Source organism: Sus scrofa, chromosome 10, assembly GCF_054392235.1.
Source record: "Sus scrofa isolate SSC_HxYL_T2T_F1_AM1 chromosome 10, Sscrofa_HxYL_maternal_Yorkshire_Landrace_v2.0, whole genome shotgun sequence".
NCBI lineage: Eukaryota > Metazoa > Chordata > Mammalia > Artiodactyla > Suidae > Sus > Sus scrofa.
In genome coordinates, this window is record NC_139392.1 from 50,042,930 (window position 1) to 50,331,287 (window position 288,358).

Here is a 288,358-nt window from a genome sequence, read left to right on the forward strand (position 1 = left end):
TTTTAAATTGTTCACTTCAGTATTCTCATTGACAGTCCCCCCCCCCACACACTTTGAAGTAATAGCAGTATCATTTTGTCTTTTTCTCCACCAAAAAAAATCTTATTTGGGATCTCAAATTACCAGAGAGAAGGAGGCCTGGGAAGGAGCCCCCTCCCCTACACAGAACCCAGCAGCCGGACACACAGTACAGAAACCAGCATTCTGCACAATTTTGTTTTTTCATTAATTCAAATAGGACCATACTCTGTGACCTCAATCTATTTCTAATCACAGGGTCTTAGGAAGCTTAGAGGTGCAGCAAACTTCACAAAGCCACTCTCAGTGTTTCTCTCCTGTGTCAGCTCAAATACTCAATTTCAAGCTCCTATCTGACCTGTGTTCCTCAACTGAGAGCTATTCATCTTCTTCACATTTAGGAAACTGCAAACTCAGTATAAATGTGCCATCCTCTGATGTCTCTTAAATTCTGTCTGGAAGAATGCCACGGGGAAAAGGATTTAGCATATCTCCTTAGGCATTTGGGAGCTCAGAATTCACACAGAGACTGATGCACATGCTGTAAGTCACCATGAGGAGAGCTATAAATAGAGGCGCCTCTGTCCACATGGTGGAGGATGTTCTGGTCTAACCACAGTGCTTTATAACCCAGATTCCCACCCAAGGGCAAACCTGAAAATGACCATGCTCTGAGAGCAGATATTTTAATGCATGAACTGGTTTCATTTCTGGAATCTGTAAGCTTTTAAGATGTAAGAGTCATGGAATATTCCACACTTTATCCACGTTACACCTAGAGCTTCCTCCAGAGCACCCGTTAGCATAGTTTGGGGTCATAGATGCTGAGAACTTCTGGAAGGCTACTTCCACAGGCACTGGGAGGCTTTTTTTCTTCCTCATAGGATGCACTTTCTGTTTGAAAATGAAGTCATTGCTTCTAGGTTGCATTACCTTCACTAGGAAACTGAAGCAGCTCACGGCTTTTCTCCTCCTCGCCAGAGCTTGGCTGCACATTCTGTCCTGTGTCTCCTCTCTCCTGAAAACCCTGCACCTTCTCTGTACCACCATTCACTGTGTTCCTGAACCAGGCAGGGGCTGAGATTGGCCAGCCATCCCCTGGCCTCACCCATGATTTCATGCAGAGCAAAATATGTTTCTAAGACAAAAGGCAAGGACCTCAGACAGCCACCTTGGAAAGTCAAGGCTGTGTGTTGTAAGAGGGTTCAGGGAGTTCCCATCATGGCTCAGTGCTAACAAGCTTAACTAGGATCCATGAGAACACAGGTTTGATCCCTGACCTCAGTCAGTGGGTTAAGGATCCTGTGTTGCCATGAGCTGTGGTGTAGGGTTGCAAACTTGTCTCAGATCTTGTGTGGCTGTGGCTGTGGTATAGGCTGGCAGCTGTAGCTCTGATTTGATCCCTAGCCTGGGAACTTCTATATGCCATGGGTACAGCCCTTAAAAAAGAAAGAAAAAAAAGAGAGTTCAGTTAGATGAGGGTTTTTCAACCATGTAACAACTGTTGGACTGGATCATTCTTTGTGGAGGGCTGTTGTGTGTATTGTGGGAAGTTTAGCACCATCCCTGGCCCTGCCCACTAGATGCCTGTACCACCCCACCCCAGGCATGACAACCAAAATGTCTCCAGACCCATGTCCCTGGAGGGAAAATCATCCCTGGTTGAGAATCTCTGAGATCCATGTCTATTTAGCTCCTATACAGTGGTAATGAAAGTACTTTTCTAAGCTGAGTTTGGAGGCCTAATATTCTGAGGACCAGAAGCAGTCCCACCAGCAAGCCTGACTTCCTCTGTGATTTCCTTAGCTCACATATCTATTGCCCAAACCTAAAGGCTGCAACCAGATGCGTCTCAACCCATTTCTACCTAGAACCCCACTTCTGGGTAGGTATCCAAAAGAATTGAACTCAGGCTCTGCAGAGGCATCTGTACCCCATGTCCATTGTGGCACTGTTCACAATAGCCAAGCCATGGAAACAAGCGGACAGGCCAAGGACAGAGGCACAGACCAAGGAAATGTGGTGCAGCCACACAATGGCCTATTTTTCAGCCTTTGAAAAGAATCTCCTGCCAAATGCAACCACAGGGATGAACATGGAGGACATCATGCTCACTGAAATAGGCCCTGTCCTGCATGACCCACTTAGGTGAGAAACCTAAAAACAGTCAGACTCATAGAAGCAGAGAGTAGATTGGTGGTTGCCAGGGACTGGGGGGAGGGGGAAATCGAGGGCTGATGTTCAGGGGGTCTGAAGCTCCACTGTGCAAGATGAGTAAGTTCTAGAGTTCTGTGGTGTGCCTGTAGTTAATACCATGGACTGGTACACCAGAAAGATGCAGAGGGTAGATCTCATGTTAGGTATTCTTACCAAAGCAATAAGAAAGAAAGGCTGAACCATTTTGAGTTCCAGAAGGAAATGAAGCCCTCAGGCATCATCAACATCACAACCCCTGGTCCCTCCATCTCCCTGCCCTACCGTTTCTAAATGCACAGTCAGTCCAGCCTGAAATAAAAGGTTTATGTTGGGTTGTCACAGGGATTCTTATGGCAATAACATTTGGAGCCTTTTACTGGGACATAAACTGTAAGCTAAAATGTCACCAGATTGTATTAGACAATCTAAACTTAATTGCAGATAAGTTGATGGTCTCGTAAAAGATGATGTAAGACTGCCATCTAAGCAGGCACACAGGGACCAGCCAGGAGCACAAGGTGATGACTAAGTGCTGCCTTGTCCTCCACTCCAAAAGGCGTCACTCGGTCTCCGAAGTACAAAGCAGAAAGAATGATGTTGGCGGGAAGCAACGTTATTATTTTATGATAATAACACAGGGTACCAGTGGTTAAAAGAGACCTGTGCAAACCCTGTTTCGAGACCCTTTTCTCTGGAATAAGATTTTCGTAAAGAGCTCTAAGTTTTTTTTATGGCCAGTGAGAATGTCTTTGGGAAATTAATGATGGATCTGAATGATAAATCTGCCTTCACATGGAAGGGTTGGTTTTATGGAAATATGCTTTTATGCTTCTAAGGCTGTAAATGAGAACAAGACAAGGATATATCCAGAAGCATCATTATTCCAAGCCAGGCCACCTGTCTCACCATTTGATTTCATCAGATTTGTTGGAAATAAAAATATGGATCAACAAAAACCAATTTTTCATGCAAAGGTTGGTAGTTTTCTCGTTTTTTTTTTTTTTTTTTTTTTTTTTTTTAAGATAAAATACACTTAATATTGTGAAGACCCTGTGGTTTGGGTCAGAATATGTTTCTGCCTTATGGCTCCAGAAGGATTCACCCAGGATAACTACAAGAAAGAAATTTTATGAATGTCAGAGTGTTCATCAATATACCAAATAAGGCCATTTTCTCTTAATTATTAATTGATCATCTAATGATTAATTTTCAGAAATTGGTTGTACAAGGTCTCCTGGGCTGCTGTCACAAATGACCATAAACCAGGTGGCTTAAAACAGCAGAAGTATATCCTCTCACAGTTCTGGAGGCTGGAAGTCTATTTAGTTTTGTTTGTTTGTTTTCTTTCTGGCCTTGCCTGGGCCTTGTGAAAGTTCCCCGGGCTGGGGATAGAACCCATGTCAGAGCAGTGACCCAAGCTGCTGCAGTGACAATTCCAGATCCTTAACCTGTTGTGCCACAAGAGAACCCTGAGGCTAGAAGTCTGAGGTCAATGTGTTGGCAGTCATACTGTGCTTCCTCCAGAGTATCTGAAGAGTCCCCCCATGCCTCTCCAGTGTCTGGCAGCTGCTGGTGACTTGTGGCATTTCTGGGCAAGTGGCTGTGTCACTCCAGTCTCTGCCTCTGTCATCACAGGGCCTTCTTTCCTGTATCTCTGTCTCTGTATCCAAATTTTCCTCTAATAAGGACAAAAGTCATTGTCTTAGGATCCACCCTGGTCCAGTATAAGCTCATCTTAACTAATTACATCTGCAAAGCCCCTATTTCCAAATTGGTCACATTCTGAAGTTCCCCATGGACATGCATTTCTATGGGATATGGTTCAACCCAGTACAGCAGTAACTAGATTACCCTACCCATTGTCACTGGAGCACAGTGACATCAGACCATCTTCATGGCATGATGGGGCCCAGGAGGTCCCAACCACTGCCCCCCCTCCCCTGGCTTGGCATCTCTTCACACTACCTATTAGTTAACATTACCTGATTTACTCAACTTTTAATTTATTTTACCCTGACTCACTTTCTTACTGAAGGCATTTTTGCAAGAAACTTGATATTACCAACTTGAATGAAAACAAAACCCACTTGCCTGCAGTATAAGATGATTTTAGAAATCAGTTCAAAGAAAGTCCATGGTATGCAGTCAGATGCTACATCCGCAGAGGCTCCTGTCCTGGTGAGAGGCAGATGGCCAGGTGGGAGACCGGCCAGCACCACCAGGAAGGAGGCTTTCTGCTTGGGTTCCCAGAGCCGACAGAGAGGGAAAGGCCAGGACTGATCTGCAGGTGCCTGGTCACTTGGTGCCATGTCCCTGGGCCAGGTGAAAGCATCTCCCAAACATACCTGCATGTGGGACCCACTCTCAGAATGACCTCCAGCACACTGTGAAAGCAGGTGGACATGCACCCACTTGAGACACTTGAGCTTAGCTTTCTCCACAGTAACTGGGATTTACTGTTACAGATCCCACAGTCCAACCTCTGGAAAGAGTTTGTCCCATTTGTCCCCACACACCCTTTTGTGCTCGCCTCTCTCCACTGCTGGTTAGTCTGGACCCACCTTGGAGCCCCTTGCTCAGACCCGCATATGCTTCTCCTGACCTGAGCCTTCTGGCTGCAGGGGAACAGCTGATGGTTTGAAGGCACCCTTGGCTGGCTCTCTCCTAGCTGCTGGGACCCATGGCTCTGGCTTGGCCCAGCCTCTGGGAGCTGCTGCTTGTCTCATTCAGGGCCCCTGCATGCCGTTGGTCTGTCCTTGGCCTCTATACTCACCATGCACACTCTCGGTGTGATCGCATCACCCCAACACTGCCACCCTCCAGGACCAAGCCTCCAACCCTGGTGCTCATGGCTCCAGCATCATTGAGCCCCATTCACCTGGTGCCCCCTCACAGACTTGTCTTCCCCTTCATTTCTCTGGGGAGGCTTTCTGGTCCCCACGCTCCCCCCCTGAATGGGAGAACTCTGCCTGCTTTTTTGTCATCTCCTCTTTACTTCATCTCAGATCCCTGTTAGCTGGGAACTGTTCTGGGAGCAGGTGTAGCTCTTGTTCTGGCACAGGGTCACTCCCAGTGGCTGCTGCTTATTAGCTTTTCATTCATTCATTCATTCATTCATTCATTTTTGAAAACTTGGTGAGCATCAACTGTGTGCCAGGCCCTGAATTAGGTGCTAGGGATTCACCGTGAACAAAAAGTGACTATTTCCTCCCCCAGCTCCACTGGTGTTTACATTCATGGGAGGGAATACAAACTATAAATGGATAAATATGAAATATGTCAGGTGGTGACAAGCAAAAGGCAGGGTGAGGGACAACAGAAAAACACGTCCTGTTCAGATGGGATGAGGAGAGGTTTCTGGCAGCCTGGGCATCAGGGTGGGGTCAGGGGAGCAGCTGTGTGGTTATTGGGGATCTTTGGGGGAGTGTAGGGCACTCCAGGTAGGGGGAAGGCAGGGGTCAAGGTGCTGATGCAGCTCCAGCAGGAAGCAGGGTAGGAAAAGAGCAATAGGCAACATCAGTTAAGAGAACAGGGAAGGCAGGCCAATTCCCAAAGCGCCTGCTCTGGCCAAGATCACCATCAAAGCAGACTACCGCCCAGGCCCCCTGCCTGGGCACCTGAGTGAGGCACAGGAGACAGTGTTCCTGTTAGCAAGGGAGGTTTGACAGCTCAGATAAGCAACATACTAAGGGTGAGAGGGCTGAGGAGTCTGGGTGGTTGTGAGGCCACACCTGGGTCTCCCAGGTGCCAGATGAGCCAAGAACTCACTCCCCCTCTGTGGATCGAGGAGCTTCCCCCAGACTCCAAGTCAGTTAGCACAGAGGAGTAAGTCTGGATCCATCTGTGGCCAGTGGTACCTGCTCTGCATTTGTGAGAAGGAAAGTTTAAGGAGTAGAGCACCGGTCCAAAAGCCCCTGGCTTACTGGTGGGGAGCAGCTCCTTGCTTCCTGACTTGGGGTGCCAAGAATTGCCTATTTCAAAAGGTCTGTTTTCAGGCAGGTGAGGAATTCCATGCTCTAGTCCTCAGCAGCATAAATTCGTGGCTTCTTTCAAGGGGGTGTATTTACTTAGCAAGTAAATTGGGATATATCATCACTAAATTTCAACATTTGGCACATATGATATTTATGTGCTTAATAGCTTCATTAAGGAGGTTTCCAGGAGTATATTACTGAGTGAACCTATAGATCACTGGGCAATAAATTTAGAGACCTCTCCTTAGCACATATCTAATTTGGCCATGGTTTTAATTAAGTGTTTCAGCTAATGATTCCCATTTATATTTAATAAAATGTATTGTATAAAAACAAGTTATCAAGCCCCAGTTTATTCAAGTTCCTCCAACTGATGTGGCCACTGAAGAGCAACCCACATTGAGACGCATTGCATTCAGTCCTGCCAGCTCTGAAGTAGAGCACTGACTGGAAACATTTGACAAGGAGTCAGAGCCTGGACATGACCTTCAAGACCACTTGGCTTGAAGGGGAAGTGCTAAGGCTAAGTTACCTTGGTGAGTTGTAGAATGACACAAGCTAAGCATCTGCAGATCAGGCTGGTTTTGGAAAGGGCTGCAAAGCTGCAGGTTGGTGGCACGTGTCCTGGAGACCTCAGATTTCATCTCAGGTTATCTGATTGTGTCTTTTCCCTTTGAAATCAAGCATCCGCTCCAGACCACACCCACCCGACAAGTCCATGGCCCACTAAAGGCAATCACACCTTGTCTTTAAATGTGGGAATGCCATGAGCCTGTGGGGCCCTGCCCCCACCCCATCCTCAGGACCCAACCTCCTGCTTCTCACGCTGTCCCCTCTGTTCCTGGCTGACGGCCACAACCAAGGCCCCAGCACCACACCTCTGTCTTCCCCATCCCAAAGGACTGCTGAAGACCTTCAAGGTCATGTCCCTCCCCCAAGGCAGTCCACAACCAGTGACCAGTTGATGTGGGTTGCAGACACCTGTCCTGTGGCTCCAGCTTGGAATAACTCTGAATAACCCTGCTCCAGAGCACACCTCCAACCATGGAGGTGACTAAGGCCTTGGTGCAGCTTCATCACAGCCCAGGCCCCTTCTGCCCAGGCTCACTGCCTCTGCTTCCCCAGAGATGTGGGTTCCAGGGCTAGCCCATCAGCCATTGCAGAGTCCATGCTGAGCAGACACGCTGGTCTCAAAGGCCCTCATGAAGATGGTCACTGCAGCATTCTTGTGCGAAAGAGTGGAAACAACTCACCATAAAGGCCCAACGAGGCTTTATCAAATGTGGAATATACAGCACAAACTCTCCTGCAGTTAAAAATATCTGCATAGTATGTGGAAAGCTCACCAAGCTATGTTGAGGTTTGTTTTTTTTTTTTGTTTTTTTTGTTTTTAAAGAAGAGACCTACATGATGGTGCCTTTTATGTCAAAACAGAACAAAACAATTGTAGCCATTTTCTGGGGAGATATATAGGTATCTAAAAGCTTAGAACATTCTAGAAAAAGCTAAGACCTGATTGCAGCAATTAGCTCTGAGAAGGGACAAGGATGGAGGATGAGTAATAGAGAGAGTGAGGTGGGGAGAGGTGGTCAGAAAGGACTTTAACCTTTCATGGAATGCTCCATTTTCTTCCTTTTTTTTTCTTCTTTTTACAAGAGAATATAGTCACATATTGATAGCTGAAGTAAAAATAAATCACTTTTTTGAAGAATGGCCATACAATATAATTTTCACTGAAATATATGGATGGGACCATTAATGAGGATGAAAGAAGCACATCAGAAATACTTAGATGCCATTTAAGTGTCTGCTTTGCTCCTCAATTAGAAGGAAATAATTGGGTTACATCTGAAAAGAAAGCAGACTGAAAAAATATGTCTAATCCACCACACCAAGCTGTTACCTATTTACAAGAATCTTCAAAAAGCATTGCCCTAAACCTTGGGATTTTCATACTGGAAATTTTCCATAACACTGGTGGTTGCTAGGAGCTGAGTAAAGCTGGGATCCATCAATCTAATTTTCTCATTCCTGTAACATGGTTTATTCTCTCCCCCTTTTAATTGATGGCCACTTTTTAATACCAGTACAGTCAAAGCAGCTTATCTTCAAGAACATCACCCTGTCCATAAACTTGCTGCAGGCACAGATTAATTTTCACAGCCCAAGGGAGGCAGACACTGGTTGGAGAAAAGCAGAGCTAGAACATAGCCCCATCGTTTTTGGTATGGAGCAAAGGATTAGAGACAGCGAGTGATAAAACTGTTCGAGGAGGAATTGTTTAAATCATATTACTTAGCACATAATCATTGCAGTGGACATTTGTGTTGTGTCACCCCAGCTATATTGCCTCTGTTTTCTAAAAGCAGCCTGAATTTTCATCTGTGATTGGCTGCGTGATTTGTAGGTCCCCATGCAAAATGTTTAACAATTATTAAGAACTTCAAGATGATGACAGCAGAGCAGTAAAGCAAGCCCAGGGCACTTCTGAGGGTGGGCCAGACACACTCATTCTTCTCTTCTGGTATGAGCAACACACCCAGCCACACCCAGCCCTAGGGCTACAACATGTGACCCTGAGCTAAATCAGCCCCTGAGTCACATTGCTGTGATGGCACGGAGTGGTTCAAGGGTGAGCCTGTGAGCCCATCACAGTAACAGCCTGACCAGAGTGTTTCCTGGAAGTTCTGTTCCTCTGATGTGGACCTAGGACCATGTGGCCCAGTCGCTGCTGGCAGCCTTCCTGTGACCGTGAGGAGTGACCTCTCTGACATTTAGGCAAACACACAGCAGACCACAGAGCTGAGCTAGGACCCCAAAACAACCTGGCTCTGATAATACATGTTAAGCCCTTACAGCAAACTTCCCTTTACATAAGCCAACACGTTTTCATTTGTATAAACCATTTTGAATTGGGATTTCTGTCACTTCTACCCAAGAGCAACTTCCCTGTATGAGTTCCCATAGCTTGTCAAGAGTGTACATTTTTCACAACCTGTTTATGGAAGGCAATTTGGCAATGTCAATTAGTATTAAAAATGTTCGTGCCATTTGGCCCATGATTTCTATTTCTGGGCAGGAATTTATCCTAAAGAAACTGTCACCCAGTTGTGGAAAGACACATTTTTTAATGGACTTTGCAACATGGTTTGTAATTATGAAAAATTGGGAACACCTGTATCTCCATCAACACAGAACTAATTAAATAAATGATGATTGTTTCATTTTTCCAAACAATAAAGTTGAAAAGAATGAACTTGACATTAACATCCCTAGAAAGGTACCTGCAGCTCATGAAGTGAAAGAAGCAAGCTGTAGGACACTGGTTTTTGCTCTCGATTTTGTAAAATCACGATAAAGTACTCACTACTGCATACCAACAGAGAAAAAGGATGCTGGAGGATTGGGAGAGTAAATGGAGGGGATGTCACTTTACAGAACATAAACATTCAAATGCTGCAGAAACCTAATGAGGCTGTATTGCTTTTATACTGAAAAAAATAAAAAGGAAAAGGCAGTTTAAATCCCAGGGTGCATAATTTGTCTTGAGGTATTTGGCCTAAGTAACTCTGTGATGCCCGCATTAAATAAACACCGAAGACCCTTATCTGTTTCTCCTCATGCAGATTCTCCACAGAGTGAGTCTTGGCTCCAGAATGTTCCAGAATGCATGCAATGACCATCCTGGACACCAAGGAGTCACACTCCCTGCTGATGGTAACAGCCCAGAGAGGCGATCTCCTGTCTCGGGATCTCTGGTGAGTCAGGGTACCATGTGTCTTGCCTGTTTTCACATAATCACCACAGTATATATTTGATGTGCCTTTTATCTAAGAATTGAATATTTCTTTCTTTTTTTTTTTTTTTTTTTTTGTTGTTGTTGCTATTTCTTGGGCCGCTCCCGCGGCATATGGAGGTTCCCAGGCTAGGGGTTGAATCGGAGCTGTAGCCACCGGCCTACGCCAGAGCCACAGCAACTCGGGATCCGAGCCGCGTCTGCAACCTACACCACAGCTCACGGCAATGCCAGATCGTTAACCCACTGAGCAAGGGCAGGGACCGAACCCGCAACCTCATGGTTCCTAGTCGGATTCGTTAACCACTGCGCCACGACGGGAACTCCCAGAATTGAATATTTCTGAGACACAGAGGGTCCTCTGCCTCACTGACATCCAAGCCCTCATTTTGCAATGAAGGTGTAGGTAATTGATGACATGATTTCCTATTATGGTCTAGGCACTGAGGAAGCAGTGCTGAAGGTGTCAGCCATTGTGCTTCCCCCCCAAGAGCCCAGTGGGAGGGCCGATGTCAGGAACCTGCAACTCATGAAGTGAAAGAAGCAAGGGCCTGTGGCCACGTGTATGGGGCTAATGCAGCCCTTGGGACCAGGGAGGCTTCTGGGAGGGGTGTGGTTCCAGGCAGAGCCTGAGCTGGGATGAGAGTCTTCAGGGATATAGGCCCACCTTTCAGAGGGAACCCCTGTATGAGAACAGGAAGAATATAAAAGAAGGAACTGAATCTGAAGAATCTAGAGGGGCCGTCTTACCTGAGCCTGGGGAGTTAGGGAAAGGCGTGAGCCTAGACGGGAGCACAGCTGATGGGCCTTTACCCACTGCCTCGAACATCTTGTCATTTCTCTTAGAGAAAATAGAAAATGTAAAGCCACTAGGATTTTTAGGCCAGGAGTTTGTGATTATCTTTGCACCATGAAGGGCCCCTTGGGCTGATAGGAGGGGTAGTTGAGGGAATGAGTTGGTCCAGGCAAGGGTGGAGGAGGCCAAGAGTGGTGTTCTGAGTGGGAGAATCAGCCCAGCTTGGCAGTGGACTGGTTTGGGCTGATGGGGAGACAGGCAGGGGGAGCCAGTCTCAGCCCGGCTCCCCTCTTTCTCTGTTGTCCCTGAAGATGGACAATCTTCACAATGCCCCACACTTAACAGGTATTGTCAACTTTGCACCAAAGGTGCCGAGTGAACCTCCCACCCCCCTCCAGCAAGGGGCAGCAGGACAGGTCAGAGGCAGTGTCAGACCTGGCCATGCTGGCACAAAGTGAAAATGTGGGCCCTTGTCCGAAAGGCTCTGATAGTCTCAAGCCAGGCCCCTCTGAGCACACACACAGAGGGGCTGCCCTGGTTCACTACAGAGGTTAAGTAGCAGGTGGATTCTGCAACCAGGCAGGTAACTTGGTGGGAACTGACTCACAAGGATTGTGGGAAGAGTGTGGGGTGTGTGGCCAGCCTCTGGTCCACTCACATGGCTTCCTCACACATGATGGTCTGAGGTGGTCTGGGCCAGCTTTCTCCCACTTGAAAAGTGAGCCTCATCAATTAAAAAAAAAAAAATGTTTAAAACTCTAGAAATGGCTTCCTTTAATGAAGCAGTGGCTGCTTTAGTTGCTTCAGGAGCCACTCCACTCTCTGCCAGCAGATCTCCCGGGAGAATTCCCACATTCACACGCTGGGGTGGCAGCCATTTCTCATGTAAAACAGTGGATTCAGGTATAAAGGCACACCCTGCCTTTGTTTCTCATGTTCACATTTCACATCATCTCTATTCCCCTGAATCCTCTCCAGGGCCTACATATCATAGAAAGAGGCCCAGGCGGGTGGAAGCTATAAGGCTGAAGGATTCTCAGACCGTGATCCCAGCTTGAATGGGGTGAGTATTTTTACTGCAGCTGTTGCTTTTCTGTGAGCACCTTGGTTACAGAGTTCCACAGGTTTTGAGTGATCTGGCCCAAACCTTTTTAAGCCATCACCCTGGTTTGTTTTCAAGTGTGGTTTGGTTTGGTTTTCAGTGTGAGATTTCACACAACAGGAGGCTTTTCGGGGCTGTAGTTATGTCACAGGAGAGCAGAAACTCCTGTGTCTGAACCCCGGGGCCCATCCAAGGCTGGATGGTTGCTTTGTTACAAAGACAAGAGCTGGGCCCTCACCGGGTGCTCGTGCTGCTGCCAGGCCTCAGCTCTGTCCGGGCCTCTGTCACTGTGTCTTGAGGCTGCCCACCTGCCAGCAAGGAGGCAAGAGACAAGCCCATGCAAAAATGGATGCCTACAGCATATACCACTTCACTCAACCACATACTTATTCAATCCTCTGTTGTCACAGGAAGTTGCAGTACATTCATTCTCAGTGTGGTGCAGTAATTCTTTGTGGGATTAGGTCATTATTTATTAATCCACTTTAATGTTAATAGACAGTGCAGTATTTTTTTTCCTCTTTTGTACTACCAATAATGCTAACTAGTAATGCTAGTAATTTTACATGTCTTTTGTTAGAGGTACACACTCATTTACCTTGTGTAAAGACTGGGCTTTGAAAATGTATATGTACACTTTATAAAATATAAATTTAGTAAATATCATTGTACTGCTTTCCAGAGAAGTATGCAAATCCATACTTCATCTTTCACATTTTCAGTGAGTGAGTGGTCTGACTCTTCCACATCCTAACCAATGTTAAATATTGTCTGTCATTTTGATTTTCCCCTTATGTAAAGGACATGATTTCTCTGTGACTGAAAAATTTAGACATACGTTTTTATGAAATATGTCTTAAAACCAAAACACAGACCAGAAAGACAGTTAAATTAGTCCATCTTGATGGTATTAAGGCTCCTGCCATTTTTCTGTCATCATTACAACTTCTATTTCTGGTCAAATTGATCTAATATAGTCCTTTAGTATAAATATATTCACAAACATCTGTTGTTCTCTTTTTAATCTCCCCAAAGAAAGAAGTTAGTGCATTATTCATTGATAGGATCAAAACAATATAAGATGATCCAGTTCCAACCTCTCTTCTGCAGGTGGGAGCTGGCCTGGGGCCAGGTGGAAAGGTGTCCGTGGATGCCGGCAAGGGCGGAGATCCTGGCCTGCTGCGCATGCGGGCACTTTGGCCGGAAGAGGACCTCTCCCCCTCCCTCTCCATTCCCAACTGCCAGTGCCCTGCTGAGGGGAGGGACAGCCAAGGCACCCCTGCTGGGAGCTCCCAGACCCGCTGCGGCGAGGGGAGGGGCGTGGCGTCCCCACCCCGCACCCCCCACCCAGACAGCTGAGCTGCAGCAGCGGCTCCAGACCTCCCGCCAGGCTAGGCGCTGGGCCTCTCAGGCTCCAGAGGCCAAGACGGGTGCGAGCAGATGCTGGCCCTCTCCTGGGGGTCCCGAAGCGCCCAGACTCCACAGGCTTCGAGCTACACCTGAGCCAGGTAGGGCAGTGGCTGGGGTGTGGAGCGCTGAGGGTGCGGGGCGGGGGTGGCGAGGGCACCCCGCGCTGCTGGGAAGGACAGTAGCGCGCCCCCCAGGGGCCCAAAGGCTGAGGACGGGGGGGGGGGGAGGGGAGGGACGGGGGGAGAACGGGGTGTGGGGGGGGAAGGGTTCTTGGCGGCCTGGTTGGGGGCGGGTCACTTCTTTTTAGAGACAGATACCCTCCCCGCTCCCGCCTCCCCATTTCTTTTTGGAGTATGGACCCCTTTAAAATGCTTTGGAGTCAGTGTGGGGGCAGAGCACAGGAGCATCCCTTCGTCCCCCTCGGGTTTGAACCCCCCTCACCTCTAGCGCCTTCCTGTGGGGCAATGAAGATGGACCTATATCCACCTTCTGCCTGGGGTCTCCTAGCCCTAGATCCGCCTCTTGGCCTGGGTATGTGGGCTCTGAAGTCTGCGGGTGGACTCAGAAGTGACCACCAGGGGGCGTGCGGGGAGGGAGACCCTTGCAGCGGCCACAAGGTCCTGGGAGACAGCGTTGCTACCAGCGTTCAGAGGCTGCATTCCAGGTGTATGGGGAAGAAGCAGCAGGCTTCCTGAGGCCAGGCGCCAGTGCACACGGCCCAGGCCCTGGGGTCTCCGGTGGACCCCCTTGTCCCTGGGGTCCAGTAGAACCCACACCGGGTGCCAGCCCTCTGCCAGACTGGGGCGGCGGGGGAGGGGGGGGGCTGCTGTTGCTGGTGAGCCACGCCCCTCGCCTGCCGCCGCTTCCTGTGAATTAGGCAGGAGGCTGGCATTGGCCAGCTCCAGTTGCTAAAGTTTCCCTGGCAACTTTCACCGTGCCATCTGTCCTCCCTTCTGTGCAGCGCCCCCCACCCCACCCCAAGCAGCCTGAGAACCAAGGGCCTTGGTAGGATGTCCCTGGTGCGGTGTGCCTGGAGACACCCCCTACACACTGGCAGTCTGAGCTGGGGCTGCCAGAACTTTGGAGCAGGTCCCCCCCCCCCGCCCCCCCGGAGAGGGCCTCCCTGCTCTGGTTCAGAGGGTGCTGGGAAATGGATGGAGGTCCCCGCTGCGGTTCATAGGCCTCTGGGGACGTCATGGATCTTGCCTTGAGTGATAAGAGGGTGCGGGTGCTAGGGTGGACCTTGCTGCCAGCATGGACCTTGCTGTGGGGTTTGGTGGTTCCTGGCTGGTGGGTGGCTCCTTGGGTTAAGGATCTGGCAGTGTCACTGCTGTTTTGGTGTGGGCTTGACCCCTGGCTCCAGAACTTCTGCATGCTGCAGGCACAGCTGAAAAATCAGAATAAAAGGCCTGATTTGGAAGCCTTACCTGGGGGCACCCTCAGGTGGATAATCACTGCACACCACAGTGGCCCTGCCTTGCTGGAGCAGGTATCTCCCCCCCTTCCCAGTTTTTTTTCTGTCAACTCCCTAAATGTTTTTTAAAAACCTGTCTGTCCTCTTGCACATTTTCTGCAACATTTTCATATGAGAAGTACACATACCCACAAGAGCACTGAATTGCACCCTTGACTTCTTTATTCCCACCTCAGCTCCCTCCATTAACCATTTTCCTAGACTTTGCATACATTTTCAAGCCAACCTCTAAAAATGTGCTCTGTCAGGGTTTAAAGATTTGTCAAAGATGTAGAACCTGGTCTGTGAGGTACTTATTGACATTTGGAAAGTAACTGTTCCCTAACTTTAAATTGCAACTGGACTCCCACCTTTCCTTGGCAGGTCCCTGGAGGGCCCTTAGGGGCTGCTCATTGTTTTCTTCTTGGTTTGATACTTCCCTGAGGGGTTTTATCCTGATGTGGTACATTTTTTATGCTTGTGGGTCTTTTATGAATAAGTCAAGCATATTTCTGTGCAGGGAAAATATACATAAATTGATTTAAAAATTTTTCTGTGACCTCAAGTCACTAAGTGTTTTTTAAAAAATCATGTCTGGATTGAGAAAGTCCTGTGGTCAAACACTATGAATACATTATGGATTTTTAGAAATGGAAAAAGGAAACTGTTCCTGGAAATCCATCTCCTAGTGATGGGGTGGTGGGTGATTTCAGTATTTGGATTAAAGCCTTATTTGAAGTTCCCCCTTTGGTGTCCAGGAGTCCCTTCCCCTAGGATGCAGAGGGGCTGGAAGTCCTTCAGTAGGTAAAAGATCCTAGGGTTGGTGAGGAGCTGATGGGAAATGGGGGATCCCAGGCTTTCAGGGATTTCAGGAAAGACTCATCCCCTTTAGCCTGTGCCCCTTTGAAAGGGTCCCTGCACCCCTGTTTGAAGCCCCCTGCAGGGGAGGAGAGAGATGTGGGTGAGATTCAGCCCCACCCCCAAGGTTCTGGAAGGTGATTCTCTCCTGGGGACAGTGGTGACACCTAGGTACAGTGACACTGGATGCAACCTGTCTGCTTTGCATGGCCAGGACCCTGTGGATGGGCCTCCTGCTCCAAAGTGTCCTCACTCAGGGTTCCTCCCAGGGCTGTGTGGAAAAATGAGAAACAGAGTCCATAATCCCAGCCCAGGTGGGGAGTGGCCTGGGGACAGCCAGGACCCTTTCTTGGGGGCTCTGATGAACCCATGGTGTGGCTTGAGCCAGAGGAAGTGCAGGATGGGGCAGGGGGGACTGTGGCCTGCCAGATTGGGTCCCAGGAGGCCTAGGGCCCAGGGGGACAGTCACACAGCCTGAGAAGAGCTGAAGGCAGCCCTGGAGGAGGGAAAAGAAAATTCAGCCTTAGGAGTTCCCATGTGGCTCAGCAGTAATGAATCTGACTAGTATCCCTGAAGACATGGTTTCAAACCCTGGCCTCTCTTAGAGGGTTAAGTATCCAGGCATTGCCATGAGCTGTGGTGTAGGTTACAGATGTGGCTTGGATTCTGCATTACTGTAGCTGTAGTGTAGCTGCAGCTGCAGGTCTGATTCTACCCCTAGCCTGAGAACTTCCCTACGCAGTGGGTGCAGCCCTAAAAAGAAAAAACAAAAGAAAAGAAAAAAGAAAATTCAACCTGGGACCCCTTACCCTGGGGATGAGGACTGTGTGAGGAGCAGAAGAGGCACTTCTGCCTGCTGGCTGGCCCCCTAAAAGCACATGGCATGGCAACTCCTGTCTGGGATTTTTTCTGCCCTCTCCCTGTTCTGCCTCCTTTCCAATTCTGATGCACTGTTCTTTGTCTACACCATCATTGGCAGGGGTCTGGCAAGCTGGGGTAGGCATTTTCTGGTGTTGCATATGGGGCCCTTGTCTCCAACTGCAAAGGTCTCTCCAGGAAGAGACCTTGCTTCTCTACATCCCATGAGTTCTGGAGGGTGGCTGGAAGGCATCAGTGGTTCCAGATTTCCCCTCAGCTTGTGTATTCAGCTCTTAGAAGTTGCAAAACCAGTCAGGCTGCTGACCTATACTTTCTTTGCCTCACCATGAGGCTTCAGAGCCAGGCCAGCAGAGTGTTTTCACTCAGGCCTGGCATCTCCCTGCCGCTGGCCCCTGGGATTCAGTTCCTGGCAGGTGGCATGTGAATTTACATCCACAAAGATGACTGTGGGATGTTTGCAAAGCTGGCACTTGGGGAGTGGGGGTGGGGCAAAGAAACAGATTATTTTGTGAACATGGAGCCCAGATGAAGCTGGAGATGGAGTTCCTGAAGCTGGTTGCAGTGAGCCTGATGTGTGGGGTTAATGATTTCCCAAACATGGGGTGAATGTTCTTGGTTTCCAAGAGTTCAGAGGCTTCCCTGCTTTCCTGTCACCAAAAGCTAAATGGATGGGGTGGGGAGTGACAACTGTGGAGCCAGGAAGTTCCTTTGGCAATATTATAAGGCAGAGAGGCTGGTTTCTGATAGCAGGGGGCTGTCTACCTCCAAAAGGACTGGGGGACAGAGGCAGGATGGGGGGCCAGGGCAGCCACTGGGAAGGTGTTTATTACCCAGGAGAGAAGTTTCCACACTTCTCCTTTCTAATCTGGGTGCCTGCACTTCATTGTCTAATTGCTCTGGCTAGAATCCTTTGTAAAGTGTTTTTTGTTTATTTTTGTTTCTGTTTAATAGCTGCATCTATGACATATGGAAGTTCCCAGGCCAAGGACTGAATCCAAGCCTCAACTGTGACCTAAGCTGAAGCTGCAGCAATGCTGGACCTTTTAACCTAGTATGCTGGGCTTGTGATTGAACCCTCGCATCCACAGTGACCTGAGCTGCTGCAGTCAGGTTCTTAACCCACTGCACCACAGCACAGCAGGAAGTCTGTGTACAATGTTGAATAGAAATGGTGAGAAAATGCATCCATATCTGGTTCTTAGTATCTGGGGAAGCCTCCAGCCTTTCACCCTTAGGGAGGATGTTAGCTGTGGGTTTCTTATGGATGCCCTTTATTAGGTTGATGATATTCAAGCCTAGTCTTTGTTGACTGTGCTTGTTTGTTTTTTGATTTGATTTGGTTTTGGTTTTGGGGCCACGCCCACAGCATGCAGATTTCCTAGGTCAGGGATTGAAACCATGCCACATCTGCAACCTGAGCCACAGCAGTGATAATGTCAGGTCCTTAACCTCCTGAGCAGCTGGAGAACTCTTATTAAGAGGTTTTTATCATGAAGCGCCTTTGGATATTGTCAAATGATTTTTCAGCTTCCACTGAGATAATCTGCTGCTTTTTTGTCCTTTATTCTGTTAAGAAGATATCTTACATTAATTGATTTTTCCATGTTAACCCAATTTTGCATTCTTGTGATAAGTCCCATTTAGTCATGGTTTATAACCCTTTTTATATGCTTCTGGATTCTGTTTTCTGATATTTTGCTGAGCTCTTTGTGTGTATGTGCATAAGAGTTAGGGGTCTGTAGTTTTTTTGGGATGGTATTGCAGTAATGCAAGCCTCATGAAAATATTAGGAAGTATTCTCTATTTTGGGGGGAAAGTTTGTGATGAATTAATATAAATTCTTTTTTAGGTTGAAGTATTGTTGATTTATAGTGCTATGTTAGATTCAGGTGTACCACAACATGATTCTCTACACACACACACACACACACACGCACACATTCTTTTTCATATTATTTTCCATTATGGTCTATCATAGGATATTGATAGTTCCCTGTGCTATACAGTAGGACTTTGTTGTTTATCCATCCTGTATACAATAGTTTGCATCTCCTAACACTGAAATCCCACTTTATCACATGTCCTCCCCCCTCCCCCTTGGCAACCACAAATCTGTTCTCTATGTCTGAGACCACTTCAGTTTCAGGCAGGTTCACTTGTGTCATATTTTAGATTCCAGTAGTGTAGAAGTGATATTATATAGCATTTGTCTTTCTCATTCTGACATCACTTAGTATGATCATCTCTCGGTCCATCCATGTGGCTTCAAATGGCAGTACTTCATTCTTTTCATGGCTGAGTAATGTTCCACAGTATATATGGACCATATCTTCTTTATTCATTCTTCTACTAATGGCTGTTTAGTTTGTTTGCATGTCTTGGCTTTTGTGAATAGTGTTGCTGTGAATATTGGGGTGCATGTATCTTTTCGAGACATTAAGTCTTCTTTCAGTGTTTGGTAGACTTTACTAGTGTGACTATTTGGGCCTGAGCTTCTTTTTGTGTGAAGTTCTTTTTTTTTTTTTTTTTGTCTTTTGTCTTTTGAAGGCCTCACTCACAGCATATGGAGGTTCCCAGGCTAGGGGTCTAATTGGAGCTGCAGCTGCCAGTCTATGCCACAGTCACAGCGACACAGAATCCAAGCTATGTCTGCGACCTACACCACAGCTCATGGCAATGCCAGATCCTTAACCCACTGAGCAAAGCCAGGGATCAAACCCATAACCTCATGGTTCCTAGTAGGATTTGTTTCTGCTGTGCCATGATGGGAACTCCGTGAAGTTCTGAATTTGTTAACTCACTTGTCTCCTTGCTATGAACATGTCTGATCTTCTGTTTCTTCTTGAGTCACACAAGTTGGTTTTCATCTCACTGAAATCTGTCCATTTTCCTAAACCTTCTAATTAATTGTCACACAATTGTTCATAGCATTCCTTTGTATTCCTGTGAGGCTGGTAGCAGCACCCTCTCTCCATTTCTGGGTTTGATGATTTTAGTATTTCCCCCCCACCTCCAATCCTTCTAGTTAAGAGGTTTTTTTTTTTTTTTAATTGACCTTCAAAGGACAAATTTTGGGTCTCATTGATTTTTCTTTATTTTTTTTTATATTCTTTTTAATGAATTTTCACCCTCAGTTTCTTAGTTCCTTCCTTATGCTCACTTGGTTTTGATTCTAGCCAGAGGAGACACAATAAGAGCAATAATGAAGAGGCATCTGTGTGGTCCAGGAAGAAAGGAGAGCTGGGTTAGTGGTCTGGGAATGAGGGGTGGGTATGGTTTTACATAGGTGGTCAGGGTGGACCCCCTGAGAAGGTGGAACTTGAGTAAAGACATGAAGGAGGGGAGGGAAGTCATAAATGATAAGTGAAGTATGTAATGGAAGTTGATGTGACAACAGTTTTTGCACTTACCATTTTAAAAGTTGTGCTCAGGTGTATGTACCATACAGTTTATTGCATTAATCATTTTAAGTGCACAGCTCAGTCAGCTTAATTTCCTTCACCTTGTTGGGAAGCCACCACCTCCATCCACTTCCAGAACTTTTTCATCTTCCCAAACTTATGGTCTGTCCCCATTCAACACTCACTGCCCCACCCCCTGGGCCCTACCATCTGCTTCCTGTTTCAATGAATATGACTCCTCTACGGACCTCATGTGAGTGGGAACTTATAGGATTTGTGTTTTTGTGTCTGGATTATTTCACTGAGCTAATGTCCTTGAGGTTCATCCATGTTGTAACCAGTGTCATAATTTCCTTCTTGGAGTTCCTGTTGTGGCTCATCAGGTTAAGAACCTGACATAGTATCCACGAGGATTCAGGTTCAATCCCTGGCCTCACGCACTGGGTTGAGGATTTGGCATTGTTGCAAGCTGCAGTGTAGGTTACAGATGCAGCTCAGATTCAGTATTTCTGTGGCTGTGGTGTAGGCCTGCAGCTGCATCTCCCAATAGACTCCTAACCCCTAGCCAGGGAACTTGTTTTTTCTTTTTTAAGTCAGGCGTGGCTTTAAAAAAAGACAAAGACAAAGAAAAAAGAGAGACAGAATTTTCTTCTTTTTAAGGCTAAATAATCTTCCATTGTATATGGATGGACCATATTTGTTGTTCTGTTGCTTCTGACTTTTGGCTGTTGTGGCTAATGCTGCCATGAATGTGGGTATTCAGTTGCCTCATGTCAGAAAGCATTTTGGGGGGCATGTTTGATGTAAGTTTGAGAAAGATAGATTGATTTATTTATACTAAAGTAAATATTAAAATTTAGTTGATTTATAATGGGCCAATTTTTGCTATACAGCAAAATGACTCAGTTTTATATATATATTCTTTTCTATACTCTTTTCCATCAGAGTCTATCCCAGGAAATTGGCTATATTTGCCTGTGCTATGTAGTAGGAACTTATTGTCTACTCATTGTAAATGTAATAGTTTGCATCTCTTAACCTCAAATTTCCCATCCATTCCTTCTCCAGCCCCCTCCTCCTTGGCAACCACAAGTCTGTTCTCTATGTCTGAGAGTCTTTCTGTTTTGCATATTGGTTCATTTGTGCCATATTTTAGATTCCACGTAGAAGTGGTATCACATGGTATTTGTCTTTCTCTTTCTGACGTGCTTCGCTTTGTATGAGAATTATTAGTTGCATCCATATTGCTTCAAATGGCATTGTTTTGTTCTTTTTATGGCTGAGTGGTATTCCAGAAAGCATGTTTTAAAGCAGTGACCAGCCCAAGGCCCATCTGGTCCTGGGATCCCAAAGCCGAGATTGTCCTGCCCACTCAGGCTGCTTTGTTATGGAAAGAGGCCCACCTGTCTCTTGAATCTCTCCACTAAGCAGGGGTGACCCCATATGTTGGAGACACAACTCGTCCCATGTCCAGTGACCCCCATCCTCCAGGGAGGAAAGGCACTTCTGCTGGAGACCCTGGATCTCCCTTTTGTGGGTTTGGTCCAGGTCCAGGGCAGGAGTCATTTAGGACCCAGTCTCAGTGTGTGGGCAGCTTTACTGAGGCTTGTAGGTGCAGCTACCTGGTAATTAAAGCATTTAGGTGAGAGTGAATATAAGTAAAGTTATAGTAATATGAATGTATGTGTATGTGTGTCTGTTTCAAACGGAAAATAATCATGGGGCCAAACCAGGAATTTTCTAGGGTGGTGATGCTGGGCATTAACCACACATTCCCAGGGGATGGTTTTAACAACCAAAGCCTCTGGGGACACATAGGACCAAGGCTTGCTTCTGAAAGTTCCCTCAGAAGCTATGGATACCAGCTGTTCCTCACTTTTGGAGGTCTCCGTCCCATCAGAGGATCTGATGAGTCTTTTGTGAAGAATGCACATCTGAACATGGGCCCACAGCCCTGCCTGCAATTTTGTCAGCATCTTCCCCCTTCCCCCAACATGGTGGGCTGGGCAGACCCAAGAGCTATAATCCCAGAGGGTGTGTGTCCCTGTGTATGTCCCCTGGCAGAAGACAAGGGGCTGTGTTGAGGCAACCCAGTTAAGAGCCTGGTGACCAGAGCTCACTGCTGGTTTAAAATCCATGGACACATCTGACGGAGAGGGTCTCACTGATGCTGGCCTGTTGTCCTGTGGTCCAGTGGTCATTTTGCTCAAAGGTATTCTGTTGTGTGGCTTCATAGCTCTGCAGGCAGTCATGACCTTGCTGCCTTCACCTCTCCTTGGACAGAACAAGGGAGAAGTCAGAGAGAATGGAATTCACCAGAATAAACCTATCACCCTGCTGGTGTGTGAGATTTTTCCTGTCTCAAACTGTTGGAAATAAATTTGAGTGTTTGAATACAAATCATCCCTTTATTTTCTTTCTTTTCCCTTTTTTACTGTTGATGTTTTTATTAGATTACCAATTATCACCTGTTTGCCTAGGTAGCAAGCTGGTATTTGGGAAGCACAGGAGCCAAGCTACGTAATTTTGCTGTGGTTCCATAGCCATGGGTGTGAAAATAATGCAGTTTACCCATCAAAGGCACACAGGTTGGGATGTGGGGCAGGGCAGCTTGATGCCACTTTTTCTAAATATTTACACTTCTTTTCTATTTTATATTTATTCCTTTCACTTGAATGGCAGTTGTATATTTGCCTTCTAAGGGCTATTCTCCCTGGGTGATTTTTTTTTTTTAATTTGATTGCAGTCTGTTTGATTGACAGTGTTGTATTGGTTTCTGCTGTTCAGAGGAGTGATTCAGTTATACACACCTGTACATTCTTTTTCGCCCCTGGATGTTTTTAGAGGAAGAGGGTCAGCTAATAGGAGCTCTATCACAGTCACAAAATGGATCCAAAGTAATAATTAAACAAACACAGAGGCAATAGCCAGCCACTGTGAGGCTGGAATGAAGTTGAAGCCAGAGGGATCTTTCTCATGAGCATGGTTGTCTGCCGGGACATCTTCCAAAGTGGAGACCAGCAGTGGGGAGGAGGTTCTGCAAAGCTACTCAGCAGCATGTTAAGGAAAGAAAAGGCAGAAAGCTTGGCATTGATGCCCTTCCCCCACTGTGCTGGCAAAGACACCCCACAGTGCACGTGGCCTGCCAGCTGTTTTGCAGTCATTTGTTATGTTTCCTTCATGCATTCATGGAGTGATCACTTTGGGAGACACTGAGGTCCCCACACAGGCTTGGGGGGACATGGGCAGAAGTTGGACATGGGTCCCCTAGGTTGGGGGCAAGAGGCTTGCTGGACCCTCATGCTGTCGGGGCCCTTCTTCCCTGGTGGCAGCTCCCTCAGCCCTCATATCTGCAGCAACCATGGGAAATGACTCTGGATGTGGTCCTGTGGACACCCCCACTGCCCTGAGAGACCCTGAAGATTTGGCTGCTCCCTGCCACCCAGCACAGTAATGCACAACACACAGCGCTAATCTGAAATGCCTTGTGGTGGCTTGGTAGGTCTAGTTGGGGTGGGGGGGCATTGGCAGACTCTCCCCTTTCTGGATCTTTCTTCCTTGTGGAATTTAGAGATAATCCTGAGGCTCCCCCCAACCCCCTTTCAAGACCCTTTGGGTAAGTGACTTGGGCTTCCTTAAGTTGAATCCCCATAGACAAGTGTGATACAGCCCAGGTGTGATGCAGACTTCAGGCCAGTATCACTCAGGCCACTGTCCCCTGCCTGCCCCTAGCTCTGACCTGAGAGGCAGCCCAGCCATCCTGGCATCCCTGTCAGCACCCTGGACAGGCCAATGGGGATATGGTGTTTCTTTTTTATTTTTAATTTTGCATTGAAGTATGGTTGATTTGCAGTGTTCCTTCAATTTCAGTTGTACGGCCAAGTGACCCATTCTTTTTTTTTTCTTACTATTTTCCATCTTGTTCTATCCCACAAGATTGTGCTATACTATAGGACCTCACTGCTTATCCATTCTAAATGTAACAGTTTTCATCTACCAACCCAAACTCCCTGTCCATCCCATTCATTCCCCCCTGCCCCCACCCAAGCAACCACAAGTCAAGTCTGCTTTCCATGGCCCGAGATGGTGTTTCTGTGGCATCTGTATCTGGCACCCCTTCTGCAGGACTGGCTCTGTGTGGTTTCCTGGTGGCCACCATCAGCAGCAAAATGGGAGAGAGAAGTAATTGGTGTGACACCCTGGCCTTTCTTCTGTGACTCAGATCAGGCCAGGGCTGGAGGCATCTCAGAAGGAGCCTGTGGCCCAGACCCCCGTAGGGGTGGCTGGTGGGAACCAGGTGCCCGGTGTGTGTGAGTGAAGAACACCTACCTCAGGAGTCACAGCAGCTCCTCACTTGGCTTCTCACTCACAGAACAAGTCCCTTGAGAGCTTATCCACGGGGAACACAGGACCCTGCCCAGCACTGTCTCTCTTGACCCAGGGGGTTGGCAGCTGTTCTCTGCAGCACAGATGGGAAGTATATGGGATCCTGTTGCCTGCCTGGGGGTTGTCCCTGCAGTAAAGCCACCTGGGGACAGGACACGTGCTCACAGCCAAGGCACTTGGTTACTGTGGGTGCAATGGAATCCAGACTTCCTTTGTGTGGTTTTTGACTATTGTTTATGGATTGACATTTTTTACTGTTATAAAGGAAACTCATGTTCTGGTAGATTAATCCAGATGTCAGTTTCCCCACCCTGGCCTGTAACTCAGCACCTTAGAACTATAGCCACTTATGGGACTGGATGTTTGAGGGCCCCCAACCCACCCTTGTGTTCAGGGATTCTCTCAAAGAGCTCACAGAAGTCTGAGAAGCTGCTGTGGGTTACACTTCCTTACAGTTAAGGATCCCAATGAAAATCAGCTGATCTGGAATCTAATGGGCCAGGGTCTAGGAGGAACCAGGCACCAACTCCCCCTGTCCAAGGCGAGACCTGCAAACATCACCTTGTTCCCCAGAAGCCTGTATGACAGCACAGCTGAGCTACAGCCAGTTCAGGATGCTCCCTGCAGCCCCAAGTCCAGGGGTTTTACCAGGATTCTGTCATATAAGCCTGGCTGCCCACCTGCATGGCTGACCTTAGCCTCTAGCCTCACTGGGGGGCCCAGCCCCAGGCCCCCCCACCGTAAATCATGATGTTACGCATACAGTCTGGTGTCACTCAAGACCTCAGGTAAATAGAAACACCCCCCTGGGGAGGTCATTCCAAAGGCTCAGAGCTGACCTCCTAGGACCAGGCAAGTGTGTGGACAACCCAGGCCTGTTGCAGTCACCTGTCTCTGTACAGCACATTCAGAGCATGGGCTCTGGGTCCAAGATCAACTCTTGGTTCTGCTGTAAATCAGTGCTCTGATTTAGGTGGTTTCTGTCTCTCTCTTTTTGTCTCTGTTTCTTACTGGTAAAGTAGGGCTGATCTTGGGAGGGGCCCAGCTGAGTGAGCCATTAACTAAGGCCCAGCCCAAGGCCTTGGTGAAGGTCAGCTCTCCCAAGCAGCTGGAGTATCCTTCCCAACCCTGCCATGTGTTGTGTCCCCTCTCCCTCCTTGTGTTGTGTCAGCCATGTGGGAAGAGGAATCGCTGTGCCCCTGTGGCAGTCCTGTTGCCTCTGTCCTCATTCCGTTTGTTCCTGAGTTCCTCCTGAGAAACTCAGAGAGACAGAAGGGCCCCACTGGAGCCCTACAGGTGACAAGGACCAGCTTTGAAAAACCATGGAGAAAATGCTGCACAATAAAACTGATTCATTCCCCTGAGAGCCCTGGGGGCCGGCCACCCCCAGGAAGAGGTTCATGGGCATGAGTGTGGGGTCTGGTTGTTCTGGACTAGGGACACAGCCATATGTCCTTCCTTTGGCCACTTATCTGAGGGCTGGGCTCCTTGTTGGGGAGGGTCCTACTGTCTCATCCTCTTCCTGACCTGCTTTCTGCAATGAAATGCTGCCACCACCACACTGCAGCCCCTACTGTCCTGCCAGATAGAGGGCTCTGGAACTAGGAGTGACCAGTGCACCTGGGCCTGTGACTTCTGGGATGACTGTCTGCGAGGGCCAGGAGGCAGTTGGCAAGAACAGGGTGAACTTGATAGGGACACAGAGCAGAATATCAGAGGTGGCCTTGCTCATTAAACAGCAAAGGGATTAAGAGTAAACCCCCCCATGAGCTCACACCTTAGTGTGCAGGACATTCCCCATCACTGAGGTCTGGCCAGATTTGTCCTCTCATGTCCAGGGCCCCAGGGCCCACACACAGGCCTGAAGCCACTTCCATGGGGCAGGAGGGAGGCACCTGAAAGGGCAGCCTGGCCTGGGGGCTGTGCTGGACATGGAATTGGGAGACATGATTCTAGCTCTGTTCCTGCCTGGCTGTGGCCAGGGTATAACAGTGGTATGGATTTTGGAATAATGGTTATGTGTGGAATTATCACTGCTGAGCCCAGCAGGGTGAGCTTGCTATAGGGCTTTCATCCATGGAAGCCACAGCCATATCAGAAGTCCAGAACTACTTCCCCAGAGGACTCTGTCTCCTCTGAGGAATTTCAAATTTCACACATGGATGTTTTGAACTGTGCCCCAGGAGGTGACAGGTGTCAGTCAGGATGGAGAAAAGCAGGATACTGGCCCCAGAAAGCTGTGGTGCCTCTCAACAGAATGATCCCTGTGAGCCCAGACTCTTACATCTTCCCACTCAAGAACAGCATAATACTGACTTGAGATGCCTGGTTTTCTGTAATAAACCATAATCTTTCTAAAAGTTTGTTTTATTGAACAATAATTGATTTACAATTTTGTGTTCATTTCTGCTGTGCAGCAAAGTGATTCAGTTACACATATACTAAATGCATATACATATATATGTATACATTCTTTTTTATGTTCTTTTCCATTACAGTTTATCATAGGATGTTGAATATACTTCTCTGTGCTATGGCGTAGGACCTTGCTGGTTATCCAGTCTATATATACTAGTTTGCATCTGTTAATTCCAAACTCCCCATCCATCCCTCCTTTGGCACCCTCAAGTCTGTTTTCTGTGTCTGTGAGTCTTTCTGTTTTGAAAGTAAGTTCATTTGTGTCATATTTTAAATTCCACCTGTAAGTGATATCATATGTTATTTGTCTTTCTCTTTCTGATTTATTTCACCTGGGGTGATAATCTCTAGTTCCATGCATGTTGCTGCAAATGGCATTAACTCATTCTTTTTCATGCCTGAGTAGTATTCCATTGTATGTATGTACCACCTCTTCTTTATCCATTCCTCTGTCTATGGACATTTAGGTTTTTTCCACATCTTAGCTCTTGTGAATAGTGCAGCAGTGACCATCGAGGTGCATGCATCTTTTTGAATCAGAGTTTTGTCCAGATATATGGCCAGAAGTGGGATTGCTGAATCATAGCTCTGTTTTTAGGTTTTTGAGGAACCTACATACTGTTCTCCATAGTAACTAACTTACATCCCAACCCACAGTGTGGGAGGGTTCATTTTTTTCCCCACTCTCCCCAGCATTTGTTATTTGTAGATTTGTTAATGACCCCTATGAGGTGGTACCTCATTGTAGTTTTGATTTGCATTGCTCTAATAATTAGCAATGTTGAAATTTTTTCAGAGGCCTTTTGGTCATCTGTCTTTGGAGGAATGTCTTTTTAGGTCTTGTGCACATTTTTGGTTTCTGTTTTGGACTTCTGCACATTTTTGGTTGGGTTGTTTGTTTTGTTCTTGAGTTGTATGAGGTGTTTGTATATTTCAGAAATTGACCCGTGTCAGTTGCATCATTCAGAAATATTGTATCCAAGTCCATAGATTGTTTTTTCCTTTGTTTATGGTTTCCTTTGGTTAGGTCATTTAATTGACAGTAATCTTGTGATGTTCCAGCTCCTGGGTCTTTGTTGCAAAGACTCCTCCCTGACTTCTTCATAACCACCCTCAGGGTGGCCTGAGAGGCTGCCTCTCAGCCTTAAGGCCTCCCAAGTCCCCTGAATTAAACATACATCTCAGCTTTTATATTGTGCTTTTTTTTTTTTTTTAGGGCCACACCTCAGTATATGGAAATTCCCAGGCTATGGGTTAAATTGGAGCTACAGCTCCTGGCCTATGCCACAGCCACAGCAACATGAAATCTAAACCACATCTGAAACCTACACTTAAGCTTGCAGAAACATTGGACCCTTAATGCACTGAGTGAGGCCAGAGATTGAATCTTCATCTTCATTAATACTAGTTTGGTTCTTAACCCATTAAGCAACAATGGGATCTCCATAGATTGAGTTTTTTTTTTTTTTTTTTTTTTTTTTTTTTTTTTTTTTTTTTATTATGGTTGATAGCTGGACTGAGAGCTTGGTCCTCGCTTTCTGAATCACAAAAAGTAAGCTGTGGATGGGATCAGGATGGGGTTGGGATGCAGTCCAGGGCTAGCAAGGGTTAAAAGCTGATAGGGAGAGGGTGGAGAGTTCCAGACAAGGTCCTAAGTAAGACAGAACCCATTTCCCGTGCTCTTTCTCAGAGGCTTCTCCTAATGAGACCTGTGACTCCTCTGACTCCTTAGCAGGTGTCTGCTATTTGCTGGCTCCCTCTGCTTGGTGAGACCCTAACAGGATCCTGGGTATTGTGTAGGCAGCCCCAGGGTCCTCTCCACAAATCTTATCTGCAGAATTCATAGCACAGAAAAGCCAGAATGCACACTCACATCTCCCTCATGGAGGCTTCAGGGTGATGCTGATATGGCTGCTGCTGGGGCTGGTGTCTGGTTGTCCAGAACTCCCTGGGTATCATTCCAATTATATGGCAGCTGCAGCTAGGATTCCACCCATATCCTGGTAACTTCCATCTGCTGTAGGTGTGGCCCTAAAAAGACCAAAAAAAAAAAATGCTTTTGGGGGATGGAGACCAAGTCTAAAGTGGACAAGGGTCCTGGCCTCGGATTTCCTGCCCAGTTGAGCAGGTGGGGTTTTCCCAGATGGAGGGACAAAGGTGGTCCATGAACATGGCACTTCCCATGTGGGCCTCCAGCAGCCTGATAAGGGAGGGTCATGGCCTGCAGCACAGCCCTTAGTTTTGGATCTGGACTTGTCCAGCTCTTTGCTCCAAAGGATGCAATGACTCAGAGGGTCATGTCACACTGTCCTGGAGAACATAGACTCAGGAAACTGTGAGTGAAAAATATCTCCTGCCACATCAGTAAACAAAGGATGCCATGGCCATCAAGCCATCATATTATAGCAGCCCTGAGGGTGAGCCCTGAGGGAAGCCAGGATGGCAATGAAGGGGCTGCTCACCACCATACCCTCAGCCACTGCAGCCACCCTGACTGTGCACCCTGAGGGGACTCAGGATGGAGAAGAGCAGGGCACTGGCCCCAGAGAGCAGAGGTGCCCATCAAGGGAGTGATTTCAGTCAGCCCAGACTCTCGCCTCTTCCCATATAGAGAAAAGTGCTGAGTTCAATAACTTGTAATGTCTGTTTTTTTTTTTAAATTAACAGTAATCTTTTCATGTTCCAGCTACCTGGTCTTGTTGCAAAACCCCCTAAGTATCCTGCTCCTCCCTTTCCTCAGTAACCTGTGCTACAGCTTTGGCATCTGTGACCTGTGCTCTAGCTGTGGCAATGCCCGATTCACACCAGACTGGGATCAAATCGGACACAGATCCAACCGGTTGTTAACCCGCTGTGCCACAGTGGGAATTCCTTGGTTTCTTTGTCACGTCAAGGCTTCTTGGAGTGAAGGAATCAGACCAGCACAGCAGTGTGACCCAGAGTCTCAGGCTGGGGTTGACCATCCACCAGGGGGCTGGGACCATGACTTGTGTTTTAGCCTGTACCTGGTGCTTTCTCTGGCCAGTCCTTCCTTATTTACAAGGCTGGGTCCTGCAGCCCAGCAGCCCAAGGCACTGCTTCCTTACAGAAACCTGGGGGATTCTTAAGGCTTCAAATCTGCAATTTTAGTTTTACAGTGAATTTCCTTAATTGCTTGGTGCTATTTTGAATTTCTTTGGCTCTCCTTAGACTTTTTAGTTACTTCCAGCTTGGCTCTGAGGACACATTATGCCCATTTCATCAGATCCTCCACCCCTTCCTGCAACTTCTTATAATTTTATGGGCCCAGGAGTCCTGTATCTCTCTCACTGGTCCTCACCTTGAAATCTGCCTCCCACCCCTCCAGGTCCACCCTTTGGATTCAGCAATTAAGTCATGTTTACTGGCTTGATTCTGGTTATTCTTTTGAAATAAAATTTGAGTTTAAAAAAGGAAGAGATTCAGAGGCCAATGAGGGAGTAATGTTGGGGTTAGAGATGATGTGGGCTAAGATGACTCGTGGGATAGTTGAAGGTAGAGGTGGGGGCAGCAGCAGACTTGGCTGCCCCTTTCCTGCACTCCCGGCAGGGGCTGAGTCAGGTCTCAGTACTGACCCCAGCACTGGGCCCTGACTCCAACAGGTGCCTGCCTGCCTTCCTCTTAGTTACATCTGAGGCCCAGCCACCTGCACACAGACCTGCAACCTTGATGGCCACCTGAAGAAAGCTTTTCCCTTCAGTTCTCTGGACACCACACTTCTGGTTCCCCCACCCTGGAGTTGGTGCAGATCCCTTTGCTTTTTTAAGACTTTGGGCTTCTCTTTGTGCTGTGATTTCCCTGTAATAAAATGATGATGCTCTTAGCAGTGATGTTGTGGGCTGAGCCATGTCCCCCCAAATTCAAGTGCTAGTATCCTAACCATCAGTGCCTCAGAATGTGATTGTATTTGGATTTCAAAACCAATCTTCTGGTTACCATAGGGGAATCTGTGGAGGAGAGAGAGGGGATTGGGAGGATGGGACTAACATATATACACTACTGCATAGGTTAGATGATTCACAAGAACCTACTGTATAGCACATGGAAGTCTACTCAGTAGGCTGTAATAACCTGTATGGGAAAGCAGAATGGGTATATGTATCTGTATAACTGATTCACTTCACTGTACACCTGAAACTATAGTCCAATAAAGTTTTAAGGAAGAGAACCTCAAGTACTTTAACATCAAAATGTGGAAAATAAAAATGGGAAAACACATACAGACACAAAGACTGTGGCTGTATTTGGAAGGAAGGCCTTTAAAGAGGTAAATTAAGGTAAAACAAGGTCATTAGGGTGGGCCCTGATCCAAAGTGACCTGTGTTCTTCTCAGAAGGGGAATTTGCACAGGGGGCGAAGGCCATGTGAATATGAAGTTGGCCATCCACCAGCCATGGGAGGCGCCTGAGTGGGTCCTTCCCTGGCAGGCAGATCACCCACAGAAACCACCCTCCCCACACTTTGACCATGGAGTTGCAGCCCCAAGCTGAGAAACAGTAAAGGTCTGTTGTCACCCCACCTGTGGCACTTTGTTCCAGCAGCCCAAACTAACTAATATAGGCACCAAGGACCCAAAAGGGACAGAGACCTCCAGGCAGAGAGTTCACCACAGGCAGGCAGGAGGCAGGGGCATGCTGATGGCCAGCTGGATAGGGACTCTGGTCCTGGCAGCCAGGCAGTGCCCTTTTACCCTGGAGAAGTGGCAGGTATTACCAAGGCTCAGTTCTCCCCTGCTGTGGTGGTGGTTCTGGCGCTTCCTCTGCCTGGCATCAGGAAGAGTCTCACTCTAGCTCCTGCTTTGGGATATGGACTAGCCCTTCAGACAGTAGGCAAACCATGAAGTGGGTATCTCCTTCTGGTAAAATATTAAAGTTCCCTTTGACTTGAAATTATTGCAAGGCTGTGGATGTGATGGCCCAGAGTCTGTGGATGGGAAGCCCTCCTAGCTGGCTCCTGTGATGGTCACCATCATTTCCGATGCCAGCAGCTTTTGAGGCTTGAGTAAACATGATGGAGGCACCTGGCTTAGGCACAGCCTTGGCTCCAGGGTTACCTCTTGGCATCACCCAGAGGACATCAGTCCCTCTGTACACCTGACAAGGTGACTTTTAGAAGGATTTCTTTAGTCCCTTTTTCTTGTCCTAGTTCCTAGCAGATAGCCAGGTTCAGTTCTCCAGATTTTTTAAGATATTAAGGAAGAATAAGTGGCTATGTTTTGTTTGCACTAGATGCTAACCTTTGACAAAGACTGTTTCCCAATGAAGCTGTAGTACTTTAGAGAAGCCATTTCCTGGGTGCCCTGCACAGCACTTACTTAAACAGGCTTGATTGTGTTCTCTGGGGCTTGCTTTTTCCTGTTACCTTTATGAGCTGATACCTCCTAATGGCTGGATAACAAAACCCTAGGAAAGAAAAAGTCTTAAGTTTAAGATTTCCTTGCAATTCTCTTTCCAATTTTCTTAAGTATAGATTTTCTTGCAATTTGCATTGGTTAAGTAAACATTCTAGTAAGGACTGAAAGCAGAAAGTATAAAAATGGATTGAATAATTTTCCTGATCAAGGCAAGACTTTCCAATTGAGGCTGGTGTGAGCTATTCCATTAACCCAAGCCTCGAGATTCTTTTCATTTATGGTACTGTCATGAAGGTTGGAGGTCCAGGGACAACTTGGGAGGTCAGAGCAGTGTCCTGTTCCATTCAGGCGGACTGGCCAGCCAGCAGTCTGGGTGAGAGCTCACACTGGTGGTTCCAGATATGTTCCCTGTAAGCATCTTTGCTGTACTTTCTCTGCATGACCAATTGGCTGTAAAGAATTTTGCCACAAAAGATAAAATATGAAAGATAAAAGTGGGACATTAACAAAGACATAATGAAATGTGAGAAATGAATAATAAAACTTAACAGACTGTCTCAAAGTGCAAATTGTTTGCATACAATTAAGTTGTGTATAGATTCTCAGCAGTGCTGTGCAAATGCTGGTTCTGCTGTGTGGGTTGTACCTGAGCCCTCATCTTCCAGATCATTGCTTTTCCTGCAGGCTTTGTGCTTGTTGATTTATCTCCTCATTTATCATCCCACTTTTCCTTTTTCTCTAAAATTTCTTCCTTTACTAAAAGAGGTCTCAGTTTCCAAACTCTAAGATGTGTGTTCTCACCTGAGTAAAGCAAGTCCAAGAGGAGGCTTGGAAACAAAGACCTGGAATAGGGATGTTGGGAAAGCTGTATGGTTGATGGCTTCAGGCCCAACCAAAGCATCTGGTCTAGGGGCTGGGAGGACTCTGTTATCCTCTTCCCTCTGAGTCACTGGGTTCTGGCATGGGCTGTCATGCTCAGGTGGAAGCTTCATCCAGGTGGAAGCTGTGCTCCAAGAACTCCAGGGTTGGCAGCACCTGCCTTAACTCTTATCACCTGATGGACTGAGGCAGTGACCCCCTCCCACTGGAGAAAAGGTCAGAGTAGACCTGAGCACCATCTGGACACTGTCCTGTTCACGTTAGTGAGCCCACTGTCAGAGCACACAGGTGGTCAGCCAGTGAGAGTGGGCACTGCTCAAGGATATAGGATCAGACAGGACACTGGGCACCAGCATTGTGTGTCCCATGCCCACACCCAGTCCATTTGACTTTCACACATTGTCTCTGCTGCTCTACCTGGTTGTCAAGGCGATTCACCTGGCTGAAGTTATTTCCATCTTCCAATGATTCACATCCCTGTGCTTCCTCCTATGTCACCTCTGATCATGAACTGTTTTCCTGTCCCTTGTACAGACTTCCCCCTCCCCAGAGGGAAAGAATCTGTTTTTGGAAGGACCCTCATGGGTCATGGTTGGAAACCCTTAGCCTGAGGTGGAATCATGTGTTCTGGGGAGTGGAGAGCTGGGGGTGCTTTTCTGGGCCATTTTGCTGATTCAGGGTAGGGGAGGGGTGAAGGGTCCAAGCACAGGTGGTGGTGGGGGTGCTCTCCTCCTGTTCTGAAGACACTTTGAGGAACTCCCCACCTGTGTATCATTGGTCCTGTTGCAGCTTCAGAGGTGGTGGGACATCCATCAAATTCTTGTTTGTTCTCCCAGGGCAAGGTAGTTGAAGACTGTGCTCAGTGGCCAGGGCTGCCCATCAATTAGCAGGGGCAGACCCACCCCACCCCACCCCCATCCTTGGAGCAAACCTCAGTCTAGCTGAGAAGCAGAGCTGTGATGCTCTCCTGTCATCAACCCCTGCTTGAGAAAAACAACCCTAAAATTTAGGGACTTAAAACAATAACTGTTTTATTTGAAGCGACATACTAAGTGAAGTTAGACAGAAAAAGACAAGTATGATACCACTTATATGTGGAATGTAGAAAAGAATGATAGAGATGAACTTATTTACAGAAAAGAACAGACTCGCACACATAAGAAACAAACTTATAGTTACCAAAGGGGAAGGAGGGCATAACTTAAAGAGTTTGGGATTAGCAGATGCAAATTACCATGTTTAAAATAGATAAACAAGGTCCTACTGTATAGCACAGGGAACTATATTCATTGTCTTTTGATAACCTATAATGGGAAAAAATCTGAAAAAGAATAGCTGCCATACACCAGAAACTAACAAAACATTGTAAATCAACTATAGTTCAATAAATATAAATAAATAAAGTACCTTTTAAGGAGGAAAAAAAGTAAAAAAAAAAAAAAGTTTTATTGTCTTGGGACTCTGTGGGCTGAACTGTTGGTATTCAGCCCCCTCTAGAAGTCCTGGCTGTCCCTGCTGATTCTGTGCATGGCCCTCTAGGGCCTGGAGTGAAAGACCCCTTATGTGGGACCTGGCTTCCAAGAAGTGGGCTGTTCTGAGAGGGGGATGGGAACCACAGCTCTCCAAAGGCTCAGCCTCAGAAGTTGCCTGGCTTCATTTCTGCCACATCCTATTGGACAAAACTAGCTGCTCACCCAGCCAAGATTCAAGTAGATGGAAATAAGGCTCCATGTCTTGATGGAGTGACTTTGCAGAGTTTGTGGCCACTGTGAGTCCACTATACTATATCAAGCCTAATGTCTGTTTAATACAACCTGGTAAGTGAGAGGCTGCTGTAGGGTTGCCATGTAACTTCATCATCTATGAAGTCAGCCAGTGTGGGTTTGATTCCTGTCCTCAGTGGCCAACAGCTGTGTGCCCTTGGAAGCAATTTGGTCTTGCTATGCCTTTCCTTCCATTGGATTCTACAAGATGGCACAGTAGTACCTGCCCCACCAGTTCTTGTCTGCATCAAAGAGGACCCATGTGACTGGTGTTGACAGTTACTGGCACCCACTACTCAAATGGGGAGAAATGCATCTACTGGGAATACAGAACAAAGGACCTGGACCTTAGTTGTCAGTGTATTTACCTGTGGAGTTGAAAGATTGAGTTGTCAGACCTTTGTTAGTGACTTTGTGGAAGTGGGCAGGATGGCAGGAGGTGGTGCAGGCAGTCCTAGACCAGACTCTTGTGATGGGCAAGGTGAGAGGGAGTTGGACCTGTGAGAGATGGAGGAGGTCAAGCAGTCTGCAAGTCTCAAGGTGGGCTAGGGTACAGGGATTTGAGATGTCAAGGGGGGTTCCTTAATTCTTTTTATTTATTTATTTATTTATTTATTTATTTATTTATTTATTTATTGACATATGGAAGTTCCCAGGTTAGGGGTTGAAAGGGAGCTACAGTGGCAGGCCTAGGCCACAGCCATAGCAACAAGGGATCCAAGCCACATCTGCAACTTACAGCACAGCTCATAGCAATTCCTGATCCTTAACTGACCATCCCAGTCCACTAAGATCAGAGCTCCTTAAAGGGCAAGAATTCTTTTCTTCTGGAGGAACCCAGTTCAATCCATAACTGTATTATTATCTATGTTTTACCTTATTTATAAAATGTCTCTACAAGTTATGTAGTTGCCATAGTTTCTGTCACATTAACAGGACTGCTGGGTTGGGACGTTTGCCCAGGATAACAAGGCTGGAGTCATGCATTTGGGTTATAAACCCAAGCCTTTCTGACCTCCAAGCTTCTGCTCCTTCTAGAAGTTTCTCAGTAGGGGCCTCTTGGCATTTTTTGGAGCAGGATATTTCTTTGTGCATGGCTGGCATATACACCACAGAGACTCAGCATCCACAGCCCTGTCCACTATGTGGCATTGAATACTGGTTTCTGGCTTATCCACAAATGCCACACAGATCCCCTGGGAGGTGATTCCCAGACTGTGCTCTTCTCAGGACTCACCTGCTGGCAGGATTCTTTCTGTTGCCATGGTGGGGGATAGGGGGAGCCTCCGGCCCTCTTTGGATGCTGATATGTAAGGGACCTTGACTTTGGGTGTCCATGTCATTGGAACCAGAGGTCGGCAGTGATTCCCTGAGCATGAATTGGTGAGCTACTCACTGTCCCACTTGGTCACACATACGGAGCTTGTTTGCAGTGTTGGAGTTTCCAGATGGTCTTCTCACTCAGTCAAGGGTGGGTGGGGGTGTGGCTGGCAGTCACTGAAGCGCACGGACAGCCCCCAATCCCACCCCATGTCCTGAGAGGTGTTCTCAGTCTTCCTCGAGAATTCAGCCTTTGCCATTGGAGAGGAACAGACTCAGATTCAGGCACTTGGGGTCAGCTTTCCCAGCAGTGGGATCCAGGATGCCTGCTGAACTAAGCTCATTGCTTGGAATAGCTGGATCATCTTACCCAGCAAGGAGGAGCTCACCCACCCAAGGTGGAGGCTCAGCAAGAGAGTAGAGCCTTTGGCATCCTTGGGCAAGAAGAATCCCCCTGCAGAGAATTGATTTCGGCCTCAGAGCCAGAGAGATCTCAAAGTTTCTGAATGCTTCTACCGTGACCCAGCTCTTGTTGATGGCTCTGCAGTTGAATAGAGTTTTAATTTGATAAGAATTAGAAGTTATTGTCAAAAGTGGATTTCACTTCTTGTTTGTCTGCCTGGGTGACTGGTGGGTCTCACAGAAGGGACATGGGAATGTGACTAAATAGTGTCACTCTGGTTCTTAGCAGTGCTGCTATGTCTTTGAAAAGTGTTTGTGCTTTGTTTGCAGATGCCATCTCTGCTGTGTAACTTTTTCAGAAATTAACTTTCATGGCAACTGATAGGATTTAAGAATCAGAGCATTTTTCATAATTGCTTTTCTTTATGGTTGGGGAGGGCTGGTGTCAGTGTTTTTACAGCTGTTAGGTACCCAGTCAGGCATAGGGGGCACAGACCCTTGTGCCCTGGGCATTCCTATTGATGAGGTTGTGAGAGGGCATGTCTGTCTGCATCTGAGGTGTCCGATGAGAGCAATCCATGTGAAAGCCAAGCCACAATGTGATTTGCTTGAGTACCTAGTACCTGTCACCAGAGAAATTTCTATGGGGAATTATTTTATGTGTGATTTAATGAGAAAACACTGTGCTAACTACAGGAGATGAGGTTTATCCTCCTTCTTCTAAGTCCAAGTGACTTTGCCAAGCCATCTCAGTGTCCCGTGTTTCTGAACCTCCCCTGTGTCTGTGGGCTTACACATTGTAATCCTCAAATATATTTTATAAACTGAGGAGTTGCCCCACAGACTTAAGAATTATTCTCTCTTCCATGAGAATTGACCTTTGAGCTCTCAACTCTAAATGTGGAAAGAAATTATTATTTCTACCTATTACAAGCAGAGAGTTTCCAGAAATCTATATAAGTCATTGGCGACACACGCTCCATGGTACCCACCAGAACACAAAACTATTCAGATATCTTTCCTCACTTACTCTAGTGCCTGCATGATGTCTGCAGTGTCTGAACCTAATTAGGTGATGAGTAAAAGCTTAGTGGACTGCCATTCTCCATGGGTAAGAATAAGACTGCTTCTCCAGACCATAAACCTGGGGGGAAATTCAAATGCCCTAGTTCTTCTGTTCTGTTTATCATTTCTCTCCACATTATGAGAAGCATAAATGAACACTGAGAGGAAACTCTCCACCCTTTAATACTTTCTGACATTCTTTATGAAAATATTTAATTGCCACATGGAAAACCTAAGTACTTGCTCATTTACTCTAGATAATTAGTGTTTTGTTAATTGATATTTTTATTCTTCAAAACTATGTTCCACATACAATTCAAAATAGTCCTAGTCAGTAAATATATAGATTCTGTAGATTGCTTTTTTGTTTGTTTTGTTGTTGTTGTTGCTTTTTAGGGCCGGACCTGTGGCACATGGAAGTTCCCAGGGTAGGGGTCAAATTGGAGCTGTAGCTGCTGGCCTATGCTACAGCCACAGCAATGCAGGACCAGAGCCTCATCTGTGACCCACACTACAGCTCATGGCCATGCTAGATCCCCTACCCACTGAGAGAGGTCAGGGATCAAATATGCATCCTCATGGGTACTAGTTGGATGCTTTCCACTGTGCCACAGCAGGAACTCCTGTGGACTTGTTAAAAAAATAAATAAATAAACTTTTAAAAAACTCTTTTTGTAGTTCCAGCTGTGTCAAACTAGGTTAAGATCTTATTGCAGCAGCTAAGATTGCTCTGGAGGTGTGGGTTCATCCCTGGCTTAGGGAAGTGAGTTAAAAATCAAACTTTGTTGCAGTTGTGGTGTACATCGTAGCTGTTTCTCAGATTCAGTCCCTGGCCTAGGAACTTGCACATGCTGCGGGCACAGCCATACAAATTAAAGAAAAGAAAAAAGAAAGAACTTCTTACATAGGTGTTCACTACTGAAAGATCAAGCAAAATAAATCTTCATTTTCAGAGTTTACTTATGTATGTATATATGTATGTATGTATGTATTTATTTTTTGCTTTTTAGCACTGTACCCATGGCATGTGGAGGTTCCAAGGCTAGGGGTCTAATCAGAGCTACAGCTGCTGCCCCATGCCACAGCCATGCCAGATCCAAGCCACATCTGCGACCTACACCAGAGCTGATGGCAACCAACTGAGGAAGGCCAGGGATTGAACCTGCAACCTCATGGTTCCTACTTGGATTCATTTATGCTGCACCACAATGGGAACTCCTATTTTCAAAGTTTTAGAAATATAAATTAATTTGGAGAATAGATTTAGTCTTCTATGTAAGATAGAGAGATAAGTTACTATACATATATACACAGACTAACACAAACATGTATAAAATGTATTACCTACTCTAAATACCTATTAAAATTCACTCATTCTACAAATAATTATTGGAAGCTTACTATGTGTATGTTCATACAAAGTCCTGAAGAGTCTGCCTATTAAATGCCCTGAATGTCTGAAATTTCATTACTAAACATCAGCAAGACATCCACCCATATGAATGATAGTCCAACTCTTTTATAGTTCTGCTACATGCATCTCATGCCTTCTCCTCTCATCTTCCCATAACATCCATCCTCCATCATTTCTGCTTACAGGCTAATGCATTATTAATAGAATGAGAAATTTGTGGATGTTAATTTTCTAAAAAGGAGAAAAGGAGACATAAATAAAATAAAATGCATTCTACAAAAATATGTATTTACCATCAAAGATATATGGGTAAAGAGCTTTATTTTTTATTTATTATTATTTTTTATTTTAATTTTTTTTCTTTGTCTTTTTAGGGCCCCACCTGCAGCAAATGGAGGTTCCCAGGATAGGGGTCTACTCAGAGCTGTTGCTTCTGGCCTATGCCAGAGCCATAGCAACACCAGATCCAAGCCATTCCTGTGACCTACACCACAGCTCACAGCAACACCAGATCCCTAACCCACTGAGCGAGGCCAGGGATCAAACCTGCAACCTCATGGTTCCTATTTGGATTCATTTCTGCTGTGCCATGATGGCCAAGAGCTTTGTTTTTTAATTATCCAAAATGAAAATTCTACATGTATGGGAATGAAGTGCTGCGGCTCTGTTGCATTCCCTTATTCTGAGGTGGGCTTGCCTAACAGATGAGAAAAGAGTATTGTGTACATAAAGTAAGTAATTTTACTACCACTTAACTTTAAGTAAGTGTTAGACATAATTAAGAAAAGTGTTTTAGAAGTAACCACTAAGAAATATAAGTTACCTTTTTGTTTTTCTTTGTATCTATAATATAACATCTAGGAATAAACCCTAAAGAAATAATTATTAAAAGAGAAAAATTACTACTCACATATATGTCAACACAATCATTAAGAGCTGGTGAAAATTTAGAAACATTGACTCTTCAAGAATAGAGAAATGGATAATTAAAACAGTGTTTCTCTTTGATTAATGTACAGTTTTTAACAGATGTTTTAAAAATTGTGCAATGTAAGAACATTCTTATGTAGTATTCTTAAATGAGGAAAATTTTGGATGCAAATTTTATAGCATTATTCTGACTAATTTAATTATACATAATTTTATTATAGTCTATTTTAAATTTATGTCAATAAGGAAAAATATCCCAAAATTATTTTTGCCTCTAAGTTGATAGTATGGTACGTGCGTCTATAGCTTGTGATACTTTGTGTACTGAAGAAGGGATTTAACTGTGAGATGGGTGAGGATGAAGGGTGATTTCCTGATGTGTAAGATTTATTTAAAGATGAGAGTCTATAATTATACAAGTTCTGGAAAAAAAATCTCACCTACAAACTTGTCTGACATAACTCCTTGGCCAGGACCCCAGGCAGCTGCTAGTTCCCCAAGAAAGAGGTTGTAAGATTACAAATTCCAACTACAACTCAGCTTCCATGTTTCTTTGTTGATTTATAAATGGTATCACTGGATAAGTCTTAAAAGTGCTACCACACACACACACAAAAGTTAAGGATCCAGCATTGCCATGAGCTGTGGTGTAGGTTGCAGAGGTGGCTCGAATCTGGCATTGCTGTGGCTCTGGTGTAGGCTGGCAGCAACTGCCCAGATTAGACCCCTGGCGTAGGAACCTCCATATGCTGTGGATGCAGCCCTAAAAAGACAAAAGACAAAAAAATTTTCTACCACATACCCTGCTTGCAGGGAAAATGCTATAGTTTCTTAACTGAGGCTAATTGGACCTCAGGGGTATTTTTTCAGCATTAGCAGACCTTGCCAACAACACAATCATTCCATATAAGAGAAATGAACAGTACATGAGAACTTTTATAACATTCAAATGTAATTTTGAATGTCTCCTTGAGTTTTCATAAATACAAAAACAATATGACAAGGAAAAAAAACCAGTTAACCACTTATGAATTTAGGTTTTTGATACACATGAGCTTATTATGGAGTCTGAATATCTAGTGTTGTCGAAATTAAACATTTAGGAGGGAAATGCCCTGATTTTTAAATGTTATTATAATAATTAATTTTTATTTGGTCAAACATGCATGCATCAAATATTTTAAATATTGTTTTCAAATATAAATTAAGTGATAATTATAAACCCTATTGAAATATTGGCACTTCACATCAGGTAAAGTTTATAGTACTTCTCTATTTTTTAATATGTGTGTATATATTTATTTATAGCTGGTTTATGGTGTTCTGTCAATTTTCTACTGTACAGTGTGTTGACCTGGTTGCACATACATGTATAGATTCATCAGAAGTGATTAGACATAGACATGGGTTAAGCTGTCAATTTGAGATCTTTCTTCTTTTCTGAGGAAGGCCTGTATCGCTATGAATTTCCCTCTGAGCACTGCTTTTGTGGCACCCAACAGATTTTGAATGGTTGCATCATCATTATCATTTGTCTTGAAGTATTTTTTAATTTCCTTCTTGACTTCCTCATTGACCCATTTTTTTTTAGTAGCATGTTTTTTAGTCTCCATGACCTGTGTTTGGTTTTTTTTTTTTCCATTTCTTTTCCTGTGGTTGCTTTCTAGTTTCATGCCATTGTGGTCATAGAAGATACTTGAAATAATTTCCATACACTTAAATTTGTTGAGGTTAGCTTCGTGCCCCAGTATGTGATCTATCCTTGAGAATGTTCCCTGTGCACTTGAAAAGAATGTATAGTGGATGTAGTGTCCTGAAAATTTTGATTAGGTCTAACTTTTCTATTGCATTATTTAGAATCTCTGTTGCCTTATTAAGATTTTCTGTCCAGAAGATCTATCCATTGATGTGAGTCGGGTGTTGAAGTCTCCTACTATGATTGTATTCTCATCTATTTCTCATTTTATGTCTGTTAGTATTTGTTGTAGGTATCTGGGTGCTTCTACATAAGGGGCATATCTATTGATGATTGTAATATCCTCTTCTTGAATGGATCCCTTGACCATTAAAGAGTGTCCTTCTTTGTCTTTCTTTATGACCTTCATTTTAAAGTCCATTTTGTCTGATATGAGTATTATAATTCTTGCTTTCCTGTCATGTCCATTGGCATGAACTATCTTTTCCCATCCACTCACTTTCAATCTATATGTGTCCTTTGCCCTAAGATGAGTCTCTTGAAGGCAGCAGATTGAAGGTTTTTGCTTTTTTATCCAATTTGCCACTCTGTTTCTTTTGATTGGAGTATTCAATCCATTGACATTTAAGGTGATTATTGATAGATATGTATTTATTGCCATTTTAGACCATGTCTTCCAGTTGACTCTGTGTTTCTCTTTCCTTCCTTTCTTTTTTTGGTTGGATGGTTTCCATTTATTTTATGATTGAGTACTTCTCTTTTCAGTTTTTTTGAATATGATGTTCAGTTTTGATTTGTGGTTGCCCTGTTTCTTAGGTATGTTTACCCCTTCCTGTATATGTTTGCTTTTGCCTGATAGCTATATGGTCTCAAACACATAATTTTTTTTAATTAAAAAAAAAAGAGGAGTTCCCATCATGGCTCAGTGGAAATGAATCCAAATAGGAACAATGAGGTTGCAGGTTTGATCCCTGGACTCACTCAGTGGGTTAAGGATCTGGCTGTGGTGTAGGTTGCAGACATGGCTTGCATCTGGCATTGCTGTGGCTCTGGTGTAGGCTGGTGGGTACAGCTCCGATTAGAACCCTAGCCTGGAAACCTCCATATGACATGGGAGTGGCCCTAGAAAAGGCAAAAAGACAAAAAAAAATTTTTTTAATAAAAATAAAAAAGAATTTTATTTTCTTATTTTCCCTCCCCCATTGTAAAATTTTCATGTCTTTTTTATTTATTTACCTATTTATTGACCATCTTCATATTTAGATCTGTATGCTGGCTTATTTAAGTGATTGCATTCCACTTGTGGTTTCCTCCATTCTATTTCTTACTTTTTTTGTTTTTATTTAGAGAAGCCCTATCAGAATTTCTTTTAGAAAGGTTTAGTATTGCTGTACTCTTTTGGCTTTTGTTTGTTGTAGAAATTCTTTATTTCCCCTTCTATTTTAAATGATATTCTTGTTGGGTAGAGTGTTCTAGGTTGCAAATTTTTCCCTTTCAGCACTTTAAATATATCTTGCCACTCCCTTCTGGGTTGTAGTGATTCTCTAGAGAAATCAGCTGATAGTCTTATGGGGGTTCCCTTATAATTAATGCTTTGCTTTTCTCTTGCTACCTTTAGAATCCTCTCTTTAACTGTTGACATTTTTATTATAGTATGTCTTGGTGTGGGCCTGTTTGGGTTCAACTTGTTTGGGGCCCTCTGTGCTTGCTGTATCTTGATATCATTTTCCTTTAGATTTGGAAAGTTTTCAGACATAATTTCTTCAAATATATTTTCAATCCCCTTTTCTTTTTCTTCTCCTTCTGGAATTCCTATTATACATAGATTGTCCTGCTTTATACTATCTGACAGATCTCTTATATGGCTCTCATATTTAATCATTTGGTTTTCTGTGTGCTGTCCTGATTGGGTGGTTTCCATTATTCTATCTTCCAAGTTTCCAATTCATTCCTCTGCATTATTCAGTCTTCTTTTTATTGCCTTTAGCTCAGTTTCCATCTCTGCAAATGAATTTTCTAGCTATTCTTGGATCCTTATATTTTTTAGTTCCTCTCTAAGGGCAGTGGTTACTGAGCTTCTTCATCTTCCTTGTGTTTTTCTTTTTCTGTGAGTTTGGGGATGCCAAACTGTAGTCTCATAAGGCTACTTTTCTGCAAGTGCACCCCTTTGTATTTGGGGGGGTTACTATTTATTTTTGGTGTAGGAGTTTGATTATTTGCTGTCTCTCTCTTCAGTGTGAGCAGGCTGCTCTCCCCAGGATGCTCAGTGTGTTTTCAGGGAGGAGGAGGCAATGGGTAGGGCCAGTAGTCTGTGCCTGGTTGCTGGTCTCTCATCAGCAGCAAGGACCTGCAGGAAGGTGGCACTGGCTACTCCTAGTTGCAGGGCCCTGGGAAGTGATAATGAGCTCTAGGCTGATCTACAAGGTGACCAGAGCATTTGGCAGTCGCAGCAGCAGGTGCATGAGTTCCCAGGGGAGTGAGAGCCACAACAGCTAGTGTTGAATTGCAGTGCCCTCCTCTGAGGTGATTGGAACCACAGGTGGTGCTTATTTAGGGACTCCTAGTTGGAGTGGGCCATGACAGTCTCTAGAATCAGTGATAACTGTGGTGGTTTGCCCCCACCACCTGTAGACCATGCAAGAAGCAACCCAACTCAGCCCACATAGGAGGTGCTGCACAGACTGGTTCCTAGTTGCAGGATCCTGGGAAGTGACAGAGATCAGGCATATGGGTACTTCTTGGAGCATTCAACAGTGGCAGCAGCAGGGCCAGTGTGTTCCCAGGGGTGTGAGAGCACCAACAGATGGTGTTTGGTCACAGTGCCCTCCTCTGGGTGCCTTTGATGTGATTGGGGCTGCAAGTGGTGCCTGTTCTCAGACCCCTAGTGGTGCCAGGCCACTCCCACCTCTGGAGCCAGAGATAACTGTGGTGGTTTGCCCCTACCTCCTATAGACCATGCAAGGAGCACCTCATCCTGTTTAGCCCCCACAGGAGGTGCTGCACAATCTGCTATTAGTTGCATATTGCTGGGAAGGTAGAGTGATCAAGCATCTGGGCACTGCCAAGAGCCTTTGGCAGTGGCAGCACCAAGGCGGGTTTGCTTCCAGGGGAGCGAGAGCAATAACAAGTGGTGTTCCATCGTAATGTCCTTCTCTGTGGTGCCCTCTGAGGTGGTTGGGGCTGCAAGTGATTTTTATTCAGGTATCCTCAATGGCAGTGGGCCACACCCACCTCTAGAGTCAGGGATAACTGTGGTGGTTTGCCCCCACCTCCTGCAGGCCATGCAAGGAGCCCCCTGTTCCACTTAGACCACACAGGAGGTGCTGCACCCACTGCTCCTAGTTGTATGGTCTAGGGAAGGGACAGTGACCAAGTGTCTGGGTTCCACTCAGAGTGATTGACAGTGGCAGCTGCAGGGCAGATGTATTCCCAGGGGAGTGAGAGGAACAGTGTAGGGTGCTTGGTGGGCACTGTGTCACACTTTGCCCCCTGATGCCCTTAACCCACAGTAGAGGTGCCTGGCCACCAGTAGCTTGAACAAATGCCCAATCCCTCATATAGGAGCAAGAGGCTTCTTGCCATGCACAGTCTGAGCCAGAGCTGTCTGGTCTCCTGAAGACTAGTGAAGGGCTTCACGCTGAAGGCTGCCTGTGCCAGAGGTGCCCAGTAGGCCACAGACTAGCAAGTGGCCCCAACATGCAGGCTTCCTACACCAGAGCCATCTGGTCTGCCACAAGTAGCAAGTGGCTTTGTGCCATGGGTGGCCTGAACCAGAGCTGTCTGGTCTGCTGCAGACTAGCAAGCAGCTCCTCGACCCCTGCAGCCTCTGCCAGAACTGCCCCACCCTCTGTGAGCCCACAGGCACACACACAGGCTCTGGCTCAAGGAATTTCCTATGGGGGTCTGGTCCTCTTCCTCTCTGCCTCCCCAACAATGGTGCCTTGCCTCTCCTACATGTCCTGACCTTTTCCCCAGTTCCCTCTGCTGTGGCTTTCCACTCCCAAGCCTGTGGTGAACTGCTCTCCTGCCCTTGGTGCACTGCTCCTTAGCCCCTCAGGCTGTCCCCACACCACCAACCCCAGTCCTCTCCTGGGGACTGACCTCTGGAGTCTAAGGCTTAACATCCAGCCCCCACCATGAGCATATCAGACTGTAGTGTCTGGGCTGGTGGTTCAGATGATCTGTGTGGCTTTTGCTCTGTGTTGCTATTCTCAGTCCTGCTGCTGAACTTTTCTTGGTGACTTTGAGGTCCCTCTGGCTTGGCCGATCTTTCCATCAGTGAGGTAGCTTCCCAGGGTGTGGTTTCCTTTTCTCCTTCAAGGCTGCCTCTCTGAAATGCTAATGCCATCCTGATTCCTTCTTTCTTTTTTTTTTTCTTTTCTTCTCCCAGTTATGTCAAGAGTTTCTTGCTCTTTTTGGAGGTTTAAGCTCTTCTGCCAGCATTCAGCTGAAGTCTGTGCAAGCAGATGTGTTTTTTTTTTTTTTGATGTGTTTGTGGGAGAAGGTGAGTGCACCTTTCACTCCTCCACCATCTTGCTCTGCCCCTCTATAGTACTTGTCTAAAGTAGTTCTTCATTGTGCCAATTGTGTTCTTAACATGATAATGATGAAAATAGTTCTATTCTTCAATTATGCTTAGAGATTATAAAATGCATTAATTTCAGTCATTTAATTTTAATCATACAATATCCAAATAGAAGAGAAAAATGGGTAATTACATTCATAATTTATAACAAAGGAATATAAGACAGGGACTGCAAATTTGCCAAAGGGAAAAAAGAAGCCAGGTCACTAAATTCTGGGCCAGGATACTAGTTGGGTTCATTACTACTGAGCCATCATGGGAATGCCTATAATTAATTTTTATAAACTCTGAGAACTTGTTCCTACAAAATAAGAATTCTCATAACATTTGGATAAGTATATCAGTTATGTGCCAATAGCATGCTGGCAAGTATATTCTTTCTATATCATATTCCACATTATCCTAGAACTAGTAGGTGATAAAGCTCTCTGAGAACAAAGTGATTTTATACTCAGGCATAGTATACAGCTAGGTAAAAAGAAAAGTTTCACTGAAGGAGACAGCTTTTGAATAATAGAACCAATCAACTAGCTTCTTTTGGATCATGGAAGAGGAATCACAGGCATCTATCACAGACAAAAGGCCAAGAGGAAATACACCACAAAGTCCAAAGTCTGGGTGCAGATGACAGTAACCCCAGTAAGCAGGTTGCCCATAACAGTGACAATATAACTAATTAGAGTTTTCTGCAACTGAGAGCCCTGAGTCCTATTAGAATGAATTCAGTCACATTCATCCTGTCTTCTTTCATTTCAATGCCTATGATGACTTCAGAAGTGGGGAATTAACCTGTAAAGACAGTGTTTTCAAAAGCAAGGTGATGTGTAGTACATATTTAAGTTTTATGGTTAAATCTAAAGCATGTTAATCATAGAAGCTATTTTCATCCACTGTGTACAAGAAGAGAAGAAGTAGGCAACTTTTTTTTTTCTATTTCATAAAAAGAGTGAATTTTGAAGCTGTCTGGTTTTGCCGCTTACAAGAAATGCTCAAATCCTTCTTCAGCACCTTCTGGTGCCTTTGGGGAGGGAAACCAGGCATGGGAACTCATCATGTAATAAACCTGGGTGCTACTTAGACAATAAGAAATATTGAAAACTCCTCCACAAATATTTAAAAAAAAATCATACAACTTTTGGCTCTGCTTCAGCACACTGTTGATACACAGAAGAATTCACCCCCCTCCTCCATCTAAAACCCACTTTAATACGTCTAAGAGACATAGGTCTGTATCTTCTTCACTACTTTATAGCCAGCATTTGTTTCAGTGTCTGATGCATATGGGTGTTCAATGAAATTTAACGAACAAATCAATTGGAAGACTCTCATTTCCCCTGCATTTTCTGTTTTTCTTGCTATCTTCAAAAAGTACATTTACTCTCTTACTTCAGAAAATTGAATACATCATTGGAATGTTAATTAGACATACTCCTCTCACCCACTGAGATCTCTCACTTTTTGCACAAGACACTGAGCAGCTGTCTTTGTTGATCTTCTTCAACAAGGTCTCTTACTTTCTGGCCGAATATACTAGCTGAATATCAGAGGGAAGGTGAGGAGGAAAGAAAAAGGATCGCCATGGTGTTTATTGTCCTGGTTCTCTGTTGTGGTTTGTCTTTGAGTGCCTTTAACTGAGGCTACATTTTTCTGGATGGGCCTCCTGGATTACCGAGATCTCTCTCTCCCCTATCTTCCAACACTTGGGGGAGTTCCCATTGTGACAGAGCAGAAAGGAATCTGACTAGTAACATGAAGATGCAGTTTCAATCCCTGGCCTTGATCAGTGGGTCAAGGATATGGTGTTCCCATGAGCTGTGGTGTAGGTCCCAGATGAAGCTTGGATCCTGTGTTGCTGTGGTTGTGGTGTAGGCTGGCATCTATATCTCCAATTGGAACCTAAGCCTGGGAATTTCCATATGCCACTAGTGCAGCCCTAAAAAAAAAAAAAAAAAAAAAAAAACCACACACACACAAACACAAACACTTGGGAATTTGAAAGATGTGAACTTTTCCTTCTGAGAATTCCCTATCCCTTCTCTCAGGAGAATTTGGAATAAGATGGTTATTTTCTTTACTTTGTTAGTTCAGTTAATTACTTATTACTCACCCTGTCCATTTCTAATCTGCCCTAAATTTGCTAGTACAAAGAAATATCATGCACTGATCTCTTATTATTTGCAATCCTTTTCAAATTTCATCTCAACATAATTTTATGACATGAATACATTATTTCCAATACATAGAGATGAAAGCTGAGGCTTAGAATAATTTATTTCACTTGTCCAGGATGCTGTAACCAGTAAGTTGTGGAAGTAAAGGCTGTTTCAGTTCCAAGCTCTTAGCCTCCTAATTTAAAAGTTCTTCAAAATCAGAAATCTCTGCAAAGTGCTGGCCACAATTCACCACAAGAAGGATATCAATCCTTTATTTTATAACATATTATAAATGAACTTTCTGAGAATTCACCTACATGGAGCTCAGTATATGATCTACAAATAGCAATAAAATTTTTGGCATTGGGAATTGAGTGGGTTATGAGAGGATTTCATTCCCTTTATTTTGCGTCAAAAGAAACTGAGACACAGGAAAGGAAAGGAACATTTCCATAACTGCACATTCTGATGCTGACAGAATAAAGTTAACTATTTCCTAAATCCCAACCTCTTTTATTTTCCCCTACCTGGAATTGCTGGTGTACTCACTTGTTACAGAGTAATTCAGGCAAAAGGCATTGTTTTCTTCACCCAATTGATCTATATAATTACTTTTGTGAGTCTCATTTTCCAAGTGAGACCTGCCCCATAGGGAAAAGATGTTAAAAGATGGTAATCAAACACATCTTTTGACTCTGTGTTCCAGCTTTTTCTCATATAAAGAAAAATCACACAAAGAAAAGATGAATGATACAGGATTTTAAGCTTCCAGTTTCCACATGGATTTAGCCTGTCTCTCCATTTTATTCCTAAATCATAAGAGTAAATTGTGCGGGGATATGACAGGACTTACTCTTTGGTAGCACAAGTATATGGTGCTGCTTTTTCCTATTTTGGAAAAGGAGGTTTGTTCCAAATATTTCTACTCAGTCCTTTACAACAATAAATTTACTCAAGCATCTGGGACCCAAGATGGAAATTGATGCCCTCTGAAGAAAACACATAGTCTACTAGATGTGAAGAACTGGTCCACTATGAGAGTGCTATATCAATGTTCTCTCCCTTTCTTAAAAAATTAATTAACATAAACTCAGTTAAGTGGAATTGGGAGACCAGAAGGAAGAACTTTTATGCCCTGTAACATACCAGAGCCCAGTAGGAATAAGAAACACTTCTTTCCTTGCAAGTTGTTCAGCCAGTGAAGAGCCATGGGCTCTTTATTTATTTACTTAACTCTCCAAACTCTCTTTTATCCTTTGTAAACCATTCTCCTTTTCTTGCCTTGATGGAGATTGCATATAGTTGGTCATGGTTTTAGGCCTCAAATTGAAATTCTTGCTGATCCCAAATACACTCATCTTTGTGCAAAAAAAAAAAAAAAAAAAATATCTAGCATTCTTTTTGTTTCAGGTCAACAACCAGTGAGGATTCTGCCACCTGTGAGTGAGTGTTAACTTAGAACATACTTCATGGAATCTCCTGAATGATTTGAGTATTTGCATTTGCACAGAGCACAGTTCCTTTGGTAAATGCTCTGAGATTTCTCAGAGGAAGGGTAGGTTGAAATACTACATCACTTATTTTGGATGATATTCCAGATTTCTTATTCAAAAATATCTGTTATTTCAAAATCTATGGATATGGAAATGATCCACCTTTGATGACTGGATGGAGAGCCATGATTGTTCTGAATCACATCTGGTGAGTCATTCATCCTTCTGTTGTCACCAACTCAGATTACATTTCATCATCACCATCATCATTGTCATCATCATTGTCAGATTATTAACTAGGGTTTCCACAACAAACTACTACTGACTGGGAAACTTAAGCAACAGACATTTATTTTCTCACATTTCTGGAGGCTGGACCTCCAAGATCAAGGTGGCGATAACAGGGTTGGGCTCTAGTGGGTCCTGTCTTCCCTGCTTGTAGATGGCTGCCTTCTCACTTTGCCCTCACATGGCCTTTCCTCTAAGCAAACATGGAAATGGTAGCTCTATTCTATTAGTGCCCCCACCCTTATATTAAGAAGCAACAGCTTTTTCAGTCTCCACTATTCAAAGCTTTCCAGCCTATACATCTGGTGTATGAATAAATAATTTTTTAGATTATTTCAGCCTCACCCAATTTATTTATTTATTTATTTGGGCCACACCTGCAGCCTACGGAAGTTCCCACACTAGGGGTCAATTGGAGCTGCAGCTGATGATCCATGCTACAGCCACAGCAACTTGGGATTTGAGCCACATCTGAGACCTACACCACAGCTTACAGAAACACCTGAGCAAGGCCAGGGATCTAACCCACATCCTTATGAATTGGACTCATTTCCACTGTTCCATGATGAGAACTCAGACCTTAACAAATTTCTAACTTCAGCCTCATCAGACATGCTGAGCCTGAAGTACCCAAATGAACTGATCAAATTCCAAACCCACTGGAACCATCTGAAATAGTAATAAATGTTGATGTTTTAAACCACTAAGTTTGGGGGTGATTTCTTTTATAAGGCAATGGTGTCTGAAATACTGCAGTAATTTAGACACTCTATTATTAGATAAACTAATTGAACTAGATGGACAGTGGGAAAAAATAGAGAAATAGATACTTTGTATATGCAATCAGTTGTATTGCTGGGTCATGTGGCACAGATCATTGTTATGGAATAATATTCAGCTGCTTGCCTCTTAAAAAAATCAATTCTTGCAAAAGTTGTAGAAAGGAGAGCTGCTTTGGATCAGAATGTGATATCGGTCATTTTTTTTCATCCACTTTTATGGTCACTGTGCACTATGTCAGAGAAAATGCTCTGTATAGACTCAATGAGCAGCAGGATCTACCTGTTACCAACTGTTGTCTGGCTCTGTCACTGCTGAGTGTCCAAAATTCCATCAGTAAATTCTATCACTAACTCCCTCATAGGGCACAATTCTCTAGAGAAAACAACCGGAAATTTGTGGCATCTTAGGTCACTAAAACTCCTCAACCTGGGAGTACTCTTGTGGAAAATTGGGCGAAGGATCCTGTGTTTTCACTGCTGCGGCTCAGGTCACAGATATAGTGTGGGTTTGATTGCTGGCTCAGGAACTTCCACCTTAAAGATTTCCATATGCAAATCTTTAAGAGGTGGTCTGCTCACAGCTTTCCCAGAAATAAGAGCAATAAATGATTCTTTTCTAAAGGGGAGATTCATAATACATTACCATAGTCACCATAGTCCACCTCTTATGCCCCTTGAATCCATTTCCTTTATGCACAGTGAGCATAGCACCCCTAGAGTCCTGTTTCTGAGGGTAACTTATCAGAGATCGTTAGGGGAATGAACTGCAGTTGATCTTAGAGCAGCACCTTCTACTTCTCATCTTCTTCCTTCACTGTCAATTCTATTCTGGCTTCACTTTTCACCCACAGCTCAACTGATCTCCACCATACTTTAGCTGGAGGTCTAGTCACTTCTTCAAAAATACTCTTCCTGACACCACTGTGTTAGAGCATCTCCTTTTCCACCTAATATTCAGGGCAGTTAGCTCTGCTAGTGTCGTACGAAGAGCCTCTTCTCTGAATTACTACAGATTGCACTCCTTCTAGTGCTCAGGGTGTAAGATTTAAGCTAAATTCAACACTGACAAATGGGACAAGAAGAAGAAAGTAAAGGATTTTATTATAGTATAATTGATCATTTTTGTCAACTCATTCTGAGGCTTTCCAGGATTTTGGAGTTTGCAGTTAGGTAAGCCAACCAACAAATATCCTTACATTTAAAAACAATTTCATTTGATTTTTTTTCATTTACAACTAAAATTATCCTAATTGAAACATATTTTTTTTGTGGCATATGGAGTGTCCAGGCCTGGGATTATATCTGAGATGTAGTTGTAACCTACTCCACAGCTGCAACAATACTTTTAATCTACTGTGCCATGCCAGGTATCAAACCTGTGTCTTTGGTTCTTCCAATCCTATTGTTCAACAGTAGAGATTCCATATTTTGTATTGAAATAGCCTTATATAATATATATGTGAAATTGGGCTAATTTACATCTTGTTAAGCCTTTGCATTCTATATCTATTTCTGAGCCACTATATGATTTTAATTGTAACATTATAATTTGTGTTGTCTTCTGGAATGACTCATTACTCTTTTAAAAGTTAAATGCAATTTGCATACATTTATGCTTTTAGGTGAACTTTTAGAAACAAAGAACTATCAGGCATAGTTCATTTTGTATGGAAAGGAATACAGTATAGTTGTACCATTTTCCCCCAAAGATATAGATTTAATGTACTGCCATGTTTTTAGACTAGAAATGTATATATGACCATACCTAAAGTAAGTTATTTTATTATATTGACAACTTCATAATAGTTTCTGTCTCAAAGGGAGAAGCTTGAGAGACTATGCAAGCTATGGGAAATAGAATTAGCCAAGTAGAACTGTTCAGTTTAGCCAAACAAAAGGGCTTAGAGCAGTCAGGCAAGTTTCTGGGAATACCATGGTCCAAGATCATTAGAGACATGTTACAAACCCTACCAAATTCACCACTACCATTCTTGCCTCATAGTAACAAGAAAGAAATGAAAGGAGCTCTAGGAGATTTATAGTGGGAAATTATTCACGCTTTGCCATTGGAGCTCCTTAATACAAAAGCTTACATGTTTTTCAAAGTGTCTGCTCTATGAATACTTGCAGCTGGATGACTGAGGCAGAAGATGAATTCTGCCACCCTGTGGTGAACACCGGGATTTGGGATTCAATGCTTTAGTGCTGCAAGTGGCAAGATGCATCTCATTTGAAAGACAAATCTTAGAAATCACTGGATTTTTGAGGAAAATTTAACTTCATCACAAATGCCTGTTGTGTCATGGATAATGTCAAAGGGTCATTTGCAAAATGATGGAGTAGCATTACAAATCTTAATGAAGTTGAAATAGCATATCCTGTTTTGGCCATGGTGGTCACTGCCCCAGGACCATTGGCTGCACTTGTCATGGGTCAGGAGGGTTGTCCTGGGCCCTGTGGCTGCATGTTCAATGGGCCCAGGAAGGACTTGTGTCTGGGGCCTTGGCGGGGCTGCAGGGCTAGGCCTGCAGTGTTGCCCTGAGGGCGACCTTGGCCCGTGCTGAGGGGCAAAGGTCCCAACACTCGGGCTCAAACCCAATGTCAACCTGCCACTTCACTGGACACTCATAGTTCTTGGGGATGTTGGGAAGGGAGGTCCATCTCCAGGGCCACATTCGGTCCTGAGGTATGCAGAGGGATGGGAATAGGCAGGACAGACTCAGAGACTCTTGGGCCCTCAGGGGGCATCCTGATGCCACGGCCCCCTCTTGATGGTGCTCTTCAGCCTGTAGGCAGGCCTGGCTGGGTGAGGGTCTTTGCTGCTGGTGCTGGGCAGGTGGGCCATGGAGAGCTGGCCCGTCCTCTCCAGGGAGTTCCTTGATGCTTGTAGTGATAGGGCAAGGCCTGGGTTCCAGGGATGGTCGCTCCAGACCCAGGGGCCTCGTGGGGAACTCCTCAGGTTCTGCTGGAAGTGAGCACACCAGGTCAGTGTCTCCCCCAGGCTCTGTGATCTGTGCAGGGTGGGGCTCCTGGTGGCCCAAATGGCCACCCTGGCCCCACCCTGAGAACATCCTTTGTGCCTGGGAAGGTTATGGTCAGTATCTGTGGAGGCTGCCCTGGGGCCCAACCCATGCAGGCTGAGCCTTAGAGCAGATGAGCAGGTGGACGGGGGGAGCAGGAAGGCCCTGGATGATCCATGGGTCACTGCCCTGGAAGGGGTATCAGGAGGGGACCCCTGCTGAGCCCACCTGGAGGGAGTAGGCCATATTTCTTCTTTTGCAGCTCAGTCATTGTGGCTTGTAACCTTTTGATCACTGTGTCATCATCCAGGGTCCATGGCTTGGAGATCGAGTACTGGAAAAACTCATGCAATCCCTCCAGGGGCAGCTTCAGGAGGCGTTCTGAGGATAAGCATGCCATCAGGCCAACAGGGGCCCCACTGGGAAGGTTCAGCCCCCACCCTGGGGCCTTTCCCTGGGGGCAGCAGACACGCTCTGCTGGCCCCAGGAGAACCAAGGCAGTGTCACATCCAGCAGCTGGCCCCATTCTTGCCACCTCTCCCAGGGCCCCTACCCAGCCTGTGTGTCAGCTGGCCCACCTCTGTGGCCTGAGCATCCCAGGCTCAGGCTTACTCACTTTGGTGAATCTTGATGATTGTATAGGCCATGGCTGTGAGCATTCGCTCACCCTCCAGGATGTATGCGTCCAGTAGTCTCAGTGTGAGTGAGAATGGTGTCTGTGGGGACAGCAGGCCCAGGAGGGGCAGATTGAGCAGGGCACAAGGTGTGTGTTGAGGGAGTGTCCTAGAACAGGGTAGGAGCCCCCCACTGCCTCTGCGTCCTGTGGTCCCACAGGCTGCCTCCAAACAGGCCCTACAGCTCTTAGCTGAGTGGACTGAAGAGGTCCCCACCAGGCCACCTGGGGTCCTAAGGGCCTGGCCTGCACATCTGCTGACCTAGAGATAAAAGACTGCCCCAGGCTCCACAGGAGCACCTCCAAGAAGCCTGGGGCTGACTGCAGGGTGGGCACGGGCTTGCCCTCCTCCTGGGCTGACCCAGCCTTCCCTCCAGGAGCCCAGGGAAAGACGGTTTGCCCAAGGACTCCAGTTCCCCCCTCCCCAGGGTTCTGGGCTTCCCCTGGGATGCCCCTCAGGGAACTGGTCTCCCTGGGCACACTTACATGGTCAATAAAGCAGCGCTGAAACCATGGCGTAGTATAAATTGCTGTGGACATATATTCCTTGTCCTGACAGAGGCACAAGTGATTGGGGCTGGCCTGCTTGGCCTCAAACCTCCCCCCCCAGAGGCCCCATGCAGCCACCCCCCTGGCCAGTGGACCCCAGCTCAGGCCTGGCCTCACCAAGGCCAAGACATGAAAGTGCAGGCAGGCTAGGCCATGTGAGGGCTGCTTCTACTCACCAGGTGCTGCTTCAGCTTGGGGAGCGTCCTTTCCAGAATCTTACCATGATGGGCCTGCAGTCTCTGCAGTTTCGGGAACCCCGGAGTGAAGAAGCCTGAGAATCCGCAAGAATCACCCCAAAAAAGTCAAAGGTGTACCTGGCAGGGGCTTATGTGCCCTTGGAACCCAGGGCCTCCTCCCTGCACAGTGTCCCCGGTGTGCAGGGCCCACTCCAGCCTGGCTGGATGGCTCTTCCCAGATAGGACTGGTTGCTTTTGAGGCTTGGGGTGGCCCAGGGTTGAGAACCTGCTCACTGAGGCCCAGCTTGGCAGGTGCCCAGTGCTGAGCATCAGGCAGGCATCTGTCTCTGGCACAGGCTCTCTCAACTGTGGCTACAGCAGGGGACAAGGGTCCCAGTACTGAGTGGCTGGGAGTGGCCCACGGGATGGGGGTGGGGTGTGCATGAACATTTCCTGGGCCTGGGAGTCAGGTGGGGGGGCACAGCAGGGAGATGCTGCCACCTGGGCCTCCTCTGATCAGGGGCTTGGGGTGGGGTTGGAGGTGGCCTGGTAGCAGCAGAAGAGAGGCAGAGGGACCAGCAGGGATGGAGTGGTCTGGATGAGGCCAGCGCTGAGGGCTGTGGTTACAGGACGCAGACTGCTAGGGGGGAGCTGGTGACCTTTGCTGATGGGGAGATGAACCAGGTCAGTCCCTGGCAGCCCCACAACTGGGAGAACTCTGCAGGGAGACTCCTGACTCTGAGTAACATCCAGTGCTCTGTGGCAGTCACCTACCATGCATGGCATGTCTTTTGTTTTCCATCAGTTGGGCCAGTGCCCAGAAAGCATCCTCCTCATTAAGAAACATAAGCAGGATGGCGACAATCTGGTTCATGCCATGGCAGTAGCCCACCTCCTGCAAGAGTCAGACATGGCTGCTGGGACCACTTCAGAGGCCTCCACCATCCCCTCCCTGGCACTTTCACCTCAGCTTCTGGGCGGTCTCCCACTCATGCCTGGGCACCATCCCAGACCCCCTTTCCCAGATGAGGCATGCTGGGTGCTGGGAACCAGCAAGGTCTGGATGTCCTGCTATGAGGGGAGGTGGAGGGTTGCTGACTGTGGCCTGTGTGGGCCTGGCTTTTGTGTGGCGGTGGTGTGTGGGTGGCCCCAGGCCCTATTGTGGGCAGCCTATGGGGTCCTCTCAGGTTGTGTTCTTTGAGGGATTGTTTCAGAAAGAGCAGATGGGGCCGGGAGCTGCCTCCCATGGGCCACACAGGAGTTGGTTTGCTGGGACCTCTCATCCCTGCTAGGATTCTGATTCATAAAATGGCATTTCAGGATTCGAACTTAAGCGTTGTGACCACAGCAATGCTTTTTAGGGCCATGTGAACTTGCTATCAGCTCGTGGGCTGATGCAGCCCAGGAATCATGTGCCATTTCTGTCCTTAAAACTGGGGTCTGCACCCCAGCCATCCATGTCAGTTTCAGAGCAGAGGTCCCCCTGCATCATCTCTGTGGCCATGGGAGCTGACATCCTGACTGGTGTCAATAGGCCACTAAAGAAGCAGGGCCACTGTGGGATGGCTGACCAGGGGCGGGTACTCACCGTGTTGTAGACAGAGTAAGCTGCAAGCACGTTGAAGAGGGCTTGCTGCCTGGAAAGGGGACAATGAGGCTCACTATAAACACCTTCCACTGGTCAAGTGTGTGGTGCGTGTGGGACACTGGATGGAGCAAGGATTGCTAATGTAGGACAGAGCGATAAAATTGCGGGTTCCATCCCACTTTTCTTTTATAAATGATATGAATTGTTTAAAAAAGTAGACAAACATCAAAATGAGGTGTCATTTTGACTCATCTGACTCTCACTCCATCCTTCTGTGTCCTGGTCCAGCCTGCTCTCTGCTGCCCAGTGCCCCTCCCATCCCTGCAGGGGCCTGTTGACTTCTGAGGGCACAGCCATCCTCCCTCAGGGCCACCCCAGCCCTGTGTGCTCCCACTCCTGCAGGTGCTCTGCACGGGCCCCACTCTCACCACCTCAGGTCCAGCCCTCGCCATCATGCCTCCTCTCCCCCAGGATCCCCGGGCCACCACACCCCTGCTCCCCTGCTCTCCTGCCCCAGGACCAGTGGCCCAACATCCTCACTTGATGCCGTAACGCTCCCTGAACATAATATTGTTTTGGAAGGTGTAGCTCACATCCATGTCGATAAATTTGATGTCCAGAGAGTAGAGCCTGGCCTGCTCTTTCATTCTCTGTGGGTAGAGCCGGGGGTGGGGGGGTGGCAAAGTCAGAGGCCTGGAACCCTAACCAGCAGAGCAGGCACTGCCAGCTCAACATGCTTGTTTCGGAAGCCAGGCAGGATCACAAGGGTGCCCAGGTCACAGCCTGTGCCCAGAAGCCCTGTGGATAATCAGCCTGTGGCTTCTCCAGTCCCAGACCCCCACCCAATGGTGACACACTGGCCAGGCTGCCAGATCCCCTCCTCCCCCACCCCACACAAGGGAGTCCAGGATGACAGTGCCTCTGCCCTGGTGATGGGCTTGTCCCCTGGGAGGCTGCTCCCAGGTGTGTGTGTCCCAGGGCAGTGGGATGCTGAGAGGGCAACTGGGCCTCTGTCCCTTGACCCCTCTGAGTCCCACCACAGACAGGCTGGGTGAGGCAGAGGGCCAGAAGGGGAGCCCATGCCTTGTTTTCAGGGCCTTTTGAGAGCCTGAGGACTAAGTGTGATGCTGGCTCTTTTCCCACAGTGTCAGTGGGTGTTCACCATGCTCGGGGGCCTCTCAGATCACCCATCATTGAGCAACTTGGACACCTGTGGCCACTATCACACCCGCTCCCTTGCACTTCTCCTGATGATGCCGCTCAGCCGGGTGCATAGAGCACCCACCCTGGGCTGTGGGACTTAGGGTGCCCACGGTGCAGATGGGGGCTGAGTGGCAGGAACTGGCCATGGGTAGGGACCTCTCTTGGTTAATGGATTGAGACCTGTTTCTTGACCCAGGTCAGTCAGGGCTGTGTTCATCTGGCCGGGTGGTCTCTATCCATGGTTTCTGTGGGGTCACCTTGCTCTTTCCTCTTGGCTTCTGTCCCTTGCCCTGTGACTCTGTCCCCCTCAGGGGTATGGGAGGCCTTAGTGTGATGCTAGGTGGCACCTGTGCAACCCTGGACTCAGTGTCTGCATGGTTGGCATGGCTTTCCTGGCAGGTGGGCCCTGGGCCTATAAGCCTGGGAGGTGCCAGGAAATCTGGGGACAGGCGAGGGTCCCTGAGGCACAGGTGGAAGGGCCATACCTGGTATTTCCCTTGGTTCTCTGCCTTCACCTTCTCCAGGTCCAACAGCAGAGACCATGCCTGTCCTCTCACCTGTGGGGGGATCCCCTTGTAGACCCGCCGGCGCATCTGCAGGTAAGAAGGGGTCCTAAGACTGGTGCAAGTTACATCCAGTGACATGAAGCAAGACTCATGCAGAAGTTGCTCAGGAGAGGCTGGCTCTGCCTGGGCCTGGCCCAGTCTCCCCCAGCTAAGGATAGGCTGTGGTGTGGGCATGGCTGGTCCACTCTGTGGGGTCCTGGGCTAGGGTGGCCAGGAAAGCCCCAGGAGACCCAGACCAGCCTCCTTCAGGGTCAGAATGCTCAGGTTTCTACCTTTTGACTGTCCCCGTATTTGCCCCAGTTCCTCAGCATCTTCACCCACTTAGGGGCTCGCCTGATGTCCTTGGCTCTTTGCTGGAAAAGGGGACATGGTGGTGTTAGCCAAGCTTCCTGCTTCCCTAAAGTAGCCCTGATTCAGGGCTCTGATCTTAGAGGAGGCATGAAGGCACAGACCCCTCACAGCCCAAGGACCCCCAACAACTCTGGGGTCAGGCAGCAAGGAACCACAGCCACTGCGTGGCCACCTCCCACCTCCCACCAGCATAGCATGGACTGGCTCTCACCCTTGCCTCGTGGGTGCTGAGGCTGTGGATGCTGAGGCCCTGGGTGCTGAGGCTAGGCTGCTCCTGACTACAAGGCAAGAGAAGTAGAGCTGTGAGGACCAGGTGTCTGGAGGCCCCCAGCCCCTGCCACCCCCCATCTTAACCAGGGATACCCTGACGGAGGAGGACCCAAGGTGGGTGCCAGCTCTGGAGCAGACTGCAGCACCCCAGGCAGTGCCCCTACTTCCACTGAGGCTGGCCACCCCCTCTGCACTGTGCACCCCCACTCCTGACCTGACAGGTGTGTGGCCCCTCCCAGAGCAGACCCAGAAACTTCATCCCAGTCTCCCCTCCCCCATCATGGCCAGGCCAGCCATCCTACCCTGAATCTCCTCCTGGCACCACACAAGGAGTCAAACTCCCCCTGCCTCTGTCACCTTCCTGTGAGCTTTTAGGTCCTACATTACCATCTCCTAACCATCTGTCCAATATCTGAAGCAACATCTCACTGCCCTTCACAGTGTCCCCACATGGCCCCCTGGCTGGGCCCACTGCCCTTGGAGACCTGTGGGCCAGGTGCCCCTCCCCCTGTGGCCAGGCTCTGTAGAGCCACTGCAGATCAGGCTGAGCCCTGACCCTGACCCTGCTGGATGGCTGCCCTGGGCTGTCCCCAGTGTGGGTGTAGAGGCCACAGGGCTAAGGCCCAGGCTGGCTCAGCCTCCAGTTTTTCCTGTATATTCTTTAAGCTCTCTCACTCCAAGCCTAGTGTGGACCCTGGTCCCCAGTGGCCACCAGGATTTGAGGCCCTGAGCTATACAGAAGGGTTCTGCCTCTAGAGGTGTTTCTGCAAATGTTAACCCTCCCTGGGGAGGGGGGAGGGGGTATCAAGATGACTCACGGCAAAAAGCCTAGCCTGTCTGTGGCCTTGTAGAGCAACAGGTCAGCATCATCCCATGGGTCCGCTGGAGTCCCTGACCGGCGCCCCTGAAACCCAGATGGGGCACCAAGGTGAGGGGTTACAAGCAGAGTGTCCTCAGGAGCCCAGGAACCTCTGATGGTGGCCCAGCATGAGAACCTGCCCCAAGGAGAGCCACCTGCACCTCATCTGCTCCTACCTTCTCTGATCCTGCATGGGACACACCTGCTCCTGCTGCCTCTGAGCTTCACATGGTCAGCCTTTGCTCTGATCCCCCAGGGACACACTTGCCCCCTTGGGCTGTGATTCCCCACCTTGGGCCTCACCTTCCCCCTCAGGGAGTGGTCCACACCTGGAATATTTTGATTCCCATTGGGGGATGTACCTGCTCCTGCTGATGACAATGACCTTTGGGCCTCACTTGTTCTACTTGGGTCTTGTCCCCACCAGGCCTCCCTGCCTGCCCTTGGCTCTGACCCCTTCCAGGGCTGCAGCTGCTCCTAATGGCTAAGCTCCCTCTGGTGCCTCACCTGTTCATAGCTAGCAATGATATCTGCTCGTTCCAGGGCCAGCAGGGTCTCCAGCTTTACCATGTCTGATGCTGAAAGAAAAAATCCAAATATTCCAGTGCATGAAAGAGCTTCAGAGAACCAACAGGTTGAAGTGGGCCCCCTGTTGGCAGCTCCCCTTCTATCTGATAGACAGGAGAAAACCGTGCTGCCTGGGTGGGTGACATCCCAAACATCCTAACACTTCCACTTGCAGACCCTTACCAGCAGCCTGGAGATCCTGTCACAATGAGATGAGGAGGAAAAAGAAGGCGGCCAGGAGGCCAAGGCCAGCAGCTGTCCTGCAGCACCGGGGTGTGAGCTCCCTGGGCCAGGGGAGCTGAGGGAAGGGAAGCTGCCAGCTGTGGAGGGCCTCACAGGCTCATAGGACTCATATTTTGCTTAGGCATCAAAAGCCCAGGGAACAAAAGATAAACATTGATAAAGTGGACTTGATTAAATTTAAAACAGCTGTGCCTCAAGTGACAAGTGACACTGTCAAGAAAATGACAACCCACACAATGAATAAAAATGTGAGACTGACCTGACAGATGAGAGCAGTATACAGTATACATCATTCAACCAGTATACAGAATATGGCCAAACTCCTTATTCCACTATAGAAATGGCCCAAGTAGACATTGGGCAGAGGGCCTGAATAGACTTTCCTGCAAAATCAAGGCCAAAGGGCACAGGAGACCAATCTCAACATTAGCATCAGGGGGATGCAAATCAAAGCCAGCAGAGGACCAAACTTTTCACCCACTGGAGTGGCTGTTACTGATCAAATGAGGATGTGGAAAAGCTGGCACTTTCCTGTTTGGCTGGCAGGATTGTAAAATGGGGCAGTTTCTTTGGAAAACCAGGCCTTTCTCCAAAAGTTAAATGAAGAGTTGCCACATGATACAACAGGTCCTTTCCCAGGTATACACCCAAGAGAGAGGAAGACAGGGACACAGATAGATGTACATGCACATTCATAGCAGAGCTACTCCCAAGAGCAAAAAGAGGGCCCCATCTAAGTAGCCCTGGACAGGTGGCTGGAGGACCAGGATGTGGTGGTACATCATTCAACCAGAAAAAGAGGGAAACACTGCCACGTGCTGCAACATGGATGGATATGATGCTCAGGAAAGAAAGCAGACACGGAGACCACATGCTGTGAAGTTCCATGGAGGTGCTGTGTCCAGCAGAGCCAAGCCCAGACAGAAAGAAGTCAGTGGCCCCCAGTGCTGGGGGCAGGGTCCAGTGGGGGTATGAACTGATAGATTTTTTTCATGAGGTAGAGGAAGGTGGAAATAGTGGTGATGGTGGCATGGCTCTGCTAATACACTAAATGCCACTGAGTGGTATAATTTAGCACCTACATTTGATGTGTAAATTTTAAGAAAAAAGCTCTGAGCCAGATTCCCTGCCTTCTGGGCCCCAGGAGGCACTGAAGTTTGAAGTGGAAGGTGCACAGGTGAATATAAGGCCCAGTATTCTCCCATCCAAGGAGAGCCCTTTGCTCCAGCCCACTAAGCTCTTCCCTGACCATGTGCCCACTCTGGATGTGTCCACTAGGGAGGCAGGGTGGGATGTGGGCACCAGAGATCTCTAGGACAAGAGGCTCCCATCGGTTCCATTCCTTTTTTTTTTCTTTTTTTTTTTTTTTTGTCATTTTGTCTTTGGGGCCACACCTGTGGCATATGGAGGTTCCCAGGCCAGGGGTCCAATTGGAGCTGTAGCTACGGCCAATGCCACAGCCACAGCAATGCCAGATCTGAGACAAGTCTGTGACCTACAACACAGCTCCCTGCAATGCTGGATCCTTAACCCACTGAGCAAGGTCAGAGATCGAACCCTCAACCTCATGGTTTCTAGTTGGATTCCTTAACCTCTGAGCCATGACAGAAACTCCTGCTCCATTCCTCTTAACTCTCAGCTGATTCTTCCTGGTGAATCAGGGAAGAGCACCAGCCCATTGGCGGTGGGGGGGGTGTAATTGGTAAAAGGATAATATATTTGACCATAGGCAGCCTCTGTGCTATGAGATCATCCCTAGGTTCACAGTTCTGAACAAGTCACAGGGGGAAGGGCCTCATTTTCCCTATTCACATGGTGGGACACATCTGTTCTGGGACAACACAAAGAGGGTCCAGCCAATGAGGAACAGAGCTGGAGTCTGTGGGTCAGATGACACATGGAGCAATGGGGGACAGGATGCTGAACTGGGTGAGGCTCTTATGTCCCCAGCCCACAGGCCACACATGCTCACCCAGCTGGTGTCCCTGATCTCAGTGGGTTGGATGGGAAACCTCCAGGATCCAGGCCAAAGAAGAGGCTTGGAGGGACCATTGGGACCTGGAGAGTTGCCTGAACTCAGACCTCCTCCTCTGCAATTGCCCCATGTTGCTCCTCGTCCTTCCATTCATGCCTCTCAACCTCTTCCTCTTCTGTCTCCCTAATGTCCGCCTCCCACCACCACTTTTCCACATTCCTCCAACATCCACACTCATCCACAGTGGTCTCAATGCTACATTCTGCCCATTCCCCAGGGCCCGTGTCTCCTTCATCCACCTCCGTAACAGTCCTCCATGTTCCTCCTCCCCATCCATGGCTCCTCCACCAGCCATTCATCCTTCTACCTCCTACATCCATCTCTCCACCTGATCCAGCTTCTTTGTAAGTCCACCTCTTCCTCCTCCTCCTGCATCCTCTCTCCTCACTACCCCTCCCCACCTTCCTTTTCTGGGCCAGGGGTCTGAGCTCAGACCTCAGGTTCCTCACAGGTATTCAGGTACCTCTGGAAGCATCCCACACCCCATGGAGCCCTGAGCGGGCTGCATCCTCAGTGGTTGGTGCTGTAGATCCTTGTCACATTGGCTACAGACCAGAGTGGTCCAGGCTCCCACCAGAGGCCCCTGTCCCCTAGTGTCAGTATGTGGTGAGGGAGCAAGTCACACTTACCTTTGTGTCCTCTCGCTGCTGGTTCTGTGCCTCTTTGGTGGAAATGCACCCAGGGACGGGGTGGGAGAGGTGGAGAAATGGACGAGTGTCAGAGCAGGTCAGAGACCACAGGGCCTCCAACTGCCTGGGGACAAGATAAAAGTGAGTGCCAGGCAGAAGACAGAACTGTTGGTCACTGTTATTCCAACAACAATAGGGCTGAAGGCAGAGGTCACAGTTCATGCTGAGCCTGTATCTAGAGACTCATTATCTCCAGGGGCAGGGCTGTAACCCAGCAGGACAAGATGGCAGGGGAAGATGACAGGGGAAGCTCTAACCTGTCAGGTGATGGACCCAGGCACATGGAAACTCAGGAAGGCTTGGTCCCCCAACCCTCACCTTCCTCACTCTTTCTCTCTCCATCCCTCTTAGGAATTCAGGGAAGATAATGATGTGGACTCTAAGCTCCTGGCTTTGACATGACTCAGGCCAGCGATGGACCACCCAGGTAAAAGCAGCTCCCAGATTTCTCTGGGTCTGAGCATCAAACCAGTGGCTCACATGGGTACACTTTTAAGTGACACCACGTGGATCCCAGTAGATGAGGCTGTTGGCTGGCCTGGACCTGAAAGTGTACTTCAGCCCCTTCTCCATCTCACCTTCATTCTCTTCCATCCACCTCCCACTCCTCCATCTCCTCGTGCATGGTCCTCCCACTCTCCCTCCTCCATCTACATTTCCTCCATCATCCCCCTCCCCATCCATCAAAATTTTATTTTCTTCCTCACAGTCCTGTCTTTAATGCTCCTCATCACTCACCTGCTTTCTCCATCCTCCTGCATCCACCTTTTCTCCTACATCCATCTCTCCTCTGACTTGACCTTCCTTCCTCCCCATCCTCCTTCTCCTCCTGTGCCTGCATCCTCTCCCCTCCTCCTCCTCCGACAGCCGCTCCCCTCCCTCCTATTCCCCCTCTTCCACTTCTGGTCCAGGATTCTGAGCTCTGACCTCAGGCTCCTGACAGGGACTGAGGCACCTCTGTCAGCAGCCCACATTTCACAGAGACCTAAGGGGGCTACACACATGGTGGTTGGTGCTGGATATCCTTGTCACCTCAACCTCAGACCAGAGTGGTCCAGGCACCCACCACGGTCTTCTTTACTTGAAGTGTCAGTAGGGGCTGAGGGTACAGCTCTTGCTCACCTTTCTGACTCTCGCTGTTAGATGTGGGCCTCTCCTCTCAAGATGGTAACGAGGTAACCAGGCGGGTGTGGGGATCAGGTGGGTCAGAGCAGGGCAGGCAGGTGAGTGAGCGTCAGAGCAGGTCAGTGACCACGAGGGCCTCCAACTGTCTGGGGACACGAAGCAGAATGGGTTCAGAGCAGCAGATACAACTCTGGGGTCTCTGCCATTCCAACCAATATGGTGCCCATCCCACTGGCCAGGAGCATCACTGACTCCTTGACCTGAAAAGTGACTTTCTTTTCTGGGAGGGTCCTCTGTCCACACAGGGGAGCATCAGCAGGGGGAGATGGAGACTGGCTGTGCTGGAAACTTGCAACCAGCTGGTCCACCAACCCTTCTTGCACTCCTCCTCTCCCCTGCCTGATTGCAGTGCCAGGAGGATTCTGATGTGGACCCTAAGCCCTTGCCATTGGACTTGAATTTCATACCACCTTGTCCTCACCCAGCTTCCTGAGGTCCCTGGGACTTAGCATCAACCCAGGGTCTCAGTAGGGTACAAGCATTGCAGGGACCCCATCCAGATCCCAATAGAGCTGGTTCTGGGCTGGCATGGACCCCCTGCTCCCCGCTCCATCCATCCATCCATCTAGGACAAAGGTCAGATGTCCGGGTCAGTATTAAGCACATAACCAAGGAGGTTATCCTCTCCAGGGACAGGGCTGTAACATGGCAGGAGAAGTTGACAGGAGCAGGTGTCACCTGGCAGGTGAGGGACCTGGGCAAATAGGCCTTCACTAACATTTGGACCCCAACTCTGACCTTCATTCATTCCTCCTCTCCCCTCCCACTTAGGGTTTCCAAGAAAGTACTCAAGTGGACTCTAAGCCCTTGCAGTTTGACTTGACTCAGGCTGGAAATTTGCCACCCAGGCCGCACCACACTGCCGGATTTCACCAGGTCCAAGCATCAAACCAGGAGCTCACTCAGGTACACCCTTTAAGAGACCCCACACAGCTCCTACCTGCTCTGGGATGGCCTGGACTCCCTTCTTCCCCTCCCCCCTCTTCCATCTGTCCTTCAACCTCTTCCATCTATCTCCTCCTGCTCAGTCCTTTCCTCCCCCTCCTCTATCTATTCCTCTTCCTCCTCCTGCTCTTCATGCTCTTCCTGATCCATCTTCCTTGCATCCTCCTCCTCACCTCCATTCATGTTTTCTCCTCTTCTCACTCTTGTCCCTATTTCTTATCCTCATTCACCTCCTCCCTCCATCCTGCTGCATCCACCTTTTCTCCTGAATCCATCTTTCCTCTTGCTAGACCTTCCTTCCTTTCTTCCCATCCTCCTCCTCCTCCTGCATCCTCTCCCCTCCTGCACCTCCTTCAGCCTCACATGTCCATCCTTCTCCCTCTCTTCCTTTTCTGGACAAGAGTCTGACCTCTAACCTTGGGCTCCTCCAGGTCATCGGGCACCTCTGGCAGCAGCCCGTAGTTCATGGAACCCAGAAGGGGCTTCATGCTCAGGGATTGGTGCTAGAGGTCCTTGTCACCTTGACCTCAGACCCATGTGCTCCAGGCACCCACCACAGTCCTCTTCCCTTGAGATATTGGTAGAGGGTGAGGGTGCAGCTCAAGCCCACCTTTCTGACACTCCCTGTTGGATGTGGGCCTCTTCTCTCAAGATGGTAAGAAGGTAAGCAGGTGGGTGTGGAGATCAGGTGGGTTCGATCAGGGCCAGAAGATGAGCAAGCTTCAGAGCAGGTCAGTGACCGCAAGAACCTCCACCTGCCTGGGGACATGATGCAGAGTGGGTTCCAGGCAGCTGCAAGTTCATTCTAATTCCACACAATATTGGGCTAAGGTCAGAAGTAAGGGTCAGTACTGAGCCCAAAATGAAGGAGGTCATCCTTTTCAGGGACAGGGCTGTAACCCAGCAGGGGAGGATGACCACAGACAGATGTAGCCTGACAGGTGATAGACTCGGGCACATGAAAACTCAGGAACACCCGGTCCCTAACCCTGACCTTCCTTCACTCCTCCATCTTAGAGGTTTCTGGGAGGATAGTGATGTGGACCCTCAGTTTTTGCCTTTGGATTTGAATCAGGACAGAGATTTCCCACCCAGACCTCACCCAGCTGCCTGAGGTTCCCTGGGTCACAGCATCAAACAAGGTGCTCCCTCAGGTACAACTTTTAAGAAACATCATTTGGAACTCGATACAGCAGACCCTGGGCTGGTCTGAACACCCTGCTTCTCTTTCACTCCCCTCTCCATCTCACCTGCATTCTCTTCTATCCACCTCCATCTCCCCACCTTTCCTCCGCTTCCTTCCTCCTGCTATTCCCCTCCCCCCAACCATCTGTCTTTTACTACCTCACCCTCCTGTATTTTATACTCCTCTTCAATCACCTCATCCTTCCTCCTTTCTCCATCCAATTCTGGTCCAGCTAGACCTTCCTTCCTCCCCATCCTTCCCCTCTTCCTCCTCCAGCACCTGGATTCTCTCCCCTCCTTCCTCCTCCCCCTCTTCCCTTCTGGGCCAGGAGTCTGAGCTGTCACCTCAGGCTCCTCAAAGGGACTTGGGCATTCTGGCCCTGAGGGGTGCTGCATGCTCAGTGGTTGGTGCCGGCAGTCCTTGTCACCTCAGCCCCAGACCTGAGTGGTGCAGGCACCCACCAGTGGCCTCTGTCCTTGAGGTGTTGGTAGTGGGTGAGGGAGAAGTTCAAGCTCACCTTTCTGACTCTCACTGTTGGACTTGGGCCTCTCCTTTCAAAATGGTGAAAAGGTAACCAGGCGGGTGTGAGGATCAGGTGGGTCAGAGCAGGGTGGGCAGGCGAGTGAGTGTCAGAGCAGATCAGCAACTCTGAGGGACTCCAGTAGCCTGGTGACATGAAGCAGAGTGGGTATAAGGCAGGGTGCAGAGCTCTGGGACCCCTGCCTTTCCACCCACAGTGGAAATGGGCCATCCCCTTGGCCAGGAGCAGCATTGAACTCTTGACCTATAAAATGACTTTCCTTTGGTATGAGATCCTCTCTCCACACAGGGGAGTGGGACCAGGAGCAGGTGGAGCCTGGCTGAACTGGTCATAGGCACCTGGACTCTCATGACCAGCTGGTCCTCCAACCCTGACCTTCTTTAACTCCTCCTCTCCCGCTGCTTGTCAGAAGTGCCAAGTGGATATGGATGTGGACACTAAGCCCTTGCAGTTGGACTGGCATCAGGCCAATGATTTCCCACCTCATCCTCACCCAGCTCCCTGAGGTTCCTGAGGTCCAACCATCAAACCAGGGGCTCATTCAGGCATGGCTTTTGCAGGGACCCTTCCTGGAACCCATAGAGCTGGCTCTGGGCTGGCCTGGACCCCCTGCTGCGCCTCCATCCATCCATCTCCTCCTGCTACACTTTTCCTCCTGCTCCTTTGTTCCTTCCTGCCCTTCCCCTCCCTCTTTCCTCCACTTCGTCTCCTCCTGACACCTCTCTGTCTAATCTTCTTCCCACCGTGCCCCCCACCTGGAGTCAGTTTTCTGAACTCTGACCTTGGGCCCCTCACATGGAATCAGGCACTGTGGGCAGCAGCCTTCACCCCTTGGAGACACAAGGGACTGCACGCAGCTGGCTCATGGTCAGGGCTGGGTTTGGCATCATCTTGGCCGAGACCAGGGAGGACTGAGTCACCGACCCGCTTGCCCCTGTCCCCAAGAGTCAGTATGCAGTGCAGGTTTTTCTTACCTTTCTGGCCTCTTGCTGTTAGAGCTGGTCTCTGCTGTATAAATGGACCCAAGTTCAGGTCGGTGGGTCAGAACAGGGAGGGCAGGCGAGTGTCAGAGCAGGTCAGAGACCACAAGGGCCTCCAACTGCCTGGGGACACAAAGCAGAGAGGGTGCTATGCAGAGGGTTGAACTTGGAGGTTGCTGCCAATCCACCCAAAATAGGACCAAGGTCAGAGGTCAGTGTTAGCACTGAATCCATAACCAAGGAGGTCATCTCCTCCAGGGACAGGACAGTCAGCTGGCAGTGGAAGGTGACTGTGCCAGCTGTAGTGGCAGGCAATGAACCCAGGCACAGGGCCCCTCAGAAACACTTGGTCCCCGACCATGACCTTTCTTCACTCCTCCTCTCCCCCTCCCTATTAGGGGTTCCAGGACAGTAGTGATGTGGACACTAATCCCTTGCCAATGGACTTAAATCAGGCCAGAGACTTTCCACCCAGGCCTCACACAGCTCCCTGAGGTACCCAGGGTCCAAGCATCAAACCTGGGGCTCACTACACCACTGAAGCAACCCCATCTGGATTGCAGTACCACCTGCTCTGGGCTGGCCTGGGTCCCCTATTTCTCCTCTTTCCCCTCCTCCACCTCTCCTTCTTCCTCTTCTATCCATCACTTCCATCCACCCATCTTCTCCTGCTTAGTTCTCCCCCTCCTTCATCTACTCCTCTTCCATCTACCTGCTCTAATTCCTTCATCCTTACTCTTCTTGCTCTCACTCCTGTCTTTTTAACTCCTCCTAATTCACCTCCTGTATCCACCCTTCCTCCTACTTTCATCTCTCCTTGGCTAGACCTCTCTTCCTCCACATCCTCCTCTTCCTCTTCCTGCATCATCTCTCCTCCTTCCTTCTCCCTCTCTTCCTTTACTGGGCCTGGGTTCTGAGCTCTCACCTCAGGCTCTTCACAGGGACTCAGGCATCTCTGGCAGCAGCCCACACCCCACAGAGCCCTGAGTGGGCTACATGCTCAGGGGCTTGGTGCTGGAGGTCCCTGTCACCTCAGGCCCAGACCTGAGTGGTCCACACACCAACCAGTCGCCTCTCCTTCCTTGAAGTGTTGGTAGGGTCAAGGGTGCAGCTTATGCTCACCTTTCTGACTCTCGCGGTTGGATGTGGGCCTCTCCTCTCAAAATGATAACAAGTCAACCAGGAAGGTGTGGGAATCAGGTGGGTCAGAGCAGGGCAGGCAGGCGAGCAAGCGTCAGAGCAGGTCAGCAACCACAAGGGCCTCCAACTGCCTGGGCACAGGAAGCAGAGTGGGTGCCAGGCAACAGACAGAACTCTGGGGTCACTGCCATTCCACCCACAGTGGAGCCCACCCATTGGCTAGGAGCAGCCCTGAACCGTTGGCCTGAAATTTGACTTTCCTTAGGGGGAGGGTCATCTCTCCATGCAGGCAAGGTGACTGGGATGGGATGGACCTGGGTACCTGGACTCTCACAACCAGCTGTCCCTGAACCCTAATCTTCCTTCACTCCTCCTCTACCACTGCTTGTTAGCAGTGTCAGGAGGATACTGATGTGAAGAGTAAGCTCTTGTGGTTAGTCTTGAATCAGGCCAGTGATTTCCCCTCAGGCCTCAATCAGTACCTTGAGGTTCCCCACGTCTGAGCATCAAACCAAGGGATCACTCAAGTAAAATATCTACATGACTCTCAAGGAACTGGCTTGGGCTGGTCTTGGCCTCCTGTCCTCCTGCTCCCCCTTTCTGTGCTGGTCCTCCTCCTGCTCATCCTTCTTGCCCTGTTCCTTCACTGTTCATCTTTCCTCCTTCTCCCCTGCATCACCTCCTCCTGCCCCCATCCCCCCACTTCCATTTCTCTTCATCCTCATTTTCCTTTCACCTACCCCCCTTCCCCACTCCAGAAATCTTAGCTCAACCTTGGCCACCTTCATGAGCCTGGGCACTGTGGCTGCAGCTGGCACCCCTTGGCTCCCTGAGGGGCTGCATCCCTCTGGCTCACCTTCTGTGCTCCAGTGTTGGTGTCAGCTCAGCCACAGCTCATGGGGAAGGGGGTCACCTGCCAAGTGGCCTCTGTGCCCAAGGTGCCCATTAGGGATGAGGGTGCCTCTCTTGCTCACCTTTCTGAGCTCTCGCTGTTGGAGGTGCGCCTCTCCTCTAGAAACAGTGACAAGGTGGATGAGGGGGATGGTGGGTCAGAACAGGACAGACAAGCAAGCTCCAGAGCAGGTCAGAGACCATAAGAGCTCCCAACTGCCTTCGGACACGAAGCAGAGTGGGTGCCAGGCAGCATCGGAACTATGATGTCACTGCCATTCCATCCATGAGGGCCCATCTCATTGGTCGGCATCAGCCCTGAGCCCTTTACCTGAAAGCTCTTGCCTTCGGGGGAGGGTCCTGTGACCAAACTGATCTCCCCCAGGAGGCCTGGCCTTGTCCCACTGTCCCTTGGCCCACCTCCCCAGGTGTCCAGCACCCCTTGGAAGGGTGTGTATCACAGTCGTGCTCTGTTCCTGCCCCCAGGACACTGCAGAGCTTTTGCACTTATACCAACGCTAGGGACCATCATTAACTTGGGGCCAGTGTCAGTGGCTGTGTAACATGTGTATTAAGTCACAATCATCACAGTATACCATTCATCATTTTTAGTGAAAGTTCTGCAAGTATTGACAAATACATATAGTAGTGTACTCACCATATTAGTCAATATGCAAAATATTTTATCACCGCAAGTATCTCCCCATGCCTCTTTGTGTCACCTCCTGCCTGTACCTTGGAAAACACTTGTCTTGGAAAACACTGACTCATTTCCATTCTAACAGTTTTGTCTTTTTGTCTTCCAGCTTTATTGAAGTATAATTGAGAAATTAAAATTGCATATATTTGGAGTTCCTTCTGTGTTGTGATTGGTTACAAATCAACTGCAGTGACTTGGGTTGCTGTAGAGGCACAGGTTCCATTCCAGGCCTGGCACAGTGGGTTAAAGAAACTGGCCTTGCCATAGCTGTGGCATAGTTCTCAGCTAGGGCTTGGATTCAATACCTGCCTGGGGAATCTCCGTATGCCATGGTTGTGGCCATTAAAATAATTGTATGTATTTAAGGTGTATGATGTCATGACTTTACATATATATATATATATATATATATATATACACACACACACACACATATATATATACACATACATATATATACACACATATATATATACACATACATACGTATATATATACACATACGTATATATATACATATATATATACGTATATATATATATACACACACACATATATATACTGTGAAATGATTACCACAGTCAAATTAACTTATATATCCCTCAACTCATGTGAATACCTAATCATTTTATTTTTTTTGCTTCCATTGTAAATGGGACTATTTACAAAATTAAAATGAAATTGCTTTTCAAATGATTCATATAGAAGTATATAAATGAAATTATTTTTTGTTGATTTTTGTATCTTGTAGCTTTGTTGAATTTGGTTATTAGTTCTAACAATTTTTGGTGAGGTTTTTTTTCTTTTTTCTTTTTTTTTTTTTTTTTTTTGCATTTTCTGTATGTAAGGTCATACCCAGTATTTTGTCTTTTAAATCTGGCTTCTTGTTCCTAGTATCCTGCATTTGAAGTTTATACATATTATTATATTTACCAGTAGTTAATTTCATTGTTGAGTAGTAGTCTAAACTGTATCCCCTGTTTCAATGTTTATACTTTTCTCTATTAAGAGATAGTTTCTAGCTATTTGAGATTGTGAATAAAACTGCTGTAAATATTCATGTATAGGTTTTTATAAAACCAAGGAAACAAATAATATGAAATCATTATTTTCAAAACACTGGATGCCAGAAGCAATTTCCAGTGAACATTGAGCAATGGGAAACAAACAGGTAGGGCTCTAGGATTTTTCCACTTTATTACCTTTAAAATGTTTCTAAGTTTTGATACAGTGAGAGATACCTCAGAAGATCCTGGTAGACTTTCTGAGTTGAGATGGTGTTGAGTGTCTGAGGAAACCAATGAACCAAGGCAGATAGAATTCTGATGATAGAATATTACATAGGCTCTACTTGGAGGGTTGAAAGGGAGATTAAGAGAGATTGAGGGAGGGGATGTTGGAGATCTGGAGAGGATCCCCATCAATTCATGGATTTGAGGAAACTGCTAGAGGCTGATGAAAGTTTTACTGAGTTGGATTAGAGAGAAGGGTCCCTGATGCTCACATTGGACCAGGAATGGTGCCTATTCTCACCAGCTAGAAAAATGTGTGGTTCACAGGACCATTGCAATGGGCTGAATATTAGAAAGATTTTGCATCAGTAGTGGTACATAATTAGCCCCTGACCAAGCACTGCTCCAGACCTGCCTCATAAACCATTACAAGAAAAAAAATCCCAAAATAAAACATCCAAAAAACTCATAAATACTGTGTTTAGAATTTTGTGTTTATATTGATGTAGGATATCAATTTGATTATTTTTGTTTTGATCCCTTGTTTCATTCTAGTATAAAGGTTATGCTGGGTGCATAAGATGAGTTGGGGTATATAATAATTTCCTCCCATTTCTAAAATTATTTAGGTAGGATTGGTACTATTTCTTGTTTAATTTTTGTATAGAATTCATTAGTAAAGCTCTATGGGGATAGAATTCTGTTTAGGGAAAGGAAGGACTCCAAATAATTGATTGTATTGGGTAGTAGATTATTTTAGCTTTACATCATTTTATTAGTATGTTTATTTAGAAGGTTGTGTGTTTCAAAGCAGTGACAGTTTACTTAGTTGAGAAGTATTTTATCATAAATTCATTTATCATATGCTTTAGTATCTTTTTAAGTTCTGTATGATCTGCAGTGATGACATTTTCTTGATTCTTGATTGATAATTTATTTTTTCTGTATTCTTCTAAATCCACTTTGCTAGAAGCTTATCAATTTTATCAAACTTTCATTGAACCAATTCCTGGATTCATATGTTTTATAGATATAAACATATTATATATATGTGTGTGCGTGTGTGTGTTTATATAGGGATATAAACATATTCATATGTTTTACATATACCTTCATATGTTTTATATATATATATATAGAGAGAGAGAGTCCTTTTAAGGCCATGCCTGTGGCATATGGAAGTTCCTGACCTAGGGGACAAATCGAAGTTGTAGTTGCCACAGCTATAGCAATGCCAGATCTGAGCCACGTCTGTGACCTACACTACAGCCCACAGCAATGCTGAATCCTTAACCCACTGAGTGAGGCCAGGGATTGAACCCATGTCCTCATGGATACTAGTTGGGTTCATTGCTGCTGAGGCACCACAGGAACTCCTCAATCAATATTTATTTCAATGACTTATTTCTCCTATATCCTATTTCTATGCTATAATGTTTTCTGTACTTATTTTATTTTCCTTTTCTAGCTTTTTGACATAGAAGCTTAGGTCATTTCTTGTAATATTTCTTGTTTTCTAATACTTGATTTTAAAGCTGTAAATGTCTCTCTAGCCACTCCTTTAGCTGCACCTAGTTAATATTACATACATCATATGTAGCACAAATTGTATGTAGTTTATACATATAATTTATCAATATCTTTAATATATCTTTTATATATGTATACCATTATATTTCTCTTGAAATTTTATTTTTCAAAATGTTCATGGTTAAATTAGACTTGTGTTGCTTAATTTGCATATATTTGGAAAATATTATATTTTTGTTGGCAATTTCTAGTTGAATTACATTTTCTTTATTACATATCTATACATCTGTCTCTATAGATAGATAGTCTGTATGATTTAAGTCCTTTGAAATGTATTGCAACATTTTGTGGCATATATATGTGTGTGTGTGTGTGTATATATAGGTTTTTTTGGTGAATCCTTCATAAGAAGCACATTGAGATAAATACAATTAGTCCCACAATTGTATAGTTTCTCTATCTCCACTCTTACATGAACACAAATTTTATCAACATGCCACCTGAAAATCTGGGGCAAATTTTGTGACAGACTTTATCTGCATTAGAAACAAGTTTTAAATGATTTGTTCTGAAGTTTGCATTCATAATCTTCTGGAAATGAGGTCAGATGTCATCTGCAAAGACAATTTTTAAACAGTTTTGCCTATTTTGGGGGTAATGATTTAAATAAGAAAATTTGTACATATTTCATTTCTACCCAGGCTGGGCTTTTTCCCTTTTGGTGATCTGACCTCTATTTATTCTTTTATAATTTTTTGTAAGTCCTATTATATAAGGTGATTATCTGGAGATAAAGAGTCTACCTTCAAAATTATGACTAAGGTCCCTAAGAATTTAATTAGATAATGATCACCCTTGTAGATGCCCCAAATGAATGACTCAATAATATGTGCTGCAGTTAAACATAGATAAAGTGTTTCCAGACCTTTGCCCTTACCTCAGAGAGTATTTGCCTGTACCAGTAATGACTTGACTGGCTTTTTCACAAATTAAAATGATTTAATCAAAACAATAGAGTATGTATACCAAATTATTCTTCATCCTCCAAGAAACCCAAAGTTCAACAATATGGAATGAAAACCAGATATTATAACTAGTTGAGAATCAAAACGTGGCAAAGGCTGTTTCACTATTTCAATTTGATTGGTAAAACTCAAATAGCATTTTTTTAATCTAAACAATTCATCCAAAATTTACAACTTTCCCTTCAATCAAAATGTTGATTAAACATTTGTTTGTTCGTAGGAGAAATTCTGCCTGCCATGAATATTCTTAATCTCTGTTCACAATCAAGATTCAAATTTCTTCGGATAAAAGGACATCCATACTCAACTGGAAAATTCTCAAAAAATTGAAAAGTCATATTTTTCTGAAAGAATGACATAAATAAAATTTTCTGTGAGTATGGAAACAGTTCATGGTCCAATGAGGGCGCATGTGTCTGGCCCTTTTGTGATTTTGAGATGACATCCGTGCATGAAGGACAAGGGAGAAGCCATCACCACCCAGAATATGGCTTGGATAACTGTCTCCTTGTGTAGGTAACCCAGGAACTGTATTTATACATAAGATTCTGAACTAGGCTTTTCATTTTGCAGGAGTTAATTGGTGGTGTGAGAATTTAGTTTTCTAAATGTTCCTCCATCTGACTCTCATGATCAACCAAGTTAGTTTGTGATGGCCAAGATATGTGGAGATCAACTCTATGATGTAATACTCTTTTTGAATACTTTCATATTTAAAGATCTGGAGTAAACTTACCTTCTCTAACATCAGGTATACTTAGAAACTAATTTCAAGTGTAACAATTTGGGGATTTTTAAAAATTATTTTTGGCAGATATTTCTAAATTTGGGGGGGATATTTTTGGCAGATATTTCTAAATCTCATGATAGGTTCAATTGAGATGTTCTCTAAGCAGTGCTGGTTAATCTGATAAACTCCAGAAGGTGATGTGGCATCTATAGCACTTAACTGAGTGACTTTTTAATTCTGTAGTAAGGAGGCTGTTACTTCCATTCTTTTTTGCTGTTGTTGTTCACACCTGAATTTCAGCATCCTATTATGTTTCTTGGCCGTTAAGATGTTTTCTCCTTTAATTGTTTTCTTTACATGTTTTATAGATAAATAGATGATATATAGATAGATGGATAGATAGATGATAGAGATATATATAGTTTAAATGTTTTTTAATTTTTATTACTCAGTGAATTTATTACATTTATAGTTGTACAATGATCATCACAATCCAATTTTATAGGATTTCCATCCCACAACCTCAGTGAATCCCCCCACGCCCCGAAGTGTCTCCTTTGGAAACCATAAGTTTTTCAAAGTCTGTGAGTCAGTATCTGTTCTGCAAAGAAGTTCATTGTTTCCTTTTTTCAGATTCCATAGTCAGTGAAAGCATTTGAGGTTGGTGTTTCATTGTATGACTGACTTCACTTAGCATGATAATTTCTAGGTCCATCCATGTTGCTAAAATGCCAGTATTTCATTCCTTTTAATGGGTGAGTAATATTCCCTTATGTATATGTATCATGTCTTCTTTATCCACTCCTCCGTTGATGGACATTTAGGTTGTTTCCATGTCTTGGCTGTTGCAAATAGTGCTGCAGTGAACATCAGAGTACATGTGTCTTTGCGAGTCATGGTTTTCTCTGGATAGATGCCCAGGAGTGGGATTGCTGGATCAAATGGTAGTTCTATGTTTAGTTTTTGAGGAATCTCCATACTGCTTTCCACAGTGGTTGCGGCAATTTACAATCCCACCAACAGTGTACTAGTGTTCCTTTTTCTCCACACCCTCTCCAGCACTTATTGTCTGTAGACTTTTTGATGATGGCCATTCTGGCTGGTGTAAGATGGTACCTCACAGTTGTTTTGATTTGCATTGCTCTAATAATGAGTGATGTTGAACATCTTTTCATGTGTTTTTTGGCCATCTGTATGTCTTCTTTGGAGAATTGTCTGTTTAGAACTTCTGCCCAATTTTTGATGGGGTGGTTTGGTTTTTTTGATATGGATCTGCAGAAGGTGTTTATCAATTTTGGAGATTAATGCCTTATCAGTTGATTCACTTGCAAAGATTTTCTCCCATTCTGTGGGTTGTCTTTTCGTTTTGTTTAGGGTTTTCTTTGCTGTGCAGAAACGTTGAAGTTTGATTAGGTCCCATTTGATTATTTTTGTTTTTACTGTCATTACTCAGAGGTGGATCTGAGAAGATGTTGCTGTCGTTTATGTCAGAGAGGGTTTGGCCTATGTTTTCCTCTAAGAGTTTTGTAGTGTCTGGTCTTATATCTAGGTCTCTAATCCATTTTGAGTTTATTTTTGTGTATGGTGTTAGGGAGTGTTCTAATTTCATTCTTTTCCATGTGGCTGTCTAGTTTTCCCAGCACCATTCATTGAACAGGCTGTCTGTTCTCCATTGTATATTCTTGCCTCCTTTGTCATAGATTAGTTGGCTGAAGGTGTGTGGGTTGAGTTCTGGGCTTTCTATCCTGTTCCACTGATCTATATTTCTGTCTTTGTTCCAGTACCATATATGGTTTTAATGATTGTTGCTTTGTAGTATAGTCTGAGGTCTGGGAGCCGGATTCCTCCAGCTCCATTTTTCTTTTTCAGGATGTCTGTGGCTATTCTGGGTCTTTTGTGCTTCCAAACAAACTTTAAAATATTTTGTTTGAGTTCTTTGAAAAATGTCCTTGGTAATTTGATAGGGATTGCATTGAATCTGTAGGTTGCCTTAGGTAGTATAGTCATTTTGATAATATTAACTCTTCCAATCCAAGGGCATGGTATGTCTTTCCATCTATTTGTGTCATCTTTGATGTCCATCATCAGTGTCTTATAGTTTTCAGAGTACAGGTCTTTTGTCTCTTTAGGTAGGTTTACTCCTAGGTATTTTATTCTTTTGAATGCAGTGGTAAATGGGATTGCTTCCCAAATTTGTCTTTCTGCTCTTTCATTGTTAGTGTATAGAAATGCTGTTGATTTCTGTGGATTAATTTTGTATCCTGTGACTTTGCCAAATTTGTGGATAAACTCTAATGGTTTTCTGGTAGAGTCTTTAGGACTCTCTAGGTATAGTATCATGTCATCTGCAAATAGGGATAGTTTTATTTCTTCCTTTCCAATTTGGATTCCTTTTATCTCTTTTCCTTCTCTGATTGCTGTAGCTAGGACTTCCAAAGCTATGTTGAATAGCAGTGGTGAGAGTGGACATCCTTGTCTTGTCCTTGATCTCAGCAGGAATTCTTTCAGCTTTTCACCATTGAGAATGATGTTTGCTGTGGGTTTGTCATATATGGCCTGTATTATTTTGAGGTAGGTTCCCGTTATGCCCACTTTCTGAAGGGTTTTTCTCAGAATTGGGTGTTGGATTTTGTCAAAGGCTTTTCCCACGTCTGTTGAGAGGATCATATGGTTATTATTCTTCAGTTTGTTAATATGGTGTATCACACTGATTGATTTGCAGATATTGAAGAACCCTTGCATCCCTGGGGTAAATCCCACTTGATCATGATGTACAATCCTTTTAATGTATTGTTGGACGTGGTTTGCTAGTATTTTGTTGAGGATTTTGCATCAATGTTCATCAGTGAAATTGGCCTGTAGTTTTCTTTTTTTTGTGGTATCTCTGTCTGGTTTGGGTATGAAGGTGATGGTGGCCTCATAGAATGAGTTTGGGAGTATCCCTTCCTCTGCAACTTTTTGAAATAGTTTCAGAAGGATAGGTACAGCTCTTCTCTAAATGTTTGATAGAATTCGCCTATGAAGCCATCTGGTCCTGAACTTTTGTTTGTTGGGAGTTTTTTAATCACAGTTTCAATTTCAGTTCTTATGATGGGTCCATTCATCTTTTCTATTTCATCTTGGTTTAGTCTTGGAAGATTGTACTTTTCCAAGAATTTGTCCATTTCTTCTAGGTTTTCCATTTTCCTGGCATATAGTTGCATATAGTAGTCTCTTATGATCCTTTGTATTTCTGTGATGTCCGTTGTTACTTCTCCTTTTTCATTTCTAATTTTATTGATTTGAGTCCTCTCTCTTTTTTGCTTGATATGTCTGCCTAGGGGTTTATCAATTTTGTTGATCTTTTCAACGAACCAGCTTTTCATTTCATTGATCTTTTCATGGTTTTCTTTGTTTCTATTTCATTGATTTCTGCTCTGATCTTTATGATTTCTTTCCTTCTACTACCTTTAGGTCTTGTATCTTCTTCTCTCTGGAGCATCTTCAGATGTAAAGTTAGCTTGTTTACTTGAGCTTTTTCTTGTTTCCTGAGGTGGGCTTGTATTGCTATAAACTTTCCTCTCAGAACTGCTTTTGATGCATCCCATAGATTCTGGATTGTTATATCTATGTTGTCATTTGCTTCTAGGTATTTTCTAATTTCCTCTTTGATTTTTTAAGTGACCCATTGGTTGTTGAGTAGCATGTTGTTGAGTCTCCACGTATTTGTGTTTTTTGCAGGTTTTTTCTTCTTGTTGATTTCCAGTCATATAGCATTGTGATCAGAAAAGATGCTTGATATGATTTCAATTTTCATGAAGTTACTGAGGTTGGGTTTGTAGCCCAGGATGTAATCAATCTTAGCGAACGTTCCATGTGCGCTTGAGAAGAATGTGTATTCTGTTGCTTTTGGATGGAATGTCCTATAAATATCTATTAAGTCCATCTGGTTTAATGTTTCATTCAGAGCCTGTGTTTCCTTATTGATTTTCTGTCTGGATGATCTGTCCATTGCTGTAAGTGGGGTGATAAAGTTCCCCACTATGATTGTGTTATTGTCGATTTGTCCTTTTAAGGTTGTGAGCCGTTGCCTTATATATTGTGGTGAACTTATGTTGGGTGCATAGATATTTAAAATTGTTGTATCTTCTTCTTGGATTGATCCTTTGATCACTATGTAGTGACCTTCTTTGTCCCTTAAAATATTCTTCACTTTAAAGTGTATTTTGTCTGTTATGAATATTGCTACTCCAGCTTTCTTTTGATCCCTGTTTGCATGAAATATTTTCTTCCATCCTCTCACTTTCAATTTGTATGGGTCCCTAGAAGTGAAGTGGGTCTCTTGGGGACAGCATATATATGGACCTTGTTTTTGTATCCATTCAGCCAGTCTATGTCTTTTGGTTGGGGCATTTAGTCTATTTACATTTAAGGTAATTATTGATATGTATGTTCTTATTGCCATTTTATTAATTGCTTTGGATTTGTGTTTGTTGCTCTTTTTTCTTCCCTCCTTCTCTTGCTCTCTCCTCTTCTGGTTTGATGACTATCTTTAGTTTCGTATTTGAGTTGATTTTTCTTATTTGTTTGTGTATCAATTGTAGATTTTTGGTTTGCAGTTATTCTGAAGTTTTATATGAGTCTATATATATATGAGATTGTTTGAAGTTGTTGCTCTCCTAATTGCAAATGCATCTCCAGTGTCCTGCATTTGTACCCACCTCTTCTCAGGATTTCTGATTTTGGCAGCATAATTGTGCATGGATGATTTCTTATCTTTACTGTATATATACCTTTACTGGTGAGCCTTGTCATTTGCGGTATTTTTGTTTCCTGTTGCTGTCTTTTCTTTTCTGCCTAGAGAAGTTCCTTTAGTATTTGTTGTAAAGCTGGTTTAGTGGTGCTGAATTCTCTTAGCTTTTGCTTATCTGTGAAGGTTTTGATTTCTCCTTCAAATCTGAGTGAGAGCCTTGCTGGGTGGAGTAATCTTGGTTGGAGGTTTTTCGTTGAGTATATCATGCCACTCCCTTGTGGCCTGCAGAGTTTCTGCGGAAAAATCTGCTGATAACCTTATCAGGGTTCCCTTGTATGTTATTTGTGTCTTTTCCCTAGCTGCTTTCAAGATTTTTTTTTGACTTTAATTTTGGTCAGCCTGATTAATATGTGTCTTGGCATAGTCCTCCTTGGGTTTATTTTATATGGTACTCATTGTGCTTCCTGAATTTGAGTGAGTGGTTCCTCTTCCATGTCAGGGAAGTTTTTGGCTATTATCTCTTGGAATTTTTTTTCTATCCCCTTCTCTCTCTGACACCCCTATAATGTGGATATTGGTGCATTTAACATTGTCCCAGAGTTCTCTGAGACTCTCTTCATTTGTTTTCAATTTCTTTTCTCTTTTCTGTTCTGCATCTGTAATTTCTACTAATCTGTCCTCCACCTCGCTTATTCATTCTTCTGCCTCTGGTATTCTGCTGTTAGCTGCTTCTAATGAATTTTTTATTTTAGTTACTGTATTTTGCATATCCTTGTTTAAGTTTTATATCTTGTATCTCTTTGGTGAGTGTTTCCTGTAAGTTATCCATCTTTGCCTCTAGTTTATTTCCAGCATCATGCATCATCTTCATCATCAACAGTCTAAAGTCTTTTTCCTGGAGGCTGAGAATCTCCTCATCACTTAGCTGATTTTCTGGGAGTTTTTCTTTCTCACTCATCTGAGGTATAGTTCTCTATCTTTTCAGTTTTATAGATTTTTGGTGTGGTGACCTTTTTACAGATTAGAGTTGTAGCCTCTCTTACTTCTGGTGTCTGCCCCTCTTGTGTCTGAAGTTGGTATGGAGGCTTGCTGTTGGCTTGCTGATGGGAGGGGCTGATACCTGCCCACTGGTAGGTGGAGCTGATTCTTATCCCTCTCATGGGTGGGGCTTTGTCTCTGGATGGGATTGGGGGTGGCTGTGTGCCTGGGGGTCTTTACATAGCCTGTTTACTGAGGGGTGGGGCTGTGATCCCACCTGGATTGTTGTTTGCCCTGGGGCTTCTCAGCACTGACTGAAGAATGGGGCCAGATTTTCCCAAAATGGCCACCTCCAGAGAAAGGCACATTTATGAATATTCCCAAGAGCTTTTTTTCCAATGTCCTTCCCCCACAAACAAGGCAAGGGGTTGAGAACAGAGAGGTGGGGACGGTTTGCATCTGGGGCTGGGCCAGAGGCCCCATGCCAACCTCTGTGGCCCTAGGTACAGTGTTTTCTCAGTCTCCCCCCACTCAGCAGGGCTGGTGGAGTAGGGGTTGGGTTGGGGAGTTAGGCATTGGGGAGGGAGCAGCCAAAATCATAGTAATTAATAGAACAACTAGACAAAATGTTAGAAATCATTTAAGTTTTAGTAACACTATTAACAATCCTGTCTTAAAATAGCATGTATAGAACTCTTCTCATTCAGAGTACACATCACTAAAAGCACAGCTAGGCCGATGCTAAACATAACAGTTCTAGTGCATAAACTAAATCTTAAATAATTTAAAAAGTTTAAATCATATTAGTATGACATCTGACCACAAAATCATTAAACTAGAAATAAACACAAACATATACATACCCAAATATTTAAATATTAAAGTCCATAATTTAAAACTACACATCAAAAACAAATCACAAGGGATATTAGACTATATTTTGAAATGAAAGATTATAAAGTCACAATGCATTAAAATTGACAAGATGTACTAAAATAGTGCTTGAAGAGACATTTATATCTTTAAAGCTCATGTTTAAAAGGAAGAAAAGTTTCAAGTGAATAACTTAAATTTGTGTTTTAAAAAAAGCTAGAAGAGAGGATTCCCAGTTGTGGCTCAGTGGGTTGTGAATCTGACTAGTAGCATGAGGATGCAGGTTTGATCCCTGGCCTCACTCAGTGGGTTAAGAGTCCAGTGTTGCCATGAGCTGTGATGTATGTAGCAGATGTGGCTCAGACCTGGATTTGCTGTGTATGTGGTTTAGGCTGGCAGCTGCAGCTCCAATTGGGCCTCTAGCCTGCAAACTTCTAAATGCTGCAGATGTAGCCCTAAAAAACAAACAAACAATACCCCCACAAACCTAGAAGAGAAAAACAAAGCAAATGCCAGCAGAAATAAGGAAATAATGAAGATTAGAGTGAAAATAAGTAAATGAGAAAACAGAGAAACAGTGCAAAAGTCAATCAATCCAAAAGGTGGCTGTTTGAAGAGATAAATTAAATGGCTAAATCTGGAGTTCCCGTCGTGGTGCAGTGGTTAATGAATCTGACTACAAACCATGAGGTTGCGGGTTTGATCCCTGCCCTTGCTCAGTGGGTTAACGATCTGGCATTGCCGTGAGCTGTGGTTTAGGTCATAGATGCCACTCGGATCCCGCGTTGCTGTGGCTCTGGCATAGGCTAGCAGCTACGGCTCCGATTAAACCCCTAGCCTGGGAACCTCCATATAACGCAGGAACGGCCCAAGAAATGGCAAAAAGACAAAAATAAATAAATAAATTAATAAATTGCCAAATCTTTAGCTAAACTGACTATGAAAAGAAAGAGAAAAGATAAAACCTATTAGCATCAGATATAAAAGAGGTAACACCACTACCAACAATACATAAATTAAAAGTATTAAAAAGAATACTATGAGTAACCTTAGGCCAATATATTAGATATCTTATATCAAGTGGACAAATTCTGAGAAAGACCCAAAATATCAGAAATGACACAAGAAGATATTAAAAATCTGAGTAATCCCATGACAGGTAAATAAATTTTATTAGTAATTTAAAATTTTCTCATAATGAAAAGCTCAGGTCCAGATGACTTTCTTATTGAATCCTATCAAATATTTAAAGAACAAATAACACCCATTCTTCATAAAATCTTTCAGAATATAGAGGAAGAGCAAATCTACCAATTCACTCAATGAGATCAATATCATCTAGATATAAAAGTCAGACAAAAAAATCACAAGAAAGGAATATCCTTCATGAACCTACAGATAAAATCCTCAACAAGGTATTAGTAAACATCCATCAACATATATCATGGGAAGAATTTAGCCCAAAAATGCAAGGTTGACTTAGCATACCAAAATCAATCAATGACATTTCAGCACAAAATTTGGAAACTGTAATTCCCATACTCAAACCAAAAAAAAAAAAAAAAGAGCTGAACAAACTTAAAAAATCTTCTCTTCTTAAATCCATCACAAGACAAAGCATTGCTCCCAAAATTGAGATATAGAGAGGAGAATAGAGAAACACAACTAACCATAGATGCCCAGGAAACAGAAACCTCTGTGGACACCAGTATCAGGGTATAAAAAATTAAAATGTAATTGTCAAATTTGCTGGAGGCTCACTGTGGACAAGTTTGAGAGTTAAAAACAGCAGGGCAGATCAGTCTCAAGGGAGACCCCAAAACTTTTTTATCTCTGGGAGTCCTACCAGGCTCTCAGAGTGAATATCTGAGAAAATTCCCCTCATGCTTCCAGAAAGAGAGGGAAAGGAGCCATTCTGAAAAGCACATACAGCATTCTGTTCTCAATAAGGTCTTCCATCCAGAGAAAATATTTTGCCAAACCATAACCAATGGGGACTAATTGAACAGGGGACAGAAAATAGCCAACTCCACCTTCACTGAGTCTTCCACCTGGAAGAAGGAAAATACCCAACTCCAGGCCCTCTAGTCTACCTGTCCCACCTAAAGGTGGAAAAAGCTAAGATCAACTTGTGAAGGTCCACTGCCCAGGGTCACAGGATCACTAAAAAACTTAAGCAAAAGCCTAGAGACCACTTCCCTTCCCTCTTATAACTTACTACCCCATCAGTAAGGCTCCTGTTTACTAAAAAGAGAGTACAACTTGAAGTTCCCATTGTGGTGCAGTGGAAATGAATCCAACTAGAAACCATGAGGTTACAGATTCGATCCCTGGCCTTGCTCAGTGGGTTAAGGATCTGGCCTCGCCATGAGCTGTGGTGTATGTCCAAGACACAGCTTGGATCTGGTATTGCTGTGGCTGTGGCATAGGCAGGCAGTTACAGCTCTGATTGGAACCCTAGCCTGGGAACCTCCATATGCCATGGGTGTGGCCCTAAAAAAAAAAAAAAAAAAAAAGCAAAAAATATAAAATAAGAATAAACCTGTGTTTTCCCACCTCATCTTTATTTAAATTAGTCTTTATTCTTCCAAAATCCAGATTGTTTATATCTACCTACCATTTATAGCATATATGTAACTAGCCTATCTCTGTCAGGTCAACTTATTTAATTTTTTTGCTGTGCCAGCAGCAAGGTATTTAATTTTGATTACTGTAAGATGAATACCAACAAGACTGATGAGGGCTGTCAGCAGCTTCTGTAAGGATGATGAGGGTCTTATCAATTTCTTTTCTCAGAGAAGGACATTTGATTGGCTTCAGTAGTGTAATGACTCAAAAACACTTGTGAGATGGCTGAGAGAAAATTACGATTTCAAAGGTGAAAGCAAACAGTTTCTATTTCAGTCTTTTAAACAAAGAACTCAACATGTCCATTTTATTCTCCATTTTCCCCAATACCTAAAAAAAAAAAAGTATCGAACCACATTTTAGTAAGATTCAGATTCCACATTGTTTCCCTACATTCTTGCCCTGATCCCTCCTGTAATATAAGTTCTGTTCAAAACTTCATTATCAAAGAGGATGGCAGAAAAATGGCAGACTCAAAAGCTCTAAGCTTTCATTTTTTTTCACAGAAACTTCTTTTTAAAATCAGAAACTGAAACAACTTTGTGAGAATTCTGGAAAACGGTAAGATTTTACAGCAAAAAACAAAAGGCCCAACAAGAAAAATCATCTTCAAAATAGAAGGAAAATTATATGGCATTTGTACACACCCTCATGACAATAGCTTTCCAGCGTAGTGTCAGTCCCTGTCTCTAAATGGTTCCCAATTCTTCCCTGTGAACTGAAGGAAGCAGATTTTACTTGCAAATTATTGTGTGTATCTATTCTAACCTATCTAGGGGATACCCAATTGCTGATGCAAGATGTTTATCTCTGTCTTGGTTAACTGATGACTCAAGTACAAAAATGATGGGCACTACTTATAAAAGCTACACAATGACTACAAACAGACCCAAAGATGCCTATGGCAAGAGATTCAAGGTGAAGACATACGAAATACCATGTAAGGAGTGGAGGAGAAACTAGGGTGGGACTATTTGGGAAATTAGGACATTCAAAATTTGTGGTGTGTCCTGGAGAATTTAGAAAGTATGCACAAGCTCAGGCAAGATACGTACTCAGAAAAGACCCAAGAAGGATTTAAGCTTTCACCTTGGGCTGATTTTTAGGTTCAGAGCTAGGCTGGATAAGTAATGAAGGAGTGCTCAGCAGAGCCAACCTGTAAATATTAGGAAGGCCCTTGGTATTCAAATAAATCTGTTCCAATATTACCTGAACACAAGCTAAAGGAAGAGAGAATTCAGTAATAAACAAAGGTAATGTCTTTTGAAAAAATAGTTTTGAAAATTCTCAAAACAGACAAATACAGCCTTCAACAATAAAAAAAAGCAAACTTTGGGGAATGGGGTGAATCTGATTTCCTTAGCTATGACATTATAATAGCCAAATGCCCAATTTTAAGCAAAAGAATCGGAAGCATGCAAATTAACAGAAAAACATGGCTCTTAGGAGGAAGTGAATAATTGACAGTAACCAACTTTGACGAAGCCCAAACATCAGATTTACAAGTCAGATATTTTAGGTTATTTATTTATTGCTTTTTTTAGCACCACACCTGTGGCATATGGAGGTTCCCAGTCCAGGTGTCAAATCAGAGCTACAACTGCCAGCCTACACCACAGCCCCAGCAATGCAGGATCCAAGTCACATCTGCAACCACAGCTCATGGCAATGCCAGATCTTTAACCCACTGAGTGAGGCCAGGGATCAAACCCACAACCTCATGGTTCCTGGTTGGATTTGTTTCCACTGTGCCGTGAATGGGAACTCCAAGGCAACTATTTTAAAACCATTGTTTTACATATATTTAAAAGACTAAAGGACAACAAGAAAAAAGAACTAAAAGGAAATCAAGAAAACAATATAAATGAGAATATCAACAAAAAAGATAGAAATTGTTTTTTAAAAGAACGAAATTCTGAAAAGTACAGTAACTGAACTGACAAAAAAAATCAAGATAAATATCTTTTTTAAAAGCCTAGCAGATTTCAGCAGGCAGAAGTTTAAAGAATTGGCCAACTTGAAGATAGGACAATTGGAATTATTTATTCTGAGGGATAGAAAGAAAATAAAATGAAGAAAAGGTAGATAAAGATGATAAAGTAGGAGGACATAGAACTTAACCTCCCATCATGAACACATCAAAATATATCTACATATGGGACAATTCTCACTAAAAACTAATTGGAAACTATCAGAAAGACTGCTGTACCATCAATGCATTAAAAAAAAATCCACTTGGAATTGGATAAGAATAGAAGGGAAGTGATAAGGGTGAGACTTGTGCCCCTGAGAGGAGGAAGCGAAGAGAGATTACACAGGCAGAGATCCTTCCTGGGGAGTGAGTGGTTTGAGCTACATATTGGGTGATCCAGGGGATCAAACACCGGGAAGATAAGTCTGCCTGGTTGGAGAGCTGGTTGGATTAACAGAAGGACTGTGGGAAGTTTGGACTCAGTTGTGAGGAATGCACGCATGCTTGCTTACCCCTGAAACAAGGCAAAAAATGTGGATTGAAACTGTACCAGTCACTGTCCAGTTGTCCATGACCACTCCAGCACACATGCACCTGAACCAGCAACCACTCTGTCCCCCTTGCTTCACAATTTATCACCACTCCAGGGGAAGGGCTACCTCAGCTGAAGAGAGAGCTCAGCTGTCAGGGAAACATGTGGCTCAGAACTGCAGCACCATCTGAGTAGGGCAGGGGCAGCCATTATTAGTGCTTACACAGGTACCACATCAGAAATAATATTGGTGTCTGAGTGCAGCTGGACCACCATAGCCAGAGCCTTGACCCATGCCAAGCACCTGAACCAGCCCCTCCTGCTCCAACACTGCACATCTCTGGAGTGAGAGTACCAGTGTTAGGTGGGAAGAGAGAATACACTTAGAAGGGAGCCAGCTTGAACTTGACATTAGGACCCAAACTCTACCCCATAAAAGGTTGTGACAGCCACCAAGCAGAGGGAACACCCTGGCTCACATTTGGGCTCTGGACCTAGATCCTACATTTTTAGCTACACTACCTATCAAGTTGATGGCTGGCTACATTCACTAGGGAAAGACATGAATTAAGTGCAAGACAGACAAATCCATCTATCCCACCAAAACTACTAGGCATAGGAGTTCCTGTCATGGCTCAGTGGTTAACAAATCCAACTAGGAACCATGAGGTTGTGGGTTCAATCCCTGGCCTTGCTTAGTGGGTTAAGGATCAGCATTGCCCTGAGCCATGGTGTAGGTCACAGACATGGCTCAGATCTAGCATTGCTGTGGCTATGGCATAGGCCAGTGGCTACAGCTCTGACTAGACTCCTAGCCTTGGAACCTCCATATGCTGCAGGTGTGACCCTAAAAAGACAAAAAAAAAAAAAAAACTAGGCACATACAGATTGTATAGGGACACTCCCACAAAAGAACACCACTTCAAGCTCACAATAGGTAAATTGCACCTACTTTCATAGAGACAGAGAAAATTAAGGAAATTGATAAGGCAGAGGAATGTCTTTCAATGAAAAGAGCAAGGGTAAACCCCTGAAAATCAATTAATTAAATATATTTCATTAAATATCTATTTAAATAATTAGAGATAAATAATTAAATAGATTAAACAATTATCAAAATGAAGAGTGTTAGGTTTGCTGAGGGAGGAATGTGTTAGGCCAAGTTGATAAAGCAAGAAAGACTTATTAAGACATCCAAAGCAGATGGGCTGAGCTCAATATGATACCATCAGTAACTATGGGAAGATGCTAGGCTTATAAATGATCTGTGGCAGGAGTTTATGGTGGGAACAGAGAAGAAGGAGTGGAGGGTCAGGGAGAGGGAGGGGCTCGAGTCCCAAGGCATTTAATCCCTGTAAGTGTTAATCTACAGTTGTTTTTCACAGGCCACTGTTTCTTGCTGCCCAACTTGGGCATCCACTTTCTGGGGAAAAGGTGCACCAAGACATACCCATGTCCACAGCAGGTCTCCAAGGTGAACAGCCACATTTGGCAGAGGGGGGGAAATCTGTCACCATCCTCCTGGGAGCCTATCAAAGAGTTTAAAGCTTTAGTAGTAAGAATGCTAACTGAATTAGAGAAAAAATTAAATGAGCATGGGGAGAATTTTAGTAAAACTAGAAAATATAAAAAAGAACCAGTCAGAATTGAAGAATACAATAACCAAAATAAAAAATGTTAGAAAAAACTAACAGCAGACTAGATGATAGAGAAGAATTAATAAATGATCTGGAGGATAGAATAATAGAAAACACCCAATCAAAAGAGAAAAAAAATTTAAAATGAAATGAGAACATTTTAATGGATCTCAAAGACAACATCAAGCCTATCAACATTCCCTTTATAGGGGTCCCAGAAAGGGAAGACAGACAACAAGGTCAAACATGTATTTAATCAAATTACGGCTGAAAACTTCCCAAATGTAAAGAAGGAAACATATCCAGGTACAGGAAGCACAGAGGATCCCAACAATATGAACCCAAACAAATCCATACCAAGACATACCATAATTAAAGTGGGCAGTTCCCGTCATGGCTCAGTGGTTAATGAATCCGACTAGGAACATGAGGTTGCAGGTTCAATCCCTGGCCTTGCCCAGTGGGTTAAGGATCCAGTGTTGCTGTGAGTATGGTGTAGGTCGCAGATGTGGCTCAGATCCTGTGTTGCTGTGGCTCTGGCATAGGCCAGCAGCAACTACAGCTCTGATTAGACCCCTAGTCTGGGAACCTCCATATGCTGCCAGTGCAGCCCTAGAAAAAGACCCAAAAAAAGACAAAAAAATATAATAAAAAAATAAAATGGCACAAGTAAAGATAAAGAGAGAATTGTAAAAGCAATAAGAAAAGAAAACAACCCCATACAAGGGAACCCCCATAAGGATGTGAGCTGATTTTTCTACAGAAATTTGGTGGGTCAGGAGTGGCATGATATGTTCAAAGAGCTGAAAGGGAAAAACCTGCAATGTAAGGTACCCTATACAGCAAGATGATACTTAGAGTAAAAAGAGAGATAAAAAAATGTCTCAGACAAGCAAAAACTAATCCAGTTCATCAATACTAAGCCAACATTTAAGGAAATGCTAAAGAGTCTTCTCTTCATGAAAAATAAAAGTGTACAACAAGAAGCAACTATCTATAAGGAAGGAAAAAGATCCACTAGTAGCCAAGTATATAGTAAAGGCTGAAGGATCAGCCAGTTAAATAAGATGCTACAAATATTAAAAGTCAAAAAAAATTGTAAAATAAATAATAATTAAAATAACTTCATGATGAACATGAAGTTGTCAAATATGACATCAAAAAACAGAGTATGGGGAAAGAGTGAAAAATGTTGATCTTTTAGAATGTGCTTGGATTTAAAGGACCACCTGTATCAAATAAACAGATACAGTCATGGGTCAACATATATGAATACCATAGCAACCACAAGAGAGGAAGGAACACAAATATACCACTAAAGAAAATTGTCAGAACAAAGAAATTAAAAGTATGAGAAAAGAATAGAGAAGAACTACAAAAACAACCAGATAACAAGTAATAAAATGGCAGTAAGTACACACCTATCAATAATTACTTTAAATGTTAATGGACTAAATGCTCCAATAAAAAGACATAGGGGGGATGGTTGAATAAAAATGTGACCCATCTATATGCTGCTTTCAAGAGACTCACTTCAGAGCAAAAGACAGACTGAAAGGATATGAAAAAAATACTTCATGCAAATGGAAATGAAAATAAAGCTGAGTAACAAAACTCATTTCAGACAAATTAGACTTTTAAATCAACTCCATAACAAAAGACAAAGAATGGGCATTATTTAATAATGAAAGCATTAATACAAGAGGGGAATATATAACATTCATTAACATATATGCACCTAATATAGGAGCACCTAAATATTCAAAGCAAATATTAACAGACAGAAAGGGAAAATCTGACAATACAATAATAGCAGAGGATTTCAACATTCCACTTAACATCAATGTGTTCATTTATCAAGACAAAACCAATAAGGAAACACTTGTCTTAAATGATGCCTTAGACCAGTTGATCTTAACAAATATCTACAGGATATTCCATCTAAAAACAAGAAAGCACATTCTTTTCAAGTGCACACAGACCATTCTCCAGGATGGATCACATCCTAAGACACAAAACAAATTTCAACAAATTTAAGAGGATAGATACTATATCAAGTTTTTTTTTTCTGACCCCAATAACATGAAAATAGAGGTCAATCACAGGAAGAAAAATGGGAAAAACACATGAGAAGTAAACAACATGCTGCTAAAAAAACCAATGTGTCAATGAAAAAATCACAGAGAGGGGTCTGAAAATACCTCAGGAAAAGTAAAAATTAAAACACAACATTCCAAAATCTTTGGGACACAGCAAAAGCAGTTCTAAGAGGGAAGTTTATAGCAATACAGGCCTAACCCAAGAAACAAGAAAAATCTGAATCATACCTACCATATAAAGGAATTAGAAAAAAAAAAAAACTCAAGCCCAAAGTCAGATAAGAAAGAAACAAATAATAATAAAGAGGAAATTAATGAAATACAGACCCCACAAAATGGAAAAAAAAAAAAACTATTTTCTTAAAAAAAATGAATAAGCTTTTAGCCAGCTCATTAGGAAAAAGTCCAAATTCTTTAAAAATTTGTGATTAATTTCTTACTAATTGTGACTAGTGAAGCTCAACTTCACTAATTACCAAAGAAATGCAAATCTAAAACACAATATAAGATACCGCTTCACATCTGTCAAAATGGCTATCCCCAAAAAGACCACAAATAAAAAAATGTTGGTGAAAATGAAAAAGGAACATTTTGTACACTGTTGGTAGGAGTGTAAATTTGTAAAGCCACTATGGAAAGCAGTATGAAGATTCCTCAAAAAAATTAAAAAAGGAGATAATTTATAATCCAGCAACTTCATTGCTGGGTATATATCCAAAGAAAATGAAAACACATATTAGGAAGGATAAATGCACCCCTATGTTCATAGGAACATTACGTACTATAGCCAAGATATGGAAGCAACCTAAATGTCCAACAGATGAATGGATAAAGATATGATATGTATATACAAGAGAATACTAGTCATCCACAAAAAAGAATGACGTTTGCAAAAATACTGGTGGACTTGGAACATATTATGCCTGGTGAAATAAGTTATGCAGAGAAAGACAAACGCTGTATATCATTGATACATGGAGTTGAAAAAATAGAACAGTCATGAATATAACAAAACAGAAACATATTCACAGTTATAAAGAACATCCTAATGGTTACCACTGGGGAGAGGGAAGAGAGGAGGAGCTAGATGGGGTAGAGTATCAAGAGGTACAAACTGCAACATATAAAATAAATAAGCTATAAGTATATGTTGTATAGCACAGGGAATATAGCTAGTATTTTATAACTTTAAATGGAATCTAATCTATAAAAGTAATTGAATCACTATGTTGTACACCTGAAACTCATATACTATTATAAATCAAATATATCTCAAATGTTAAAATGTTGCAAAAGTTTTTCATTTTTTATTTATTTATTTTGTCTTTTTGTCTTTTCTAGGGCCACACCCGCAGCATATGGAGGTTCCCATGCTAGGGGTCTAATCAGAGCTGTAGTCACTGGCCTACACCACAACCACAGCAACACCAGATCTGAGCTGCGTCTGCGACCTACACCACAGTTCACGGCAACGCCGGATCCTGAACCCATGGAGCAAGGCCAGGGATCAAACCCGTGACCTCATGGTTCCTAGTCAGATTTGTTAACCACTGAGCCACGATGGGAATGCCACAAAAATTTTTTAAATTAAATTAATAAAATAATGAGTTTCATGTTAGTTATATTTACAACAAAATAAATAAATAGATAAATGGATACATAAATAAGATTTGAAAGAGGCAATCAGTCAGCCAGATTTGACCTGAAAGCCAGAGCTGCTGAGCCCTGGTGATTTGTGTGATCACAAGCAAGTTGTCTAGTATCTCTCTTCCTCAGAAGGTTGTGTGAAGGTTAAAAGAGTTAATACTTAGCATTTAAGATAACACTTGGAATACATTAAATATTCAATAAATGCTAGGTGTTAATATTATCAGTATTGTTCTCAGTAAATTTTAGAACATTTGAGGATTTGAGGAAAGAGATGAATCTTGTCTTTTCACATGAACACATATGAAAGTTCCCTTAGATCACAAGCACAGAGGCAGTGGCTTAACTAGAGTTGCTAGACTCCTCTGCCCCCAGCTGCCTCCTGATGACATCTTCAGTAGAGTTCAATGGCTAAGAATAGGAAGTTAGCTCAAGGGTTCTGAGCCTGGGAATATACAGCTATCAAGAGAAGGCTGGAAGAACTGGAAATAAAAGGGTGATGTTCTCATGAGAAAACAGGAGGGTCCCAGAGCCACTCTGCCCAGTAACAATTTATCTAGAATCTCCAGTGCCAGGGTTCTCTGAGAGTTCAGTCACCAACAATGCCAAGGCCACAGCCAAAATAGGCATGCAGGATAGACATCTGATCACTTGGGCACAGCTGGCATGACAATGCAGGCAACAGAGAATACAGAAATGTTATTCAGGAGGATCCACTAGCTGTTATTTGTGCTGTATTGGCTATAATTTATTTTCCTTTTTCTTTTTCTTTTTTCGCTTTCTTAGGGCCACACTTGTGGCATATGGAAATTCCTAGGCTAGGGGTCTAATCAAAGCTGTAGCCGCTGGCCCGTGCCACAGCCACAGCAATGCAGGATCTGAGCCACATCTGTGACCTACACCACAACTCATGGCAATGCTGGATCCTTAACCCACTGAGCGAGGCCAGGGATCGAACCTGCAACCTCATGGTTCCTAGTCAGAACTGTTTCTGCTGTGCCACCATGTGAACTCCTGTATTGGCTATATAATTTCTCTCTCTCTCTTTTTTGATTCTATGGCATTTAAGGCCTTGATCTGGAGAGATACCCCACAAGGGGCTAACTAATTCCTAGAGATAGAAAACAATACCCTTCAAGTGTACCTTTGATATAAAAACTAACAAATCCATAGACAACATTCCCAACTGTCTCCTTTAAAAAATAGACGCAAAGCCAATATTCCCTCTTCCCTAAATCACCCCAAGGAAGGATATTAGACAACTAGGGATCATCCTTATAGCCTAAATCACACCAAATTATTCGAACTAGCCAATCTAGGTTACTTGGTGTACCTACCTTTCCTCACCCATTCTGATGGCCATCTAGACCCTTAGAAAAGAGAAATTCACCAAGGGATCCTAAGAGTGCTGGACATAGGTAGTTGGCCACAAACCTAACACCTGGACTGATTTTTAGAAACTTTTTCAAATGATTGAGACCAAGGAAGAAATACAATTTGACTCATGAGCAAAAGCGTGAGTTGTCAAAGTGATTCGTAAACAGTCCTGGTCCAGTATCTTGAGTTAGCTGTCTACTTAGCTGTCATTTTTTTTTTTCTCTTCTTGGCCTGGTGATGTTGGTTTTAGAATAAGAAAAAAGAATTGCAGTTCATTCAGGAGGAGGCCTCAAAACCGAGTCTCTATCAAAAACTAAGGTGTAAGAAATTATGACCTATCTTTTATATTAGCATTCCATAGATTAGCAAACTTATAAATACTATTTATAGTTTCTAGAAAACATGTGCTTTTTTAAAAAAATGAAAAATATCTTAATGGGTGCCAAGCATACATATTAATAATCCTAAATATTTTTAGCTACTCTGTAAAAGGAAAGTCTATGTTCAGTAATTAATATTCCAGTATATTATTTGGAAATGACTTAGATTTTTAATGATTTTTCATCATTTAACATAATTTAGCAAAACTCAAGTTACCAATATCTGGAAAGACTATTTCCAAAATATAATTATAGAGTTTAACCTAAAAGCTTTTAATTCATTTACCTCTACTTTATTTGCTTAAAAGTTTCATCATACCAAGTTATTTTTCTTGCTAACAAACTTGTAACAAATAACAAGATCTTATTTGCTTTCTAATAAACCTAGGTACTATAAAAGTATTATATTTAATGTTGATAACTCTAAAAACATGCCTATAATAACTAAACCAAAGAGATAACATCTTTAATACCTGATATTAATTCAACACTGCATATTTGCCAGATTATGTGACCCCAAAATTCATTCCGGCCAGTTTCTTTTATATTTCTGAGTATTAATATAAATGCTTAATTTCCTATAATCCAATTCAATAAATAAAGCTTTTACAAATTAACTTTGGGAATAACAAACATCTACAACACAGAGGTATACAAACACAAACAGATACAGACACCCTCTAATTTCTCTTTTTTTTAAAGCATGCTCGTATTATGGTTTTAATAGGTGTACATGAACTAGTCAATATAAATTATAGATTTATGATTCTATACAGTCAGTGCGACATACACAGAGAGGCTGTATGTCTGAGAGCGGGTATGCAGTGTAGGCGGGCGTGGGGCCCTGGCAGCGCCCCCAAGCTCTCCAGGCTGGACTTTCGCACAGCGGCCGGTGAGGAAGGGGCTCTTCGCTGGGACAGGAGGCCACCTCCTAGCCAGGAAGCCAAGTGGAGGACCTGAGCCGGCGGCGAAGCTCGGGGGCTGAAGGCTCAGAGACGAATCTTTCCCACCCTCCATCCTGTCCACACCTCCAGCTGCAGCTCTGTGGCCTTAAAATAGGCCAGACGCGCCTGGCCGTTAGTGCTGGTCTACTGCGAGTCCCGGACCCTGGGATGGGTACCTTGATCCCCGGCCCAACGCCAGGTCCAACCTGCATCTGGATGGAGCTAAGGTATGCTCGGCCGCGCCCAGCTCAGAGGGGGCCTTTAGGTTCGCACCCTGCCAGGGGCCAGGCTTGCCCCGGCTCCGTGGCGCTCCAGTTCTCAGGCGAGGCCGCTCAGTCCGGGTCCAGCTCGGCGGGAACGCGGGTTATGGGAGCGCTCCCTCCGAGCTACCGGTCCCGGCCCGCTCCTCCCGCGCCGCATCCCCTCCGCGGAGCAGCCCGTCCTGCTGGGAGGGAGCGAAGACGAACCACCGGCACTATCCCGAGGAAAATTGCAGCTCATCCGTTTTTGTTTTTCTCCAGCACTTTTCTCTGACGTCTTTTTGCTTCGTTTTATCTTGTTTTGGAGGGCTGAGTGGGGTCCAGGAAAGCAAACACAAAACTAAGCCAGAGGTGGGGAGGTGGGGAGCAAGGGGCCGTGGAGGCGCCAGGTCCTCAGCGCCCGCCCCAGGGGTGCCGGGCCCACCACCGGTCCTCTTGGCCCTCCTGGGAGGTCAGCTGTTGTAGTGGCATGCTTTGAGGCCTGAGGCCGGTCCCTGCAGGCTGCCTGTAGCCTCACGAGGAGTGCTGCTTGGACTTGAGCTGTAGGCTGTCTAGGCTTGAGTTGCATGTGTCCGGGGTAGACGCTGTACAGCAAGGCGGGTGTGCCATAAGGGCAGGCGCCCGGTGACATGGTGGTGTTAAGTGAGGACCGGAGAGGTTGTTGATATTGAGGCCCGAGTTGGGCATGCTGGGCATGGCACCGGGGCCCATGCTTGAGGGCATGGTCATGGAGGAGATGGAGCTGGGGGCGGAGAACATGGACTGTGACGACAGCGGGCTCATGGAGTTGAAGAATGTGGAGCTCTTGATGGAGAGTGGCGCTGGCGCCAGACTCTTGGTGGTCCAGTTGTTGTAGGAGTAGCCAGCAGCATACACATCCTCAGAGGCCGCTGAACTGGGGAACGTAGACGTCCTTGCACAGGTCCAGCAGCTGGTTACCCTTGCACTTGTGCCACTTGGCTCACCAGTTCTTGAACCAGACCTGCACGTGTGGCTCGGTGAGGTTGGTCCACACAGCAATCTCCTCCTGCATGCACATACTCATGTCCGGGTAGTGGTTCCTCTGGAACGTGGCCTCCAGGTCCTGCAGTTGCTGACTTGAGACACCCTATCATTTCCATCCCCAAATTTCAGCCATGAATGAGGTACAATAATATAAAACCCATCAATAACAAAAAGGGTTGGATTCAAATTGGGTTTCTGGTAGATGGGACAAATCCAGATCACCTGCCCAGATCACTAAATCCTTTTTACTAATATTTATGGAGAAGACATTTAAGATCTCTATTTGTACCTAAGTCAGGCTCCAAATTACCTATTGCTCTGTTTTACCTTCCTGAAATTTATATTTTAAAGAGATGGTCACTTTCACATAGGCATTTGATGCTTTCCAAAAAGCTCTCAAATTTCCTAGGTTTCCCTCTCTATCAATGGGACTTATTGGGATTCCTATAACTACCTGTGTAATTATCCTACTCCATCCCTATAACTGCCTCACTTTTAACTATGGCCCTTGGTTCACATTTGATCTGAAGAGGCTAGCCTGTAACTTCAGATGGTTCCATTGTAACAAGTACTAGTGTTTTCAGATGGGGAAGGCAATTCAGACAAAAGATTATTTTAGAATGACTATTTAAATAAGGTTTAGAGGGGAGCAATAGTTAAAGTTATAGGTACATTTTTATCATTAATCTTTAATTAGCCTTCTGCAATAAATCTTTTAATGAGGTTATTTTGGAGTTTTAAAGCATTTGGGGGCTTCTGCATACCAACAAAAATCGGTACAATAGTTTAAGATGAGAGCTCTCTCAATTTTAACAATTTAGAAGTTTTTCCAATTCAAAGGATCCAAGGAGGTAGCCCTAAACATATTTTTCCCTGCTAATTAATTTAGAAAGAGAAAATTTTTTACCACTGTTGTTTCTGGCAGACCCTACTGCTAGAGACCCAGAAGACCATTGGCTTGAAAACAGTCCATAAAAAAAATCAGTTTGGGAGTGCCCCAAACAAGAAGCCAATCTTGGCCAGTTCAGGGTGGGGTTTCCTTTAATTCCCGTTTAAGTACTTGCGAGCATACATAAACCCATAGGTGGTTGCCTGCATGGGCGCTCTTTTGCCTTTAGGCTTTCCATTATTAATCTGGTAGTCTAATTCAGATATGAAATGATCTGAACAAGTTTCTGAGGACAGTATGGTGGATCAAATGTGTCCTTGCTTCTGAGTTTAGCTAACCAAAGAGTTACCCTTGAAACAGTTCAACTCTTTTTTTTTTTTCCCTTAGTTTCTCCTTTCAACAGTTTACAGTTACCATGGGTGCTTGGAGTACTAGATTATCGGCCTCTGGTCATGCAGTATTTACTTGCTAGTTGTAGTGGGTCTCCCTTATTCTTCAGAGCTGAATAATTCAGGCATTTGAATTAATTCTAATTCACTAGCAAAATTTCACCAGCACAATTTTTCTCGGTTCAGAGTGTTGGGGAAAGGTGACCTCGGCTGGGATCGTCAGTGTTGGAAAGTGAGACACACGAACACAGGGAGATCTTGACAAGGCTCTTTATTTCTGCAGAAGGGCATGAGTGCTCAAAAAGTGCATGAAGAAGGAAGACCCCCCCCCCTATTTATCTCTAACACAGGCAGTGTATCTCTTCCCTTCCCATTGGTTGGGTTGGGGCACACATTCTTCTCAGTTGGCTAATTTGAAACAAATTGTTACTGGGAGAAGAGGGAAAGAGGGGGGTAGAGGAGGGTGTCTCAGACAAAGCAGGAACAAAATGGAGTAACCAAGTCTTACTTTGTTAGAAAAGATATGTGTTAATTCTCTCAAGACCACATGTCAATTTGGTTTTTTTGTTTGTTTGTTTTTTCAATTTAATCCAAACTTAACAAAACCCAGCCACCTATGTTTTCTTAGGCCTCCTGCCCAGATCCTCATTGGATTCTGCCTAGGTAGTGTACCAGTGCCCCTTAAGACAAGTTTTAGAAAATTGACAGAACACTGTAAACCAAGTATAATTGAAAAAATAGAAATCTTTTTTTTTTTAAGATGGGGGGAGTTCCCATCATGGCTCCGTGGTTAACAAACCTGACTAGTATCCATGAGGATGAGAATTCAATCTCTGGCCTTGCTCAGTGGGTTAAGGATCCAGCATTGCCATGAGCTGTGGTGTAGGTTGCAGGCTCAGATCCTGCATTACTGTGTCTGTGCGTAGTCTGGCAGCTACAGCTCTGACTCGATCCCTAGCCTGGGAATCTCCATATGCTGAGGAGATTGTCCTAAATAGACAAAAAAAAAAAAAAAAAAAAAGACTCCAAGTTTTAAGTAAGAATAGTTTGAATAAAATTTTAAGGATCATCACTCACACAATTATAGCCAGAACTCTTCCTCTGCTCACTGGTACCAAAAAGAAACATGGAGACAGAGTTTTGGGTGAAGGAGAAATAATAGCTTTATTGCTTTGCCAGGCAAAGGAGGGTCACAGCAGGCCTATGCCTCAAAGACTGTTCCCCACTTAGGAGAGTTTGGGAAGTGGTTTTACAGTCTGGGGAGTGAAAAATAGGGCCACGGATAAGGATCAGGGTAGAGGCAAGCTTGCGTTGTTTTCAAAGCTGGTGTTCAGTGGTCTGGTGGTCTTCTTTCCAGAATAAAGAATGCTTCATTACTGTATTCCATTCATTGAGGGGTTTAGTTCTGTAGAAGAACCCAAAAATATTGTTATCTATATACTTTTAGGAGGAACCAGGACCCTGCCCCAAGGCTGCACTATTGTTTCTTGACTGCTCCTCCCTGGGGTCTCTGAATCCACTCCCTTCCCTGATGAGCAACTGTTTGAGCCTGCCCTTTGGAACTCAGGGAAGGTCATGGAGGCTGAAGTTTATTCCCTAAAAGCAAGAAATGGGGGCCACAGAAAGAAAGCCTTGTGTGCCCAGGAGTGCACAGGGCCCTGCTTGGTTTCACAATGAGATCTGGATGTCAGGGGAACTCACCAGAACTTCTAAGGAACCAGTGGGGCTCAATGGGCCTATGCTTCATACCAAGAACCAGTTCAGGATAAACTCCCAGTGGGTTATCTCTGATTTCCTGTTGGCTACACCATACATATTTGAAAAAAAAATTAATCAGTTGATGTAAGAAATGGAAAATTTTATTTGAGCCAAACTGAGGATTATAACCAGAAAACAGCCTCTCAGAAAGTTCCAAGAACTGTTCTGCCAGTTAGAATTCAAAGCACAGTTATGTAAATTTTTGAGACAGAGGACTGTATATTAAATTATATATTATTGATGGTTTACACAATCCATATCTACGCATACAAAACAAATATAGAGGGTCATGGTGAAACTGATAGCACTTATGGTTTGAACCTAGCCAGAACCCAGATTGGGACTTGAACCCATATGCCAGGACTCAAACCCAGCCTAAACCCAGAGTGGGGTTTGAACCCATGGATTTTAAATGAAAATCACTCACCCAGAGTCTGGACTTACTGAGGTTCAGCTTCTTTCTGTCTCAGAATAGAAGGAATTCAGTGAGAGACAAAGTGGCAAGCAAGAAATAGATTTATTTAGATACGACACTTGTAAGAGATGCAAGCAGGCAGACAAGGATGCTCTGCCCCAAGGATTAGGTGGGCTACATTTTTATAATCCAAGGGGAGTGGGGGTGGGAAAGGACTGCCTCTTCCTCTTTCTTCAAGTAGAGTAGTAGCTCTTCCTTGGTATCCAGTAAGAGAGTATTTGACCCTATAAGGTCAAACTAGGACTGTCATGGTGCTTATTCATATCAGTAGAATGGTGGTCCTTAAACTCCTGTCCTTGGTATGAACTTGAATGCAGCCCTCACCCCATCCCCCACCCAGTGACCTGAGGCATATCTCATGCCTCCACTAGTCAAGCAAGTCTGCTTTGTTCCTTCTGATGGCCCTCTTGAGCAATTATTAACTTATAGTGATCTCCCAAATTTCCCCAGATGTCCCTTTCTATCTGTGGTCCCTTATTGGGACTCCTACAACTTCTTGGTAATTATCCTACTCTATCCCTATCAATGGGTGCCACGGCCCCTTACAAGATGATGAAGGAAGGTTATCTCCTTCTTTTTTTTTTTTTTTTTTTTTTGACTTTTTGCCTTATCTAGGCCTGCTCCAATTGGACTCCCAGGCTAGGAGTCCAATTGGAGCTATAGCTGCCGGCCTACACCACAGCCACAGCAATGCAGAATCTCAGCTGCATCTGTGACCCACACCACAGCTCACAGCAACACCAGATCCTTAACCCACTAAGCAAGGCCAGGGATAGAACCTGCAACCTCATGGTTCCTAGTCAGATTTGTTAACCACTGAGCCATGACTGGAACCCCAGTCTCCTTCTATTACCTATGAGCTGTGACCCTGGATGAGATTAAGAAGCCATGTCTTCTCCTAAGGAGGTCTGGTTAATGCAGACACACAACATACACTAAAGGGGAGGAAAGAGACCCAAATGATCAAAGAAAAATTTTATATTTAAATTCTTCTCCTCTTCCCATAAAATATGAATTTTATTTCATCAGGAGTTAAAGACAGAAATTGTCATTTAATAATCTGTCACCTGCTAGTATTTAGTTTCACTGCATTTTCTGAAGTATAAATGATAGACATCTGTGGTTTCAATGTCCTCCTTGGATACATTTTTCATTGAGATTTTCTTTCTTTAAATTGTTGCTTTTGTATAGGTGGTACTCTACAAGTGGTTTCAGAATTAACTCCTCTCTTTCCTTATGAAAACCACTTTCCTCTGTAAAATTTTGTTCAGCCAGTTTAAAGTAAGTGGACTCATTGAAGTACATTCATAGATTCAATATTAAATATTACCACTTCAACCAGATAAAATTTGAACATCAATATTAGACAAGGTCGTCACATGTAATGTAAGTTGTATATTTATAATTCACTGAACCAAGTAATGAGTATGCAGTTAGTAGCATAGCAGAAAGATTTGTTGAAAACCAGAGCTATTTTTGTTATCAGATGAGTGAGTATTCTCTAAGTGTTTTTCCTAAGGACAAAATGTGCTCCTCTAAAATGGGATAAGAGCCACTCTAAAATGAGAAGTCATCTCACTTGGATGCATTTTATTGGAAAACACTCACCAGGGGTCAATTCCTGCTTCAGCTGGTAGAGAACTAAGCAGACCGTGATATGTCATCACCAGATTCTATTCAAGGATTAATGGCTCCAAAGAACAAGATGCCTCTTTAAGTCTTCCTGTAATGTTACACCCAATAGTGACTCGTTCCACCATTCCAGTCCCTTTTGCACATTGAGGGGCAGAGGATGGCTTTTCACAAGTCTCAGAGGAACAGGGGACATGGATAATCCAGTACAGGTTCTAAGTCATCTCTTTTGGTTCAGGCCAAGTCATGGCACCCATGAGATCTGCCAAAACAGAAGCTCTCCTCCCCTGGGGTGGGTGGGGTAGCAATAGATGGAATTTGCTTAGAGTCATCTCTCACCACAAGGGAAATCTACAATGTCCCTGGAAAGATATGGTCTAATTCTGCTACTAATTTGGTTTAAATGACCTTGAAAGGTTGAGGGATTTCTGTAACTCCTTCACTCCATATATAAAAGGCTGTGATAATGAATTTCAGGGCAGCACCTGTTGGCCTTCACAAATCAGAACTGAGGATCCAGGAGTGGGACTGAGACTTGTCTTCCTTTGCACCTCAGCAGGATACCACCTCACCTGGAAATTCATCTTTAAGGTACAGTGTATTCATCTTGGTGTTGTCAGGTGCGGGATCAGCTTATACCTGGTGCTGGGAGTTGACACTCATTTCTTATACATGTGTCTTTGGTGGCCATTTGGACTCATTTTTCCCTCCCTTTGAACACCCCACTTTGCACTAGTCTGGGAACAGGGTTAGACCAATAGAGTTTTTCCATCTCTGTTTTCTGCATGTTGGTTATGCATGCATTTCAAGTTAGTATGAAAAAACATAAATCAGTTTTTGATCTCACTGAGAAAGTCTCTCTTGAGATTAAATAAAATACAGAACATACCTCATATTGATTAATGGACAACTTAGTGCCAAGGAAACATTTATTATGGGTGCCAGAATCAAGGCGGCATCTTAGAAAGCTGAAGGTCTTGAGAATTAATCTATAATTTGGGGTTTTTACTTGACTAAATAACATAGGACTTGGGAAAGTAAATTGTAGAATTATCTTTTGTTTTGGTTTATACACCTAATCATTATCTAGCCCCTCATTAAATGACATAAGTGGAGTTCCCGTCGTGGCGCAGTGGTTAACGAATCCGACTAGGAACCATGAGGTTTCGGGTTCAATCCCTGCCCTTGCTCAGTGGTTTAACGATCCGGCGTTGCTGTGAGCTGTGGTGTAGGTTGCAGACGCGGCTCGGATCCCGCGTTGCTGTGGCTCTGGCGTAGGCCAGTGGCTACAGCTCCGATTCAACCCCTAGCCTGGGAACCTCCATATGCCGAGGGAGCGGCCCAAGAAATAGCAACAATAACAACAACAACAACAACAAAAAAAAAAATACAAAAGACAAAAAAAAAAAAAATGACATAAGTGATTGAGCCTTACACAAAATCAAGGTTTATATAAATGTTATTTGATTAACTTGATATTTATTTAAAGGGCATTCTAGTATGCTTTCAGAGTAAGTTAATTAGTAAACGAAATTTATGAATTCCCGAAGGAGTAATATCTTTTCCAGATTGGCAATTTTTGCTGCAAATAAAACTAATTATTTGAATAGATATAAACTTGAGCAAAAAAAAAAAAAATCTTTGCTGTGAGGATGCAGAGAAATAGAACTGATTGAAGAACAGACCCCTTCTGCTAAAGTCTAATTATTTATATTTGCCCTTTAGTTATGTCCAAGGCAACCAGACATCCTCATTTGGAAGATATGCACTGAAATACAAAACCCCTATAATGCCAAAGGTGCAGATTATTCCCTTGAACCTGATACTAATGGATTTCCCCGACTCTTAGAACCAGAAAGAACCCTGGTGAACCTCTAAACCGAACACCTCATTTCACAGATGAGGATACTGAAGTATCTTTGCCAAAATCTAAAAAGAAAGTTTGTAAACAAAGTGAAAGAAAGTCATAAAATAAAAAGCATTTAAACATGTACCTAAGAAATAAATACATTAATAATAATAATATGGTTGAAATCACAATAGGCCAAATATCATCCAAAGAAAATAGAGGAAATAGAAATTAATAATTGGCCATTTAGAATATCTACTGTGAGAAACTTGAACATTTCTTTTTACTTATCTCAAACTATGTATCTTCCTTATTAGCACAAAAATGCAAATAAATTTTGTTAAAATTTGTGTTTTTTATTTGTTTAAGCAATGAGTTTTTTTAATGTTTAATACTATTGAACACATAGGACTCTATATCAGCACTGTCACAATTTATTCATTAATTCAACAAATAATTTTTGAGTGTCAACTACTTTCCAGTGTCTGTCTTGAGATGGCACATTCAGGTATGATCTCCTGAGTACAGAACCAGAAGCTGTGCTTTTGTCTTTTCACTAAGTGCTGAATACATCAATAGTTTGGTATTTTCTGCCCTAGTGGAGACTAAAAGCACCTCTACAAAAGAGGATTTTCTAAGTCTATAAATGTTCCAACACTCCCATAACAGCAGAGGGCCATATGGAATTATACAGTCAATATTTAAGAATACATAGCTTGTAATTGACCTGCAATTATAATTCTAGGAGTTTCTGCTCCAGATATGCTTGTGAACAAAATATATGATTCACTGCAATTTTTTGCAATAGATCCAAATAAATTTAATGTCCATCAACACAAGAATGATTAAATAAATTATGGCATATCCATTAAAAATGGCAACCATAAAAAAAAATACAGGCTGACAAGGAAATATTTTCTGAAGTGAAAAAATAATGCAGAGCAGTGTATATACTATGGTTCTGCTTGCAAAAAAAAAATTCTCATATGTGGTTTCATTAAAATGGAAATATAAATAAGACATTATTAACAGTGGGTGTCTTTGAGAAGAGTATCAGGCAAGAGCAAGAAAAAAAGAAGACTTTTAGTTTTATATCCTTCGGTACTTTTTTTTTGCTTTTTTTTTTTTTTGCTTTTTTTTAGGGCCACACCACCCATGACATATGGAAGTTCCCAGGCTAGGGGTCAAATCAGAGCTGCAAGCTGCCAGCCTATCTCACAGCCACAGCAATGCAGGATCCAAGCCATGTCTGCAATCTACATCTTAGCTCACAGCAACATTGGAATCCCAATGTGATTCCAATGTGAGGCCAGGGATCAAACCTGCATCTTCATGGATACCAGTCACATTTGTCTCTGTTGCACCACAATGGGACCTCCACTTTCAGTACTTTTTGAAATGTTTTGCTGTATACATGCACTATATTTACATGTTTTATTTTTTTCTTCTTTTTTTTTTTTTTTTTGTCTTTCTGCTATTTCTTGGACCGCTCCCCCAGCATATGGAGGTTCCCAGGCTATGGGTCGAATCGGAGCCGTAGCCACCGGCCTACGCCAGAGCCACAGCAACGTGGGATCCAAGGCCCATCTGCAACCTACACCACAGCTCACCGCAACACAGGATCCTTAACCCACTGAGCAAGGCCAGGGATCCAACCCCAAACTTCATGGTTCCTAATCAGATTCGCTAACCACTGAGCCATGACGGGAACTCCATATATTTACATGTTTTAAAATACAGTCTTGGGAGTTCCCGTCGTGGCGCAGTGGTTAACGAATCCGACTAGGAACCAAGAGGTTGCGGGTTCGGTCCCTGCCCTTGCTCAGTGGGTTAACGATCCGGCGTTGCCATGAGCTGTGGTGTAGGTTGCAGACGCGGCTCGGATCCCGCCTTGCTGTGTGTGGCTCTGGCGTAGGCCGTTGGCTATAGCTCCGATTCGACCCCTAGCCTGGGAACCTCCATATGCCGCGGGAGCGGCCCAACAAACAACAACGACGACAAAAAAAAAAAAAAAAAAAAAAAAAAAATGCAGTCTTGGAGTTCCCGTCGTGGCGCAGTGGTTAACGAATCCGACTAGGAACCATGAGGTTGTGGGTTCGATCCCTGCCCTTGCTCGCTGGATTAACGATCCGGCGTTGCCGTGAGCTGTGGTGTAGGTTGCAGACGCGGCTGGGATCCCATGTTGCTGTGGCTCTGGCGTAGGCCGGTGGCTACAGCTCCGATTCGACCCCTAGCCTGGGAACCTCCATATGCTGCAGGAGTGGCCCAAGAAATAGCAGAAAGACAAAAAAAAAAATGCACTCTTAAAGGAAAGATTTTGGAGTTCCCGTCGTGGCGCAGTGGTTAACGAATCCGACTAGGAACCATGAGGTTGCAGGTTCGGTCCCTGCCCTTGCTCAGTGGGTTAACGATCCGGCGTTGCCGTGAGCTGTGGTGTAGGTTGCAGACGCGGCTCGGATCCCGCGTTGCTGTGGCTCTGGCGTAGGCCGGTGGCTACAGCTCCGAATCGACCCCTAGCCTGGGAACCTCCATATGCCGCGGGAGCGGCCCAAGAAATAGCAACAACAACAACAACAAAAAAAGACAAAAGACCAAAAAAAAAAAAAAAAAAAAAAAAAAAAAAAAAAAAAAAAAAAAAGGAAAGATTTTGCTAACAGTGTAAAACTTCAAAACTTGTTGACCAAATCATTTGTAGTATTTTCTGAGAAGAAAGATTGAATAAATTATGGCCTGCAATAATTTTCATATGTATCTCCAAATATATGGACCATCACAACAAGAAGAAACAAATTTTAACTGTCCTATAGGAGTTCCCTTCCTGGCTCAGCAGTTAACAAACCCTAATAGGATGCATGAGGATGCAGGTTCGATACCTGGCCTTGCTCAGTGGGTTAAGGATCTGGTATTACTGTGAGCTGTGATGTAGGTTGCAGACGTGGTTCAGATCCTGTGTTGCTGTGGCTGTGGCACAGACTAGCAGGTGTAGCTCTGATTCAGTCCCTAGCCTGGGAACCTCCATAAGCTGCAGGTGCAGCTCTAAAAAGCAAAACACAAAAACAAAAACAAAACTGTCTTATAATACTCATAAAGAAAAAGGAAGTGAGAATATATACATGTATGTGTAACTGGGTCACCATGCTGTACAATAGGAAAAAAAGTAATGTATCGGGGAAATAAAAAAAAAATTAGAAAAGGAAAAAGAAAGTGAATCCTGCTCCAAGTCTGTATTTTGGTCTTGAGTGTCTTTTCTCTTTCAATACCACTACCAGTGCCAACTATGTTTGCTCTCCTTGTCCCTCATGCTCATTATTTCCTCCTCCCTCTCTAGTCTTCCTGAATTTGTGCATTTAGACATAGCTGCCTCTCTTGTACCACTTGATTTTCTAAAGAATCATGATTCGTTGATTACAATGATCCAGCTTATTTAGAAACTGCACTCTGTGAGGCAGAAATGTGGGATAACAACCCCATGATTTTATTCTTACTCAGCAGAGCAGTAGAGATGATTAAAGTGCCTTTGTTCCAAGTATTCATTTCCTAAAAGAAAAAAATGTTTCTGGAAATACAACTGTTTGGGGAAATCAGACTCCTTTAGAGCCCATTCTTTTCTAAAGATACACCGTTCATTTTCTGTTCAGAAAAAAAGTAGCATTGATTAGTGGCAATCAAATAGCAATTAGGCTGGGATCAAGTGGGGAAGGATAATATTTTAGCCAATTTTTATGTTTTAGCCACCTTAAACCTTTCAAGATTTTTAATGGTAGTAGAATATAAAAGTTGCTAGAGAAGTTATCACTTTTAGCTCAAAATTTTTTTGGAGAATTTTGACTCAGCAGACAAGTGATGCCAGCATGAGAGAATCATAGGCATTTTGTCCATTGGACAAGAAAGTTTAAGATGCATTGGGTGAAGTATGCCATATTAAGCAAGGTCCTTGGCCAACAGTAGTTTAGTCTAGTTAATGGGACAATGTTATGCCTCAGCTTTAGTGGGATTGGGCAAATGCAGACCCAGGCTTCTCTGTGATTGGCAGGAGAGACTCTAATACTTCCCAATTCCCTTCCAACCCAAATTAGGTGACTAGACATCAAATGGAACAGCTGAGATGTTGTCAATATAACCTACAAAGGTTGGCAGTGACAAGGGAAATGGAGGAGGCTAAACAGTTTTCTCTTGCTTTGTAGTGTTTTACTGTTCCATTTTACAGATGAGAAAACAGACTTCATTCAAGCACCTTCCCCATATGGAAAGTAGAGGTCTACTAACTCCTAAAGGAAGAGGGCTCTTTCTATGACTTAAATAGGGCTGTGCTCCTGGAAGGGTTAATTCTTAGGGTATTGAAAATTTCCATCTGTGAGAATGATGCATAATTCATAATGGTGTCAGGAAGATGCATATATTGATATAAAGCCTTTTAATTTTTTTTTCCTTTTAGGGCCACACTAGAGGCATATGGAGGTTCTCAGGCTAGGGATCGAATTGAAGCTACAGCTGCCAGCCTACACTGCAGTCACAGCAACACAGGATCTGAGCCGTGTCTGTGACCTACACCACAGCTCACAGCAATGCCAGATCCTTAACCCACTGAGCAAGGCCAGGGGTCGAACCCGCAACTTCATGGTTCCTGGTCAGATTCATTTCCACTGTGCCACAACGGGAACTGCTGCTTTTAATTTTTTTTATTTTGACATCATTTTAGATTTAGATGGAGTTGCAAATCTGTCACCTCAGTTTTCTTTAATATTAATACCTTGGAGTTCCCATTGTGACTCAGTGGAAACATATCTGACTAGCACCCATGAGGACACAGGTTTGATCCCCAGCCTCGCTCAGTGGATTAAGGATCTGGTGTTGCCATGAGCTGTGGTATGGGTCACATACACAGCTCAGATCTGGCATTGCTGTGGCTGTAGTGTAGGGCAGCAGCTGCAGCTCCTATTCAGCCCGTTGCCTGGGAACCTCCATATGTCACAGGTGCAGCCCCCCCCCAAAAAAAGACAAAAAAGTAAATAAATTAAAATAAAAATATATTAATATCTTACATAACCAGTATATTTATCAAAACTATGAAATTAAAAATTGGTACAGTATAGAGTTCCCATTGTGGCTCAGCGGAAATGAATCTGACTAGTATCCATGAGGATTCAGGTAAGATTCCAGTCCTTGTTCAGTGGGTCAGGAATCTAGCATTGCTGTGAGATATGGTGTAGGTCACAGATGTGGCTCATATCCTGAGTTGCTATGGCTGTGGTGTAGCCCAGCAGCTATAGCTCTGATTCGACCCCTAGCCTGGAAACATCCATATGCTGCATATTCAGCCCTGAAGAGCGCACGCACGTGCACACACACACACACACACACAAATTGGTACAATTAATTTAACTGCAGATTTTATTCTGAGTCCTCCAGTTTTTCAATTAATGTCCTTTTTCAGGATCCAGAGTAAAATACTACATTGTATTATGCAAAATGCGTAGATATTTAATCTCCTCCAACCTGTGACAGTTTTTCAGTCTTTCCTTGTCTTTTGTGACCTTGACACTTTTAATGAGTTGTGATCAGGTGTTTTGTAGACAGAGTTTTGGGCAAAGCAGAAGGAACAGTTTTATTGCTTTGCCAGGCAAAGGAGGCCACAGCAGTCTAATCCCTCAAAACTGTGTCCTCCTCTGAGAGGAGATAACAAGGGGTTTCATAGGTTTAGCTTGGAAGACAGGGTTCTTGATGAAGGTGTCTATATTATTTTCCCTCCATAGATCATTTCACAGTCATCAAGTCTGTTCTCAGTTGGTCAGGTGATGGTTTCCGATTGTCTTTGAGGTTATCATTTCTTGAACTTTTTTTTTTTTTTTTTTGTCTTTTGTCTTTGTTGTTGTTGTTGTTGTTATTGTTGCTATTTCTTGGGCCGCTCCCGCGGCATATGGAGGTTCCCAGGCTAGGGGTTGAATCGGAGCTGTAGCCACCGGCCTACGCCAGAGCCACAGCAACATGGGATCCCAGCCGCGTCTGCAACCTACACCACAGCTCACGGCAACACCGGATCGTTAACCCACTGAGCAAGGGCAGGGATCGAACCCGCAACCTCATGGTTCCTAGTCTGATTCGTTAACCACTGCGCCACGACGGGAACTCCTCTTGAACTTTTCTTTAGAAAGAAGGTTGTTTACAGGAAAGGGATGATAGGGAGTGTTTCAATTACAAAAGAAAATACTAGGTCCAATATAACTCTAACTAGAATGTAACCATTAGGAAAAGAAAGCAATCAAGCAAGGAAGAAATCATTTGTACAAACTGGTAAGGATGCATTCACGGGCCAAGGCATGGCATAACATCATGGAGACTGTTTTAATTTTTTCATTTTTTTAAAATGTTTTTTTATATAATGATTTTTATTTTTTTCCATTATAGCTGGTTTACTATGGAGACCATTTTAACTAGTTTTTATCTGTAACCTATGTTTCTGAATTATTAACACTTGAGTCAGCCTTTTGAGACTGAGGGGAGGCCTGGGAGGCCAAATAAAAAGCATTGCTCTTTAAAACACAAGGCTTTAGAGTTCTCACCGTGGCTCAGTGGAAACAAATCTAACTAGCATCCATGATGACACAGGTTTGATCCCTGGCCTTGTTCGGTGGGTTAAGGATCCAGCATTGCCATGAGCTGTGGTGTAGGTGACAGATGTGGCTCAGATCCTGAGTCGCTGTGGCTGTGACGTAGGCCAGCAGTTGTAGCTCCAATTGGACCCCTAGCCTGGGAACCTCCACAGGCCACAAGTGAGGCCCTAAAAAGCAAATTAATTAATTAATTAATTAAATAAAACACAAGGATTTAGGGGCTTGTATATGGTTTCATATTTGGCACTATCTCTGGTGGGGGGAGGGGATGGTGATCAAGAATTTGTGGTCATATGTTAAAATAGCCAAAATAATAAATTTTGGAGAGGCTGTTTGAAGCTATGCAAACACCCCGTTTCTCCTTAAAAATTTCATCTACTAATTTGATCATTCCTCAAAGAATCCTACCTGCAGGAACCACTGTGGTGTTCTCATGGTGACTTTTCTATTCCTTTCATTCCTTCCACATGTATTCATTGGAATTATTCTGAAAGAAATAATTGCTTGTTCTCCCCCATTTATTTATTTTAATAATTTGTATTGGATTCATTCTTTGGGTTGTGACTAATAACATGTTATTTATTTTGTTGCTCAAATTGTTCCCAGTTCTAGCTTATTGGGAGCACATTCAAGTTGGCACTCCAACTTTTATCAATACCACTCACCTTTTTTAAGCCCTTTCATACTTTTTGGCATTATGAAATGCTCATTACAAAGAATTTCAAAAGGGAATGTGTGCCCAGGGTTTCTTTACCTGAAGTCAGTGGTCTGCATAAGAAATTTGGGGGGAAGGCATGGTAAATGTAAGAGAAGCAAGGTAAATAGCACATTTTTTCTTGAAAGAAGAGGAAAGTAATTTTTATTTCTTTAACTTTTTATTTGGAAAATAATCAATTGAAATGTTACAGGAATAATTCTTCTTAATTAAATTTTATTTTTTTAATTATTTCCCCAATACAATTTCTTTTCTACGGTACAGCATGGTGACCCAGTTACACATACATGTACACATTCTATTTTCTCACATTGTCATACTCCATCACAAGTGACTAGACATAGTTCCCAGTGCTACACAGCAGGATCTCATTGCTAACCCATTCCAAAGGCAATAGTTTGCATCCATTAACCCAAGCTCCCAATCCACCCCACTCCCTCCCCCTTCCCCTTGGCAACCACAAGTCTATTCTCCAAGTCCATGACTTTCTTTTCTGTGGAAAGATTCATTTGTACCTTATATTAGATTCCAGATATAAGTGATATCATGTGGTATTTGTCTTTCTCTTTCTGACTTACTTCACTCAGTATGAGAGTCTCTGTTCCAACCATGTTGCTGCAGATGGCATTTATTTTGTTCTTTTTATGGCTGAGTAGTATTCCATTGTGTATATATAATATAACACTTCTTCCTAATCCAATCATCTGTCGATGGACATTTGTGTTGTTTCCATGTCTTGGCTGTTGTGAATAGTGCTGCAGTGAACATGTGGGTGCACGTGTCTCTTTTAAGGAAAATTTTGTCTGGATGTATGCCCAAGAGTGGGGTTGTTGGGTCATAGGTAGTTCTATGTATAGTTTTCTAAGGTACCTCCATACTGTTCTCCATGGTGGTTGTACCAGCTTACATTCCCACCAACGGTGCAGAAGGGTTCCCTTTTCTCCATGCGTCCTCCAGCACTTGCTATTTGTGGACTTATTAATGATGGCCCTTCTGACTGGTGCGAGGTGGTATCTCACCGTAGTTTTGATTTGTATTTCTCTAATAACCAGTGATGTTGAGCATTTTTTTCATGTGCTTGTTGGCCATCTGTATATCTTCCTTGGAAAAATGTCTATTCAGGTATTTTTCCCATTGTTCAATTGGGTTGTTGGCTTTTTTGCCATTGAGTTGTGTAAGTTGTTTATATATTCTAAAGATTAAGCCCTTGTCAGTTGCATCATTTGAAACTATTTTTTCCCATTCTGTAAGTTGTCTCTTTGTTTTCTGTTTGGTTTCCTTTGCTGTGCAAAAGCTTGTCAGTTTGATTTATGGTTTATTTTTGCTTTTATTTCTATTGCTTCGGGACACTCTGACCTGAGAAAATATTCATGAGGTTGATGTCAGAGAATGTTTTGCCTATGCTCTCTTCCAGGAGTTTGATGGTGTCTTGTCTTATATTTAAGTCTTTAAGCCATTTTGAGTTTGTTTTCATGCATGGTGTGAGGGTATGTTATAGTTTCATTGATTTGCATGCAGCTGTCCAGGTTTCCCAGCAATACTTGCTAAAAAGACTGCCTTTTTTGGAGTTCCCATCATGGCGCAGTGGTTAACGAATCCGACTGGGAACCATGAGGTTGCGGGTTCGCTCCCTGCCCTTGCTCAGTGGGTTAACAATCTGGCGTTGCCGTGAGCTGTGGTGTAGGTTGCAGACGCGGCTCAGGTCCCGAGTTGCTGTGGCTCTGGTGTAGGCCAGCAGCTACAGCTCCAATTCGACCCCTAGCCTGAGAACCTTCATATGCTGAGGGAATGGCCCAAGAAATAGCAAAAAGACCAAAAAAAAAAAGGCTGCCTTTTTTTCTCATTTTATTCTTGCCTCCTTTGTCAAAGATAAATTGACCATAGGTGGCTGGGTTTATTTTTGCGTTCTCTGTTCTCTTCCATTGGTCTGTATGTCTATTTTGGTACCAGTACCACACTGTCTTGATGACTGTGGCTTTGTAATATTGCCTGAAGTCTGGGAGAGAGATGCCTCATGCTTGGTTTTTGTTCCTCAGAATTGCTTTGACAATTCTGGTTTCTTGTGATTCCATATAAGTTTTTGGATTGTTTGTTCTAGTTCTGTGAAAAATGTCATGGGTAATTGGATAGGGATTGCATTGAATCTGTAGATTGCTTTGGGTAATGTGGCCATTTTTACAATATGATTTTTCCAATTGGAATTTCTTTACATCTTCTTTAATTTCCTTGATTAATGTTTTATAGTTCTCAGCATATAAATCCTTTACCTCTTTGATCAGGTGTGTCCCCAGGTATTTGATTTTTGGGGGTGCAATTTTGAAATGTATTGTGTTATTATATTCCTTTTCTAATGTTTCATTGCTAGTATACAGAAATGCAACTGATTTCTGAATGTTAATCTTATATCCTGCTACTTGTTGAATTTCTTGATCAGTTCAAGTAGTTTTTGGGTTGAGTCCTTAGGATTTTCTATATATAGTATCATGTCATCTGCATACAGTGACTTTTTACCACTTCTCTTCCTATTTGGATGCCTTTTATTTCTTTTGTTTGTCTGATTGCTGTGGCTAGGACTTCTAATACTATGTTGAATAACAATGGTGAGAGTGGGCATCCCTGTCTTGTTCCAGATTTTAGGGGGAAGGCTTTCAGCTTTTCTCCATTGAGTATTATATTTCCTGTGGGTTTGTCATAAATGGCTTTGATTATGTTCAGGAATGTTCCCTCTATACCCACTTTGGCGAGAGCTTTGATCATGAATGGATGTTAGACTTTGTCAAATGTTTTTTCTGCATCTATTGAGATGATCATGTGATTTTTGACTTTTCTTTTGTTAATGTGGTGCATGACGTTGATTGATTTGCTTATGTCGAACCATCCTTGTGTACCTGGGATGAATCCTACCTGGTTGTGGTGTACGATCTTTCCAATGTGTTGTTGGATTTGATTGGCTAAAATTTTGTTGAGAATTTTTGTGTCTATATTCATCAAAGATATTGGTCAATAGTTTTCTTTTTTGGTGGTATCTTTGTCTAATTTTGGAATTAAGGTGATGGTGGCATCATAGAACGTCTTTGGGAGTGTTCCTTCTTCAACCTTTTGGAAAAGTTTAAGGAGGATGGGTATAAGTTCCTCTATATGTTTGGTAGAATTCACCTGTGAAGCCATCTAGTCCTGCATTTTTATTTGTAGGGAGTGTTTTTATGACATACTCAATTTCATTTCTAGTGATTGGTCTGTTCAGTTGGTCTGTTTCTTCTTGATTCAGTTTTGGCAGGTTCTAAGACTCTAGAAAGTTGTCCATTTCTTCCAGATTGTCAAATTTGTTGGCATATAATTGTTCATAGTATCCTTGCATGGTTTTTTGTATTTCAACAGTATCTGTTGTGATTTCTCCTTTTTAATTTCTTATTTTGTTTATTTGGCTTTTTTCTCTCATCTTCTTGGTGAGTCTAGCCAGAGGTTTGTCAATTTCGTTTACCTTTTCAAAGAACCAGCTCTCGATTTGATTGATTTTGTCTATTGTTTTTTGAATCTTTATTTTATTGATTTCCTCTTTGATCTTTGTGATTCCCTTCCTTCAGCTGACTTTAGCTTTTTTTGTTGTTGTTGCTCTTCTTCTTTCTCTAATTCATTTAGGTAGTGGGTTAAGTTGTCACTTTGAGATTTTTCTTCTTTTTTGAGGAAGGCCTGTATTGCTGTGAACTTCCCCCTGAGTACTGCTTTTGTGGCATCCCATAGATTTTGAGTGGTTGTGTCTTCATTATCATTTGTCTTGAAGTATTTTTTTTTTCCTTCTTGATTTCCTTATTGACCCATTGGTTTTTTAGTAACATGTTGTTTAGTCTCCATGTAATACGTTTTTTCCTCATTTCTTTCCCTGTGGTTGATTTCTAGTTTCATGCCATTGTGGTCAGAGAAGATACTTGAAATAATTTCTATACTCTTAAATTGGTTGAGGTTAGCTTTGTGCCCTAATATGTGATCAATTCTTGAGAATGTTCCATGTGCACTTGAGAAGAATGTATATTCTGATCTTTTTGGATTCAATGTCCTGAAAATGTCAATTAAGTCTAACTTTTCTATTGTTTTCTTTAGGATCTCTGTTGCTTTATTGATTTTCTGTCTATAGGATCTGTCCATTGATGTGAGTGGGGTGTTAAAATCTCCTACTATGATTGTATTCCCATCAATTTCTCCCTTCATGTCTGTTAATATTTCCTGTAGATATCTGGGTGCTCCTATATTAGGGGCATATATATTGATGATTGTAATATCCTCTTCTTGAGTGGATCCTTTAACCATTAAATAGTGTCCTTCTTTGTCTTTCTCTATGGCCTTCATTTTAAAGTCTATTTTGTCTGACATGAGTATTGCTACTCCTGCTTTCCTTTCTTGTCCGTTGGCATGAAATATCTTTTCGCATCCCCTCACTTTCAATCTATGTGTATCTTTTGCCCTAAGGTGAATATCTTATAGGCAGCAGATTGAAGGTTTTTGCTTTTTTATCCAATCAACCACTCTGTGTCTTTTGATTGGAATATTCATTCCATTGACATTTAAGGTGATTATTGATAGATATGTATTTATTGCCATTTTAAGCCTTGTTTTCCAGTTGACTCTATGTTTCTTTTTTCTTCATTTTCTTGGTTGGATGGTTTCCATTTATTTTATACTTGAGTATTTTCCTTTTCAGTTTTTGTGAATGTAATGTTTGGCTTTGATTTGTGGTTGCCCTTTTTTTAAGTATGTTAACATTTTCTTATATCTGCTTACTTTAGCCTGATAGTCATATAGGTTCAAACACATCATTAAGATAAAGAAAAAGAACCTATTTTTCTTACTTCCCTTCCCACATTGTATGATTTTTATGTTTTTTTTTTTTTAATTAATATCTTCATGTTTGGATCTGTATGCTGGCTTATTTAAGTGATTGTTTTCCAATTGTGGTTTCCACCATCCTAGTTCTTCCTCTTTTTTTTTTTTTTTAATTTAGAGAAGCCCTTTAAGTATTTCTTTTAGAATGGGTTTTGTATTGCTGTACTCTTTTAGCTTTTGTTTGTTGGAGGAATTCTTTATTTCCCCTTCTATTTAAATGATATTCTTGCTGGATGGAGTATTCTAGGCTGCAGATTTTTTCTTTTCAGCACTTTAAATATATCTTTCCACTCCCTCCTGGCCTGTAGTGTTTCTGTAGAGAAATCAGCTGATAGCCTTATGGGGGTTCCTTTATAATTAACACTTTATCTTTCTCTTGCTTCCTTTAGAATCCTCTCTTTATCTTTAACTTTTACCATTTTTATTATAATATGTCTTGGTGTGTGCCTGTTTGGGTTCCACTTATTTGGGGCCCTCTGTGCTTCCTGTATCTTGATATCAGTATCCTTTAGATTTGGAAAGTTTTCAGCCATAATTTCGTCAAATATATTTTCAATCCCCTTTCCTTTTTCTTCTCCTTCTGGAATTCTTATTATGCATAGATCAGCCCGCTTTATATTATCCCATAGGTCTCTTATATTGCTTTCATGTTTTTTCATTTGGTTTTCTCTCTGCTGTCCTGTTTCGGTGATTTCCATTATTCCATCTTCTGTATCACTAATTCCTTCCTCAGCATTGTTCATTCTAGTCTTTATTGCCTTTAGCTTAGTTTGTATCACTGCAAATGAATTTTCTAGTTTATCTTGGCTTCTCCTTATATTTTCTAGCTCTTTTCTGAGGGAATCTGCATTACTGTTCATATCCTCTCTTAATTCCTTCAGTATTTTCACTATTTCCCTTTTGAACTCAAAGTCTGTCAGACTGCAGAGGTTTGTTTCATTGTTGATTGCTTTAGGTCAATTCTCCTGTTGCTTTAACTGGGAATGGTTTCTGAGCTTCTTCATTGTGCTTGTGTTTTTCTTTTTCTGTGAATTTCGGGAAGTCAAACTGTAATTTTGTACAGTCCAGGGTATGGGCAGGGCTGGCTCTTTGAAGGTGGGACTGGATCTGTGCAGGCTGGGCTTGGGTGCCAGGAGCACACAAGGGTGTCAGCAGGGCCAGATCCATGCAGGCGGGGTGCAGGTGCCAGGAAGGAGTGCTCAGCTCTCTGTGATCTGGTGGGCAAGCGTGCATACTGGGGCCCAAGGAGTTTTCTATGGTAGCCTGCCCCTCCTCCTCTCCCCTTCCCAACAGTGGCGCCTTGCCTCTCCTGCAGGTCTGGACCTTCTCCCAGGTTCCCTCTGCCTTGGCTTTCCACTCCCCATCCCTTAGAATACCACTCCCCCTGCCAGCAGCACACTGCTCCCTAGTCTCTTAGGTTTTCTCCACACGACCAACCCCAGCCCACTCCCTGGGACTGAACTCTGGAGCCTAAGTCTCAGTGCCCAGCCCCCACTGAGTGTCTCAGTCTGTGGTGTCTGTGTCAGTGGTTCAGATGGTCTGTGAGTCTCTCACTCTGCTTTTTGGATCTCAGAGCTGCTGCTGTGCTTTTTTCAGCTTCTTGGAGTTCTATCCAACTCAGCTGATCTTTCCGTTGGTTAGGTGGCTTCCCAGGGTGTAGGTTCCCTTTCTGTCACAATCCCTCACGGGACAGTTAGACCCATCCTGATTCCTTTTCTTTCTCTCTCTCTCTTTTTTCTTTTGTCCTATGCAGTTCTGTCAAGAGTTTCTTGCCCTTTTTGGAAGTTTAAGTTCTTCTGCCAGCATTCAGTTGATATTCTGTGTGAATCATTTTACATGTAGATGTGGTTTTTTTTTTTTATTTTTTTATGTGTTTGTGGGAGAGGGTGAGCATGTTCTCTTACTCTCCCACCATCTTGCAAGACCCTTGAAATGTTACAAGATTATTTCTAATCTAGTTGCCAAGGCTCCCAGTTCAACCCTACAGAGGCACAGGGCCTCTTAGTGTTGCAGGATTCTCATACAAAGAATGGGACACTGAGGCTTTTTGCCAGGAAGCATCATTTATTCATGCCAGCACTGGCTCAGTGGATTCATACCCAAAGGCTGAGCCTGAACACAGCAGGGCACTGTCTTATATACCCTCTGTTATTTTTCTTTTACACTTTGGTCCCTTTGTCCCCCTTATGAGATAACATACATTCTGTAAATTCTGGTTGGATGGTCTATGCTGCAAAGTTTCACATGGATACTGATTATGTCATATTGCCACAAAGTTTTGAATGCGTACACAGATGCTGGTTGTGCACGTTGCCTTCCCTTTGTTCTGGGAGGGCCCTTATTAGGATAATGCATCAGTTGGACCTGGAGGAGTTCAACCAATGACCTTGCAGAGAATAATTATATTCTCTGATTACCGATAGTAATGGGTCTTTATTTTTTCTAGGACAGGGGAACATTCCCCTCTAGTGGGGAAAGTGGTTCAAACTGAGGGAGGTGATGTGAGGACCTTTGGAAACAGCCTAAGTTCAGAGTTCAGCACCAGCATTTACTCGTTCTGTGATTTAACCTGAAATTTAAAACTTCTAAGCCTGGCTTTCTGTATGTCAATGGAAAATATTAACACCTGGTTCCCAGAGCTATTGATATGCTGAAATAGATAATTTTCAAGATCTCATTAGCAAATGCAAAGCATGATTCTTTCTTGCTGTTACTTCTGGGTGATACTGACACCCAGTGAGTGAACAGCCCAGAGACCATGACATCTACAGGCCTGGGCCAAATTCCTGGCTTTCTCCCTTGTTAACTCTGGGACTGGTTGTAAGTCACTTAACCTCTCAAACTCACTTTCTCATCCACAAATATGGAAATAATAAAAACCTACCACAGTGTTCTGAGAATTAAATGAGATAACATTGGTACTGTACTTGATGCAGGTCACTAATTTTAATATAGATGAGAATAATGAGTGTTTTCCCATGGACCAGATATTATGTTATGTGTTTTGGATACTAATCTCATTTAGTTCTCAGACCATCTTTTGTGTGTGTGTGTGTGTGAAACATAAGCTTTAAAAATGTTGGTTATACATTTCCCAAGGTCACAGGGACTTGATCTTGGAGAAATGACAGTGAGTGATAGCTTGGAGCAAGATCTTAATTTTCTGCTCAGGAATTGAACTTGGGCAGCCTGGTTGAAAACCAAGAACCCTAACTACTAGCCACTAGATTAAACTGGGGCTAACTGCAGAAATGCCCTGATTTTTGCCCCCTGTTGAAAGAAAGACTCTTTCAAGGAGGCAAAGACTGTGAAAACAGGTATAAAGTTTATACCTGTCAGAGTTACAGTACGACATGTGGGAGAGCACACAGAATAGTAGTTTATTTATTTAAGTCAGAAGCAAAGATGAGTGTGGGTACAGGTGTCCCCCTGAGTGAGGAGTGCACCGGAGAGGTGATTTAAATCACTTCTATACCACAGTTCTTCTGGGACTTTGTTTACCTTTGTCCAATTATCTTGTTTCATTTCTCACATCTGACTGGACACAGGACCCTCCCTGATATGTGTATACATCTTTGGGCAAAAATAGATTCCATAGTAAAGGGTGACAGGATGGTATTAGGACTTGTTATGGCCTGATGCCCCCTCCCACTTTAACCCCTAGGAATCTTATAGTGCATGTGTAATTGGGGAGCTCTCCTTGACCCCAGGAGTGATTGAAGGGGTCATCTAATCTTTCTACTCCAGCAGAGCTCAGATCTTGCAATTAACTTTCTCCTTTGAGGTGTCAGAGAGAAGCTAGGCCTGTTTTACTCAGCCTAGGTCCCACCTGTTCTCACCCAGGGGCCCATCTACCACCTGCCTCAGACTCAAGGCCACTTCTTTACTTAATTGCTAGTTACTTGCCAATAACTGTTGGTGTCTTTCCTTCACACCTTGGTGTTGTTCCAATTAATTCAGATAAACCCCAGAGGAAAGAGCAGGGCTGAGTTATAATGGACACATTCAATATAAGAATTTTTTCCTTATTAGTCTTCTTTTTTTTTTTTTTTTTTTTTTGTCTTTTTGTCCTTTTTCAGGGCTGCACCTGTGACATATGGAAGTTTCCAGACTAGAGGTCTAATCAGAGCTGTAGCCACCAGCCTTCACCACAGCCACAGCAATGCCAGATCTGAGCCACATCTGTGATCTACACCACAGCTTATGGCAATGCCAGATCCTTAACCCCCTGAGTGAGGCCAGGGATCAAACCCACAACCTCATGGGTCCTAGTCAGATTGTTTCCACTGTGCCATGGAAGGAACTCCTTATTAGTCTTGTTTTACTTAAAAATGTCAGCTATTTCAAAATTGACCTATACTGCCCCAAGCAGTCTTTTCTTTCACCTGCGCCTTTTATTAAGACTTTTACCAAGAGATTTATTAAGACACATACCATGCAGTGGGGGAAAAGCTGAAGTGGCTTTGAAGGACATTAATTGGAGGGAAAATTAGGGAGAGGAGCTCAATAATTAAATTCAAATTGCCTGTCTGAATTTTGGAGGAAAGGTTAAAGAGAAAATGTTTTCCAACAAAGTGCTAAACTGAGGACAAGTGCTTTCACATAATGCTCCAACTTCATCTGCAAAGGAGGTGAAGGGAAGAAAACTTACATTACTCTCTGTCTGGGATGGGAGGAGAAACCCATCAAAATATTTCTGAGCCAAGGTTAGTTATAGTCATCTTAACATCTGCTGCTGGAACATCATTTTCACTATGAGTGAGAAGGGCCACCTTAGAGGAGATGAAGTGAAAGCTGTGTCCCCTGACACTTGTAATGGCAGAATTTCCAGATTATGGGATCAACAATTACGTGGGGTGGGGGAGAGTGCCTTTAGTTTGTGTGGTTGTGTGTTTTAGTTCCTATCTTGGTGCACAGAAAACTGATAAGAGTGGGTACCTCTCACAGAGATATTTGAGAAGAAGGGAAGTTTGTCTTCATGGAATAAGCATAAAATAACCTTGGACAAAATTAATCCAGTTCTGCCTTGATAAAGACTTGATGGTTTGCATATCACTCAGAACCGATTGAACCAGGGCATATGTTTCTTGTATTTCCCATGAGCTTCCATCTGTTTGATGGGCTGACCAGGTAGTGTGAGAGGGATGAGCACAGGCTTTGGAGCTGGGTAGAGTTTGAATTCCAGCTGCATCACCATAGATGAGGTGATCTGGGGCCATGGCTTTTCTCTTTGCACCTCCTCTGTCTAATGTACATAAGGATAGTGTTGTGAGAAATGAATTCAAGATACAAAGCATTTTGGAGAATGAAAGTATTCCGTAAATACTCAATAGAGAGCATAAAAATAATCCAGAGATCACAGACTAGCAGCCCATCAGCTAGTAGGTGAAGGCATGGCAGCAGGTTTTCTCTGGCCCCTTAGTGGGGACAAGAGCTCACTTCATACTTGAACTTCATTTCTACTCCTTTTTGTCATCTCAGAGTTTAACACCAGTTGCCAATACCAATGCACTTTACCCTATTATTTATCTTAAAGAGGAGAATTATCTCTCTGTATCCATATTTTTTTCAACATTGGGCAAACCAAAAATAAATGTAGTAAACATGATATATATTTCTCTCTCGCTCACTCTGGCTCACTCTCTCTAGATTTTTTTTTTTTTTTTTTTTTTTTTGCCACCCCATAGCATATGGATCTCCCAGGCCAGGAATCAGATCTAAGGTTCAGTTGCAACTTTTGCTGCAGTTGTGGCAACACCAGATCATTTAACCCACTGTTCTAGGCCGATGATCAAACCTGTGTTCTGGCACTACAGAAATCCCATACATCCTGTTGCACCACAGTGGGAACTCCAGTACATGTTTTTAAAGGTTGGGAATTACAAGAGATTCCTAAGTGTTAATTATGGGAAAATTATTTGTGTGAAGTTATGGCCATGATAGTTACTTAAATTTGCTGTTCTTGTATTCCCCAAATTGAGGCAGGACTGTGCCCCATCTCAGCAGGAAGTAGCCAGAGCAGACATCACCCCATTCCCTGAAAGACTTGGAGAAAGATAAAACAGAAATGGGGATTTGTTGCCGTAATTCAACCTCTGCTCACTGGTGCCAAATAGAAATGTGGAAACAGAGTTTTGGGTGAAGGAGAAATAATAGCTTTATTGCTTTGCCAGGCAAAGGAGGGTCACAGCAGGCTAATGCCTCAAAGACTGTGCCACCCTAAGGAGAGATGGGGAGGTGGTTTTATAGTTTGAGGAGTGAAAAACAGGGCCACAGATAAGGATCAGGATAGAGGCAAGCTTGCATTGTTTTCAAAGCTGGTGTTCAGTGGTCTGGTGGTCTTCTTCCCAGAATAAGGAATGCTTCATTAACATCTTCCATGTGTTGGGGGGTTTAGTTCTGCAGAAGAGCTCAAAGATGTTCTTTGAGGAGGGACCAGGACCCTGCCCCCAAGGCTGCACTATTGTTTCTTGACTGCTCCTCCCTGGGGTCTCTGTATCCCCTCCCTTCCCTGATGAGCAACTGTTTGAACCTGCCCTTTGGAACCCAGGGAAGGTCATGGAGGCTGAAGTGTATTCTCTAAAACAAGAAATGGGGGATGCAGAAAGGCTTGTGTGCCCAGGAGCCTGCAGGGCCCTGCTTGGTTTCAGATTTAAAACCAAGTTCCCCTAAAACTGAGTACCTCTGCTGAGTTTATGATTAACCTCTCTATCCAAAATGAACATTCTCTTGTCTAACATCTGTTCTCCTCAAGATTGAGAAGTACCAATGTGGGGGGGGGGTGGATATGAAACCAAGCAGGACCCTGTGGGGCTCCTGGACACACAAGTTTTCTGTGACCCCCATTTCTTGTTTTAGGGGAATGGGTTTCAGCCTCCATGACTTTCTCTGAGATCCAAAAAGCAGGTTCAAACAGTTACTGATCAGGGAAGGGAGGGGATGCAGAGACCAGGGAGGAACAGTCAAGAGACAATAAATAGTGCAGCCTTGGGGCAGGGTCTTGATTCCTCCTCAAGGAATATATATAACAATATATTTAAGCCCTTCCACAGAACTGAAACCCTCAACAGAAGGAAGCAGTTGATGAAGTATTCTTCATTTCAAAAGAAGGATCATCAGAACCAATGCTGGGACCACTTAACAGCAGCTTTGAAAAATAATGTAAGCTTTCATCTATGCTGATCCTTATTAATGGCCCTACGTTTCACTCCAAAATTATAAAACCACCTCCCAATTTCTCCCGAGGAGGGCACAGTCTTTAAGGCATTAACCCGCTGTGGCCTCCTTTGCCTGGACAAGCAATAAATCTTTTTCTCCTTCACCCCCAAATAAATAAATAAATAAAACTGTTGTTCCTGAATTTTGACCCATTGAGGGTGGAAGAAAACACACCTATCTAAGAGTGAACAAAAAGAAATTAGCCTATATTCTTAAAGACTCTTGTGACTGGAGTTTTCTTGTGTCAGCAGGTTGAGGATCCAGCATTGTCACTGCAGCTTCTCAGGTTGCTGCCATGTCTTGGGGTGGATCCCTGGCCCAGAAACTTCTGTGTGCTATGGGTATGGCCAAAAAAAAAAAAAAAAAAAAAAAAAAAAAAGGAATCTCAGGATTACAGAGAACCAAAAAGACATTGAAAGAAATTGTTTGAGTTCCTGTCGTGGCACAGTGGTTAATGAATCCAACTAGGAACCATGAGGTCGGAGGTTCGATCCCTGCCTTTGTTCAGTGGGTTAAGTATCCCATGTTGCCGTGAGCTGTGGTGCAGTTTGCAGACTCGGCTCGGATCCCACTTTGCTGTGGCTCTGGCGTGGGCCAGCGGCTACAGCTCCGATTCGACCCCTAGCCTGGGAACCTCCATGTGCTGTGAGAGCGGCCCAAGAAATGCCAAAAAGACACCAAAAAAAAAAAAAGAAAGAAAGAAAAAGAAAATGGGTAGATTTATCTGAGAAGTCTATTCCCTTCTAATCTGCATATACCATGGGATAAAAATAGCAAATTGAAATTTAGAAGCATGGAGTGTAAAGACCTAAACTTGGATTTCTTAAAAAAAATCAATTTCACAAGAACATAATGGAGACACCTGAGTTTGAAAATGTCCTCAGTGAAAAATAGGATCTTAATCTCAAAGACCTTTAAGAATGACTAAGGAGGTTTCAGGTACCTGATGGGTTTATGTATCTGGACATTCCTTAGCAATTCTTATTCCTATGACTATAAAAGCATCACTGATTCATCCCACAGGAAATCACAGTGGCTTTCCCTTCTTCCTGACCCCACTCAGAGAACAATTAGGAAAGTAATGCCTTTTCATCCTTATCCAGCATCACATACATAGTTAATGAGTTTCTCTGCCTGGACCATGTGAAGATGCAGCAAAAGTAACTGCCAGTGCTTAGGTTTTATGTCAGTACCCCTAAGGAAAATGACAACTTTTATTTTCTGTTCTTTGATTCATCTTGATGTTTGTTAAAATGACTGTCAATTCTGTTTCTTGAAGCTACAAAGGGGACAATACCAGCTACCAACACACTGCTCACAGTGAGCACAGTATATGAGGCTACAGACATAAAACAAGTGAAAAAGGAGGTGGAGTAGCATAGCTCATCTAAATCAAAATGCATTTCCTCTTAGAGAAGTTCTTATAAGTGGTCATGATCCTAAATGCTGAAATTCAAGTTTTCCAGAAGTTTCCAGGAAAACAAGCAATTAGATTATGAAATAACATGAGATTGAGTCGAATCTTTAGCAGAGTGTCAACTGTCACCTTTGGTAAAACAATCATTTTTTAAACAAATTGGGCATCATTCAATGTATGTGATTATAAGATCTGACCACAAGGGAGTTCCCATCATGACTCAGCAGAAATGAATCTGACTAGTAACCATGAGGACACAGGTTTGATCCCTGGCCTTGTTCAGTGGGTTAAGGATCTGGCATTGCCATGAGCTGTGGTGTAGGTCACAGACATGGCTTGAATCTGGCTTTGCTGTGGTTATGATGTAGGCTAATGGCTACATCTCTGATTCAACCCCTAGCCTGGGAACCTCCATATGCCACAGGTGCAGCTCTAAAAAAAAAAAAAAAAAAAAAAAAGTACCTGACCACAAGGATCCCCAAATGTAACATCTTAAGTGATATAAGAGTGAAACATCACCAAGACCTTTTGCTAAAGTGTTCTCTGTACAGAGTCCAACTGATAAAATCTAAGGTATTCTATTTCTGACAGCTCAGCAACACAGACAAATAAACCTTAATATGTTCTGAATATACAGCATTTAATACTGTGTATAAAGACAATGAGAGCTTCTTTAGGAGATGGTTCAAATTCAGTTAACATTGTTGACCTCTTATCAGGGATAAGACTCTGAGCTCCCTGAGGGCAAGCATGTATTGTGTTAGTGATGAAAATTTGGGGAAAAAGTGTACAGAGAACACTTTAACAAAAGCTCTTGGTGATGTTTCACCTTTACATCATCTAGGATGCTATATTTGTAACCCTCATGGTCAGATCTTATAATCACATACACTGAGTAATGCCAATACATTGGCAGTACTAGGTGATTTCCTCTCTTTTGTCACATTTAAGCTCCACTTCATGGATAAGCAAACTGGGGCTCAGAGCACTCAAAAGCTTATTGCCCAAAGTCACAATAGTGACAACTGTCCTCTGTCCTCCCTCTTAGCGCCCTGGCCATCGTGGATGTCAGAGCAGAGCTTATAGGCCTGATGAGTGAGGCGGGAACCAAAGTAGTATTTGGCAGGCGGTTGTGTCTGCAGTCCTCTGGTGGGTGAGGTGAGGCTTGGTGTAAAGTTTCAATCCCAGTTGCTGCTAGGATGAGAGCAAGAGCCAGTCTGGCCAGTGAAGATGGTATTTTCACCCTCAGGTTTGGAGGCAGGAAAGTGGCTGCTCAAGGAGACTGGTAGGAAGAGGGAGGCAGGGAGAAAGTGAAATAGTTCAGGATGCCCTGCAGGGAAAGCCTGGGGAGGAGGTTTTTGAGAAAAGCTATGTGTCATGGTGTATGCATGTGGGTGGAAAAGGAATTTTCTGGATTCAAAGCAAGGTATAGAAAAGACAAGTTTATTGAGGCAAGAGACACTGTTAACACAGTGGGCTGACTTCTTGATAATCAGGGAGATGCATGGTCATGTCTGTTTTATAGCCTGGAGACAAAGGAGAGAGAGGAGAGTCTCACCATGCACCTATTGACCTGCTGATTGGTTGGGGAAGGATGGGGTCTTTGGATACACTTGCTGGTTGGTTGGGGGTGTGTATTACCCCTATAGGGGTTGGGTAAGGCATGGGCCACATACCTTTCCTATCGGGGGCAGGAAGGAGTAGGCTAAGTTGCTGGGGTAGGGAGATCCTTTGGATCATTGTACCCATTACACTGAGACAGGAGGGATGCTAAGGGCCTGGTAATTCTTATCTCAGCTGGAGGCTTTTTGAGTTTTATCTCCTTGAAGAAGCCTTAAATCCTACACTAAGGAAGAAAGACACAGGCTAAAGCTGTAGATAGAGAAAGCACCACTTAAGAGGAACTAGGGAGCCATTGGACTGCATATAGCCAAAAACCCTCTTTTTTTTTTTTTTTTTTTTTTTTGTAATCACAGTGTTCCTGTCCTTCAATGTAATGTCTTGAAGCAAAATGTGTGCTCATTGCTCCCTGCCCCCTGCTTCCTGTTGCTCAGGTCCAGTAGCTTCACTCCTTCATGAGTGAACAGCACCTTGCTTGCCCCTGAAAGCATCCAAGTTCAACCTCTCCTGAAGCCCTCCTGAAGCCCCGAAAATGCTTCCTTACTCAAAGAGAACAGGAAACAGAGCCACCATGCTTCAGATTCTTCAAAGCCTTCTGCCTGATTTCCTTTGGACTTACTCTGATTTAATTCATTCCTTGGGTGTGTAGACACCACTCTGCTTTCAGCTGTTTCTCTTAACCTAATTCACAATTACACAACTATGCTGTCTTAGAATAAATCCTCCTTTCATATCTAAACCACATTTTTTTTCCAAATAAAATGAAGGTGAAATGATGGGATGATGTGAGCAGTCTGCATTCCTGAATAGGCCTCTTTTTTTTTTTTTAATGAAAATCTTTTTAGAATAAAGTATTAATTCTAAATTTCAAGAAAAAAATGTAGTGAGTTCCTATTTGACCAAACTATACTTTCTCTGAACACTGGATACCTAATATGAGCTTTGAATTTTTTTTTTTTCTGTCTTTTTGTCTTTTCTATGGCTGCACCCACGGCATATGGAGATTCTCAGGCTAAGGGTCTAATTGGAGCTGTAGCCGCCGGCCTACACCAGAGCCACAGCAACGCCAGATCCGAGCTGATTCTGCGACCTACAATACAGCTCATGGCAATGCCAGATCCTTAACCCACTGGGCTAGGCCAGGGATCAAACCCGCAACCTCATGGTTCCTAGTCGGATTGGTTAACCATTGAGCCACTATGGGAACTCCTGAATTTTTAAGAACATTTTCCATTAAAAGAATGTGAAAATCAGTCTTGCATTACCTTTTGTCCACCTAAATTGCAAATCTGCATTAACATCTTCCTCCCCATTCAAAGCTAGTGCTATTTTCTTTTCTAGCATTTACACAGGTGGAGGTCACATCAGGAAACTGAGAGGCCTTAGTTTTCCACAACTTGAATTCATGTGTGAGTGTGTCTTTTTAGAGCCACAGATGGAAGTTCTCAGCTAGGGGTCAAATCAGAGCTGTAGCCACTGGGCTACACCACATCCATAGCAACATGGGATCTGAGCCACATCTGTGACCTACACCACAGCTCAAGGCAATGCCAGATCCTTAATCCACTGAGTGAGGCCAAGGACTGAACCTGTTTCCTCATGGATAATAGATTCGTTTCTGCTGAGCCATGATGGGAACTCCTCCTGCAACTTGAATTAAATCCACAGGAAACCTAATTACACTCATCCCATACTCTAGTTTTATGAATGAAAATTTTGAATCTGATATATTCTTTAAAAAACTGATCTATGCTTTTATTGACAACTCTTTCAATATCAAGTGAGTAGGAATTTATTAGCAATCTGTGTACTGAATCCATTATCCAAGGATGGAAAATAAATGGGATGTATGCCCTCAAAAGATAAAGCATGTGCTCCCATTAGGCTGCAGGATGGACTCTGCTCCACTCTTCACAATGTAGGTGGGGATCAGAGAGAGCCTGGAGAAACTCCAGGGCACAGTGCCCTTGACATTATCCTGGCACAGTTTTGTCCAAGTCAGTTATGGCTACAGAAATTATCAGATAACTAGAATATTGGTCTAGGAGGAAAAAGAGAAGGAGTGGGAAAAAAAATAAAATAAAAGAATGAGTTCCTAGGGAAAAAAAAAAATCTTTACAGAATACTCAAATCTGCTAATCAGAAACAAGACAAGGATGTCCACTTTCACCACCGTTATTCAACGTAGTTTTGGAAGTCCTAGCCGTGGCAATCAGAGAAGAAGAAGAAATAAAAAGAATCCAAATTGGAAAAGAAAAAGTAAAACTATCACTATTTGCAGACGACAGGATGCTATACCTAGAAACCCCTAAAGATAACACTAGAGGCAGAGCTTCCATGCCTGCCCACTTGCATCTCTCACAAGCATCCTATCTCAATAAATCTATTTCTTGCCTATCAAAAAAAAAAAAAAAAGACAGCCCCAGAAAACTATTAGAACTCATCAATGAATTTGGCAAAGTTGCAGGCTACATATTTAATACACAGAAATCAATTGCATTTCTATATACTAATAATGAAAGAACAGAAAGAGAAATCAGAGAAACCATCCCATTTATAATTTCATCAAAAAGAATACCTAGGAAGAAACTTACCTAAAGAGACAAAAGACCTATTCTCTGAAAACTATAAAATGTTGATGAAAGAAATCAAAGATGACACAAACAGGTGGAAAGCTATAATATGCTTTGGATTGAAAGAATCAATATTGTCAAAATGATTATACTACCCAAGGCAATCTACAGATTCAGTGGAATCCCTATCAAATTACCAAAGAGATTATTCACAGAACTAGAACAGAATACTTCAAAATTTGTATGGAAACACAAGAGTGAACAGCCAAAGCAATATTGAAAAAGAAAAGCAAAATGGAGGAATCAAGCTTCCTGACTTCAGACAATGCTACAAAGCTACAGTCATCAAAACAATATGGTACTGGCACAAAAACAGAAATATAGAGACCAATGGAACTGGATGGAAAGCCCAGAAATAAACCTAGGTACCTATGGTCAATTAATCTATGACAAAGGAGGACAGAACATACAATGGAGGAAAGATAGTCTCTCCAATAAAATGCGCTGGGAAAACTGGAAAGCTACATTTAAAAGAATGAAAGAACACTAACACCATTACAAAAATAAACTCAAAATGGATTAAATATAAGGCCAGATACTATAAAACTCCTAGATGAAAACATAGGCAGAATGCTCTTTGACATAAATCACAGGAACTTCTTATTTGATCCACCTCCTAGAATAATTATGATAAAGACACAAACCATTGAGACCTAATCAAACTCAAAAGCTTTTACACAGCAAAGGAAACCATTAAAAAAACAAAAATACAACAAAAAAAAAAATGGGAGAAAAAACTCTGTCAACAATCCAACAGCAAAGGGCTTAATCTCCAAAATGTACAAACAACTCATGCAACTCAACAACAAAAGGACAAACAACCCAAGTAAAAAATAAGCAGAAGATCTAAATAGACATTTTTCCAAAGACATATGGATGGCCAACAAGCATAAGAAAAAATGCTCAGTATCACTAATTATTAGAGAAATGCAAGTCAAAACTACAATGAGGTGTCACCTCACACCACTCAGAATGGCCATCATTAACAAGTCAAGAAATAACAAATTCTGGAGAAAAATATGGAGGAAAAGGTATCCTCCTTCACTGTTGGTGGGAGTGTAAATTGGTACAACCACTATGGAAAACAGATGGAGGTATCTCAGGAAACCAAATATAGAACTACCATATGATCCAGCAGTTCCACTGCTGGGCATATATCCAGACAAAATTTTCATTGAAAAAGATGCGTGCATCCCTATGTTCATAGCAGCACTATTCAAAATAGCCAGCACATGGAAACAACCTAAATATCCATCAACAGATGAATGGATTAAGAAGATGTGGTACATATATACAATGAAATGTTACTCAGCCATAAAAAAGACAAACTAATGTCATTTCCAGCAACAGGGATGTAATTAGAGGCTCTCATACTAAGTAAAGTAAGCCAGAAAGAAAAAGACAAATACCATATGATGTCACTTATTTGTGGAATCTAAAATATGGAGCTGATGATCCTATCCAAAAAACAAAAACAAAACCAGAAACAGATCATGGCCAAGGAGAGCAGACTTGGGGTTCCCACTGGGGAAAGGGGAGGGAGTGGGATGGATGGGCATTTTGAGGTTTTGGGGTTTTTTTTTTTTTTTGTCTTTTTTAGGGCCACACCTGCAGCATATGGTGGTTCCCAGGCAAGGGGTCTAATTGGAGCTGTAGCCACTGGCCCATGCCACAGCCACAGCAATGGGCATCAAAGCTGCGTCTGCGACCTACACCACAGCTTACAGCAATGCCAGGTCTTAACCCACTGAGCAAGGCCAGGGTAGAACCCACAACCTCATGGTTCCTAGTCAGATTCGTTAACCACTGAGCCATGATGGGAACTCCAATTTTGAGGGTTTTTTTGGATGCAAACTGTTATATTTGGAATGGATGTGTAATGGGACCCTACTGTATAGCACATGGAAATGTGTGTGATTGGATCATATTGCTGTACAATAGAACTTGATTGAACATTGTAAATCAACTATACATTAATGATAATAATAATAAAAAGAAAACTAAGGTTCTTCCTACTTAGGGACATTTATACATCCCTCCAAGTGGGAATTTCTTGCCACTTCTTTAGTACAAGAATCAGAGTCTATTATAATATAATAATAATATAAATAAAATATTCTATACTATTCTGGATTATAAACAATTCTATATTATAAATTATATGTTCTATATAGTTCTATAATATACAATTACTCTTCTGTATTACAAATATAAAATCACAGATGTGTTATTTATTCCCTGAAAGCTTTTCTGAGCTTCTCTCACCCCTACTCCCCTGGGCTGCTCTGGGCAATCCCACTTGCATGGGATCACTGGGACTCTGTAGCAAGGGAGGCAAGATCCAGGTCCTTTCCACTCTCCAGCCAGAGCCAAAGCTCTTGCCTGAGCAGGTGGTCAACTGTAGGCAGAGAAGGCTCTGTTTTGCAGTCCTTTGCATCTATTAAGTTCTGGAAAATGGGCAGTGCTTAGGTAAAAAGTAAATGCTTTTTAGTATTAAACATGTGTATTTTCATGGGACATATACACACATGCCACACAATCTTGCTCTGGATATGGCCAATTGCAGATACAGTGATGAGGACTGGTAGAGTAGAGGGCATCCACTTTGAGGATGGACAGGCCTACATCCAAATTCCTGCTCTTTCATGTTCAGCTATGAGGCTATAAGCAAATTCTGTCTCTTAATTTCCTCATCTGAACAATGAATTCAGAATCACCCATCACACAGAATTGTAGTGAGGATCAAATTGGACAGTGTGTAAGAAATGCCAATTACATATTATATGCTCAATAAATGATAGATGTCGTTAATTTTTGAGGAAGGCTGGAAAGAGCATAACATTTATTGGGAGCCTGTTGTTTGCCATGCCAAGTTTGTATTTAGAGCTTTAAATACATCACCTTGGAGTTCCCATTGTGGCACAGTGGTTAATGAATCCGACAAGGAACCATGAGGTTGAGGGTTCAATCCCTGGCCTTGGTCAGTGGGTTAAAGATCCCGCATTGCTGTGAGCTGTGGTTGTAGGTTGCAGACTCGACTCAGATCCCGCATTGCTCTGGCTCTGGTGTAGACAGGCGGCTACAGCTCTGATTAGATCCCTAGCCTGGGAACCTCCATATGCCACGGGAGCAGCCCAAGAAATGGTAAAAAGACCCAAAAAATAAATAAATAAATAAATATACCACCTTGTTCTACACGCAAACACACACACACACACAGAGAAAGAGCTGTGATGTAACTGTTAAAGGATTTTTTGTTTTGTTTTGTTTTTTTGTCTTTTTAGGGTTGTACCCATGGCACATGGAGGTTCCCAGACTAGGGGTCTAATTGGAGCTATAGCTGCTGGCCTACACCACAGCCACAACAACACAGGATCCAAGCCACAGCTGAGACCTACATCAGAGCTCATGGCAACACTGGATCCTTAACCCACTGAGTGAGGCCAGGGATCAAACCCACAACCTCATGGTTACTGATCAAGTTCGTTAACCACTGAGCCACAATGGGGACTCCTGTTAAAGGGTTTTTTTTTTTTTTTTTGATAATTTTTAAGTTAAAATTATGACTCTCATACTGATATAAAATAAATTTGTGTCAAATAGTTAACTTATTATATTTAATGAAAAAACTAGTAAGATATTACAACTGATTCAAGGAGAATTCAGAAAAACACATAGTCAAGAATACTGAAATGAGGATTTCCTGCCTGGCACGGTGGGCTTAAGGATCCAGTGTAAGTTGCAGCTGCAGCTCAGATTTAATCTCTGGCCCTGGAAATTTCATATGCTGTGGGGGTGGTCATCAAAAAAATTCTGAAATGAATTTTTAAGAAGGTGAAAATTGGTTGATATTCACAGGGATATCAATTGCATTCCACTGAACAAAATATATTTGAGTCTCTGTTCAAAAATAATTCATATTGCTATATTTTTTCTATAACTTAACAGAGTTGAAAAAAATAGCTCGAAGACAATGAAAAAGGCAGGCACTTGTAGAATCAGATAAACTGGAAGCATTATTAGATATCTTTTGTATTTTGTTCATTTCAAAAATTTTCACGATATTTTCTGACATTAACCTTTATTATCCCTATTTTCAACTGAGAAACAAAATCATAGTGACTGTGTAAATTGTCTACAGGCACAAAAAGTGTAATTGGCAGTGTATGGATTCAAACTCATCTTTCATAACTTCAAAATTAGAGTGGCTTTGTTTGAAGTACTTGGAATTTGATTTTTCTTTTATTTTTAGAGGATGAACAATCAATATATCCGTCAAGAAGTCTTCTGCTGTGAAACTTGCCATGAGCTCAAATGCTTCTGGGAGAAAGAAATTAGAAAACAGACTTGTTACTGGGAACTGGAAGAAGATCGACAGGGAAGGAGTGCCCTGGGAAAGTATGTGGATTGTTTCTCTGCTCTTTTTAGAGGTAGATTTCCCCAGAAATATACCAGATGTAGAGATGGGGGAAACTAACTTATTTTCATTACCCACTGTCCTAAGAATACAAATTTTGGAGATGGTATGATCAAATCAGTGTAGCCACAGACAAAAGGAGAATGAGGCTTAGAAGGAAGACATTTATTATACTCACAACCTTCAGAAAGCGCATCCCTGCATGCCATGCAGGGCCACAGGGGAAGCACCAGGTTTTTGACAGATGGCAGTAGACAGAAACAAAGGAAATGGCTATGCCAGAGCCTTTATTGGGATTTCTGAGGAAAAGTCAAGGCAGGGCAGAGTAAACAGCTTAAGGTTGGCTAGCTTGAATAATTCCCAATAGTTTGAGGATTTAAGGATGATCTGGTACGTGGCCTGGCCCTGGAATGATATAGGACAGGGGAAATATGACTTTATGTCTAAGAGTTAGATAAGGAGGTCGTTGGGGCCACAGACTTAGGATTGGTTAACACACAGAAGAAAGGGAAGGGCAGTCTTTCTGTGGCCAGAAAGCTTTTTTATTTTTATTTTATTTTATTTTTTCATGGCTGCACCCATGGCATATGGAAATTCCTGGGCCAGTATTGAATCCAAGCCAGAGCTGCAACCTATACCACAGCTTCAGCAATGCCAGATCTTTTTGCCAACTGTGCTGGGCCGGGGATCAAATCCTCATCTCTGCAGCTACCTGAGCCAAGCCACTGCGTTTGGATTCTTAACCCACTTCAGCACAGTGAGAACTCCAAGAAAGCTTTTTAAGGTGTCAGTATATCATAAAATATAGAAAACTAAAGACATAATTCATCTACTCATTTATTTTTGACACCATCTACCATAGTATACCAGGGTTTATCAACCTCAGCACTATTGATATTTATGACTTTACAAATCTTTGTTAGTGGGGTGGTTGTCTTATGCTTTGTAAGATATTTTAGTAGCACTTCCCTTAAAATGTTGGGATGCTGGTAGGACTCCCCCACTGTGACAACCAAAAACATCTTCTGATATTTCCAAACATGGATGGCAAATTTGCCCCTGATTGAGAATCAATGATTTATGGATCTGAATGAGGTTTTTAGTGTATAAACAAAAATAAGTTTTTGTTATTTATGTCTTAGTGATCTGAAAAAAATCTCTTTCTTACCCTGCCTCTGCTACAATCCCCAGCACATGAGGTTATACCAAATTTCAGGGTTAAGTCAGCAGATACTTATAAGTGTAAAATACTCCACATCTGAGATGATGCATATTAAGATCCTCGGGGGAAGGATAATGTGGGTTCTTCTCATTGGCAGTTGAACTTGTTCTGGCCAAAGGAGTCTGCCAAGAAGGGAACATTTACTTATGTGAGAAGACGTGTGTCACATCACTCTGACTAAAAGGGCCAGCACCTATCCTTACACTTGTAGTTGCCTTGGAGCAGATGGACCAGGTCAACTTTTCAGGGACTGTCTGGATTCTCTGTCCCTACAATGGGAACAGCCCAGCCAGGCTGTCTGTTTGCTAAGATATCCACTCACAAGAGGAGTGACATCTGTATGTTCTACTGGACAGCAAAGGCATGTGCCTCCATGTTACCGAGCGTGCTGAGCTAAAAACTTGTAATTCACATGTGTTGAATTGAAATTAACTTCTAAAAATCTTTCTTCAGCCCCTAAGGGAAAATAGGCTCTTGGTATACCCAAAGAAGAGCTCTGCCATCATTCCAGTTACATTCTTTTTTTTTTTTTTTTTTTTTGTCATTTCTAGGGCCACTCCCGAAGCATATGGAGGTTCCCAGGCTAGGGGTCTAATCAGAGCTGTAGCCACCGGCCTACACCACAGCCACAGCAACTCGGGATCCAAGCCGTGTCTGCAACCTACACCACAGCTCACGGCAATGCCAGATCCTTAACCCATTGAGCAAGGGCATGGATCGAACCCGCAACCTCATGGTTCCTAGTCAGATTCGTTAACCCCTGAGCCACAAGAGGAACTCCTCCAGTTACATTCTTGGTTGTCCAGCAAGCAAAACCAGATTTTTCTAGATGCTAGAAGGGTCACATGTTAGAACACCCAGTGCTGGAGAGGCCAGGGGAGTGAGAAGAGTAAGTTGTGTGGTCCCTATCATCTTCCTTCCCCAGTCCTTGGCCTACAAGCCTACTGGGAGCCAGATCCCTGCATGACCCCTGTATTGGGTCTTCCTTTCCAGAAGCCCTGGGGTGTAAGATTAAGAGCAAAATTTGCAAATATGATGTGATTTTTTAAAAAATACATATCTACACTTTATCTATAGGTACAAGGAAAATATTAGAAGAAAATATGCTAAGATAGTAAGAGGATTATTTTTGACTAGTGAAATGGCAAACTTTGTATGTATGTGCTCTCCTATTTTTTCCAGTTTCTGCAATGATACTGTGCCATTTTATAATTAGGAAAAGAGGAGTTCCCATCTTGGCGCAGTGGAAATGAATCTGACTAGGAACTATGAGGTTGTGGTTTGGATCCCTTGCCTCTCTCAGTGGATTAAGGATCCGGCATTGCCATGAGCTGTGGTGTAGGTCACAGATGCAGCTCAGATCAGGGGTTGCTGTGGCTCTAGCATAGGCCAGCAGCAACAGCTCCAATTAGACCCCTAGCCTGGCAACCTCCATATGCCGAGCATGCAGCCCTAAAAAGACAAAAAACAAAAATAAAAAAGAAATAAATACTTAGGAGTTCCTATCATGGCTCAGCAGTTAACAAATCTGACTAGGAACCATGAGGTTGCAGGTTCTCTCCCTGGCCTCACTCAGTGGGTTAAGGATCCAGCATTTCCATGAGCTGTGATGTAAGTCGCCGATGCTACTCAGATCCAGAATTGCTGTGGCTCTGATGTAGGCCAGCGGCTATATCTCTGATTAGACCCCTAGTCTGGGAACCTCCATATGCCACGGAAGTGGCCCTAGAAAAGACAAATATATATATATATATGAAGTTAGTAAAAGAAAAGCAACCAGGAGTTCCCGTCGTGGCCCAGTGGTTAACGAATCCGACTAGGAACCATGAGGTTGCGGGTTCAGTCCCTGCCCTTGCTCAGTGGGTTAACGATCCGGCGTTGCCGTGAGCTGTGGTGTAGGTTGCAGACGTGGCTCGGATCCCACGTTGCTGTGGCTCTGGCGTAGGCCGGTGGCTACAGTTCCGATTGGACCCCTAGCCTGGGAACCTCCATATGCCGTGGGAGCGGCCCAAGAAATAGCAAATAGACAAAAAAAAAAAAGAAAAGCAACCAATTGCAATTGGCCCATAGAACAAATGCAATAATTCTCCAGGCTCTCATGTGCCTCTGAAAAGACTCCCTTCAGAGTTTGGAGGAATTTTTCTCTTCCTTCCAAAGCCAAGAGAATCTTCAAAATGTGCTCATCTTCATCTCCCCCAAATGATGTTTAAAGACCTGAATAGAACCATTGCATTGCTCAGAAAAGAGGAAGATCAGCAGGGGAGTAAAGGCAACTTCCCAGGGTCTCCTCTGTTCTCAAGCCTCACTTACCAGAGCTGTTGCCCTTATCAACTAGGAATATAAAACTCAAAAAGCCTTCCTAATTTGGTAAACAATGAGTAACAAAATAGTGGTTTTTAATTACTCTTACTAAACAAGGCAAAACAAAAACACACCCACAAGAACCAAGTTGCCCAAAAAAGATATGAATGTTTTCAAACCCAAACCAGAATGTCAGAATATTTCCTTAAATACTGCTCGCTCTCTCTCTCTTTTTTTTTTTTTTTTTTTTTTTTTTTTTTTTTGGTCTTTTGTCCTTTTTAGGGCTGCACCCGTGGCATATGGAGGTTCCCAGGCTAGGGGTCAAATCAGAGCTGTTGCTGCTGGCCTACACCACAGACACAACAATGCCAGATCCAAGCCAGGTCTGTGACCTACACCACAGCTTCACAGCAACACCAGATCATTAACCCACTGAGCAAGGCCAGGGATCAAACCTGCAACCTCATGGTTCCTAGTCAGATGCATTTCTGCTGCACCATGACGGGAACTCCAAATACTGCTTTTCTAAGCATAGAGTTTGAAATGCTGTCTAACTAGAATAATTATCTTCCAGCATACACTTGTAGACCAATGAATGGCACAAATGCTTGGGTTCCTATTTCAGTTTTCTGGGCGATGGCTTTCTAAACTGCACATATATAAATGCATCCCATGAAATACACATATAACCCTGACACCCCTTTGTGTGTGTGTGTGTGTGTGTGTGTGTGTGTGTTTTGTCTTTTTAGGTCCGCACCTGTGGCATATGGAGGTTCCCAGGCTAGGGGTCTAATCAGAGCTACAGCCACCGTCCTATACCACAGCCACAGCAATGCCAGATCCAAGACACATCTGCGACCTACACCACAGCCCCTGGCCACGCTGGATCCTTAACCCACTGAGCGAGGCCAGGGATCGAACCTGCAACCTCATGGTTCCTAGTCAGATTCGTTTCTGCTGCGCCATGAGGGGAACTTCCTGACACCCTTTGTTAGTTTACCTTCCATTGATAAAAGGCAAATTCCACCCACTTGACAAGCAAAACATGTTCTAAATGAATAAGAGAAGACCAAAACTTCAAAAATTTTCACCAACGCATTTGCCAATAGTAGAACAGAGCCAATAATATCTTATGTTCCTCAGCAAGGCTAAGCAGTATGGGCTTGTGCCAAAGCTGGATGGAGTGGAAACAGGTGTTTTACTATGGACATGCTCATCAGCACATGCCTGCTGTTTCACTGACTGAGGAGTGTAGCCCGAGCTGTGGAGAATCCATTTATTTAATGGATTTAATGTGTGTAGAAGAGGCCCTGGAGGCAAGATCACAAGTCAAAGTGGGTGGCCTCAGAACTGGAAACGTTTTAGTAACTCTCACTATAGCAAAAACAGCACAGCAGGCATGTTCCTCTGGAAAAGTTGAAAACTCTTTGCAAATAACTGATTGAGCCAATTTGAGAGAAATCAAGTGTACTATAGATACAATGAGCAAAGCTCTTAGTTTGTTGGGACAGTCTAGGTAAATATATATCATTTTGTTATCATTATGGATTGTGCTCCCTTTTATTTTCAAAAGTATCTCAATTTAGATGATAAATTATATGAACACCTAAATCTAGATAACCAGGCTGTACAATGCTTATATGAAAAAAAAAGTTTTAATGATAGAAATATATCTTCAACATACTGCTTCAGAATTTAGCACAGCTCACAGTGTCAAGTATGCATTAACTTTGGTGGACTTGAGTGGGGAGAGGGGTTTATTAGGCTTCACCCCAAGATCATTTACCTTCCTCTGCTTTGATTCCTGCTTATCAATTATGTCCATCAGGATGCTTTCAGCAGTGGTAACAAAATATCCAACTCATGGAGTTCCCAAAATGGTACAGAGGAAATGAATCCAATTAGGAACCATAAGGTTGCAGGTTCGATCCCTGGCCTCACTCAGTGGGTCAAGGATCCAGCATTGCCATGAGCTATGGTGTAGGTCACAGATGCAGCTCAGATCAGGGGTTGCTGTGGCTCTAGCATAGGCCATAATCTGTAGCTCTGATTAGACCCCTAGCCTGGGCACCTCCATATGCCACAGGTGAGGCCCTAAAAAGACAAAGACAAAAAACAAATCCAACTCATAATCTCCTAAACAGATGAAATCATCATTTCAAACTTTTTATAAGATTGAGCCTACAAAAAAAAAAAAAAATGTAGGAGTTTCCATTGTGGCTCAGCTCTAATGAACCTGACTAGTATCCATGAGGATGCAGGTTCAGTCCCTGGCCTCACTCAGTGGGTTAAAGATCCATCCAGCATTGCCATGAGCTTCGGTGTAGGTCGCAGAGGCAGCTCAGATATGACATTGCTGTGACTATGGTATAGGCCAGCAGCTGCAACTCTGATTTGACCCCTAGCCTGGGAGCTGCCTTATGCTACAGGTACAACCCTAAAAAGGCAGAAAAAAAATAATTGAGTCTACCAAAAATATCCAGTGTGAAAAGTTTTAGGTTTGTTTTTTGTTTTTGTTTTTTTCCATTCAGACTTATTGGGTGAGGTGTGTGGCTTGTGAACTGAGTTGTTCAGATCAGTAACCGGAAGCTGGCCTCTGACCAGACCAGCTAGTGACCTGCAGGTCAAAGGGAACTAGGATCAGGCCCACGTCTCCCCACCAATGACAACCAACTGTAACGTCATGTTCATTACTACACAGGATTAGGGTCAGCAAAAGCATCATCTGACTTTTCATATTCAAAGTGCAGAGGTTATGGAGTTTCCATTGTGGCATAGCAGAAACAATATGACTACTGTCAGTGAGGATGAAGGTTTGATCCCTAGCCCCGCTTAGTGCGTTAAGGACCTAGGTTTTGGTGAGCTGTGGTGTAGGTTGCAGACAGGGCTCTGATCCCAAGTTGCTGTGGCTGTGGTGTAGGCCAGCAGTTGTAGCTCAGATTAGACCCCTAGCCTGGGAACTTGCATGTGCCATGGGTGAAGCCCTAAAAGGCAAAAAAAAAAAAAAAAAAAGCAATGGTTATTATTATAGTGCTGAAATCCGAAGTGGGAGATCCAGGACTCATTAAAATATTCATGCCTTGATGACAAGGATTCTTATTTTACCACTCTTTGTTTTTTGTTTTTTAGGGTCATGCACATGGTATATGGAAGTTCCCAGAGTCTAGGGGTCTAATCAGAGCTACAGCTGCTGGCCACAGCCACAGCCACAGCAATGTGGGAACCTAGCTGCATCTGTGACCTATACTACAGCTCAAGGCAATGCCAGATCCTTAACCCTCTGACTGAGGTCAGGGATCAAACCTGCATCCTCATGGATGCTAATTGATTCGTAACCACTGAACCACAATGGGAACTCCTTACTCCTCTTCTTTACATACTGAGGTAGACTCAGAGTGCCTTCAAGATAACTTGCTATTGAGAGTAGAGTTGACCAAGAGCTCTACCTGCTGCCTTTCTGGATTTGCCATGAGGCCACATTTACCCCCAGCTTCTTCTAGTCAATGCTGAGTATGGCAGGGGCTCACTAGTCCTGGGAAATTCTTGCCTGACAGGGCTCCTCTGGTGGGCAACTTTTATCAGGCACCTCATTAGCCCAACCCAGGCTTTCTTTGAACTGTGCTGTAGTTTGGAGTTTTTCCTGCCCAATCATTCCTTCCTTCTCTCTCCCCTTTCACAAGGATTAGACCAGCATGCTAGTCTGAAGGCTATCCCTAACTACTTCTGTTCCCTCCTCACCTCTGTCACTTTATTTTTCATGGGTGATTCCTCCAAATCTGCTTCTTGGAGGACCCAAGCTGATACAGATATTTAGTGTCTGTCAAGCACATGATAGAAAAAACCAACTATGTGCCCAGTAGATCTTCCCTGGTTCCCAGTAAGGACATTGTGATTCTGGTTTATGGTGCTTTAAAAAAAATGCCACTTTTTAGTCAAATCTCATACTTTTCAAGCAGAATCTGTGTTCCTAGATATTAATTACAAGTCCTCCACAAATCAAGTGAATCTAGAACAACAAATTATTTGAAAAGTGAGGTCAATATTTCCAGGCTTTGTGGGAGGAAAAAAATGTTCTCTTCAAGCTTCAATGCCAGGGAGGGTTTTGCCTTTATTTTTTTTAGGGCCACCCTGGAAGCATAAGAAGACAGGCTAGGGGTTGAGTAGGAGCTGTAGCCACCAGCCTATGCCACAGCCACAGCAACTCAAGATCTGTGCCAAGTCTGTGACCTACACCACAGCTCACAGCAACACCAGATCCTTAACCCACTGAGCAAGGCGAGGGATAGAACCCATGTCCTCATGGATGCTAGTTGGGGTCGTTAACCACTAAGCCACAACAGGAACTCCCAATGCCAGTTTTATTGCTCTTCTACCAGTTTTTTTTTTTTCTTCCTTTTTAGGGCCACACATGCAGCATATGGAAGTTCCCAGGCTAGGGGTCTAATCAGAGCTGCAGCTGCAGGCTTACACCACAGCTCATAGCAACACCAAATCCTTAACACACTGAGTGGGGCCATGGATTGAACCTGCATCCTCAAAGATACTAATCAGATTTCTTTCCACTGAGCCATAATAGAAACTCCCTGTCCAATTTTTAAGAACCATCTTTCTCGTGTTGGTCTTGCTTACTACAAAATAAAATGTCCATATATATGCATATTCACCAGCTTACTGAGAACACAAAGATAAAAGGAAACAACGTAATGGTGAAAGATATTGACCACACCCATTTCAGGTCAGGAAACAGTCTAAATACTTATAAAACAAGATTTAGTCGAAACTTGGGTAGATAGAACCTTGAATCCTTCACCATCTAGCAATAAATAGTGAAATAGCTACTATAAAAAGTGAATCACTGTGTCTGTCATAAACTCCAAATTCCTCAACTCTCTTCCTAGAATAAATTCATCATTCAAAATGTGTTAATTTGGCTCCTCCAAGAAGCAGATCAAAGCAGACAAGTTTGACACAGAGGGAAGCACCTGTGAGAGAAAAATGAGAAGCTCGTTACGATATGCTAGTAACCATTATTAACAATAGGCTCTCTGTGGAAAAAATATATACACATATATGCATACCTAAGTTTATTATAAATCTTACTGGCATAAAGATGTGTAACACACTTCCCAAATAAGGAAACATACAATGCTCTTTATTAAAAATTTCATCCTTCTACTGGTTTTTGCCAACTTTTTTTCTCTGTAGCCAACTTATGGTCACAATTCAGCCATGATTTGACAAATTCAGCCATGATTTGACAAAATCAGACAATGAATAACTACTTAAATACTATCTAATTCAGCAAAGTCAAATTGTTAAGAATGATAGTTTTCTAGAGCTGGTAGAGAATTCCTTTCTTTTTCTGTGTGTGTGTGTGTGTGTGTGATTCTCAATATAATAGTTTCAGAAGACAGGGCACACTTCTAAGCTTAATCTGCATTATTAAGATTTTCTCAGAGTTCCCGTCATGGTGCAGCAGAAACGAATCGGACTAGGAACCATGAGGGTTCAATCCCTGGCCTCGCTCAGTGGGTTAAGGATCTGGCATTGCCTTGAGCTGTGGTGTAGGTCGCAGACAAGCCTTGGATCTGGCATTGCTGTGGCTGTGGTATAGGCCAGCGGCTATAGCTGCGATTTGACCCCTAGCCTGGGAACCTCCATATGCCACGGGTGCAGCCCTAGAAAAGACAAAAGCAAAAACAAACAAAAAAGTAGTAACTATTTGTGAATCCCGTGCATTGCCACTACTCAGTTTTGCCATTGTGTGAAAGCAGTCACAGACAATAGGTCAACAAATGGGCAGGGTTGTATTCTGATAAAACTGTTTACAAAAACAGGTAGCTGGACAGTAGGATCTCTGGGCAACACATTTTCATGTTCACTTGTTGCTGGAACTCAGCCTCTGCTCACTGGTGCCAAATAGAAATGTGAAGGAGAAAAAATAGCTTTATGGCTTTGCCAGGCAAAGGAGGGTCACAGCAGGCTAATGCCTCAAAGATTGTGCCCCTCTAAGGAGAGACTAGGGGGTGGTTTTATAGTTTGGCACGTGAAAAATAGGTCACAGATAAGGATGAGGGTAGAGGCAAGCTTGCGTTGTTTTCAAAGCTGGTGTTCAGTGGTCTGATGGTCTACTTTCCAGAATGAAGAATGCTTCATTAACATCTTCCACTTGTTGGGGACTTTAGGTCTGTCTTCAAAGATAGTGTATTCTGTATTCCTAGAGGAGGAACCAGGACACTGCCCCAAGGCTGCACTATTGTTTCTTGACTCCTCTTCCCTGGGGGTCTCTGCATCCCCTCCTTTCTCTGATTAGCAACTGTTTGAACCTACCCTTTGGAACTCAGGAAGGTCATGGAGGCTGAAGTTTATTCCCTAAAAGCAAGAAATGGGGGCCACAGAAAGAAAGCCTTGTGTGCCCAGGAGCCCACAGGACCCTGCTTAGTTTCAACACCAAGGAAAAGTTATTACCCCTTTAATTAATGATAAATCCACATTATATTAACACTGATAAACTTCAATGAAACACACAGACAGCAACCCTTATTAGTGAGCTTTAAAAGATCCCAGAAGATAAAAGTCATGTGGAGGCAGGTTTGGTTACAGAGCCTTTAAGAGATAAACAAGGGAAGCTTGTGAGCTTGGATATTCCCCAGGTTGCTGGGGTTGATTACATATAAAATGACAAGATGATTACTTAATAATCATAATGAAGGAATGTAATTATTAAAATTACCACTAGATGGATCTCAATGGAAGGTCATATATGCTCAATAGATCATTGCTTTTTTTTTTTTGGTCTTTTTTGTCTTTAGGGCCACACCTGTGGCATATGGAGGTTCCCAGGCTAGGGGTCTAATCAGAGCTGTTGCTGCCAGCCTACACCACAGTCACAGCAACACGGGATCCTTAACCCGCTGATTGAGGCCAGGGATCAAACCACAACCTCGTGGTTCCTAGTCAGGTTCGTTTCACTGAGCCACGATGGGCACTCCCATTACTTATTAAACAAAGTGTGCATGGATCTGTGAACTGAAGTTTGGCACTGGCCATCAGCCTCCACATGGAGTAAAACATGAGCCACTGCAGCTACAAACCCGCAGCATCCTCTGAGTGGGCCTCAGAGTAGAGACCCAGAGTGAGAAAACTGGAAGAACATGCCTTCCGATAGGCGTTTTTAGAAGATTTTATGTGCCCAATTCTTGCGTCTCCTATCTAGAAAAACACTAAAATCCTTCATGGTGATGTCCACTCCTTGTGACTGGTAGTGACCTTCAGGAGATCAGCAACAAACTTGTAAAATGTGTGTGCTGCAAGCACCTCCCTCTCACCTTTATCATATCCTGATACCCCCCCCCCCCCCCCCCCCGCTTTTCCTCCTGGGATGGTATTTCAGCCTGCCCTGTAGTTAACAATAAAAGACTGCCACAGTCACCTGTGAATGCATTCACCTCCAAGAGTGAGAGCCAGTGAGTCCTGCAAGCTGTGAAAACTCGGGATACTGCCCCTGATAGCAGAGGTGCGTATCAAAGGAATGATTTCCCAGGAGCTCACACCTCTTTTTTTTCCTGCTCCCCATCCTTTGTTGCAAAAACTCCTATATATCCTCGCCCCTCCCTCATCACCTTGAAGCGGTTTCTCAGGGCTACCTGAGATGCTGTCTCCTGTGCTTAAGTCCTAATTTTGCTCCAAATAAAACTTAACCTTCAACTTTGAGGCTGTGTATTTTTTTTAGTCGACAGAGCTATGTGTGAGGGAGCTGCCCACTAAGGGGTGCACAGCAGCTACTCTATCAGAAACTGCTAAACTGTTTTCCCAACTGACAGCATCATTTTGCATTTTAACAGCAATGTGAGATAGTGCCAATTACCTAGCATCCTGGCCAACACTTGGTTTGGGATTTGTTGTGAAATTTTTTTGGTTTGGCAGGTGGGGGTTGGATTTTTAGTTTTGCCATGAGGAGGTGGGGGATATGCAGGGAGACGGTTTTGCTTTTGTCTCTTTGTTTTAGTGATTCTGTGAGTGGTATCTCAAGTGGTTTGGGGGGTTTTTGGTTTTATTTTTTGTCTTTTTGTCTTTTGAGGGCCGCACCTGAAGCATATGGAGATTCCCAGACTAGGGGTCTACGCCAGAGCCACAGCAATGCCAGATCAGAGCCACATTTGTGACCTACACCACACTCATGGCAACACTGGATCCTTAACCCACTGATTGAGGCCAGAGATCGAACCCGAGACCTCATGGTTCCCAGTCAGATTCGTTTCTGTTGAGCCATGACAGGAACTCCTCAAGTGGTTTTAATTGGAAATTTCCTAATTATGGTGAGTGTCTTCATGTGTTTATTTGCCACTCATGTAACTTCTTAAGTAAAATGTCTGTTCAGATATTTTGCCCATTATATTGTTCATTTTCACACCATTGAATTTGAAATTTTTTGTATCCTGGAAACATGTACCTTATCAGATATGTAGCTTGCAAGTATTTTCTCCCTATTTGTGGCTTGTCTTTTATTCTTTTTACAGTGTCTTTCACAGAACAAATGTTTTACTTTTGATAAAGTTCCATATTTTTCTTCTTTCATGAATTATGCTTTTTGTATTGTATATAAGAATTTTTTCCTTATTGCTAAGTCATGAAGACATTATTTTGTGGCTTTTTCCTTGAAGTCTTGGTCTTACATTTTACATTTAGTCTATGGTCTATTTTTAGTTAATTTTGTAAAAGATGTGGAGCATGGCTCAAAGTCCATTTTTAAAATATGGATGTATAATATTCCAAAACAGTTTATTAAAAAAAAATCCTTCCTCCATTGAGTTGTCTTTGCCTCTTGTCAAAAATCAATTGGCTAGGAGTTCCCATCATGGCACAGTGGAAGCGAATCTGACTAGGAATCATGAGGTTGAGGGTTCAGCCTCACTCACTGGGTAAAGGATCTGGCGTTGCCGTGAGCCGTGGTATAGGTTGCAGACATGGCTCGGATCCTGTGTTGCTGCAGCTGTGGCATGGTGTGGCAGCTGTAGCTACGATTTGACCCCTAGCCTGGGAACCTCCATACGCCACAGGTGCAGCCCTAAAAAGCAAAAAAAAAAAAAAAAAAAAAAAAAAAAAAAAAAAATCATTTGGCTCTATTTGTATATACTTATTCCTAGACTCTTTTTTTTATTAAAGTATAGTTGATTTACAGTGTTAATGCCTATTTCTGCTGTGCAGCATTGTGACCCAGTCATATATATATATAGAAAGACAAAAGAAATAGATTAGACAAAACAACTATATATATATACATATATTTATATATGACTGGGTCACACTTTATTTTTCTCAAATTATCTTCCATCATGGTCTCTCCCAGGATAGTGGATATAGTTCCCTGTGCTATTCCATAGGACCTCATTGCTTTTCCATTCTAAATATAATAGTTTGCATCTACTAACCCCAAATTCCCAGTCCATCCCACTCCCTCTCTCTCCCCCTTGGCAATGACATGTCTGTTCTCTATGTCTTTGCAGGAGCATGGATGCAACCAGAGTTTCTCAAACTAAGTGAAGTCAAAAAGAGAAATACTATATGATATTGCTTATATGTGAAATCTAAAACATGGCACAAATGAACCTACCTACAAAACGGAAACAGACTCAGATATGTTTCTTGACTCTTTATTCTCTTCCATTACTATCTTGATATTAAGACTTAAAATCATGTAGTGTGAGTCATCCAACTCTCTTCTACTTTAAAATTGTTTTGGCTAATCTATTTCTTTTGTCTTTCTATATAAAATTTAGAATCAGCTTGTCGATATCTTTGGAAAAAGTTGTGCTGGAATTTTGATTGGTATTACATTGACTCCACATGTAAACTTAGGAAGGAATAATCTTTGGAGAAAAGTACATGTTCGTAGACTGCTCTTTTTTCTATTGACTTTTTCTTCATTAATATGTAAAATCCATGTATTTCTCTTAAAAATAATCCTCAAGAGTTCCCATCATGGCGCAACTGTTAACGAATCTGACTAGGAACTATGAGGTTGCAGGTTCGATCCCTGGCCTTGCTCAGTGGGTTAAGGATCTGGCATCGCCATGCACTGTGGTGTAGGTGGCAGGCGCAGCTCCCATCCCACTTTGCTGTGGCTCTGGTGTAGGCCGGTGGCTACAGCTCTGATTAGACCCCTAGCCTGGGAACCTCCATATGCCATGGGAGTGGCCCTAGAAAAGGCAAAAAGACAAAAAAAAAAAAAAATAGTCTTCAGAAGGAAAAAAAAACCTTCACTGGGCCAGCAGAGGTAGGAAACAAATGCACTAACGCTTTATATTGTTTCCCCTCCTCAGGCTCCGAGAAGAGTGGAAGCAGAGACTGGAGAAAAGGCTGAGGATGTTGGACAATCCTGATGGGAAGGAAAAGCAGACCAACACTGTAGGCTGAAAATTACCTGCCTCCTCTACTTCAAAGATAACAAGCCACTGAGGGCACTTTTCTAGAAGAAAAAACTAGCACCCAAGTTATGTTGACTTACTAAGCAGGACACTCTCTATTTGCTCTCCCATTTGTGAGGGGATTTACATGTGAAACCTCCCCCAGTGCTAATGGGAGTCCTTATCCAACTCAATCCTCTCTGCTACAGAGAATAGGATGACCGCCAATGAAATAGGAAGCTCAGGTTATCTAATATAAAAATCTCTTGGAATTAGCACTTCCCAGGGTTCAAAGATCTATGTAATAGAATTGATTTCCACATTTTCTTCTCATTTTGAAATCTGAATGTTTAATCCAAGCTTGCCAGGAGCTATGACCTTGTGGAGAAACTGGCTTCCCTATGTCTTCTGGAAAAACAGAGTCATACAGTCTTCCCCCCCAACCCCCCGATTTGGTGAATGTAGAAATACTACTGCTGTTGTTATGAAAAGAATAGTTTCTTAACAACATGGTTTGAAAATGAACCAAACTAAATTATTTTCTGTTCCTATAAATTGGGTTTATTTTTCATAAACAAGCAGAAGCATGCAGTGAAAGTAAGGTGATGCTTAATAAACTTGGTTTGTCGTGTCCTCACTGCCCTATGTGTCCTGCATTAACTCCCTCACACCTGCCTTGGTTAATTCTCTGATGCTTAGACCAAGTGTCAGCTGCCCTGAGACATATTCTGGAATTTGAAGTCTCTTTCAGGAGTTCCTATGGTGGTTCAGTGGGTTAAGAACCTGACTAGTATCCATGAGGATGCGGGTTTGATCCCTGGCCCTGCTCAGTGATTTAAGGATCTGGTGTTGCTGTGGCTGTGACAAAGACCAGCAGCTGTAGCTCTGATTCAACCCCTGACCTGGGAACTTCCATATGCCATGAGTGTGGCCTTAAAAAGCAAATAAATAAATAAATAAATAAGTCCCTTTCACTGTAATCTGCTCTCAGGCCCAGAGCATGATCATGGTCACAGAGGAGGAGGGATTCTATCAGTCATAGGAACTAGGGCTTCTCTGCTCCTCTGCCCCTCTGCCCAGGTATCCCTCACTGGAGACAGGAGCAGAGCAGGAAGACCTAGGCAGCCAAGGAGCCCAGAGAATGACACAGGCAATACTGGGGAGGGCATCACAGCACTCATAGATGCTCTGCAGTGGCATAAACCACTACCCCTGGAAAGCTGAAAAGGGATCCTTGTGACCGAGAGGGTCACAAGGTGGCAAGAGGGTTAGAAGATCCAGTTCAGATCTTTGCTATAGGCTCTCACCTAGTTCAAAAACAACAAATCAGCAGTGAATTACAGCTGGGAAAATTGGCGCAAAGTTTGGAAAAAGATTAATAATGAAATAGAGTGTTTGTAAAGACAGGGAAGCATGGGAATAAATATCAGGATACCTAGACATGTCTCAGGGGCAGGGAAAGCCCCCTGAGAAACTGATGTTTCAGCTGAGACCTATAAAAATGAGTAAGTCATGCAGGAAAAAATGAACAGCATGTGTGAAGAACGGAAGAGGAGCAGAGAGGCTTCAAGGTAGAGGGAGCTGGGTGTCGGGGGAAGTGAACAACTGGGAAACGTGTCTCTGACACAAAGTGAAGAGAGAGTCGGTTTTATAGGAGGTTGGAGAGGCAACAGGGGGTCTCTGGAGCCCAGGCTAAAGATTCTTCATTGATCCACAGAGGTTCAGGAAGCCACTGTTGCCAGGACTCAGCCTCTGCTCACCAGTGCCAAATAGAAACATAGAGACAGAGTTTTGGGTGAAGGAGAAAAAAACAGGCAAAGGAGGGTTAACTTGGCCAGGCAAAGGAGGGTTAACAGCAGATTAATGCCTTAAAGACTGTGCCTCCCTTAGGAGAGATTGGAAGGTGGTCTTATAGTTTGGGAAGTAAAAAATGGGGCCACAGGGGTTCCCATCGTGTGCAGCAGAAACGCACCCGACTAGGAACCATGAGGTTCTGGGTTCGATGCCTGGCCTTGCTCAGTGGGTTAAGGATCTGGTGTTGCTGTGAGCTGTGTTATAGGTCACAGACATAGCTCAGATCCCAGGTTGCTGTGGCTGTGGCATAGGCTGGCAGCAACAGCTCCAATTAGAGCCCTAGCCTGGGAACCTCCATACGCCGCTTGTGCAGCCCTAAAGAGACAAAATAAATAAGTAAATAAATAAATAAAGATAGGGCTACAGATACGGATCAGGGTAGAGGCAAGCTTGCATTGTTTTCAAAGCTGGTGTTCAGTAGTCTGGTGGTCCTCTCTCTGGAATAAAGAATGCTTCACTAACATCTTGCATGTGTTGGGGACTTGAGTTCTGTAGAGGAGCTCAAAGACATTGTTATCTATATTCCTTGAGGAGGGATCAGGACCCTGCCCCCAAAGCTACACTATTGTTTATCTTGTTTCTTGACTGCTCCTTCCCAAGGGTCTCTGCATCCCCTCCCTTCTCTGATTAGCAACTGTTTGAACCTGCCCATTGGAACTCAGGGAAGGTCATGAAGGCTGAAGTGTATTCCCTAAAACAAGAAATGGGGGACACAGAAAGCCTGGTGTCCCCAGCAGCCCACAGGGCCCTGCTTGGTTTCACCACTGACAGATGTTAGGTAGAGAAATGAACTGATTAGATTTGCATGTTTAATTCTGTAAAATTTTGCATATACATACTTATGTGCATATAATTTTATATGTGCATAAATATGATCATAACAGTAGGGATGGAATAAGACTTCTACATCAAGTAGCTGTGGAAGTCCCCATAAGGGACCACAGATAGGGAAACCTAGGGAATTTTGAGGGATGACTGTAAATTGGTAATTGCTCAACAAAGCCATCAGAATGAAGCTAGCTTGCTTGACTAATGGAGGCATAAGATATGCCTTGGGTCATTGAGTGGGGCTTGGGGTGAAGGCTGCATTTGGGTTCAGACCAAGGACAGGAATTCAAGGACAACCCTTCTGCTAAATGGAATAAGCACCATTGATAGGGATGGAATAGTCACAGGTAGTTGTAGAAGTCCCGATAAAGGACCGTATTTAAAGAGGGAAATTTAGGGGACAGTGGGAGATCACTGTGAGAAAACCATCAGCACAAGGCAGGCTTGCTTCATTAGCAGAGCCTTGAGAATTGCCTCAGGTCCTTGGGTGGGGGATGGGATGAGGTCTGCATTCATATTCAGACCAAGGGCAAGAGTTTGAGGACCCCACTTCTGAGGATTTGAATATACATCTTACCTGATACAAGGAGGAGCTAGTACTCCCAGAAAGGAAGAGGTGGTTTTTTCCAACCCCCTCTCTCCTTGGATGACACAAACTATAGCCCACCACATCCTTGTGGCAGAGCTTCCGTGCCTGCCAGCTTGCATCTCCTATCTTAATAAATCTATTCCTTGCCTATCACTTTGTCTCCCCCTGAGTTCTTTCTGCACTGAGGCACAAAGAACCTGAACCTCAATAAGTCCAGATACCTTGTGAGTGAAAGACCATGGGTTCAAGACCCTAACTGGGTTCTGACTCAGTTTAAGCCATAAGAGCAGTCAGTTTCAATATCATACATGCTGATACAGATTATTTAAGTTTTTTATTAACTTTTTATCCCTGTCTTGGCTGTCTTGGCTTACTCCCTGCCTCTTTTCTGCACTCTCAACCATCAACAACAGTTGTACCCCCAACCTAGTGTGAGTCCTGTAGTTTTCTCTGTGTTCACATAGTCATGTGCAGACACACACACACACACACACACCACACTTACACAGACTGATCATATCCTTTTTTTTTTTTTTTTTTTTTTTTTGGCACTCTGCTTTCCTCACTCAACTGTTCCTGATACAAATGCTTCAAGCTCAGTTTGGCTCCAACACATATTTTTAATGGGATCATATTAAACCTTGATGTGGATATTCCAAAAGAAAGTCAACAATTATTTTTAAAGATGGACAGTCATGTGATTTCCAGGTTTTTGATCTAGAAAGTAAATTGTTTCCGAGGAAATGGGAAATTAGAACAAACAGTATTGCAATTCCTATTCTTTTTTTTATTGTTTTTTAGGGCTGTACCTGTGGCATATGGAGGTTCCCAGGTTAGGGGTCAAATTGGAGCTATAGCTGCTGGCTTACACCACAGCCACAGCAATGCCAGATTAGAGCTATATCTGCAAACTGCACCACAGCTCACAGCAACACTGGATCTTTAACTCACTGAATGAAGCCAGGGATTGAACCTGTGTCCTGGTGAATGCTAGTCTGATTCATTTCCACTGAGCCACTATGAGAACTCCAAAATCAAATCTAGGATTTTTGTTTGTTTGTTTATTTGTTTGTTTTGCTTTTTAGGGCTGCACTCATATCATATGGAGGTTTCCAGTCAAGGGATCAGATCAGAGCTACAGCTGCTAGTCTAGTGCAATTCCTACTTTAAAAGCAACTAGAACACTTCCCAAAAGGCTGGCAAAACTCCCATGTGAACCAGTAATTTACAAGAGTAATATATGTGTTTTAGCTGGTTTTAACTTTTTCTTTTTTCTTTCATTTTGTCTTTTAGCTATTTCTTGGGCCGCTCCCGTGGCATATGGAGGTTCCCAGGCTAGGGGTTGAATCGGAGCTGTAGCCACCGGCCTACGCCAGAGCCACAGCAACGCGGGATCTGAGCCGCATCTGTAACCTACACCCCAGCTCACAGCAATTTTGGATCCTTAACTCACCGATCGAGGCCAGGGATCAAACCTGTATCCTCATGGTTTTTTACCGCTGAGCCACATCGGGAACTCCCAGGAACATTATTTTTTTTAATTTTTTTTTTTTACATATCCATCCAATCATCTGCTTAAGATACACTGTAAGAGGTGGAACTGCTCTGTCAAAGAGTGAGCCATGCAGCAGACAACTCCTGGGTCAACCTGGATGCCTCCATACTGATGCTGCTAGTTTTGTCTAACAGTATTGATTCCCCTTTGCCCTTGTAACAGACTGTAATGTGGTGGGGAATGGGGGAGACACCCACCTCCAACTCACCTTCTATGTGGTAAAGAGAGGTAAAGCCATCCCTAGGCCTGTGATACAAGCCTGGCTGGTCAAAGAAGTGCTAAAAGTTGGCTCAGGGATGGCCCAAGATCGAAATGGGCCTGGCTGGTACTAAGGAGGCCACCAGCAGTAAAGCCAATAGAACCTAGAGCTGCTGTCAGTCACCACTGGGTGGGTCTTATCCATGAATGAAGCCAAAGTATAAGAAGACAAAGCAGAGAGATGGGGAGGTGGGGTGGGGGGGACACAATTTTCATTCCTGGATTCAGGTAAATCTAGAGCCAATTTGACACTTATATCCTTTGATGCATTGACCTGCTTTTTTTTTTTTCTTTTTTCTTTTTGTCTTTTTGGAAGTGCCCAGGCTAGGGGCCTAATTGGAGCTGTAGCTGCTGGCCTACACCACAGCTCACAGCAATACCAGATCCTTGACCCGATGAGCAAGGCTCCTAGTCAGATTCGTTTCTGCTGCACCATGATGGGAACTCCCACTTTTTTATTTTATTTTTTTCTTAAATCATTGTAATTGTCCTTTTCTCTCTTGTAATTTAAAAAAAGTAAGGAATAAGAAGTTCCCATTGTGGCACGGTGGAAACAAATCCAACCAGTGTCCGTGAGGACGAGGGTTCCATCCCCAGCCTTGCTCAGTGGGTTAAGGATCTGGCATTGCCATGAGCTGTGGTGTAGGTCATGTAGACTCGGCTCAGATCCGGAGTTGCTGTGGCTGTGGTGTAGGCCTGCAGCTATAGCTCCAATTTGACCCCTAGCCTGGGAACCTCCACATGCCATTGGGTGTGGCCTTAAAAAGTGGGGAAAAAAAAGTAAGGAATAATAAAATATTGAATAAAGAAAAGAAGTCCTTCTCTGGGCCTGTCCCCTAGGACACAGACACTGGCCCAGGGCCTTGGCTAGGTGGCATCTAGTGATCCTTCCCAGCTCTCTGGCCACCGTGACTGATCCCACAGCCTGGCCAAAGACAGACATGTCAGCATCAGTGGCTGCCTTGGGCAGAGAAGCTCCCCACGCCTGCACAAAGATGCCCACAGAGGCCTGGCTCAAATCCTTCTATGTTCTGGGGAATAAGAACACAATTTGGAGGGGGGGTGGGGATGGAAAACTAAGTATGAGAAACTCTAAACTGAAGAAATAGCATCAACTTGATTTTTAAGTGTTTTCTGCTGAACCACTCAGACTTATTAATACACTAGTGTGCATCAGGCTTCCCAAAGGCCTTATGTGGTTTGGGCCTTCAGAGCATGGCGGGCAGGGCCCGGTGGGCTGTGGACGAGGTAGGATTCCTCCACACCTTCCAAGCTGAAGACCTTAGGCAAGTCACTGCACCTCTCTAAACCTCAGTTCCATCATCTCTAAATTACCTACCTCATAGGTTTTCTGCAAAGGTTACATTAGCAACGTGCTCGAAACACCCAAAGTCTGCAATAAATGTGAGCTATTAACATTTGAGCATTAAAATCCACAAGGTACTTTTTCTTTTACTGCCTCATCTGGGGACCCTTTTACTCAAGTCCAAGTCCAAGAGGGTAGCAAGCAGACCATACTCTACTGTCTGCTGACCTGGCAGGAGGCTGATGGAGAGGAGGTGACAGTGGAAGAGTTTCACTGCAATAATTAGATCAAAGGAGCCAGCTGGGAGCCAAGGTCACCTTGACTTGCTGGCCTGCACACTGGCTTTAGTGACGATGAGTTTCTTCATTGAGTAAGTTGTGGTCACAGTACCTATGCTGGAGCCTGAAGGGGATGTACCTCCCAAGGCTGCTCGTCTCAGCTGAAGTTTGCTCAGGGCTGTGCTTCCACTTGTTTTTTTTTCTTTTCTCTTTTTGTGCCTTGGGAAGTCATAGTCTCAGAAGTGCGGACACTCAAGATGAAGTTTGGGGTTTTTTTGTTTGTTTGTTTGTCTTTTCTAGGGTTGCACCCGAGGCATATGGAGGTTCTCAGGCTAAGGGTCTAATCAGAGCCATAGCCACTGGCCTACACCACAGCCACAGCAACACTAGATCTGAGCCTCACCAGCTACCTATATCACAGCACACGGCAATGCCGCATCCTTAACCCACTGAGTGATGCCAGGGATCGAACCTGCAACCTCATGGTTCCTAGTCAGATTTGTTTCCGCTGCACCGTGATGGGAACTCCAAGATGAAGTTTTGGGCAAGAAAGGTGCACATTGGGATAATTGGAGTAAATGAAGATGTGGAACATTCTAGAGCCCACACATTCTGCTTTCTTGGGACTGGGAGAGGATGAGGCAAGTGGACCAGAGGGTGAACTATTTATAATTGCATTGCATTTCAGGACCTGTTCCCCAGTGGTGATTGTAACCATAAGTCCCTGCCTGTGAACTTTTGTCAAGAGATCAATATTGTAAACATTGTTGGTTTTTGCTTTTTTTTTTTTAGGGCTTTTTTTTTTTTTTTTGCCTCAGTGGAGGCACGGCACACAGAGATTCCCAGGCTAGGGGTCGAATCAGAGCTATAGTTGCTGGCCACAGCAATGCCAGATTCAAGACACATAACCAGCAACGCCAGATCCTTAACCCAATGAGCAAGGCCAGAGATCGAACCCAAAACCTCATGGTTGCCAGTTGGATTTGTTTCCACTGAGCCATGATGGGAACTCCCGAACACTGTTTTTGGCTGGTATCAAAATATGTTATGGTTCTTCCTGAGGAAAACATTCTCTTCTCGTCAGATACCTGCTTGATGCCCAGAGTGTCACCCCAGTGCAATCCCCAAGGAGGTGGTGCAGCTCCTCAGAAGCCTCTGGTGGGAAGAGGCCACCTTTACTTGATCTTAACTGGTAATGAGCATTTTCAGTCTCTTCTCACCACCAGTACCTCTCTCTCTGTGGCAGTCAGACCCACTGAGACTTATACAATTTTTACAAAAACATATTTGCTTAAGTAAAGAAAGTGAGCATCTTTAAAATATATATATTAAACAAATAACAAAGCAGGAGTTCCCACTGTGGTGCAGCAGCAACAAATCCAATTAGTACCCATGAGGATGTGGGTTTGATCCCTGGCCTCATACAGTGGGTCAGGGATCTGGCATTGCTGTGAGCTGTGGTGTAGGTCACAGATGTGGCTTGGATCCCATGTTGCTGTGGCTGTGATGGGCACCTGTAACTCCAATTCAACCCCTAGCCTTGGAACTTCCATTTGTCACAAGTGGGGCCTTAAAAAGCAAAATAAAATAGATAAAATAATATAAAATAAAAATAACAAGACAGATGGTGTGTAGATATGTTAGAACTTGCCTTTGTGGGGTTGGAACAATGGAGGTTTGGGACCCCTTCCCCATAGTAAGGACCAGTTGGGTGTTCCCCCATTGCTGTGATCTGATAGGTGTCTATGAAATGTCCTGGTCACTCCAGAGCATTGAATAGGTGTTGGCAGTTGTACATTTATTTCAGTGTACAGTTGACTCTTGAATAACACAGGTTTGAACTGTACAGGTCCACTTCTACCCAGATTTTTTTCAATAACTTCATACCACAGTACTACGCAATCTGCAGGTGGTTCAATTCCTACATGCAGAACCACAGATGGAGAGGGTTAACTGTCAAGTTACATGGGGATTTTAAGCTGCAGGGTGTCAGGCGCCTGATCACCATGCTGTTCAAGGTCAGTTGTATTAAAAATTCAAATAGGGGGAGTTCCTGATGTCCTGCAGTGCAAACAAATCTGACTAGGAACCACGAGGTTGCAGGTTCGATCCCTGACCTCGCTCAGTGGGTTAAGGATCCAGCATTGCCATGAGCTGCGGTGTGGGTCACAGATGCGGCTCGGATCTGGTGTTGCTGCGGCTGTGGTGTAGGCTGGCAGCTGTAGCTCAATTTGACCCCTAGCCTGGGAACTTCCATATGCCCAAAAAAATTCAAATAGGAGCACATACCCATGGTTAAGATAAAAGTTCAGGAGTTCCCGTCGTGGCACAGTAATTAATGAATCCGACTAGGAACCATGAGGTTGCGGGTTCGGTGGTCCCTGCCCTTGCTCAGTGGGTTAACGATCCGCCATTGCCATGAGCTGTGGTGTAGGTTGAAGATGCAGCTCATATCCCACGTTGCTGTGGCTCTGGTGTAGGCTGGAAGCTACAGCTCTGATTCGACCCCTAGCCTGGGAACCTCCATATGCCGTGGGAGTGGCCCAAGAAATAGCAAAAAGACAAAAAAAAAAAATTCAACATATCAGAAATGATACTTCACAGAGCTTTTCCCCAGAGGCCTTGAGTGAGCTGCAAAGGGAGGCCTAGTCCTGGAAATGGATCTATCTTCCTCCAAGGAACAGCTTTTTGTAAAGTTAATTTTCCATTATCTTGTGAGTTTTTTTTTTTTTTTTCTTCTTCTTCTTCTTCTTTTTAGGGCTGTACCTGCAGCACATGGAGTCTCCCAGGCTAGGGGTTGCATCAGAGCTACTGCTGCCAGCCTAAACCGCAGCCACAGCAACCCCAGATCCAAGTTGCATCTGTGACCTCTACCAGAGCTCACAGCAATGCCAGATCCTTAACCCACTGAGCGAGGCCAGGGATCGAACCTGCGTCTTCATGGATACTAGTCAGATTCTTTCCCACTGCATCATGACAGCAACTCCAAAGGACTAGCATTTTTAACATTGATTCTTACCCTTACTTCCTTGACTCTTTTTCTCTCTCTACTTACTCATTTTCATTTCTCTCTCTAGCTTAAGTAGAGGGAGAGGAGAAGCAGGCTTTTTGAGACCAAATAATTAACTTTTTTTTTTCCTGCAGAATCCATTTCTTTCCTGGTCTCTTAGAGGGTCTGGCTTGTAGAGGCCCTAAAGCGCCATCAGGATATCTGCCCCAATCAGTGGGAGAGCCTTCTGGTGATCCATCTCTGTTTCCAGGTCAACTAACATGAGCCCCCTCTCTTTCCAGAAGTTAATTTAAAACAAGATCTGGGAGCTCCCATCATGGCTCAAGCAGAAATGAATCTGACTAGCATCCATGAGGACACAGCTTCAATCCCTGGCCTCGCTCAGAGGGCATTGTTGTGAGCTGTGGTGTAGGTCGCAGACTTGGCTTGGATCTGGCATTGCTGTGGCTGTGGTGTAGGCTGGCAGCTACAGCTCCAATTTAGCTCCTAGCCTGGGAACTTCCATATGCCGTGGGTATGGCCCTAAAAAGGCAAAAATAAAAATAAAAATAATAAAACATAATATCTGACTTCCCGTAAGTTCCATAATTCATTAGAATGACTCACAGAACTTAGGAAAGCATTATCTTTATATACACAATTTTATTACAAAGGATTCAAATCACGACCAGACAAATGAAGAGATATGTGGAGTGAGATCTGGAAGAGTTTTGAACACAAAGCTTCTATGCCCTTTACTGTGGAATAGGGTGCATCACCCTCCCAGCAAATTAATATATTCACCAACCAGGAAGCTTTACCAAGCTGCCATGTCTAGAGTTTTTACTGGGATTTCATTATGGGGCCATGATTGGTGGAGTCATTGGCCACATGACTGAACCCAATCTCCAGCTCCTCCCCGCTTCCTTGAGGTCAGGCTAGCTCAAAACCTCAACCCTCTAAACACATGGCTGGTTTTTCTGGAGACCAACCTCCATTCTGAATCATCTTGTTAGGACAAACTTTGGTGTCATCCCAAAGGATCATGAATAATCAAAACACTCCCATTACCTAGGAAAAGGAAATAAGGAAATAGTTGGTTTTTTTTGGTTTTTGTTTATTGGGTTTTGTTTGTTTGGTTTTTTTGGGTTTTTTTTTTTTATGCTTTTTAAGTCAACATCCATGGCATATGGAAGCTCTCAGGCTAGGTGGTCTTGAATCAGAGCTGCAGCTGCAGGCCTACACCACAGCCACAGCAGCATGGGATCTGAGCCATGTCTGCTCCCTATACCCAGCTCATGGCAATGCCACATCCTTAACCCACTGAGAGAGGCCAGGGATTGAACACACATCCTCATGGATACTAGTCAGGTTCTTAACGTGCTGAGCCACAATGGGAACTCTGGCAAACATTTTATTATACACGACAAGCTTCATATTCTGTAGCACCATGTTATGGAAGAAGAAAAACAGAATCATGACATCTTGAAGACATGCTTTTGTTTAACATGCTTTTGTTTAATTGCACAGCTTTTGTTTAACAGCTATGCATAAGAGAATATTTAAACCAGTCCTGATAGGGAATGGTACTTTAAACAGACTGAAGGTTCAAACTCTAAATGTCTCATTTAAACCGAAATGCTGTTAACTGGCAAATTTAAAATGTTCTGCCACCCCACAGACTGTCAGCTCCTGAGGAGGATCAAAGCCCTTTGGAGGTTATGGAACAGAGTAGCACAAAGCAAACTTATCAAAGAGATGATATAAATCTGAATAACAATTTGGCAATTTACAAATAGGAATATTTTGATTAGGTGATGCAGAATCATTGTACCAACTTGTACACCTGCAGAAAGCCAACCTTCAAGGCCAAGTTAACAAAAGCAAGGTCCTTGGTGATGATAGGATCAGAACAGCAGCAAAACTCGATACAGTCTCATTTTTTGACCCGTTTCCTTTCGCTCCAGGTGTACCATCACCCTTCTATTTTCTTTTTTTGTTTGTCTATTTGATCTTTTTGTCTTTTCTAGGGCCACACCTGCAGCATATGGAGGTTCCCAGGCTAGGAGTCCAATCAGAGCTGTAGCCGCTGGACTACCGCAGAGCCACAGCAATGCCAGATCTGAGCCGCATCTTCAACCTACACCACAGCTCATGGCAACACCGGATCATTAACCCACTGGGCGAGGCCAGAGATGGAACCCACGCCCTCATGGATACTAGTCTGGTTCATTAACCAATGGGCCATGACGGGAACTCCTCTTTTTTTAATTTTAATTTCTATTTTCATAATATAATGTTTCCCTTAGATGGACGAATAATATTTCTTCATTTGTAGCATTGCTCACATCATATTTATTTTCTTAAGGACACATCAAGATTATCTAGATTGATCTTTGTAGATAACAAGTTTCCCTCAGTATATATTTACCATCAAACCTGAGGATTTATCTTATGCTTGTGTCTGCTTTTAAATTGATTATGACTAACTTCTTCCAGAGCAGTAAATTTCTGAACTTACCCTAGGGTTTGGCCTGTGCATCTTTATACACAGAAAGAACTCAGTCCATGAGCACAAATTTTTTTTTGGTCTTTTTAAGGCTGTACCAGTGGCACATGGAGGTTCCAAGGCTAGGGGTCTAATCAGAGCTGTAGCCGCCAGCCTACACCACAGTCACAGCAACACCAGATCTGAGCCATTTCTGCGACCTACATCACAGCTTATGGCAATGCCGGATCCTTAACCCACTGAGCAAGGCCAGGGATCGAACCCACAACATCATGGTTCCTAGTGGGATTCGTTTCTGCTTTGCCACTATGGGAACTCCCCAATTATTTTTTTTAATTAATTAATTTATTTTTAAATTTTTTTTTTGTTTTTTTAGGGCTGAACCTGTGGCTTATAGAGGTTCCCAGGCTAGGGGTTTAATCGGAGCTGTAGCCACCAGCCTACAGCACAGCCAGATCTGAGCTGTGTCTGCAACCTACACCACAGCTCATGGCAATGCCGGATCCTTGACCCGCTGAGTGAGGCCCGGGATCGAACCCAAAACCTCATGGCTCCTAGTTGGATTTATTTTCACTGTGCCACAATGGGAACTCCATTTTTATTATTATAATTTTTTGCATGAGCACAATTAAAAGTTGCCATTCAATCTAGCCAGTGCTTACTTATTGAGGCATGTGTGACTAATTCTAGGAATTTATTCCATGCTTAGTTGCCTCAATGGTATGTCCTAAAGCTTGAGCCCTTTAAAATGTTGTTTTCTTGACATTTGATTGTTCATTGATGCCTTTATGCAGCTTTCATCAGTCCAGTGTGAATAAAAAATGAGATTACTTTGGATGGGACCAGAGAGCTGGTAGACATTACAGAGAAGCTCAGAAATACAGTTCTACCTCTGCCTTGGGTAGACCTCAAATGTGTATGTTTTGAATGTCCAAAATTATTAAATGAAAAGACAGTTGTTCCAAAGACTCAAGCCCTTGTGACTGGACATGATATTTGGCTTCAGTGAATTAGCACTCAGTATCTGCCTTTTATGTTTGATGTTTCAGAAGCACTCTGAGGACTGCTGGCCTTTGGGTCTAAAAGATAAGAGTTGGACACATAGCTGACATCCCAGCTGTACACACACAATCCCATTTTATCTACTACCCACACCAAGTATTGTTTAGTCAAGATTTTGTCATAGAGCAGCAGAAGAAATATAAATCAATTGTTTTTTTCAGCTGCCCAGTGGAGCAGTTCAGCCTGCTGCATGAGGTAGCCGGGACAATCCATTTGTTTTCTTTCTTGGGAGTGGTCCTGAGTCCTCACTTGTCCCATGATAAACATGCCTCAGAGAACAATCACTGTGAGCCAGGTAGCATTACCAGAAATTGTGCCACAAACTAGCATGGGCCTTAGTGAACCCTGTGCCAATGCCCCATGCATAGGATCCCCTACATGGTCAGCTGTGAGCTTCTCGAGGCTTGCAAACTCAACCTGTCCAAAACAACCATCGTGATCCAAACTCCTTCTCTTCGCTTCCTGTCCCAGTCCCTGGCACCACCATCCATCCAGAAATAGAGCTCTTTCTTGACTGGTTTCTCCCCTCACTCCCAGGACAACCATCCAACAAGTTCAGCCATTGGCCCTCCAACTTTTCTCAAATGTATCAACTTCTTTCCATCTCTGTCCAAGCAACACCCATCTCGCTCATGAAGAAATCTGATACCTTCCCAACTGGTCAGCCACCTCCACTGCTCCTCTACCCACTCTCCATCCTAGTCCATGGTAATTTTTTAAAACAAAGTTCTGTCACTGAGGAAAGCCCTTCAACAATCTCCCACTGATCCTAAGACAGGGATCAACATCTCTGTCTGTTCACTGTGGTCTGACCTCTGTCTTTGACTCTGGCCTCACCTGGGACCACACAACACCCCCTAAATCTTGACAAACCAGCCCTGCTGGTTTTCCTTTCACCCACACTCCCCCTTCACACAGCCTTTTTTTTTTTTCTCTTTTTTTTTGTCTTTTGTCTTTTGTCTTTTGAGGCCCACACCCGTGGCATATGGAGGTTCCCAGGCAAGGGGTCAAGTCAGAGCTGTAGCTGCTGGCCTACAAAACAGCCACAGCAACATGGGATCTGAGCCGAGTCTGCAACCTACACCACAGCTCATGGCAATGCTGGATCCTTGACCTGACGATCGAGGCCAGGGATCAAACCCACAACCTCATGGTTCCTGGTCAGATTCGTTTCTGCTGCCCCATGACAGGAACTCCCCCACAGACATTTGTAACTGCCAGTCCCTCTACTTGCAGTGGGACTGTCCCAACACCATATCCCCCTGTTAAAATTTTTTTCTATTGAAATATAGTTGATTTACAACATTGTGCCAATTTCTGCTGGACAGCAAAATGACAACATTATATGTATATATACATCTTTTTTATATTATTATCCATCATGGTCTATCCCGGAAGATCAGATTGGATAGTGCTTCCTGTTCTATATAGTATGACCTTGTTGTTTGTCCTTTGTAAATAAAATATTTGGTGTCTATTAACCTCAAGCTCCCAGTCCATCCTACTCCCTTCCCCCTCTCTCTTGGCTATCTCAAGTCTGCTCTCTATGTCTGTGAGTCTGTTTCTGTTCCGTAGATAGATTATCTGTGCCGTCTTTTAGATTTCACATATAAATGATATCATATGGTATTTGTCTTTCTCATTCTGACTTACGTCACTTAGTATGATAATAATCTCTAGTTGCATCCATGTTGCCATACCTCTTTTTTTATTGTGTTCAAGCCTACGTAACAAAATTTACCATTTCAATGATTTTGAGTCTACAGTTCAGTAACATTAAACACTTTTGCATTACTGTGCAAAAATATGGAACACTTCACAAATTTGCATGTCATCCTTGCACAGGGGCCATGCAAATCCTCTCCGTATTGTTCTACTTTTAGTCTATGTGCTGCTGATGTGAGCACCTTTCCCCTTTGGGCTATAAAGTCAGACTCATCCTGTGGACCTCAGCTTAAAAGTCATTTATTCAGGGAAGCCTTCTGACACCAGGCCTATCAAAGTCACATATCCTCTTGGTTGCACAATACACAGTATGAGTTATATGCTTGTTTCATTGGTGTCTGCTCTCTCTCACTAGACTGTGAGCACCTTGAAGGCAGCACTCAAAGTCAAGAGGAGTATTAGGCACACAGTAGGAGCTCAGTGCATCCTAGTTAAATGGATGAACAAAGACATGTGATTCTACCTCCAGTGAAGACCATCTTTGACGTTATAGAAAACAATGTAGTTCGGCATTATCTTGAACTCTATTCCGGAGCAGGGTCTTGACTTTCCTTTGGAAAACTAAAATCAATCATGAAGGGTGTTTTTTCCCTTTTCTCAAATAGAAGAATTATTAATTCAGATGTTATCTCTAAAGAAAAAGAGGAAAACACCTATGGTCTTTAAATAGTGGGTTTTCCTTTTACTCTATTAATCAAGGTTTCAAAACTGTTGAATCTAGACCGTAGACTGCTGAATCAGTTTGTAATTTTCAAACACTAATGTCAGGTAGAGCTTATTGTGCCTAAGCCTGCAAGAAACCCAATCTGATGCTACTCAACCACTTCTATAGAGAAGCCCCCACCACTCATAGGTCTAGAGATGGCTTCCCTGGAACCTGAAGTATGTCTGCATCCATCAAGTTTGAGGAAAATTTGTCACACCTGACTCCACAAAGCCCTGCTATGGACCAGACTGGATATTCTGAGATTTCATGAGGCCAAGGATGCCAACCCTAAGTTACAGCAAGAAGAGCTATGACATTCAGGTGACACTTCGCACTTTGTGAGTTATCCATAACACCAAGAGCTCTTAGGGATCAACATCAATACGAACAACAGCATCTTAATTTTACAGATGAGGGGAAACACTCAGAGGTCAAGCAACTGGACCAGCATCCCTCAGCCAGGAGGCAGGCCAGATTTTGCACCTGGTTTTTATGCCTAAACCTTTGCTTTTGTCACTCTAATTTGCTAAATATATCATTAACCACTGAATTTTTAGAGGTGACTTCTATTACAACAGCACTGGTTGTAAATGGTATAAATAAAGATCTGGTCACTTTGCACCATGAGTGAAGCCATGAAGAGTAAAAGAAATGTGGCCTGTGATTAAAAGGCTCTTTAATGTGCTTGAACACTTACTACCTGACTGCATACTTTGTGGTTATTCAATAAGTATGTTTTGAGTCACTGGTTGATCAAAAGTCTAGAGGTAGCACATGATGATCAAGACTGTTTGGTAATGCACAACACCCTAAAATCTCTGGGACCATGAGCTCTCCCCAGACTCTGGTTCCACTCTAGAGTGTGTCCTCATGCAAGACACAGTCTTGAAGCTGGTTCCCGTCCTGGCATTCTGCAAAGTTTCACTTAATCTTAGGGAAAAGCTAGGATGCCCTCTGCCTCCAAGCATAGACTCTGGTAGGCTGGGTCCCCTGGGTTTCCTCCAAATCCTTCCTGTTCCCACCCTCTTCATAGAGAACGTGGTAAAGAACACACTAATCTCTTGGATCAAAGTGAGAACAAAATGCATAACACTCCCACTGCAGGATCAGAGCATGCTTAGATAACCCTGTGGGCTCTTGGCTTAGGAGGTGATGAAAGGGAGAGAGGTGCCTATCATGAGGTCATGGACCAAAACCTTCTGACACCTGTCCCCTTTCCACCACTACCCACATCCATACTTGGCCTAACTGAGCCAAAGTTTCCAGTAACCAAAAATGTCCCTCAGCCTGACATTTCCCATCTCCCCATTAGGTTTTCCTTTTTTTCTGTAACTACAAATCTGCCTTTCAGCACCTCTGCTGCATGTTCCCTCAGCTCCCTATCCCTATGACACTCACCTCTTCTCTTCTTGGCTACAGCTCATTTCTTTTCAGGTCAGCCATCAAAAATCCAACTGGAGCAGAATATAGGTAACTCTGCTCTATTCACACAGCATTGCAAGCACACACACTCCCAATTTTTATAATCTACCTCCATCCTAGGTTTTCCCAAACTCCTTTGTTTAAAAAAGATTTCATTCATCTCTTACCTTAGAGTCTCATTTTCCATGTAATTCTGAAAAGACTACAAACTGTTCAGAGACAGTGGGGAGTTTTATGCCTTTTTTTTTTTTTTTTTTTTTTTTTGCTTTTTTCTTTAGGGCCCCACCCACAGCATATGGAAGTTTCCAGGCTAGGGATTGAATCAGAGCTACAGCTACACCTCAGAGCAATGCCAGATCCCCAACCCACTGAGCAAGGCCAGGGGTCGAACCCACATCCTCATGGATACTAGTTGGATTCCTTTGCATTGAAGTACAATGGGAATGCCCTCATTTTTATTTTTTAAATCAACATGATCATCATCATTTTGCTATTGTTGTTATTATCATTTAGCATTGACTTACAATCTGATCATTACGTATAAAATTCTCTTTCCTAGCATAAAAACCTTCTGCTTTTGTATTCCTTAAAATTAATGATTTTATTGTTGAATCTTAACTTTGTCAGCTTAAGAATTGTTTCCAATAATGTCTGCATTTTACCATCCGTACCTGCTCATTTTCTCCTCAATGTTTGTTTTCTCTCTCCTTTTTTTTTTTTTTGGTCTTTTTTCAGGGCTGCATCTGCAGCATATGGAAGTTCCCAGGCTAGTGGTCAAATTGGAGCTGTAGCCACTGGCCTACACCACAGCTCATAGCAATGCTGGATCCTTAACCCACTGAGTGAAGCCAGGGATCAGACCTGCATCTTCAAGTATACTAGTCAGATTTGTTTCCCCAAGTGGTTTAATATAAGGGCTTCATCCAAGGATACACTGTGTGTAAAAGGCAACAAGAATGTGCCTGGGGTCAGGGACCACAACCCAGAAGCACAGGAGAGCTCTGGTTATTCAGATATCTGTTCCCATTTTTAATTTTCCATTACTTTTTCAGAGAAAATTGATGCCCCAAGAAAACCATTATTGGTTATAGAGAAATATTGATTTTATTTTAGGGGAAAATCTTACATTTCCGTAATGAGGTGCTTACCAAATTTATAGTTTAAACCATTTTATTTTTTTTTCACCAAAACATCATAGTTCTTTACTTTCATAGGATGTGAGAGATTATATACCATAAGATTTCCAACAACAACAACCAAAATGTGTGTGCCAGGAACTACCATAGCATAGCAGGTCAATTAAACACCAAACAAACAAAAACCCCAGCCAAACAAACTTCTAGAAAATGAAATCAGATTTGTGGTTACCAGAGGTGAGTAAACCATTTTATTCTTAAAATTATTCATGACCATGTATTTTGAAGGGTTCATTTAACAAACTTACTATTCAAATCATGGATTGAACGGAAAAGCTAGGAAAAGCAGCCTGGAAAAAAAAAAAAAAAGCACAACTAATTTGGAAGCACATTTGTAGCTTTCTTTCTGCTAATCCTGAAAGGACTGATCTGAAAGAGAAACTCTTGGGCTGCAAAGACATTGGAAATTAAATTTCTCATAGAGTACTGAATATTAAACAAAAAGAAGGACTGCTGTAGGTGTCTATGTATGATCAAAAAGATACATGCTCCCCAGTTCATTGAAATAGCCAAGACATGCAAGCAACCTAAATGTCCATCAACAGAGAAATGGATAAAGAAGTGGTACATATATACAATGGAATACTACACAGCCATAAAAATGTAATAATGCCATTTGCTGCAACATGGTTGGACGTAGAGATTATCACACTAAGTGAAGTTAATCAGGCAGTGAAAGACAAAGATATGATATCACTTATAGGTGGAATCTAAAGAAGAGGATACAAACAAATTTATTTGCAGAATCAAAACAGACTCACGGGCTTGAAAACAAACTTACGATTGCCAAAGTGGAAAGGTTGAGGGGGGAATGGACTGGGAGTTTGGGACTGGCTATGCACCTTGTAGAATATGGAATGACTGGCAAACAGGAACCTCCTATATAGCACAGGGTACTCTACACAACATTCTGTGATGGCCACATGGGAAAAAAAATCAGGAATAGAATGGATTGTGTACATGTATAACCAAATCACTTTGTTGTACTGCAGAAATTATCACAACATTTTAAATCAACAAAACTGTAAAAAATGAGAAAAAAGAATCCAATATTGTATACCTATATCTTATATAATATTCAACATCAACTATACCTCATTAGAAATATAATATTAAAAAAGGCATAAGCAAGAAGATAACTTACAGGGATTCAAAATCCAGTTTAGGAAAACAAAATTAATAGAATGAGACCAACATGTAGAAGCCAGGACCTGTTCCTAGAAAAGGGTGACTTCCTTCTTGTTCTCCCTCACCCTGTCACTTTGACAAGGGGGGGTCCACAGTCTTTGTACCTTCATTTGCTACTATGAAAAAATTCCCTGGAGAATAACTTTATTGTGATTCTCTTATTCTTCCTTAGTAGTTTGTTCCAACATCACCTACCATAGCTATAGAACTTCTATTCTGAGTATGCAAAGACTGTATTCAGCTGAGGTCCAAAAGTACAAGGAGAGAACTTTCTAGTTAATTAATAACATAGTATTACTTGGATTTTTTATTTGTTTTCAGGCCTGCATATGTTTAATTTAAATAGTGCCTTATACAAAGCACTCAAAACTGTTTTTTTCAGATTAGAATACAAGACATAAAAAAAACTCAAACATTTCAATCATTTACAGTCATAAAATATCCTACTGAAACATAGCCAGTGACCCTGAGGACAGACATGATCTACTGCTCTGTAAAACTCCAAAATTTACCAACTGAAGACAACAATAAATATCAATTATCTCTTAGAGTTTTAGTGGGGCAAGGATTAGTAACAATTTAAGTGGGTTCATTCTGACTCTGTGTCTCTCACAAGTCACAGCCAAAATATAGGTGAGGGCTGTTAAGATCTAAGATCTCAATGAGCTGGAGGACCTATATGCATACTAACCAATTCATGTGGCTGGTGAACTTGTACTGGTGGTTAGTACCAAGCCCCAGTTCTCTGTCATGTGTGCAAAACTAAGCATGGCCCTGGGGGCTCCTGGGCACACAGGCCTTTCTGCATCCCCCATTTCTTATTTTTTTAGGGAATACACTTCAGCCTCCATGACCTTCCAAAGAGCTGGTTCAAACAGTTGCTAATCAGGGAAGCGAGGGGATGCAGAGACCATGGGGGAGCAGCAGTCAAGAAACAATAGTGTAGCTTTGGGGGCAGGGTCCTGGTCTCTCCTCAAGGAATATGGGTAACAACATCTTTGAGTTCGTCTACAGAACTCAAGTCCCCAACACATGGAAGATGTTAATGAAGCATTCTTTATTCCAGAAAGAAGACCACCAGACCACTGAACACCAGCTTTGAAAACAATGCAAGCTTGCCTCTACACTGATCCTTATCTGTGGCCCTATTTTTCACTCCTCAAACTATAAAACCACCTCCCCATCTCTCCTAAGAGAGGCACAGTCTTTGAGGCATTAGCCTGCTGTGATCCTTCTTTGCCTGGCAAAGCAATAAAGCTATTATTTCTCCTTCACCCAAAACTCTGTCTCCACATTTCTCTTCAGCACCAGTGAGCAGAAGCCAAGTTCCAGCGACATGTGCTTCTTGGCTGGGTTCCCACAAAGCAAGCATGAGAGAGGTGGAGGCAACATCCTGTTTATGACCCAGTCACAGTAGTCACATAACATCACTCCGTTCATTAGAAGTGTGTCAGTAAGTCTAGCCAGCATTCAAGGGGAAGGGAATTAAGCTCCACATTTTGAAGGGAGGGATGTCAAATAATTTGTAGACATGTTTTAAAACCATCCGTAGTTACAGATAAATGCAAATTATTTTAAAATGTTTTTATAGCATACTTTGAGATGTAATTATGCAAGGTAAAATTCATAACTCAAGCATACAGCTGACTAGTTTTACGTGACTATATTCCTGTGTAACCACTATCTCCTCTAAAATATGTAATATTTTGTTTTATATAATATACCATATTTTCAGCTCCATAGAGAGTTTTATCACCTAAATTATTTTGAACTTTCTACATATGCGACATCTACAAAGACATCTCTAGTTCTTCCTTCTAATCCTTATAACTTTGTTTTACATTTCTTGATTTTTTTTTCTCTCCTATCTGGGACCTCTGGCACAATATTGAATAGAAGTGGACATCCTTGTCTTAATTTCAATTTAGGGGAACATATTCATTATTTCACCATATTTAACTGTAGGTTGTTTTATCAATAATTCTTATCAAATTAAGGAAGCTCCTTTCCAGTTTGATTAGCTTTGGCAATAGACCTAAAAAGAGAATCACAATTCATGACTTTCCTATTTGCTCATAACTTTAAACATTGGCCAAAGTATTGCCTTTAGCTGCAAATGGCCCTTATCTAATTTATAGAAAAACCATGCCAGGTCAACACATGAAAAAAAAATATTGCCCAGGCAGTTCTCATTTTCCAAATATACTGCTCTTCAAAAGTCTATTTGTGGAGTTCCTGTCATGGCTCAGTGGTTAACAAGCCCAACTAGCATCCATGAGGATGAAGGTTCAATCCCTGGCCTTGCTCAGTGAGTGAAGGATCTGGCATTGAAGTGAGCTATGGTAAAGGTTGCAGACACAGCTCAGATCTGGCACTGCTGTGACTGTGATGAAGGCTGGCGGCTACAGCTCCGATTAGACCCCTAGCCTGGGAACCTCCGTATGCCACAGGTGTGGCCCTAAAAAGACAATAAATAAATAAATAAATAATAAAAATTCTGCTCCAGGTGACCAGGTATAAAAGTGGCACAGGGAATAATTCTATAATTTGGCAAGTTGACTAAACATCACCTACCATAAGATAGATAATAATAATGAAAATTGCTCAGCAAGATCATTTCATTCATGTTAGTATATCTATTTCCCACTGTCATGTGCAAGCTATTGCCTTGGGCTATAAAACTTCAGCAAACAAGTCTCAATTTACCAATACTTCCTCATGTGGATGTTGGGATCATATTTGCTTTTCAAATGGAAAAGCATAAAACATATACAAGGGATAGACACATTTTGGGTTTCAGATTGATTTTTACAGTTGGTGGTGGTTCGCAAGGCTGTTTTTGATACCAGGTAAGCAGGAAGTGTGAGCAAGTGAGGGATGTCTCTGGTCCTCATCTAGAGTGAAAGGCTTGTTTTCCAAAGGACATTCACAAGCACCAGAGAAAAATGGCATTAGGTCACTGAGAGGCCTGGTGAACCCATTTCTAAGTGGGGCAACTGTAGATCCATCTGAAGGTTGATCAAAGGGCAGCTGGCTGGGCTGGGTGTGTGCCAGGGTAGCTATGAGGTACAGATCCAGCAGGGACAATGAAGGGGCTCTCAGTTTTTACATAATAAATGATGGCCTTTAGGGAAGAAGTTCTCACTTTTCTCAAGGTTTTCTATTTGTACTAGCTAAACTGTGTCAAATATAAAAGGGCATCTTTCCAAAGGCTTTTAATACTAGTCTCATTTGCTATGTAAACAAGAACAGAACACATCAAAGCCAAAATGCCATTACTCCTTGGATTCTGAGCATTCAGGTAGAGCTGATTGCTCTGTTTTTATTCCTGTTATTATTAAATCATTGATTTGATCATCCAATGAAACAGGAAAATTTTTAGCAAAGATTGGTTTTTCCAAAAGTAGAACCACAACAGGATTTGTGTTTGGCTTTTCCCTTCTTAATTTTCTAAAGTTATCTTAAGGAAGAAAGCCAGTGACTTAAAGAGTTGGTAAATAAGATTTAGAAGGTTTTTTCAGGGCTCCATGAAATCTTTTTTTTAAATTACTATTCCTCTGGACATTTATTTTGAAGCTCCCTGCCATGGCTTTGATGATTACCGGTCTAAGTTTCAGACTTCACCCCTGCCTACAGCGAAATTAGGAGTAGATCACTTCCCACAGAGAAGGATCAGAGGATAGACCGTGGAGAGAACTTGGCCTTTTCTGGGGGTCACCAGATAAAAGTAAAGTAAACATCCTTCCCTGACAGGTGATTTCCCGAGCTAATTACACCCTCCTTTAAAGGCAGTCTACCAGATATCACCAGAAATGAGTTTTAGACTCTCTTACCAAGCTTTATTTCAAGTATTTTCCAATGAAGTTCACCTTATTCACCCTGATTTCATCTATTCACAATTTGTGGCATTTTTCCAAGTTCTAGTTTTTCTCATGCTCCCTTCTTGTCCTTTGCTATAATACTTTCAGAGTTGAGGCTGTCTTACTCATATTAGAATTCTCTAATTTGACCCATAACCTAGGAACTTCCATATGCCACAAGTGCAGACCTAAAAGGCAAAAAAAAAGAAAAAAAAGAAAAAAAAAAGAGTTAATGCCAAGGAGGTTAGGTTTCAGTTGTTTAGGTTGGAAGGGCTCATTGTTCATTCCTCTGCAGTCCTACTTGAGACAGGTTTGTCAAGTTCCCTGACGTGATCTTTATGGCTCTCCCACCTGAGTACAAAAGGAAGCACCAGAGATCATTTTATCAAGTTAACTGATTCAGAACTTTGATAAAGACTAATACAAATATGTTAAGACATAAATTTATTTTTCTAACCTATAGTTTGTTGTTTTGTTACTAATTACTAACTTATAGAGTAGTTAAAGGGGAGTGGACAAGCTGATGCAGTAGGAAGACTGTGAACTCACCTCCTCCCACAGATACACCAAAGTTACAACTATTTACAGAGAAACTATTGATGATACAAATCAGAAGAATAGCAGAAAAGAGAGAAAGAAGTAACCACTTATTGTAGGAGAGGCAGAGACATAGTTTAGCCAAGATCCTTACCCCCCAGGTGAGCAACCCTTAAATGAGAGCTGAATCATAATTGCAGAGATTCTCCCCAAGTATCAAAAGGTCCCAAGCCTACACTGGATTTCCCATCCCAGGAGTCCTGCATAGGAAAGATAAGCCCATGAAACATTTGGCTTTAAAAGACATTTTTCTTTCCAGGAGAACTGGAGGGCCATGGGAAATAGAGACTCTACTCCTAAAGGATATACACAAAATCTCACATGCTCCAAGACCCAGGGCAGAAGCAATAATTTAAAAGGATCCTGAGTCAGAGCCCACTGATCTTGGAGAGCCTCCAGGAGAGGCAGGAGGCAAGTGGAGCTCACTCTGAGGGCATGGACACTGGAGACAGCCATTTGGGGGAGCTTGTTCTACCACATGGACACTAGTGCTGGCAGGAACTATTTTTAGAATCCTCCTTCTGGTTTATTAGTTCCAGGAACAGACCCACCCACCAGGTTGTGAGCACCAGGACTAGGACTCCTCAGAGCAAGTAACCAGATGGACAGACACCGCCCCTTCACAAGCAGGTCAGCTGCCATAAAACCCCCTAAACCCACAACCATCCTGTCCACCAGAGGCCCAAGGATTATACCTGCACACCAATGTGTTGACACTAAACCCCAAGGGCTCTATAGGCAGAGAAGCTTGGACCCAACAGCACTAGCCCCAGGACTACCTGGGCCTTTGCCCCACCCACCAGTGTGAAGGCACCAGCCTTGGGACCCCAGGAGTCATGATACCAGCAATCATGGGTGGACACCAGTCCTATAACCATCATAACCCTGCAGCTAACCATATCAGAACCCAGGACATGTACCAAAAGGCTAGCATCAGGAGCAGTACCACCTGGACCACAGTCCTGCTTACCAGCAAGCCAATGGCAGCTGTAGGACACATTAGGCTCCTCAGCCATCTGCCCCAGGATTCAGCCCAAACAACCAGAGGACCAATACCAACTTCAGGACACCCAGGACACTAGATCCAGGGATTGGGGAACCCAGCTATGTCCACTAATGAGCTGGCACTAGTCCTGGGACCCCTGGGTCCCAGCTTCACCTACTAGGAGGTGACCTATCATTCAGCCATTGTGGGATCCAGCTCCTTTCACCAAGAGACCAACATCAGCTTAGGGACACCCAATACCAGACAGCCAACTGTGTTAGGAAATGGCCCCAACACTAGATCCAAGACTTCCAATCCTGCAATCACCCCTTCCAGAATTCAGCTCAACCCATGAATGAGCCAGCACCAGACCTGGGAAGACACAGGGCCCATAGCCCTGGACCAGAGGCAAGCCACACCCACTGGACCACAACAGTAGTAAACCCATCACCAGAAAAGAACCCACACAGTCCACATAGGGGGCATCCCATATCATACAGCTCTGGTGACCAGAGGGGAGCACACTGTTGGGATGCGTAGGACATCTCCTATGAAAGGACACTTCTCCAACACTGGGGAAGCATGAGCAATGTACCAAAACAGGAGAAATGAAAATAGCAAATTTGGCAAACAGAAACAACAGGAAAATGTTCCAAATAAAGGAATGGGATAAAACCCCAGAAGAACTAAGTGGATTAGATAGGCAATCTATTCAGTAAAATGTTCAAGATAATGATCATAAAGATACTTGAAGGACTCAGGAGAAGTTTTGAAGAACAGAGTGAGCATGTAGAAGTTTTTAATAAAGAGAAAACATAAAGAACCAAACAGAGATGAAGGCTACATTAACTGAAATGAAAAACACACTAAAGGGAATCAACAGAAGAAGAAGAGATAAATGAACTGGAAGACAGGGTAGTGGAAATCACTGAAGTTAAATGGGGAAAAAAGGAATAAAAAGAAATGAAACAGTTTTAAGAGACTCTGAGAAAGCATCAAGTATATTATTATTCTCATTACAGGGGTTCCAGAAGGACCAGGGAGAGAGAAGGGGGGCAGAGAACATATTTGAAGACATAATATTTGAAAATTTCACTAATCTGGGAATTCCTGATCCAAGTGTAAGAAGCACAGAGAGTGCCATATAGCATTAACACAAAGAGGAACCCAATGAGACACATTGTAACTAAAATGGCAAAAATTAAAGATAAAGAGAGAATATTAGAAGCAGAAAGGGAAGTGCAATAAGAACTCCCATAAGGCCATCAACTGACTTTGCAACAGAAATTCTGGAGGCTAGGGAAAAAAACCTAAATCCAAGAATACTCTACATAGCAAGCTTCTCATTCATATTTAATGGAGAGATCAAAAGTTCTACAGATTGGCAAAAGCTAAAAGATGAAATTAGCACCATGAAAATAGCTTTACAAAAAATGTTTTGTGGGTTTTTTTTTGTTTGTTTGTTTTGGGTTTTTTTTTTTTGTCTTTTTGTCTTTTTAGGGCTGCAACAGCATATGGAGGTTCCCAGGCTAGGGGCTGAATCAGAGCTGTAGCCACCAGCCTACACCAGAGCCACAGAAATGCAGGATCTGAGCTGCATCTGTGACCTATACCACAACTCACAGCAACGCTGGATCTTTAACCCACTGAGTGGAGCCAGGAATCAAACTTGCATCCTCATGGATACTAGTCGGGTTTGTTAACCACTGAGCCACGATGGGAACCCCTTTTTATTTTTTGGGTTTTACAAAAAATGTTAAAAGGAGTTCTCTAAGTGGAAAATAATAGACTACAACTAGAAACATGACAATTATGAAAGGAAAGAGCACATTGGTAAAGGCAAAAATACAGCAAATGTAGTAAATCATCCATGTGTAAACTAGTAGGAAGGTTAAAAGACAAAAGTAGTAAAATCATCGGTATCTGCAATAACTAGTTAAGAGATACACAAAACAAAAAGATGTAAAATATAATGTCCAGAATACTAAACGTGTACAAATGCAGGGTTGTTAAAATGCATTTAAATGTAAGAGTCAGCAAATTAAAATAATCAAGCATATATATAGATTGGAGTTCCCGTCGTGGTGCAGCAGTTAACAAATCCAACCAGGAACCATGAGGTTTTGGGTTCAATCCCTGGCCTCACTCAGTGGGTTAAGGATCCAGCATTGCTGTGAGCTGTGGTGTAGGTTGCAGATGCAGTTCAGATGCTGTGTTGCCCTGGCTCTGGCATAGGCTGGTGGCTACAGCTCTGATTGGACCCCTAGCCTGAGAACTTCCATGTGCCATGGGAACTGGCCCCAGAACAGGCAAAAAAAAAAAAAAAAAAAAGCATATATATAGATTGCTATAAATTTCACAATAACCGCAAATCAAATTATATAATAAATACATAAACACACAACATGAAAATAATCCAGATATAGCATTATAGATAGTCATCAAAGAACAAGGGGAGGAAAAAAAGTGAAGAAGGAAACAAACAATAACAAAAACAACCCCAAAACAATTAGCAAAATGACAATTATACCTATCTATAATTATTTTAAATTTAAATGGAATAAGTTGTCCAATCAAAAAACGTGGAGTGGTTGAATGGATAAATGACAAGATTCACAAATATGTTGCCTATAAGAGACTCATTTCAGCTCTAAAGACACACAGAGACTGAAAGTGAAGGGATGGGAATCCCTTTCCATCCCCCAAATGGAAATTCAAAGAAAGTCAGGGGAGCCATACTTAGAAAAATACATGTTAAGGCTCTAAAAAGAGACAGAGAAGGATATTGTGTAATGATCAAGGGGTCAATCCAAGAAGATACAACAACAGTAAATATATATGCATCCAATATAGAAGCACTTAAATACATAAAGCAAATATTAACAGACATAAAGGGCAAAATTGACAGTAAATCATTAGTAGTGGGAGACTTTAACACCCTATTTACATTAATGGAGAGACCATCCATACAGAAAAGCAATAAGGGAAACACTGACTTAATAGATATATTTAGAAATTCCATCCCAAAGAAACAGAATACATACTGTTTTCGAGTGTATGTAGAACTTTCTCCAGGATGGATGACATGCCAAGCCACATAACACATCTCAGTAAATTTAGGAAGATTAAAATCATATTAATCATCTTTTCTAACCATAACACCATGTTTGTATTTTTAACATAAAACTAGAAATCAAATACAAGGACAAAAAAGCAAAAATCCCAAACACATGGAGGCTATGCAATATGTTGCCCAACAACCAATGGGTAACTGAATAAATCAAGAAGAAATAAAAATAATACCTGGAAACAAATGAAAATGAAGACACAATGCTTCAAAACATGTGAGATGAAGTATCTCAAAAGCAGTTCTAGAGGGAAGTTTATAGCAATACAAGCTTCAGGTAATAAGAAAAATCCAAAATAACCTAACCTTAACACCTAAATGAATGAGAAGAAGAAGAAAAAAATAAAATCCAAAGTTAATAGAAGGAAATAAACAAACATCAGAGCAGAAATAAGTAAAATAGAGACTATAAAGAGCAATATAATAGATCAGTGAAACTAAGAGCTGGTTCTTTGAAAGGATAAATGAAGTTGATAAACCAGACTCATCAAGGAAAAGAAGAGAAAAGGCCCAAATCAAAAATCAAAACCTTTAGCCACACTCATCAAGGAAAAAAAAAGAGAGAAAACCCAAATCAAAAATTGAAAAAGTTACAACTGACATGATAGAAATTAAAATGATCATGAGATTACCATGCACAAATATAAGCTAATAAAATGGAAGACCTAGAAAAAAAGGAACAAATTCCTAGACATATAAAATATTCCAAGACGGAACCAGCAAGAAATAGAAAATATGAACAGATGAATGACCAGTTATGAAATCGAATCAGTAATCAAAAAACTCCCAACAAACAAAAGTCCAGAAACAGATGGCTTCACAGGTGAATTTTACCAAACACATGATGACATTATACCTAGCCTTCTCAAACTACTGCAAAAAATTGCAGAGGAAAGAATACTCCTGAACTCACTCTGTGAGGTCAGCGTTATCCTGATACAAAAACCAGACAAAGATAGCACACATAAAAAATTATAGGCCAATATCATTGATAAACATAGATGCAAAAATCCTCCATAAAATATAGGAAACCAAATTTAACAATACATTAAAAGCATCATACAGAACAATCAGGGATGCAAGTATGTTTCAATAGCTACAAATCAATCAGTGTGATACACCACATTACCAAACTGAAGCATAAAAACCATGTCATCATCTCAATGGTACTAGCACAAAATTGGACACATAGATTAATGGAACAGAATAGAGAGCCCAGAAGTAAATCCAATGATTTGTTCAATTAGTCTATAGCAAAGGTAGGAAAAATATACACTAGAGAAAAGATAAGAGGTGCTGGGAAAACTAGAGAGCTATATGCAAAATAATTAAATTAGAACACTTTATAACATCATATTTTTTCTTATTTTCCCACTGTACAGCAAGGGGGTCAGGTTATCCTTACATGTATACATTGCAATTACAGTTTTTTACCCCACCTTTCTTCTGTTGCAACATGAGTATCCAGACATAGTTCTCAATGCTATTCAGCAGGATCTCCTTATAAATCTATTCTAAGTTGTGTCTGATAAGCCCAAGCTCCTGATCCCTCCCACTCCCTCCCCCTCCCATCAGGCAGCCACAAGTCTCTTCTCCAAGTCCATGATTTTCTTTTCTGAGGAGATGTTCATTTGTGCTGGATATTAGATTTCAGTTATAAGTGATATCATATGGTATTTGTCTTTGTCTTTCTGGCTCATTTCACTCAGGATGAGATTCTCTAGTTCCATCCAGGTTGCTGCAAATGGCATTATGTCATTCTTTTTTATGGCTGAGTAGTATTCCATTGTGTATATATACCACCTCTTCCGAATCCAATCATCTGCCGATGGACATTTGGGTGGTTTCCATGTCTTGGCTATTGTGAATAGTGCTGCAATGAACATTTGGGTGCATGTGTCTCTTTTAAGCAGAGCTTTGTCCGGATAGATGCCCAAGAGTGGGATTGTGGGGTCACATGGAAGTTCTATGTATAGATTTCTAAGGTATCTCCAAACTGTTCTCCATAGTGGCTGTACCAGTTGACATTCCCACCAACAGTGCAGGAGGGTTCCCTTTTCTCCACAGCCCCTCCAGCACTTGCTATTTGTGGACTTATTAATGATGGCCCTTCTGACTGGTGTGAGGTGGTATATATCTCATGGTAGTTTTGATTTGCATTTCTCTTATAATCAGCGATGTTGAGCATTTTTTCATGTGTTTGTTGGCCATCTGTATATCTTCTTTGGAGAAATGTCTATTCAGTTCTTTTGCCCATTTTTCCATTGATTGATTGGCTTTTTTTGCTGTTGGGTTGTATAAGTTGTTTATATATTCTAGAGATTAAGCCCTTGTCAGTTGCATCATTTGAAACTATTTTCTCCCATTCTGAAAGTTGTCTTTTTGTTTTCTTTTGGGTTTCCTTTGCTGTGCAAAAGCTTTTCAGTTTGATGAGGTCCCATGGGTTTATTTTTTAAATATCTACACACCCAACACAGGTTCACCACAATATATAAGGCAATGGCTCACAACCTTAAAAGGACAAATCGACAATAACACAATCATAGTGGGGAACTTTAACACTGCACATACAGAAATGGACAGATCATCCAGACAGAAAATCAATAAGGAAACACAGGCCCTGAATGAAACATTAAACTAGATGGACTTAATAGATATTTATAGGACATTCCATCCAAAAGCAACAGAATACACATTCTTCTCAAGTGCACATGGAACATTCTCTAACATAGATCACATCCTGGGCTACAAATGAACCTTGGTAACTTTAAGAAAATTGAAATCATATCAAGCATCTTTTCTGATCACAACACTATGCAACTGGAAATCAACAACAAGAAAAAAACCGCAAAAAATACAAACACTTGGAGACTCAACAACATGCTACTCAACAACCATTGGATCACTGAAGAAATCAAAGAGGAATTTTAAAAATACCTAGTAGCAAATGACAACAAAGATATGCAACTCCAAAACCAATGGGATGCAGCAAAAGCCATTCTAAGAGGAAAGTTTATAGCAATACAAGCCCACCTCTGGAAACATGAAAAAGTTCCAACAAACAAGCTGACTTCACATCTAAAGCAGCTCGAGAGAGAACAGACAAGACCTAAAGTTAATAGAAGGAAAGAAATCATAAAGATCAGAGCATAAATCAATGAAATAGAAACAAAGAAAACCATGGAAAAGATCAATGAAATGAAAAGCTGGCTCTTTGAAAAGATCAACAAAGTTGATAAACCCTTAGCCAGATGTATCAAGCAAAAAAGAGAGAGGACTCAAATGAGTAAAATTAGAAATGAAAAAGGAGAAGTAACAACAGACATCACAGAAATACAAAGGATCATAAGAGAGGACTATATGCCAATAAAATGGAAAACCTAGAAGAAATGGACAAATTCTTGGAAAAGTACAATCTTCCAAGACTAAACCAAGATGAAATAGAAAAGATGAATGGACCCATCACAAGAACTGAAATTGAAACTGTGATTAAAAAACTTCCAAAAAACAGAAGTCAAAGACCAGATGGCTTTACAGGCGAATTCCATCAAACATTTAGAGAAAAGCTGTACCTATCCTTCTGAAACTATTCCAAAAAGTTGCAGAGGAAGGCATACTCCCAAACTCATTCTATGAGGCCACCATCACCCTCATACCAAAACCAGACAGAGATACTACAAAAAGAAAACTACAAGCCACTTTTGCTGATGAACATTAATGCAAAAATCCTCAACAAAATACTAGCAAACCACATCCAACAACACAATAAAAGGATTGTACGTCATGATCAAGTGGGATTTATCCCAGGGATGCAAGGGTTCTTCATTATCCACAAATCCATCAGTGTGATACACCACATTAACAAACTGAAGAATAAAAACCAAACGATCCTCTCAATAGTTGTGGAAAAAGCCTTTGACAAAATCCAACACCCATTTCTGAAAAAAACCCTTCAGAAACTGGGCATAGCAGGAACCTACCTCAACATGATAAAGGCACATATGACAAACCCACAGCAAACATCATTCTTAATGGTGTAAAGCTGAAAGAATTCCCGCTGAGATCAGGAACAAGACAAGGATGTCCACTCTCACCACTACTATTCAACATAGCTTTGGAAGTCCTAGCTACAGCAATCAGAGAAGTAAAAGAGATAAAAGGAATCCAAAGTGGAAAGGAAGAAGTAAAACTATCACTGTATTTGCAGATGACATGATACTATACCTAGAGAGTCCTAAAGACTCTACCAGAAAACCATTAGAGTTTATCCACAAATTTGGCAGTCTCGGGATACAAAATTAATCCACAGAAATCGACAGCATTTCTATACACTAACAATGAAAGAGCAGAAAGACAAATTAGGGAAGCAATCCCATTTACCATCACATCCAAAAGAATAAAATACCTACAGGCATACATACCTAAAGAGACAAAAGCCCTGTACTCTGAAAACTATAAGCCACTGATGAAAGAAATCAAAGATGTCACAAATAGATGGAAAGATATACCATGCTCCTGGATTGGAAGAGCTAATATTACCAAAATGACTATACTACCTAAGGCAACCTACAGATTCAATGCAATCCCTATCAAATTACCAAGGACATTTTTCACAGAGTTCAAACAAAATATTTTTAAATTTGTTTGGAAGCACAGAAGACCCAGAATAGCCACAGACATCCTGAAAAAGAAAAATGGAGCTGGAGGAATCAGGCTCCCTGACTGCAGACTATACTACGAAGCATCGATCATCAAAACCATATATGGTACTAGCACAAAGACAGAAATATAGATCAGTGGAATAGGACAGAAAGCCCAGAATTCAACCCATGCACCTACAGCCAACTAATCTATGACAAAGGAGGCGAGAATATACAATGGAGAAAGGACAGCTTGTTCAATAAGTGGTGCTGGGAAAACTGGGCAGCCACATGGAAAAGAATGAAATTAGAACAATCCCTAACACTATACACAAAAATAAACTCAAAATGGATTAGAGACCTAGATATAAGACCAGACACTATAAAACTCTTAGAGGAAAACATAGGCCAAACCCTCTCTGACATAAACGACAGCAACATCTTCTCAGATCCACCTCTTTGAGTCATGACAGTAAAAACAAAAATAATCAAATGGGACCTAATCAAACTTAAAAAGTTTCTGCACAGCAAAGGAAACCCTAAACAAAACAAAAAGACAACCCACAGAATGGAAGAAAATCTTTGCAAATGAATCAACTGACAAGGCATTAATCTCCAAAATTTATAAACACCTTCTGAAGCTCCATACCAAATAAACAAACCACCCCATCAAAAAACGGGCAGAAGATCTAAATAGACAGTTCTCCAAAGAAGACATACAGATAGCCAAAAAACACATGAAAAGATGTTTAACATCACTCATCATTAGAGAAATGCAAATCAAAGCCACTCTGAGGTACCACCTTACACTAGCCAGAATGGCCATCATCCAAAAGTCTACAAACAATAAGTGCTGGAGAGGGGGTTGAGGAAAAGGAACCCTATGACAATTTTGGTGGGATTGTAAATTGGTGCAACCACTGTGGAAAGCAGTATGGAGATTCCTCAGAAAACTAAACATAGAACTACCATTTGACCCAGCAATCCCACTCCTGGGCATCTAACCAGAGAAAACCATGATTCACAAAGACACATGTACTCCAATGTTCATTGCAGCACTATTTAAAATAGCCAAGACATGGAAACAACCTAAATGTCCATAGACAGAGGAGTGGATCAAGAAGAGGTGGTACATATACAGAAGGAAATATTACTCAGCCATTAAAAGGAATGAAATACCGGCATTTTTAGCAACATGGATGGACCTAGAAATTATCATGCTAAGTGAAGTCAGCCATACAATGAGACACCAACATCAAATGCTTTCACTGACATGTGGAATCTGAAAAAAGGACAGACTGAACTTCTTTGCAGAACAGATGCTGACTCATAGACATTGAAAAACTTGTGATCTCCAGAGGACACAGTTTGGGGGGTGGGGGGATATGCTTGGGTTGTGGGATGGAAATCCTGTGTAAACGGATTGTTATGATCATTATACAACTACAGAAGTGATAAATTCATTTGAATAATAAAAATAGTGGATAAAAAAGTAAAAATGTAGTTGTTAAAAAATAAATAAATAAATAAAATAAAACCCACAAAAATTCCTTAAAGAGTTGGAGAATATCCTCAGGCTATAGACAAACTTCCACGGACCCAGGCTTTAGGCTAACCTTAGTGCCAGGCCAGCACCTCCAGCCCCAGTCTACCAGTTGGATCCTACAGACCTGGGCTTTTAGCCCACCTCAGCATCAAACCATACTCCTCAAATCCAGATTTCAGGTCCATTCCAGTGATTCCCAGAACCTGGTTAGCCCCTGCAGGCTCAGGGTCCAAGCTTACCCACACAGACCAGGCCCTACATCCATGTCACAGACTCAAGTGTCAAACCTGCTCTAGTGATCCCAGGCATAAAGCCAGATGCCATGGACCCAAGCACCAGGATGCCACTGTATGAGGACTCCAGCAGATGTGAACAAATGAGCCACCAGAATCACCAGAATCTCTAGATAGTCTGATTGGTGAAGGCTTTCCCTGTGGAAGTCAGATTGGAAGATTTGAAGAGATGCCTACTCTCTCAGGTGCATGATACCAGCACAAGACCACTGGGATCACGAAAAATCAAAGCCTCACAACATCACCAAAGGAAACTAATAAAGCTCCAATGACTGATTGTAAAACAAAATGGAGATTTAGGAATCTTCTGACAAGGAATTCAGAACAATCTTCTCAAAGAAATTCAATGAACTAAAGAAAACACAGATAACAAAATGAAATTAAGGTAACAATGCCTGAACAAAATAAGAGGCACACAAAGAAATACAAATCATTAAATAAAACCAAACAAAAATCCTAGAGTTGAAGAATATGATGACTGAACTGAAGAATTCAGTAGAGAATTTGAAAGGCACTTGATCAAGTAGAAGACAGAATTAGTGAACTAGAAGGCAGCCATTTGAAGTTATCCAGACAAATAACAAAATAAATAATAAAAAAGAGTGAGGAGAGCCTATGTGAATTATGGGACACCATTAAAAGAAACAAGCTAGTCCTAACTGAAGTAGCAGAAGGGGAAGAGAGGTAGAAAGGGCCAGAAAGCATATTTAAGCAATAACAGTTATAACTTCTCAAATCTGGAGAGAGATTTGGTCATCCAAATTTATGAAGCTAATAGGTCACCTGAAAATTTCCTTCCAAGTGATTTTTCCAAGATGCGTTATTATAATAAAACTTCCGCAAAATCAAAGACAAAGAATTTTTAAAACATCAAGACAAACAATTACTCACCTACAAGGGAACCTCCATAAGACTCAGTGGATTTCTCAAGAGAAACCATTTAAGCCAGGAGAGAGCAGGATAATACAAAGTGCTGAAAGAAAAGCTTCAAACCGAGAATATTTTACTTAGAAAAGCTCTCCTTCAAGACAAATAAAAGGGGGGGGGGGAGTTCCTGACGACACCCTGTATCATTATGTGAATTGGCCAAGAGAGAGGAGAACCTCGTGCTGTTAAGGGAGCTTGCAGGAGTTCCCCTCATGGCGTAATGGAAACGAATCTGATTGGTATCCATGATGATGCAAGTTTGATCCCTGGCCTCACTCAGTGGGTTAAGGATCTGGTGTCGCTGTGAGCTCTGGTGTAGGTTGCAGATGCAGCTTGGCTCTGGCATGGCTGTGGTGTTGGCTGGTAGCTGTAGCTCCCACTGGACCCCTAACCTGGAAACCTCCATATGCTGTGGGTGTGGCCCTAAAAGGACAAAAGACAAAAAAGAAAAAAAGAAAGGCTCTCCTTCAGAAGTGAAGTGAACATAAAGAATTTCCCAAACAAACAAAAGCTGAGGAAGTTCATTACCACTAGACCAGCCTTATAAGAAATGCTAAAAGAAGATCTTCAAGCTGAAAATAAAGGGTACAAATTTGTAACATGAAAGCATATGAAGGAGTTCCTGTTGTGGATCAGTGGGTTAAGAATGAGACATAGTGTCTGTGAGGATGCAAATTCAATGCCTGGCCTCTCTCAGTGGGTTAAGGATCCAGCATTGCCACAAGCTACAGCACAGATCACAGACATGGCTTGAATCTCATGTTGCTGTGACTGTGGTTGTGGCCAAAAGCTGCATCTCCAATTTAACCCCTGGCCCAGGAACTTGATAAGCTGCAGGTGCAGCCCTAAAAAGAAAAAAGAAAAAAAAAAAGAAAGAAAATATAATCAGACTTAGAATATTCTCTATCTAATCAAATTTAGAATATTCTAATACTGTATATATATATCATATATGTTAATCACATAAGTCTAGTATAAACATTAAAGAACCAAAATACTTTTTTTTTAATTTTTATTTTTTGTCTTTTTCCAGGGCTGCACCCATGGCATATGGAGGTTCCCAGGATAGGGATCTAATCAGAGCTGTAGCTGCTGGCCTACACCAGAGCCACAGCAACAACAAATCCAAGCCGCGTCTGTGACCTACACCACAGCTCATGGCAACGCCAGATCCTCAACCCACTGAGCAAGGCCAGGGATCAAACCCTCAACAACATGGTTCCTAGTTATAGTTGTTAACCACAGAGCCACGAGGGGAACTCCCAAAATACTTTTTTAATAAAATAGCTATAGCTATAATAATTTGCTAATTAATATAGTATATAAAATGTGTAAACTGTGGCATCAACAAAATTAAATGTGTGAGGAGGAGTAAAGGGTAGAGTTTTTGTATAAAATCAAATTTATTATTCTCTTAAAATAGATGGTTAAGTGATAAGATATTTCAAGTAAACCTCAAGATAACAAAACAAAAACCTAAGTATATATACATAAGATAAAGAGAAGGGAATAAAAGTGTACTGATACAAAAAAATCATGAATTCCCAAAGAAAGACAGCAATAGGGAAAGGGAAAAGGAAACTACAAAACAGCCAGAAGACAATAAACAAGATGGCACTAGTAAGTCCTTACTTAAAGATTAAATTCTCCAATCAAAAGGCACAGAGTGGCTGAATGGGAAAAATAAAACAAAACCCAACTATATGCTTCCTACAAGAGACTCACTTCAGCTTCAAGATCACACAACAGCAAAAGATTTTCTATACAAATGGAAACTAAAAGAGAGAAGTATCTAATTTATATTAAACAAAAATAGGCTTTAAGCCAAAAGCAATGAGAGACAAAGAACATCATTTTATAATGATAAAAGACTCAATTCATCAAGAATATATTACCATAGTAAATAGTAAATATGTAGTATATGCATGCAACATCAGAGCTCTTATATATATCAAGAAAATATTATCATATCCAAAGGGAATAGTAGATAAAAATAAAATATATAGGGGACTTCAATACCCCACTTTCAGCAAAGGATAGACCATTCACACAGAAAATAACTATGGAAACATTGGATCTGAACTCTACTTTAGAGTACATACACCTAACAGATATATAAAGAACATTTCACCCAACAGCGGGAGAATACACCTTCTCCTCAAGCTCACATGGAACATTCTCCAGAATACAGCACTTGTTAGGTCCCAAAACTAGTCTTGGCATTTTTTTTTTCCTTTGCTTTTTAGGGCTGCACCTCCTGGCATGTGGAGGTTCCAAAGTTAGGGGTCTAATTGGAGCTACAGCTGCTGACCTACACCACAGCCACAGCAATGACAGATTTGAGCCACTTGTGCAACCTACACCACAGCTTGTGGCAATGCCAGATCCTTAACCCACTGAGCAAGGCCAGGGATCAAAACTGCAACCTCACGGTTCCCAGTGGGATTCATTTCAGCTGCACCACGACAAAAACTCCTCAGCAAATTTTAAAAGACTGAAAACATACCAAGTGTTTTTATCTGACCAATGGTGTGGGATTAGAGATCAATAACAAGAGGAAACTGGGAAATTCATGTACATGGAAATTAAACAACACAGTCTTAAACAACTAATGGATCATAGATAAAGTCAAAAGAGAAACAAAAATATCTTGAAAGAAACAAAAATAAAACACAATATAGCTATGAACTGATGGGATGAAGTAAAAGCATTTCTAAGAGGGGAGTTTATAAACACCTACATTAAGAAAAAAGAAGCTCTCATATAAGCAACTTAACTTTATACCTCAAGGAACCAAAATAAGAAAACAGAAGATGACAAATATCAGAGCAGAAGTAAACAGAGAATAGCAAATCATCAAAAAAGAGGTTAACAAAACTAAATTTTTTTATTCTTATTTTTATTCATTTATTTGTTTTTAGGGCTGCAGGTGCATCATGTGGACGTTCCCAGACCAGGGGTCAAATCGGAGCTACAGTTGCCAACCTATACCACAGCCACATCAATGCCAGATCCAAGCTGGAGTCTGGGACCTACACCACAGCTTGTGGCAATGCCGGATCCTTAACCCACTGAGCGGGGCCAAGGATCGAACCTGCATTCTTACAGGTAGTAATTGGGCTCATTTCTGCTGAGCTACAATAGGAATGCCCTTAAAAGCTGGTTTTTGAAATGATAAATAAAACTGACAAAAGTGTAGCTAGACTTATCAAGACAAAAAGGAGAGCTCAAATAAATAAAATTTCCAGAGAGAGGCATTATAACAGACATCACAGAAATTACTATTAAGAATTATTAAGAAACTACTATGAACAATTCTACATTTTAAAAAATAGACAATCTAGAAGCAGTGGATGAGAAATATACCACCTGCCAAGACTGAATCATGAAGAAACAAAATTTGAACAGACCAATAATGAGTAAGGAGATTGAATCAGCAATCAAAAAATTCCCAACAAAGAGCTCAGGACCAGATGGCTTTACTAGTAAATTCTACCAAACATTTAAAAAAGAATTAATCCCAATTCTTTTCAAACTCTTCCAAAACTTGAAGACAAGGAAACACTCCCAAACTCATTTTACAAAGCCAGCATTACATTTACACCAAAGCCAGATGGTATGCTACAAGAAAAAAATAAATAAAACTACAGGATTCATGTCAAACACATTTTCCATGAAGCTCTTTTTCCCTCCCAATTAGAGAAATGCATATGTGCAAAATGACTGTCCTCTGTGTGACCAGGTTTAAATTCTGACTTCTTGGTCATGTTTCTTAATTTCTCTGAGTCCTAGTTATCTCACCTGCAAATTTGCTAGAATTATGCAAAATAGTATATGAAAAAAATAGCTTGGAAAATAGTCCATCAATGCATTTCATTTCCCTTCTCTTTTCTTTCTACTTTAGAAATCACCAGGCACACAAGATCAATTTGTCCCTTTAATCTGGAACTTACATGTACTGCAATTCATCAATGTCAATCACTTCCCCTCTTGTCACCATTTTTCTTCTGCCACTCTGTAATCAACTCAGGTTTGCTGAGTTGAGCATTGGAGGTCAGAGACTCTGGAAAAAGAGTATATCTGACAAGCCTAACCTCAAAACTTTCAAAGATAAATTGTAGAGGAATGAAATTCAGGTTCCAAAAAAAAAAAAAGATTGGAAACAATCAGAGATGATAAGGTAAGGTGGATCAGATATCAGCACAATCCGGGAGGTTTCAGGAAGATGGTATGGTCAGGACTCCAGCCTAAAGGATTGAGAGATTTAAATAAGTGAACCAGACCAGTGAGAGCTCTAGACAAGGGGACTTGCAGGAGCAAGATGGAGAAGGGTAAATTAAACTGCAGTACTGTGGAAACAAGACAATTCTTTTGGTTAAAGCAAATGGTTTGTGATAAAGAGCAATGAACAAAATTTTTCCTTTTTTTGTCTTTCGTCCTTTTTAGGGCTGCACCCACAGCATATGGAGGTTCCCAGGCTACGGGTCTAATAAGAGCTGTAGCTGCCAGCCTACACCACAGCCACAGCAATGCTGGATCCTTAACCCACTGAGTGAGACCAGGGATGGAACCCGCATCCTCATGGATACCAGTCGGGTGTGTTAACCACTGATCCATGAGGGGAACTCCATATATTTTATTTTCTTCCTCATCTGTTTTATATTTAGGCCATGGAGGAAATTTTCCCTTTTAAATACATCTTTTAAATTTATGTTAAAGATTTTTTTTTATTCAGAGTATACACTCTCTATCACAGGCATATGTCATTCTTGCCTACCTGGTGAAGACATCGTGGCTTTCCTATGGAATCATCACAACTCATGTGATTTTGGGGGGTGGACCATCCCATACAACCTAAGGAAGCCATGTAACCCAGGCAGAGCTTACCAACACCAGCTCTGGACACAACCGGGAAAAACACTTGCCTCCAAAGAGGATAAATGGGAGAACCTGACTTGGGGGGTGATTAACATGCAGGCAGTGGATCTTAGAAATGGGAGCAACAAAGTGCAGGGGACACTTTTTGAGCCCTAGATCCAGCCATGTCTGCAGTCAAGAAGTTCTCTTCCTGCATAAGCTAATTTAAAATTGACTTCTGTCACTTGCAGCCAAGAGTTGTGTGTAATAGAACCTCCCTGAAAATTCTGTCACTGTAGCTTTGTCAATCACTTCCTCACAGGAGGGGTTAGTGGTGACTTGGGGCTCAGAGGATTTGTTGCAGAGCTGTATTTCCATAGCAAACATTGTTTTTATTTGTATTTCCGAGTGTTTGGGTGGTTTAGTGGGGTGGGATAGGTTTGTGTGTATGTGTATATTAGAAGAAAGTTTCCAGAAGCCTCCTGTCAGTGCTCAACTGTGTTGGGTTAAATGGCAGTTAAAAACCCACTGAGGGAGATCCAGTGAGAGCCACAGACTGGTTATCTGTCCTGGGAAAACAAGTGCACATTGATAGTAACTAACAGTATTTGGGTACCATGGTTTAGCTTTCTTTCATCCAGGTCCTGCTGTTGGTATGAATATAAAATATTACAGCTGCTATGGAAAACAGTCAGCAGTTCCTTAAAAAGTTAAGTAAAAATTATCCTATATTTGAGCAACCCACTCAGATATGTGTATACACATGTTCACAGCAGCATTCTTTATAGTAGACCCAGGTGGAAACAACCCAAACATCCATCAGTACATGAGTGGATAAACAAAATGTGGTATATGCATACAAGAGAAGAGTATTCAGCTTTAAAGAATAATAAAATACTGACACAAAGTTCATCATTCATGGATGAAACTTGAAAGCATTCATGGGTGAAGCTTGAGCTAAGTGAAACAATGCAGATGCAAAAAACAAATATTGCAGGATTCCATTCACAGAAGTGCCTCGAATAAATGAAATCATAGAGACAGAAGGTAGAATAGAGATTACTGGGGACTGGGAGAAGGGGAGAATAGAGAGTTATTGTTTAGTGAGTACAGAGCTTTTGTTAGGGTTGATGGAAAAGGTGAAGAAGTGGATAGTGATGGAGTTCCCATTGTGGTGCAGTGGAAACGAATCTGACTAGGAACCATGAGGTTGTGGGTTTGATCCCCGGCCTCGTTCAGTGGGTTAGGGATCTGGCGTTGCCATGGGCTGTGGTGTAGGTCACCGATGTGGCTCAGATCCTGCAATGCTGTGCTGTGGTGTAGGCTGGCAGCTGTCGCTCCTATTGAACACCTAGCCTGGGAACCTCCATGTGCTGTGGGTACGGCCCTAAAATAAAAGCCAAAAAAAAAAAAGAAAGAAAGAAAGAAAAAAGAAGTGGATAGTGATGATTCATGACACTAATGCCACTGAATTGCATGTATGTGGTTAAAATGGTAGCTTATATATTAATGTATATTTTACCACATAAAATGAAAAAACTATTTTACAGAATCAGTACTTTGTCTTAAACAATTTAGCATAAGTATCATTAACAAAAGTTCACTATCTGTTTCCGACATTTGTCTTTTCCTATAAAGTTTAAATATAATGAACCATACACATCTTCAGTGCACACATTTTTGACTTTAACAAATGCATGTACCTATATCGCCTCCAACATATCAAGATAAAGAACATTGTCATCACCTCAGAACCTTCCCGGGTCTCATGTCTTTCCCTGTGAGATGCTCTGATATGATTTGAAGAGCAGAACTGAGAATTCAAAGTCAAGATTTGCTTTTTGCTCCTATCTTGCCTCTCCTCTTGAGCCTTATGTGATCAGCTGAATCACTCAGCTCGCTGAGCCTTGTGCTGCCCCGGATTGTGGAGGAAGATGTAAAGGTGCAGAAAGCTGGGGAAAGGACATGTCTGTCCCATTGTTGGGATGTGACCTGTGTGTGTGTTGGAGGAGGGGGATGTCAAGAAAACAAATGCTTTAGAATTTAGACCACAGCCAGTTTTTCATTTTCACCAAAGCAGTCTCAGGCAAAATCCCTCCTGACCCATCTTGGCTGAGGCCAGTGACTTTGAGCTAATAGTCTGGGACGTTTGGAGAATTTGTTTTGCTGAGACTTGCTTGGATCACACTGGAAGCAACTGGCTAGTTACTTCCAGTTCTTCCAGTTCCTCATGTGTGTGCTTGATGAATACACTGGCCTATGAGTGTCAGTGTGAATCTCAGGAGGATAAATCTCCCAAACAGGGGACTTGCCTTTTTTTTTTCAGATTATCTAAATACAAGTTTTTTTCTCCTCCATCTCCCCCTCTTCCTCTTTTACTAATTCTTTAATTTTTTAAAAAACTGAACTATACTTCTGAATCTGTTACGTCATGAGAATGATGCATGTTAATTATTATTTTAAAAATTTTTTTTGTCTTTTTGTCTTTTTTAGGGCCACACCCACAGCGTATGGAGGTTCCCAGGCTAGGGGTCTAATTGGAGCTGTTGCCACCAGCCTCTGCCAGAGTCACAGCAAAGCCAGATCCTGAGCTGCATCTGCAACCTACACCACAGCTCACAGCAACGCCAGATCCTTTAACCCACTGAGCGAGGCCAGGGATCGAACCCGCAACCTCATGCTTCCTAGTGGGATTCATTTCTGCTGCCCCACGACAGGAACTCCAGGATACATCTTCAGAGGGAAAAGAAACAGTTTCTTCCACTAAACAAATTAAATACTAAATAATTTTGTGTATGTGCATCTTCCTATAACAATCAAATTTAAAAGGTAATTGAGGGAGTTCCTATTGTGCCTCAACTAGTATCTGTAAGGACACGGGTTTGATCCCTGGCCTCAATCAGTGGGTTAAGGATCCAGCGATGCCACGGGCTGTGTGTAGGTCACAGACGGGGCTCAGATCTGGTGCTGCTGTGGCTGTGGCATAGGCTGGCAGCCGTAGCTCTGATTTGACCTCTAGCCTGGGAAATTCCATATGCTGTGGGTGTGGCCCTAAAAAGACAAAAGAGATGATAATAATTGGGTGTGAATGAATATGAGGAATCTTTTAGGGGTAATGAAAATGTTCTTTAACCATATTGTGATAATTTAATCATACATTTCAAATGGGTGAATTTATTTGATATAAATTTTACCTCAATAGAGTTGGTTTTAATGAAAGATAATTGGGGAATGACAGTGCATTAAGTTGTTAATATCTGTGATTGTTAATTCATGCTAGGTTTATTGTAATTTCTCTTAATCTCACCTGTTCGAAGTAGATTCTTGATCCCTATTTGTTGAATGAATAAATGTTTTATATAGGAAACTAAATTACAGTGTCAACTAAACATATTTACTTTCTTTCTTTCTTTTCCTTTTTTTTTGTCTTTTGTCTTTTTAGGGCCACACCCACAGCATATGGAGGTTCCCAGGCTACGGGTCTAATCAGAGCTGTAGCCGCTGGACTATGCCACAGCCACAGCAATGCTGGATCCTTAACCCACTGAGCGAGGCCAGGGATGGAACCCGCATTCTCATGGATACTAGTCAGGTGTGTTAACCACTGATCCGTGACGGGAACTCCATATATTTTATTTTCTTCCTCATCTGTTTTATATTTAGGCCATGGAGGAAATTTTCTCTTTTAAATGTCTTTTAACTTCATGTTAGAATTTTGGAGGAAATAATTTTTTTTTAATTCTTTCATGAAAGAAGAGCTTTGAAGGTCCAGCCAAGGCATCCACCTACACCAATAATGATTCAGGCTTAGATCTGAGCTAACAGGAGGACAAATCGGCCCAAGAAACTTGGTAAAAAATCTTCCTACTGAAGACAAATACCATATGATATCACTTATATCTGGAATCTAATATATGGCACAAATGAACCTTTCCACAGAAAAGAAAATCATGGACATGGAGAATAGACCCGGGGTTGCCAAGGGGGAGGGGGAGGGAGTGGGATAGATTGGTAGCTTGGGGTTAATAGATGCAGACTATTGCCTTTGGAAGGGATTAGCAATGAGATTCTGCTGTGTAGCACTGGGAACTCTGTCTAGTCACTTATGATGGAGCATGATAATGTGAGGAAAAAGAATGTATACATGTATGTGTAACTGGGTCATTGTGATGTACTGCAGAAAATTTACAGAACAATGTAAACCAGCTATAAGGGTAAAAAATAAAAATCATTACATAAAAAGATTAATTTAAATTTAAAAAAATCCTCCTGCTCTACAGTACTGGGAATTATATGCAATCTCTTGGGATAGAACACAATGGAGGATAGTATGTGAAAAAGAATATATATACGTATGTATGACTGGGTCACTATGCTGTAGAATTGACACAGCACTGTAAATCAATTGTACTTTAATAAAATATATATATAAAGTAGATAGGTGCATAATAAAAAATCCTACTTTAATACTTTAATAAAATAGATATATATTTATATACATAATAAAAAACCCCTTCTATTTTCTATATTATATTCTTACTCGTGGGAGAAAGCAAGTAATAAAAACAGAGGAAGAAACTATATTGAAATGATTACATGATGCAGGAAAACATACTGTGAGAAGAAAAGAAGAAATCACAAAACCCTTACTCAAAACCCCTGACATTTTTTAACAGAAAGCAGAGCTTGACCTGCTCAGACACCATCTTCGCGCATGGCACTCTGCTGACACCTAGCGGCCTCATTGAAAACGGTCGTTGTGACTGGGGGAAATGCAGTCAATAACATGTCTTGTCAGAGTCTACCCTAAGGCTTACTGGTCCTAAATCATTTTGTTTGCATCTTTATGCTTTTCAGGCTCTTTCATGGTTGTTGGTTATTTTTATAGGACCACAAACCCTGTAGGACTGACAGTGGTCAAAATAAATCAGGGTTTCAAATCTTCTTTTGTTTCCTTCTTTTTCTTCTCACACTGATACTCCGCAATTCCTGACCACTTATTGTAAAAAATTTTACCCTCTTCTATCCCCTGACCCCCAAAACGCTTGCTCCATTGGGTGCCACATATCAACCCAGCTTTAGTAAGTTGTTCAGAAGAGAGACTTCTGATCACACCAAAGGGGCAGTGGCTGCTAGCTTCAGATTAACCGTGCTGTTTAAACAAATAAATCAGGAGTTGAAGCACAATGACTAAAGAAATATTTGGGAATAGTATTTGCTCCTTTTGAGTCTAGCTCTGCCCCTTACAGTGTGAGGAATGGTAAGAGTGGAAGTCGAACTTTCTTTTTCAACTTTGAACAAAAGACCCAGGGAAGCAGACACCCACACTTGACCTGTGGGCAGAAGGCTTATTCTGGACACAAGAGCCCCTAAGTGTGGATATGGTGGGAGCAGTCATCACTGATACCCATGAGTTGGGCTGAAGTCTAGGTGACCCAGGGCTGCCCATTAAATGCTCCAAGACAGCCACGCTGTGACTCGCCAGGCTTTGGTTTATTACTTTTCTCTCTTCTGTTCCTCCTTTAGTAGTCCTGTCCCCTCAGTTCTTTTAGTGATAGAAATTGTTTTACAAACCCAAAGGATGAGTCCTGCATATCAAAGCCTGTCAACTATGCAAGTAGAGTCTTGTTCTGATCAAATGACATACCAGGCACAGGTCAAACATTTAATTTCCCTTTTTTTCTTTTGTAGTTCTATGTGTACATTTCTAAGAAGAATGAGCAATAGCCTACATATCTTACAGGCAAGTCTGTGGTTGACCTGGCAGCATAGCACCACGTCGACATAAGAAATTAATTGCAGAGATAAGCGAGGATCTTAGAATTGCAAGAAATTCTAGAAAGCACCTATGGGGGTCTCTCTCAGGGAGGAATCTGACCCAGAGAGCTTGACTGACCCCAAATCTATTTGTTTCATCATGATTCAGATGATACTGTCTCATTCTGTAGTGCTGGTTAAGTTTGCTGTCCTGTCAGGTTAATTAGTTTTTTGCCTATTTATTCTATCTTTAAGAGAATTTTCTGGAATCTCTTAAAATTTTTTTTTATTGGAGAATATTTGACTTACAATGTTGTGTTAGTTTCAGGTGTACAGCAAAGTGAATCAGTTTTACATACACAAATAGCCATTCTTTTTTCAGATTATTTTCCTATATAGGTTATTACAAAATATTGAGTAGATTTCCCTGTGCTATACAGTAGGTCCTTGTTACTTATCCAGTATATGTTAATCCCAACCTCCTAATTTATCCTGCCCTACCATGTTTCCCCTGTGGCAGCTATTAGTTTGGTCTCTAAATCTTTGAGTCTGTTTCAGTTCTATAAGTTCTTTGATCATTTTTATTAGGTTCTACATGGTTGTAATCTCATATGATATATGTCTTTCTCTGACTTACTTCACTTAATATGATAATCTCTTGTTCTATCCATGTTGCTGCAAATGGCATTATTCCATTCTTCTTTACGGCTGAGTAATATTCCATTGTAGATATGTACCATATCTTCTTTAACCAATCCTCTGTTGATCAACATTTAGATAACTTCCAAGTCTTGGCTATTGGAAATAGTGCTTCAATGAACACTGGAGTGCACATATCTTTTCAAATAGATGATCAGAAGAGGGATTGCTGATCAGAAGAGGGATTGCTGTATCATATGGTAGTTCCATTTTTAGATTTATTTATTTATTTATTTTAATTTTTTAATTTTCCCATTGTACAGCAAGGGGGTCAGGTTATCCTTACATGTATACATTACATTTACATTTTTTTGCCCCACCCTTTCTTCTGTTGCAACATGAGTATCTAGACAAAGTTCTCAATGCTATTTAGCAGGATCTCCTTGTATATCTATTCTAAGTTGTGTCTGATAAGTCCAAGCTCCCGATCCCTCCCACTCCCTCCCCCTCCCATCAGGCAGCCACAAGTCTCTTCTCCAAGTCCATGCTTTTCTTTTCTGAGGAGATGTTCATTTGTGCTGGATATTAGATTCCAGTTATAAGTGAGATCATATGGTATTTGTCTTTCTGGCTCATTTCACTCAGGATGAGATTCTCTAGTTCCATCCATGTTGCTGCAAATGGCATTATGTCATCCTTTTTTATGGCTGAGTAGTATTCCATTGTGTATATATACCACCTCTTCCGAATCCAATCCTCTGTCGATGGACATTTGGGTGGTTTCCATGTCCTGGCTATTGTGAAGAGTGCTGCAATGAACATGCGGGTGCATGTGTCTCTTTTAAGTAGAGTTTTGTCCGGATAGATGCCCAAGAGTGGGATTGCGGGGTCATATGGAAGTTCAAAAAAAAAAAAAAAACATTTTTAGTTTTTTAAGGAATCTCCATACTGTCTCCATAGTGGTTGCATCAGCTTATACTTCCACCAACAGTGTAAGAGGATTCCGTTTTCTCCACATCCTCTTGAGCATTTACTGTTTGTTGATTTTTTGATGATGGCCTTTCTGACTGGTATACCTCACTGATACCTCATTGTAGTTTTGATTTTTATTTCTCTAGCAATTAGTGATGTTGAGCATGTTTTCATGTGCTTTTTGGCCAGCTGTCTACCTTCTTTGGAGAAATGTCTATTCAGAACTTCTGACCATTTTTTTTTATTAATAATTTTTTAATTTTCCTACTGTACAGCAAGGGGGTCAGGTTATCCTTACATGTATACATTACAATTACATTTTTCCCCCACCCTTTCTTCTGTTGCAACATGAGTATCTAGACAAAGTTCTCAATGCTATTCAGCGGGATCTCCTTGTAAATCTATTCTAAGTTGTGTCTGATAAGCCCAAGCTTCCGATCCCTCCCACTCCCTCCCCCTCCCATCAGGCAGCCACAAGTCTCTTCTCCAAGTCCATGCTTTTCTTTTCTGAGGAGATGTTCATTTGTGCTGGATATTAGATTCCAGTTATAAGTGATATCATATGGTATTTGTCTTTGTCTTTCTGGCTCATTTCACTCAGGATGAGAGTCTCTAGTTCCATCCATGTTGCTGACCATTTTTTAATCGTGTTTTTGGTTTTTTGATATAAAGCTACTTGAGGCGTTTGTATATTTTGGAGATTAATCCCTTGACAGTTGCTTCATTTGCAAAAAGTTTCTCCCATTTTGTGGGTTTTCTTTTCATTTGGTTATAGATTCCTTTGCTGTGCAGAAGCTTTTAAATTTGATTAGGTCCCATTTGTTTATTTTTGCTTTTATTTTCATTAGTCTAGGAGGTAGATCTGAGAAGACATTGTTGCAGTTTATGTCAGAGTGTTCTGCCTGTTTTTCTCTGAGTTTCATAGTATCAGGCCTTATGTTTAGGTCCTTAATCCACTTTGAGTTTATTTTTGTGTGGTGTTATATAATGTTCTAATTTCGTTGTTTTACATGTAGCTGTCCAGTTTTCCCAGCACCACTTACTGAAGAGACTGTCTTTTTTCCATTGTATATGCTTGCCTTCTTTCTCAGAGATTAGTTGACTGTAAGTAAGTGTGTTTATCGCTGGGCTTTCCATCCTATTCCACTGATCTATATTTCTCATTTTGTGCCAGTACGCATATTATTTTGATGACGCTAGCTTTGTAGTATAGTCTGAAGTTGAGGAGCCTGATTCCTCCAGCTCTGTTTTTCTTTCTCAGGATCACTTTGGCTATTCAAGGTCCTTCATGTTTCTGGAGTTCCCTTCGTGGCTCAGGAGTTCCTGTAGTGGCTCAGCAGAAATCAATCTGACTAGTATCTATGAGGAAGTGGATTTGAGACCTGGCCTCGATCAGTGGGTTAAGGATCCAGCATTGCCTTAAGCTGTGGTGTAGGTTGCAGATGTGGCTCAGATCTGGCATTGCTGTGGCTGTGGTGAAGGCTGGCAGCTTTAGCTATAATTCAACACCTAGCCTGAGAACCTCCATATGCCATGGGTGTAGCCAAAAAAAAAAAAAAAAAAAGAATCCTTCATGTTTCCATATAAATTTAAAAATCTTTTGTTCTAGTTATGTGACAAATGCATTGGTAATTTTATAGGGATTGCATTGAATCTGTAAATTTCCTTGGGTAGTATACTCATTTTGACAATACTGATTCTTCCAATCCACAAGCATGGTATATATTTCCATCTGATTATATCACCTTTGATTTCCTCCAACAGCATTTTATAGTTTTCAGAATACAGGTCTTTTACCTCTTTAGGTAAGTTCATTCCTAGGTATTTTGTTCTTTTTGACATGATGTAAATGAGATTGTTTCCTTACTTTTTCTGATCTTTCATTATTAGTGTATAGGAATGTGAAAGGCTTCTGTGTATTAATTTTTCATCCTGCATCTTTACTAAATACATTGATGAGCTCTAGTAGTTTTCTGATAGCATCTTTAGGATTTTCTATATATAGTATCATGTAATCTGCAAACAGCAACAGTTTTACTTCTTCTTTTCCCATTTGGATTCCTTTATTTCCTTCTCTTATTTGATTGCTGTGGTTATGACTTCCAAAATTATGTTGAATAAAAGTGGCAAGAGTGGACATCCTTTTCTTGTTCCTGATCTTGGCAGGAATTCTTTTCACTTTTCATTGTTGAGAATGAGGTTAGCTGGGTTTGTCATATATGACCTTTATTATATTTAGGCATGGGTTCCCTCTATGCCCACTTTCTGGAAGGTTTTAATCATAAATGGATCTTAATCTTGTCAAATGCTTTTTCTGCATCTGTTGAGATAATCATGTGGTTTTTATACTTCAATTTGTTAGCATGGTGTATCACAAAGATCAATTTGCAGATATCAAAAAATCCTTGCATCCCTGGGATATATTCCACTTGATCATGGTGTATGATCCTTTTAATGTACTGTTGGATTTGGTTTGCAAGTGTTTTGTTGAGGATTTTTGCATCTATCTTCATCAGTGATATTGGTCTGTAATTTTCATTTCTTGAGGTATCTTTGTCTGGTTTTGGAACCAGGGTGATAGTGGCCTCAAAGAATGAGTTTTACAAAGAAAAATATTCTGTTTTACAAAACAGAAATAGACCCACAGACATAGAAAACACACTTATAGTTATCAAAGGGGAGGGAGGGATAAATTAGGAGTTTGGTATTAACATATACACAGTGCTATATATAAAACAGATAACCAACAAGGACCTAGGATGTAGCACAGGGAGCTATACTCAATATTTTTAATAAACTATAAGGGAAAATAATCTGAAAAAAAGATATATATGTATAACTGGGTCACTTTGCTATACTCCTGAAACTAACACAACATTTTAAATTAACTTCAGGTTTTTTTAAAAAATATATATTATAATTTTTTAAATCACAAAGGTATAAATAATAAATCTAGTATATTTGTTTCTCAGAATAAAAATAATTAAATTAGGATATAAAACCAGCTAACCTACAGCAGAAAAAAGAAGACATAACTATAAAAGGGAGAACTCTGCAGACACACTTAGCACACAGTGGTACAGGTATTCTGGAACAAGTATAGTGAAGGACACTCACAATATCTACACAGAAGTTTTTTTTTAAACTCTGAGACATTAAATCAAAGTTACATAAGTGATATCTTGTGTTTGGAGGTTGGACAACTGTATTTTAAAACTCATTCTTCCTCTGTGCATTTATATGTTCAATATAATACCAAACACCCACTGAGTTCTTCTGAAATTTCAAAAGCTGATTCTGAAGTTTATATGAAATTACAAAGGCCCACAATTAATTAACAGACATCTTAAGACACACAAGGTGGAAGGGCTTTCTCTCCCAAATACTATGACATATTGTAAACCTGCTCTACCCAGTACAAAATACTACTGGCACAGGGATAATTAAATAGACTAGTGAAACAGTAAAGAGCAAAGAAATAAATATCTTTACTTTTTTTTAAGCTCAAAGTGATTTTTAATATGCCAATCAATGTTAGTAAAACACAAGTCAAACAGACAAGTGGAAACGGTTTTAAACCAAAATTAATAGGAAAGCAAACAACAGACAAATTATTTTTGCAGCATCTGTTAGCCAGTATTATTAGTCAAATAATAATGTCCCAAATACTGCTGACTCTAGAGTTTAATCTGTAGTAGCTGTGCATATGGTTTCATATGACTCCTTTTATTTGAGAAGAAGATTCTGTTATTTTTTTTTTCCCACTGTACAGCATGGGGATCAAGTTATTCTTACATGTATACATTTTTCCCCCACCCTTTGTTCTGTTGCAATATGAGTATCTAGACATAGTTCTCAATGCTGTTCAGCAGGATCTCCTTGTAAATCTATTCTAAATTGTATCTGAGATTCTGTTATTTATTTAGGTTCCAAAATCATATATGGAAATTATTTTCTTTCCCCATTATTAAAAAAAACATTCCATTTACAGATATTTGTACTTTATTTAGATGACACCACATGAAAGCTAATAACACTTTCTCTGTTTCTTACCAGACAAGCTAACTGGATATATGGGCCAACAGAATCTATCATTGCTGACTGAATTCATTCTGATGGGAGTCACAAGGAAGCCTGAGCTTCAGGCCTCAATTTTTGGGATCTTCCTCATCCTCTAAACAATCACAATAGTGGCCAATCTGGGTAAGATCATTTTGACCCAAATGGATTCCCACCTACACACCCCTATATGCTTTATTATCAAACACCTGGCTTTCATTGATCTTGGTAATTTTACAGTCATTTGTCCCAAGATGCTTGTAAATTTGTTGTGGATCAAAGTACCATTTCCTGTTATGCATGTGCCACACAGTTGGCTTTCTTCCCTATAGTCATCATCAGGGCATTTTTTAGCTTGTTTATCTATTTGGCTATCTGTAGCCCCCTCCTCTACAATGTTATCATCTCCCAGAGAATTTGCCATGTGCTGGTAGGCATTCCATACATCTACAGTGCCTTTCAGGCACTAATGTTCACCATTAAGATTTTTACATTGACCCTTTTTGTCTCTAATGTCATTAGCCATTTCTATTGTGATGATGTTCCCTTGGTACTTATACTCTGCTCAAATGCACAAGAAATAGAATTGACCATATTATTTATTTATTTATTTATTTACTTCTTTACTTATTTTTTGGCTTTTTGCTATTTCTTTGGGCCGCTCCCACGGCATATGGAGGTTCCCAGGCTAGGGGTCTAATCAGAGCTGTAGCCGCTGGCCTACGCCAGAGCCACAGCAACGCGGGATCCGCGCCACGTCTGCAACCTACACCACAGCTCACGGCAATGCCGGATCCTTAACCCACTGAGCAAGGGTAGGGACCGAACCCGCAACCTCATTGTTCCTAGTCAGATTCGTTAACCACTGCGCCACGACGGGAACTCCAGAATTGGCCATATTATTTAAAGCATTTAATTTGATCTCTTCCCTCTTGGTCATCCTAGTGTCATACCTACTGATCCTGATAGTCATATTTCAAATGCATTCTACACAGGGCAGGAAAAGAGCTTTCTCTACATGTGGTTCTCATCTGTCAGTGGCGGTTGCGTTCTATGGGTCTCTACCATTTATGTACATACAGCCCAAATTCACTCACTCCTTTGATACTGATAAGATGGCCTCTGTATTTTACACTTGAGTAATCCCCATATTTAACCCCCTGATCTATAGCTTAAGGAAGTAAAAATGTCTTCTACAGGGTCTTTAAGAGTCAATGCAAACTTTGTATGTAATATCCAATATGAAATATTATTTTAAAGTATGAAAAAGTCAAATGGCATCTGATAATATTTCTAATAAATATAATTGCATTATTCTCAGCTCCAGAGCAAAGGCTAATTAAAATGCATGGATAGAGGTTGCAGGTTCGGTCCCTGCCCTTGCTCAGTGGGTTAACAATCCGGTGTTGCTGTGAGCTGTGGTGTAGGTTGCAGACGTGGCTCGGATCCCGTGTTGCTGTGGCTCTGGCGTAGGCTGGTGGCTACAGCTCCAATTGGACCCCTAGCCTGGGAACCACCATATGCCATGGGAGCGGCCCAAAGAAATAGCAAAAAAAAAAAAAAAAAAAAAAGCATGGATAAATACTTTCCTTTGTATTCAGCCATATTAATCCTCATATTTTAGGTCTCAATTTAATGTCACTCCCTCTCCAACATGCCTTATTCTTGAATCAATATTTCCTTTATTGATTCCACAGAACCCCACATCTCTCCCAATGGAAACACTTATTAAGCTCTTAGTCAGGAAACCACGTGTTTGTTATCAGGCAAATTCTTAAAACATATTTATGTTCAATATACTGAGTAATTTAATAAAAAACATAGTAGTTTGAGGGGATAAATAAAAGATCAAAAATAACCAATTGGGACTTCTGGAGATGAAAATGCCTTATTCTATAGGAACATATATTTATTGAATGAGAGTAACAGCATGTAATATGCTGAAAAAGAAATGATAGTTACACTTAAGCACATCACAGTAAAGGCTATCAAAAACGAGGTCATAGGAAAACCAAAATTCTGAATGAACTTAATGAAAGTAGTCTCAGTGATCCTTAGAATAGCAGCAAGTTGTGTACAGTACATTTAAATTTAGGTCCAAGTGGAAAGAAGAAATTATATGAGGCAGAAAACCTGGCAGAAGAAATGTTGGCCAGAATTTTTTCCAAACCATAAAGAATAAAAAAAACCCTATAACCCCAAGGTATAAAATGCTAAAATAATTCTAAGCAGGATAAACAGAAAGTAAATTACACCAAAGTATGTCATATAAGGTTTCTGAAAACCAAAGATACAGAAAAACATTTTTAAAAGATTGGGATGAAAGACAACATAGGAACTGATTAAAAAAATATTTACCACCAATCATTGGCAAAAACAATGTCACAAAACATTTTCTTATATCAACTTATAACTATATGTCCATCAAAATTACATTTGGTTAATGAATGCTACTTTGTCATAATATTATATAATGCTTTTCAACAAAGTCATTTTTCATTTACTCATGAATTGCATATGTATGTTTCAAATATACTTAACATGCACATTATATTATGTACTTGAGACACTGACAATGGCATATTTATTTTTTCCAATGTTTAGTGCCTTTGTACAATTTATTTATTCAGTTAGGCCCAGGCATGACATACTTTTGACTTTTCCTAATGGTGCTTTTGGAGAATAATTAGCAAATATCCAAAACACTCTTCCTTGGTAATTACATACATTTTAAAAAATCCTTGAATGAGATCAAATCTTTAACAAAATGCATCTCAGAGGGGGTTGAAAAACACAAAATATTCTGCAATGACAATGAGAATGAAAACAATAGGAAGTAAAAGCAGATTTTCCAATAATGTAAGTAGCCAACATTGGTCTTGAAAACTTCTTGGCACATACAGCTTAAATTCAATCATCACCAAAGATTGAAACCATTATGCAGTGCAAAACTGTTTCTTTAGTTTAAATGGATTTATCTATCATGTACTACAAACCAGTATAGTCTCTGATACTCTGTGTTGTGGATTTAGACAATGTTAGCATTTTTTTTTTCAAATGAGCATAATGCTTCAAATTTTTTTTTTTTTGTATTTTTGCTATTTCTTGGGCCGCTCCTGCGGCATATGGAGGTTCCCAGGCTAGAGGTTGAATCAGAGCTGCAGCCACAAGCCTACACCACACAGCAACGCTGGATCCGAGCCATGTCTGCAACCTACACCACAGCTCACGGCAATGCCGGATTGTTAACCCACTGAGCAAGGGCAGGGACTGAATCCACAACCTCATGGTTCCTAGTCGGATTCATTAACCACTGCGCCAAGATGGGAACTCCTCAAGTATCTATTTTAGCAAGGATCTTTGCCTATCATTATTTACCTAGTATTTCTCCTGACCCACTTTTTATTTCCTATGTTTTCAGGTAGACCTTACTAGAGTAGAAGAATACTATCATGTTTTTCCAGATATATTCTGAAGATAGAATAACTTTGAATCCTGATTCTACCACTTATTATCTAGATAACTTGGTTAAGTTAATTCACTCCTTGTGCACCTTGTTTCCTTGACTATCAGATGGACTATGGTAATACGATTGTCACATGAACAACAAGGGTTTGCACTGCATGGGTCCTCTTAAACACAAACTATTTTTAGTGCATACATTACTATGTTTACCAGTGGTAGTTGTTCGAATCTGCAGATGCAGAATCCCCTGAGGACAAAGAAGGCGGACTTTGAGGCCTGAGCATCTGCAGATTTGGGATCTGCAGCAGGTTCTAGAACCAAGACCCTGTGAATACAGAGATGACCAAACTACTTCCTAGAGTTGTTGTGTGGATGAAACAAATTAATATATGTAAAATGCTCAGAAAAATGTCTGGCACATAATGCATTCTCTATCAGTGCTTGCTGTTCATTTGTATTCTGCTTCCTACTGGGTCTCTTTACGTGAATCTCTATAAATCATTAGAATTCATAAATAATCAGAATGGCCAAGACCTTTTTATACAAAAGAGGGAGGTACAATGGGAAGTTCACTAGAGGTAATTTGTCAGAAACAACAGATGTAAAAAAAGGAGAACTAAGATATTAATAGCAAAATTTTAAAATTAACATAGCATTGGATTTTGAATTGGGTAAACAAGCTGACTTTATAGTAAGTGGAAGTACTGAAATTTATATCCAGTGGTCAGAAGTTTTATAATCACCACATAATTGATCACTCCACTAACAGTTTAGAATTTCTTCCTGTTTACAATTTTAAACAGATATGATGACTGTTGATAATGCAAATTTTATGGTTTGGCTGTCGATTTCTGTTTTATAATTATTCAAAATTTAAAAAAAGCAGAAATATAATATATAGGTCTTTTGATATATTTAGAAAAGACTTTGGGTAAAAAGAAGTAGCTGTATCAAAACAGTCACTTCAAAATGTCTCGCCCCTTTAAAGCATTCTTTACAAATGTTTCAGTGAATATGTGCTTTGTGATTCTATCAACTAGGAATAGGTGTTCAAGTGGGCCTTAATATTTGTGGTGAACTCCCAGGGAGCTTTCCCCTGGCCAGAGCTAGTGTGTGGCTGGGTCAGCCCTTGTGATTCTTATTATGATTGGAGGATGCAACAGTCATTGGGGAACCTTGAAAAACAAGGCTTATTACTCATACCCTGGAGGGCACATGGCACACTCAGAGACACACAGAGAAGCTAAGCAGAGAGCAAGGGAGGGAGGAAAGCCATGGGTTCTGCTTTCATTGTGGTCAAGGGTGGGGTGTTTAGATTCACTTTGTTCTGGTGAATTAAAAACATAAGATCAGAAATGAATGTGCAAGAAGGGAAAAGCAGGTTCAATCAAGCAGTCAGTTACCTGTATCATCTAGGGCTTTCTAAAAAGGAAAATTTATGGTTGGGGTGGCCTGGCTCTTAATCTAATTGGTATGGCTGAAAATGTATTTACTTGAGGTGAATGTCTTGAAATGGACTGTCTCAGCAATGAAAAGCTTATATCAAGAACCTCATTACAATCAGAAAAGCTAATCATTGGGCACTTTCACTGCCATGTAAATGTAGGTATGTGTGATTTTGTCCTTATGAGAAGAGGAATCTTTATTTATATTTGAGATAAAGAAAACAATTCTCTATCTCATATATCATGTATTGAATTCCCTTAGGAGATAGGATCCAATATTGGAATTCAGGATCCAGTATTGTCTCTGAGGCAGCACAGTTTTGATCCCCAGCCTGGTACAATGAGTTAAGGATCTGACCTTGGGGCAGCTATGGTGTAGGTCACAACTGCAGCTGGGATTCAGTCCCTAGCCTTGAAACTTCCATATGCCTGCAATAGTGTCCATTAAAAAAGAAGAAGAGGAAGAGAGCATCTCAAATATAATAAGTATTGATCTGATACACAGGTTACCAGGATGATCCATATGGAGAAACACAATCATACTGCAGTAACAAAAGTGGGGCCAAATTTATTCTCATGGGGATCACCAATAACCCTAGGCTCCAGGTGTCTCTTTTTGGAATCTTCCTCATCCTACACTAGGTCAGTGATGGTAAATCTGGGCAAGGTTTTCCTGACCCATTTGGACTCCAAGCTACATAATCCCATGTATTTTTTCCTTAGACATTTGCCAATTACTGATCTGGTTACTCCACTCTCATTGGCCCAAAAATGATGGGCAACTTTGTCCTGCACCAAAATACAATTTCCTACAATTGGTGTGCCACCCAACTAGCAGTCTTTGAGATTTTCATCATCACTGAGAAGTTTATGCTATCAGCAATGGCCTATGATCATTATGCAGCCATCTGCAAACCTCTTCTCTACATAGTCATCATGGCAGAGAAAGTATGTTGGGGCCTGGTACTCACTCCCTAGCTCTACAGCACTTTGTGTCACTGATTCTCACAATTACATTATTTAATTTGTCCTCCTGTGGCTCTAACATTTCTATGGTGACTGCCTCTCTCTGATTTCCATGCTCTGTTCTGGCACACACAAATCAGAATTGATCATTTTGATAGTTTCAGGGTGTAACTTGCTCTCTTCACCCTTGATTGTTCTTGTATCCTACACATTTATTCTCATGGCTCTTCTCAGAATGAACTCCACTGAGGGAAGTCACAAAGCCTTCTCTAACTGCAGTTCACACCTGACAGTGGAGGTCATGTTCTATGGAACATTATTGTTTATTTACCTGAAACACAAATCTAGCCATATGTTTTCTATAGATAAAATGGTCTCTGTTTTGCACCCTGGTGATTCCTATGCTGAACCCATTGATCTATTGCCTAAGAAACAGAGAAGTTAAAGATGTTCTGAGGAGAACTTTAACTAAATGATGCAAAATCCCCAATTAATATCTTAATATTCAGTTACAAATGTGGGTCCAAAAATTGTTGTTTAATACTTTGTCAGTCCAATTATACCATCAAAAAGTAGAAATGTTTTACCACATTGCCTTCCTCTTTTTCATGATGAAAAACTTCCTCCTTGGATTGAATAATTATAGCTAGATAATTTGTCGCAAGTAATTTTAAAGACCATATTGGAACCTCTATATTTAGAAATAAGGCAAAGCATACCAATTTTTTTGGTCAAACGTCAATTTTTCTGGTCAAACCATATCAATTTTTTTTAACTCATGGAGGTTAAAAATGTCTCAAGTCATCCAAATGGAATGCAATTAACTAGAAAAATTGTAATACACATGTCATAGAAGTCACTGTGCCTTAAAGATAAACATAATTGACCCATGAAGAATGTGTAGGTTAGAAAAGCCTCAAATAGAAGTAAATTTGTGATTATAATACATCATGAACAAGCTGCTTCAAGAATCTAAGCTGAGTAGGAAATACAGCATGCCACTTCAGAATGAAATATTCAGTCAGATTGAGTTAAGAGTCTCCTTTTCATGGCTAGAGTGGGCATTTGGAAGATTTTTTTTTCTTAATGAAGAACCATGAGAAAAATATTGGCCAACTCTAGATATCCTTTGAGACACCCTCACACTACAACTAACTTTGGTTTCTGATAGCTTCTGGATAAAGAAGTTGATTTAGAATTGGCAAGCTCAAGATAAAGAAGTTATCTGGTCACTTCCTAAATGACACCAATATTTTGAAAAGCTGTGGCAATGAAAACAGAGATTAGAGATAATTGATGCCCTTTAGAGTTAATTGCACTTTCATCAAGTCATCTTTGACTCCTTAATGAGTTTGTACAGACAGAGCCAATATTTTGCTAATACAATGCTTCATCCCCATTTCTATTCACTCAGCAAATGCACAGACTCCTTGCATCTTTGTGTTCTCCTAGTTGTTTACAGAGGCATTTTTTAGATTTTTAAAATGTATATATTACCTCAATCATGTTTGTTTCAATCTACCCTAGCATTTGAAGTGAAAATTGTGAGGAATTAAATCAAAATATGAATCAGGATCACTTTATCTCAGATTCATATATTTCATTTACTTTGTCCATTTTTTAATGCACTGAGGTTTACTTTGTTAAATAAGTTCATCTTAAGTGTTCCCATCACAAAATAAAAAAAAATCTATGTGAGGTAATGGATTAGCTAATCACTTTACTTTAGCTATATTTATATATTTAGCTATATATAAATATATATTACATATATTTAGCTATATATATGTATATATTTTGTCTTTTTACAATTTCTTGGGGTGCTCCCACAGCATATGAAGGTTCCCAGGCTAGGGGTCTAATCGGAGCTGTAGCTGCTGGCCTCCACCAGAGCCACAGCAATGCAGGATCTGAGCCACATCTGCAACCTACACCACAGCTCATGGCAATGCCGGATCCTTAACCCACTGAGCAAGACCTGGGATCAAACCCGCAACCTCATGGTTCCTAGTTGGATTCATTAACCACTGAGCCATGATGGGAACTCCTGTATGCTATATATATTTTTATACACATATTTAGCTATATATATAAATATATAGCTAAATCTCAAAATATCATATTGTGTCCTGGAAACTTATACAATTTTGATGTATTAATTACAAATTCTAGAAAGCTACAAATTTTTAATTTTTAAATAAAAATGAAATAAAGTAAAACACAAAGTAAAAGAAATATAAAGTTGCAGTCTCCAAAAAAATCAATTCTGCTAACCATGTTAGCTTTGGATCCTGTCCATCAGCATATATAATTTCATGAATAAATTTTAGTGTTGAGACTAACATTTCATATTATATTGCAGACTTTTTGATCATATATGATTCCCCCAAAATTCTATCATTTCTATTAATTTTCATAACCCCAAGTAAAGTTTAATATTATTCATATCTGTGGTATCACCCATATAGAAAGAACTTTCAAAAAATCATAATACATGATATCATATGGTATTTGTCTTTCTCTTTCTGACGTACTTCACTCAGGAAGAGAGTCTCTAGTTCCATCCATGTTGCTGAAAATGGCATTATTTTCTTCTTTTTTATGGCTGAGTAGTATTCCATTGTGTATATACACCACATCTTCCTAATCCAATCATCTGTCAGTGGACATTTGGGTTGATTCCATGTCTTGGCTATTTTGAATAGAGCTGCAATGAACATGTGGGTGCTTGTGTCTTTTTTGATATCATTTATATCTGGAATATAATATATGGCACAAAGGAACCTTTCCATAGAAAAGAAAATCATGGAATGGAGAATAGACTTGTGGTTGCCAAAGGGAGGGGGAGGGAGTGGGACAGACTGGGAGCTTGGGGTAAATAGATGCAGAATGTTGCCTTCAGGATGAATTAGCAATGGGATCCTTCTGTGCAGCACTGGGAACTCTGTCCAGTCACTTATGATGGAACATGTAATGTGAGAAAAAAGAATGTGTACATGTAAGTGTAACTGGGTCTCCATGCTGTACAGTAGAAAAAATATATGTAAATAAAAAAGATTAAAAAAATCATAATACATCAAAAACACTAAACTTACCTTTCTAACTTGAGAATTCATCATGAGCATCTTTCTTGGGCAATAAAGGTTTGTTTTCATTTTTGATATCAGCATACAACTGTGGAATACAGATTAATCACTTTTTATTTGGTCATTCTTTGACTGATGGACACTTGATTGTTTGTAGGTTTTTATTTTTTTACCACTATTACAAAATGCTGTAATAAATAGCATTGTGCTTATAAAACAATATACTATTAATTTTTATTTCTAAAATAAATGCATAATGTTTCCTCTGCAATCTAACTATGTGCTGCTGGGTAAGTGATTTACATATTTGCATAATAATTTAAAATAAAAATAAAGCACTAACAAAAAGTGCTATGCATTGTGATTTTTCCCCAAGTAGCCAAGTAGTATTTTTTTCCAAGAAAGGATATTGACATATCCTTTTCATTGAATGATGACAAAATTGCAAAATGGCAATAATAGATGAATAGCATCAGCTATTTGATGTCATGGATACAATGTGAATTGTCCTAAAACATCACCTTATTTTTTAATAGAAAGCTTATAATATTCCCAACTTCACTGTCCCTGGACATAGTCTTAATTCCCACAAAGCACATGTTTACATTCTAGTTATAATAATGAAGAGTTTAGAAATAATGCTTCCAACTTATATGAAAATTTTTTAGTATTTGTATGCTCAAACTTCTTCCCAAAGTAGAACTTTTAGTTTTCCTTACATTATTTATGTTCACTCCATACCTAATTAATGGCTTGATTCACTAAGAGCTTTGAATTAGGAAACTGGAAAAATTTGGTGAAGTCTTAAATGGCAATAGTTGCAAGGCCCCAGTGACTCAAGTGCATATACTCAACCTCCAGTTATTTCTAAAAGTCCTTGAGGTTGATTTCCTTCATGGACTCTGTAATGATTTCTTCAATTTCTATCCAATTACTTCTTTATTCAGACTGCCAATATACTCTTTTTTGAAGAGATTTTTCCAAACACTTCAATTTTCCCACATGTAATAGGAAAACATTCTGGCTTTAAGGGGTTGAGGAAAGATGACTCAAAAAAGGAGCATTATCTATTTTAATATTTATCCTCATCAGCTGAGTGGCTCATCCCTTAACTTAACACTATGTTATTAAGACCAAATGTATACCTTTTAACAAGGTATACCCTTAATTTTAAATTAGGGGCCACAATTAAATATTGAAAAAATTTAATAATCACTACCAAATGTGACTGCTCTTGGAGTGAGCAGGCATTTCTAGACTTAACATTAAGGTCTAAAAACTAAATCCCTTGTGTCTGGCTTTAGCCTGTTTCTGTACAGTAGAGAGAAGATCTACCGGAATAGCTAAAGAGATTTTGAAGAAGAAAATTGATGTGCTTACAGCAATGATTTCCTATAAACCTATAGTAATCAAGACAGAGCAATATATTATAGAAATAGACAAAAATATGTATGGAACAGTGTCCAAAAAATGTACATATGTATTTTCAATTAATTATCAACTAAGAAGTCATAGTAAGTAGATAGGCTATAGACTATACATAAATAACCTCTAAAAAATATTGACAGAAAGATAGCCTAATAACAGCAAGGGAAATATCTCAAAAGACATTTCACAGAAGGAATATGAATACATAATAAAAACAAAAATGGCCAAACATATTTAGTCATCAGGAAAATGAAACTACATGAGCAATGAAATACTATTCCTCATCCATCAGTCTGAGATAACAATAAAAATATTAAATTCCTAAGTACAAAGTACCATAACAGCTCCTATGTTCAGCTCCAAAAAATAACATATATTGTTGATTGGACAATAGAAAAGCACTTTGCTTTGGAAAACAGTTTGACAGTTTTAAGCAATGTGGATCATGGACTTCTAGACACCAGAACTAAGAATATATTTCTACTGTTTAAGTCAACCAGTTTATAATATTTTGCTACAACTGCCCAAGCAAACTGATATATTTTTCATCTTTTTTAATTATTATTTCCCCCAACATGTTTTTTTTCCACAGTACAGTATGGGGACCCAGTTACACATACATGTATACATAATTTTTTCTCCCATTGTCATGCTCCATTGCAAGTATCTAGACATAGTTCTCAGTGCTACACAGCAGAATCTCATTGTTAATCCATTCCAAAAGAAATAATTTGCTTCTGTTAACCGCAAGCTCCCAATCCATCCCACTCCCTCCCCCTCTGCCTGGGCAACCACATGTCTATTCTCCAAGTCCATGATTTTCTTTTCTGTGGAAAGTTTCATTTGTGCTGTATATTAGATACTGGATATGAGTGATATCATATGGAATATGTCTTTCTCTTTCTGACTTACTTCACTCAGTATAAGAGTCTCTAGTTCCATCCATGTTGCTGCAAATGGCATTATGTCATTCTTTTTATGGCTGAGTAGTATTCCATTGTGTATATATACCACCTCTTCCGAATCCAATCCTCTGTCGATGGACATTTAGGTTGTTTCCATGTCCTGGCTATTGTGAATAGTGCTGCAATGAACATGTGGGTGCATGTGTCTCTTTTAAGGAGAGTTTTGTCCAGATATACATGTATAGATTTCTAAGGTACCTCCACACTGTTCTCCATAGTGGTTGTAACAGATATTTTTCATCTTAATTTATTCAGTCCTCTCTCCCATGACCAGGTATCCATCCGCATATATTTAATGTGAATCTGTTTTGTTTTCCTCTGTTCTTATGAAGTGTATATTATTGTTCCATATGCCTGCATTTACATATTATGTACATGCCATTTTGCCACTGGCTTCAACTTCCAGCTTTAAATGTAAGGCCTTACAGGAAAAAAATTCTTATGATGGAAAATAATTATTATTGCCAAGAGAACTTAAGCTTCAAAGAGAGAATTACTCCATCGTGGGTTCTTCTCTCCATAATTCTTTTAGTCTTTTAATGTGTAAACATGTATCTCTAAAATATTCAGGGTGCAAAAAATTTATTTGTGGGACAGGAAATGTATAGACATGACACAAGGGCTTTATTTTTAAACATTCTGTTTGACTCTTGGAGTTATCGTCTATCTTTTCTCATTTGAAAGACAATTATGAAGAAAAATTAAAATAATACTTTTATTACTGAGGATTGTTTTTTGGAGAAAAAATCCACACTTTGAACATCCACTTTACCCCATTCCTTGAAATAATGACTATCTTAATTTTGTATTCTTTGAAGTAAAAGCAGAGAAAAAAACAACAGAAATAGTGGCATAATAAAAATACAGTTTATTCATGGACTTTGTTCTCTTTTCACTGCTAACCTATTGGTTTCTAAATCTTTAATATTACATTTTTGCAATAACAAATCTCAAAGCAAATGAGCCACTCTAACAGGTGCACTTTAATCAGATGTCACAGAGTTGAACTCACTTCAATAATGTAGGTCCAGACTACCACACACACATACCCAAAGACTGCTGGGGTGTCTGGATGAACTCCTAGACAGAAACCTTGTTAAGGAGTAAATCCCAGGTGAAATATTCCCCAAGGATGCAAAAGGCAATTTGTGGATGCTAGAATCACTTGTGCTTCAGAGTTAGGCTCTGAAAGGTTTATAAAGCTCCACTAAATCTCACTGCCACAGCCATGCAGAAACTCTATGAGGCTGAAACTGAATTTCATTAGAGGTGGGTAGACAATGCTCAGCAATGTTTTAGTAAAAAGCACACCACCTCTTACTACGAATGTGCCATGTAGTTAGGAGGGTTCTTAGATTTCATTGTGGCTGAGGTTTTCATGTTAGCTGTCTTGGCCTATGACTGCTATGAGCCTTTTGTACCCCTTTGCTCTACATAGTAGTGGTTATCTCAGTGGATCTGCCTTCTGCAAGTTTCTCTCACATACCCTCCCACTCTACAGTTTTTCCACAGCTATTGTAGTTTCATCTTGTGTCTTCTCTGTCTTACTGCTCTTCTAATGTAATCAGTCATTTTTACTGTGATAATGTCCCTCTGTTAGCATTATCCTGCTCTAATACCTACTTTCCAGAAACAGTAGTATTTATACCTGTAGCTACAAACTTGATTTCTTCCATAACTATAGTTCTGGTGTCTTATTTCAACATGTTTTGTCCATTCTAAGAATACGTTTATCAGAAGGATGGAAAAAAAGCCTTTTCCACCTGTGCATCACATATGAGGGCAGTGTCAGTTTTCTGTGGAACCCTCCTTTTCATGTATTTGCAGCCTCGAACAAACCATTCATTGGATACTGGTAAAATGGCCTCTGTGTTTTATACACTGGTGATTTCTATGCTGAATCCCATGATCTATAGCCTGAGGAATAAGGATGTGAAGGCTGCCTTAAAGAGATTTCTGAGAAATTCATGCTATCCTTTAAGTAAATGTGATTTTAAAACTCTACAGGTAACTGAAGAGATTGTTAATATAGTCTGGCATTGTGTTAGAAGAAGCTGAGGTTAGATGGCTTGCCTGTATGTTTATAAGTAATTCTAGGAATTGAAAGAAGCTAAGCTTGGGGAAACATTGATTTTTAAAATGGGAGTTCCCTGGTGGCTCAGTGGGTTAAGGATCCAGTGTTGTCACTGCTGTGGCACAGGCTGGGAACTTCCACATGCCAAGAGTATGGCCAAAATTTTAAAAAATAATAATTAAATTAAAAAATATACTGAAGATCTTGGTATTATGAGCTACATACAGAGCTGGAATCTTGAGAGACATGTTAAAAATTTTAAGTTTGAACAGAGCAACAATGATGGAGGACAGAATTAAGTTATAGTTCTTATATTTTGGTGTCCTTTTTCTTTTTTCCTGCCTAAGTTTGGTTTCATGGATCACTGCATCTTGAAGAACTGTAATTACAGATCTCGAAAATCCTTTTTTAGCTAACTTTGTGAAGTTAAACTGACAAGTATCTTTAAAAATCTGTAACTCCTTTTTAATATTGTGTGATTTAAAAAATATGTAGTCCTTGGAGAAGAGACTTGTGGTTGCCTGATGGGAGGGGGAGGGAGTGGGAGGGATCGGGAGCTTGGGCTTATCAGACACAACCTAGAATAGATTTATAAGGAGATCCTGCTGAATAGCATTGAGAACTATGTCTAGATACTCATGTCGCAACAGAAGAAAGGGTGGGGGAAAAAACTGTAACTGCAATGTATACATCTAAGGATGACCTGACCCCCTTGCTGTACAGTGGGAAAATAAAAAAAAAAAATGTAGTCCTAATGAATTTATATTCTGAATGGTATTAAAACATGATTTCAATTATTTTATTCCATTAATAATGTATATAATTTATTATACATTTACATATCAACATGAAGGCATATTCAACTATCATTGAGTATGTTTGTATTTTATTCAGGAACTTAGTGGATGTCATCAAATGTCTCCTTACCCCCACTCTAAGAATCAGGTTTAATTTTTTTTTGTTTTTTTTTTTTTTTTCATTTCTACAGCTGCACCCATGGCATATGGAGGTTCCCAGGCTAGGTGTCTAATCGGAGCTGTAGCCACCGGCCCACACCAGAGCCACAGCAATGAGGGATCCAAGCCAAGTTGGTGACTTGCACCACAGCTCACAGCAATGCCAGATCCTTAGTCCACTGAGAGAGGCCAGGGATCAAACCTGCAATCTCATAGTTCCCAGTCAGATTCATTAACCACTGAGCCACAATGGTAACTCCGGATCAGGTTTTTTTAAAATAGTGTTAATATGTTTGCTGTTATTATGATACATTAGACTTTTGATGGACACTGTGAGAATTATTTATACCATTACAGGAAAATATAATTTTAATTAAAATTATTTTCTGTTTTCTGAAAATTTTTGATCAGTAAGATTACAACAAAATCTGTTGCATAGCTTTGAATAGATAGAGGTGACCAGAATCTTTCTCAGCCTTACAAATCAGAATCACCAGAGAAAGGTCACTAAATCCATATTTTAATAAGCTCAACTAGTATCCCTGAGGATGTGGGTTCAATCCCTGGCAAAATCATATTAACATTCTTTGTGTACATTTACTTATAAACAGGTTTTAGTGTAGATGAGCTTCTTCAAATATAGGTGCTAAATCTTCACTCATAATAGTTAAAATATAAGACAAGGAATGTAGTCCTACAAAGCAAAAATAAACTCATATACATGAAAGATTATAGCTGGGGTATCCTCATATTACCCCCCCACCTATTTAAAAAAAAACACTTTTTTTTACAAATTCCCTTACTAATTAAATTATTCAAAGGAATTTTTTTACCTCCCAATGTAGGGAGAAGAAATATGAGGACTTGGAGTAAAGTTTTCTTTAATCTGTTTCACTAACATTAGGATAAAGCCTTTAGTTAATACTTTGCATTGCCTCTTGTTTCCTTGAATTTATTATTAAGTTATTGATAAATGGTACTAGTTTTAGAATGGGTAGTTAGAGCATATCTTAGTAAGCAAGGAGTCATATAGTCCTTTGAAATTTTTAGCTTCCCTGAAATTAGGTATGTGAACTCACAGATCTACTAAAAAAAATAGGAAAGGTTGCAATGATGCAGTTTTTTTAATAATACACCTACTACATAATCTATGTTAAAACACTGATTTATTGGTTGAGTCTAATGTTACAAGAAGGGAGGTCGATAACTCACTATATTACATTTGTTTGTCTGAACAGCCAAGTTCTGTTTACTAAGCATGGAGTTTTTTAGCTGTTTATTCACAGACTATGTTCTAAAAATCTTGTTTGTGATGAGCTATGAGAGTGAGGAAATGGATGTTGAACGATGTACTAAGGATGAGTTATATATGGACACTTTGAGTGGTTGCTACAACTCTGGATAGAAATCTATGAACTTATGTTATACAAGACCATAGGTGAAACATATTCAGGATTCACTGTATAAAGTTCCTTAAGTCACACAAAAAAATGTAGACTCAGTTTTTCATAGACCACTATAAAATATTTCCTGTCAATTATGCTCATTTATTTGTTTAAACTCATAATATCTTAAGATGAAAAAACCTGGGAAATCAAATATAATTTCTGATGTTTCTAATTCATCAGTAAGAATTTTCTCTTAGTTACATTTAAGGACAAAGAGATTGTCCTGGGACTCTATCCATCTTCCTAAAGGTTTGTGTTTGTTTGTTTGAAGTGTTGTACCATGTGTAACGATGAACCAATTCAACACCAAACCACAAGTAATTGCATTTTATAGCAAGGCACAAGCAGAGGTGGGATATTTTGCCAAGATTACCAGATGTGTTTATCTGATGCAAAATATTTTTTTTAAAGAGAGACACTATACATTCACAGAAGAATTATTTAATATCTAAAATCACATAGTTCAAACATGTAAATTTCCCACCTTCATCATCGTATGCACAATGGAAATGGGCTGTGATCTCTAGGACTTTGCTATATTTTCTCAAAGTATTCTGCATGAAAAAGAGAAATGCAAGATTTTATCCCCTTCTTCATTATATGGCAGCCCAGTATTAAATATTAATTCATTGGGAAACTAAGGGACAGATTTTACATTCATAATTAGTATATAAAACATACAAATCCACCCTTCTTTTCTCTCACAGTAGACTCATAATATATTCTTACTCATCATCTAGTTTAGAGTGACTAGGATGCAAGCTAATGCCTAGAGCTTTTATAAAATGCCTTGTGCATACAGTTCTGAGGGGTAGAATTGGGTAGTGGGGGGTTTCATAGACAAAAGTATCCTCTGTGTCCCTAGAGATGTTTACAAAAGCAAAGACTGTAATTTAGTAATAAGGGGAAGAAATAGTCAAATATAATTAGTATGATATTGATCTGAAATTAATTCACTCAAAATTTACTTTATTTTTCCATTACCTAACATCTAGAAGAGACTATACTAGGAAATTTTAAATGAGACAAAAAAAAAAAAAAAAAAACCACACAAAGCTCTCAATCATTCAGCCTTAAGGTGTCTAATGTCTAGTAGGGAAAAGGTATGGAAACATTATATTGTTATAAATGTGATAAGAAATATAAATGAATTATGTCTAAAGTGATTCTAGATTACAAATATGAACTATTTCACCTCAACATGAAAAGTAAGGCTTGAAAGTTATATTTCAACAGGATTTTAAGGATAAATATTGTTTCCCCTGCAACTATCCTTTTTTCTTGTAGAGAAAGGTAATAGGAATGGCAATAACAAAAGTAGAGAATGTGAAAGAACTTTTTTTTCTTTTTTCTTTTTGTCTTCACCTGCAGCATAAGGAGGTTCCTGGGCCAGGGAATGAACCCACACCTCTGCACCAACCTGAATACTCCAGTCAGATCCTTAACCCACTACCACAGCAGGAACTCTGGAAGGACATCTTTTTTATTGACAAATGGAGAACAATTATATTAATTGGACCAATGGCTATCCATTGACGATTGAAAGAAATTGAATGGAATTGGGATTATAAAAATGTTGAGGGATGAGATTGTAAAATGTCACATTTGCATGTACATTGTCAAATATAATCCACACTTTATTTTATACAATGTAAAATGGAGTATTATATATTTAGAAATATCAGAGTTTTTTGTTTTGGAAAGAATGGAAAAATTGCGAGAAAAAGAGACCAGCACTGTGGGTGCAGAGGGAAGGGGGAAAGGGCCACAAAGGCGGTGCCAGAGGGAGGGGGGCAGTATGGGCACATGGCCAGTGCTGGCTGAGCTGCAGGATTGAGGTAAGGAGCTTGGGTTTCCCCCAGCATCCAGAACATGGATAAGAAATCCAACAAGCTGCTGCTGGCTTTGGTGATGCTCTTCCTATTTGCAGTGATGCTCCTCCAAAACATGTGCCCAGGCACAGAATGTAAGCTCCTCTGCCTGCAGGCGTTCAGCCTTGCATGCCAGCCCAGCCTGGACTGCTTGAGGATGAGAGCTCCACCAGGTTCCATCAGCATTACAATTTCAGCACAGTGACCTCAGGCGCAAAGTAGAATTCAGCATCAAGGGCGATGACCTGATCTTGTTCCTGAACATCCAGAAGAAAAGAGGCACCACTTCTGGCCAGCAGTATCCAGCTGGAGCTGCAGTTTCAATGCTCTGTGGGTTATAAGAAATGTACTTGCCACTGGCCAGGTAAGCGGGAGACCTGGCTCTTCTCCAGGTTCTCCACAGGCTGGAGCTGTGGACTGCATGCCAACTGGACCAAGCTCACCAGATGTGTGCCTGCAGTGGTGGATGGCAAGCGCGACGCCTGGCTGAGGCTGTGCACATGAGTGCATGGCCGGGGCAAATCAGGGCCCAGGAACATGGGAGCAGACCCTGGCCAGGGCGGGAGGAGGGCTGGAAGGCTTGGTGGGCTGCTGCCAGCAACCATGGGAGCACCTAGGTGCCCCTGCGGTTTAGGGCGGGCACCAGGCGCCCTGGAGAGTTCTCACCACACTGTGGCAGCCTCAGGAAGCTTGTCCCTTCTGCCCCAAGATGGCTACCTCCGGGTTGGCCTGCTTGGTGGCTGGGAGTGAGTACAAGGGAAGCAGCCAGGAGGCCAGGAAGGAGTGCATAGGAACGGGGTACTGCAAGCCGACTTGGCACTGGATAGCCAGAAAGAGATACCCTCTGTGTGTAGCATCCCTGACCCCCTCCAACCCTCTCTCTGCTTTCTTCCTCACCCAGGTCCCAAAGCCTCCTCTTGATCTCTTCTTTCCTACTACTGCATTTTACCATCTGCCTCACACCTCCACCTCCCTCCCAGTCCCTTGATTCCTCTATTGGCCTTTCTCTCCTTTTCATGTTCATGATCTTGTTGCCTCTGGCCACTGCCTCTTCTCCCTCCGCTTTCCTCTCTCACTTTGCTTCTCCTTCCTTTTTCACCTTTTCTGATTTTCTTCTCTTCCTTCCTGACTTTGGTTGCCTCTGTCCTCCTTTGTGCTGGCTCTCTCTCCCTGGGCAAATGCATGTCCCTCTGTGGCTATTTGGGGACATCCAGAGGGTATCTAGGTGGACACCCAGAGGGGGCAGATGGTATCCAGCTTGCACTTCTCACTGCTGGCTGCACACTGGGCACCCTCCAAGCTTTGTGAGTGTGTGGGGCACAGGGTTGGGTGGGCGGGGGTGGGGAGGGGGGCGCTTGAACCAGAGGTTGGGTAGGGTCGCTTTCCCACATCCTGTGTGCTGTTCAGTCTTGAGAAACCTCTCCCGATTTAGTAACTTTGAGCCCCCCTCCCCCTCCTTGAGCATGGCCAGCAGGGCACCTCCAGGCCACTTGCTGGGAACCCATAGCTGGTGTAGAAAGGAAAGTGCTATTTTGTGAAGAGCGCATAGGCAGTTGCTTTTGAAGCTAGGGAATTTCCCCTATCCCCCTGCAAAGCTAGGTTGCCTGAGGTCTTGGATTAGGAAGAAGGAAAGACTTTTGGGGGTGCAATTTCCCCAGTCAGGACTCCTCTTGTACCACTCACCATAAATCAGATTAGGTCAGAGGCAGGGAGTCCAAGTATTGGTCAGAGTAAGTCTAGTTTACTTGGCCTTCCTATTGGCCTCCCCACTGAGGTGACCTTAGGGGTCCTTGAGGCTGCTGCTGTTATAGAGTCTGCCTACCTAGAATGGCTCCCAGCTCCCTCCTCTGCCTCCCAGAGTGAGGGGGGCTCTGTGTCCTGGACATGGCCACATTTTGTTGATGCCTCTTCCAATACAACAGCAATACAACAGCAAGTGCAGTTTCTTCTGTCCAGCTCCAAAGGAGCTGACATTCCTCTGACTTTCTGGTCACCATTGAGATTTTAGAGGAACCCTCACAGCCTACTCACTTTCCCTTCCCTCAGTTTACAGTGTCCTTTCTGAATGCTGGAATTCTGGGAAGATCTGTAGAAATTTCATTTCCTTTCCAGATTTTGTTTGTTTTGTTTTGTTTTTTTATTCCATCCTAAGAGAACCTTGGCCCTAGGAGGATTGCCACCTGGATCCATTGTGGGAACTGTGTTAAGTCATTGTCACCACAAGATTCTGATGTTTAAGAAGTTCCCAGATGATTTGGCAATATTAAAAAAATCCCTCTTGCTGATGGAGCTGGCAGATGCAGTGAGAGGTTAATAAAAAGCCCTTGAGGGCAGAAATAGAATTCCACAGCAATGGCTGTGGCAGAGGAGTAAAAATGAGGTCTTGGCAAGGAGTGGAATCCCCAGCCTGCCTGGAGTTCCCCAGGGTACATGTGCCTTTTAAAATCCTTTTGTATAAGTAGGTGTGACATGGTCTTGCTTATGTATTTGGTGGCCACTGTCCAACACAGAAAATCAGAACTCCTTAAGGGGAGGCTTCAGCCTCTTGGGCTGTCCCCAGATGATGCAAAATTATTTGAAATAGGATTCTATGGGTCATCAAAATGGTGATACCATAGTGCCATCTAGTCTAATAAAAGAACCACTTTTTAAAGTGTCAAAAAAAAGAGACCATAAAAATAAGGAAAAAATGGATAAGCTTTCTTCCTTTTTAAAAAATTTAACCATAGTTAATTTACAATATCATATTACCTTTAAATGTGCAATGTATATACAATCTTAAAAATACAGCGGTACAGCAGAAATCATCACAACATTGTCAATCAACTGTTCTTTCATAAAACTTTAAAAAATGAGCAATAAATAAATTAAAACTATAATCATCTAATGAATATAACAAACAGAAAAAGACCCACAAGCATAGAGATCAAATTAATGGTTACCAATGGGGAGAGGGAAGTGGGGAAGGACAAGATGGGGGAAGGGATTAAGATGCAAAAACTGTTATGTATAAAATAATTGGAAAATTGGAGAACATGCATATAAGGAGTGTTTTTAGATATCTGATGGTTAGCAGCGGAGGACCATGACCTGTGAGTAAAGAGACACAATTACTGGTGCCTTATAAAGGGTGAACATAGACATATGGAGAACACAATAGTCATGTGGAGATTAAGACACAAATCAGATCGGGAAGGGCTGAGTTGCCTGGAATATACAGAGCCAAGTACTGGGTGGAGACATCGAAGTTGTCCAAGTGATTACATAGCAGCATGAAGGCTGAGATGTCAAGTGATTTCTAAACTGCACATATTAAGGTGAGATTCCATAAGGCCAGGCCAAGAACACACACCAGGGAAACTATCAGGGATCTGTACCATGAAAACTACCAGTTCACACAGGGCTGGGACACATTCAAACTCCATCCTATCTTAGGAGGAATCTCATTGAACATCCACTGCTTTCAATGGAGTCAGCAGAAAAGAGAAAAACTACAGAGGAAATGATTCACTATAATCCACTCTAACAGAGCCCAACATTAACTCTCAAAAGATTAAGCCAGTTTGCAAGTACATAAACTGCCTGCCAAAACAAAACTCAACACTGTTTGAAAAAAGATAAGACACCTGGACTCAACTGAAAAATATTCACAATATTCAACATCCAAAGAAATATTGATCTGCAATTTGAAGAAGTAGGAAAATGTTACCCATAAGCTTGAGAAAGATAAGTCATTTCTTGACTGACTTTACATTTTCCATTTTTTAAAAGCAAATTCGGCACTACAAGAAAATAAAATAAAGAACTTATACACAAAGACAATGGAAACTAACCATACATATGTGCCAAGAGACTTAATTTTTTATCTTAATTTAGAAATTTGAAAGATCTATGGAAAATATACCAAACACACACAAAAAAGATAAGAATGAATGCAGACTTTCTGATAAAAAAAAATAGTGTGAGCCAGAAGATAATGGAACAATCTGTTTAACATATGGACACACAAAAAAACTCAAACAATAATTTTTATCTGGCCAAAACATAATTTTAAAACTGAAAGAATTACATGATTTCCTGATCTTTCTGGTAATGAGCCACCTATGCTTGATTACCCCACAGTTAAAAACTAATATCTTCTTAGATTCCAAAAATGATACAAAAGAGCTTATCAACAAACAGAAACAAACTCAAAGATTTTGAAACCAAACTTATGGTTACCAAAGGAAAAGTACTGGGGGGGAGGTTAGGGATAAAAATGAGAGGGTGGGATTGGCATACACATGCTACTATATACACAATTGCTGGGTAACAAGAACCTACTGCATAGTACTGGGAAATGTATTCATGGCTCTCTGATAGACTATATAGGGAGAGAATCAAAAAAGAATGTATGTATATGAATATGCATGACTAATTCACTTTTCCTGTACACCTGAAAGTAACACAACATTACAAGTCAACTATTCTCCAATAAAATGTATTTTTAAAAAGAATACAATTTTAGGGGAAAAAAACAACTTGAAAGTCCTGGAAAGAGACTAAAATAAGGAGATGCAGAACATAATCAAAAGCTCTAGGAATGGTCAATTTTCCCATTTACAACTTCTATTTTGAAGGAAGTCTCCAGTCTGTACCATTCAAATAGAAATATTGAATATAACCCACAGTTATCTGATCTAAAGGACAAAAGGTAGAGTTTGAGACAATAGTCACAGGAAATATGGGGATGCATTGCAGAAAGGAACAAGCCAGTGAAAGTCAGACCCATATTCTATGGACCAACTCTGTCCTGTCACTGAGCCTGAATCATGCAGGTGTCCAGTATCCAAGAGAAGGCTAAAAATAAGCTAAAAATCATTTTAAAAATAAAAAATAAAATAAAACAAGGAAAACATCAAAAAGTTATGTGAAGAAATGAACGAATATTTATGTTAGTATGCAGAGTTTGCAGTTTGACATGACCCTTGTTAATTGCCTGCTAAAATAAAAAAGAAATAGAATAAAATAAACCTTCTTAGGAGAAAAATAGCATTCAGATATCTTTACAGCTTAATATCCCAATATCCAAGATAGAATCCAAAGTTGCTCGACACATGAATGTGCCAGAAAATTATCGCCATTCTTTTTTTTTTTTCTTTTAATGAGTAACTTGAAGTTTATAGCATATAGTTCAGGTTGAGACACATACAAGGAGAAAGGGGAAGAGCAAAGCCAGTGACAGAACACACTCAGTTAGGGAAGATGTTTACACAGAGCAGAGTGCGACACCAGCAAAAGCCCGGTACGCACTCGTGCACATATGGAGGTGCCAGATCCCTCCATGGCACATCCAAGAATGGGGAGCACAGGGAGGAGGCCATTCCTGTCATTCCAGTTTTAGAACCTCCATGTCAAAGACAAGAGTGGCATTCGGCAGGATGATGCCTGGGTGCCCAGTTGGCACTGTAGGCATAGTCTGTGGAGATAGCTTGGCTCTCTGACCCACACTCATCTGGGTGACCCCTTCTTCCCAGCCTCAGATCACCTCCTGCTTGCCTAGCACATATTTAAAGGGCTTGCTTCTGTCCCGGGAGGCGTCAAATTTCTTTCCATCTTCAAGCATCCCTGTGTAGTGCACCACGGAGGTCTGGCCGTGCTTTGGGAAGATGTGCCCATCTCAAGGGGAGATGGTCTCCACCTGCACTCCCATGGCTGCTGCTGTGGTGGCAGCAGCAATGGCAGTGGTGGGCTGGCTGGTGGTGTGATGGGCAGCATGGAGAGACAATCATCACCCTTCTTGAAGTGATAACAGAGAGTGGTTCTTAGTTTCCCTGTTCCCTCCTCAGCTTTTAGCGTGTTAGTCTGTGTACCACGGGTTGTGACTTTATTAGTTTTACTAGCTTTACAGCCTCTCCTGCCACTCCAACCTCTCCACCTGTTTTGTGCATGCATCACACTTAAGCAGGAGAGAATTTTTGGCCCTATCCATTGGTAACACAACTCTGTTTTGTATCAGTGCAGGATGTTGGGCAAAGTAATTAAACAGAAATATCAAAACAATAAAACTTCTAGTAGAAAATCTGAAAAAGTAGTTTCATCTAAAACATAAAAATTCAAAAAGAGCAGTAAAAAGACAAAAACTAAATTAAAGTGGGTAAATGGTACAAGCTTTGAAATGTAGCTAAGAAGTTCCTGTGTGGTGGAGTGGGTTAAGAATCTGGAATTACTGTAGCTGTGGCATCTGTTGCAACTGCAGCGCAGTTCCATCCCTGGTCAGAGAACTTCCAAATGCTATGGGAGAGGCCAAATAATAGTAGTAATAATAATATTCACAGGTAAACATAAAAATAAAGCTAGCTATATGAATGTACAGTAAGTACATAGGAAAGTATCCACTATCATTAGTCACTGAGTAAGTGAAATTTTAAACTCACAATGAGATTATTTTTGAGTTCCCATTGTAGCTCAGTGGTTAATGAACCCAACTAGCATCTGTGAGGATGTGGGTTCGGTCCCTGGCCTCACTCAGTGGGTGAAGCATCCGGAATTGCAGTGAGCCATGATGCAGGTCACAGATGTAGCTGGATCCTGCATTGCTGTGGCTGTGGCATAGGCTGGGGGCTATAGCTCCGATTGGACCCCTAGTCTGGGAACCTCCATATGCCATGGGTGTGGCCATAAAGGAGACAAAAAGACCCCAAAAAAGAGAGATTATTTTATACCAATTTCCATTTATTTATTTTTTAATTTCCTCAACAAATATGATCAAGGATGTGACTAAAAGGGAACTCTTGTACATATTTGTTGGTAATGTAAAATACTGCAGTTATTATTTAAAGATTGCATTTCCTTATAAAATAAAACACACAGTTATCTATGTCCAATAATTTCCCTTTTAGCTCTATAGCAGAGAAATTGATGCATACATATCCATATACACTTATATAGGGGTGTTTATACTAGGCTTTTTATAATAACCCCAAACTTAAAAATCCATTAGTGGGAGGTTTCTTGAAGAATTGTGGTATATGCATGCAGTGGAATATCATGTAGATATAAAATCAAAACACAGATGAATTTTAAAACGCTGAATGAAAGGAACCAGACTGAGAATATGTATTGTGGGGTTCTACTTATATGAAACTCAGAAATAGGGAAAATAAGCTTAGGCTAGAAACCAGAGCTGCAGTGCTGAAGGTAGGAGGATATTTAGGGTGTTAAGACCTTATGATAGAATTCATCTTGGTTGTGGGGATTTAAAGAATCAGGGAACTGTTTTTGGTGTTGAACGTAATCTACATCTTGACTTAGGTATTTATTAAGAACAAATGAAACATTTTTCAAAACCTATCCATTATACCATCTAGATCCAGCTTTTAACTGTATGTAAATTCCCCTCAATTCTTAGACACAGGAAGTCAAATGGAAGAGGGCATAGGTAAAATGGTATGAGATGGAATGTACTATCTCATATTAGATTCTACTTACTATGACATTGTACTGAACATTGTTCAAAAGTGGTGGGATCTCAGCCCAGAAAACAGTATGGTTGAGACAATCATTATGGTAACACATTTCATTACAGAAATTTGTTATGGATTTGCCATGTTAAAGACAAGGCATACAAATCACTCATTTAAAGATGAGACTTAAATTTCCAATTTTCTAGTTATCAATCTGAGCTTGGTGTCCTCTAAATATCAGAATGGTAATATATATTTCATATAGGTTAAAATTTTATTTTTTTTTCTTTTTTCAGCTGCAACCTCAGCATTTGGAAGTTCTTGGGCCAGAGGTTAAATCTGAGCTTCAGCTGCTTCCTATGCCACAGCTAGGGCAATGCCAGATCCTTAAACCCCTGAGCTCCAGCAGAAACTCCTAATGGTATATTTTTAAGCCAATGCCTTCTACATATTTCTATTGGACTAATAAATTTAGATGAAAAATTTTATGCAGTGATGATGATTCATTTACAATTTTATCATGACTTATGGAACTGTTCCAGTTTTGCTGAGAAAAAGCTCATCAGTCTTTTTCGTTCTTGCTGGGATCACTGTCTCTGTATAAGTGAGTGAGGACCTTTACATCCTGTAGGTCTCCATGGAACTGTACACATCATCTATGCTATTCCTTTCTTTAAATTGTCCCTTACATTTTTTTTAACTCGGAATACATAGGAAATCCTGGATAATTAGCAGGCACCACAGGCAATTTTTAAAAATCTCTCAGATGATTTGGATATAATGTGAATAAATTTCATGCTCCTTCCTTTGGGAGCATCACCAAGAGAGAAAAAGCATAAATTCTCTCTACTGAAAGAAAAAGAAGAAATTGAGAGTAGGATGTCCAACTCTTTACTAAAGGAGAGTAGGTAGGAATCGCTGTTGATTTTGATTATCATCTGGGTATTGGTAATTTCCCTTGATTCTTGGCTTCTGACTATTGACAGTCTTTGGATACAGTTTATTTTTTACATAACAAAAATATCATTTTATCCTGTCTTAACTGATTTCCCTGGAATAGCGTGGTATTTTATGGCATCAAATCCTGGAAACTGACTAGATATCATATATCCACTTGATTTAAAAAAGTTGAAAGTGGCATTTGGATATCACAAGCAAAGAGGAAGTTAGAAATATCTAAAAATCATCACCAATCTAATGTATCAGAACCCTTTAAGGTTAGGATTTTCAGATTAAAACACAAGAAACTCAGTTACAATTAAATTCCAGAAAAATAACAATTACTTTTTAATATATGTCTCATGTAATATGCAATGAGTATTATTTTTAGAAACATATCTAATGCAGTATTTGAAAAAAATACTTAAGATATTTACTACCCATGAATATTCTATAAATTGCATATAATTTTAACACAAGGATATGTACATCCTTATATATGATGATTAAAGTCTCATGCATAAACTTTAAACTTGGATATTTTCTATTTGTTGTGCTTATTTTCCCTACTGGTTGCTTATTATCCCCCCCCCTTTTTTTTCAGGGAAGGATTTACAAATCCATTGAATAGACTAGTAAGCAGAATGATGTCTAACAGTTATGGAGACAGATGGAGTTGGCTCATGTGAGGTGGCAGCTGAGTGGTGGCAGAGGTGCAGAGGGGCCTGAGCCCTTCCCTGAGCAGGTGGTGGAATTGGATGGGCAAGCAGCAGTCAAGGCTGCATCTGCCTGCCCAGTGCAGTGCCTGCATAGCCTGGGGCTGCCAGTGCCCAATGCACCTTGTTGAGGGAGGAGGCAGCTGATTATTGCAGAGTCTGGGTGCGAGGGCAGAGGCGACTGCAAGGGGCAGAGGCATCACATGGGGAACATTTTCATCTGTTGCATGTCCCCAACACCAGCCCCAAGCTGGGCTGGTGTCAAGCTAGTGGAGCCAGACTAAGTCTGGGTCTATCTGTTGGAAGACCCCTGGTGGCTGGGGTCGCAGTGGCAGTAGCATCCATGCTGGCTGGCATGGAACCAGCCAAGTTGGATTTTGGAGCCAGTGAGCACCACCACCTGCAGCACATCAGCAACCAGGAGATGCCCTAAGACTTAGCTTTGGAATCAAACCCTTCTGACAACCCAAGGGCAAGCACAAATTTTCTGAGAAAATTTCAAATGGATGTGCCAGAAAAGAGGAAGAGCAACCATTTAAACCATGTTATCTCAAGGTTAGCTTACTAGAATGTCTAACTCAGGCTCAATGATATTTCTAGATGGCAGCACAGTCAGCCTGCCTAGTCTTAGAACCACAATAAAATGTGGGCCTTTAGCAATGTATTACCACAAAAAAAAAAAAAACCCAAACAAACAAACAGAGATGTAAATAGATTCTTGGTTTTTTTTTTCTTTTTTTTAATTTTTTTATTACTCAAATTAATTTATCACATCTGTAGTTGTATAATGATCATATCAATCCAATTTCACAGGATTTCCATCCCATAACCCAGGCACATCCGCCCACCCCCCAAACTGTCTCCTCCGGAGACCATAAGTTTTTCAGTGTCTGTGAGTCAGCATCTGTTCTGCAAAGTTCAGTCTGTCCTTTTTTTAAATTACACACGTCAGTGAAAGCATTTGATGTTGGTGTCTCATTATATGGCTGACTTCACTTAGTATGATAATTTCTAGGTCCGTCCATGTTGCTAAAAATGCTGGTATTTTGTTCATTTTAATGGCTGAGTAATATTCCATTGTGTGTAGGTACCACATCTTCATTTTTTTTTAATATTTTTTTTTATTTTCCCACTGTACAGCAAGGGGGTCAGGTTATCCTTACATGTATACATTACAATTACATTTTTCCCCCACCCTTTCTTCTGTTGCAACATGAGTATCTAGACATAGTTCTCAATGCTACTCAGCAGGATCTCCTTATAAATCTATTCTAAGTTGTGTCTGATAAGCCCAAGCTCCCAATCCCTCCCACTCCCTCCCCCTCCCATCAGGCAGCCACAAGTCTCTTCTCCAAGTCCATGATTTTCTTTTCTGAGGAGATGTTCATTTGTGCTGGATATTAGATTCCAGTTATAAGTGATATCATATGGTATTTGTCTTTGTCTTTCTGGCTCATTTCACTCAGTATGATTCTCTAGTTCCATCCATGTTGCTGCAAATGGCATTATGTCATCCTTTTTTATGGCTGAGTAGTATTCCATTGTGTATATATACCACCTCTTCCGAATCCAATCCTCTGTCGATGGACATTTGGGTGGTTTCCATGTCCTGGCTATTGTGAAGAGTGCTGCAATGAACATGCGGGTGCATGTGTCTCTTTTAAGTAGAGCTTTGTCCGGATAGATGCCCAAGAGTGGGATTGTGGGGTCACATGGAAGTTCTATGTATAGATTTCTAAGGTATCTCCAAACTGTTCTCCATAGTGACTGTACCAGTTTACATTCACATCAGCAGTGCAGGAGGGTTCCCTTTTCTCCACAGCCCCTCTAGCACTTGTTATTTGTGGACTTATTAATGATGGCCATTCTGACTGGTGTGAGGTGATATCTCATGGTAGTTTTGATTTGCATTTCTCTTATAATCAGCGATGTTGAGCATTTTTTCATGTGTTTGTTGGCCATCTGCATATCTTCTTTGGAGAAATGTCTATTCAGGTCTTTTGCCCATTTTTCCATTGATTGATTGGTTTTTTTGCTGTTGGGTTGTATAAGTTGTTTATATATTCTAGAGATTAAGCCCTTGTCAGTTGCATCATTTGAAACTATTTTCTCCCATTCTGAAAGTTGTCTTTTTGTTTTCTTTTGGGTTTTCTTTGCTGTGCAAAAGCTTTTCAGTTTGATGAGGTCCTATGGGTTTATTTTTGCTCTAGTTTCTGTTGCTTTGGGAGACTGACCTGAGAAAATATTCATGATGTTGATATCAGAGAGTGTTTTGCCAATGTTTTCTTCTAGGAGTTTGATGGTGTCCTGTCGTATATTTAAGTCTTTCAGCCATTTGGAGTTTATTTGTGTGCATGGTGTGAGGGTGTGTTCTAGTTTCACTGCTTTGCATGCAGCTGTCCAGGTTTCCCAGCAATGCTTGCTGAATAGGCTTTCCTTTTCCCATTTTATGTTCTTGCCTCCCTTGTCAAAGATTAATTGACCATAGGTGTCAGGGTTTATTTCCGGATTCTCTATTCTGTTCCATTGGTCTGTCTGTTTTGGTAGCAATACCACACTGTTTTGATGAATGCACATCTTCTTGATACCCTCCTCTGTCGATGGAGATTCAGGTTGTTTCCAAGTCTTGGCTATTGCAAATAGTGCTGCAATGAACAGTGGAGTACATGTGTCTTTGTGAGTCGTGGTTTTCTCTGGATAGATGCCCAGGAGTGGGATTGCTGGATCAAATTATAGTTCTATTTTTAGTTTTCTGAGGAATCTAGATATAAGACCAGACACTATAAAACTCTTAGAGGAAAACATAGGCCAAGTGCTCTCTGACATAAACGGCAGAAACATCTTCTCAGATCCACCTCTTAGAGTCATGACAGTAAAAGCAAAAATAAACAAATGGGACCTAATCAAACTGAAAAGTTTCTGCACAGCAAAGGAAACCCTAAGCAAAACAATAAGACGACCCACAGAATGGGAGAAAATCTTTGCAAGTGAATCAACTGACAAGGGATTAATCTCCAAAATTTATAAACACCTTCTGCAGCTCCATACCAAAAAAACAAACAACCCCATCAAAAAATGGGCAGAAGATCTAAATAGACAATTCTCCAAAGAAGACATGCAGGTGGCCAAAAAGCACATGAAAAGATGTTCAACATCACTCATTATTAGAGAAATGCAAGTTAAACCACAATGACGTACCACTTTACAATATCCAGGATAGCCATCATCTGAAAGTCTATAAACAATCAGTGCTGGAGAAGGTGTGGAGAAAAAGGAACCCTATTACACTGTTGGTGGGATTGTAAATTGGTGCAACCACTGTGGAAAACAGTATGGAGATTCCTCAGGAAACTAAAAATAGAACTACAATTTGATTCTTGGATATTTTTGATGAGCAACCATATTCACTCACATGAGCAAGGGTACCAGAGGAATACTTTAAGCATGATCCTGAAATTCATTTATATTAGTTCGTAGTCTTTTTAGTGCCACACAGCTAACAGCTGGATGTGCAATAGTAACTCTGGTTTACTTAGAAAGGCCTTTAACTTAATGCTGAGATGGACATTTGTCTCAGTAACTGGAAAAGAATTGTCTTGGGAACTATTCTTCTTGCCTCCAAGGTTTGGGACAATCAGGCTGTAAGGAATGTGGACTACTGCCAAGTCCTCAAGGACATTACAGTTGAGGACATGAATGAGATGGAAAGGCAATTTCTGGAGCTACTTCATTTTAATATGAATATTCCTGCCAGTGCTTATGGCAAATACTACTTTGACCTTTGCTCCTTAGCAGATGACAACATGAACTTTCTTTTTGCTCCTCTTAGGAAAAAAAGAGCACAGCACCTTGAGGCCATTTCCAGATTGTGTGAAGCCAAATACAAAGACTTGTGCAGAGCTGCCCTGAGGAAGTCTTTCAGAGTTAATAATTTCCTTGGTATTCAGTGCTCCAATGTCATCCTCTCTTAAGAGAGAAGTGAGGGGTTGTAACATCATCATCCCCTTAAAACAAAGACTGGAGATATATCACCTCTCCTGCTCATAAACTAGCAAAGTTAGTATTTTCACCTGAAAGAAAGACATTGAATTCAAAAGATTCAAGGACAGTGAGGATTATGCTCATAAGAAAGAATGGGACCTTGTCAATGCAACAGACTCTTCTCTCTTTTTAATATAAAGGAAGTTACAAAAATCACTCCAAAGCTAAAAGCTCCCAATTAACACAGAGATATTTACTTACTGTGTAGGCTGATAGCAGTGAACTATGTGACTTTTTAATTAATAGGTTTTCTTTAGATTTTAAAGACACTGAATATATAACTTCTGCATTTTTCCAATTTTTCTTGCCCTTCTCTATATTGCTGCATATTCCTTTATAATTAATGTGACATTACCATTAAAACATGGGACTCCTAACAACTCATAAAGCCACTTAGCAAAGGACTGCTCTAGCAGTCCTTAGCAACTAGCCACTTAGCAAAGGACTGTTAGGTTTTGGAAGATTCTTCCCCCCTATTATATTATTGAAGCTGCTATTCATTATTGGCAATCAGTTTAAACCAAAAAAGCTGCTGAATAACACATTTTAATTCTTTGCAAGCCCTACTTAGCATATTAGCATATTGGGAATCAGAAGCAGAGAAACTATGTTATTGTCTACTTCCATTGGGTCTATGCTGCATTTCTCGTGAACTTATAATAGTGCTTCTCATTTCCTGATGATTTCCCCCTTGTTAAATACTTGTATTAAAGGGTACTTTCATAATTCCAACCAACTTGGAGGTCCAGTAGTTAACAAGCGGGTAATGAAAGAGAGTGAGTCCCAGAAGTCTTAGGGCAATTTTCAGCTTTAATATACTGTACTTGGACACTCCAGAACACTGCTGCCAAAGTATTACTGCTACTGACTGACAGGATATCACTTAACAAGTTGGTTGCATTGCTTTTGAGCTTGGTTTTGTGGCTTTTGAGCATTGAGCTTTTGGTTTTAAATTTTTGTTTCAGCCCCTCTTGAAAATGGCAAACAATAGCTGTCACAAAAAAAATAAAATTGAGAGCCTACTATTTGAAATTTACATAACTAGGTGAGTTTGGGAAAAATTCAATTAAACTTTCAGGTGGTGTTTTGTAAGTGTGTGGCACTTATACTTTTACGAGTATCAAGGCTTAAGGTTGCACTAAGACTTCAGGGAATATTTTATATCTTGACAGACCTTCCCTCCTTTTTTAAAAATAGTTCTTCACCGGGCTGGGTTCTCTACCTTCTTTGATCATCTAAGGTTCATTTTTCTAGATTTGGTAAAGGGATTATAAAGAGCAGTGTTAATTCACTTGTAAAAATCTAAAAGGAACTGGACCCTAATAGTAATAGTGATATAAAAATAGGTGATATGAAACAGATTTTCTATCCTATGTATTTAACATGGCTGTAGGTATCTCATTTCAAGTTCTGCCATTTGAGAGGAAACATACAAATCTTAGGAACCCTTACTTATCTCAGACTTTAAAAAACAGGGAGGTCTAGTAATCAGTTTTTTAGGAGATTGGTAATAATGTCACCTAAACTTGAAATATTTTTTAAAAACTTGTGTTTTCAACTATGCAAAATCTTTCTCCTCTTACCTTCAAGAATTTTGCCTATAAACAAAGCATTTCTGGGCCTGGAATACTTTCTCTCTTTATAGAAAGGCTTCACTTTATATTGAGTGCTGCAGCTTCCATCATTTTTAAAGGACAGAGACCTAAATGATAAAAATGGCATATAAAATATTACAATCTACCATCTCAAAAATATTGTTTATGGAGCTTGAAGATTCGAGTATTGATTGAAGTTTTATTTGTAAAAGAATGCTACAGCTTATGTGTTTTTTCTTTCTCATGTTCATATTAAAAGAAAAGCTAATAAACACTGTTTGAACTGAAAACAAAAACCCTTATGGAGAAAGCACTCGACCTCAAATAATTGCTTACTTCTATCACTAGGTCTGAAGATTGAAAAGATAGCCATCACTTTTCCTACTCTTTGTATCCTTTCTATGCTAATGGTTGGCCCTAAGTGGAAGTACATAAAGTTTTGCATCAAGATGCTCAATATTGACCAGATATCCTTTTGCAAATACAAAGGATGGGGAGGGTATTAATATGCCTTTAAGGTCCTGCTAGCAATTCTGTTTTATAAATACCCAGAAGTGAGGTTGCTGGATCATATGCGGAGTTGTCATTCAACAAGTACCAGTTATGTAAGATGAGTAAGATCTAGGGATCCACTGTGTAACACTGTGGCTATAATTAACAATACTGTACTATATGGTTAAAGGCCTTTTAGTGGACTAGACTCAGGTTAAGTAATCTTACCATAAATTAAGATTTAAAAAAATAGGCAGCATAAAAGAATCTAGACATCTTCAGAGGTAGGTGATAACTGAAACTGCACTCAATAAACACTAGAATAATTCTTAGAAGAACTGAAGACTTCAAAGGTAGGCTTCAGGATTGGTACTAGAAGTCTGAGTTCCTTTGCTTAATCCAGTATGTCTCATTCTACAGGAAGACTCATGATATCAGGCCATGCAACACTTGATGCTTATCTATGAAAGAGGAAGGGGCCTGCTAGCAGAGTGGGACTCACTAGAGAAACAGCAAATAACTTCATCTAGGAAAAAAAATAGAATTGGTTCATCAGTATCCAGCATTGCCTTCTCTTCCCAACCCCATTCTTTGGATCAGACTAGATGCCTGGTTTGATATGACAGAACTTTTGTAGCATCTCAAGGGGAAAATAAAGCCTCACAAGAAAATCTTTATCTTCTGGGTTTCCCTTCATTCAACTGACTTAAAATGTAATGTTCAAAAATAAATTTATTTTTTTTTAAAAATCCTGCCTTATAATTTTATCATAAAGGAAAAGTCTAGGTATATAGAAACTATTTCTTATACAGGTTTGCAAGGCTACTGCTATTTCTTGTCAGCCACGAAACACTGGTGAAAATTAAAGATAAGTCACATATCCTTTAATCTCCTGGTTGCTCATTAGTATTCATAAGAAGATTGTTAAAGCCTAGAGTATGATCAGGAATGACATTCTCTTTTAAGAAGTTGTTTTAATTGAATTATACTTGATTTATACTGTTGTGTTAATTTCTGGTATAGAGCAAAATGATTCAGTTTTACGTAAGGAATAACATACTTAAATACTTCAAATCAAGTGTGTTAGCCTTATTTGAAACTACATTCATTCTCACTTTCTGATTCTATGGTGCCACTGAAAAAGTGATGTGTACTTGATGGTGGAATGCACAGAAAATGAAACTAAGGTGTATTTTATTTGTTCTTAAAAATAGCTCATTACATATTTTACTACTCAATTAATGACTGCTATTTATTTGCTAATGAGCTAATCTGAGAGAATCATGACATGGAAATCAAGAAGGATACAGTAGTCAATGACGACATAAAAGAAAGCTTGGGAGTTCCCATCGTGGCACAGTGGTTAAAGAATCTGACTAGGAACCGTGAGGCTGCGGATTCAATCCCTGGCCTTGCTCAGTGGGTTAAGGATCTGGCATTGCCATGAGCTGTGGTGTAGGTCGCAGATTAGGCTCGGATCATGTATTGCTGTGGCTCTGGTGTAGGCTGGTGGCTACAGCTCCAATTTGACCCTTAGCCTGGGAACCTCCATATGCTGCAAGAGCTGCCAAAGAGACAAAAAAGAAAAAAGAAAAAAAGGAAAAGAAAGAAAGCTTGACAGAAGCAAGTAGAAGAGGTGTGCTAAAATGGCAAAGCATTATGTAAATTGACAAATAATACAATACAGGAATTTAAAAGAAAATTAGAGGATGAATGTTAATGATTTAAAATGGCTGCTTTTTAAAACTTATTTTTTTTGCAATATATAATCAACAATATATTAGATTTCAGGCAAATAGAGGAGATAACATAATTTTGGAAGTATAATTGTAGGAAATCTCACCCAAGGAATTGCCCTTCCCTTGCCATCTAATACAGTCCTAGACAATACTTTAATATCTGTAACCATTTTTCCTTGTCTTCCCCAAAAAGAACTGGGTTAACTGATTTGATAATAAATTAATGCATTACTGTTTATATACTGCATGTAACAAAACTGGGCATTTCCAATGAAGAACGATAATCCTTCTTTGAAATTAATGTATTAAAACTGTTTGGATCTCAGAGTGCCTGTCGTGGCACAGTGGTTAATGAATCCGACTAGGAACCATGAGGTTGTGGGTTCGATCCTTGGCCTCCCTCAGCAGGTTAAGAATCTGGCATTGCCATGAGCTGTAGCGTAGGTCGCAGATGCGGCTCAGATCCTACGTTGCTGTGGCTCTGGCGTAGGCCAGCAGCAAAAGCTCCAACTAGCCCCCTAGCCTGGGAACCTCCATATGCCATGGGAGTGGCCCTAGAAAAGACAAAAAATAATAATAATAAAATAAAATTTTTTGGCTCTCTAGACCAGCCATTTACCTGGTATACAAGTAATATTCCAGAAAATATTTGACTTTATTTAAAATCCCAAACAGTAAACATTAAAATAATACTCAGTGTTACATTATAAAGTGTTTCTGGTTTTTTTCTTTTCTTTTCTCTTATGCTGTGCAAACTAATAATGTTATGAATACAACCTCATTTGGAAGGGTATTTTTGAATAACTTTCTTAATCTTTAGAAGTTTCTTTATAAAACTATTAAGTATTCCCCAGATCTGTCTGTGTAACACCTCCTCTCTCTTCTGGATCAGAATACTTGAGTTTGGTCAATTACTTCCATTTATCAGTCACCTTTTAAAATATGTCCCATTAAAAATTTTTTCAAATGCCTATAGTACTTGTGCTGTGAATTTAGTATGTTTAAAAATGTGTGGACACCACTATTATCATTGTAAACAGAAAAGGGTAATCTTTTTTTTTTTGATTTTTTTATTTTTATTTTTAAAATTAATTTATTTATTTTTATTTTTTAATTGTTGTTACCCCAATACAATTTTTTTCCAGTGTACAGGATGGTGACCCAGTTACACATACATGTATACATTCTTTTTTCTCACATCATCATGCTCCATCATATGTGACTAGACATAGGTTCCCAGTGCTATACAGCAGGATCTCATTGCTAATCCATTCCAAAGGCAATAGTTTGCATTGATTAACCGCAAGCTCCCAATCCACCCAACTCCCTCCCCCTCCCCCTTGGCAACTACAAGTCTATTCTCCAAGTCCATGATTTTCTTTTCTGTGGAAAGGGTCATTTGTGCCCTATATTAGATTCCAGATATAAGTGCTATCATATGGTATTTGTCTTTCTTTTACTTACTTCATTCAGTATGAGTCTCTAGTTCCATCCATGTTGCAATCCAAAATGGCATTATATTGGTTTTTTTAATGGATGTGTAGTATTCCATTGTGTATATATACCACATCTCCCTAATCCAGTCATCTGTTGGTGGACATTTGGGTTGTTTCCATGTCTGGGCTATTGTTAATAGTGCTGCAATGAACATACGGGTGCAAGTGTATTTTTTTTTTTTTTTATTTTCCCACTGTACAGCAAGGGGGTCAGGTTATCCTTAGATGTATACATTGCAGTTACAGTTTTTTCCCCCACCCTTTCTTCTGTTGCAACATGAGTATCTAGACATAGTTCTCAATGCTATTCAGCAGAATCTCCTTGTAAATCTATTCTAGGTTGTGTCTGATAAGCCCAAGCTCCCGATCCCTCCCACTCCCTCCCCCTCCCATCAGGCAGCCACAAGTCTCTTCTCCAAGTCCATGATTTTCTTTTCTGAGGAGATGTTCATTTGTGCTGGATATTAGATTCCAGTTCTAAGTGATATCATATGGTATTTGTCTTTGTCTTTCTGGCTCATTTCACTCAGGATGAGATTCTCTAGCTCCATCTAGGTTGCTGCAAATGGCATTATGTCATCCTTTTTTATGGCTGAGTAGTATTCCTTTGTGTATATATACCACTTCTTCCGAATCCAATCCTCTGTCGATGGACATTTGGGTGGTTTCCATGTCCTGTCTATTGTGAAGAGTGCTGCAATGAACATGCGGGTGCATGTGTCTCTTTTAAGTAGAGCTTTGTCCGGATAGATGCCCAAGAGTGGGATTGCAGGGTCATATGGAAGTTCTATGGATAGATTTCTAAGGTATCTCCAAACTGTTCTCCATAGTGGCTGTACCAGTTTCCATTCCCACCAGCAGTGCAGGAGGGTTCCCTTTTCTCCACAGCCCCTCCAGCACTTGTTATTTGTGGATTTATTAATGATGGCCATTCTGACTGGTGTGAGGTTGTATCTCATGGTAGTTTTGATTTGCATTTTTCTTATAATCAGCGATGTTGAGCATTTTTTCATGTGTTTGCTGGCCATCTGTATATCTTCTTTGGAGAAATGTCTATTCAGGTCTTTTGCCCATTTTTCCATTGATTGATTGGCTTTTTTGCTGTTGGGTTGTATAAGTTGTTTATATATTCTAGAGATTAAGCCCTTGTCAGTTGCATCATTTGAAACTATTTTCTCCCATTCTGTAAGTTGTCTTTTTGTTTTCTTTTGGGTTTCCTTTGCTGTGCAAAAGAGAAAAGGGTAGTCTTGTAATTTATTAAAGGAAATGAGAGAGAACATCTCCTTATGCTGGTAATCAAAACAGTTATTGTCTCAGGCCAAACAATTCTATGTTAGAGGCACAAGTGGCATCAAGGATGAAAAAGAAGGATGCCAATATGAATGGGGTGAGACAGAAGACCAAAAGAGAGTGAGGAAGAGAACAAGGTGGGATGTGTGGATTATATGGTGTCATGTGTGCTCTACTATATATATTCATAGCCTACTAGGATTCATTCTATATACTCAGAGCCTGAACATCTCTTCAAGGCCACATATAATTAGAAAAACATAATGTAACAGCAAACAAATTTCAAGGACAAGTTGTATGGTGCCAGAAGACTGGGTGGTATTTATGAATTGTGACTTGAGCACCTTAGCCATAGATTGAAGGAAAAAAGTCAGAAACCAACACATCAGACTTAGAAAATTTCCCTACAGCCTAGTAGCTTCTGATATTCAATAGGCACTGACACTGTTCGTTGTGACCTCCTTGTGACAATAGAGACAAACCATGAAGACCATTAGCATAAAACAAGAATAAGATTATAATTCATGAAAAACCAAAGTTGAAGCAATTCCTAGACAAAGGTCAAATTTCATCATTCTGAAAAGAGGAAGATATGTGTATCATCTGTTATGACCACAGTTTTGAGATGAAGAATCCATTTATGACTTGTGAATTAATTTAAGTGAAAATATAAAAGAATGGAAAAAATGATTTGTGTCTGCTATAATTTTTATATAGTACACTATTTCTAGCAGTATGTTAACCAATTTATAGGCATCATTTATTTCTAAAATTATATTAATCCCATTTTTAACCCAAAACAAATAGCATTTGGATTTTAAGCCAATTCTCAGATAAGATAGTGGCAAGTTTGAAAAGAGCAATGGCCAAAATCTACCAGCTAATAAGTGAAAGAGCTAGGATTCAAAACAAATTTAACGCAAAGACCTATACTCCCAACAACTACATGCAACTATATAACATCAAATTGTGTTTAGTTCATATTTTCATTATACAAAATTCAACTAAATGTAGGTATTTATATTATGTAAATACAAATTGATGCTACACATTTTATAATGGCAGATAAATTGGGAGCTAGCCATAACATTAAAAAAATTGTTAATTGATGATGTTCTTAATAGCTTTATTTACATATATACCATGAAATTTACCTATTGGAAGTAAATGAATTGCAAGTGAAATAATTTCAGTAATTTATTCTTTTAGTAAGTCTATTGAATTATGCAACCATACCATTATCTGTATACAGCTCCAAAGTTGTAACTTTACAAAGTCAATATTTGTAAATAAACAGAGCTGTGCAAAGGTAACCACGATCCAGTTGTAAATATTTATATCACCACAAAAATTTCCTTTGTGCACATTTCTGGTTGATTTTCAATTCCTCCTATACCTCTAAGCCACTGGTGATCTACATTCTGTATCATATATTTGCCATGTTAGGAATTTTCATATAAATGCACTCATGTAATGTATAGACTTTTATGTATAGCTTCTTTTGCTCAACAATTTTCTTTTTGTTTCTTTCATGGTGTAGCATGTATTAGAAATATCATCCTTAGAGTTCCCTTCATGTTTCAGTGGTTAATGAACTCAAATAGTATCCCTGGCCCCACTAAGTGGTTTAATGACCATGCATTGCTGTGGCTGTGGTATAGGCTGGCAGCTGTAGCTCCAATTCAACCTGGAAACTTCCATACGCCACGTGGTGTATGGGCACTAAAATGAAAAAAAATATCCTTTGTATTACTGAGTAGTATTTGTATGGATATTTTTTTTAATCCATTTACCAATTGATAGACATTTGGATTGTTCTCTTTTTGGCCTTACATGAATAATGTTGCCATGAATTTTGTGTAAGAGTGTCATTTTTATAAATATGTTTTTATTTTTTGTGGATTGATATCTTGGAATAGAATTTCTGGGGTGAGAGGAGAGACCATAAAACTACCTTTTATAAAACTACCAAAAAGTTTTCCAAAGCTTTTTTTCATCCCCATAGAAAAATAAGAGTTCCAGCTTCTTCATAATAATATTTGGTATTGGCAGTTATTTTGATTAAAGTCATTCTAGCTGATGTGTAATGACACCCTGCTGTGGTTTTAATTTGCATTTCTTAAATGGCTGATTATTGACCTTGATCTCTCTATTAAATCTGCAGCTGATGTGCTAGTCTGATGGTTCTACCAACCAGTATTGGACCAGTATAGAGCCTCACAGATTCTACAACTTTGGCCTTTCCCAGAAAAGCCGCTGAGATCATTTTGTTTTGAAAACAACCCTGTGAATAGGGATTCTTCAAATTCCACTCTGAATCAAATCAGCCCCTCTCTATCAGCAAAGCTGAAGGTCCTCATGACTTCCCTCCAATCACACTTCTAGATATTTACATAATGAATCTGATTTATCCAAAATGAAATTTGGCTTATTGTAGCCACCCATATAATGGAATACTATCTAGCAAGAAAATGTAGTGAGCTATCAAGGTACAAGTGGAGATAGGACATTTGGCCAATTGTGGTAGATTCATATGTAAAATTAAGCAATGAAATAAAAAATGAATTGTGTAACCCACAAAATACTGGTTGGTATTTTTAAGTAATTGACACATTGTTGTTTCAATGAAATCTTTAGTGTCTATGAATCATGTTTAAAAAAATTCTGTCCCTCTCCTCATTATACTGTACCCCAGTGTTATAATTTTTGGAAGTTTTTTAAGTGGAAAACTATGTGGTGGGTTACCCAATATTTTCTACAAGGGTAAGTCAATTTGGCAAATTTTTAACAAAATGTTTCTTATCTAGCTCTCTATTATAAAGAGAAGGAGGATAAAGAGAATGCCATATTTACTCAAGAGAAATATAGAATAAAACATTTGGTATTGGTCCAAAGAGTAAGGAGATTGTTACACTTTATGTTATAAAAGCAGTGAAGGAAATATCTTGGAGGATGGGAGATGTTGCTCCAAGATCATTACCGGAGGTTGTGTTTGTGTTTACAGAAATTGAGAGAAGTCTAGATAGTGCATTAACAGTGCTTATTCACCATTAGTGTATTTCAGTTTAGTGAATCTTGACCAGGATTCCAGTGATAAGACAGTATAGAAGAGAATGAGGGAGAATACAGAGCAGAAAGGAAGCGCATCTCAGATAATGAGAGGAGAGTGTGTGCTAAGATGCATGTACACACCTTGAGATTGGAACACAATTGCCTGGTTTTGAAAGCTTCCATAATGCCAAGGCATAGTCATCTAGAAAGTCCCTTGGATAGGCGTCTGCAGGGGAAAACAGGATCCTTTGAAGTGAAGAAACAAAGAACCATCATTCTAGAGTCTCCTTCTACTACTAACCAGCCAAGTGAGGTTAGGCAAGTTCTTAAAGATCACCATAGTCACCAAAAGGTATCATTATGTTGAAATGATTCTATGGGAGAACAACACACTGGTCAGCAATGTTGATTCCTCCTCCACTATGGAAGAGGAGCATAACATCAATAAAACCCTTTCATAGTCTCAGGTTCCACTGAGAGGTCTTCACCCATTGGGCAGATACTAGTGAAAATGGACAAAACTAGGAAATGAAACTTTTGACCAATGACCAGTTCCCTACTAATTATCTCATCAAATTTTACCCAAAGGGTTTTCTTCTAAATTCCCCAGTTTAGGGACATGAAATGTGAGACATTCCAAGGAAAATATTCTATATCAGTTATACTAATATTGTGACAAAATCCTTAGTTCCTATTTGGCATTGTATCTTGTTCTCTTTAATTCATTACAAAATTATTGATTAATGACCCTAGTTTAAGAATAGACAGCCAGAGCAAATGTTTTAGTAAGCACAGAGGGCACATGGTTCTTTGGTATCTTTGTTATTTCCCCTGGAATTAAGTATGAGAACTCACAGATCTCTATAAAATAAGAAAGAATGAAATTATGTATTGTCTTCTAGTATACACCACTAGTTAATCATCACTGAAACACTGATGTATTGATTCAGTATAAGGTTACAATATGGAAACCCTTTATTTACTACATTACATTTGTTTGATTGCACAATCAAGCTCTGTTCACTGGGCATAGTGTTCATTACATGTATATTATATGTTTATTACATGTGCACACTATGCCCTATAAATCTTGTTTGTGATGAGATATGAGAAAAAGAAATGGGTGTTGCAGGATGAGCTAAGTCCTGAATTACATATGGACCCTTCCAGTGGTTGCTACAACTCTGGATAGAAATCTATGGATTTGTGTTAAATGAGACTATCAGGGGAATTATACGGAGGATTCACTGTATAAACTTCCTGAACTCCCATATAAAATATAGTCTTGGTTTCCCATGGCCATTTATACAATATCCTTTATCATTTTTGCTTTAGTTACTTAATGTGATATAATGTTTTAAGATTAAAAACAAAAAAATGGGGAATTAAATGTAATTTCTGGATTTAAATATTTCTAACTCATCTATAATGATTTCCTCAATTGTATTCAAGATCAAAAAGCTTGCTGAGGACACTCTAAGGATTTGAAGATTTTTTTGAAGTATCATACCATATATAACAGTCAATGTGTATCTCAATACCATCTTAACACCAAATCACAAATCATGGCATTTTGTAACAAGGCACAAGCAGAGATGAAACATTTAGCTATATTGTACCAGATATGTCTCCTTGATGGAAAAAAATTTAGAAAAATAGAGTATATTCATAGAATAATTATTTAAGAAATTCAGACATACAAACGTCCTCTACACAATGTGATTTCTAAGCCTTTGTTGTATTTGCTTTTTAAGTCAAACTGCCCTGTTTATACAGCATGAAAAAGAAGTGCAAGATTATCAACCCTTTCTTAGATTGCAGCCCAGTGTTAAATATTCATTAGAAAACAGAGAATTCATAGACAGTATATAAAATACACAATCCTTAACTTATATTTGCCCAGTACGAAATGGAAGCCAATTTCATATTCATCACATAACTCAGAGTGACTAAGGTGTAAGCTGATTCCCAGAGCTTTTAGCAGATGACTTCCGTGACCCGTATTCAGGATCATGCCCTTGGAGAAACTGGATGAACACCTCCTAGGAAGCTACTTGTGAGAATTTTTAAGTACTAACCCTACCGGATTTAAAAATGCTGAGGGACACCGCAAGCATGGTGGGATATCAGCGGAGCTCCAGGTGACAAGTTTCAAGTTAGATTATTTTATGAGAAAGGGAAGAGGGTGGACAAATTCCCTTTGAAAATGGGAGGAAAGGTGGGAGGAAAGGAGGGGGAATAGTGGAATGTGGGAGTGTGGGCAGGGGCGAGGGGGGCAGGGAAGCGCTTGAGTGCTGGCACTGCCTGGGGGTTGCATGGCCGACGGTCAATTGCGTGTGGTGCCTGGGCTGTGGTGGAGGCTGCGTGCATGGGGCGGAGGGGAGAGCAGAAAGGAATGCTGAGTGACAAAACAAGCATGGGGGACTGAGGTAAGGATTTCAGCGGAGCTCCCACTGAGAGCTTCAAGTTAGGCTATTTTTTGAGAAGGGGAAGAGGGTGCCAAGGATACATGTGAAAATCAGAAGAAAGAATTCCGGAAGGGGGGGAATGAGCAAGTGGGAAGGGGCGGGGCAGAATGCGCGAGTGTGGGTGGGGGCGAGGGGTTGGGGACATACTTCTGGGCAGTATGTCTCTGTGCATAGGGGAGAGCAGAAGAGAATGCTGTGGGACAAAATGTGTGAGGGAATGAGGAAGGATGTCAGCGGAGCTTCTGCTGGCAACCTCAAGTTAGGATTATCAAAAAAGGGAAGAGGGTGGACAGGATCCAACTGAAAGTAACAGGAAAGCTGTCAGTGGGGGGGGGGGGGGTAAGATGCAGGAATGTGGGAATGCAAGGTGGGAAAGGAGTGGTGGAAACACACCTACCTATGCCCTGTGCCTGGACAAGGTGGGATATGGGTGAATGGGACAGTGTGGGGAGGGGGCTTGCGAGAGACCAGGGCGTGGCGGTTGCGTGCGTGCGTGAGGGCTCCTTGCATGAGTCGCCTGCGAGGTGGTGGAGGTTGCGTGCGGGGGCGATGTGTACGTGAGGCGGAAGGGAGAGTGGAAGGGAGTGCTGAGGGACACCGGGAGCGCGGGGGATGGTGGGAAGGATGTCAGCGGAGCTCCCTCAGACAGCTTCAAGGTAGGGTATGTTTTGAGAAGGGGAAGAGGGTGGAGAGGATCCCTTTGAAAAGGGGAGGAAAGATCTCAGGAATGGGGGTGGGATGGGTGAGTGCTGGGAGGGGTGAGGGGGGCGAGGACCCATTAGCGTGTGGCTCATGTGTATTGGGGGTAGCTGGAATGCGTGTGGGGGGAGGAAGAGCGGAAGGGAATGCTGAGGGTCACCACGAGGGAGTGGTACCTAGGGAAGGATGTCAGCAGAGCTCCTGGGGACAGCTTCAAGATAGGGTTGGTTTTGAGAAGGGGAAGAGGGTGGAGAGGATCCCTTTGAAAAACAGAGGAAAGCTGGCAGGAAGGGGAGGAGGATGCGCAAGTGAGGGAGTGCCTGGGGTAGCAAGGGTGGCTGGGACCCGCTTGCCTGAGGTGAGTGCCTGGGGGGTGGCATGCTTGAGGGTTGTCTGTGTAGGGAGGAAGGGAGAGCAGAGGGCATCATGCTGAGGGACACTAGACCTGGGGGACTGAGGTCAGGATGCCAGGGGAGCTGCCCCTGACAGCTTCAAGTTGGGCAGTTTTCTGAGAAGGGGAAGAGGGTGCTCAGGATCCCTTGGAAACTGGGGAAAAGCTAGCAGGACCTGGGGGGAGGGGTATGGGGGAATGGGGCGGTGAGGCGAGGGGGCGGGGCCACGCTTCCCTGAGACCAGGGCGTGGGGGTTGCTTTCGTGCCTGCGTCGCCTGCGTGGTGGTGGAGGTTGCCTGCGTGGGCGTTACGTGCGTGTGCGTTGCGTGCGTGGGGCGGAGGGGAGAGTGGAAGGGAGTGCTGAGGGACACCAGGAGCAAGGGGGACGGAGGGAAGGATGTCAAGGGAGCTGCCCCTGACAGCTTCAAGTTGGACCTTTTTCTGAGAAGGGGAAGAGGGTGCCCAGGATCGCTTGGAAACTGGGCAGAAAGCTAGCAGGACCTGGGGGGTATGGGGGAATGGGGCAGTTCGGCGAGGGGGCGGGGCTCTGCTTGCCTGAGACCAGTGCATGGGGGTTGCTTGTGTGCCTTCGTCGCCTGCGTGGTGGTGGAGGTTGCGTGCGTGGGCGTTGCGTGCGTGTGGGGGAGGGGAGAGTGGGAGGTAGTGCTGAGGGAAACCAGGAGCAAGGGGGACTGAGGGAAGGATGTCAGCGGAGCTCCCAAGGATAGCTTCAAGGTAGGGTATGTTTTGAGAAGGGGAAGAGGGTGGAGAGGATCCCTTTGAAAAGGGTAGGGAAGATCTCAGGAATAGGGGTGGGATGGGTCACTGCTGGGATGGGTGAGGGGGGCGAGGACCAGTTAGTGTGTGGCACATATGTATTTGGGGTGGCTGGCATGCGTCGGGCGGAGGGGAGAGCGGAATGGAATGCTGAGGGACACTAGGAGGGCAGGGTACCAAGGTAAGGATGTCAGCAGATCTCCTGAGGACAGCTTCTAGATAGGGTGTGTTTGAGAAGAGGAAAAGGGTGGAGAGGATCCCTTTGAAAATCAGGAAAGCTGTCAGGAAGGTGAGGAGGATGAGGAAGTGAGAGAGTGCCTGGGGTGGCGAGGGGGGCGGGGACCCGCTTGCCTGAGGTCAGTGCCTGGGGGGGTGGCATGCCTGAGGGTTGTCTGTGTAGGGAGGAAGGGAGAGCAGAGGGCATCATGCTGAGGGACAGTAGACCCCTGGGACGGAGTTCAGGATGTCAGGGTGGCTGCTGCTGACAGCTGCTAGTTGGGCAGTTTTCTGAGATGGGAAGAGGGTGTCCAGGGTCCCTTCGAAACTGGGAGGAATGCTAGCAGGACCTGGGGGGGTATGGGGTATGTGGCAGTTCCGCGAAGGGGCGGGGCCCGGTTGCCTGAGACCAGGGCTTCTTAGTTGTGTGCATGTGAGGGTTCCTTGCGGGTGTCACCTTCGTGGTGGTAGAGGTTGTGTGCATGGGCGTTGCGTGCGTGGGGCGGAGGGGAGAGTGGAAGGGAGTGCTGAGGGACACCAGGAGCGACGGGGATGGAGGGACGGATGTCAGCGGAGCTCCTGTGGACAGTTCAAGGCGGGGTATGTTTTGAGAAGGTGAAGAGTGTGGACAGTATCCGTTTGAAAATGGCAGGAACGATGGCAAGAAAGGAGGGGAACGCGCGAATGTGTGAGTGTGTGGAGGAGCGGGCGCGGGGCATGGACACGGTGCCTGAGCCCAGTGCGTGTAGGTTGTGTGCATTGGGTTCCTTGCCTGAGGCGCTTGTGGGCGTGGTGGAGGTTTCATGCTTGGGCATTGCGTGCATGGGTTGCGGGGTAGAGTGGAAAGGAATGCTGAGGGACTCCAGGAGCGAGGGGGACTGAGGTAAGGATGTCAGGGGAGCTCCCTCGGAAGGCTTCAAGGTAGGCTATTTTTTGAGAATGGAAGAGGGCAGGATATCTTTGAAAATGTGAGAAAGTGTGTTGGAGGTTTGGGGACCACCGTAGTGCCAGTAAGGGACGAGTGGGTTGGGGACTCACTTGGTTTCTTTGCTTGTGTGGTGTGTTTTGCGTGTGTGGGGTGGAGGAAAGAGCAAGAGGGAATTCTCAGGTAATCGTGGTGGACTGAGGTAAGGATGATAGCAGAGCTCTAGCTGACAGCTTCAGGTGAGGTTTTTTTTTGAGAAGGGGATCAGGGTGGACAGGATCCCTTGAAAAATCAGAGGATCCCAGGAATTGGGGTGAAACTGCAGTGTTGGGAGGGGCGTGGTGGGCAGGAACCCGCTTGTGTGCAGCCCTTGTCTGGGCATAGCGTGACTGGAAGGGAATGCTGAGGTACTCCATCAGCCTGGGGGTACTGGTCTGTGGTCAGTGCAGATCTGGGCACTGGCTTCAGACATGCTGGTCAGCCTGCTGCTCTGGCTAAATTTGAATCGTGGGGCTTAAGAGATGCAACCTGGTCTAATCCTCCCACTCCTCTTCCTGCGGTCTCCACATCCTGGGTGTAGTGTGTGAGGTGTGACCCTTACCCCCACACGGGTGACTAGGAGAGCAGTGGATTGGGGTTCTGATCCCTTCTTTACCATTAGCTAATTGGGTTATGAAGCAATTTCCCTGAGCTTCCTGTACCTGTCTCTCCTCATTTATAAAATGGGAGAATAGCTCACAGCACAGTTGGAAGTGTGACTGAGACTAATAGTTTCCAGGCACGTGGAAGCATTTAGTGCATGGCCTCGTGCCTGGAAATACCAGTATATACATGTATTTCCAGATAAAGTACAAATTGTAGTAAGAAAGACTGTATTAAACTGCTGATTTCTTTTTGGTCTCTTCTAGGCATACCTCGCTGTGCCATATTCAACCAAAGCCCACCAGGTCCATCTTGTGAAGTCACAAGCCTGAAGCAGGTGGCCCTTTAGTTTAAGTTATTTGTGATATTCTGAGAGATTTGGCTTACTTCACCATTAGCTCCCAGCTGGATTGCTGCCTGGGTCTCCAAGTCTTCACACTTGCTTGCTTCCCTCCAGTTTTATTCTCCCTTATTTCCTCAGAGCAACAGAGTTACCAACTGGTTCAGAGCACAGACCTTGATGTTGGACACATCTCGTTCAGATCCCAACCCCACCCTGCTCTGCCACTTTTGGTGTGGTCTTGGACAAGCTATTTCACCTCTTTAAGAATCCTTTCCCTTGATGTCCCCATCATGGCTCAGCAGAGATGGATTTGACCAGTGTCCATGAGGTTCAATCCCTAGCCTCACTCAGTGGGTTAAGGATCTGACTTTGCCTTGAGCTGTGGTGTAGTTTGCAGGCAGTGGCCTGGATCCTGCATTGCTGTGGCTGTGGCATAGGCCAGCAGCCATAGCTCCGATTTGACCCTTAGCCTAGGAACCTCCATATGCCATGCGCTTGGCCCTAAGAAGACAGAAAAGAATCCTTTCCTTTATTTGTAAAAGGGGGCAGTGGTGGTCTCTACCTTCTTTAGCTGTTGTGAGAAGTTCTAGAAGTATTGAGTGTAGAGTGGCCCATGGTAACTCATAGTAGCTCAGACAAATGGCAGATTAAAATGGATTACAACAGTGAGGCTGCTAACATAAGTGCATGAAGTGATGGACCATGGCATCTAGACATGATAGGGAGTTAAGCAGTAAGGTGGCAATGAATTGAAGAATGGGAGAAGTCAAAGGGAGAGACATTTTTTGAGAATGAGAAGTGGGTATTCTGAGAACTCATAGGTCATAGGGGTGAGAGGTTGTAGCCAGAGAATGGGCCAGTGGACTTCAGGACTTCTGGAGTGGAGCAACCTCATGTGTATGGAGTGGTCTAGGACACTTAAGAGCTGTAAATGCCATGTGAAGTGGCATGTGGTCAGAGGTTTACAAGTGTTGGAGATCAAGGGACAGTGAGATTAGAACTGTGGGCTGAGTCATCGGTAGTCATTGAGGTTGCTTATCTGATGGCATGGGTTGGAATGGAGAGGCAAATGGAGCTAGTGCTGAGCTAATGTCCATTCTCATTAACAGGGAACAGTCATTTATTTCACAAATGTTTACCAAACTCCTAGTAATGCCATGGTGTAGCAAGACAGACAAGAGTCCTGCTCTCTGGGAGCTTGCAGTCTAGGAGGAGTGGTAACAGACCTTACTAATCCTGCCTATAAATAGCAAACTGCAAATTGAGGTAAGAGCCATAAAGGAAACATCAGGGTTCTATAAGTACTTGTCAGAGGAGGACCTGACCCTGTCTGGAATGTCAGGGAAGCCTCCCCTGAAGAAGTGATGAGAACAAAGGAAAAATCAGGGTTCTATAAGTACTTCTAAGAGGAGGACCTGACCCTGTATGGAATGTCAGGGAAGCCTCCCCTGAAGAAGTGATGAGAACTGGAAGGATCAAGGGGAGTAGAAGGAGACAGAAGAGGAATGAATGGAGGAAGTATTGCAGATAGAGGAGACAAACATGTGCAGAGACCTGAAGCTAGAACATGGATAAGGAATTTGAAGCACTGAAAGGTGTCTCCTAGGACTAGAACATCTTAAGCAAGGGGAGAGTATTGGGAGCTGAGGCTGGATGGCGGCTCCCTTAATTATTTGAGGCTTTATCCTAGGAGTGGTGGGAATACTCCTACTAAAGGGTATTGATTAGGTGAATAACAAAATCAGATGTCTGCGTTTTCTTTTTTAAAATTTGAAATTAAACTTACTAATATTTCTCTCCCATGTCTTCTGCAAGTACAGAGGTATGTCATTAGGTTATGACTCTGATTCCTTATCTGTATTCCTTTGACAGTCTTTAAGATGTGGGAGGAGGAGGGTAATGTCTGCTAGATTGCTGTAACATTCTCGGGGTAATTAAAGTATCTTTTGCATTGAGTCATTTGGAAAATATTTCTAAAAATCTGAATCAAAGCACAACAGTCTTTCTTGTATTTTATGTGTCATTTGTTATCATAACCCTGAGGTGGACATCCATGAGTCTATATAGAGGGTTATTTTTTATACTTTTCTTTTTTCCTTTTATTTCACAGAATTATTTCCTCCCCTTAAGTTGGTTCCTGTAGCCACACATTGTAGGAGCAGCAAGTTATTCTCTTTTAACTACAGATGTAGTTAGGAACACCTTAATAATCAGTGGAGTTTTCCAGTCACTTTATGATGTGTCATGAGAGAAACTTTTGGTTATTTAGATCACAACTGAAAAAAATAACACAGAAGAATCTAGTGACTTTCACTCCCCCATGGCTTCTGATGCTTTTGTAAGTAGCAATTCTCTACACTAAATATATTTTTGCTTGAGGTACCTAAAGTAGAATGATGTTCCTTCACACAACTATGAATGAAACAGACCAGAGCACCAAAGTGTTTCCAAGAACAAGACCACCAAAAATGGCAGCTAAGGTATTTTTGGAAGGTCCTAAGTGGAAATTACTGGATTTCCATGGCATGAAATAGCAAGTAACTCCTTAGATTATCAAGTGTGTCTGAACAGAGTGCCCCGTGAAGGTAGGACTTAGACTAACTCACCTATCTTTTGGATATTAACCCCTTCCTTGTCAGATATGTGATTCTCAAATATTTTCTCCAAGTCCATAGATTGACTTTTCATTTTTTAGATTGTTTCCTTTGCAATGCATAACTTTTAAGTTTGAGGTAGTCCCACTTGTTTAATTTTGTTTTGTTGTCTTTGCTTTAGTTGTTGAATCCAAAAAATCACTTCCAAGATCATTGTCAAATTCTTGGGTCAAAGAATGTACCCTCAATGTTTTCTTCTAGGAATTTTCTGTTTTCTTGTCTGTGTTTAAATATGTGAACCATTTTGAGTTGATTTTTGTGTATTATATATAAGAAAGAGGCCCAGTTTTGTTTGTGCTTGTGGCTGTTCACTTTTCCCAATATATTTATTGAAGAGACTATACTTTCTGCCTTGTAGTCTTGCCTCCTTTGTCATAAATTAATTGATCATTGATATGTGGGTTTATTTTTGTTTTTTTTCTTCTATTCCATTTATCTAATCTCTGTTGTTATGTCAATACTATATTGTTTTGATTGTTGTAGATTTGTAATATAATTTTAAATCAAAGAGCATGAAGCATCCAGCTTTGTCTTTCTCAAGATTGTCTCAACTATTTGGGTCCTTTTAGGTTCTGTACACATCATCTGTGAAAAATACCATTGGAATTTTGATAGAGATTTCATGGACTCTGTATATTGCTCTGGCTAACATAGGTGTTTTAACTATACTAGGACTTAACCTGTGAGCACAGAATATCCATTAATTTCTTTTTAACTTTTTCAATTGACTGCATTAATGTCTTATAATTTGCAGTGTAAAGATATCTCACTTTTCTTTGCTAAGTTTATTCCTGGGTATTTTATTCATTTGATACAATTATAATTTATCATCTAAAGCTCCGGTCACAATTTTGCTGTTATTACTTTTTCTTTTTAATGAATAGACCTTCCAGGTGTTAGACCACCATTTATCAAGGGAGGTTGATTGGATATTGATCATGCAACTCTATGCAATTGTGTGCTATATAAACACTCCAATAAGTAACCTTCTGGGAGTTCCTGTTGTGGGGCAGTGTAAATGAGTCTGAACCAATATCCATGAGGATGCAGGTTCAATCCGTGTCCTTGATCAGTGGGTTGGGGATCTGGTGTTGCTATGAGCCGTGATGTAGGTTGCAGACACATCTTGGATCCTGCATTGCTGTGGCTATGAAATAGGCCAGCAGCTGTAGCTCTGATTTCAATGCCTAGCCTGGGAACTTCCATATGCCACAATTGTAGCCCTGAAAAGCAAACAAACAAAAAACAAAAACAAGTCTTCTTTATTAATTTAACTTCAAATTTCTATGTTACATATATACATACATATATATAAACACACATATGTATACACGTTTGTATACTAAGTTATTGTAAGGTAGGTAATTTAAAAATACTATCATTTGATTTTCATTATTCTGGTAAGATAAATGCAGTTTTTTCTATCAATTTCCTCAAAATAATTTTGTGAATTTCTACTTAGGAATGTTCTATTTCTACTTAGGAAAGTCATAACATTTTTAATATGCCCTGAGATGCACTTAGTGTATTCTCATTCCCTCCTAATATATTGAATTCTTTCAAAAGTATTACAGTGGACCATGACCACAAAAGAGAATAAAGTGCTATCCAAGAGTGAATTATTTTATGTAGATGGCCTGTTCCTAATAAAGATTCTCTGATTTTATATCTTACAAAAAGGGTAAAGGACAAATTCACAGATTGCCTAAGAAATAGCATATTCTTTATATCTAAAGCAGCTCAAGAGAGAAGGACAGACAAGACCTCAAGTTAGTAGAAGGAAAGAAATCATAAAGATCAGAGCACAAATCAATGAAATAGAAACAAAGAAAACCATAGAAAAGATCAATGAAATGAAAAGCTGGTTCTTTGAGAAGATCAACAAAATTGATAATCCCCTGGCCAGACTTATCAAGCAAAAAAGAGAGAGGACTCAAATCAATGAAATTGGAAATGAAAATGGGGAAGTAACAACAGACATCACAGGAATACAAAGGATCATAAGAGACTACTATATGCAACTATATGCCAATAAAATAGAAAACCTAGAAGAAATGGACACATTCTTAGAAAAGTACAATCTTCCAAGACTAAACCAAGATGAAATAGAAAAGATGAATGGACCCATCACAAGATCTGAATATGAAACTGTGATTAAAAAACTCCCAAGAAACAAAAGTCCAGGACCAGATGGCTTCACAGGCGAATTCTATCAAACAGTTAGAGAAGAGCTAACACCTATCCTTCTGAAACTATTCCAAAAAATTGCAGAGGAAGGGATTCTCCCAAACTCATTCTATGAGGCCATCATCACCCTGGTAACAAAACCAGAAAAAGACACCACAAAAAAAGTAAACTACACGCCACTTTCACTGATGAACATCGATGCAAAAATCTTCAACAAAATACTAGGAAACCACATCCCATAATACATTAAAAGGATAGTACATCATGATCAAGTGGGATTTATGCCAGGGATGCAAGGGTTCTTCAATATGCGCTAATCCATCAGCGTGATACACCACATTAAAAAACTGAAGAATAAAAACCATATGATTCTCTCAGATGTAGAAAAAGCCTTTGACAAAATCCAACACCCATTTCTGATAAAAACCCTTCAGAAAGTGGGCATAACGGGAACCTACCTAAATATGATAAAGGCCACATACGACAAACCCACAGCAAACATCATTCTCAATGGCGAAAATCTGAAGGAATTTTTGCTGAGATCAGGGACAAGACAAGGATGTCCACTCTCGCCACTACTCTTCAACATAGTTCTGGAAGTCCTAGCCACAGCGATCAGAGAAGTAGAAGAAATAAAAGGAATCCAAACTGAAAAGGATGAAGTAAAACTATCACTATTTGCAGATGACATAGTACTATACCTAGATAATCCTAAAGATTCTACCAGAAAACTGTTAGAACTCATCCATGAATTTGGCAAAGTTGCAGGATACAAAATTAATACACAGAAATCGATGGCATGTCCATACACTAACAATGAAAGAACAGAAACAAATTAGGGAAGCAATCCCGTTTACCATCACATCCAAAAGAAAAAACACCTAGGAGTAAACCTACCTAAAGAGACAAAAGACGTGTACTCTGAAAACTCTAAGCCACTGATGAAAGAAGTCAAAGATGACACATATAGATGGAAAGATATACTGATATACCATGCTCATGGATTGGAAGAGCTAATATTATCAAAATGACTATACTACTTAAGGCAATCTACAGATTCAATACAATCCCTATCAAATTACCAAGGACATTTTTCACAGAACTCAAAATATTTTAAAGTTTGTTTGGAAGCACAAAAGACACAGAATAGCCAAAGATATCCTGAAAAAGAAAAATGGAGCTGGAGGAATCAGGCTCATGGACTTCAGATGGTACTACAAAGCAAAAATCAAAACCACATAGTACTGGCACAAAGACAGAAATAGAGATCAGTGGAACAGGATAGAAAGGCCAGAATTCAACCCACGCACCTACAGCCAACTAATCTATGATAAAGGAGGCGAGAATATACAATGGAAAAAGGACAGCTTGTTCAATAAGTGGTGCTGGGAAAGCTGGACAGCCACATGGAAAAGAATGAAATTAGAACACTCCCTAACACCATACACAAGAATAAACTCAAAATGCATTAAAGACCTAGATAGAAGATCACACAGTATCAAACTCTTAGAGGAAAACATAGGCCAAGTGCTCTCTGACATAAACGACAGAAACATCTCAGATCCACCTCTTAGAGTCATGACAGTAAAAACAAAAATAAACAAATGGGACCTAATCAAACTGAAAAGTTTCTGCACAGCAAAGGAAACCCTAAATAACACAAAAAGACGACCCACAGAATGGGAGAAAAATCTTTGCAAGTGAATCAACTGACAAGGGATTAATCTCCAAAATTTATAAACACCTTCTGCAGCTCCATACCAAAAAAAAAAAAACAAGCCTATAAAAAATGGGCAGAAGATCTAAACAGACAGTTCTCCAAAGAAGACACACAGATGGCCAAAACAGGAAACTACCTCAACATAATAAAGGCCATATATGACAAACCCACAGCAAACATCATTCTCAATGGTGAAAACCTGAAAGAATTCCCACTGAGATCAGGAACAAGACAATGATGTCTGCTCTCACCACTACTCTTCAACATAGTTCTGGAAGTCCTAGCCACAGCAATCAGAGAAGTAAAAGAAATAAAAGGAATCCAAATTGGAAAGGAAGAAGTAAAACTATCACTATTTGCATATGAGATGATACTATACCTAGAGAATCCTAAAGACTCTACCAGAAAACTATTTGAGCTCATCCACGAATTTGGCAAAGTCACAGGATACAAAATTAATACACAGAAATTGATGTCATTTCTATACACTAACGATGAAAGAGCAGAAAAAGAAATTAGGGAAGCAATCCCGTTTACCATTGCATCCAAAAGAATAGAATACTTAGGAGTAAACCTACCTAAAGAGACAAAAGACGTGTACTCTGAAAACTCTAAGCCACTGATGAAAGAAATCAAAGATGTCACAAATAGATGGAAAGATATACCATGCTCCTGGATTGGAAGAGTCAGTATTATCAAAATGACTATACTACCTAAAGTAATCCACAGATTCAAGGCAATCCCTACCAAATTACCAAGGACATTTTTCACAGAACTCAAACAAAATATTTTAAAGTTTGTTTGGAAGCACAAAAGACCCAGAATATCCAAAGACATCCTGAAAAAGAAAAATGGAGCTGGAGGAATCAGGCTCCCGGACTTCAGATGGTACTACAAAGCAACAGTTTCTGCACAGCAAAGGAAACCCTAAACAACATGAAACAACATGAAAAGACAACCCACAGATTGGGAGAAAATCTTTGCAAGTGAATTGACTGACATGGGATTAATCTCCCAAATTTATAAACACCTTCTGCAGCTCCATACCAAATAAACAAGCCTATCAAAAAATGGGCAGAAGATGTAAACAGGCAGTTCTCCAAAGACATACAGATGGCCAAGAAACTCATGAAAGGATGTTCAACGTCACTATTAGAGAGATGAAAATCAAAACCACTCTGAGGTACCACCTTACACCAGCCAGAATGGCCATCATCAAAAATTCTACAAACAATAAGTGCTGGAGACGGTGTGGAGAAAAAGGAACACTAGTACACTGTTGTTGGGATTGTAAACTGGTGCAACCACTGTGGAAAACAGTATGGAGATTCCTCAGAAAACTAAACATAGAACTACCATTTGATCCAGCAATCCCACTCCTCAGCATCTATCCAGAGAAAACCACAACTCACAAAGACACATGTACTCCACTGTTCATTGCAGCACTATTTACAATAGCCAAAACATGGAAACAAACTAAATGTCCATCAACAGAGGAGTGGATCAAGAAGAGGTGGTACATATACCCAATGGAATATTAGCCATTAAAAAGAATGAAATATTGGCATGTTTTGCAACATAGATGGACCTGGAAACTATCATGCTAAGTGAAGTCAGCCATACAGTGAGACACCAACATCAAATGCTTTCACTGACGTGTGGAATTTGAAAAAAGGACAGACTGAACTTCTTTGCAGAACAGATGCTGACTCACAGACATTGAAAAACTTATGGTCTCCGGAGGAGACAGTTTGGGGGTGGGGGGTGTGCTTGGGCTGTGGGATGGAAATCCTGTGAAATCAGATTGTTAAGATCATTATACAACTACAGATGTGATAAATTCATTTGAGCAATAAAAATAAAAATGCATAGTGTTTGCTAGTCAAGAAGGAAAAACAGGTTCTCATTACATTATTCAAGATTATGGAATGTTACAGATAGAATAAAGACATCAAAGACTTCAACCAACCATATTACACATAAAGGTCACATATTTGAAATAAGACAGTCAAGGAATTAAACACAATATCAAAGTGCAGTGTAAGAAATATTTTGAGATGTTTTTGAGTATTACTGTTGCTACTATTATCACTTGTTTCAATTACTAGCTAGAGAGCTCGTGTTTTGAGCACCTAATATGCACTGGAACTGTAATTAGCATTCATACAAAAGTATCATGTATTTCTCAGAACATGTATGAAAGTAGGTGCCATGGTTAATTTTATGTATAAGATACTCATACATAAAGGCATTAGTTTATACAGTGTCATACAGTATAATAATTTTTAGACTCAAAACTGAGACCAAGACCTCTCACAGCCAGCAAATTATATTATATAGGACATATGTTCACTGAGAAATAAGTAATATCAGGTACTCTAGAATGTATTTAGTTACCATCCTAATGCCATACAGCATATAGCACCACATTTTGATAAAATCTCTTTACCTTTGCACTGGATAATAGGCTTGAGAATAAGAAATAAGTGGCCTTGTAAATGTGTTCAGGGATCTGGTGTCTGGGTGGGATGTCAAGCCAGTAGAGAAAGTCTGGCATGCCCAAATGTTATTTCCAGCCACTTACACTGTTAACCTTATGATAGCATCAGAAAATATACTATAATTATCGTGTAGAAAAACACCAGACGCTGTGAGTTGTTATTATTGTATTGTACTTATTCCTCATTTTATAGAATTATTATGTGTTAATAAGGTATGGTGAGAAATGTTTAGGTTTTATTGTTGCTGCTTCATTAATACATATGTTCTTCATGTATAGTTCTAATGGTAGAATGATCAGCAGTGCTTCTATTATCAGGTCAACATATTTAAATTTTGTTGGGCTTTGCCTTACTGTCAAATACTTACAGGCAAGAAAAGGGGCTTAATACTCCCACAGCTCAACTAAACTTCAGGTAACTTTTTTTCTTTCTTCATTACCTTATTCTTGGAGCAGTTACATAAGAAAACAAAAATATAAATTCCATCTCTGTCCCTTGGATATGTGAAAGTTTTACAACCTAGGAATGTGTTGTTCAAAAACCTGGGAGCCTTCCATCCTCAAAGTAATAATCAAGAAAGATAAGGCACCTTTATCCTAGTCTCTATGCAAAGGTAGACCCTAACTTCCATTACGGCTAAATAGTAAGCACAGAAGCCCACCCTTCATGGTAAGGACTTGGAGTACTTTATAATTAGTTCACTCTCTGTTTACAAACACCCCCCTTATGTTTCAGAGGAGCTGAGTTCAATCTCTGTCCTTGGAATAATCTTGACCTTTAGCACAAAGTATTGAATAAAGTTTTCCTTGACAATTTAATTCTGTCTAGTGCCATGCTTTTTTCTTGAAATGTCTGCAACTCTTTACTACCAGATAAGTAACAAAAGAAAGAAATCTTACTCTCAAAATCCATAGGGGTGGCTGCTTTAGTGAGTTTGGACTGCTGCAACAGAATACTCTGAAAGAGTTGGCTTAAACAGTAATTATTTGTTTTTCATATTTCTAAAGGATCAGGTGCAACAATGTCAGGTTCTGATGAATGCCATGTTTCTGATTCACACAGGCTCATTTGTCTCATGCATCATTGCACGACAAAAACAGAGAAAAAAGTGGAGCTCTCTTCCTCCTAGAGGGACTCCGCCCTCATAAACTAATTGCCTACCAAAGGCCCCACCTCTTTGTACCATCCCACTGAAACTCGGGGTGCCAACATAGAATACAATTTTACACAAATATGCAAGCTATAAGTATAGTAACTCATTCTGTTTATAGTCAGAAGGATTTTGTTAGACTGTTGATGATACTATGCATGTAACAGTGATATACTCAAAGTTGGCCTTATTTCATCATTTTTACATCATTTACCTTGATTCATTATTATAGTCACCATCTTTTAAAACAGTTGTTGAATAAACTTTAGGAAGATTTTTTTTTTTAAAAACCCATCATATTGCTTGGTCAATCCCCTTGGCAAATTGAATCTATATCAAAACTCAGTTAATTCTCCACTACTGAAATCAATAATAGGACATTTACAAATTTATTTTAATCACAAATTCATTTAATGTGCTTTAACATCTACTGAATGTGCCACTCTTTCTCAACAAACACCTGCAGGTTCATTACTGGATAAATAGACACATCATAAATCTAACCTGTTCAAATGGATGAATCATTGGTGCACCATCGTGATCACTTCAAAAATGTTCTTTAGGGTTTGGTTGTCATGATTATTGTACACCTGTAAATGTAATAAAATTCACTAAGGAAAAAAATACAACAGTTTTTGCAGACCTGATGAATTAATGTATCTAAGCAATGGATCTATCAATGGCTGCTGACATCAGAAAATGATAGATAATCAGACATTATTTATCCATGATGGAAGCATACAATAATATCTATAAAGTACTCTCACTAAAACAAAGAAACAAGCAAAAAAACTAACCAGTATCTTATCAGCACTTATTAAACAGGGGAAATTATTCAACAACCTCACAGGGATGCAAGTCTTAACATATAGATAATAGGAAACTCTACAGGATAAAGCAGTCTTGTTCTTTAACAACAAAAACAAAATTACAAGGAACAAAGGAAATGAAAAAAATGGAGACAGAAGTATAAAAAATAGACATGACATACATTAACCAAATGCCAATGTATGAACCTTTTTTGAATACGGATACAGACAACCTGTTAAACATTTTTAAGACAGTAAAACGTTCATCAGACAATAAAAAAAAGTTCTGAGCTTTTTATATGAGACAAATTACCATGTATGCTTTACAAAATATTCAGCTTATTTTATGAATGGACTGGTATATTTCTGATTGTATATAACTTCTGGGGGGAAAGCATCCTTTTCCTAAAAAATTCACTGTCTCATTTTGATATGCGTATTTAGAAATATTCAAAGTTCTTTAATAGAAAATTTGTCTTGAAAAACTTACAGTTATTTTCCTAATTAGTAAAATGTTTTCTTAAAGGTGTATTTAACCTTTCCTATGAATAATAGACATTATATCCTTCTGACTTTTCTTTCTCAAAGCCAGAAATAACAAAAATATTTACTGATATTTTTGGCAAATGAAAAATATATTCATGCTATAAATACAAATAACTGTAATAATTTAAAAGATTGTGATAAATTGGAAAATTACTTGAAATAAACAATGAAACATTTGTGAAGAGATAAATTGTGCTTATAGGACACTACAAAATACAAGTCGACATGAAACATGAAAACATTAACTGTTTATAATAAGTTTAAATCTCACATTTTCAATGGTTTTATCTGGAAGTGTCTAGTGATTCAGGGATAGTAGAAATGGATGGGCATGATATTTGAATCAAAAATGGGACTTTTGTATATTCTCCACATGCTGGCTTTTTGCCTCTTTTCCCTGGTTTACCACCAATGCTTCCTGGGGGATATGTTATTTTTTTCTCATAAAAATTATTTTCTTAATCACAGTTGTGTGTAAGCCTAAAATTCAGTTTTGGAAATAAAATGTTTTCTCTGAAAACCAAACTTGTCCATGGAAACACACTTTCTTTTTTATTCTTTTATTTTTTTATTTTTTCCCACTGTACAGCATGGGGATCAAGTTATCCTTACAGGTATACATTTTTACCCCCACCCTTTGTTCTGTTGCAACATGAGTATCCAGACATAGTTCTCAATGCTACTCAGCAGGATCTCCTTGTAAATCTATTCTAAGTTGTGTCTGATAAGCCCAAGCTCCCGATCCCTCCCACTCCCTCCCTCTCCCCCCAGGCAGCCAGAAGTCTATTTTCCAAGTCCATGACTGTTTCTTCTGTGGAGATGTTGATTTGTGCTGGATATTACATTCCAGTTATAAGTGACATCATATGGTATTTGTCTTTGTCTTTCTGGCTCATTTCACTCAGGATGACAGTCTCTAGTTCCATCCATCGTGCTACAACTGGCATTATGTCATTCTTTTTTATGGCTGAGTAGTATTCCATTGTGTATATATACCACCTCTTCCGAATCCAATCCTCTGTCGATGGACATTTGGGTGGTTTCCATGTCCTGGCTATTGTGAATAGTGCTGCAATGAACATGCAGGTGCACGTGTCTCTTTTAAGTAGAGTTTTGTCTGGATAGATGCCCAAGAGTGGGATTGCGGGGTCATATGGAAGTTCTATGTATAGATTTCTAAGGTATCTCCAAACTGTTCTCCATAGTGGCTGTACCAGTTTCCATTCCCACCAACAGTGCAGGAGGGTTCCCTTTTCTCCACAGCCCCTCTAGCACTTGTTATTTGTGGACTTATTATTGAGGGCCATTCTGACTGGTGTGAGGTGGTATATATCTCATGGTAGTTTTGATTTGCATTTCTCTTATAATCAGTGATGTTGAGCATTTTTTCTTGTGTTGGTTGGCCATCTGTATATCTTCCTTGGAGAACAATCTATTCAGGTCTTTTGCCCATTTTTTCCATTGGGGGATTGGATTTTTTTGCTGTTGGGTTGTAGAAGTTGCTTGTATATCCTAAAGATTAAGCCCTTGTCCATTGCATGGTTTGAAACTATTTTCTCCCATTCTGAAAGTTGTCTTTTTGTTTTCTTTTTGGTTTCCTTTGCTGTGCAAAATCTTTTCAGTTTGATGAGGTCCTGTGTGTTTATTTTTGCTCTTATTACTGTTGCTTTGGGAGACTGACCTGAGAAAATATTCATGAGGTTGATGTCAGAGAGAGTTCTGGTAACCACTGAGTCTTCAGAGCATCCTTATAAAGGAGCTATTTATGCTGAATTTCTGAGATGAGGCATCTGAACGTAAAAGAGGCTAAAAACTTCTTTAAGCTGGTATGGGAGATGAGTGGCAAGTTGGGTCTGAACTCATGAGTCTTTGGCTCTAGGTCTGAGCTCTGAATAACTCTTGCCTTCTTGGTATATCCACTCACATCATTAGGAACCGCTGTCCTTGATAACAACTGAATCCAAGTCCACCTTCAAGTAACACTGCAAGCTCCATGCAGAATGCAGGTATCCTACAACAGTGTTCTGGTTCTTCACTCATGCTCCTGTGACATCACTGCTGTTCACCTCACTTCTCCATGTGCCATAATCACCCAGGATGCTGTTCATGTTGTCGATTTTAACAGTGATCTTTTACAGATCAAGGCAATGAAAAATAGATTTTACATTACTGCCAGTGATTCCTTCTTGATGCTTTTCCTTTCTTTATATAGATCCACATTCCTAAAATCTTCCATCTTCCTTCTGCCTGAATAATTTTACCATTACTTGCAGGACTGGTCTACTGGTAATGGATCCCTTGGTTTTTATTTTCAGAGACTTATTTCTCATTTATTTCTGAAGAACAATCTTTCTGGAAATGGAAAGTTTTTTTTTTCTTTCAGCACTAGATATTTCATTTCATTCTCTTGCCAACATGATTTCTGATAAGAAGTCCACTGTAATTCTTACTCTTGCTCCTTTATCTGTAAGGCGGTTTCTTTGTTTTGTTTTGTTTTTTCCCCCTCCTCTTTCTTGCTGTGCCTTTTTTGTATTTTCTATTTACTGCCACACCTGCAGCATATGGAAGTTCCTGGGCCAGGGTTCAAAATGGAGCTGCAGCTGCAGCCTATGCCAGAGCCACTGAAACATAATATCTGAGCTGTTCTACAACCTATACTACAGCTTGCAGCAATGCTGGATCCTTTATCCAATGAACAAGGCCGGAGATCAAACCTGCATCCTTACAGTGACACCATTGGGTCCTTGACCAGCTGAACCACGTAGGAACTCCTTCTTGCTCTATCTTGTTTCACAGTTTTATGTTTGTCTTCAGTTTTCTGTAGTTTGAATATGATATGGCTAAGTGTCAGGGCTTTGGGTATTTACCAATTCTCTGGATCTGGTTTTGGTATTTGTCATTTATTTTGGAAAGTTCTTGGCCATCATTACTTCAAATTTTTCTGCTCTCTTCTGTTTCCTCTGTTCCCAGTAATCCAATAATGCATATATCAAAACTTTTGATGTCATCCCACAGTTCTTAGATATTCCATTCTGTTTTTTGTTTGTTTATTCTTTTCTTCTTCTGACATTTCATTGGGAAGTTTATATTGATATATATTCAAGCTCCCTGATTCTTTCCTCAGCTCTATTCATCAAAGGCATTCTCTGCTTTTTTCAGAGTTTTAAAATTTCTAGTATTCCCTTTTGACTCTTTCTTAGTGTTTTCATCCCTCTGATAACATCACCAATTGATACTTGCATGGCATCTACTTTTTCTATAGACAGCTTAACACAGTAAGCAGAGATGTTTTAAATTCCTGGCCTGATAACTTGAGGGAACAGGAACTGGAAATAGGAAGTGAGGTAAACAGGCATTACTGTGAGGATGTGTGTCATCTGCTCAGAGTGAGGCCGTAGTTCATGTTTTCAGCAACCACAGATGTTTAAGCCTGCAAACTCCTCTCATGTCCTTGTTTTTGTCTGCTCTCTTGGTTCTGAATTTCTCTAAATCATCCTCCTCAAAGACTGCCTGTGTCCTGTAGCTCTTGAAGCTGTAACCTAGCTATTATACTGGAGCGCTGTGGGCATGGCAGAGAGGTGTGGGGGACAGAAGTGTTCTCTACTCTTCAGGTTAAGTCCCAGTGTTTAAGTGGGCCTGTATGTCTGGCCTGTGACCTTCAAGAAGTGTCCCTCTGGTGTTTTCCCTGTGCTTTCTTCTCCAGCTTCAGCATAACCACCCTCTTTCTTGAAGCCCTTTTTTCTCTCTCAGTGGCACAGGAAAGTGGAAGGGCTTATCCTCTTGGGGTAAGTCTTAGGCAGTATTTCCCTTGGAGAGTGGGCCATAAAAAGGTATTTCACTGGATTATTTTTCCCTTCCCCCTGCCAGAAGCAGGAGAGGATCTTCTTAGGATTTATGCCATGAGAACCTGGTAGGGAGGGTTCCTGGAGACAAAATCCACAACAATTTGCGATCCACCTTAGACTGCAGACCCAGGATCTTCTCACTTTCAAGATAGAATACATTCATCTAATAACAATTTGTTAAAATTACTAAGTATCTGCTAAGATACACCCAATTTTTAGCATTTTCCAAGTACCTAGTTTCTCCCAGGAAACACTGCATCACTTCTGCATTACTTGCATAGCAAATGAGAGATGGAATTAATTCATAATAGACTAATGGGGAGCATTAAGGGGCAAAGGTCACAGAAATTCTGGATATCATTTCTTGCTGGGTCATATATTTGAAACACTCTAATGAAAAGGGCCCCAGAAATTTCCATATTATTTAAATGATGTATTTCTAGCCCCTAGTTTCCATCTTCCCAGAGATGCTATATTAAAACACACACAAACACATTCGAAAATTGGCGTATTTCCTCAACATACTGAGATCAAGATACACTATCATAGAAGGCACTAAAGATTTTTTTCCACTCCTCCTCCTTCCCTTCCCCTCATGGTAACCCCCTCCCTGGCCTCTATAACAGAACCTCTGCCACAAACAGTCATGCAGTCACCAATGCTGGCATCCTGCCAATGCTGTGCAAGCTGTAACACTGTGACTAGGCTCTCATCAGCCTACTGGGCCTTAGTTACATTTCATTTGGCTGAGAGAAATAAAGCTGTTAAAATCTGGATGTGTTCTGTTTCTATCCAATTTACTGCCATGTCATAGGTGCCTCCTCAGTGTGGGACTGTCCAATACTGAGAGCAGAAAGGGGTAGGTCCTTCCTGAAACCCCTGCTCTGGGTGCAGGGTGAGACCATTAATGGCATCTGGAAGGTTCCCTTCCATCCTCCCTGAATTAAGCACTGTCAGGGATGAGGTCTTCAGCTGACTTATCTGAACAGCTATGTGCAGTGAAAAGTCAGACTGGATTATGGGGTATTAAAAACCTGGTGTTTCAGGAATAAAAAGGAGGCAATTCTAGGTGTTGTAGACTTCATGAAACGAGATCAGATGGGACAGTAGCATTTTCTGATGCAAAATTGGCCACTGAGGATGCCCAGGAAACATTTGTTCAGGACTGTGTCTTCCCAGACAGGAAGAATGTGATTTGACTAACTGGTTCCCTCACACAACTCCTGACACATGTCCTCTGGGAAGCCATGTGAAGTGCATGGCCTTGAAAAATCCCACGTCTTGGTGCTGATCACTCCACCTGGTGCACCTGCCAGCTTATTCTCCATGCCCCCCCCCCCCATCAAATGGCTTGTTCTACACCAGCCAAGCATTATGGCAATGACTGAGACTAGACAGCCGGAGAAAGCCACTTACATTTATCTTGGGTATCTCTGAAGAATGTGCTTTGAGAGGGAATAAATAAGTTGACTTATTATTGAGTCTTCTGCTCTTTTATTCAACTGCTTAACTGACCTATCCATTTGGATGTCACATGAAGCTCAAATTTATGTGTCTAAAATAAACAAAGGAGGAGCCTGCTCTCTCTGTGCCTTTGGACTCAGACTGGAACTTAAACCATTGGCTCCACAGATTCTCAGGCCACCATACTTGGACTGGGACTAACCACTGGCTTTCCTGGGTCTCCAGCTTGCAGATGCAAGATGATGGGACTTCTTAGCCTCCACACTAATATAAGCCAATTCCTTACAATAAATCTCCTTACATATCACTATAACTATTTATCCCAGCATATTTATCAATCCCTTCTTGATTCTAATCCTGACTAATACAGTAATTCAGGTTAAATGAGGTCTCAAGGATGCAGTCCTAATCTGATAGGACTGGTGGCCTTATAAGAGGAGGAGAGAGCTCTCCTTCCCGCTCTGTGCACATAAACCAAAGAATTGCTGTGTGCACACACAGGGAGAAGGAGGTGATCTATGAACCAGGAAGAGCCATCTCACCAGGAACCAAACCTGCTGGCCTCCTGATCTTGACTTCAAAGCCTCTAGAACTGGGCGAAAGTAAATTTACTTTGTTAAAGTCACCCAGTGGCCAGTATTCTGAGTGGCAGCCGGAGGGGACCAAGAGACCACCCGACATGAGGCAGCCACAGTCCTCCTCATCCTGGCACCTCACATTTTCCTTTTTGGCACCCACCAGTCTAGGGCATCTTGTGTATGGCCTGACTAGACTGGTATCAGAAGGGCAGGGACAGTGGCCCTTCCACACCTCATTCATCTCTGATGACCCCTCCACAGTCCCTGGAGAACCAGTGCTAGGCTAAAATCAGGAACAATACATGCTTAATGAAAAAAAAATAATTTGATGATGTAATTTTTCATTTAGATCATTTTAATGTTAATACTTCCTATGTTTGCATAGGATTGGACAATACTCCAAATGCCACATGATTAGTGGATCCTCTCAGAAACCCTTTGAAATGGTAGACAGGGCATCAGGGCATCCACAGGTATCTCATTTGGGGAGAACATTCGAAGCAACTCAAACCCTCAGTTTTCTGGGTGAAGAGGGAGTTTTGAGGAACTGCTCATGATAAATAGAGAAAGACAAAAACAGATACAGAGATAAACAGGTAGAGACATAATGAGCAAGAGAAAAAAGAGAAAGATCTGTGGAAGAAGACAAGTGAGATAGAACATAGAAAATCAAGACAGCAACTAGCATAGAGGTAGAGAGTAGGGTGGAGAGAGAGGGTGTCTTTGGTGGTGGAATGGGAAGTTCAGAAACCTGCTATGGGAAGGAGCAGGGCCTCTTATAGGAGAATGTCTGGGGCATCAGACTAGAACATGACCTCTAAAGACAGTCTCCACAGTTGTCCACTCTCTGCTAAGACAAAGGTCTAGGAACTATAGCCATAGTCACATCTTCACTTTGGGCTGGACACTCTATAAGCACTTGGTATTTATAGAATGGCCAGCTGGTGCCATGTCCAAGCCCCACACTTCATGACCACAGGGATAATTCTGTATTAAATAGCTTGTCCTCTTAGTACAGTGGCCAATGCCAGGAAGAGGATGCTCCAAGTCAGATGGCCTCCTGTATTTAGGAACTGAGACCACTTGGGTCTGTTCACCCAGTTTGCTCATGGACAGAACACAGACATTCAGAAGCTGTGTGTGAGCTGCAGGACATGCTCCCACTTCCACACCACTTCACGTGTTTTAGTCCTTCTCTATCTTTCTATCTGGCTTCACTGGACAAGGTGCCCCAACATGGAGATCAAATGGACTCCCTCGATGTTCAGTATTCAGGGGGTGTGGGGCATACCTTTACTGCCCAGAGCTATGACCTCACTTTGTGAGTTGTGAAAACACTCATTCTCTTCCTTTAGTTTGACTTTCTAGGGCAATAGTCTTGTAAAGCCCACACAGCCCCAAAGCAGGCTTCCAGAGGATTCTAGTGATCTGGACAGTCAGCCCCAAGGTAAGCCTTCTGGCATTAATCAGGAAGAAATTTTGATTTCCAAACTGGGACAAACACTTTTTATGAGATCACCCATGTGGCGTTCCCAATTCTTTTTGCTTTAAAAACATAAAGAGAATTTGATCTCTTTGTTCAGGCATATTTGCAAGTTATCAAAAAACTGAACATCTTCAAACATTCTCCATGCTGCCTATACCCTGTTAGCAACAATTTGCTCAGGAAATGAGTCTGATGATTGGCTCCCACTTGGCATAATGTGGAGGTGGCCAGTGGGAAGGAAAATAAAGCAAAAACAGACCCTCTTTGCTGACAGGGACAGAATGATGCTGCAACTCAATGGCATCAAGCCATTTAAATTTTCTTTCTGATTTTTAAACTAGAGCTTGAATTAAGAAGGGGAGCAAATGAGAGAAATCCATTAAGCCAGATTAGTATTGAACTCAAGATCATCACCCACAGTCATTAGATTTGGCTGTGGGTAGAACAAAAAGTAAAATAAAGTCTGGTTTCTGCTTCTCACATCTACATTAATCCAAATTACCTGAGAAGATTACAAATAATCCTTTAAGTGGTGTTAGATGGTGGACTTAAGGTAAAGGACATAAAGCAAGAACTATTCACATGCTTCCTTGACAAGACAGAGCCAAGAAGCTCAGATGTTTTTGTTCTGAGGATTGAAATGGATGTGCAGCTAAATTGAACTGTCCTTGGAAACTCATACTGGAGGTAGTGTGTCTTATGTGGGGGACCATCACAGAGGGTCACTGGGACCATGTGCTAGAGAGAATGTGGTGACTGCTGAACTAATGAATAATGACAATTGTGAAAGCTCATGAGCAGAGAATTGAAGAAAAGGGGAAACTAATATTTAAATGCCCCACAATATGTGATGCTTAATTCTCTGAGCAAAGTCCAGTCTGCAAGCAATAGATTTCAAGAGAAATGAACTCAAATTAGAATAGGACTCAGTATTTCACTTTGCCTTGGTCTTGGGTTAAGTAATTAAATCAGCATCATATTCTGCCTGGAAGCTAGGACAGCTAAGAAGCAGCTAATTGTTAGAGCAGAAAAATTAGCAGAGGATCAAAGAAAATTTTAGAATTTGTTGCACAGAATGAATATGCATGAAATTCTATCCTCTAGTCCTACAAAATGCATACAGGGTACAATTAAATTTAGCTAATGAAATTAGGTATGAATTAATTCATATTTTGTATTTACTAGGCTGCATTAACATTTATCAAGGACTAGTCCTAAAAGTACAGCTTGTATGAGTTGTAGGGACCCTGATGGCAGGTCCCGATTCCTGTTAAATGCCTCACTCTCACATGGAGGGAAAAAAAAACTCACATGGAGGGAATGGCAGGGCACATTATAGTGATCACAAGTGGGATAAGCCAAGAAAATCGTTGTAAGGAATGTTACTAAAGGGAGCATGGGGGCTGGCCACACTTAGAGCATCACTGCTCAAAGGGAAAGGGGTACACATGGAGGAAAAAAACTCACATGGAGGGAATGGCAGGGCACATTATAGTGATCACAAGTGGGATAAGCTTGTGAAGTAAAAAAAACTCACATGGAGGGAATGGCAGTGCACATTATAGTGATCACAAGTGGAATAAGCCAAGAAAATCGTTGTAAGGAATGTGACTAAAGGGAGCATGGGGGCTGGCCACACTTAGAGCATCACTGCTCAAAGGGGAAGGGGCTGAGAAGAGGTAGACCTCAATTTTTGAAAGACTGCTTTTCTTACAATGATTGACTTCCTTTCATTTGCTTTTCAAAGAGGTTGATTCCAAAGGGTTAGAAGGAGGGAAAGCTGCACATCAGAGATTCTGCACTGTAGAACAGCTTGAACCACTGCAGCAGTCTCCTACCTTGTCTTTGCCCATCCATTCTGTGACTGCTGTCTTAAATTTTTATCCACTTAAAATATTTTTATAATCAATAATTGCTTTAGAAATATCCACAAGACTTAAACTTTAGTTCAATAATTTTATCAGTTGTATGCACTCGTGTAATTATCACCCAAGCATGATATGGAATGTTTTCATCACCCCTCCCTCTAAAATTCCCTGGTCTTCTTTCTGGTTTATTCCCTTAAAAGGCAAGATCTTTCTGATTTCTGTCAATACAGATTCATTTTGTTTTATTCTCAGATCTCATATAAGCTGAATCATGAAGAATGCAGAAGAATGCATTCTTTTGTGTCCAACTTTTATTATTCATCCATGTTGTGTACCGGCAGTAGTTCATTCCTTTTTATTGACAATTAGCATTTTGTTTTTTCACTATACCTCTATGTGTTCATCCATTGTCCTGTTAATGGACATTTGCCTTGTTTCCAGTTATGGGCTATTAAAATTAAGGCCATTATGAATGTCCTTATACAAGTCTTTTTTTCTGGATATGTGTTTTCATTTTTGGGGGTAAATATGTAGGGGCAGAATTGTTGGGTTATAGAGGAGTTGTATATTCAAGTTTATACAAAACTGACAAAAAGGTCTCAAGTACTATTCTCTTCTTTTTTTTAAAGACTTAAAATTTTTCTATTATGGTTGATCTGAAGTCCTATTCTAACATGCCTGCCAGCAAGGGGTGAGAGTCCCAATTGTTCCACATCCTTGTCAATATTGAGCATGTCAGTCACTCTGACTTCAGTCCTATTGGTTGATGAGAAATGGTATCTTGTTTTAATCTGAGTTTCCTTGTGACTAATTATGTTAATTTTTCATGTGCTCATTAGCTATATATTTAATTCTCTTTTGTGAACTGTCTGCTCAAATTGCTTACCCACTCTTTTAACTGGAGTGTTTGTCTTTTTAAATTATTATTTTACTTTTACTTTTTGCTTTTCACCCCCCCCTTTTTTTTTGTCTTTTTAGGGCCACACCCAAGGCATATGGAGGTTCCCAGGCCAGGGGTCAAATCGGAGCTATAGCCCCTGGTCTATACCACAGCCAGAGCAACACCAGATGTGAGCTGCTTCTGTGAACTACACCACAGCTCATGGCAATGCCAGATCCTTAACACACTGAGGGAGGCCAGGGATCAAACATGTGTCCTCATGGGTGCTAGTCAGATTCATTTCCGCTGAGCCATGACAGGACACCTTTTGTTTTGTCTAAAAATCTTGACCCACCTCAAGGTTGTGAAAGTATTTTGTTTTCTTCTAGAAGCTATACGGTTCTAGCTTTTACCATCGGGTCTAGAATCTATTGTTTATTATTTTATTATACAGAACAGGGTAGGGTCAAGGGTTTATTCTTCCTGCCCTGCACAGATACACAGTTGTTCCAGCATTAGTTACTGAAAATGCTTTCCTTTCCACATTGACTTGACTTGGCGCCCTTCTCAAAAATCAATGTAGTGGTCTGTTTCTGGAACTTCATTCTACTCTACTGATAAGTGTCCTAGTCATATAATTTTGGTGCTTGTTTTCCTTATCATTCCATTAATCTTTCTGTCCCCCAACCCCATGACTTATTCTTTGACTCATGCATTATTTGGAAGTCTTCAGCTTACTTTCCAATCATTTTGGGACACTGGCTTCCATTAAAAACAACAACACAAAATTAGAGGTTTTAGTTGACAACAAACTTCAAATGACTGAACAGTGTCACACTAAAGTGGCTGTGTGGAAAAAAGCGAATGCCATCTAAGGTTGCTTGGGGACAGACCCCACCATCCAAGGTGGAGACATCTGCTCGGCCTGAGGACCTCACTCGGAACCCAGGCCTGGAAACACTTGGCCACGTCCTGGTGGGCACGTGGGATACTCGACTGAAACCCATGTTACATGAAGACGGGCCGAAGGGACCAAATAGCTGCCTGAGGAGGAGGCCTGAGGAGAGTCACATGATCTCCATCAGCTACCTGAAGGGCCAATCTTAAGAGAATGGGCTGAACTTACTCTGGGGACCTGGGAGGTGGAATGATGGTCACTTCATCATGGAAAGGCATATTTCTGTCTCCAGGATAAGAAAGAACTTCCCAGTGATGGGAGCTGGTCATGAATGAGCTCACTGGAAGTTTCAAACAGAGGATTTTCATACTGGGCAGCAATCTGGGTTAAATGACGTCTGAGATCTTTTGCAAATCTAAGAGCCCATTATTTGTGAAAAAAAATTTCAAAAAAGATGAGGGCAAAGTATGGATATAAATGGCACATCCATGCTGTAGAGAATGCATGTACAGGCAGTGTCAGTGTCTAATCCCATCTCACAGAAGCCTCAACAGTGACAGGGACACTGGGCTGGTGTCAGACAAGACTCTTGCCCTCGCTGAGAACCTGCCTGCCCAGCACCTGAATGAAGGGAGTTCACATCCATCTGACAGGGACACTGGCTCCAGCCCTAGTCCATGGCCGCCTGTGGACTCTGGGGCTCAGGAAGGGGGGCATCTGAGAGGGGCCTTCTTGGGACTGTAGACCTGAAACATCATCCTGTGTGGGAAGGAGGGCCATGGGGTGGCCAGAGCTTCAGCTTCACGTTCAGACCTCAGCTCCAAGAGCAGCTCTGCCCCTTCAAGATGCACACCCTTAGGCCAATCACCACATTTCTACAGCAAGGGGAGGGGACAGCGTGATCATATAGGCACTCTCCAAGGATGCATAAAGCTGTCCTTTCTACCAGGAGAGATCGCTGAGCATCCCCAAACTTACTTTCTCTGAAGCTGTTTGGTCTCTATGTACGACACATTTAATGATGTCTAGTTACCTTGCAAACCAGTGTGATGATCTCTTGAACCAATTATTTTGCACAAACCCTAATAGGTGGCCATGAGGCATGAGTGTGGTTAATTTCCAAGGCCTAAAATTCCCTCCAAAAGTGGTATTTCTAGCATCTGTGGGGATCTATTTTAGGGAAGGGACTTTCTAATCACCCATGCAGTTGTCTCGGAGGCGGTCACCTCTCCTGTTTCTGTGTGTGTGTACATGTGCGTGTGTGTGTGTGTGGAGGGGCAGTGCTTCTAAAGGGGATTGAGAAATGATACTGGAGCAGAGACAGCATTATCATAACAGTCCCTGCACAGGGGAACTGGCATCTTAACTATACTGGAAAACCAACCTAGGCCACACACTTATTCTCCTCCAAAAAAACTTGGTCTCCTCCACAGCAGATTTAAGAGTGAAGCTGTGGGCCAGACCTTGGCCTGGGCCCATGATGATACTAAAGGCACATGCTTCCTCTTACAAAGGTCTGAAGAAAGACCCAAAGATTGCCTTCCTTGAGAGCATGGACGGATGATTACAGCATATGTGTCTGAATAAGCATATGTGTCTGAAAAACCCACTGAATAAAACTGCTCTTTGTCTTTATTTAATAATCTTGGTAAGTCAGTTCAAGGTATTTAAGAGCTCCATATTAGGCGAAAAGCAACAAAAGTGGACCATCTGTATGTGTGACCCACGGCACTTAGGAAGGGAGCCTGTTTATTTAAAATATGACATGGAAATTGGACCGCTGTAAAAAACATTAGTAAAATATCTGGCAGCTATGAATCTGATGGAATCATGGGGGTTCTTGAAGATGCAATATGAGAATGGCCTCCTAGCCTTTTCTCTCATTCCTGGGTTTTATGGATGTGGAAATTTTCCATGAGGTAAGGGTCTCTGGAAAATGACTGAAACAGCTCAGTGACAGAGAGTCATAGATAAGACTGAACACCAGGAATGAAGGAAGCAACGGACTTAGGTCATGAACTTGGAGTGAAATCAGAGCCTCACCATGGAAAAAAGGAGAGAATAGAGTTTCAAAACCAAATCAAATAGGAGAGAACAGAAAGGCAGCCAGGAGAATGTCCAGAAGATTTTGTGGATGATTTGGTTCTAGTCATTCAGGAGAGAGCCCGAGGGAGCCAGCCAAGCAGGCCTAAGGAAAGAGCAGCAGCGGAGGAAGCACAGATGGAAGACAGGTTAAGCAAGGCCGGGCCTAACTGTGCCCAGACAGCACTGCTTTGGAGGCTGAGTTGTGTTTGCTCCACAAGGCAAGGTCTTAGGAGAGACCTAAGTGTGTGATCAGCTCTGGGTGACCCCAGGAGGGAGCCAGGCTCTCAGGGAGACCTCCAGCACTCCGGGAAGGCAAGAGGACCATGGGCTACAGCAGTGAAGAGGGCATGGAGGGAGTGGCTGGAGGTCAGGTGGGAGCTCTGGGCATCACCTGAGTGGAGCTCCTTCACCAGGGATGACATGGTGTTGGTGATGGAGTCGGCAGCCACCAGCAAGTCATTGAGGAGGTTTCTCCTTGTACCTGAGGGGAGTCAGAGCAGATGGCACTGCCAGGTGGTGGGTGGAGGAGCGAGCTGAGGGCCAGGCCCTGGGACATTGAATTCTTAAGGGGAGGTTGGCTGAGCAGCTCGGCAGGCTCCCAGGCACAGCAGGTGCACAGGCACCCACACCCATGGCCCTCCTCACTCTCCTCTGTCTGAAGAGCAGGGCCCTGCCAGCTCCATGCATCTCAGCCATAGTCAGAAGAGGTGGATTCCAGAACAAACCCTGGGGCAGGACTTCCTCCCCAGAACCACCTCCCTGCTCTTGTCTCCACCCCAACAAGGCCTCCTGAGTGGCCTCATCTTCCACTAGCTACAGACATGGCTGGCTGTTAGCTCCACAGACCAGGAGCCTTGAGTAAGGGCCTGTCTGGAGTTCCACTCTTCCTCCTCTAAACCTTCCAGGCTGAGTACATGACTTTGGGAATTCCTCCATCCAATTCCTCCAGAGGAGGCAAAAAAGACAAGGCATTTCCCACAGCTTGGCAAAAAGAGCACAGAATTCCAGGTGGAATTCTTTACTTCACACACACACACACACAAAGCCTGCAGCCTTCCTGATGGGTGCTGCCCATGGAATGAGATGAGGCTGGCGCTTGACTTATTTTTTTTTTTACTGTATATGAAAATGCAGTCACTGAAAGCTAAGCACACAAAAGAAAAGAGACAGTAAGCCCTCAGTAGGAATCCTGTTCATGATTCCAACCCCTCCAGCTCTCCAGCACACTCTGCCCCAGAGCTCACTTTGGGCGAAGGCCTCCTGCATGTCCCTGCAGATGCCACTCAGTGGGTCCTGCCAGCAGTGGGTAGAGGTGGAGCTGGTGGAGGTGGAGCACACAGGCATCGGCAGCGGGCGGCTGCCTCCATGCGTGGGTGATATGTGCCATGATGCTATGGCCTGAGCCTGGGAGAATCAGAGATAAAACATGTCATCTCAGGCACTTTACCTCCTTGAGGAAGGGGGAACTCAGTCCTTTTTCTCAGTCAACCTGAGCCAGCCCTGGCCTTCAGTTCAGCAGTGAAAGCACTGAATGATCACAATCGGAAAGAAGGGTCAGGCTGCCTCCAGAACTGGAGGGAGGAAGAAAAAGAAAAAAAAACAAAAACAAAAAATGAAGGGGAGAGATCAAAGAGAAGATGGGACCTTCCCAGTGCACAGACTGAGCGAGTAGCTGTGCAGATGATCTGGGAAGGCCTGGGGGTCACACCACTGGGAAATTATACACAAACATCTTTCATTTTTGTTCTGTTTGCAAACACATCCATGTGCCTTATCTCATTTGATCCTCAGGAGAACCTGTGAGTAGAAAGGGCACATGTTTTTGACTCCACTTTATAGAAGGGAAATAAGGATTTTGAGAGTATGGGCTCTGTGTCAGGCAGGACAGCTCTTCCGTGGGAGATGCCACAACAAGCCCTTCTTCTCTGGGGGCGATGGCTTGCACTCTGCACCTTTGTAGCTGCCAGGCCACAGGGAACACGTGCCTGAGTTGGCGTGGCAGGAACCCAGCTGTGGGCTGTTCCAGGAGCCTGGTCATCTGGCTCATCATGCTGCTTTTGTCAAGCACACACAGTGAGGTCTTTTGCAGCCATCCCGTAGGTGAGAATGGACACATATTTAGTGGAAACTGAACTTCCCTTGTGAAGGATCTGCTATAGTTTTGGAGAAAGCTTGGAGCAATGGGCTAAAATTTAAGCCCTCCAGAGAAAGGTGCTTGCTGAGATTTGGGCTCTGCTGCTTTTTAGAGAAAGGGCAGCAGAGGGTGGCATAGAGACCGGGGTTTTCTTTGGAAGCCAAACTGGGAAAATATAAACCAAAGTGCAAATAAGCTCAAAGGAAGATAGTAGTCTTGTGGGATCTGGCTCAGAAGTTCCACATACCAACAGAATCCTCCCCCAACAGGCTGACAGTCCATGTGCACAAAGCCTCAGCTCACAGCTTCACCCAGTGTGAGCACTGGGCCAAACAGAAATGGTCTGTTCTCCACCATTCTTTTTTCTTTTCTTTTCCTTTTTTTTTTTTTTTTCTTTTTGCTTTTTAGGGCCACACCTGCAGCATATGGACATTCCCAGTCTAGGGGTCAAATTGCAGCCACAGATGTTGGCCTACACCATAGCCACAGCAACACAGGATCTGAACCACGTCTGAGACCTACACCACAGCTCATGGCAATGCCAGATCCTTAACCCACTGAGTGAGGCCAGGGATAGAACTCACAACCTCATGGTTCGTACTTGGATTTGTTTCTGCTGCACCATGATGGGAACTCCTGTCTCTATCATTCTTAATTGATTTGTATAATGTGCATGTGTGTGTGGGGGGGGGTGTGGGTGTGTTTTTTAATTTGATAAATTTAAAAAATACAAAAAACTTTAAAATAGAACATAATTGGGAGTTCCCGTTGTGGCTCAGTGGGTTATGAATTGACTTGTATTCATGAAGATGCCAGTTTGATCCCTGGCCTTGCTCAGTGGGTTAAGGATCCAGTGTTACTGTGAGCTGTGGTGTAGATCGCAGACTTGGCTTGGATCTGGCATGGCTGTGGCTGTGGTGTAGGCCAGCAGCTGCAGCTCTGATTCAACCCTTAGGCTGGGAATTTCCATATGCCACGGTTGTGGCCCTAACAAGCCAAAAAAAAAAAATAAAATTGAGCATAATAGAGCACTCAAACTGGTAACTGTTAATATTGTGTCAAATTTATCTCAACCTAAAAACACTGCCAATAAGTCCGAAGAAGACCACTTTGACTACCAATTCTTTCCAGTCTCTTTTCCCTTCAGAGGCAATGATTATCAAAGATTTGGATGTGAAACTTTTTACCTATGAGTTTATATGTAATTATGAGTAATATGTGACATTTCATGCTTTCAAATTTTACATGACTGGGGTATCATACTGCACATATCATTTTGCAATTTGCTTTTATCACCTGACATAATTTTTGAGATCTTTCCATGATGCAGATAAATATGAACTTAGACCCTTACCTCACATTGCATACAAAAAACAATGCAAAGTGGATCATACCAAATATAAGAACAAAACTATAAACTTAGAAGGTTAGACAATGACTTTTTAGATATGACATGGAAAGTATATACCACAAAAGAAAAACATATAAATTGAACTTCATCAAAATTAAAAACTTTTTTCAAAGGACACCTTTAAGAAAGTGGAAAAAACTTAGTGGATTGGAAAATTTTTTGCAAATCATGTATCTGATAAGGGCCTTATATCTAGAATATATAAAGGGCTATGACACTCAGCAATGGAAGGATAGGCAACCTAATTTAAAAATAGGAAAAGGATCTGAATAGACACTCCTCCAAAGAAGATGAACAAATGTCCAACAAGCACATGAAAAGATGCTTGATATTATTAGCCATTAGGGAAATGCAGATCCAAACCGCAATGCTGTACAACTTCATACCCAACACCATGGCTACAATAAAAAAGGCAGATGATATAACAAGAATGGGGAGAAACTGGAACCCTCATAAGTTGATGGTATATAATGTAAAAAGGGCAGCTGCTTTAAAAAACAGTCTGACACTTATCAAAAGGTTAAACACTGAATAACATATAACACAACAATTCCACTCCTACATGTATATACCTGAGATAAATGAAAACATACATATACACAAAAACTTGTACACAAGTGTTCACTGCAGCATATTATATATAATAGCCAAAAAGTGAAAACAAATCCAAATGTCCATCAACTGATGAATGATTTAAATGTATTTATATATATGGAGCTCCCATCATGGCTCAGTGGTTAACAAGTCTGACTAGCATCCATGAGGATGCAAGTTTGATCCCTGGCCTCGCTCAGTGGGTTAAGGATCCATCATTGCTATGGCAGTGGTGTAGGCTGACAGCTACAGCTCCGATGGGACCCCAAGCCTGGGAAGCTATGCTGTGAGTGTGGCCCTAAAAAGAAAAAAAAAAACAAAAAACCAACCAACCAAAAAACAAACATCAACAACAATAACCCACAACCTATATATATATATTTATATATATATATATGTATACATTTCATTCTTATTTATAATAATGGAATATGATTAAGCAATAAAAAGGAATTAAGTACTGATACATGTTACAACATGGATGAACCCTGAAAATATTATACTAAGTGAAAGAAGAAGCCAGATACAAAAGACTACCTACTGTTTGACTCCATTTATGTGAAATATTCAGAACAAGTAAATCCATACAGACAGAAAGTCAATTAGTGGTGTCTGAGGCTGCAGGGCTTGTGGGGAATGAGGACTAATGGGTATGGGGTTCTTTTTGGGTTGATGAAATGCTCTATAACTGATCATGGTGATGGTTGCACAGCTCTGTAACTGTATTAAAAATCATGGACCCGAACTTAAAAAGGGTGAATTTTGTGGTATATGAATTGTATCTCCATAGAATTACTTTAAAAAAGATACCACTAAGAAAAATAAAATGATAAGCCACAGACTGGGCAAGAATACTTGCAACTTATTTCTGATAAAGTAATTGTGGATCTTCATAAGGATCTTTTTGATTTGACACCAAAAGCAAAGGCGACAAAAGCAAAATAATGTGGGACTACTGAAAACTAAAAAGCTTCTGTACAGCAAAAGAAACTTTGAACAAAATGAAAAAGTGACTTAGCGAGTAGGACAGAATATGTGCAGGCCATTTGTGTGATAAGGAGTTAGTGACTACAGTATATGAAGAACTCATACAACTCAGTCATGAAAGAAAGCAGTCTGATTAAAAAATGGGCAAACTGAATAGACATTCTCCCATGGAAAGCACACAAATGGCCCACAGGTATATACGAGGAGGCACTCAACATCGCAAATCACCAGGGAAATGCAAAACTAAACCAACATGAGCTATCACCTCACATCTGTTCAGATGGTCATCATCAAAAAGACAAGAGGTAACAAGTGCTGGCAAAGACATGGATAAATGGGAACATGTGTGCACTACTGGTGAAAATGGAAACTGGAGCAGCCACTAGGCAAAACAGTAGGGAGGGCCCTTGAAAAATGAAAAAGAGAATTACCACATGATCCAGCAATCCCACTTCTCAGTATGTATCCTAAGACAGTGGAAATAGAATCTTCAAGAGCCATCTGTACTCCCATGTTCACTTGTTCACTGTGGCATTATTCGCAATAGCGAGGATATGGAAATACCCAAGTGCCCATCAACAGACAAATGGATGAAGAAGATGTGGTACATATGCATGGAGGAATATTATTCAGCCATGGGAAAGAGGAAAATCCTGCTGTGCTATTTATAAACAAAGACAAATAGTGCATAGTATCATCTATATGTGGAATTAAAAGGAAAAAAAAGTCAAACTCAGAAACTGAGAGTAGAAAAAGCAGTTGCCAGGGGCTGAAGGGTGGGGGAAACAGGGAGAGCTGATAAAAGTGTAAACTTTCAGCAATAAGACAAGGTCTGAGGATCTAATGTGACCTGGTGACTAGAGTTGGTAACACACTGTTGTATAAGCACTACAACGTACACTTTAAATATCTTACCATTTTATATGTCAATTATACTTCAGTTAAGATGAAATAAAACCAGAATAAACTATAAAAAAACCTTGTGTCTAGAACCTATAAAGAATTCCTGAAACTGAATAAGACCGACAATCCACTTACAAAACAGGCAAAGACTTGAATAGATATTTCATGAAATGAGATGTACCAAAAGGCTAAAAATCAAATGAAAAATGCTCAACTTATGTACTCATTAGGGAAATGAAAACTGAAATCACAAAGAGATACCACTCACCCACTGAATTAGCTACAATAAAAAATACTAACAAGGGGGAGTTCCTGCGGTGGCTCAGTGGAAATGAATCTGACTGGCATCCATGAGGGCGCAGGTTTGATCCCTGGCCTTGCTCAGTTGGTTAAGGAACCAGTGTTGCTGTGAGCTGTGGTGTAGGTTGCAGATGCAGCTCGGATCCTGTGTTGTTGCGGCTGTGACATAGGCCAGCGACTACAGCTCTTATCAGACCCCTAGCCTGGGAACGTCCATGTGCCGTGGGTGTGGCCCTAAAAAGACCAAAAAAAAAAAAAAAAGTTCTAACAAGGTTGTGGGAAACAGAAACTCTTGTACATTGCTTATGGGACTGCAAAATGGTACAACCACTTTGGAAAACAGTTTTAGCAGTTTCTTAAAATATTAAATGTAAACTTACAAAGTGACCCACAGTTTCACTCCTGAGTATGTACCCAAGAGAAATACAAATACATGCCCATCTAAAACTTGTACACAAATATTTATTAGCAACAGTTTATTTTCCTTTTTTTGCTTTTTAGGACCATATCCACAGCATATGGAAGTTCCCAAACTAGGGGTCGAACTGGAGCTGCAGCTGCCAGCCTACACCACAGCCAGAGCAACGCCAGATCTAAGCTGCATCTGTGACATACAACACAGCTCACGTCAACACCAGATCCTTAACCCACTAAGTAGAGCCAGAGATCAAACTCATGTCTTCATAGATACTAGTTGGGTTCCTCACCACTGAGCCACGATGGGAATGCCAACAGTTGAAAGTAGAAATAACCCCATAGTCCACTGACTGGTGAATAAATTAGCAAAATGTGGTTATTCTGAATACTACAAAATTTTTGCTGTTTTTACTACTAACTTTTATAATCATTTTCCATTGATAATTCAGCATGTTCTATCTTATGACATATTCTATTTTTGTCAGTGGCTTTAAAACTTTTTTTTTTCTTTTTGGCTGTGTCTGTGGCATGTGGAAATTCCTGGACAAGGGACTGAACCTATGCCACAACAGCAACCTGAGCCTCTGCTGTGTCAATGCTGGATCCTTAATCCTCTGTACCACAAGAGAACTCCTAAAATATTTATTATTATTTACTCTTTCAGGGTATATATCTATATCTTTTCTTCACAACTAGTTTATAAAAAAACTCAGGAGGTCCTGTTTTGGCGAAATAAAATGATCACATATTAATCATTGTATTTAAGCAAACCACCTTCATTTTTTTTTTTTTTTTGCCTTTTTAGGGTTGCAACCACAGCATATGGAGGTTCCCAAGCTAGGGGTCCAATCAGAACTGTAGCCAATGGGCAATGCCACAGCCACAGCAATGTGGGATCCAAGCCACATCTTCATTCTACACCACAGATCACAGCAACACCAGAACCTTGAGTGAGACCAGGGATCAAACCCACATCCTCATGGATGTTAGTCACGTTCGCTAACTGCTGAGCCACGATGGAAACTCCCAACCTTAACCTTTTACTGTATAATTATTATCACCATCTGTTTTTTGGCCATTTTTATGGGAGAAGGGGTGAATAATAATGCATAAAATTCATTCCAGTTTGGAAAGTGCTTATGCGCAGCCAACCAGTAAGGAAAGTGCTTATTGTAGATTCAGCCCCAATCCAAACTAGATAAGGAAGCTGGTAAAGAGGGGAGAGAATGTGCAGAGAAGGCAGGAAAGTCTGATGCAGATGCCTGGCTCTGCAGAGAAGTCCTGAGCCAGCAGTTTGGGATGTAGGAGGTAACAGAAATACTGGTCCTGGCAACAGACGGGGCCTTTCCTGGACCTTCCCAGGGCTGAGGAGAACAGAATAAATGCTGCCTCTTGGGTTGCCTGGGCAGCCTCAAGGGAGGACCCCAGGCAGCCAATGACTCACCACAGTCTGATACCACAGGCCAAAAGCTGTCTGTCAATTACAGAGGAGCTGAAGCCTTGGGGGTAGTCAGGGTGGACCTTGGCTGCTGGGAGAGTCAGGAGCTCAGATGCCTCAGCCATGGAATGGGGAGTGCTACCTGTGAGAATCAGGCCTGACCACAAGCAAAGGACACAATGGCCCGAGCACAGATCAACTTGGAGTTGTGGATGTTCCTTCACTAATGCCACAATCACCCAGCCTAGTCCCCAAGGTGTTGCACTTGTTTGGGGTGCAGGAAGGGGAATAAGAATCTCTGAGGTAACTGGCTTCAGAGTTTGCCTAGAAATGCCCAGTTCAGGCAGGGAGTGCTCAGGAGGGAAGTTAAGGCCACCTAAAGATTTTTTTTTTTTTGCCCAAGTATGTGGCCTGTGAAATTCAAATTCACTTCTCTGTATGACAGTTATTTGTCATCACCTCGGAGGGCCAACCCAGGATTAAGCACGTGGCAAATACTCAATAAATCTCCTCAGTGAGACTGAGGCCAGGCACTTATGTCTGAAGACCAAACATCTGAGTAGTGAGAGTGGAGGTGAACAAATAGTTTGCTTTTTAGGAACATGAGACTGAAGCTTTTTATTTTAATAGGAAAATGCAAATATTTTAAGAGGAAAATGATGATGGACGAGGAGGCAAGAGGGATGGACAGGGGTGGACAGCACATGTGGCTAAAATTCCAAGATGAGGAAATGAAACTGACTGCCCATCAGCAGCTTGAAAATAATCAGGCCCCCATCCCGGGATCGCTGCCCAGGACATGCCTTCAGAGGAAGATGGAAACCCGACTGCTGACATTGTTTTGTTCAGAGCAGTAGAGAGAAGAGCTCAGACCATGGCGAAGGCAATTTTCCCCAGGGATCTCAAACTTTAGCCCGTGGCTTTAGGATCATTTTGGATTAAGACAATGCTAGGACAGAGCTGTCAGGAGCCTTGGGTGAATTCTGGGTCCAGTTGAGCAATGCTGGTTTGGCATCCTGGTGAATCAGTGAATCCCAAAGACCCTGGGAAGAGGCAAAAGTCACAGGCAGCCCGTACGCATGTACATCAGCCAGGCCGGGTTGAGGGGTCAGGAAGGCCTGGAGCCAGGCCCACCTGGGCTGAAGTATACATTGGTGCAAGAAAGGTCAACTGACACTGCTCCTGGGTGGTTTATACAACAACAGAAGGCCTGGCAGCAGTCCTTTCAATCTACTGGAAGGGGCTCTGCCGCCCCCGTGTGGTCTGACCTGCTCCCACTGTCCTTCTCCCTGTCAGCCTCACCATCACCTCCTCGGAACGCTGTACCCGGCACTGGTGGAGCCTCTCAAGTGTATCTTCCTCACCGCTGTGCTTCCCAAGTGTAAAGGCTTAATAAATATTTGTTAAGCGACAAATGAGGTGGGTCAAGTTTCTGACCTTTTCCTTGTGTAATGGAAAGTGGGAACACAGCCAGATTAGGGAACTGTCTCCAGGGAGGATGAAATATTCTGTTGTCAATAAAGCTTTACGTGAAATCATTTAACCAGACAACTAAATGCAGAGGGCCAACCTGAGGAGGCCTCCAGTAACACCCACCCTCCCTGGAGTCGCCCTCTTGTGTAATCCCCTCCCCCTGAATGTGGGTTGGGCATAGTGATTGCTTCTATGGATTTGGCCAATGGGACGCCCCTTCTGAGATCAGTTTATAAAAGACCGTGACTTAACGTCTCCTCCGCAAATGCTCTCTCACTTTTTCCCCTGCTCAAGCTAATGAAGCCAGCTGCCATCTTGTGAGCTGCCCTGCGGAGCGGCCCATGAGGCAAGAAGCTGAGGGCGGCTTCCAGCCACCAGTCAGCACTGAACTGCAGCCTCTCAGTCCAGCAACCCACGAGGAATCCTGCCAACAACGATGTGATCTGTTGAGCCCTGAGGTGATTGTAACTTCGTAAGGAACCCTGACCCTCAGCTTGTGACGACCCAGCTCAACAGTGCCTGGATTCCTGACCCACAGAAGCTATCAGGTAAAATGTGTTCTTCTAGGGAGTTCCCATTGTGGTTCAGCAGGTTATGAACCCAACTAGTATCCATGAGGATGTGGGTTCGATCCCTGGCCTCACTCAGTGGGTTAAGGATCCAGTGTTGCTGTGATCTGTGGTGTAGGCTGCAGATCCCAAGTTGCTGTGCCTATAGCTCTGATTTGACCCCTAGCCTGGGAACTTCCATATGCAGCAGGTGAGGCTCTTAAAAAGCAAAAAATAATAATAAAAATAATAAAAAATATATTTTAAATTACGTTTGGTCTACTAAGCCATTAAGTTTTGGGGCAAGTTTTTATGCAGCAGATCCTTAGCCCGCTAAGCAGGCCAGGGATTAAACCCAGATAATCACAGACACTATGTTGTGTTCCTAACCCACTGAGCCACAGTGAGAACTCCTGGGTTTTTCTTTCAACCATGAGGCACACAGATTTTAATTTTTCTGGGGTTCAGGAGTTCCTGTAGTGGCTCAGTGGAAACAAATCTGACTAGTATCGATCCCTGGCCTCACTCAGTGGGTTAAGGATCTAGCATTGCCTGAGCTATGGTGTAGGTCACAGACGTGGCTCAGATCTGGAGTTTGTGTGGCTGTGGCATAGGCCAGCAGCTACTGCTTTGAATCAACCCCTAGCCTGGGAACCTCCATATGCCTTGGTTGTAGCCCTAAAAAGACAAAAAAAAAATTTTTTTTTCTGGGGTTTGGTCTCATTTACAAACTGAGCAGCAGCATCAACCAGAAGACGTGCAAAGTATTTTTCAGATATAAAATCCTATGATTCTATGACCTTCATCTACCTATGACCTTTGCCAAGTGACCTCATCTTAGAAGTGCCAGGTCATCAAGGCTTTGCTTTGGTCATCACCACACTGTCAGCACTGTTACACCTCTTGGCAGACAGCTCAGGATCCCATAAGCCATATTCTGCTCCTAACTTACCTTTGTCACGAGTGGAGTCACCACCAGAGATGCTGCCTGTTTAGGCCCTTGGCACACAAAGTCAGGAAGGAGGTGCAGGGAACAGACTGCTGATGCAGAGGGCAGGGCCGTCCTCAAATTACCTAAGTCCAGATGGGAGCATGGGGAGCTCACACTGCTGGGGGAAGTGTGCACACAGTGAGCTTCCGGCACTTGAAGCCAGCTGCGGACTGCTCATTCCCTGGCCCGAATAGGTCTGATGAGTCTGTGACAGACAGTCATGCTGAAGTCAGTGCAGATGGGGCACTGCACCAAGCTACTGCACCTTGTCTCAAGGTCCAGAGGGGCTGTGTGCTGAGAGGCAGGCCCTCCCCATGGAGAGGCAAGCACTGTCCTCAGAGCAAACCACCTAGAATCAGCTGCTCAGGAGGGGGCTGGGGGAGCACTGCCCTTGGAACCTAGAGTTGACAGGGAACCTGAGACCGCATGGGAATCAGCAGGGGTAGGGGGACAGTCAGGTGGTTCTGGGGGTGGGGATAAGCTGTCCAATGAGGGTACAAGCAATTGCATGCCTCTGGGCTTTCAGCTGCCAGGAGAAGGCAGGGGAAGTTTCACAACTTGCCCCTCGGTGTTTTAAGGTTTCCTGGTGCAAGGACAGAGGGACCTTGCTGTACTACAACCTACAACAAAGGCCTGAACACAGCACAGGCCAGTCACGTGTCTCACCAGCAACTAAGCACAATAATCACCCTGTAACTCAGGTTCTCTGAATACAGAGGTCTCTTGTAGTTGGAAACAATTCTGCTCAAAAGTCAGAGCTAGAGAAATGTCACAGTCTGAGAAGCTCTCTCGTCTGTTGGCCCTTCCACTTCTTCCACATCAGCAAAGACTTAGAGCCTGAGAAAACCATGCATCATGTTCCAAGAAACAGCTTGGAAGTTATGCTGATAATTTCAGAGGGTTTGTGACTCCAGGAAAACAGCCTGTATTTCTGTCTGACATTCATTTTTATCTGCAGAGATGGAGGCCTAGAGACATCACAAGGTCACAAATAAATTAGCAGCAAGGCTAAGATGGGTACCTGAGTCTTCAAATTGCCTTAAACTGCTGGGAGAGCCCTAAGCACGCTGGGATCCCAGCACCACATTCCTGACATCAGAAGGAACATGGATCAGTCAAGACTCACTGCCGAGGTGAACCAAGGTTTTCGATAGGAACATACAATAATTTCCAACACGAGTGAGAAGTGTGAGAAAGGAAAATATGGCAATTCTGACTTAGTCTTTTGTCTAGAGTACAAATCTAATACTGGAGCAAAAACAGGTACAGAGTGTGCCAGAGAAGGTGACTTGAGGACACTGTGAGCAGAGATGGGGACTCTGGCCGGGAGAAAATGATAGACACTCAGCCATCCTCAGCAGGTGCCCGGCACACAGTAGAGGCTCCATAAAAACTATTTCCTTCCCTTCTCTTCCCTTACGGAACAGGTATGAATTTTTAAAATCTCCTTGATACACATTATTGTCAAGTAATCAAGCCCAGAGAGGTTTATGGCAAAAAGCCTGTTTTGAGAGTCAATGCCCTTTCTGGAGCTCTGTCAACTGCATCCCCTCCACACACACTCCCAATGAAAACTCAGAGCTAAGTGGTTATCATGGCAACAGAAGGAGACACTTTAGTCTCCATTTCTCTCTCTGACTCATGGACACCTACAAGGTAGCAGATGGCCTGTGTGGACAATTACCTTCATTTTGCTGCAATGTATTTAAATTAAACAAACTGGCCTCTTTGCTGTCAATTTTCAGAGGCTCACTCAGAAACAACAACAACAACAATAACAAAACCCCAAGAAAACAATACTGGGAGAAAGAAACTGTGGTCCAAAAAAAAAAAAAAAAAAAACCACCAAAAACCCAAAGACTAGTTTGAGCTGGCACTGGTGGTGACTCTGCTGGCAAACATAGCTCCCATCAAACGTGGAAGGAAAAGGAGAGGAAGAGGATTGCCTGATGCTGCACAGTCGTTCCTGCTGCAGTTTGGAAGTAATTGCCCCACATAACAAGAGTTAAGGCTGCTGGGGGAGTTCCTGTTGTGGTGCAGTGGCAACCTGACTAGTATCCATGAGGATGTGGGTTTGATCCCTGGCCTCACTCAGTGGGTTAAGGATCCAGCATCGTTGTGAGCTGTGGTGTAGATTGCAGACACAGTTCAGATCCTGCAATGCTGTGGCTGTGGTGTAGGCTGGCAGGTGCAGCTCTGATTAGACCCCTAGCCTGGGAACTTCCATATGTTGTGGGTGTGGCCCTAAAAAGGTAAAAAAAAAAAAAAAAAAAGAAAGACTGCTGGGAGTCAGGCTCAGGGATGGAGGCGAACACACAAGGAGAAGAGTTGGAGGAGAAAGAAAGCCAGCCATGTGGCACAGGACTGTGCATGGCTGCAGCTGTGGTTCCATCTGGGGTGAGTTAGAAATAGGTAAAGAATGTGCCTGGAGACCTCCTTTGCCCCCCAAGGTGTTCTGCATGCTTAAGTGCAGTGTCGCTTTTAAGGATGAACTTGGCTTCTAAACACTGGGGTGAAAGGCTAAAAAGCTTCACGGTGTCTCTGTTCTCTCATCACTGTTAGTGCATTTATCTATTGTGTGTGTCATCTGGAAGGAGGGGGGGCCTCCAAAAAGTCTGCCCCAAGGTCCCTCTGCAGGGAGCTGACACCTATCTGTTCCCACATCACTTCAGGAAACTCAGAGATTACCTATGACCTGTCACTCCCTGTGGTGACTTGTGGGGTTAGCTGCTTTATTTATTTATTTTAATTAATTAATTAATTTTTTGTCTTTTATGGCCACACCCACAGAATATGGAGGTTCCCAGGCTAGGGGTCAAACTGGAGCTACAGCCACAGCAACATCAGATCCGAGCTGTGTCCGTGACCTACACCACAGCTCATGGCAACTCCCGATCCTTAACCCACTGAGTGAGGCCTGGGATAGAATTTGCAACCTCATGGTTCCTAGTCAGATTCGTTTCCACTGTGCCACTACAGGAACTCCAGGTTAGCTGCTTTAGACATGAAACATTGATGGCAGCACTTCTGGGTGTTTTGTGATCACACTGTTGGCAATGGGTAGAAGGTTATGGTTCTCAGTCTTCATGTTTCTGCACCTATTTAAGTTAAATTATATAGAAGATAAAGCTTACCCATAGCTGAAAGAGGTGGGGGACAAGGTGTCTAACTATCTTCCTTAGTGGCAGGAGAAAAGAGATATTAAGTTCCTGAGACCATCTCAAAAGAACAGTCTATTAAAACTCACCATAAACCCAAATATCAAAAGAAAGTTGAAATTTAAACTTAGGGAAGCTCATAAATTCCAAGACTAGAATTACCCTCTTTCTGTTTGTTTCTCCTAATTTGCCCAGCTCTGTTTGAAAATGGTATCCTATTAATTCTCATTGCAGGATTTCGAAGCTAATTCTCAGCAAAATGATCAGGGATCTCCTTGAGGGAAAAATCCCTATAAAGTGAATACTAAACACTCAGAATGCCATTAGTGGCCCAAAGAGCACAGAATTCCAGGAGCGCATGGTGGTTAATTCAGACATGGTCTTTATTCCATGATCAGGCAGGCTGCCAGAATCTATCAACATTATTTTAAAATTCAATGAGTCACATTTAAATGCTACTTATAGGTAAGTAAGTAAAACTTGTAAGGTGAGGGGTGGCACTCAATCCAGCATGCCCGCTCTTCATCCACTCCCTGTAATAGGGTTAGACTCCAGGCTTTGCCATCAGAGGGACCTGGTTTGGATTCCAACTTTGCCATTTAGGAGCTGTGTGAACTTGGGGAACTTACTTAGTGTCTCCTGGGCTCAGATTTTTCATATGCAAAGAGGAGATAATAATATCTTCCCAGGTTGCTGAAGATGTACATAAAGCGCTCACATACTGGCTCAATGGGCTATTACCTGCCGTGATTCCACTTTGAAAGGTGTAAAGCTGGGGTATGAAGGGGCAAGGTCTCCACTGTCAGCAGGCTCACAGCCTCCTAGGCAGTTCAGCATGTATGTAGCTAGCAAACAAAGAGGGTGAAATCTGTACCAGAGCAGAGGGACAAAGGAAAAGGAGCCCAGAGGCAAGAGGGCTTAACTCCGACATTTTGGAACAGGGTAAGGTTTCAGAGAAGAGGTGGCATCTGAGCATGTCTTGAGGGTACGATTTCAATAGGCAGAAGAGGCTCGGGAAGAGCAGTCCAGGTGAGGAAAGGGCTCCGCAGAGGCACCAGGAGAGGAGAGGCTGCGTGTGAGGACACAGCATGAGGGGAGCACAGAAGATACAAGGTGGTAAGGAGGAGTGGGTTCCACAACCACCCAGAGGCCTGAATAAATGGTCATCATTTATTTTCTAGGCCACAGATGGGCAAACTGCAGCCCATGGCCAAATCCAGCTCACCATCTGCTTTTTTATAGTCAGTGAGCTAAGAGTGGCTTTTACATTTTTAAGTGGTTTTATTTTAAGTGGTTATATAAGTCCTTATATAATATCTTTGATTTGGTTCACAAAGCCTAAAATGTTTACTACCCAACCCTTTTAAGAAAAAGCTTGCCGACCCCTGCCACTGGCCATAGGAGAGGGAGCCAGTGAAGGCTTCCAAGGAGGGAATGGGGTACTCAGTCTGGTCTGATTTAGGAACCTGGCTCTGGGGCAAAGTGAATGAGGGACAGAGAAGCAGGAGACAGGAGACGAGACCCACATGGAGGCTTCTCCAATAGACCTGGTGACAGATGACAGAAACTAGAATGAAGAAAAGTGACAGGAACAGAGAAGAGAGAGACACAAGCAAGCTTTTGGAGGGAAAAAATGGACCAGACCCTGACAACAGTGTGGGCAGGGCAGAGGGTGGGCAGAGAGCATGCATGTAGGGAGTGCTGGCAACAATGTTAACAGAAGCAGGTCATGTGGACAAGGGGTGATTTGTGGGGGAAGGTGACTGGAAATCTTTGACCGTCTATCCCACATCTAAACCTCAGAATAGGGGATGCTGAAAATGCCTCCAGTGCTCAGACTGGAATCACAGAGAAAAGTTCTCTGGGCCCAGGGCTGTGCTTCTTACCTGGGGATAATTTTACCTGCTAAGGCCCTGGTGGGGGGTAGGGTGGTGTGGGCATCACTGGAATTTAGCAGATGGAGGTCAAGGGACATGCTAACATCCCACAATGCACAGAACACCCCACACCCAACCACTGCCACCGCCAAGGATGAAAACCTGGCTGAAGGTGACAGAACTATAAGGCCTCAAGAGGGTGGCCTATCCAGGGCTTCATTTCCCAGGTGGTGAGCTGCTATGGAAGGAAGGGTAGGCCACCCACAAGTAGCCTCAGATGAGGATAGAAATTTCAAGGGGCCCAAGAAAAAACTCTGATAATCATCTGCACACTTGGGGGGATGTCCTGGGGCAGCTACAGGCCTGAGAGTCTCCTAAATGCTCTCTTGATTTCCTGAGGTCTGGTGTGATTATACACACTTGAAACATGAAATGTGAAAGCAGTGAATAAATAGTGAATGTTACACATATTTAAGTTAATCAGAATGCACACTTATAAAAGCACTGCAGGATTTATGGCTAGCCAGCTTTGTAGAGCAGCAGTGAGCTGGCATGGATCTTAGTAGAAGTACCTCTGCAGCTGCAGTTAACTGTCTTTCTGCATTGCCTCTAATTTTATAAAATGTGCCTCTGTATTTCCTTTTTCTCCTCTCTCTTTCTTTTTTTTAAAGTACTGGACATCTATACCATAGCTCCAAATGGGAATAATTCTACTTGCCAAATTACGATTAGCAGCAAATGGAGATGAGTGCAAAGGAGTCTATCATATCCTTTCATAATAGGTTTCTTTGGCTGAAACTAAGCAGATGTTCATTTCAGTTAAGGACTCTGAGCCAGGAAGTTCCCTGCCTTGGCACTGCTGTTAATTTGGAACATCAGAACCCACCCAAGTTCAGCTATATAAACCCCTAGAGATTGGTACAGCATCAGGATTCGAGGAAATACCTATAGATGCTCTCCAAGTAGAGGCTCACAGGTGCAACTATATGCCAAGTGAGGATGCCGAATGAGGCCTAACAGAAAGAGACGGTAGGGAATCTTCTTTTCCCATGGGAGGCGTGGCTCAGAATCCCAGAGATAAGCCAAAATAGAGGGCTTCTGGAAGTAGTTGATGTTGTTTTCTTAGGATGCGCTCTTTTGTTTGGAAAAGTGGGAGGCAGGAGGCTGGCATGAATGAACCCCAGGGAAGGAGCTGGTTAGACAATCCAGACAATGAAGTGAGGGCTGGAAGGTTTCAAAGTCACAAAAGGAGACACCAGTCACACAAAGCCAGTTGGATTTCTGAAGAACCTTCTTGGTTCAGAGGATTTTCCCAATATTCTGACTGGTATCAGTGATGAAAGGATCAAAGAATTGTGGATTGCAAGTATATAGATGAGAAATCTGAGGTTTGTAAAGGTTATGTACATGTTGAGATAGAAAAGAAATGAGGTTTTGTCAACAAAGTTCTATGAGTCAGAGGAACAATTCATTTGCATGTAACTCAGTGAGGGAGATTAAAGATGTAACTTCTCCTTCCTTTAAGGGGAAAGCAATGAGGGTGGAGGTGGGGAGGTTGGAAAGGAC

At 42.0% G+C, this 288,358-nt stretch overlaps 2 protein-coding genes, 1 non-coding gene and 4 pseudogenes across 13 annotated transcripts; 3 read left to right on the top strand and 4 right to left on the bottom strand.

The window, feature by feature from the left end:
* The first annotated feature begins 13,112 nt into the window (after nt 1-13,112).
* Nucleotides 13,113-147,829, top strand: LOC110258406 (protein FAM240B-like). 5 transcript variants are annotated; one of them, XM_084979681.1, is made up of 7 exons: nt 13,113-13,390; nt 58,562-58,636; nt 63,969-64,044; nt 65,574-65,708; nt 102,387-102,500; nt 133,103-133,248; nt 147,113-147,829. In XM_084979681.1, exons 6-7 carry the CDS (start codon nt 133,106-133,108, stop codon nt 147,204-147,206), a joined length of 237 nt encoding a protein of 78 aa, XP_084835807.1. In that variant the 5' UTR covers nt 13,113-13,390; nt 58,562-58,636; nt 63,969-64,044; nt 65,574-65,708; nt 102,387-102,500; nt 133,103-133,105; the 3' UTR covers nt 147,207-147,829. The 5 variants fall into 5 exon arrangements, with proteins under 5 accessions (XP_084835807.1, XP_084835808.1, XP_084835809.1 ...); XM_084979682.1 differs by lacking the exon at nt 58,562-58,636; XM_084979683.1 differs by lacking the exons at nt 58,562-58,636; nt 63,969-64,044; nt 65,574-65,708 and having other exon boundaries at nt 13,219-13,390.
* Nucleotides 51,910-70,750, bottom strand: LOC102165133 (USP6 N-terminal-like protein). Of its 7 annotated transcripts, none has more exons than XM_084979613.1 (20): nt 70,569-70,750; nt 69,577-69,725; nt 68,449-68,577; nt 67,451-67,599; nt 66,358-66,506; nt 64,740-64,888; nt 63,558-63,681; nt 60,591-60,661; nt 60,043-60,128; nt 59,166-59,232; nt 58,876-58,956; nt 58,523-58,630; nt 57,375-57,484; nt 56,835-56,883; nt 56,021-56,141; nt 55,247-55,341; nt 55,008-55,073; nt 54,465-54,564; nt 54,077-54,229; nt 51,910-53,790 (listed from the first exon to the last, which is right to left on the bottom strand). In XM_084979613.1, exons 8-20 carry the CDS (start codon nt 60,651-60,653, stop codon nt 53,348-53,350), a joined length of 1,542 nt encoding a protein of 513 aa, XP_084835739.1. In that variant the 5' UTR covers nt 60,654-60,661; nt 63,558-63,681; nt 64,740-64,888; nt 66,358-66,506; nt 67,451-67,599; nt 68,449-68,577; nt 69,577-69,725; nt 70,569-70,750; the 3' UTR covers nt 51,910-53,347. The 7 variants fall into 7 exon arrangements, with proteins under 7 accessions (XP_084835739.1, XP_084835735.1, XP_084835737.1 ...); XM_084979609.1 differs by having other exon boundaries at nt 51,910-53,793; nt 70,569-70,736; XM_084979611.1 differs by having other exon boundaries at nt 51,910-53,793; nt 69,577-69,721; nt 70,569-70,732.
* On the bottom strand, nt 96,214-97,864 carry LOC110258992 (pituitary homeobox 1 pseudogene; annotated as a pseudogene).
* A 14,395-nt stretch (nt 147,830-162,224) lies between the features above and the next one.
* On the bottom strand, nt 162,225-162,331 carry LOC146399394 (U6 spliceosomal RNA). The gene has a single exon (XR_014818469.1). It is a non-coding gene; the product is annotated as a U6 spliceosomal RNA (small nuclear RNA).
* A 36,603-nt stretch (nt 162,332-198,934) lies between these two features.
* On the top strand, nt 198,935-200,153 carry LOC110258047 (olfactory receptor 8K5-like; annotated as a pseudogene).
* Nucleotides 200,154-221,933: 21,780 nt separating this feature from the next.
* Nucleotides 221,934-222,323, bottom strand: LOC146399395 (peptidyl-prolyl cis-trans isomerase FKBP1A-like; annotated as a pseudogene).
* Nucleotides 222,324-225,927: 3,604 nt separating this feature from the next.
* LOC110258537 (cyclin-Y-like protein 1) lies at nt 225,928-229,695 on the top strand (annotated as a pseudogene).
* Nucleotides 229,696-288,358: the final 58,663 nt, after the last annotated feature.

Excerpts from the sequence above, each read along its gene's own strand:
- LOC102165133 (XM_084979609.1), bottom strand. The coding sequence starts at position 60,653 with ATGGTAAAGCTGGAGACCCTGCTGGCCCTGGAACGAGCAGATATCATT. Across the intron at positions 54,565-55,007 it reads AGCGCTGCTTTATTGACCAT|ACACCATTCTCACTCACACT; the intron begins GTAAGTGTGCCC and ends CTGTCCCCACAG. Across the intron at positions 54,230-54,464 it reads AATCATCAAGATTCACCAAA|AACGCCTCCTGAAGCTGCCC; the intron begins GTGAGTAAGCCT and ends GCTTATCCTCAG.
- LOC110258406 (XM_084979680.1), top strand. The coding sequence starts at position 122,902 with ATGCAGAGACCAGGGAGGAACAGTCAAGAGACAATAAATAGTGCAGCC. Across the intron at positions 123,124-133,102 it reads CAGCAGCTTTGAAAAATAAT|AGGATGAACAATCAATATAT; the intron begins GTAAGCTTTCAT and ends TTTTATTTTTAG. Across the intron at positions 133,249-147,112 it reads GGAAGGAGTGCCCTGGGAAA|GCTCCGAGAAGAGTGGAAGC; the intron begins GTATGTGGATTG and ends TCCCCTCCTCAG.